General features: G+C 41.6%; 2 protein-coding genes across 4 annotated transcripts; one reads left to right on the top strand and one right to left on the bottom strand.

The window, feature by feature from the left end:
- Positions 1-104328: 104328 nt before the first annotated feature.
- On the bottom strand, positions 104329-113556 carry YIPF5 (Yip1 domain family member 5). Of its 3 annotated transcripts, none has more exons than XM_053376689.1 (6): positions 113417-113556; positions 111752-111864; positions 109704-109876; positions 108797-108942; positions 107559-107740; positions 104329-106032 (listed from the first exon to the last, which is right to left on the bottom strand). In XM_053376689.1, exons 2-6 carry the CDS (start codon positions 111856-111858, stop codon positions 105870-105872), a joined length of 771 nt encoding a protein of 256 aa, XP_053232664.1. In that variant the 5' UTR covers positions 111859-111864; positions 113417-113556; the 3' UTR covers positions 104329-105869. The 3 variants fall into 3 exon arrangements, with proteins under 3 accessions (XP_053232664.1, XP_053232663.1, XP_053232665.1); XM_053376688.1 differs by having other exon boundaries at positions 111752-111868; positions 113417-113555; XM_053376690.1 differs by lacking the exons at positions 111752-111864; positions 113417-113556 and adding an exon at positions 110598-110687.
- Positions 113557-129446: 15890 nt separating this feature from the next.
- KCTD16 (potassium channel tetramerization domain containing 16) lies at positions 129447-277027 on the top strand. The gene is made up of 3 exons (XM_053376687.1): positions 129447-130335; positions 130595-131774; positions 275446-277027. Exons 2-3 carry the CDS (start codon positions 130943-130945, stop codon positions 275895-275897), a joined length of 1284 nt encoding a protein of 427 aa, XP_053232662.1. The 5' UTR covers positions 129447-130335; positions 130595-130942; the 3' UTR covers positions 275898-277027.
- Positions 277028-288358: the final 11331 nt, after the last annotated feature.

Genomic DNA, 288358 nt, shown 5'->3' with positions numbered 1-288358 from the left:
GCCCAGCTGAGGCACGGCTTTCCCACACACCAGCTGTTAGCTGGGGGGCTGAAGAGCCTCAGCAAAGTCCCACTGTGCCTCCGGCTCATGAGGAGACCCTCTGCAGAGCCTTTTTGGGGTTTGGGACGGGTCTCTTTGTAAGCCGGAGTTGCAGTGGGTCTTTGCTGAGGCTAGCCAGGTCTCTCTCCCACTTCCAGGGCCCAAATGAGAAGTGCCGGAACACAGTTCCGGTGAGTTCCAACTGAACAAAAGCCCTGCGCTTCCTACCATGTCTTTTCTCTAAACTAAAAAGTCCCCAAACGCTAAAACCTTTCCTCGTTGGAGAGTTACACCCATTCCCTTGATCATTTGGGTTGCCCTTTTCTGAACCTCTTATCTTTTTAGTTTCTTTTCTAACGATCCCTTTTTCACAGCTGCTGCACACTGGGTCAACATCTTCATCTACTGCAACCCCAAAGTCTCTGTTTTGGTCAGTCACTGCCAGTTCAGTCCCCCATTACTGTAAATGTGAAATTAAGATTAACTTTTGCCCCATCATGCATCACTTTACACTTGTTTACATAGGCCTCAAGGGAATGAACTTGTTCCCAGAAAGCTAGGAACTCTTTGCACCTCAGACACACCCATGACTTCTGTCCAGCAGGGAGATTATCATACAGGTGACACACAATGCAAAACACTGGAAGCAAACAACCCCCCCCCTTTTGCTGGCATTCTACCTGTTTCTGGCATTTAAGAAACTTTATTGAGAGCTTCAGTTTTCTATAGGTCACAGAAAGGACGGGCAGTGTGGTGTGTCCTGGCCTCCTTGCCCTGCTGCCGAACTTGCACGTCCAGTGCAAAACTCCACTGGATGACATAGTCTCTGCCAAGCCAAGAAATGGAGAAGGCTGCAATCAAAGCAAGCCGGTTGTTGCAAAGAGACATGTTTCCTCAGTTTAAAAAGCAGAGTACATGCTTGCTATTAGTAAAATTGCTGCCTTATGTATGATGAAGCAAAGGCATTGCTTTTTGGGAAAATGTGATTTTGCGGATCAAGAAATATCCATTCAAGAAATATGGAAAAATCCAAACGTTTGGTTTTTGTGGGCACAGACCATCTGCCTAGCAAGCAAAGGCGTAATGTTTAATGATCACTGTCCTCCAGCTGTATCTTATGAAGTGTATTTACGGTGAGGTAGTGGGGAAACTACACACTTTAGAATGGGCCAAGGATCCATCTGAGCAATCAGCAGTGGCAAAATATGACCTCAGGTTCAATTTCTATGCAAGGAGGATGTATCCATCAGTGCCTGCAACACAGTTACCACTGGAAAAGGAAGCAAAATTATAAATGCAGGAAACTTTTTTCTGGCTACAAGAGTTTTCAAGTATTACAAGCCTCAGCCATGGCATTTGTGTTGTCAGAAACAAAGGAAATCCTAGTCCTCCTATTTTTGGCCAAGTTCACCTTCCTCTTCCCTGTAGTGTTTGAAGCTCCCTTCTTCCAAACACTGCATACAAATGACCACAGTATCCTGTCTCTTGCACTAGAGCTGCAATAAGCTTGCAACAATAAATTGTATGACTTGTACAGAATGCAATTCCTTGATGGCCAATGACAGCTACAAATAATCAAGAGATTCCTTACAACACAAACACACACACACACACACACACACGCACACACACACACAATTTTGATTGCTGGGTCTTTCCCACGAACTTGCTGAGTTCCTTGTTAAACACTCAGAACGGGAGTTTATCATAAAGAATGTCACATTTCAGACTGCAAATGGAGGATCCTTGTAAAAAATGCCTACATGTATTGGGGAGAAGAAAATCACCTTCACCCAAAGATCACAGTTCTTTGTGCAGTTTCTATCATCATGATAATTATTAATTGCTGACATTGAAGCATTTGAGTCTCTACTTGCAGTATGAATTGGTAAAACCCCGGAGCAAGGATAACCCAGTCTTCCACAAATGGGGGCCCTTCAGATCTTTTGGATTACAACTTGCATAAATCCTGACCACTACCCATGCTGGATGGGTCTGGGGGAAAGCTGTGATCCAAAACATCTGGAAAGCACCAGCTGGGGAAGATTGGTTTAACTACAGGGCAAACTGTTTGGCTAGTCTGGGACTAAACTTTGGCGTAGGGCAAGCTTCCACTCCAATCCTCCATTCTTAAACATCCTTGGAAGTGAAGCCCACTGAAGAAGAAGAAGAAGAAGAAGAAGAAGAAGAAGAAGAAGAAGAAGAAGAAGAATTTATTTCTACCCTGCCCATCTGGGTGGGTTTCCCCAGCCACTCTGGGCGGCTTTCAACAGAACATTAAAAACAGAATAAAACTTCAAGCATTAAAAACTTCCCTAAGTAGGGCTGCCTTCAGATGTCTTCGAAAAGTTGGATAGTTGTTTATTTCCTTGACATCTGATGGGAGGGTGTTCCACAGGGCCACTACCAAGAAGGCCCTCTGCATTAAGACTTACTTCTGAATAAACATGATTTAACTTATAATGGTTTTTATCTTGGAAAACAAACATGGAAAGAGAAAAGGGAGGAAGCAGACTGTGTGGAAAGCAAAAAAGGAAGGAAATCAAAAAGCTTGCTAAACAACAATAACAACCTAAGAGGAGGGAAATCAAACCTTTCCAAAGTATTGCCAGAGGTTCACATAATCACATTACTTTTTATGTGGTTCATACATTTACACAATCTCTTACCAGTTGAAGGTACATTTAAATTGGGGGAAAAACCCCACCACTTTTACCATAGTATTTACAATCAAAGTATGCAAATTTACTACATCAAATTATCCTAAGCATTATTAGACAAATGCCTGATAGTGCATCCCTACAAATGAAATCATGGGATATGCAAAACATATTTTATGCTTTTAAATATGTTTAAATATATGCTTTTACATATATTATGAGCTTTTCTTCTCAAATAATAATAGAATCAAATAATCCCTGAATTTACCTTAAGATGTCTGTAAATTGGTTTAACAGGTGTACCACTTACATAGAACCACCACCTCTCCCCTCGCCCCTGCAGAAAATCTTTACTCCACTACATAGTATCACAGTTTGATTATGTAAGCCCAGTCATGTATGTGATGGACAGGTTTCTGCCCTTGCGACAATGTAGACTACATACATATTTATTGCCCATGGGCAACAGAACGAACAAGGACCCAAAAATTACATCCATAATATTACAGTTAAGTCTGTACAAAAAGAGTTCTTCGTGAGAAGAGTAGTCATAAATGCAGATGTCTAAAAACGACAACCTTCCCTAGAATGGATCGAGGTTGAAGGGGGATATGTTGCAAAGGTGGCAAGGAAACTTGTTAAAAATAAAATTGGCAGTGGTGTTAGGAAGTGCCTATAAATAGTTTTATTCTGTTTATGAAGGCATCCCAACTCAATTCCTGCCTGTCTAGCCAACTCCCTGATCTGTAAATCACTTCAACCGCATGCCATTCTGTGCTCATTTCTTCAGCTGAATAACTTCAGTTACTTCAATAGCTCAACAGAGCTTGTAATAAAGCGCAGGGTGAGGTCATGGCAGCTCATCACCTGTTATGACAAGCTGCAAGGCCCTGGACCGGTGTCAGCAGCATCAGGTATTCTTGGGCAACTGCCAGGACACCAATATCCTGGCAGGGCTGGCTGCTAGCACCTGCTTAATCCCCTGCCTAATGCTCTAAGTAGTATTGGGCCATTGGGTCCAGTTGCCATGTAATTTCCCCACAATGCCACAGATGTAGTGATGCTCTGATGCATTGCAGGAAATGAAAAGGATGGCCATCAGCTACCTGTTGCTGCCTGGGGTGCTACTGCTTGCCACTTCTGTTAGGTAAGCCCATCATGGCTCACCAAGAGAGCACATTTAGCCTATGACCTCTAGAACCTTTAGCCACACCTGACAAGGGAGGCAATGTCTTGGCCTTGATATTCTAGGACACACCGTCCATTCACAAATGGACAATGGTGTGAACTGTGGGTGTGCAACCTAGATGTTCCCCCAGTACCTTCTGTAACAGATTCTGTGTCGGACATGGAAGTGTTTGGCTGGGAAATGTTTCTGACAGATAGAAAGTTTTTTTGCTTTTATTTTACGTTTCAAATACATCATTATATATTGGCTACCAGTACAGCGGTAGCTCGGGTTACAGACGCTTCAGGTTACAGACTCCGCTAACCCAGAAATAGTACCTTGGGTTAAGAACTTTGCTTCAGGATGAGAACAGAAATTGTGTGGCGGTGGCACGGTGGCAGCCGGAGGCCCTATTAGCTAAAGTGGTACCTCAGGTTAAGAACAGTTTCAGGTTAAGAATGGACCTCCAGAACGAATTAAGTTCTTAACCTGAGGTACCACTGTACTGTTGGCCATTAGACATCAAGGCTGGATCTAGACACATCAAAGAAGCATTTCAGTTAAACACGTTGCAAACTTTGTATGAGAAATTGGGTTGGCAAAAACAGAACTCCACAGCACCAACTGGTGTCACAGTGTTATAATGCATAAGCAATGCATATAAAGCGCCTTTTCTTTGCCAATGTGGCTGAGTCCTAAGTATCAAATACTACAAAATACCAGAATCCAGGGTTAGTGCGTGTTTTATTACAGGCACCCAACAGCTATTGCAGTGCTATCGAGAACCCAGAGAACATCTGGGGTAATATTGAGCTTCATAATTCACAAAGGAAAATATAGGGAAGCAAGTTCCTTTTACCTCAGCTTTAGTTCAGTTAATGTGATGTGCTGATTGAATAAGGAATGTGTGTGTGTGTGTGTGTGTGTGAGAGAGAGAGAGAGAGAGAGAGAGAGAGAGAAAGAGAATGGAGATTGGGGAAATGACTTTTCTTTCTTTGGTTATTTGAGTCTAATAGATGTATACATGTAGTTTACAAAGGGCAAACTTGGATGAGCAGTACAGTATTGATTTCTAAAAGGTCAGTTAAGGCTTCATGGGGCCTACGTAATCTGTAAAAATGAAGCATTTCCTTCACAGATTGCTAATGAATTTTCTGTTTAAATGAGCAAAACGATTCTGTTCTCTTTAGCATGCCTACCCTTCTGCATGCCAACTTTTCACAATTACTTTCAATGCAAATAGAAGCCTTCCATGGTGGGGCAAATGAAAAAATCCAGGGATGGGCAAACTATTCTTGGCCTCAGTTTCTTATCTATCCTACACAACATGACCGATGATCATGGCTCATGGGAGTTGTAGTCTGACAACATCTAGAGGGCTACAGCTTCCTCATCTGTAGTTAAGATCCTTCCCCCATGCCCAATCTGGCTTGGTCTGCCTGAGCCACCTATTTACTATTAAAAAGTAAGCTAAACAAGAATGAATGATGTGATAAATGTCAAATATAGTCTGGCCCTAGCATTAAAAAATGCAACCAGAGCACTAGATTGTTGCCTTCTTTAAATTCTATTTGTGTAATGGGTATATTCCTTTTCACTTTCAGAAAGCATGATACAAATGGAAATGGGCTGCAGTCATATAGAAGCATTTCCTCCCACATATGACCTCCCCTGTATTTACTTTAAAAATGTAAAGCCCCAAATAGTTAAGCCAATGATTAAAACAATGGAATAAAATATAAAGGCATGACTGTCAAAGGTACATAAGGAGGTATATTATTGTAAAGCCTATATAGAGAATTATATTCAGGATCAATGTTGTGTTATATCAGTTCCGTGTGTGTGTGTGTGTGTGTGTGCACGCACGCACACACACGCATAGATGTGTGTGCATTTACATGTGCATTTACAACTAACTGCTGTAGCCCTGTTCCTGTTTTACAGATCTAGCTTTCTCATTTTGCATGCTCCTCACAACCTTTTATACAGAGCAATTTATCCAAAACACCTGATTATCTTAATTATATGTTTTGGGTGTATTCTAGGCTATTAAAATATGAGGCTGCACCAATCTCTCAAGCACTAAATATATAATTTGTTGCAAACGTTGTCTTTATAGAATTCTGTCTGCATAGTTACTATTTGCATGGTGTTTTATGAATTATGCAAAGTTTACCATGCAATAAACAATTTTACAAAATACTAGTAGGTGCAGCTTGCATTTTTAAAGGATAAAGAAATAAGTTTTGAGATGACACTGGAAAGAAGCTATTTTACAGAATAGAAATACAGCTTGCCTTTAAAGAAACATGAATCCATTCTTAAAACATGTGAAAGGGTGCTGTCACACCTGGTATTCTCTTTCTTATATCTGTTCAGAGGCAGTAATACTTCTGAATACCAGGGGTGTGTTTTTTTTTAAACCATGGGGAGAGAGAAGTGTGTTCTTGTGTTCATATCATGCTTGTGGATTCTCCCACAGGCATCTGGTTGGCCACTGTGAGAACAGGATGCTGGACTAGAAGTGCCCATGACCTCATCCATCCGGCTCTTCTTATGTTTTTATTTCCAGTCTGTTTGGGGGAAGGAGAAAAAACAGGTTAGGTTAGGCAATGTGAGTATGTACTTCAGAAACAGAAATATTAATCAACGGCTGCTTTTACTTCCTCCAGCAGTTATGTTAACCTTTTAGAGAAAATTCACACCAGTCTTTCGACTCTTGTTTTTCCCCCAATTTTTTTTATTGGTTTTCCAAATTTATAAACAAACAAACAAACAAACATAAATCCTAACTATAATTGTTCCACTATTATTAACATTGTTAGGTGACTTCCTCGAATCCCCCCTGGCTGAGTTTCAATGTATATCATTGTAACAGTTTTCCAAAACTAATTTCTCATAAAATTTACTTAGTCAGTTAACATCTTTTTCTTCTTTTTATATTACTTTAGACATATTATTCTATAACACCACATATTTAAATCCGCCTAAGCCAATCTGGTATTTGCAAGTATTTAAGTTATCTTAGCATATTTAGCTAAATAGTCTTTAAATTTCATCCATTCCTCCCGGTACTTCTCCTTCTGGTTGCAGACTCTTCCGGTCAGGTCGGCTAGCTCCCAAAAGTCCATCATCTTCATCTGCCATTCCTCCACTGTTGGCACTTCTTGTGTTTTCCAATTTTTGGCCAACAAAATCCTAGCAGCAGTTGTGGCATACAAAAACAATCTAACATCTTTCTTGGGCAATTCCAAACCTATTATTCCAAGAAGAAAGGCCTCTGGTTTCTTAATAAATGTATATTTCAACATTTTTTTTCAATTCATTATAAATAATCTCCCAGAAGTCTTTCACCTTGGGGCAGGTCCACCACATATGATAAAAGGTATCTTGTTTTTCTTTACATTTCCACAGTCTTTCGACTCTTGCTGCTGTCTCCTTGGCTTAGCAAAGACGGCTTACCATAAGTATATATCAATAAATATTTCATTCCAAAATGGACTTAGTGATGGCCTTGTTTTCACTCAGGCAAGGATGGGGAACTTGTGGTCCTCCAGAGGTTGTTGCACTCCATCAGCCCTAGCCACCATGCTCAAAGATCAGGGATGATGGGTGTTGTAGTCCAACAATATCTGGAGGACTATGGTAAATCTTAGTTGGCAGGATCAAAGAAGATAAGCTGATAGCACATGGCAGGTATGTGTTTCTTTTCAGGCATCTGTCTGAAAACATAAGCATGAAAGTTATCCAGCGTCTTAACACACAGTTGTAATATAGACATTTTTGGATGCATTTTGGCCTAATTTGCACATTCTTGCAAGCAATCACCTCTAATCCAATGCAATGTTATTTCCACCAATATATTATTTTCTTAATGCACATGTTCCCCTAATATACACATTTTTTTGTACACTTTTGTTTTGTTGGAGAGTTGCATCGCAAAATTCGGAGAAGTGTAAAGTTAAAAGGGATAGCTAAGTTTCGGTCTACATGTTGCTTCAGGAAGTGTGAATTAGGGAAGTTCACATCAAAATGCTCATCAAACTGAATTTCTTTGCCTTTCTGGCCCAAGCCCCACAAATATAAATGCTTGTCACATCGAAGCCCTAGATTCTGACCTCTTTTGGTTGTGCAATGCCAGTAAATCCCTGAGGTTCCCACCCTTACTCGATGGGAAGTCTTACGTAATCAAGTGGGGGAAAGCTGCAGCTGTCCCTTTTAAAATTTATCAATTAAATTATATTTATTACGTTTTAAATGGGGTGGGTGAGTGGGGGAGAGTGAGTTACCTCCTTAAATTTCATTGTGAAACTGTTGCTAAGGTTTTATATAACTTCTGTAGGGACAGTCTGAAGGAAGCCTTCAGAGCTTGCGAACTCTCACAATAAAGCACGGCCTCCCAGCCATATATGGTAGTGGGCTACAGGATCAATACGCTTTCTGTTTTTGCTGCGTGCTGAGAACTGCAAACACAGAGGGGTTGTCAAGCATCTGGCAAGCCATAATACATGGCTGTTAAATTGCATACAGCTTGGCGGATCACATGTTGCTCAAGTCTGGGGCAGCCAGGCAAGGAAATGAAACGACTATTTCTAAAAGGAAACACTTCAAGGGTTTCTCGCCCCTTTTGGAAGATCCAGTCTTGCTTTGATCATTTTGTATCTCGTCCGCTCTAACAACTTTGCAAACACATGACCACAACATCCAGTGCCATTGCACAGATGCATTTTTAGAACACAAGGGTGTTCGTTCTGCCTGCTTCCATCTAAAGAGCTCCTCAAAACAAACCCTCTAGCCCCTGCATCGCATTAGCCACAGTACTATGCAGAACAAGAGGCAATGCTCCCTCACACAAATGGAACGAGTTAGCAGAACCACATGCAATCCGTTTTATTGTAGGTGTTTAGGGCCTCTTGCGCAAGGGAGTTTGGTTTAATGACTGCTTGTAACAGCTTTACAAGTTTTGTTCAGTGTATCTGATACAAAATATTGACTTTGTGGACACTTTATTTGTGTGGCTTCTGATTCCAACAAAGTATCAAGGTCATTCTATGCCAGAAACTTAAAACTATAGCTTTATGCAAACCTTAAAGCCCCACACTTCAAATCATGAAATACGCTGCTATTTGGGGTGTCGCTGTCATATGTAACATGGAAAGGTGAAAAAATGTAGACATATTGATGAGGAACCTCACACCTGAGGTTTGAATAGGGGCCTTTGGGCTTCTTTATCTGGAAGAATTCCAACAAATTCTTCCCAGTTTCTCTCCGACCCTGCTTCCCACCCCAAGTGTTTTTGCCTGCCGGGAATGTGTCCTTCAAGTCTGATAACACTTCTTGCTTGTCTGGATGGATGATAGAGAGTGGGGTTTGTGTACGTGTAGAAACTAGCCTCCTGTGCAAAGGTAAAATTTACGTTTGTTGCTCTGCCCACTTTTTCCTCTGGCCCCATCCATCACTGGAAGGTAGGCCCAGGAAGGCTGCCCAGAAAGAAATGTGGACCTTATGTTAAAAATTTACCCCTGCTGTAAATAAACCAGTATTCCAGGAACGTTTTGTCCAAATTAGTTTTACCAAAAGTAAAATGCAATCTATTCCCAGGGGAGTCTTCCTAAGTGTGAGCCAGGCCTTTTATGCATGCTTGAAACACAAGAGTAATAGTAAAATGAGGGAGCTTCTGAATATATGCAGAGTATATTTCCCAAATACCCTATGATTAGGGACAGCCAAGACTTCCAGGCTAAAGGCTATGAATTCTGGTAGGCTCAATGTCTTGTTTTTAGAAATTATGCATGGAAGGTGTATGTGCATTGTTTTCTTGGCAATTGTCTCCACCTCTCTTCATACTTCTTAGCAAAGAAACAGATTATGAGGAGCTGTAAGACTTTCAAATGTAGACTCCTACCATAAGTCATGGTTTCACCCAGAGCAGAGGTTCCTGGGTATAATTGCTGCACTGAAACCGATCAGGACATTCAGTCATTTTCAGTTTGGAAATAAAAGATTTGTGCATTTATTTGCTACTGCTACTATTAAATTGGCATAGTAGAGTTAGGTAGGGAGAAACTGTTACTGTGAATGGATTACTCTTAGGGCTCTGCTGGTCCAGGTATGTCAATGACCCTCTTTTTCATCATGAAACTCAAAGGAAGTGGCAAAAAGGTGAGTCTTTATTGCCTCTCCATAGTTTGTTCTCTTTCTGTCACTCACAATTATATACCCACTGAGCGTGCACACTACACTTATGGTAGAGAGTCCCGTCTACATCTCTTCATGTATAACCTTTCTGAATCTGACAAAAAGTGGGTTCTAGGAAGATTATATATATATATATATATATATATATATATATATATATATGCAGTATGGAGCCATAAGGTGCTGCAGGACGGCCAATTAATTTTGCTATGTCATAAAAATATGGTTATTTTCATGGAATATTGCTTTTTTTTGTTGGCATTCATCTGTCTCAAAAGACAGTGGAGTGCACCACCAGGGATAAAATTAAACCACTGGAGAATTACAGTGGTTGATGTGGCTGCAAATGCCAGTAACTCATAACTGCTTCCTCCTTCGTTGTCTTTGCTGCATTTGTTGTTGTTGTTGTTTAGTCGTTTCTGACTCTTTGTGACACCATGGACCAGAGCACGCCAGGCACTCCTGTCTTCCACTGTCTCCTGGAGTTTCATCAAATTCATGTTGGTCGCTTCTATAACACTGTCCAACCATCTCTTCCTCTGTCGTCCCCTTCTCCTTGTGCTCCATTAGCAGCATGAAGTAGCCTCTTTAAGAAACAAGCCAGAGGTCTGAGGCTGCCCAGATGACAAGATGTGGTCCAAAGGAAAGCAGAACAATACAAACTCCATCCAACCATCTTAGGGACTCCAATCCAAATTTGTGTAGGCTTTGCTCCTTAGCCTTTTCTTCTCCTGAAGATGTCCCAGTGGATATATTAGACATAAACCTAATTGTGTAGGTTGTGTATGTTCCTCTGAAGAGTGGTTGATGAGGGGCAGCCTTGTGCATCTGGCCTCTTGGCAAAGCAGCTGCTGCCACTAACCAGGAGGGAGGCTGGCGCTGTCCAAGTTCATTGCTCCCACCAATGCTCTCATAAGGCGCTGACCTCTCTGCTGCCTTGCCCTTCGCCTCCCGGTAAGTAGCAGTGGCTGCTTGTAACAGTTTTACAAGTTTTGGGGTTGGGAGCAGGCAAGCGGCAGCCCTCACCCTCATAGACTGCTCCTGGTTACTTTATTCTTCTCTTCTTCCCAACGCTTTAACACTTCCATTTTAGTGTTTGGTCATGCGTATGGTCTTCGGATGCTAAAAACATTAACAATATATTACTCGTGTTTTAAAGCATTTCTATATATGAGACCAGATTTTTGAGCTCCATGACTTGCCTAAAAGATATGAAGAAATAAGTGTCTGGAGGTTCCTTAAGGTCAATGTAGGGCTTGACCCCACCCCCATCCCAAGCATGGTCTCAGAATGTCTCAAGAAGTACTGAAGCTTTTGAACAATGTAGGAGACACAAAGTAAAACTCACAATGGGAGGGGGGGACACCTAGTATTGTAATCAGAGCCATGTTTTGCATTCACACAAAGTCAAATTTGGTTTCAATAATGTAGCCTACTGGAAAGGCTGCAGCTCCTTGATGTATGTAAGGTGACATTTCTCTTAAATTCCATTCTCAGGGAAACTCAGTGAGACTCTAATGAAATCCCAAGTCTGGCAAAGAGAAAGTGATATGTCACTGAGAATTAATCGACACAGAGTAAGCATTTTCTGTATTCATCAATAGGCTTTAAAGGAGCTATCATCCGATGAACTCCAGCAATATTTGCCGTATCCACTGCTGAACTCTTTTAATCTCAGCTGTGCAGTTTCTTTCCCTTATAAGGTATCCTTAGGCTTGAGGGAGAAAGAAATAATTTTAAAGTTGAGAATAATTTATAGTGACTCAAATATCTAAACCTAAGATGACTGTACACAACATTGTTCAGAAACAGGCTTTAAATTGCTTCTTATTTTAAAATTATTGACATGCTCCATTTTTGCCTGTGCACTGGCCATGTGTACAAAAGACAGCCTTCTGTTGGAAGGAGTCCTATACTGGAGAGTTATCCATTCCAAGGCCAGATTAAAGATAAAAGAACCGTGAGGAGGGAGAATGGGGTCCTTGAAGTCACCTCTCAGTAGTGAGCATCTGGAAAGTCTTCCCCAATCGGGCAAAATGTTGTATGTCTATTTAAATTATAGTAGTTATTTCTACAATTGAATTTATACATATAAAATAGAACGTGCAATTTTTATGCAAATTGACATAATTTTTTTTTATGTGATGCATTTCTTATTTTTTGGAACTGTGTAAGTGACTACCCGGCCGTGCATACAGGAAGAGCTCCGGACCTCAGGTGTATATGTCTGGTTTCTACAAGCACAATGCAAGGTCCATGTGTGGCTAGACTGATCCAGCCACCTTAAAGCATGTATGCAGACTACTTGTGATCCAAGAATGGGACATGACCTCTGGATGCTACTATGAGAGGCATGCTCTGATTTTAGGTAAGAACCAGTAAGGGCCAGTGGTGGAGAGGGATTTTAAGGCCTCCAATGAGTCCCCAGATAGCTGGGGATCTTCCCCATGTGCATAGTGGTGTGTGTGAGTGGAAGAGGATGGCATGTGCCCAATTTTTTTAACAGCTCATTTTCATATTTATTTATATAAAGGAAAACTAACACATGAAAGTTATTCACGGAGAAAGCTGTTCCTCAGACGTGACTGAGATTATGCCCTTTGCATTTATTGCACAGGCAAAGCAATACCCTCAGCTGCTTGAAATTGGAATATTGGTAAGACCTCAATCATCTTCTGTGCATACTAAGCATATTCCTTAACCTTGGGCAACTGCAACAATATCCCTGCAGCCGACTCGTTTGTCACACAAGAGTGCCTGCAGTCATCTTCTGCGATTGTCCAAGACACCAGTGAACTGCAATTTCCCCTGCAGAGCACATTTGTATTTGAAAGCAGTTGTTTACTAGAATCATAGTGTTGTTTTTTTCTGTTACCAATATATATACAAAGAGAGGCCTCTGGGAAATTAAGGTGGTGAGTAGCTGGGATCTCACCAGTACTGGGCTTTGCAGTGAACCTAGCTGTCCCTGAAGGAAAGCTTTTTGCTTTTGTTTTTTTTAAATTGAGAAATGGTGGAAGGGGCAGGAGATAGGAGGCCACCACAAAAGCCTGGGGTTCAGGCCCCCTGAGTCCTCATTTGACAATACCCCTGATTGATCACACTTAAAAAAAAAGTCTGGTATCTATTCCTAACTAAGGGAGATAGCATTGTTTTTCCCCACCCTCTGTTTTCTCAGAGCAGGACTTCACAAAAACCAAAGTAGATAAAGATAAAAACTACATCTGAATCCTCATTGTGACTTTATGGATTATTCTTTTTTCATTTTTGAAGTCCTTCATTACTGGAATGATCAGAGCCAGAGCTCTCATGAATAAAATCTTTTAAAAGGCTGAATGATGAAATGGGGAAAGAAGGGGTGGTGGTGGAGAAAAGATCTTTGTCCATAATGTTAAACAGTTGGATATGAGTGCAGGAGAATGCAGGCTTTGTTCATTCTGATGTCAAATTGGCTGTATCTCCCAGTCCTTGAAATTATCTAATTGTGGGATATTTTTAGTTGCATGCCTGGGCTGAAAGATCTTTAAACCCATTTCTCCCATTTCCTTTTAAAATGTGGTCCCTACACCGATAAAGGTAGATAAGAGAAGTTAATACAATCTTAACCCCATAGTTCGGGAAAGGATGCATTAGAGAAAGCACTTGCAGAGTTAAACTTGAGCAATTTTTTTCCTTTTTTTTTTGCTGAGGTCGCTAAAAGGATGAAGTCATACTGCACTGCCATTCACATCACGCTTCCAGCTATGCACAAGGCATGTATCGGCTCCAGCTAGCTTTCCTTTTCTTAAAAAGAATTCATTGTAGGCTCATGCATTTGCGAGTTTTCCTTTTCCCCGTCTTCCTCCCCCTACCCTTTGTCATGCTGTTTCTTGTGCAATCTCCCTGGTTGCCTAGTTCTAGATAGCAATAGGGATTATAAACCCGCATAGAATTACTATGCTCACTGCAACCAGCCAGGGGGTTTAAGAATGTAAGCCTAGCAAACACAAGAGAGTAACAGCAAGGGGGAGTCCTGTCCAGGGGTGGTTTTGCCTCTTTTAAAAGCCATCTGTAGCATCTCCTATTGCTGTTGGTTTTTTTAAATTGTTGTTGCTGTTGTTGATGCTTGCACTGAGAAATTACTTTGGGATGTTTTATGGGAAGTGGTTCATAAATGGAGTGAAACAAACAAATAATAAATAAGCAGGAGGAGGGGTCATTAGGTAGTTTGACTACAAGAAGATCAAACGTATCCATTCTGAAGGAAATAAGCCCTGAGTGCTCACTAGAAGGACAGATCCTGAAGCTGAGGCTCCAATACTTTGGCCACCTCATGAGAAGAGAAGACTCCCCGGAAAAGACCCTGATGTTGGGAAAGATTGAGGGCACTAGGAGAAGGCAACGACAGAGGACAAGATGGTTGGATAGTGTTCTCGAAGCTACAAACATGAGTCTGACCAAACTGCGGGAGGCAGTGGAAGACAGAAGTGCCTGGCATGCTGTGGTCCATGGGGTCACGAAGAGTCGGACACGACTAAACGACTAAACAACAATATGACATAACATAGAGTGGCGTTCTGCAGAATAGGAATGGGAAGAGAAATTCAGTTTGGTCAATATTTTAAAAACAAACCTAACCTAATCTGCACTTCATGAAACAATGTGGGAAGCAAAAAGCAGCTGTCCTCTGAACTTTGCATTTCTCTGAATTTTGTGATGCAAAATTCAGAAAAAAGCCAGAAAAAAGTGTACAAAACTACATATATTAGGAGGGGGAAATGTACATATGCATTAGGTTATGGGAAAGGGCTTGCAAAAATGTGTTAATTATGAGAAATGAGCACTAAAAGCTGGCGAATTTTCACGAGGACTTCGTATCAGAAACTGATGTGCAAATGTAGAAAATGGAACTGAAGAATGGAAAAATGAGAAACTGAAATTGATAGTGTAAAACATCCCTGGTGTAAAACATCCCCCTGGCATTGTTTTGGCTTCCTTTAGTTGGGTTGGTTGACTGGATGTGCTACTTGCTCCTGCCATTGTCTCACCAATGAGGGGTGGTTTCACATTAGCTCAGATTCTGTCTTGAGAAATGACAAGAAACACCAAGTTACATCATCATATACAATCTGATGCTGCAGCAGTACTGCTAGTACTGGTGAAACTGTGATAGTGGGAACTAAGCAGGAATTGAAGGAAGCTTGAGGTACAGATATAAAGTAGTCACTATGGGAATAATCAGTACAGTTCTAAACCACAAGGAAGCTTGCTGGAGCCAGCCATTCACGAGCCTATTCAATTATGAATCTATGAAATACCCTTTTAAAAAGAGGGGGCGGGGTTGCAGACCAATATATGAATAGCAAAACTAATAGGTGAAATCATTAACAGGAAGCATCAACAGTTAGCTGAGTTCCATTTATGTTATCAGGAATGCTTAGCATATAAATTTTTCATGGTCCTTCTGAATTTCAGCGGTTATCGTTCTCTTCCTTTCCCTCCCTCTTTCACTGTAGTATTGGCACAATTATTTAATCAATACTCTTGTTAAAGATTTCATGCTCTTGGTCTCTCTCTCTGTGTGAGTCCACCCACTTTCCATTTGGAAACTTTTGAGCCATATCAACATAAGTCCCGGGCGAGTCTAAGTCTGTTCCCTGAAGCACAGTAACTCATCTATCCATATTTTACAATGTTGCAATGTGATTTCAGTTATGGCCTGCAGCTTCAAGAATTCCCCCATAATAAAAGTATAACGTATTCTTTGCCTGTTCTTGTAAAATGTGCTGCCTGTGAAGACAGAATAAACGACTCTGGAAAGGGAGGGGAATAGAGGGGGTCTCCTAACAACTCTCAGGACCCTTAAGAAACTATGTTTCCTGAAATTCATTGGGGGAAGCCATGGCTCTTCAAAGTGATATGATACTGCTTTAAATATATAGTGCAGATGAGGCCTAACTGATGACAATATTTCCATATAAACTGGCACGATGTGAAGAAACAGGTTGCTGCAGGATTTTTTCAAGACAGGAGAGAATCCAAACACGAGCACTCCTTGTGTGTCTCATATAATAATAGAGAGATTTAAAATAGTGCCATATTGTAACATGCGTATCTATGATTTGTATTTAAAGATTTCTTGGTGGTGAGCATCCACATGGCATGGGACACTAGCCTGAGTGCTCACCCTCACACAATTTCAAACACAAGAGGGGGGAAGGCGGTTCATTGGCCCTGCCTTCTCTTTGACATCCATGACTGGTTCTGTTACCCTTCATGTATTGGAGGGGAAAGGTCTGAATTGGGGGGGCCCTGCCCTACGGATGTAGTCTCTCTTTGTGATTTAGAAACCTGGACAATCACGTGGAGTTCTACATTGTGTGGGGAGTCTATGTATGTATGGCAGATCCCCCTCTACAAATCTCCTTCCTCCAACACGTAGGGGGTAATAGAACCAGGTGTGGGGAGGATGTAATGGGGAGGCAGCAAGCACAGTCTCACTCCTCCCCTTATTGAGTGAGTGACCGAATGACCATATACTGTGTATTCTAATTCTGCCAGTGAGCACGCAAAATTAAAAGCCAAAATAAATACCCTTAGGAAAATTAGACTATAATCATAAAAGCACTTGAAGATAAACTGTGTCTATATAGCATAAGCCAATGGTTACAACTCAAACTGGCAAGTGTAAGAAGCTTGAAAGCACTTCTGTAAATATATTTCAGTTGATTAAATCTCTCTTCACTTTTAATATTTTGTTGGTGCTTACAGAAGGAGGGCTGAATGAGGTGATGAATGCCAATATACCTTACTACACTCGTTTCCCCTGGGATATAATATACACATCAGATATTGCTGCAGTGGCATGGCAGGTTCCCCCGCATGATTTCATCCCATGGGAGAACATCAGTCACATGGGTTGCTCACTGACTTGTCACCTGGCTTGGAAAGAGCAGCATAACTGGTCCTGTCCATGTGGTTCTTTATTATTATTACCGTATTGGCCTGAATATAAGCCTCACTCCCCCCCCAAAAAATTCCAACTGTGAAAAGTTCAAGCGCGGCTTAAATTCGTGACCTTACAAAAATTGGCTTTTACGATAGCGCTGCTGAAACAGACATACGGTAAAACAGAATGGGTGTGAGTGCCCGTGGAATTTTAAGGGAGTGGCATATATTCGGGTATTGTCTTCCCCACCCCCCCGAATTTTAAAGGTGCAGCTTATATTCGAGTGCAGCTTATATTCAGGCTGATATGGTATTTATTAAATTTGCATACTGCCCTTCAGCCATACATTTCAGGACAGTTCCATGACTTCTGCTACTGCAGGGCCATGAGACGAAGCTACAGAAAAGTGTATTTCATATCACAGTGCTGAAATGTAAACGTCTTTACTTTTGAATATGCTGTTGTTAAAGGGGATGCAATGATTCGTGAGGACACAGCCAGCAGCACAGCATCACTTTGTGATCATCACATAAGTATCACTTCACATCAACAGACTATAATATGCCTCCTATCGAAACTGAGTATTTAGGAGCTCTTTCTTTCTCTCTCCCTCTCCCTCTGTCAATTCATTGTCTCTGTTGCATATTTCAGCAAACGTGGGGGGTTGAAATTCTTTTGTCTAACTGATCTTGATAGGCAAAAGCAGACCAATCATAATAAGAGCTACTGCAGCCCATGAAATTAGCCTGATTGTCTATGTTTCCAGGGCTTGGGTGTGCAACTTTGTTCCACTACTACTGTATGTGGAGAGCGCTCCAATTTGTCATTAATCATTAATTAAATTTGTTCTGCATTTATGGATCAACAGATCAATGTGGAAAATGATTTATGCATGGCCTTCAGAGTGCCCCATATAAAGCATGACAGTGAAATACTAGTTTAATTTCTTTCAGAGTAGCTAGCAACCACTCATCACGCACAATGCAGGCATATATTTCCAATGCATATATAGTTTTTGGTTTCTGACAGCACCTTTCTCCACCATGCTGGCAAGCTATTAAATTTTCACTATGCTGCCCATGCGGCTTGATTTCTCCTGGTCCCAATGGCAGCAATGGTGGTTTTTTCTGTTTTTTTCTTTTAATGAATCATTTTGATGGCTCTTTAAAAAAATGAATGTGGGAGGCATAAAAAAAAAATCCTTCTGTGCATATAGAAGAAAAATACACAACAGATAACATTTATTTCAAAATATTATCATTGGTGGTTACAATTCTCAATATCAAATATTAATTGGATTCAACAACCAGAAACTTAAATAGACTCTAGTACAGAAGCTGAATTAATACTGCAGGAAAAAATGTCGGACTGTTACCCATATCTGAGGCATTTTGGGGGAAAGGTGACAAGAGATTAAATTCCAGGGTATTAAAATAAACATGTAAAAAGCACAGGGTCTGGATGGTATACCCTGGGAAAATGGGGAAATTGTTGATATTTTAAAAATATGAGCATTGTTAAATCAGCCACCTTATCGGAAGGCGGCAAAAAATTACCGGCCTATTATCCCTGACTCATAAATTGGTAGAAAGCATAATTAAAACCAGTATTATGGAATGTGTAGAAGAACAAGCGTTGCTGAGCCAGAATCAGTATGGCTTCTCCAAAGGGAATTGCTGCTTCATCAAATTGATTGTGTTGAAAGTGGTGGTGGTGGTTTTGCTTAGCAACTAGGTAGGGTGGCATGATTTTCACGGAGGTAACACGTGCTCTGATTGCCTGTGTATAGAATCACAGAATCACAGAATCGTAGAGTTGGAAGGGAACTTGAGGGTCATCTAGTCCGACCCCTGCAATGCAGAAATCTCAACATGCAGTCCTCCATCCAATATGAAACCATACCGAACCCTTAGCTTTGCAAATGTGCTAACAGTATTATGGCTACAACACTAGTTCTGAAGGAGCTTTTCTCTGAATGTTTGGCTGAACCTTTTTCCGCTTTGTTCAAGGCCTGAGCTAAGAAAGACAAGAACTCTTTGTTCATTTCTCCTAATTTTTGCTCAGTTTTCTCAGTAAAGTGTTATCAAGAGTTTTCTCTTGGGAATCACTGTTATTTAGGTGACTTTACTAACACTTTTTTCTCAGCAAGCATGTAGAATGTAGGTGTTTGTTTGTTTGTATGAATGATTTGCCAAATTATCACATGACCTGAGCAAATTTGTACCAAAGCAAGTTGTCATTCAGACACTGGTCCCAAGCCAGAGTTTTATATATTCATTTTTTTTAAAAAAAGATTTTTATTCAAATTTTACAAATTGAATAAAAAACATAACAAAACATAAAATACAAAAACACAAAAATACAAACATACAAAACTAAGATCAAAAAACACAAAAATAAAACAAGTATACTTTCTATCCCTTATTTTCTTAGAACTTACTTCTCCGACTTCCTCATGCCTCCCCTTTCTGTATTCCAATTTCCAATTTGTTACTTCAGCAAATCCTTTCCCTAAGTTTCAATTAATTTTTTAGCTTTCGTTTCTTTTTACTTATCCGTTACAGCTGAAAACCACATACGTACTAAACCAGCGTCATACTAACATTCAATAATTTTACAATGTTTCTTAAGATAGTCCTTATATTTCTTCCAATCTTCCTCCGCTGTCTCTCTCCCCTGGTCTCGGATTCTGCCAGTCATCTCTGCCAGTCCCATGTAGTCAATCATCTTCATCTGCCATTCTTCCAAGGTGGGTAGATCTTGTGTCTTCCAATACTTCACGATGAGTATTCTTGCTGCTGTTGTAGCGTACATAAAGAAAGTTCTATCCTTCTTTGACACCAATTGGCCGACAATACCCAGAGTTTTATATATTCATATTAGCATATTACATTGTGCTTATAAAGTCATGGGAAGGAGGTGAAGCCTTTTTGAAACCCCATAGTTGCATTTTGACTTGACCCAGCTAGAGTTTCTGGGTGTTCAAGTACAGGCCCAACAAATAACAGAATGCAGTAGTCAAGCCTGAATGTTACTAGGGCACGTAACCATTTGGATACCCCATGGAAGTATTCCCTTTCTACCTCACCCATGTCCTTTTCTTTGACTTTCTACCCAATATCTTATTTTTAAAATGGCTTCCCATGACTCACTGTGGAAAGGCACCTGATACCGCGTTTAAAATGAAGCACATTGTGTTGGAAAAGATACCACTTTTGCCATATTCAAAGGATCTGGGTGAAACGGATTATGTTAAACCAGCCTGTGGAAAATTCATTACATCTTTACATATGACCTTTTGTTCTTAAATCATAATCTGTCATTATGCATTATTAATCCAGGCACACTCCTCTTTAAAAGCTTGGTGCTGCTGGGGTGCTGCTGAACCGAACAGAGTTTATGAGAGAAGATGATGTCTCCGAAGATCTGGGGAGGAAGATAAGGAGACTGACAAAGTGATTAGAATGTTCCACCTTGCATTACCAGAAGTATTATCAAAGCAAGCAAGCCGTGTGTTTGACCTTTTATCTGACTTCTTTCCAACAGACTAATTATAGGCTTTTGCTATTCGATTAAAAAGACAGGTTTAAATACTCTTCTCCCCCACCCCCACCCCCTGCAACAGCTGAAATGAGATATTGATTTCATTTTTAACCTTTCTCTGTCCCTGCTAATTTTCATTTAGGCTTTTATTTTCATTGCACAGCAATATTCAAAACTATTCCATGCAATGCGTTAAAAACAAAACAAAGCAAGCAAGCTGGGAGTATCGAGGCCTCCGTTCAAATTAACCCCCAGTTTTGCACCGATAAATAATGGTGTTCACAGTTTGCTGAGTTTTTATATGTTGAATTACCTCATGCTGCCAATAAATCTCAGAGACATCCATCACAGAGGGCTGGCAAGGCATTTGGAAATAGCTGCAGATTTGAGGAGCATCAGTAAGAATGCACTAGATTCTAAGGGGTGGAAAGTCCAGGCAAGAAGACATTTTTGTAACATTCCCTCGGAACAGAAAAATGGGAAGGGGGTTTTCAACTAGGGAGCAAGATAAGGAAATAAATAGGTACCTCCAGATGTTAACATTACTGGTACATGGTTAAAATACTCACACATTAGCAGGAAAACTAGTATGGATGCAAGATACCTTGATTACTTAAAGACTAACTAATTTATTATGGTCACAGATTTTGCGGACTCAAGTCTGTAGATAATATATTTACGTAGGTAAGATGGATGCATATTTTTCTACTGTATTTGGCTGGATTTTACTTCTTTAGCATTCTATTGGTGGAGAGAGTGGCTGCGCGTGGCCTATTTTAATCCTTGCAATTCTACACTTATGTTTGTGAGACACCCCCCTTTGCCTCCATCATTTTCAAGGAAAGAATATGGACAGGTAGGTAGGTAGGTAGGTAGGTAGGTAGGTAAAGTACTTGATATATTTGCCTTCATTCGCTTTATAACATGAAATGGAAATGCAATTAGCGAGACCAACAAAGGCAACAGGAGGAAGGTCACTAGTTCACACAAAGGTGACAGCTCGGTACATTATGGAATGCCCTTGATGTACTGAAATTTGCAGCGTAGGTGGTGCTGGCTGCCTACCTAGGACTCATGGGATGGCTTCTCTCCTCCACTCACAAACTCTGCAACCATTATTGCAGCTTTTGCATTTGAATAGTGCCAGCATCCCACACATCCCCATTCATTGGATAATACATGTGGAAAAGAATACCCAGGTGGGCATGTGTAGAAGCATGCGGAAAAATCTGTTTAAAAGAAATCCAGTTATAGCACTGGAGGTGGTACACCTGGAAGGGCCCTAAATTATAGGAAAACCTAACCCTACCAGAAAACACACAACCATCTCCAACAAAAATAGATTGGTTAGGCATTCACATTTGCAAGAAGAGCATGCCAATGAATATAACAAAGTAATAAAAGTATGTGAGCAATGTTGCACATATAGACTTTTCCTTTCAGGGCTGCTATTTAATTGGTCACAGGCATTTGCTTACGGAGCGAATGAAAAATCAATAAGTGAATTAATCTTATTGCAAAGTGGCTAAAAAGAATGGAAGTGGCATAGCCCAGCATGTTAATTAAAATGTTGCTATTTTGGATTCTTTTGCTTTCTCAAATACTTTGATCATTGCTAAACAACATAATTAGCTAATTAAGATCAAAGCCAATTATGTCTGAGCCACTGATTGTCTGAAATAAATGTCATTTGCCGAGAAAAAATACTTGAATCTGCAAAATATTGCCTCTTTCCATTATTAACATAGCAACAGAACATCATAATGACAAAAGAGAGGCTGATTAAGAAATGGCAAGGTGTTTTGTTTTGGTGCTCTAGTCATAGAACCCTGGGCAGCAGTATTCATATTATCACCTGATGCAGAATTCTGTGCCCTGTGTTAGAACAAAACTGATTGTTGTAATAGAATGCATTGCATCATTATTTTTAAATGACGGCATAATTAACATACTGTATCACCCTTATAATTTTATAACCATAGCAGATCTGCTAATTTGAATTGTGCCCTAGAGGTAACTAGCGATGTTTAAGCAAGATGCTATTTGCGGTGGTTTTCCTGTGCACTCAGCCGCCTAATGGGTGTGGTCTACTTTTAGCACTGGAAAATACTGTCCCTGTATGCTGTGGTTCAGCCGCCTGATCCTGCCCTTAAACAGACACCACAGTCTGTCCTGATTGGAGGACAGGCATCCAGGCCTCAGCAGTCAGGCTGGTGAATGCAGGAGCAAGAACTGAGTCCTCTGCTAGCTCTCAGTCTCCCATCCCTCAAACCCTTAGGCAGACAACAACAGAAGAGATGGAGTGGGGGACGTGTGGGCCACAGGATTGTGGTTTTCAGCACCACATGAGATCACCAAAAGCATTGGTGAAAAGGTGATAATGGAGAAGGCAGGCTTCAGAGGCTGATTCCGTGGTCCCATACTACACACTGCCATCTCATGCCACCTTAAGCTACCTCTTAGCTGCTGCCTGCTTAAGCTGACAGTGCTTGCCTTCAAACTGCCTGCTCAAGGCACCCTTTAGCTGCTACCAGCATGCACTGCTAGCGTCTTACCTCTTAGCTGCCTTTCTTTCTGACTGATGTGTTGGGAGTCAAGGCAGACTCGAACCAGAGAGGGCTCAGAACCACTCCATAGAACTTTGTTCCATTACTTTGCCTAACATTTTCAAAGCCATCTAAAAGCCATTGTCCAAGTTGTGGCAGTGAATTCCATAAGATGCGTGAAGAGGTGCTTTCTTTGGTCTGCTGTCAGTTTAACAGGGTGTCCAAAAATTATGAATGAGGAAGGGGAAACTATCTCTCTCCATAACAAACTCATTAATAAGCTCATGTGGAGCCCTCCAATCTTCAACAAGTTACAAAAAGTGACCTCAAAGTCAAACTTCTAGGAAACGCCTTCAAATAAATTGGCACCACTTTTTATTTTATTATGTTTAAGGTGCTGAATTTATTACATTTGAAAGTATCCTCATCTGAAAAATGGGAAATGGGGTAGGGCCCCTACAATAAACTCTGCTAATATTAATGAATAAACATCGCCAGAAGATGAATACTTTCCAAGTGCTGGCGAGAGTACAACTTATATATCTCCCAGTCATTACAGGCATATGTATTCCATTCATAAATTAAAAGGACATTTTCAAGGTTGGTAGACCTGAAAATTACCTTGCCTTGACAAGGGTGCCTGATTTAGAGAACTTGCTGAACTGAGTAATTAGTTAGGGACCTGTTCACACAACCTCCTCTGGATGGCTGTTCCCTGTCCCTTCTTCCTTCAGCCCAAATGGACTGTTTGGCATTCTCAAGCAGAAAGCAGTCAGGCTTGCATGCGCCTGCAAAGACACTTCCATCCAGTCCTGATGAGCCCTCTGGGTGTGCTTGACTTGAGATCTTTCTCATCCTACATGCAGCAAAAGGGCAAGTACAAGGAGATTGTTCTTTGCTTGGATTGCCCCCAGTAGAATCTTATTCCTGTAGCATAGTTTGCCATGGAGACTGCTATCAAAGATTTCTGCATTGGCCTCTCTGCCTTTGCTCAAATTCCAATGGGGGGGGGGAGAGGGCAGGAGTGGCACGTCCAGTGCAGCAGAGCCATAACAATAGCTCCCCAAAAGCAGTGTTGCAGAGGTGGCAGCAGGTTCGTGGCTGCATGGGTAGACCGGGGGGACACTGGATGTGCTGTGCCAGTGTGCTTGCACAGCCCTGACCTCTCTGCTGTCCTGTCCTGCTCTTCCCCCTCCCAGGAAGAGACACTGCCAACAGGAGACTTTCATAGACTGCCTTTGCCTGGTCAGGCAAGCTATTCCTGAGTTCCGGTGAGTTCCAGCTGGAAAAAAAATGCCCTGGTGTTTAGCATAACTGACAGAGAATCCAGCTGCAAAAGAGACTGCTTCCTGGCCTCCTCCATCAGCCACCAAGCCCAACCAATCTTACAGAGGTGAAGTAAGATAAGAATTGTTCACCCAGGTCTGTTCCAAGACATTTTGCTGCTTGAGGTGAAGGACAAGATTGTCCCCTGCCCCCATACCCAAATTCCACATACAGAAGCTGACCAGATGGGTAGGTGAATTGAAACTGCCTACCTTTGACCTGAGGGGAGCAGGCTAGCTTAGGGGATAAAAGGCAGGTTGTGTGGCAAATACAGCTCTGGCATCCAAGTCTTCATTGGCACTCGCTGTCTCCTGTCCCCAGCACCCACTGCCTAAGGTGACTACCTCACTCAACATAGTAGTTGTGCCAGCTGTGAATTAACCAATGAGACTAAAACACATTTCAGTCCCCCAGAGTTGAACTATTGACACCACAGGCAACAAGTTGGAGGATCTACGTTATCGCAGTGCTTGAAGCGGTTCATCTGGTAAACCTAAAAAACAGCTGTGCGCACCCCAGTCTCCAAGCAGCAAAGGACTATGGGAGACTACAGTCCCCATGTAAAATGCCTGACCCCTAGGTCAAAGGTTAAGATTTTGACCACTTTTCTCCCCCACGGATCAAGAGATTTCTGATCCTGGTTGAGGGCTGGCAAAAGCCTCTTCCCCAAATTGGCAGTGAAGGGAGAGCATGTGGATAAGAGAATTGTAGATCTGGTAAGAAGGTGCCTTTCTGGGTAACAGCTTGAGCATTTTTAGGGAACCCTGCTCCCCACTTTGAGAGCGTCTGGAGCAACTGGAGAGAAAACTGTAACATTTGGCTATCTTTCCCCCCTTGCAATTGCTTCTTGCATTGCTTTGCTGTTTTCAGTGAATCTTTAAACATGATGTGATTTCATATTTCCCCCATATACTTTTACATTTATTAATCCCAGATGTAAAAATGAGATAAGAGCTTATGGGCTCGAAAATTACTTAATAGTGCCCTTTAAAGCATTGCTTCCCTTGTAGCTCCTCATCTTGCAAATGCAGAAGAGATTTAAGTATATGCTTATGTTCCCCATTGAAATCAAGATGCTTTGTTTGGGCCAGATTGCATTTTAAATGGCATTTTAAAGCATCTGTACTTGCATGCCTCCCGCAGAACATGTTGGTTCTTTATAAAGAAATCTTCCGAAACCTATCCTCAAGAAAAACGAGGCATCATCACACATTTCGAAATACATACTCTTTTAGGCCACTCTACAATGATTATATTGTTTAGGCTAGATTAGAACCAGACACGTTTTTAAGTAATATTTTTCCATTGTCTCCTCCATGTCTCTAAACGCCTGAAAGTATCCTGAAACCACCCGCTTGTGTTTCTGCCAGTAAGGCCACAAAGGAGAGCTGCACGAGCTCTTCTCATAAGTTATCAGTAACATCCCAGGCCTGGGATCAATGATCAGCCTGATCAGGTACCTGCCAACGCTCAGGGCCTGGCACAGGGCCACCACCAACTGGAGACCCTGGGGCCATCTCCCATTTCGTCCAGCCTGAGGAGAGACGTGCCTGGCAGCAGAGCCTGAGAAAGGTGCACTCTGTTCCCTTCACAAAATGAGAGAGTTGGAGAGGGCCTTGTGGCCCACCTAGTCCAACTCTCTGATTGGTGCACTAGAACACATCCCCTTCAACATTTCTCTGATGAAAATAGGGACGTCCTATTCCATAGTAGTGGTAATAATTTTACTGTTTATACCCTGCCCATCTGAAAGGCTTTCCCCAGCCACTCTGAGCTGCTTCCAACATATATAAACACATAATAAAACATTAAACATAAAACCCCCCAAAACCCCTTCCCTATACTGGGCTGCCTTTAGATGACTCGGGGACTGCATAACTCCACATCCTCCAACATTTCTCCGATGCCCTAAGGAAAAGTGGGACATTCCAGGATCAAATTGGAAACTGGGGCAGCTTCTGTAAATCCGGGGCTGTCTCTGGAAAATAGGGGCACCTGGATGGTCTGAACATCCCTAATATGCAGGGGTCTAAGGTCTAATCAGTGATGGCCAAACACGGCCCTCCAGCTGTTTTGGGACTACAACTCCCATCCTCCCTACCTAAGAGGACCAGTGGTCAAGGATGATGGGAATTGTAGTTCCAAAACAGCTAGAGAGCCAAGTTTGGCCATCACTGGCTGAACACTTCCTCCAGTGACAGAGAGAACACCACCACTCTTGGTAACTGGTGCTGCTGTCAAACTGCTCAGAGTATCAAGGCATTTTGTCTAATGTTTAGGAAATGGGAGATTGTTTCAAGGGCTTTAGCCACCCTGCTTCTTGAGAATGCAGAGCCTTCCCACCAGGCTACATGACACAGTGGTGTTAAGTTCCAGCACCCTGTAGCCAAATCCTGCATTTCAAGCCATCTGTGCTGGATTTCCTGATGGTGTAATATGCTATGCCAATTTCCACGGTAAGTTTTATACTGAAGACCCTAACAATGAATAGCATTTTGAAAGAGCTGAAGAAGGAGAAAGAGAAAAACAATGATTTGCCAATATATTGTGGTGGAGGAGAGGAGGAGGAGGGATCAGCAAGCAATAGACTGCTCTCAGTTTGAAAATGAATGGAACTAATGACAAAGAAAAGGCTCACAAAGTGCCGTCCCCTTTCTCTTAGATCAGTGTTTGCCCACACCTCTTGCAAATAACAAAAAACAGAATAAGGATTGTGAGGTCTGGCACAGTGCCAGTGTGATTTTCTTATATATAGCCTGGCTACAGTTTCCAAAAACTCCTGTGAAGTTTGCCCATGATAGTATGATATATACCTTCTCAAATGAAAGTTTTTTTGGGTTTTTTTTGCAACTTTTCAATGAGTTGTGGGAGCCTCAGTTCAAACACACATTTAAGCAGTATTTAAAACAAATATGCACTCTTTTTCATACATGTATCTTATTGAGTTTTGTGCAATCTAAATGGTACAATAAAGAATAACAGCAATAACAAAACAAACACAGGTGTCTTGTTATTTGTTCCATTCTTGAATGTATTTTAATGAAGCACTCTCATACCACTCTATAACGAGTAAGTGTGTTTTAATTACTACTAATAGGAACTGCACTAACACTAATGGAGAATCTATTTTAGTTAATTTCACATGCAGGTTTTCATTTTAAAACAATGAAACTGTTACAGTCAGATATTATGTTCTATTGTAATGTCAGTATATGTATAGGTTTGTTTTTAACTTATACAGTTAAGAAATTTGTAGTTACGGTCTTAAAAGCTTTAAAAGGCAAAGCAGATGTTATGAGAAATGGGAGCCACTGCGGAAAACAGACGCTATTCACCTTCAACCTTGACACATGCAACTTCTAGCAAAATTTACATTCCATCATGATGTCACTATAGGAAGGATTCACACAACCTCCTCCAAATGGTGAAAGGAGGTGTGTGAGTGGAGGGAGTTTGCTGGACCATGTGGACAGGCCTGCAGCCCACCACCATATGCCACTATTATGCTCCATGCATATCAGAAGGAACTCTGCTCATGTACTGATATATATGTGTGTAGCGCCTTCACACAAGGAGAAACCCTCATTGAACTAGAGTCCCTCCCAGCATGGACAATCCCACACACATTATCAGTGCAGACCCTCCAAGCATCCCTATTTTCCAGGGATGTCCCTGATTTAGAGAAGCCATTCCAGTTTCTGATTTGACCCCAGAATGTCCCAATTTTCCTTTGGCTGTCCTTATTTTTATTGGAGAAATCTTGGAGGGTATGGAGTTATCTGACCCCTGAGCCATCTGAAGGCAATCCTGTATAGGGAAGGGTTTTTTTTAATGTTTCATGTTTTATTATGTTTTTATATATGTTGGAAGCTGCCCAGAGTGGCTGGGGCAACCCAGTAAGATGTGTGGGGTATAAATTGTAAAATTATCATTATGGAATGGGACATTTCATCGGAGAAATGTTGGAAGGAATATCAGTGCCTATGTGTGGCAGCCCCAAGCCCCTTTCCACATTTCTTTTCAAAGTTGGATTGGCTCCTTGTATTACTCCTTCTGGCAACTCCCGCGGATGAGCTAGTACCTAACATATTGATCTGCTCTGCTTTGGACTACACCAGCAAGGCTGAGGGGGGGGGGTCTTGTCATCTGGGCAGCCAAAGACCTCCATTTACCTGAAGGAGCATCTCCACCCCCATCGTTCTGCCCAGACACTGAGGTCCAGCTCCAAGGGCCTTCTGGCGGTTCCCTCACCATGAAAAGCAAAGTTACAGGGAACAAAGCAAAGAGCCTTCTCGGTAGTGGCGCCCATCCTGTGGAACCCCTTCCCACCAGATGTCAAAGAGAAAAAGAACTAACAGACTTTTAGAAGACATCTGAAGGCAGCCCTGTTTTGGGAAGCTTCTAATGTTTGATGTTTTGTTGTATTTTTAATATTTTGTTGGAAGCTGCTCAGAGTGGCTGGGGAAACCCAGCCAGATGGGCAGGGTATAAATAAAATAATAATAAAAATAAGTATTATTATTATTATTATTATTATTATTATTATTATTATTCACACTGCTCAGGCTTGTGCCCCAGGGAAGTCACTTCGGTGCTCCCTATTGGTGGAATGCTCTCCCCAAGGAGGCTTGCCTGACATCTTTAGGTGCCTGGCAAAAACGTTTGTCTTCAACCATGCCTTTGGATCATTAACATCCTATACCCTTTTAAATGTGTTTGTGTGTAAGAAGGTATTGCTTTCTATTATATATTTTGTGTTTTTATTTTGCATTTCTATGCTGCTAACTGCCTTGACGTATTTGAATGAAAGGTGGTATACAAATAAATAAAAAATAAAAATAGAATAGAATAAAATGTATATTGACTAGCAGCAGATTCCCATGGGTTTCCAACAAGGAATCCCTCCCAGCCCAACTTGGAGATGCTGGGGATTGAACCAGATGCTCTAGCGCTGAGTTATGCCCCTTCCTCAAAGGCCTTCCCAGATAATGAGGTCTGCCGGGCCTGGGGAGTGTTCACTACCATTTTTTGCATCTTTCTCCTAGAAGAACATTTAATGTCACTGGTTCTTCCAGCTCTGTATCTACACAGGCTAGCAGCACTACAGCACTGAGGCGGGATGTCCTTTCAGTGCTTAACTGGAAATGCTAGCGATTGAATGGCTACCCCTTTGCATGCAGTGCTCTCCCATGGAGGTATGTGAATTAACTTTAGCTGGCAGATCAGACTCATGGTGTAGTCTTATTCTCTCATGCTGGTGTCTTGATTGCGATATTAAACCTGGCTAAGCTAATCTGCCAGCAAAATTTGTTTCATTAGATACCACTGTAGCACGCCAGTCAGAACTTCAGCTTGTGCCATACTTACATAATCTGGAAAGAATTTAAGCACACCACAATGTTAAAAAGTATTTCAAATTATATTTCATCCCAACAGCCTTATGAAGGCAGAAATAGCACGGCCCATGCTTTTTCTGTGGGGAAAATGGCTGATTTTGTAGCACCCAATTGCAAAGTATTGTCCTTTTAAACTGTAGTCAAGACTGCAGTTTGGTCAACATATCCTTCTTTGATCAAAGGTTCCTAAAACAAGTTTGATGAAGTTATTAAATGGAATAAAGTATTAACATCATAAAAAGCAGGAGCAATAAAATGATTTGGCAGGCTCAAGAGGAAATCTGCAAGATTTTTAAATCCTTAAATGAGAAAAAAATAAACCCAAACAAACTCAAGAGCAAGCTAAAGAGACCTCACACAAGAATGATTGTGTCAGTGATTTTAGAAATATTGGAAGCCACATGCAGAGTCAATCCAGCTATTCTCATGAGGTCAAATAAGAATTTCCAGTTTCTCAAAAGGTAACATTGGAATGCATGGCAAAAAAATCATCACCATCATCCAAATTCTGCAAACAGCAAAGGGCTGTTAGAGGACCACAAGAAACACTACTAACGTCTCCCATCCACACCAGGGCTCTGAAGATTGAAACACAATATGTTCCTTCCCTTTATAAAGCTAAATGCCTATCTGCATCATGAATGGAACTTCACCATGGTCAGCCAATGGGTTGTCTTCAACTTAGCACTACAGTGAACACACCACCCATACAAGGATTTTGCCCTGTGTAATGGAATGTTCTACCCTTCCTCCACCCATGTGCCCCCTAAATCTGTATTGGGGTTTTCCCCAACCCTCCAGACCAGATTTGGTAATGGTATGGGGGGCACATGGATATGTGTGTGTGTGTGTGTATGTGTGTGTGTGACTAGTGCTACTACACATAACTGATTTCTGTGAAATGCAAGTATGGTGCAGCCACCTTCCACATTTTCCCTGGTACTGCAGAATTCTCCCTGTTGCCATTAGACAGCAATAGCACCAGTGGGTGTGCATGCATGTAGGTGTGTGTAAAAGCAATATTGTGTGATATACCACAAATCAGGACAAGCAGCACATGGTTGCCTTCCTGTGGTAAGAATAAGCTTGTCAGGGGTACCTGTCTCTTTAATTTTGTGTCATGCCACGCCCCCATGGCAGCCATTTTGTGGTTGAACTCCAGCACTCTCTCAAAGTGTAATATGTGCCCATTGATCCAAAGAGATTGGCATCCCCTGTTCCATGCCATTCACAAGTCCTTGCTTCCTTTGCAAAAGAAAGCCTATAATTCATTTTATCTTTGGCATTTGCTTTGCTTCTAAGTCACTCCTGTATTTGCATATCCAATTACATTTCTTTCTGAAATAAGAAATACTGGATGGTGCGCTTTATTTTCCCTCAGCCTTTATGTTAAGAAAACAGTCAGCATTTTTCCTGCTATGTTTTGATGCTAATGATATTTCCTCTCTCATTGCCAAAGTAGCGTTCTTAGCTGCATACCAAAACACAGGCAACAATGGATTCTTCTTTGCTCTGTAGAGCTATTAAACTTGGCATAGTCAAGACATGCTTTCTTCTCCCCCTTCCCCCACCCCAGCAAACTGGAACATAGTTAATTCCAGCTTCACTTTGTTTCCCTGTTTGTGGTTGGAAGTGTCTCCCTTTAGGCTGCAATCCTAAACACTTAACCTGGGAGTAAGCTCCATTGAACCCCATGTTTCTGAGCAGACTTGGACTCTCAGTGCTGAATCCAACAAAGTTGTGGTTGCATGCACAAAATGACTTCTGCTTGCACAATGGAGTTCTCCTGTCTGCCCTCCCCCCGTCATGTTCCCGGTGTCTCTCCAAATCTGCTCAAAGGGCCTGGGGGAACCACGTGTGGGGTGTGGGTGTGTGGCGGGGGGTGCATGTGGGAAAGAAAAGGAGAGGGAAGTTCATTGCACAAGTGGAAGTTGTTCCACTTAACAGAACTGCTTTGTTGGATACAACCCATAGAGTGTCTGTCAATCTAATCCTCAGGACTGGATTTCCCACTCTGCTTAGACAGAAAGGGGACACAGGGGAAGAGGTGGAGGAAGGAAATGGGCATGGCCTGTAGGGAAGGATGTAAAAATAAACAATAGTTTTGTGCTTCAAATCTTGTGCAGCGTGTGTCCCTCCCCTCCTTGCCAAAGATCTGCTACAAAAATAATCTAACAAGACATTAACTCTGGTAACCTGCTTCCCTAATACAATTCTATCCTAATACAATTCTACCTTGTCATCTGAAAGTGCTGGCATTTGGTCTTGCACCAGCTGATGAGAGCAAACCCTTTCCTTCATGCTAATTTAATTAAAGGGATGTTTGGAAATTAGCCTGTTAAACACAGGAAACATAGTTTGTGCTCACTTCAAAGAGGGGACAACAATGTGTGCTTTGAATATCAAAGCCACTCCCTAATGTCTGCTTGACTCATCCCAAGACTCAGGGCTATGAAAATACACTTGAGGTTGATGGAGCCTGCTGGAACTGCATGGGCTTTGCAAACGAATTAGATGGCTGAACCAAAGATCAGTGGGGTAACAAAATAACTTATTATTTGCCTTTTTAATGTGCACAATGAGATCGTGCCCACTTCATGCACACCCGCAACCCAATGTGACTACAGAATACAGCGGTACCTCAGGTTACAGACCCTTCAGGTTACAGACTCCGCTAACCCAGAAATAGTACCTCGGGTTAAGAACTTTCGCTTCAGGATGAGAACAGAAATAGTGTGGCGGCAGCAGGAGGCCCCATTAGCTAAAGTGGTGCTTCAGGTTAAGAACAGTTTCAGGTTAAGAACGGACCTCTGGAATGATTTAAGTTCTTAGCCCAAGGTACCACTATATGTGTGACACATGGTCAGGCCTAATCCAAGTCTGTCCTACCCATTCATCACCCTCCTGCAAAGAACCACACAAAAAGCTACGTGTGTGTGTGAATCTGGAATGTCATTCTGGCCTCATATCACAGCCACCCAGGAAATTGGTCTAGTGATGTGGCAGCCACATATCTACAAATGTGTGCAGCACAGTCAACACACTGTGGGGACCACTGATGCACCTTCCTTCCAGATACACACACACACACACACACACACACACACAGCTTTTTGTTTGGGGCAGTTCAACACACTCACATGTTTGGAGCTCTAATTGCTCTGCAGATGTACGGCTCTTGAGTGCGTGGCAAAACCAACCAAGCTAGAAAAAAGAAAGGGGGCAAGAAATTCACACATACACAAACACACCATTCCACCCTGACCCATACAAGCACGGCTTAGGATGTAGTGGTGATTCCATCACTTTGATCCTTCTGAAGCCCAGTTTAGGATTGCTCTGGCCAGCTGCTGTTCTACGGACCAGGGAGTAAGATCTATTGGACATAATAGGACTTCCAGGTAAACACAAATTGGACTGCAATGTTACTGAAGTCAGCGGGCTTATCTAGGAGTATGTGATTAGATGAGCATTTCTATTTCAATAAGTTTTCTCTTCCATTTGGTGGATAGTAAAATGCTCACCTTCTTCAAGGAAACAGAAGAGTTCAGTTTAATCAGAAGCCCCACGCCACTGGCTCAGATATCCGGGCTGTTCAGTTCAGTAAAGGCAGTTTTCATGCATGCATTGGTAAAATGACCAAGCTTAAGACTAAAGAGTACCAGTGTACCGAGGGTTAAAAATGTGCTGTCAAGATGCTGCAGGTAGTCTGCAGCCTAGTTAGATCATCGCCAGTAAAATGCAGATTCTGCATATTTGTCAGGCTACTCCCAATGACATTCAGCCACCAAGTCCTCACCTCACCCTGTGGTTAAGAAACAAGTTTCGTCACCAGCAACATCGCCTTGCTTTAGAAAATCATGAGAAAAATAATTAGCTTGTAAAAATTAAACAAAAACCCTTATGGGATGGCAGGCACCCCAAGTGATTTTAAACTTCCTAGTGAGGTAGCCCTGTTAAACTTTATTGCATTATTTCACACACACTTCAGATGCAGATTAATCAAGTATCTCTCCTGGTGAGCTTGGGGTTTTTTTTATGGCATACTTGAAAGATGGAGTCATCATTTTTACGGATGTCGTTCTTTGTTTATCATTTTATCGTGTTTCAGATTTCATGTTTTTGTTCTATTTTAATATAGTTATTTTATTTTATATTTTATTTGTAGACCACCCAGAGAAACCTTGTTATTAAGCAGTGTATAAATACTGTAAGTAAACAAAGCAATAAAATAAAGTTTGTGGTTTGTCTAGATTCAGCCAGCTTTTAAACGCCTGCTGAAAACCTTTCTATCCCGCCAAGCAATTAAGAGCACACCCTTCCACAATGGTTAATTAATGTCTGCTTTTAACCTTTTAAAGGTTTTTATTTATGGTTTTATTGCTGTAAACTGCCTTGACATATTTTTTATGACACAGTGGTATGCAGATATTTTTATAAATAATAATACATATTTCATTTCTGTATGTTATTTCACTCATATGGGCATTTCACCCAAAATGGGGTATTAGGGGAGGGGTAGAATCTCTGGTGTGTGAGAGATGCACCCAGTGCTTTTCTTCTAGGAAAAAAAAGGCGCCACTATTGCATACCCTTGAAAAAGCACTGGATGCACCAACAGCAGTGGAGCAAGGCGATCAGGCGCCTGAGGCGGCGCATGTGCCCTGCGCCCAGGGACGGTGCCAGCCACCTGCAGGGGTGGGGCCAGTTGCCCATGGGGCAGGGTGAGCTGGGGCAGGATACCGTGCGGGGCCTCCAAGGCATCTGGCTGCCTCCTCCCTCTCAGCCGCCCTACAGCTGAGGGGGAGGCGGCGGGCGGACTGTTTGGGGCAGCGTGGAGTCTGCGGGTGGCCAAGCCACCGCGTCACTTCCAGGAGTGATTATGGATTTAACTATGGATTTAAACCATAGTTAAGAGCAGTGGGTTTTTTTTGGAGGGGGGGGGCGGGTGCAGGGGTACGCCATACCCCTAAACATTTTGTGAATCTTTAACAGGAGAAGAAACTAAAAAAATTGATTTTTTTAAGTTTCTTCTCTAGCTCGGTGAATCGTCAGTTCCGTTGCAACCCCCAATGGTGGCCTCATTTCTTGTCATGATGTTTCCTGAGTCTCAGGCGGAAGTGAGCGTTTAATGTATGAAGCAGTGTGGAATGTGGGTGTTTGGTTTTTTTACTGATGATGACGGACACCAACAGCAAGCAGAGGAATCGGGAAGATGTTAGTGCACACAACCTCATGCCAATGTGGAAGTTACTGTGAGCTGTCAGCTATGTAATACAGTGGTACCTCGAGTTAGAAACACCACAGGTTACAAACACTTCAGGTTACAAACTCCGCTAACCTGGAAGAGTTACTTCAAGATGAGAACGGAAATTGTGTGCCGGCAGCGCAGCGGCAGCAAGAGGCCCCATTAGTGAAAGCACACCTCTAGTTAAGAACAGTTTCAGGTTAAGAACGGACCTCCAGAACGAATTAAGTTTGTAACTAGAGGCACCACTGTATGAGGTAATGCATGTTCTTTGTACTTTTGTCCATTTACTGTATTTATTTTTTCTGATTTGAACTGTAAAAATGGTCATTTTCTTGAGTCACAATGAGAATACCCCTAAACATTTATTTATTTTTTAAGAAAAAAGCACTGGTTAAGAGTAATCAAATTTGGGGTTCAGACATAACAATAAACCATGGTAATTTGAAAATGGAAGCCAAAGCTGCCAATCTCTTCCTCATGGCATGCTGGTAAAGAAAGTACCTAAGCGAAAGGCAAATTCAAGTAATGCTAAACCATAGTTCAGCATTATGCCAGAAACAGACCACTAAGATCTAAGCATGTTTTCTCCAGAACATATGCCACTGGTTAAATGCATCTTACTTTCAAGTAAGGGTGCGCACAAACTGCAGCTTTAGTGTCTGGGGTTTAGACAATAGTGGGGCGGTATGACCTAAGGAAGCACATTCAAGTACCATCTTAAGTATACCAACAGTCAAATACTTTTGTTTGGGCAAAAAACCCACATCATGGTGAAGAAAAGAGAGATTTGTGGTCTGTCCCTAGCATTGTTGTAGACAGTATCTGATAGTTGTCCATGACATTTGTTCATCTGGATCCCACAAACTATCCAAATTGCAGGGATGTGTTAGCATGATGGGGTGTGTAGGATGCTGTAATCTCTCAGTGACAAGAATAATAATAATCATGATTTGAATATTGGGAGAACCTGATAACCTCATTAAAAAATTGCTAATATGAGGGAAAACATCTGGCTCCGCAACAATACATGAGTCTTTGATGGTTCTCAGAGATCATAATGGAGCCCAAGGGAGGAAGCAGTCTTAAGTATGTTGGTATAATTAGTGGAATTCCCCCAATTTTTTATGTGTGTGCATGTGGAATTGTTTTCTCTGAAAAGAATCGTTATTTTTTATAGACTCTGCAATGGTTGGGGGGGGAACCTACCTATTATTCGCTCCTGTGACATTTATTGTAATAATATTAATCATAACGATCACATTCAGCTTTCATGTTGTGAAAAGGATTTTTATAACAGCACCACTGCCTTAATCAGATAGGCAATTATTTTTATTTGTCTTTTTCAAAAGTTAAATTAATGTGTTTGAACAGCTTTGAACTGGAAAACTTCAAGTTGCCTACAAAACAAACAGATACCACCTCTATGGAATGTAAAGATGTTTGAAATGTTTGAGAGGCCACTACAATATGAAATATCTAGAGAAACATATTCTCTCTCTCTCTCTCTCTCTCTCTCTCTCTCTCTCTCTCTCTCTCTGTGTGTGTGTGTGTAATTTTGAAGAACCTAATACCAGGAAACAGGGCCAGCCCAAGACATTTTGCTACCTGAGGCAAACCACAAAATGCGACTCTCTGCCAGGGAAGATGGGATGAATGATAATTTACATCAGGAATAAGGGGGGAATAAAGACCTATGTACATGAGGAACAAGGGGGGGGGGTGAATCAAATCAACCTTACCCAACAGTAAAAGTAGGGCTGCCATAGGTCCGGATTTTCCCAGACATTACTGGGGTTTCAAAGGCGAAATTCATGTATGGGGATTTTGGAGTTTTTATTATGTACTGAAGTTCTCACCCTGGGCCAGCAGGGGGATACTGTAGATAGTTTTCACTCAGGTCCACATATGCAAATAAGGAATTGAAAGTAACGTTCAGTGATTGGATAGTCACAGAAAGTTGTTACTGTTGCCTTGTAGTTGAGCTCTATATAAGCAGGTTGGCTGAACCCTTTAGCCCAGTTCTGTTCTGGCCTGTGAATAAACAAGAGCTGTTTGAAGAATCACTGTGTCGTCTGATATGTTCACCCACAACTTAACAATTTTCCTTTAAAAAGCAACCCTAATTAAAGTGGGAATCAAATGCCATTGAAGAGGGGAAAGGGCCCCACTCTGAATCACACTGGATGAATGCAGAGCCCAGGAGATCCCAGAGGGCTTAATCCCTGGGGATAAGAGTCTCAGGCTCCACTATCTGAGCTACTCTCATTCCTACAGGTTGGGGAAAGCCAGTGTATGGTGTGAAGTTGTCATTACTGAATTTTTAGTATTATTATTATTATTATTAATAATACTAAAAAGGTCACTAAAAGCAAAATAAAATGGCAATGCTATAAGTTTAGGGGGGGGTGTTTGGGAAATATTTGTGTCGTTACTACATAATCAGTAAAATCTGTTCCATCTAAGAGGCATCTGTAGAATATACAAAATTATTCTGTTTTTCTAAGGTACAAAGTTTAATCAAACAAAAGGCATCTCTATTTGAAATCTCCATTCAAAACATACAGCCTTCAAGACAAAGATACACCTCACCCATTTAATAAGGTATTCTTACAGTTTAAACTTACCTTAAGTCCTTAAATTTCCGTGTCCCTGCTGCTGCTTTCAGAGCTCTTACAGATACAGTTTGGCCTTTGAAAAATATAATTAGTTTAAATGGAAGATCCCAGCAGTAGCTAATTAATCCCCTTTGAAGAACTAAAGTAAGGGAATTCTACTGTCTCCTTTTGCTCAGTTTCTGGGGACAAGTCTTTTAGCAGCTGGGTAGAGGAACAAATGAGCACAAAGCCCTTCTCTTTCCAGAATGTAATGTTTACCTTATCAGCTTCTTAAGGCAAGTAAATAACATAGAAGCATGAAGATGCCTTGCATGCAAGCATATGCATGTCTATTCTGAAGTAGGTAAGTGTGTTTGGGGCTCTAGCCTTAAAGTTACCTCGACACAAAAGGAGTCAATATTCCAGCATTCTTGTAAGTAACTCATCTCTAATAAAGATGCCATCCATAATTATATATGCAACACCAGATGTTCCTATGCACCAGTTTGAAGTAACCAGAAAAAAGTTCATTTGAGGATGTACATATTAGAAAATCTGGATACGTTCCCTGTTTGGGGTATATTTTAAGACACAGTTTATCATGCCAGGCAAGAGTTTTAAAAGATAAATAAATCTTGGATTGTCACTAGATTAGAAAAAAATATGAAGCTGTAATGTAATCAAAATCAGCACTTGGAATGGAGACAACCACATGGAAAGATAAGGCAGAGAATGGAATTTTCAGTATGAGTCTAATGCTAAATTAGACAACAAAACTTGCAGGAAATGTTTACATGGCTTCTAGAATATGTTTAGAGGACCTTAGCAGCTGCTGTTCTTGGAATCAGCTGTGTACAAACAAAACCTGCTCTGCACATTACCTTATACTCTTCAGTATTTTCCAGCTCTGGATTTTTTTTATTTTTTAAAAATGGAACTTTCCAGTGTGATGTGGTCAATAAAGCCCCCATTTCGTTTATGGTTTTTTTAAAAAAAAATGTTTCGAAGGCCAATCTTGTAAGAAGGCCATCTATTCATTTTGTGAACCACAGACCATTTCCTGTCATCGTCGTCGTCTTCTGGCTGTCAGAAAGAAAATTGCTCAACAATTAATCAGTCATTTTTGTTTGGTTTTGATGCTTTGATACACATTTTGAAAAGGTTTTTTCCCCCCAAAGTTATATGCCTTCATAATGTATGCTGAGGCATGTTTGGGTTCGCTTTACTTCCTCCGATAGAAAGTCAATAAAGCCAGTTTCTCTGGGAGGGTAAACGCCAAGAACATTTGCTTTGGGCTTCTCCTCCCCTGCCTGCCCCCGTCTGAATTTCAGTAGAGAATAATGTCAAGGAATCAGCAGCAGCAGCAATTGTGCCTGTACTATAGCAATGTAAAGGTTTTTGGGAGAAACCACATCCAGGGAGAGGGGGAATTGGTGACTGGAGCTGATCCCCACCCCCCTGTACAAGGTTTGATAAATTTCCCAATATTTTTTTTTATTTACACCAAAATAATATTTATTAGTTACTACAACGATTTACATCGCCCTGTCAAATCCTATCAAAGTTATGGGGCCATTCTGCACTACAGTAGTACAGTTGCTGAGTTTTAAATTAGAGTTGCCAGATTCCCAAAAAAGTGAAAATCTGGACAAAGTTGTTGAGTTTTTTTTTTTCTTCTAATTGCCCTACTTGCCGTACGCCTGGGTGTCCCTGGACATTTTGCCGATTCAGCAAAAATCCGCCTGGACTCCATTTTTGCAGACCGATTCCCAGATGTGTCTGGGAAAATCCGGATGTATGGCAGCCCTGTTTTAAAGAACGTTTTGGCATGATGTCTCACAGTGTCATTGTGATTCAGCTAGCAGTCTGGAATAATGCACTAAAAATGCCCTGCCTTTTATCCTCACTACTAAAAAGCTGCCTTTTGTGAAAGAACCAGAATGGATCTTCAACATGAGTCCTTCTGGATCCCATACCCTCCCAAGTGCCCCAGAAAAAGTGGAGTGGCCATTTTGGGCGTTGCACTCTCTCGCTCTCTTGCCCCATGTGCTTGCCTTGAAAAAGCTCTTTTTCAGGAGCATGTTTTGGAGCACCGCACAAGATCTCACCCTGAAAAGGCACTTTTTTTGATTGAGAGCATGGACCAAGTCACTTACCAGGAAGTATGCCTCAGAAGATGCATGTCCTGATTTGGGCTCTGGAAAAGTGGGATGGCATGGGATCCAGTGCTGTCACTTGTGGACCGAGTGACTTTGATAGGACGCACTAACGTCCATCAGCTTTGATTGGTTGCCTAGTGTCAGGCTTCAGGGAATCTGCTTCCACCACCACACCGGTGGCAGTAGATAAGAGATCAAATGAAAGCAACGCCTCACCAGTTAGAATCCTTAATAATCACAGCAAGAGAACAAAGAAGGCCCCTCCTAGAAATGGCAGTGCTCCCAATTAAGAGAAACTCCCTCCTCCTCCCCTATTAATCTACCTCACTCCTATGTCTTGTAATCTGAGTTTGTAGCCTCTGTGCTTTCTGTTCACTTTTGACACTTTCTGAGCTCTCTGTGACTTTGGATAAGGGGGGTGGGTGCTATCCAGAGACTGTGAATCTATTAACCCTCTCTCTTCCAGTGTTTCTTCTCCTAGCTCTTCCCCATCCAGTATTTCCCAGCTTCTGCCTTCTGAACTATGTCCCTCTGCAAACCACTGTTCCACATCTATACTGTCCTCCTGCTCCTGGGCAGATTCAGGAGCAGGAGCAGAGGGAGGGGGAGGGGGCGGTTCCCACCATTCCTCCTCAGTGCAGCTGTCTTCAGCATGGTCCCTGACATCTAGCTGCACCCATATCTTGACAGGGACAGCCAAACTTCAGTGCATACGTTCTGGTAGCCTCCAGGCTAGATTACTGCAATTCATTATGTGGGCCTACATTTGAAGATGGTTTTAAACCTGCAGCTGGTACAGTAGGATGACGACATATGAACAGCCTTTTCAGTGGTGGCTCCCCCACTTATGGAATGCTCTCCTCAGAGAGGTATGCTTGGCAACATCACTATCTACTTTAGACACCAGACAAAAACATTTTTCTTTAGTCATTAACTGGAGGGTTTTTGATATTCCATGTCTGATTTCAGTGGGTGGAATGTATTTGACCTTGATTTTATACATATGGATGTATTTTAGGTTTTAATTCTGTTTTGATTTTTATAGTTTGCAATGTTTTGTAGGTCACTTTGAGTCTCTTTTAAATAAAAAATACAGCTACTAAGCGCAAATATTAGTAATAGTAGTAATACTGTAATATGCTTTTCCACACCTTTGGCACTTTGTAAGCATATATTTGTGTTGTTTGTCTTAGTTATGCTAACAATATAAACAATGCTAATATGCTAAAGACCTTGATATTTATAGCATGCACACATACAATATTAAACCAATTCTCCTCTCATATGGTTTAATATAATAATGCAGATTTTCTTTTGGAAATGTTCTCCCAGATAGAGTCATCACTAAACAACACACCACCCCTGATTAGTCTAATTTTTGTTTGACATTAATTCCTTTAGCTTTTAACACCAATTACATATATTTTTGGTATTTCACTTGGCACTAAACTGACTTTCCTAATTTTCCTTATATTTGTAATCTATCAACCTTTGCTTAGGATACAGCTGCGCCATGTGTTCCTCTAGGCAGCCGTCCTCCTGAGAACACATACATGTAACTGGCTACTATGCATGACTGATTATTTTTATTAAAATATATACACATTTAATGAGACGTGCAAAGGAAGTAGGGAACGAGGTTTTTTTAAATATGCCCGCATCTTTTACAAGCAGCCTTGGGAAATGGGTATTTTCCATTATTTCCCTTAATGGTGATGAAATCATTCAGTAACGTTTCAACTTAATCGAGACAAAAAATGCAGTCTTATGTCGTCCGGATGAATTGATTCCACCTCTTTCGCCTGCTCCTTTTATTTGACAGACACACCGAGTTCCTAAAGGTAAAGGGAATTAAGTACTGCAATATGGAATAAAGACACCACTCAGGGGATGAAGAATTCGACGCCAGCAAATGTATGGATGAACGATAATTGCAAGCATGTGCATACTAGTTACCAGCAGCTGTATCAATCTTCTTGTGGTCTATAAACTCAGCTCCATGGTTCCTTCAAGCCTAATGTCTCCAGAACTGTTAATAGCATTTCCCCCCCTAAGGCATGGGAAAGGGGTGGGGTGGGGGGAGAGCACTTGTGCCTTTCTCACAGTTAGAACTTGTAATGAGAAGCGTGAGGGAAGGGTGGGAGCACTAGACAATCCTAATTCCTTTCAGAAAGAAACTGTGGGGAGTGACTGAGAATGGAGTCAGGTTTTACTTATGGTGTGAACAATCATCCCATTTCCCGTAAGATGTACGCTGTGTGGTTTTTGTTTATTTAGCTGATTTATTATTTTAAGATTTTACTTTTATATCATCTCTGTGTGTATGGCGCTATACAGAGTACATGATGTCAGGTCCCTGCCCTGAGGAGCTTACAAATTAAAATTCATCACGGGGTAGTAGCAGGGGGTGGAGACCAATGGGAGGGAAATGAAGGCAAGGGTAAGTAGGGACCCAGCAGGCCGTTGCTTCCCTTGCATTCTGCTTAGGCTCAGTTTCGCCTAACGCAGTTAGTTATTGAGAGCAGGAATTCATTTTTGAGCCAGGCTTGGATCCATTTTACTGCTTTTCCACTCCAACAGTGAGTCCTGGAACTAAGGGTGGGGGGGAAACTCTGTTCAGTTTGCTTGAACCCACCTATTTTGCATTTTCCAATATGTGAACTGAAATGCAGGGATCCTTCAGGGTTCGCACTGTCTGAATTTTGCAATGTAGCCATGTAAAGTCTGCAAAAAAATAAAAATAAAAATGCATAAACCACTCTATGATTCTCGGATGAAGTGGGCGGCATAGAAACTTAACACGTAGATAAATAAAATAAAACATGTATAAAAATGCATATATTGGTAGGAACAGTGTACAAAAATGCATTATATTAAGAAAACTCGCTTTGCAAAAATGTGTGTATTGGCTCCTGCCAGTCAAAGATGGATTTTCATGACGTCTATTTTTAAATCATTAAATAAAGAACATTCTGGCAGTTAAAGCTGTTCAACAATGGAACAGACTCCCTCGGATGGTGGTGGACTCTCCTTCATTAGAGTTTTTTAAGCAGAGGTTGGATGGACATGTGTCATGGATGTTTTAGTTGAGATTCCTGCATTGCAGAGAATTGGATTGGATGACTCTCAGTGTCCCTTCCAACTCTACAATTCTTTGGTTCTGTGATGCTCTGTAATCAACTACTAGTGTGGCCCTCTGGACCTTGCTATCTGGACCTTGGGAGCCTCCCCTAGTCATACTCATTCCTCAGCCACATCCCTCATAGGCTTTGCTTCACACCCTGCTTGAGTGTTTTTACCTGGCTGAAATGTGCTCTTGAACTCTGATAATGCCTCTTGTGGCCTGAATGGAGAACAGAGAGGCGTGTGTGTTGAAGCTAGCCTACTGTACAAAGCTAATGTTTATATCCACTGCTCTACCCCCCTTTCCTCTGGTCCCACCCATCCCTGGCATGAGACCCCTGGAAAGTTGCCCAGAATAGGATGTGGCCCTTGGGTTAGACAATGTTCTCTGTCCCTGGTATGAAAATACCCTGTATTTAGTCAGATTCTCCTGCCTTTCAATTATGGAAGTTGAATCCTCAAGAAGGTGGTTGTTTGCTAAGAGCCCTCTGATTTAATCATTTATAGGAATTATGAATTAAGGCTGCTGAATAAACAAGACTGGCAATTAATAGATTCTTTGTTGAATTCTCATATGAAACCAGATGGTCTAGTGATGCATGCAAACAGATCATTTATTTCATTTGGAGAATTGAGTGTTGAATGAGAAATTAGATATTTGTAATTAGTTGGTTACCAAATGCTGTAGCGAATGCAGAATTTAACCAAGAGGGTAGGGGTTTTTTTTTTGGCAGATAAGAATTAATGCAAGCATTTATCTAGAATTTGCAGTACATACGAAGGAAAAACATTTTTACACTAATTGCAATGATGATAGATAATAATTATTTGTTTTCTTGTATATTTTAAGACAAAAATAACACATTTGGCAAATATTTATTTATATAGTCATAAAGAAACAAAGCTTAACACAAAATATTGATTGCTTATGAATAGCTTCCAATGATTTATAAATATGTTCCACGGCAAAGGACTTCACAGGAGCTATGCTGCAGTTTTACCCAGGTCAATTTAACCAGTTTTAAAATTCCCTATATTTGTAATAAAACGTCTCCTTTTGAAATGAGGACCATTATTTTTCATATTCATGAAGTGCTAGACAATGTTAATTATTTCATTTCACCAAACACAGTTATACAACTGAGTGTTCATGCTGGGTAATGTCGAGCCAGTTCACTCATAGTTGTTTTAAATGCACCTTAGTCACTGATAGGTTTTAGAAGAGCTTTTACAACAGCTTTGGGATAGAATATATCTCTGTTTTAAGACAAAGCTGCACTCATTCTCTGCTGTGTCCTTAATCTGCTACTGCTAAAGCTGAAAATAGCAGACCTCTAGCATGTGAAACCAAGTGCCTAGGCCAGGGATGCTCTGAAATGTTTGCACATAATAGCAGCAACTGTTTCCATGATACTGATTCCTGTGGTTTAACTGTTCGATAACACATGCATATGCATCTAAGGCATTGATAAATAAGCCCGCAGATAAAGCCACAATGCCTGCTTAGGTATTTTAAAAAGTCAGACTTGTTATTTTGAGCAGAGTAGCATTCTTAGTCTCACTGTGACAAACCCTACGTAAGGGAGATGTGTGGGGATAGCAACCTAGACAAATACAGAAAGAAGTAGCACCAACTCTTGTATACTGAGAGCCAAATGGATCGTGACATAGCTGGTGTTTCAGAAGTATTTCCGACTCATTTGAGAAGTATTTTGGATTCAGTGGGCAGGGGGGAGTTGATGACAAAGGGACTCCCCCTCCCTAGACTCTTGATTGAAAAGGCATTGTAACAGACAAAGAGCACCTTTCTGGGCAAACAATGTTCTGTTTTTTTGTTTTTGTTTTGCAATAAAACCTAGCATGATAAAAGACTAGCAAAACAGTGCATGTGAAAAAGCATTAAGCCCCCCCCCCCAATTTTACCTAAACAACATTTGAAATGAATTTTGAAGTTCCACAATTCTTCCTAAAAAAAAAAAAAAAGTGAAGGAAACAAAGGATTTCAATAAAACTATCAGAAATGTCAGGTTTTATGCAGCTCTGGACTTAAAATGTGGACTGTCAACAAGCTGGAGTAGAATGAGATTTGAATTGCTCAGCTGTTCTCATATCAGGGGAGCAGATAAGCACCACCATGTAGTCCCCAGCGTGAAGAAACAGGGGAGAAGTGAGTGTACATTCCCCATGTCATCCATTTGCCGAAATGGAGAGCAGCCTTAATAGATGCGTCGGTTCTTTGCAGCAGAGTTCACCATCTCTGTAATGTGGTTGATGAAATGCACGCCTCTGGGATTTGAAGCTATGTTTTTCAAATCAGATAAATAGATAGGTATTTGTCAGGTCGCCACAGTAACATAAAAGAAAAAAACCCAGGAAAAACACCAATATTTTTGAAGCGGCCGTCATCAGGAGTGCCTTATGAGGCTGTTTACTCCCAGCTTCTGCCACTAGGCCTAGATTTGTTTATGTTATATTATGTTTTATGTTGTTATGCTATATTATATCCCACCTTTTCCTTCAAGGAGCTCAAGGGGACATACATGGTAGCGGTCCCAGTTGCAGTGCCACCCTCCCCTGGCAGTAACTAAAGTGGGATGTTATAAAATAAACTCAAGCAGAAAATGATATGGATTTTTTAAATGGCCACAACTTTATTGATTGCATATGTAGGTGGGTTTTTGGCTTAGGCATTGGGTGTATATCCATTCCAGTTTCTTGCTGGAGGGCTGAAACTGCTTCAAGGTCATGCCAAGGATTATGGCCTCCCCACAGTGCTGATCTACTGAGGTAGCCATCCAAAGGCCACCTCTGGAAGCTCTCAAAAGGCCGTAACTGCTGCCCACCTGGGAAAGAGGTGAGCGGCCGATCTCCTCCTTCTCATTTAATCCCCACAACAATGCTGTGTGGTAGGTGAAACTGAGAGGCAGTGATTGGCCCAAGGTCACCCAGCGAGCTTCATGGCTGTAAGGATTTGAACCCTGATTCCCAGGTCCTAGTCGGACATTCTAACCATTACACCACATTGGCTTTCAAGAGCTTTGCAATTCCTGTCAATCAGAGGTGCCTGCAAACTCCCTTTGGCCTAGTTGTATCTTTACCTGCCCCACACCTGATGTTATTATATATGTTGTCAGATGTAGGCCTTGGCCAAAGCAGCCTGGTGGGCTTAATTAGGCAGGAGGTTCTCCACGCCTGCTGTAGGAAGAAGCTGATACCCTTAGTAATGTGAAGGTTATTGAGTGTCCAACGCTAACTGCTGATGTCATTGCATATGCCAGCAGTTCTTTTGACATTCCCAGCCACTCAACAGCTGCATATCAGCACAGTGCTGAGCTAGCAACTCCCATCTTTCCACCACTGTTCCCCGCTTCCCTGCAACAACTTCCAGTAATGTGTTGCACTCCCTTTTCTCATGCAACAGTACACAGGGGCAAAAGGCCTCACAGCGAACCATTGCTGGAAACTGTTGCATTGCAGTGTAATATATAACCACATGAATCGCCAATGCTGTGACTGGCATAATAATGAGAGCTAGCATTAATACACTGGAAAGGCTTTTCATTTAAAACTGCAATGCAGTGTAACATAACACAGAAGCAAGGAAGCTGATACTACATTTCTAGAAAGTATGCGTTTCTGGAATAGCTGATAAACTTCACCCTGCCAAGGTTTAAGTGCTCCCTCTAATGTTAGCATGAAGGCTCTCTGATGTTTGTTGCTTCTGCCTCATTCATAACCACTGGAGATTGCTCCAGCCCTGGGAGAAAGTGCACAATTCCTTTCTCCTCTGTTGTAATAAACACAGGAGATGATTCATGCTTATCAAATGGGTAAGTTATCTTGTGCGTCACATCGGGAGGTTTATTGCTCCTCTGCTGCAGTCACACATCTTGGGGAGAGGTGAATACGTTCTTTCTTGTGAAAGTGGTGACAATTTTCCTATATGCACAGAAGAAGAGTGATTATTCAGTCTGATGCCTTTAACACCTCGTAGCAGGAGCCATATTTTAGAATTCATGCATGTATTAAGAGCCCACCATTTTATGTTAAACTATAGCAAGTGTCTTGTGCAGCGTTTGCAAGTATAGCAGCATATCTCCTCTCTCAGAAGTTCCAGTGAGAAAAATAAGGCCCAGATGTCTCTGGGACTGGCCTAGGCCTAACACTGCACCAGAATTAAAATCTGTAACCTGACATCATTAATGGCATCAAATTGGCCATGGGATGATGAGTGGGCATCGGAAAGGAGGAGGATTTTGCTGAATCCTATGATCTAATTGCAAATTGAGGGGGTGAATGTTCATTGAAGTTGAGCCAAAATGAGGCACCTAGAAGCAAGAAAGAGGGAACCCTGAGGTTTGCAGATGTACAATTTCTTTGCTTGTTTTAAAGCAAAAGGACAAAGGAGCACACGTCAAAACAAATCCGAGAGGATTTCACATGTTCTGTAGCTTCTGAATGCTGAGTGTCAGGTGAGAAAGAGAAACAGGAGGTGGTGGTGGTAGAGGAGCACCTGGGCTCCGGGCTCTCAGGGGCATCAGGCTGAGAGTCCGGAGCCCGAGAGTTGAGTCCAGGGAAGAGTGCGCCCATTGGTCGGAGTGCCGCGGCTGACTTTTCTGCTGTGAGTGGCTCTGTGCCGCAAGTTTGGGGGGGCCGAAACCAATGAGACACTGAGGCGGGCGCCGGCTCTACCCTCCTGCACACCTGGGACTGGGCAACCTGGGGTGTGTGTGTACTGGGTGGATCTTTGCACCCCGGCACTTCATATGCTTAAGACAGCCCTATTCCAATGATAGGCAGAAACATGAAAAAACCATAGCACCCTATCAATGAGTATAAGTGTAAGGTTTAAGGAAAACATACTTTCAATATTATTATTATTATATTACAAAAACTGTTCTGCTCAGCCAGTCTCATTTTGTTCCTCTCAGATGTTGACCTAAGTATGGCATCCTAAGGCTGCACTTGGACAATCATATATGAATCTGTGAACAGGGCTGTGCACTCCTCTTTTCCTTTGATTGCATATTTGCTTCAGCACAAAGATCCCGGCCTGCATTAACTCATACTTCCCTCTTGCATCCAAACAAGGGAAATCCAGTGTTATGATGGTTAACAAAATAGGGCAATGAGCCAGGATATAAGATTCTGCCAGCTTACCCCTTTTTAAAAATACTGATTCAAGTCGACACCCCCTAGTTTGGGTGTAATGGGAAACTCTTAATACAAATCAGGATCTAAAAGCTGAAGCTGAACCAGAATGGGAAGAGGTGTGTGAGGGGAGACCACACAGTCACTGCACTGGTCCGCAACTTCATAGACAATGATTAATAAATCCACAGATAATCTTCCAAATGTGGCATTAGGTTCCAAGAGAGGACTAACACTGACTGGTTTCCTGTTGAGACCTTGCTCACATAATGGCAGAGTGCAATGTGCTAATCAGTTTCCTGCTAAGGCTTTGACAGCAGAAATGACAATGAAGATATTAGCAAATGCTTCCTGTTTTAAAGATCATGGTAGATTTGCTCAAATAACAGAAGAGGTAGCCTTCCAGATGTGTAAGCCTAGACAGCATCTTTATGCAGATGTGAACATGTATCCATGTATACAAATACATATAGGTTCCCTGTGAATATTATATATATTAGCATACTATATATATATATATATATATATATATATATATATATTAGCTTAGCAATTCTAACCAAATAAAAATATTTTAAAACCATCCTACTCAAAGTCAGCCTGGTCAGACATGCAACATTCTGAATTACAGTGTTTTTGTTGTTGCTGTTTGTCATTGTTCTCATACTTTCCATATTTACAATATCTGAGTGCATTTTGATGTGTATATTAAAGGTAGGGATGGGAGTAGAATATGGTTTTGTTTGCCTTTTAAAGAAAGCCTACTTCATTTTCATTTTCTGAAACAGTACATGAACCAAAACATACCGCATTTTTTGCTCTATAAGACGCACCAGACCACAAGACGCACCTAGTTTTTGGAGGAGGAAAACAAGAAAAAATTTTTTTCTGCATCTCAGAAGCCAGAACAGCAAGAGGGATCACTATGCAGTGAAAGCAGCAATCCCTCTCGCTGTTCTGGCTTCTGGGATAGCTGCACAGCCAGCATTCGCTCCATAACACACACACACATTTCCCCTTACTTTTTAGGAGGGAAAAAGTGAGTCTTATAGAGCAAAAAATACGGTACCTTTTTTTTGAAATTTGCACTTCTCCAAATTTTGCAATGCAGCCCTCAGCCACAAAATGTGTACAAAAATGCACACGTTAGCAAAAGTAACATAGAAAAATTCACTATATTTGGCACAGTTGCATACAAAACGGTTTATATCATGAGAAATGCACACTATGATACTAACGATTTTTTTCTGAATTTTTCATCAACAGATATGGAAATATAGTAGCCCATCTAGGAGAAGGAAAACTCTGATCCTAAACCTCCACTGCCTTGCAGAACATCTTTGGGGGAAGAAAAGGCTAAGGAGTAAACTCTACACTAATCCAGAGTGGAGTTTGTAAGGTGGTTAGATAGTGCCTTGTACGCCTCCTTCTGGCAACTGGTACCAAACAAGTTGATCTGATTTCCTTTGGACCACATCAGCAAAGCCAAGTGGGGGGGCGTGTCTTGTCATCTGGGCAGCCCAGGACCGTAATACACACTGCCCAGGCTTGAAGAGGTCACTTTGGTGCTGCTAATGGTTTGATCTCACCCCCAGAAGCACACTCCATTGTCTCTTGAGACAGACAGATGCCAACAAATCCTTCATTCCATTATGACATATTGCAAATGGCTCTCCTAATGAGTTTTGTGACATGAAAGTACCACTTACGCGACCTTCCTTCTCCAAGCCCTGACCTTGATGTTCAAAATACCCTGTCAGAACACAGATACAGTGACAGCAGCAGCAGAAATAAAGTCCTGAGCATGCTTTGTAAAGGCATTCTCATCATTTTGCAAAGGGTTATGGTCTGAAACTGAACTCTAAGACTGTTTTTTATGTGCTTTGATTTTGATACATGCTGCTTATGGCATACGTTGATAGGATGCTGGATTCCCCCCTTTAAAATACCCAGTTCTCCGAGCACATAATGACGACGACGACGATGATACAACAGCAGTAATAATTTGGACATGATGGTGCTTTGCATGAGAGAGCCCAAAAGCACTCAGCGATCGTCACCCATTCACACGCACAAAGCCTGTATGGTTCCCCACTATCTCATTTACACTCAATATATGGTAGAACCTCAGCTGGCAAGAAGGGATAAGTATTTACTTTACCCCACACAGAATGCTGTTGTTACTGCAAATTACTAAGTGTCTCATTTCGTTGTCGGTTATACACAGAGAACAGCATGCAGTGTTGTTGCTCCATAAACGGAAGGAGCTTCCATTCATGGAAAGACCTTTTCCAATCACAGAAGCATCCCTTCTGTGAACACGACTCTTGTTCCATGAATGGAGGCTCCCTTCTGTTCATGGGAAACAGCATTGGCTGCCTCCCAGCACTGCCTATATTTTATCTGAAACTACATGATGCAGTTTCCTGGATACCCTTTTGGGAATGATTTAAGATAGCATCGAAGTAAATAATGGCATCTTGCTAGAAAATTCATGTTGACCATGCAATTAATTTTCTGAAGATTTTCCAGCTAATAACCACATCCTGCTATGACCACTTACATAAAGGCTACTGGCACCGTTTGGAGTTTTGGAGATCACTGAAAAAGAGACTTAAAAAAAAGTCGACACTTTGGATTCCAATGTGTCATTTGAGAAATAAATGTGTTAAAGGTAATGTGTATTTAATGCTGTTTCTGTTCTTGTTTGACTGGAGCTTAGAGAAACAGGACTTTTTACATTCACAAACCATATTAGATTGCTCGCCCCTCTTTGATAAGTGTTCAGGTTAGAATTTACACTCTGAGAGTTTGGGCTTTTGTTTTTATTTCAGCAGTTGACTTTGGCAATGGTGATGTCACCTGGTTTGCTTTAACCGAGTTGACAAAAACTAAACAATGTATCCTGTTTCTGGTGCTATGGTATCCGTCACACACAGTAAATGGACACAGACAGTTTCACAAATTATATTTGACTGGTGGCAAAACCAAAATTCCAGTGGCAAATATATAAATAAATCAGAATTGTAATCCGGCACATAGTTACAGAGTCAAATTCTGTTGATTTTAATAAGACTTAACAGCCAGATTCTAAGCAATATTAGAAAGACAGGATCACAGAATTGTAGCGTTGGAAGGGAACACTGCAGGAATCTCAACTAAAGAATCCATGACAGATGACCACCCAACCTCTGTTTGAAAACCTCCAAGGAAGGAGAGTCCACTGCCTTCTGAGAAGTCCATGGGACTTCTTTACCATTAGGATTGCAGTCATCATTAGAGACTTTCAGATCCATCTAAATCCTCTCTTGAGGAATGTGTTGGATTGGGTGGAGCCATTTCTTCACTTAGCCCTGTCAGCCTGCCTGTTGAGTGGTGCCAGTGTGACTCCACCGGCATAGAGATCCTTCTTGACCCGCCAAATGTGTGAACAGGTAGAACTGTCACTGGTAGATTCCTCTCTACTCCTTGCTAGCCTGCCAGTCTGCAAAAGGGATCTCAGGTAAGTTGGGGACCCTTGTCTTATATTTTCATTGCCTATCTTTGCCTTTTGAGCAGCACCAACAACATCAGTGAAATGGATCCATCTTGGGTGCTCACTTTCATCTGAAAGAGTTGCTGGGTCCCTTACTCTTCCAGGATGTTTCACAAATTGGGGAAAGCATTACAAATTACATACAGCAATTATTGTCATCTGCCAAAAATGATGGCAAGAGATTATGAATGCATGCATCACAACACAGATGAAACACTAAAATACCATGAGGTAGGTCACTTCACCAATTGATTCTAAATTCTTTAGAATGATGTATTAATTAAATACAGGTACTTGCTCAGATCTGACAACTAGGTGTGTGTGTGGGTGTGATTGATTACTTTTTCTGTTGTCCAAAGAAACCTAATTTACATAGATAAGGGATCAGTGTAGCAATAAGAAAATGATTCTTTAATATTTTTGGTATCTTTCCTCATATACCTGATTAATGGCAGGTGGCACTCCAGCCATGAGGGGTGTATGAAAAAGTGATCTGCAGTCAGTGAAATTGGCAGTTTTATGGCTACTGAGTTATATTTTCTGTTGAAGCTGATATATTAAGGAGATTGTTGAACTGTAAAAGCACATCCAACTTTCTCAGCTTTTCAGAATGAATGTATGAATTGCAGTTGCAGTTCTTCTGCAGAGCTCAGCAAGTAGTCAACGAGAAGAAGGGTCTCCATGCCTACAGACTGGTCTGGCCAAAGGCATTTTGCCACCTGATGCAAAAGACAAAATGATACCCTGCCTCATCCCACATACAGAGGCTGAGTGGAATGGCAACTAAATATTACTTCAACACTTGCCACAGGACTACGTCCTTCATTGCACTTTAGAACAACAAGCTAGTTTGGGGGAGTGTTGGACAGACAGATCGCACACCTCTGCCTCCAGCACCTCATTGCTGCCCAAGAGCGGCTGCTGCCTGAGGCGGCTGCCACATCCTGCCCCCAATAAGCATTTCCTCTGTAATCGTGATTTTGTACTTTTGCCTTTTTATAATAAATTTCCTTTCAAGATGGAAGGACTGTAATCTTGATGGATTAGTGGAAATTAGCAGAAAGAGAAGGACTTTGTATATTTGCAGGTTAAGAAGGAATAGACTGAAGACTGCAGTCAGTACAAGTGAATGATTAGAGCAGGTGCCATTATCAAACACAATAATGATGATCCTCCTCCAGTCTCTTCTGAAAAGCCTCTGCTTTCAGGATTCTAGACAAACAGTTCCAAAACAAAAAACAAACAAACAAAACAAAACAGAGTCAGTACTACACTGAAATCCCTGCATTTGATTTCTAAGAAATGTTATAATCCCGTGTGGCTGTCAGATTTTGAGGCTTTCTAGCTGTCATGGATTGGGGATGAAACAAATTAAGTCATTGTAGTTAAAGCTATGGTTTTCTCAATAGTGATGTATGGAAGTGAGACCTGGACCATAAAGAAGGCTGATCGCCAAAGAATTGATGCTTTTGAATTATGGTGCTGCAGGAGACTCTTGAGAGTCCCATGGACTGCAAGAAGATCAAACCTATCCATTCTTAAGGAAATCAGCCCTGATTGAAGCTGAGGCTCCAATACTTTGGCCACCTCATGAGAAGAGAAGACTCCCTGGAAAAGACCCTGATGCTGGGAAAGATTGAGGGCACAAGGAGAAGGGGACGACAGAGGACGAGATGGTTGGACAGTGTTCTCGAAGCTATGAACATGAGTTTGACCAAACTGCGGGAGGCAATGGAAGACAGGAGTGCCTGGCGTGCTCTGGTCCATGGGGTCATGAAGAGTCGGACACGACTAAACAACTAAACAACAAAAACAACAATTACATATAAGGCTGTCTCTGAAGTTTGTTTCAACCAGATACCCAACCTACCCCCCTTTCCAAGGGGCAAATGTGCATGTTGGTACCATTGATTCATCTTTCTTTTTGCTTTATAGTCTAAAGAAAGGATGTTCCAGATTACACATTTATTAAGCATTCATCCTGATCTGCTTGTGCAAAATTTACATGGAGGATATATAATGTCTGCTTTTTACAGAGCATTTGTTCTGGTTTGTTTGCTGGGAGGTTATATAAGAATGAACATTCAGAATGATTTGTGCGCGGTGCTTTATTTTCCTTCTAAAAAATGTTTAGGGGTATTCTCATTTTCCTACTCATATTGAAATACTGCCCCTCAATGAGGCCAAACTTAGATTCACAAAACGTTTAGGGGTAAGTGCACCCCTGCGTCTCCCCAGAAAAAAACACTGTTTGTGCTTATGTGAAGGTTAAATATCAAGCAATCATTATCCCACACTTGTTAGTGAATTTCCACATCACTTTCCTAACTGCAAACAGTTTTTTTTTTAAAAAAAGTGGATTTGTTGTGACAGAATGGCAGAGCACTTTACTCCACCTTACACAAACAAATCTAAATTCTTAGTTCATAGTTTGCAGTATTCCTGCTGCAAAATATGACAGTCTGGAGGAGACTTAGCTGTCAATTTTACAGGTGTTCCTATAACTACAATAGTAAGCTTTTTGTAAATTGTCTTGAGTTTTCAATTAATAGAAGCTATGCTCCTTGGGTTCCATACTGCGTCTTCCACCAGGAGGGTGGAGACAAGCTTTTGATTTCTGGTTCATCTATTGCCTTCATAGCTTAAATATATGTTGATGAAGCTCTGCTTTAGCTTCCATGACTTTGGGAGATAAACAGTGATATTTTTCTAGAAAAAGTGGTGCTGGAACTCACCATGAATGCCTCCTTTGTTCTCTTATTGTGGCAATGGCTCCTACTGAGAGGTGTCAGAACTGAGTTTCACTGAAAATAAGCCCTGGAGATAAGGTTGCCATCTACAATGGCAAGGACCTTTTTGTGGTGACTCTGAAGCTGTGAAATGTACTTCCTCGGCAAGTCTATAGTCAGGATTACTCTATTAGCACTTAAAGTTAATAAAAAATGTAAGTGTCCAGCTAAGTCAAACTCAGAGTATGGCCAATAAAATATATGTACTTGTCAGTCATGACTAAGGATGAATTGTCAATTTTGGATTCTACCAGTTTCTTACTTTTTTGCACACTTCTGGTACAATCAACACTGGCTTAAATTACTCCTTTTCCAAACTCTATTCAGGATAAATTTTGCTTACATCAGCCCAGTGAAACCTAGCTGGCAAAAGGTGATGTAAGTATAGTGGTACCTCGGGTTAAGTACTCAATTCGTTCCAAAGGTCCGTACTTAACCTGAAACTGTTCTTAACCTGAAACACCACTTTAGCTAATGGGGCCTCCTCCTGTTGCCGCGCTGCCAGAGCACAATTTCTGTTCTCATCCTGAAGCAAAGTTCTTAACCTGAAGCAATATTTCTGGGTTAGTGGAGTCTGTAACCTGAAGCGTATGTAACCCGAGGTACCACTGTAAGTCAAAGTCACAGCGCAGTTCAAATTTGATGGATCATGGTATTTTACTGGCTGTAACTCCCTCATCCCAAAATTGGGTGTGGCTGGGATGTGAAAAGGCAAGGAGAGAGTTCCAGTTATTCCACACCCTTTTCAGTTCTCTCTTCTTGTACTTTCACACCCGATCCACACCCTATTTTTTTGGGGGGGGGATTTATGCCAGCATAAATTCTGCCAGCTTCAGCTCAGCTGGCTGAGACTTCATGGGGCTCAGCTGGTAAAAGCCCATCATTCATCAAATTCAAACTCTCTCATCCTGGGGAATCTTAGGTCTGGATTGCACCAAAGTTGATTTGGCTTGATTTTATTCTGGTTCATCTTGGGTTATATTTCTTGTTTTGTAAACTGCATTGTGAACACTTTTGTTGAATAGCAGTCTAGCCTAATTATTTATGATTATGATTAAGAATTGGTTGATAGGAGGAAAATAGAAGAATGGTCTCTTTTCCTATACTGCTGTGATTGGATTGACTACAACATCCCATGCACAATTAAAAATAATATCTTTGTCCGGTGCCACAAGAAGGTAATCTTATATTCCTTCCAAGGCTATTTGAATGTTCATTTTTAATAACCACCTAACCTTGAGCAGCTGTCCAATGCTTTTTGTTAGCTTAAAAAAAGAATCATAAAGAGCATTGATTTTATTTCTTCTGTCAAAATTTCTCATGCTGAACTAGAATTTAATCTCTGCATTAGCCGATCAAGTTGGCAAGAGGATATTTCTGAGGTATCTGAAAACTTTTAGAAGGATTATCTGAGGTGACATTGAGATGCAACAGCATCTTAGCACCATCTGTTCCCTGCTAAACTCTCCTAGAGGGGGAAAGACATTATCAAGTTATTTATTTCAAACTCAAATGCTTTATTGTTTTTGCAGCTGTAGGACAACACAGGTTATTCATTCTGGTCTCTTTCTAGACTTGATATCAATACCTTGGGCCAAACTTTTCTTGGTTACATATGAATCTTCAGTTGGTTTGAGGGAATTGTAACCGAAGGCATAATTTATCTCAATATATTTGCCAAAGAGCCATCTTCCCTCTTCTTTTAACACAAGACATCATTCTTTATTTTGCTCCCCACCCACATTATTTGCCTCCCTGACAGAACTGAATTTTTTCCCTTCTCAAATGCCCAAATGCGCTTAAGAACCAGCCCAGATCTGAATGGCAGCCTGAAAGTCAATCCTTAACTCTTGCATTTGGGTCCTGCTCCAGAATAAGAAATTGCTTTTTAAAAATAATACTGTTATTCTTCTTTGAAATTGGGAGTTGCGTCACTATGTTAATATCTTTCAGTGCAGAAAAAAGTTAACACTGGCTGCAAACATTGATCCCTCTACCTCTCTTGCTACAATATGAAGAAGAAGCAGCCCTGGTATCACTAAACAACAAAGGGCAAGCTTATAGTGGAAGGAACTAAACTAAATTAAACTAAAATAAATGTAGAGGTATGCACGGGCCCAGTAGTTAAGGATGGAATAAAATATTATCAGTATGCGACATTTGCTTCAATATGCCCATCACTGGAAAGTTATAGAAAATTAAATTTGTGTAAATAGAGCAGGAGAACATAATTGTTTAAAAATGAGAGTGTAGGTTAATATGGCCTCTAAGAACTTGGATGAAATCATTAACGGATAGATTGCTTAATTCATCAGTTGCAGATTAACAATGCAGATTTGAAACGATCTTATAATCATATTCTCCATTGTAGAAGGACGCTGGTGGGGATGGTGTAACCCTAAGCAACTTTGATTTACAAATGGCTTATTTGAAACAGTTCACCCCACCTGGCTTTCTCTTTTTCTTTTTAAACTGCTTCCTAGCCTAATGTAAAATGATGGTGAAGTTTTAATGAGGGCAGAAGTTGGGTTTCAGTAGAAATTATTTGTTGAGCTTGTGGAGTCAGCTTGCATTCTGAATGACTATGAATATTCAGGTGGACGTGTTTTACTGAAAGAGTACTCAAAACAACAGAACCTGCATGGACAAAATGTACTCCTCTCTATTTTTAATTAATGTTGCATTGACACCAAAATTTGTATGTAGAAGAGATTTAATATTTCTCTGCCATGTCATCGTGAAAGAACTCGGTGAGTTCCATTAACTTTTCTTCAAGGGGCATGTAGACATGTTGCAAGTGTTAGAAAAGAAATGCTGCCAATGGAGCAATGGTGGATGTACACAGTTTTTTTGTCTTTGTGGCTTTCACAAGCTTTTCAGCAATGCAGACTATGCTTCTTGTTTTTGCAATGGAGTATCAAATGAATAAAGAGATACGGGTGGCGCTGTGGGTTAAACCACAGAGCCTAGGGCTTGCTGATCAGAAGGTCGGCGGTTCGAATCCCCGTGACGGGGTGAGCACCCGTTGCTCAGTCCCTGCTCCTGCCAACCTAGCAGTTCGAAAGCACGTCAAAGTGCAAGTAGATAAATAGGTACCGCTGTGGCGGGAAGGTAAACGGCGTTTCCGTGCACTGCTCTGGTTCACCAGAAGCGGCTTAGTCATGCTGGCCACATGACCTGGAAGCTGTACGCCAGCTCCCTCGGCCAATAAAGCGAGATGAGCGCCGCAACCCCAGAGTCGGCCACGGCTGGACCTAATGGTCAGGGGTCCCTTTACCTTTACTATCAAATGAATATTGATGCTTAGCCCTTAGACATTTTACGTGTTCTAAGCAATACAGATATTTGCAATCCTCATTTGCTAACCTACCAATGTGTGAATTTTATCTAGATGTTTTTATGTGTGCCTACTACATGTTTTCATCCTAGCATAATAGCACAGACCTCTTGATTCCACCCACCACCTGCATTTCCACAAAGAAGGGTTTTTAAAGGGTCTAGCCTTGAGGTGTTAAGAACATTATGTGAAGCTGGACAATAACAGCAATGCACACACACAAAAGCTTTAGATCTGATAACATTTGCCTGAAATTATTCATTTCCTAGCAGCAAAGCCACTGGAAATAGGGAGTCTATTATACTGTATCATAAAGACTACAAAACTACTGAGAGTGTTTTAGATAGTTCCTTATATCTTTTATCATAAAGTTCATCATGGTTTCACCTTCTCCGGTAATGAAATTCTTGCATTGTATGTGGTTAATAGGCTTTGATCATAGGCCTTGATCTAAAGTTTCACGGTTTTACTGAGGAATCAGCATTTGAAATGAATATTCTCTTTCTGGCTGAATTTCAACTTTATTTTTTTTAATCTTTAAAAATTCTAGAACAAATTAGTCAACCTTGTATGTTGACTAAACATTTAGCATCAAGAAAAGGATTGGTGTTAGAAATGCTGCAGAAAGCAAGAAAAATATTTGATCTTCCCACCACCACCATACTGTTGAAAATTACATATTCACAAGTGTGTCACAAATATTGCACAAGATTCCAAACATTAAATCGGATACATTGGTGGGGAGAGTGGAGGACCTTTACAAAACGTTTTGCAAATTGAGTTCAATTCTATGTGCACGTATTAGGGAATAACCCCCATTGTCTGCAGTTTTCCAAGTATTAGGATTTCACCGTAAGCCAGGCCTGATTCTTTGTGCCTTTAAATGGAAAACAAGGAGCTGTCTAAAACCACTCACCGGTTGCTCTCAAAACATGAGAATTACTGAAAACTCATGGATATAAATCACTTCTAGTTCTGGCATGGAGGTTTTTTCCTTGAGCCAACTACTATAAAAAACAACAACTACACATGAATCATAGAAGCCAATGGAAACGTATCAAGAAGACACCATTAAAAATAACAGCCTGACAATGACTGAATTACTCAAATGCAATTCCTTCTGAAATTATAGACATGTTGGCCATAGTCCAACAGAGTGTTAAGCATAGCCAAGGGGATTTATTTCAATGGGCCAAAGCATGACTAGTTCTGTGGCTAGATTGTGGCTGCTACGTTTATCATATCCATATAGCAATGTTTATTTTTTAAATGGCAGGGAGGAAAGATATTGCACAATGTTGCATCTGTGGCTGTTATATTTATTTATTGCTAGTTCCCTGAATTTTTCTGTTGATCAGTCTTTCCAGATGAGTAGCACTGCTGTGGTCTAGACCAGTAGTCTTCAACCTCTTCTACCTCAGGACCCACCCAAACTTGCATTTGGGGTTCCATTTCTTTCTTTCTCTCACCATACATTTGTATGGTGGTTGTGCTGCTGCTATGAACCACTTTTGAACAGGCTGTGATCCATTGCTGAGTGCAGAATACACAAATAAGCATTCCCTCCCATTCTTACAGTGTAATATTGGTTTCTGGCAGAGATCACGGAATCCAGTGCTATCTATCACTGTGGTGGAATCTACAAACATACACAAAAAGGTTCTGAAAATGCTTTTTTTGGTGTGTGTTTTTTAAAAAAATACATTGAATTTTCCATAAGGCTCCCCATTGCCAACTAGTGGCACATGGTATATTGTACTTAAAACATTTTATTGGCAGCTGTATAGCTGAGTCCTGTGTTTAGATTCCCAGAGCCACCCAAGAGACCACTGGACTTATTCCTCCCTGCCTCCGCTACGACAGTTTGTAACTCCATCCTCCTCTCACTGGTTGTCTCCTCACTGTAATGAATTTCCTTAGCATGCTCTTGTAGCCACAAATAATAGCACCCCTTCTCTGGCAACTGCTGTGTTGACTAGACTACAGTGGTACCTCAGGTTAAGTACTTAATTCGTTCCGGAGGTCCGTACTTAACCTGAAACTGTTCTTAACCCGAAGCACCACTTTAGCTAATGGGGCCTCCTGCTGCTGCCATTCCGCCGGAGCCCGATTTCTGTTCTCATCCTGAAGCAAAGTTCTTAACCTGAAGCACTATTTCTGGGTTAGCGGAGTCTTTAACCTGAAGCGTATGTAACCTGAGGTACCACTGTATTGGCAATTTATTCCGATGCACTCTGAATGGCATTGATTTGTCATGTTTCCTTGCTGTGTCCACCAACTGCTTAATGACTCAGTTAAAAAGCGACATAATAATAATTAAGAGCCGCCGCATTACATAACAATAGGCAGAGCCATTTCCCAGATCTCCAGTTGTTTGCTCCCTTGGAGACTCGTTCTTTAATGAAGAAACCATTGTGCCTTGGATCTGCTTGCCTGCAGTACATGTCGTTGCTCCTCCAAACGAAGGCAGCATGCAGGGAAACTTACTGCCATGTTGGTGCTCACAATGACTTGGCAAAGGAAATACAATGGTCCTCCTTCCGACATCCTTGCCATAGTTGCATTGTTTATGCCTAGAAGATACATAATTTCCAGTGTATAATTTTCATTGGCTTTAATTGAGAAATATGCTGAAACTTCCTTCTAGTCTGAGTTAACCATCCAGTTATTACCAGCCACATTTTCTGGTTTAGCCATGTGGTGACGAACAGCAAACAAGAAGGGAATCTGGGTCATTTTACTCTAATCTCCTTTGAATGTATTTGTTTACTTTCAGGCCATTCAGCTTTCTAGGGAACTGCCTCCATAAACGTCTCCCATAGTGAAGATGATAGAGGATATTATTTTCTAGCATCTATGTCCCACCTTCCTCATCACAGTATTTCTAATATGGGGAAAGTCTAGCATTCTATGATTGCCAAGAAATTTTATTGATGTATTCAGAGCCACTTCCGCTGTTAGGCATTTTTTTTAAATGTTTGATGTTTTATTGTGTTTTTAATATCCTTCTACATGTCTGGAGGGACGCGGGTGGCGCTGTGGGTAAAAGCCTCAGTGCCTAGGGCTTGCCGATCGAAAGGTCGGCAGTTCGAATCCCCGCGGCAGGGTGCGCTCCCGCTGCTCGGTCCCAGCGCCTGCCAACCTAGCAGTTCGAAAGCACCCCCAGGTGCAAGTAGATAAATAGGGACCGCTTACTGGCGGGAAGGTAAACGGCGTTTCCGTGTGCTGCGCTGGCTCGCCAGATGCAGCTTTGTCACGCTGGCCACGTGACCTGGAAGTGTCTCCGGACAGCGCTGGCCCCTGGCCTCTTAAGTGAGATGGGCGCACAACCCCAGAGTCTGTCAAGACTGGCCCGTACGGGCAGGGGTACCTTTACCTTTACCTTTACATGTCTGGAATCTGGATAGGCTTGCCTGATGTCCCATCTATTGGAGTGGTTGGTGATAACAGATATGGCATTCTCTGTGGTAGCATCCTGCAGATGGCATTCCCTCTATTATTTGCACATAGCAGGAGGCAGTGCTTTTTTTTCCAGGGGGTGGGTACACATACCCCTGAACATTTCGTGAATCAAACGGGTGAAGAAACTAAAAAAAAATTAATATTAATTTCTTCTCTAGTACGCTGAATCATCAGTTCTGTTGAATAGCACAGTGATTGGTCAGTTTTGTTGTTACCACCTCCAATGGCGACTTCCTTTCCTTTCCCTGTGTTTCCTGAGTCTCAGACGGAAGTGAGCATTTAATGTGTGAAGCAGTGTGGAATGTGGATGTGTGGTGTTTTACTGATGAAAGTGTGGTCTCATTGAGGGGCAGTATTTTCATACGGGTAATGCAGGATCTTTGCACTTTTGTCCATTTACTGTATTTATTTCCCCCGATTTGAACTATAAAATGGTGATTTTCTTGAGTCAAAATGAGAGTACCCCTAAACAATGTTTTTAAAGGGGGGGAGCACTGGCAGGAGGTGTTCAGAGCTGCACATGAAAATCCCTGAATTAGAGCTATTATCTACAAGTAAAATTGGAATATTACTTATAGGGGGTGAATGCCACAAATGTCCAGACTGTTCTGGTCTGGTTTCCTGCAGACCGTTGAAGTTGCAGACAGTCAGTGATACAAGGGAAAAGAAAATGTCCAAACCTGCCATCAGCAGTTGACCTGCACATTTTCTTTCTTGCTGCCTTTCTTTCTTTCTTTCTTTCTTTCTTTCTTTTACCTCCATGATGCTTACAGCTGGGGAAACGCGGCCTGAAGTTATGGCGTACGCGCAGGAACACAGACGTTTGGAACATGTGGTTTTCATTTTCAGCTCTTGTGGTGTTCTACTGTGTAATCATTTCAAAGACTTTAACAATCTGGTAGTAGGGTGGATTGAAACTGTTACCAAGGTGCCTTAGGCTTTGGATAATAAAAATAAAAATTAAATGTAATCCTTATGTCAAGACCCAGTATATACAGAACAGCTCTCAGAGGAATTAACTGGAGTGGATAATGGAGGCAAGAGATTAGCTGGAAAGCAAAACACCTGTTATCCAGGCTAAGCAAAGACCAGGTTAAAAAGTGGCAGCTATGAATGGATGTGAGGGCACAAGACTCAAACAGTGAAAGGGAGAGAATCAAAACATTTAATGTTGCAATGTCGTGTTTTAATGTTGTGACCCACCCTGGGACCTTAGGGTGAAGGGTGGTTAATACATCAATGAAAATAATAATAATAATAATAATAATAATAATAATAATAATAATAATAATAATATAAAAGCATATTTGTACTTACAGTGGCAGCTCATACTCAAACGCCTTGGTTCCCAAATGCCGAAAACCCGGAAGTAAGTGTTCCAGTTTTCGAACGCTTTTTGGAAGCCGAATGTCCGATGTGACTGTTGGCTATTGTTTCTGGGGTGTCTGCACCAATCAAAAGCTGCACCTTGTTTTTTGAACATTTCGGAAGTCAAACGGACTTCCGGAATGGATTAAGTTTGGCGCTTTTGTTTTTGCTATTTATTTTATGTTTTTGTTTTTGAGACTTTTTCAGTTAATTTGTTTTTGTGACTGTGTGGAACCCAGTTCAGCTGCTGATTGATTGATTGTGCGACTGCGGAAATGGATAAAAGCCCCCCATCCAAACAATGACTATCATCAGTGCAGCTAAGAAAAAACATTAATTTGTTTTCCACTTTCAAATCCAGTCTCACAATTTCGATCTTTAACCTATTATCCACATTGTAGGATTTGTTTCAGTCCTGCTAGTGTCTTCAGATTTTTGCAATTATTATGCAAATATACAATAAATTTACTCCAGTCCCTTTGGCATTTTTGATCATCCTGATCTCGAATCCTGCAAGTCAGTCTGGCCTGTTCTGCAAAGTCCATCATCTTCGCCTTTTTGCATTTCTTTCTGTGGGAAAGTGCGCCTTGGTTTTGGAATGCTTTGGTTTTGGAACGGACTTCTGGAACGGATGAAGTCTGAGAACCAAGGTACCACTGTATGAGATAGTTGGAGCATCTTTTGGGGTGGGGGCTCAGTAAGCAAGCGGGCACTAAAGATGACATATCCAAATATTCAGATCCATAGGACATAGAAAAGAAGCACACAATGCTCCTAGATTGATTTAAGGAACACAGGAAGCAATGCCTTATGCCTTTTGTCTGCCAGTACGGCAGGACTGGCTGGCGGTGTTTGCCTGGCCTCTCGGCTCTGGTGCTGCTGAGTCTTACTGGGAGGGAGAGAGGGGCATGGCAGCAACTGTGACCCACCAGATTGACCCACCAGTTCCACCTACACAGTGCTCAACTTCCCCCACCAGGAGGCCATGTGTGCGCCATCGCCCAGGCAGACTGGCTCCTCCTGCAATTGTTTCTACTAGAGCTCTCCAAAGTCTGAGGCATCGAGAGTGTCCCCCATCCCCCGACGTCACCTGCTACCTGATCATTTAAATGGAAGATTCCAGGGACTGAAACTGGAGACTTTTTGCATGCAAAAGTGTGCTCTCAACCACAGACCTACAGTGGTCCCCATGAAGGAATCACTGAACTATCGTGCCTTTAAGTATAGAGTGGACATTTCAAGAGAATAAAATGGACGCTACCAGTCCTGACTCATGCTACAAAACAATTTATCCTTTTACAAAGAACATGATTTCGACTCACAGGTGATAGGCTGAGTAATTTCTTTTCCATGAATCAGGGCTCATTTGTAGCTGAATTGTTTAGATATGCTTGAGCACATTGAGCTTTCAGTGTAGTGTGCTTTCCTGTCCCTCTCAGGGCACACACATATGTCGCTGTGACCAAGGGATGGCGGAGACAAGGAGTTTTTGTGTGTGTTCTGTTTACGAAGGTCTCAAGCAGGGTCCAGACTCCGTTGGTGCTTCATTAGTCTCTCTGGAAGTAACTAAGACATATAAGGTCAGGAGAAACAGGTGAGGGCAAGCTCTTCCCAGTGCTTCATTGAAATACAGTACAGCCAGACATAAGACTGAGAAAGTTGAATGCTTTGCCATATCGAGGCATAAGTGTTTTTCATCTCTGGACTGAGATTGTAAAATCCAAACCCATACCTTTAATTCAGGCAGTTCGTTGTTTTGTAAGGTTTGATGGGAGTGGTCTAGTTTGTCCAACTGTATGGATCCTTGAAACAAAACTTATTTCACAAAGTATTTATGGAGATGAATCGTGGGAGTTTTGCAAATATGAACATTTCACAAATTATCCTTAGAATATTTTTAAGGCGAGTGCTTGCTTTGCAAAAAAAGTATAATACCCAAGCACCCTCTGATGTAGTAGTGGATGTGCTTTTCCCTCAGGCCTGCTGCAAAACATTTGTGAGAGGTGTTTTTCTTCCTCTCTCATAGTGCTAGAACTTGGAGCCATCCAATGACGCTGAATGGAATGGCCATTTTTGCATGTAAATTATATATCAGTTAATAAATAATATTAATAAATAACATTGGGAGAGTCAGGCCAGGCAAAAGAAAGTACTTTTTTGCATAGTATATAGTTAAAAGAGGACATCATTGTAAAAGAGACATGTTAAAAATGAGCAAATGTTGACTAAAGAGCATGAAGCATGGTGGTGTTGTTGTTGTTGTTTTTAAAAACTATTTAAAGATGGTAGTAATAATAAAGCCATCAGGCAAATCAAAACTGAAATATAATTAATATACTGCTTAATTGCCAAAGTGCCTTCTAAGTGGTTTGCAAGTATCAAATCGATCATACAAATAATTAAAATACATAATAAAACCATCTCATTAAAACATTAAAATAAACACCCACAATTAAAATGCCCATTAAAAACAAGTGCTTGCACAACATTGAAAGCAGTGTTTTAAATGGCAGATTTAGGTCAGGAGATCAGGGCAATGATTGTCTATGCAGATTTCAATTTTGTCACAGAGGCTGAGAAGTTTTTGATTACTGAATTGTGACCTCTTTCACAACGACTAATCGGTTACTTAGTCATTTTCCGTTTCTCCAGTTGCCCAAATCTCACCATTAATTGAATGTCTTTTGGCCATTCATCTCTAATTTAACCATTTTGCCCAATATCTTTGTGGTAATAGTGCCCATGGGGCCTATCCTTTGTCTTCAGCCTTTTTATCCTCTAAAAGCTTTGGAGTCTCGTCAAGAAATTGTCATAATGTCTGAGTTCAGTGCCTAAAAATACTTGGCCTGCTCCTCCGTATGTTTACACAGAAATGCCACTGTGTTCGATGGCAATTTACTCCCAGGAAAGTAAACATTGGATTGCAGCCTCAAGGGCTGAGATCCATGCATTTCTGAAGTTGAATGTCCTCAATTTTCAGTATGGAATTACTTCCTACTGTGTGTGGGTGTGTGCACGCACACAGACACACACACACACACTGGAAATAGCTGCTTTTTCATAGCATGATGCCCCTTCAGAAGTCTAGCTCTCTGCTCCTCTTTGTAGGTGGCCAGATGAAAAACCAGGCAGTGCTCCCACATCTTTAACAATTGTGTAAAAGAGGAAATTTTAATAGGTTTAACTTGCATTGAACTTCCTCTGATGTTCCTCTTCTAGACAATTATTAAGCACCTAGGATTCGTACCTGTATTGTCTTCTCCTATACCGACGTCCCAGGGAGACTGGATTGAAGGTGCCACATCTCAAAAGACAGGGCAAGTCCAGTTCAATACAGATAGGTGCTGCCAGATGAACAGGAGAGGTGGACAGTACCCTGGAGAGCTCCCTGTGGTCCTACACCTCTCAGGGAAAGCTGTTGCTTCAACTACATGCTGAAGCTTTATGAGGCCTTATAATGGCTGAAAAGATACTTTGGCTGCTGCTGCAGAACCACTGAGGACTGCTGCACTGGAAGGGTGTCATATGAGCCAGAGCACTCAAGCAAGGCCATCTGCTAGATGGTTTCAGAGTGGTGGATGATTGCTAACCAGGGGGTGCTTACTGTTCTTCCTAGTCTGACTCTGAGCCTGATGGTGTGGCTCATGGCCTGAGAACATTACACTCTCCCCTTTTTCACCTAGTCACCTTACTTCACATATTTAACAGAAACAGAAGCTCACTGTTCCTTTCTGCAATTGCCACTGTATTCTTTGCTCATAATCTGCAGAGGACTCTTTCTTTTCCTTTGTCTCAAATTTGTTTCCTTAAATGCCTTGCCTGACTATGCACATCCATCATACATATGTGTACAATGGTGCCTACAGACATGAATTTCTGCCTCTTTCAACAACCATCTGCATAGCTCACATGCAGGTAAATGTTCCTTTTTGTTTGGCTGCTAGAGACAACCCTGTGTAGGTAAAAGGTAAAAATAAAGGGCCCCTGGATGGTTAAGTCCAGTCAAAGGTGACTATGGGGTTGCGGCCAAAGCTGTCAACGTTTCCCTTTCTTTAAGGGAAATTCCCTTATTCCGAATAGGATTCCTCGCAAGAAAAGGGAAAAGTTGACAGCTATGGTTGTGGCACTCATCTCGCTTTCAGGCTGAGGGAGCTGGCGTTTGTCCACAGACAGCTTTCTGGGTCATGTGGCCAGCATGACTAAACCACTTCTGGCACAACGGGGCACCGTGATGGAAATCAGAGTGCATGGAAATGCCGTTTTTCTTCCCACAGCAGCAGTACCTATTTATCTACTTGCACTTTGATGTACTTTCGAACTGCTAGGTTGGCAGGAGCTGGGACAGAGCAACGGGAGCTCACCCTGCCATGGGGATTCAAACCGCCAACCTTCCGATCGGCAAGCCCAAGAGGCTCAGTGGTTTAGACCACAGCACTAAGCTACTAGTATGTTAATAAGACCTCAGTTTATGGCCCCTCCTCTTCCCCTCTACCTCTGTTCCTGCAATCATTTCAAGTGTCATTTGATTTGAGCTGAATTATGAGTTGGCTTATCTCAGATGCGATGGAGCTGATGGACAAGTTTCACAGCTCCTTTTTGAAGTTTCAAAAGCTTGGCTCTTTCGGAATAAGATTGGGTGAGTCTTTTGTTTGTTTGTTTGTTTGTTTGTTTGTTTGTTTTGCAGGCTCTGGCCCATCCACATGCTATGTTGCTTGCTTTTTCACAAGTGCGTTAAACAACATATTGTCACAAGCAGTGCTGTTCTTTTATTCGGGGCATCTCTGCCCAGAATGAATTATGTTTTGGACTTGGTACAGAAGTTCCTTGGTTTGACTGACAAAACTAAAGAAATCAGCAATGCGGGGTGGGAATCCAGAGAGAAAATGCCATTTCAATGGCAGCACTGTGATAAAAAAGAAGGTCTGAGAAGAGTGACTGCTAATTAAGTGTGCTTGGTGTGAAGTGTGACATTTTTACATTATGTTACAAACCTTTTTTTATAGGGGTTAGACAATATGACTTTTTTCTCTTCAGAATACTTTAATTATGTCAGTTCAGAGGCTATTTTGGTTCTCTCAAATAAAAATGTGATCTCTCAGATCAAAATGCTGTGACAAAAAGAAAACAATGATAATATTCTTTGCAATAATGAGCTATATGATTAACTAAATGGATCACAATGCGAGCTGTTCTCATTGCTTCAGTGAGATTTGCAGGCTTGCTTTGCACTTAGCAGAGTAAGGTCATAACCTGGTCATTTCAATCAGTATGCAGACCAGGGAATAAATTAGATAAAGATGGGCTTCCAAATATCAATGTACAACTGCTAGAGTTAACCAAACTTGCCTTTTATTAAGCTAATCCTAAAGTCAGTCAATGCAGAAGACTACTCAGATTATTAATCTTTTTTTTACCCTCTGCTTTCTGTTATCAGAATAATTAGAATCACAGAGTTGGGAGTGACATCAAAGGCCCTCTAGTTCAACCTGCTGCTGATCTGGGAAAATACAGGACTACAGCGACCCTGAGAGGCGGCCATCCAGCCTCTGCTTAAAATCCCTAATGAAGAAAAGCCCACTGTCTTCCAAGGCAACAGTGTTCCACTGCTGAACTGCTTATGCTGCTTCCTAATGTTTAGTCTCATTCCTTTCTCTTGGAAGTTTGACTGATGGTTTAAGCCCTACCTTTTGGCGCAACAGGAAACAATTTCATTTCATCATCTATGTCAGGGCTGGGGCTGATTGTGGCCCTCCAGCCCTCTCTATCTATTGGAACCATCCCCAAAGCTACACCCATCCCCAGACCACATTCCTGCTCTCTGGACCACACTCCTCACCAATTCTGCTCCACACTCTCCTCGACTACTTTTGCCTGACTGAAACGTGTCATTGAACTGTGACGCTGCCATTTACTTGCCTAGCTGGAGGATTGGAGGATGGAGAGAGATGTGTGACTATAGAACACACTGTGGTTGAAATGTAGCCCACTGTACATGTGTAGCCACACCCATTTCTCCACCTACTTTCCCTTCGGGCCTCACCCACCACTGGAAAGTGGCCCCTAGGAAAGTTGTTCTTATGAGAATGCGGCCCTAGGACTGAAAAGAAGTGTCACACGCCAGCTCTATGTGATAGTCCTTCAAATATTTGAAGATGACTAGCATACCACCTATTTAGTTATGTATGTGTTTATTTAGGTGATTTATAACTTGCTCTTGATTAAAACCAATCACAGAGGGACTATGGCACGAAAACACATAATGCATAATAAAGTAAAGGAATCTGAAAATCAAACCACCACCATTACATTTCAGAAGTACATCAGAGCATTGTGAAATCTAGGGCTCAAAAAATCTAGTCTTCTCTTCTCCATTCAGAGGCTAAACATTTGTCACGAAGACTGCAGTTTTTCACACCAGGTTCTGCTTGTGGCAAATTACTTAGATGACTCATCTGCAGTGAGTAGGAGGGAAATGAAAAGAGTGGCTTTCTGTACTGGTCCCAAATTGGCCAAGTTAATAGCTAATAACTTTATTCCATATTTCTTTATGGGTCTCCAGTTGCCTTCATATGGTTGGTACATAAAAGATGATGGTACTATAGAATGTGGATATCGAATAGTCTTTGTTCTATCTTAGGAAGCAAGGGTCAGGGGAAATGCTTTTAACTCAGTGGGATCAGTCTGTCTAGGGACCTGGAGGTTCTTTTTGCCCTTTTCTGTGCAAGCCTGTAGTCTGGGACCCACCACATTGGACACAATCCACCAGCTATGTATTGTGCCTGAACCCTCCTCAATCAGGCAGCTAAACCAATAAAACCAGGAGGTTTTCCAACCCCTTAGTGCACTGGCTCACAAATCCTCCTCCACCACTGATCACCTGAAAATTGCTGAGAGTCTTGGAGGACCACTTAATGCCTTTCCTGCCTGTTGCAGTAGGCATTAATTATTTTTAATTGTATTTTTACAAACACATGGTGGACCACCTGCATGAAGCTTCCCAACCACCAAAGGTCCGTGGACCACAGATTGAGAAACCTATGTGCTAATGGTTCACTGCCACCAATAAGCTGCTGTGCATACAGTCGTACCTTGGTTTTCAAACAGCTTATTCTTGAACGTTTTGGCTCCTGAACGCCACAAACCCAAAAGTGACTGTTCTGGTTTGCCAACTATTTTTGGAAGCTGAACGTCCGACAGGACTTCTGTTGCTTCTGATTGGCTGCAGGAGCTTCCTGCAGCCTATCAGAAGCCATGATTTGGTTTCTGAAAGTTTTGGAAGTCGAACAGACTTCCGGAACAGATTCCATTTGACTTCCAATGTACGACTGTATTCATGGTTTGATGAATCATGATTTGAATTGTATTCATGCCTGTTCTAGAAGGTGGAGCCTTCCCCACTACCTGGAGCTATCTGTTTTGTTTTACTAAGTTGTCCTTGAGCTGACAAAACATCCTTTGAATGGAGATCCTCCCCCCAGCTCCTACTCCAGTAGTGCTGGTGCCCATGGGGACTGGTGCAGTGGAAGGCAGGGAGACCAACAATAGACAGAGACAAGTGCAGCCAACTGATTCTAGTTTTATTTTCATACTTGTCCATGCTAAGTTCTATGAGGACAACACTGAGACTAAGGAGACAGTAGCTGAGAGGCAGTTCCACCCCCTAAGTAGGAAGGAAGTCAGAAGGTGGCATGCTGAGGGCAGACTAAGGCTGGTGGGGTAGTGCTGCGTTTCCCATAATGGGCTTGCATCTTTCTACAGCCCCAGATGACTTGAGATTTCATAAGAGCAGAGAATGGGATACATAGACTGTTCATTGCATAAGACACCTAACTGGAGGTGATAATCAATGTTCCCCCAGAATTGTCATTCTGTGGGTCAGTTTACTTCTTTGTTAGATTTGTCAGATCAGAGAGCATCACTTTGTGATTAGCCCAAAATTTTGTCAAGCACTAAAACTGCCCATTCAGCACGGGAGCTAGGACATTGGCTCATGAGAGACCTTTAAAAAATAACAATGACAAGACCTTTAAAAAATAATGACAAGACCATTTATTTGCAATTTCCACTCCAGGTGACCGCATTCAGAACCCTTTTGCTCAGGAAGGAAAACAATTAACCAACTAAGTGATTCCCATGCAGCAATCACTCAAAGAACATCAATCAGGAAGTGTGTGGAAATAGCCGAAGAGTTCAAAAAAGTACAACTCATCAGTCAAAGCAAATATCTTACTGTACCTGAAACATTTCTTGGAAGTGTTTGGACATATTTAGTATGTTTAAGCAAGAGCAGAAACCACCAAATGTGGTTTTTCTGCTAGGAAAATCCAGAATTGCTTACTTCTCAGATATGACACTGTTCCTTTGAAATGACACCTTTCAATATAAGATCCCCAGAAAGTAATGTAAAAAGATCTAACAATTTCCAAGCCAGTGCTCTGCACAGGTCAGAAGGTTCTCAAGAGAGGGAAGGAGAAGAGATAGACAATAAAAAACAGTAGATTTAATTTAGACTTGTTATCTTATTATTTGCATATAAGTGATGGCTCTAAAAGTTCTGACCTGGAACGTGAATGGACTCAACAATAAAAATAAAAGGAACCAGATTGCGCATATTTTACTAAAAAAGAACCTCGACTTAATCTGCCTACAAGAGACTCACGTAATAAGAAAGCATGAGAGAATTTTAAGCAATAAGAGATTAGGATTGGATTTTGTGGCTTCAGATAGAGTTAAGAAACGAGGAGTGGTTCTATATATAAAGGAAAAACTTGATCCAAAATTACTGTATAAAGATGAACAAGGGAGAATGATTGTAGTACAGATTATGTTTCAAGGAGTAAAGATTATTGTCGTCGGACTATACGCACCTAATGACAGAAAAGCAGTCTTTTTCTCTGAATTAGGTATTAAGTTAACAGAGTGGATGGATCAAAAAATGATAGTGATGGGTGACTTTAATGGGGTGGTGTTACCAAATCTGGATAGATCAACAAGAAAACAAGAGATTAAGGAAGGCAAGCTACCACGGACTTTTTTTGATTTGGTTGATAATATGGGACTAATTGACGCGTGGAGATTCAAAAACCCTACTGTAAAACAATATACTTTTTTCTCAAATCCTAACCAGAGTTGGGGGAGAATAGATGGTATTTGGATCACTAAGGAATTGATACAGAACTTAATCAAATCTGAAATTCTCCCACAGACTATATCTGATCATAACCCAGTATATTTAGAGTTAAAGGGTAAAGGGGCTAGAGTACTTAGATGGAGAATGAACGAATCTCTATTTAATGATCAAAAGATAGTGATTAAGGCAAAAGAAACAATCGAAGAGTACTTCAAGTGGAATTTAAATAAAGGGACAGCTTTAGAAACGGTTTGGGACGCAGGGAAAGCCGTCATGAGGGGCTTTCTAATTCAGAAAAACAGCCATCAAAGAAAAGAAAAAGAGAAAAAGGAGGAGATTTTAGCACAGTTAATGGAGAATGAAAGACAATTAACTACTAAGCCAGGTGATGAGACTATAAAACAAAATATAAAGTTATTACAAGCCCAATTTTCTATGATAGTAAACCAGGAGATTGAGTGGAAAGTTAAAATGTTGAAACAGAAGAGTTTTGAATCCGCTAATAAAATAGGGAAATATTTGGCCTGGCAACTAAGAGAAAGGAAAAAACAAAATATGATCTGTAGGATAAGGGATGGAGATAAGATAGTGGAAGACCCAAATGAAATAAAAAGGTTGTTTCAGAAATACTATAAGGATTTATATAAAAGAGGTAAGGAGACAGGCTATGATATAGAACGCTATCTGAAAGAACATCATTTACAACAGATATCAACCGAAGAAAAAGAATTATTAAATCAGCTGATTACAGAGGAGGAGGTAAGGAAGGCAATATCAAAGATGAAAATCGGTAAAGCGCCGGGGCCAGATGGTCTGTCAGCCAAATATTATAAAGTATTAAGTGATCAAATAAGCCCAACCCTATGTGAAGTGATGAACAATACTTTAAAAGAAGGGAAGACCCCGAATACCTGGAAGGAAGCCTATATTACATTAATTCCTAAAAAAGATGTGGATGCCTTAGAGGTGAAAAACTATAGGCCGATTTCATTATTAAATAACGACTATAAACTGTTTGCGGATGTAATGGCAGAAAGATTAAAAAAAGTATTAAATAACAGAATCCATAAAGATCAAACGGGCTTCCTTCCAGGGAGACAATTGAAGGACAACGTAAGAAATGTGATAGATATCATTGAATATTTGGAAACTAGAATAGACAAACAAGCCGCTTTGATTTTCATTGATGCCGAAAAGGCCTTTGATAACGTTTCTTGGTGCTTCCTGACAGAAAATCTAAAAACGATGGGGCTGGGTGAAAGGTTTAGAAAAGGTATAGAAGCTATCTATAATGAACAAAAAGCTAAGCTAATAATAAATAACTCAACATCAGAATTTTTTGACATATCTAAAGGGACTAGACAAGGCTGCCCCCTGTCTCCTCTGTTATTTATAACAGTACTTGAAGTACTTACTAAGAGACTGAGAGAGGCAGTGGAAGTGAAAGGGATTAAGGTAGGGATTAAAGAACATAAGATAAAAGCTTTCGCGGATGATATTGTATTAACTCTAGAAGACCCCAAAAATAGTATGAAAGAAGCCTTGCAAAAATTTGAAGAGTTTGGAGCGGTGTCAGGCCTCAAGATTAATAAAAATAAGACTAAAATGTTGACTAAAAATCTAACTAAGGAAGATATTGTAGAACTAGAACAAAAGATGGGAATTATGACAGCAAAGAAAGTGAAATATCTTGGAGTGTGGATATCAGCGAAAAATATTAACCTATATAAGGATAATTATGAAGTCACTTGGAAGAATATTAAGAAAGATCTTGAAATCTGGGAGAGATTGAGGTTATCTTTTCTGGGGAGGATAGCAGTTATCAAAATGAACGTTCTCCCCAGAATGTTATTTTTGTTCCAAACCATTCCGGTACTAAAAGGTCTAAAGCAGTGTAAAGAGTGGCAAAGAGCCTTAGCGAGATACATCTGGCAAGGCAAAAGACCACGAATAAAAATGAAAATATTGGTGGACAAAAAAGAAAGAGGGGGATTCTCTCTACCGGATCTAAGTTTATATTATGAAGCAGCGTGTTTATTGTGGCTGAAGGATTGGATAAGATTGGAAAATAGGGACATCTTGGACTTGGAAGGTTTCGATAACAGGTACGGGTGGCACTCGTACCTGTGGTACGAAAAGGTGAAAGTTCATAGAGGCTTTCTAAATCATATTTTTAGGGGACCACTATTCCAAGTATGGGAAAGAAATAAAAATATATTGGAAAGGAAGACACCTTGGTGGATTTCACCAATAGAGGTGTTAACTATAAAAAAAATAAACATGGAAGGGAAGAATGCCACCTATGAAGAACTAACTTGGAAGACAGATCAAGGGATTAAACTTAGACCATATGAAGAGATCAAAAATTTATTTACAGGGTGGTTGCAATACCACCAAGTAAATGATCTGCTAAAAGAAGACAAAAAGAAAGTAGGATTTGAAGATAAAAAATCTAAATTTAATGTAGAAGTTATAGAAGGTAAGAACAAAACACTGTCAAGGATGTATGATATTTTGCTGGAGTGGTATACAAAAGATGAGGAGGTGAAGGAGGCTATGACTAAGTGGGCGATAGATATTGGATATAACATCGACTTTGAGAGGTGGTTGGAACTATGGAACAAGAATATGAGATTTACGGCATGCACGGCACTAAAGGAAAACCTGTGGAAAATGATCTACAGGTGGTATCACACACCAGTGAAATTAGCGAAGATTTATAAGTTGAAGGATAAAAGATGCTGGAAATGCAGAGAGGTAGAAGGTGACCTCTACCATATGTGGTGGTCGTGTTGTAAAGTGAGAGGCTTTTGGGAATTGGTTTATAATGAACTTAAAAAAATCTTGAAATATACATTTCCCAAAAAGCCAGAAGCTTTTTTGTTAGGAATGGTCGGTAAAGAAATTAAAAAAGAAGACAAGACCTTGTTTCTATATGCTACGACAGCTGCAAGAATTATGTTAGCACAAAATTGGAAATTAGAAGTAATACCCAACATAAGTGATTGGCAGGTTAAAATGATAAATTATGCTGAGCTTGACAGAATATCAGGAAGAGTAAGGGACCAAGACGAACAGAAATTTCATGATAATTGGAAGAAATATTTAATGTATATGGAATCTAAATCTCAGGTGACACTGGCGGGGTTGAAATAACTCTAACAGCGGGAAAGGCCTATGTAAAAGAGTTAAAAAGTACGCGACTATATAATTTATTCGATACTTACCAAAGGAGTGGAGGGAAGTCCAAGGCTCAGTTGAGACTAGCTCAGTTATGTATTTTATTTATGATTTGTGAAGTGGATATAATTTGTATAAGGTATGTGGTGGATTTTTTGTTTATGTTTTTCCTGGATATATGTGCAAATATGAATAAAAATTTATAATTAAAAAAAAAAAAGAAGGTTCTCACTGATAATATTAATTTGATACCTAGTTTATATCCTGTCTTTAAGAATACCGATACTTTCTAGGTGGCTCACAAAAAACAACAACAACAGTTGAAGTGAAAATACAGCTGTAAAATTCATAAAACCAGATCATTCCAAAAAGGGAAAGGCCTTTATAGAATAAAAACTTTGCCCCATATGCAACAAAGAAAGGGCTTTGCAGAGCCCCCGAGGAAGAGCATTCATCAGCAATGGAAAGCCTTCTTCCTGGGACCCACTATTCTAAATCTAGTGTGCCTCCCTCAATCCTCCACTGAGGGAGCAGTTTTTCACTGACCCTCAGAGCCCTGGACATGTTAACCCAGAAGAGTGGGAAGCCATAACCAGTGGGAGTCAGCCCGCCTACTCCTTAAAAGGCTTGTTCCATCTCCAACAGCTCAGGCCATTTCTCCGAGAGGCAGCACACCCAACCCCTCCTTAAAGAGGTAGCATGGGAATGGCTAGTCACTGTTTTGCTGGGCTAAGTAGGAATTTGAGGAGCACCCTGCAAGCAGGCAATTAAGAGAAATTATTTCTGTAACAGCCCGTTGATCTGCACTTTTTAAAAATGTGGTTTTTATTGTGTTGTTATGAGTTTGTAGGGGAGGGACATATCCCACCCCCATAATTTAGTAAATGTAGGAGATTGCAAAATGCTTGAAGCCTTCACCCAGGTGAGAGACAGCTTAGCAGTGTAAAACTGCAGGCTGAATCAGTTTCCTGGCCAGGAATCGCCTGGGGAGAAGAACCATCATGTAGTACAAAGGAAGATAATGGGTGATTGACACAAACTGTTATCCTGTGCGTGGGGGGGGGGCAACAGAGAGTGTGAGCCCCTCCCCCCCTGAGGGGATGGGGAGCAGAAACAAAGGCCTAAGAGGCATTTAAGGGACTGCCTTTATAGGACTGAAGCAGAAAGAGGCTTAATTATGATCACTTCTTCTAAGTGTTCACTATGGTTTCTGCTTACTAAAAAGATGCACTTTCGAGCCAGATATTTGACAAATCTTCCACCTGCCGCATTAAGAGTCGCCTTCACAGAACTATGCTTTCAGTCTATGCCCTTGGCGGTCCTAGATGGATGATACAACAAAATACCTTATGAAGAGAGACTCTGTCTGTGTGGGTAACTATGTGTAGAGAACCTTTGCCATTTCTTACTACAGTGGTACCTCGGTTTAAGAATAGTCCTGTTTACAAACAATTTGGTTTACGAACTCCGCAAAACCGGAAGTTGTGTACCAGTTTGAGAACTTTACCTCAGTCCAAGAACAGAAGCTGAACGGTGGAAGGGCACCGGCAGCGGGAGGCTTCATTAGGGAAAGGGCGCCTCGGTTTGAGAACAGTTTTGGTTTAAGAACGGACTTCTGGAACGGGTTAAGTTCGTAAACTGAGGTACCACTGTACAATGCCCACTATATACAGACCCAATAAACCAATTCATAAAACCTCTTTTCACGAAGGAAGCAAATCTAACCAGAGCAGAGAGAGTGAAATGGCTGCTGAGTGGGCCAGTTTAGGGTTTCAGTTTTCGATAATGTAAGCTGGGAGGGGGGAGTTCCAGGTGGGCAGTGTGTGGTGACATGGGCTGAAGGAAAAAAATGTGGTATTTTTTAAAAGAGGTTTGGAAAGGGGGGCATGAGGAGAACTTTGGGCAGGCTGGCAGAGGCAAGCTGGAGGAGAGACACAGAGACGTCGCTTGGGATGCCTTTGAATCCAATGCTGGGCTCCTGCAGGAAGCAAGCCACTCTTGAAGTGTGAATGCTGGGAACTTCCTCAACAGTAGACTCAGTGTAAATATGTGTGAATATTTCATATTTCATAATGGCACAACAGAGACTGAAGGAAACAAAAACCCTGCCTAAGTGTCCATTGCCTAATTGTCTCACAGTAGTCTGATATTGTTTTTTAACAAATTGCAGTATATACATGTATGAAAAATTAATTGATTAATTAATTAATTAATTAATTAATGGTCAGGAACAATGTGAATCCAGCAACATCTGGAGGGACACAGGTAATCCATCCCTGGGTTATATAACTACAGTGCAGCATTGACATACAAGTCCTGGCTGTAAATCAATAGGAAAGCTTATAGTGCCTTCTCTAACTTGGGTTGTGTTACCTCAATGAATCTTAATATTCCTGTACCTTGTCCGTACCTCCCACCTGCAAAACAGGCTGTGGCATTTATTTTTTCTGCTTGAACACATAACTTGATAGATCTGCCTAGTCAGAGGCTGCCTTGATCGGATTTCACTCCTTTGTTTTGCATAATGCTGTCAGGAAGACGTACATTTTTAAAAGCTGCTAACAGTTATTGTCAAGCCAGACTTGATATCAGTCAAACCCTTCACCCTAACAAATATGTCCCAGACGAGGAATCAGTTTAACTGGTTATTGAGGCATTATTTTGTATTTCTGTCTTTAAAATCAGTTATGGAGTTTACAAAGTTTTATGTGGTGTTTTCCTCTGGAGATTTTCAAACAGCATCTTCTGCCTAAGGAGCAGAATTTCTAACTCCCTGTGACATGATCACTCTTGCGTCTCCTGTTTGGGTTCTTTCAACTTGGGAGTGACAATTGCTAGTACCATAAAAGATTCAGCTCTTACATCAGGCCCAGCAACAGCAACAGCAATCAGTACAGTGAGATCAATGCTGGGTCCCTTACAATTCCTACTATTACAGCTGATGAGACTCAACTAGGTGGCAGTCATCTAGGTGTACTAACTAGCTTAATTCAAATGGCAACTATGGTTGCATGGGCCAAGACCTCTGTGGGGGCTGTGGTAGATCAGAATTATTTGGCTGTGGTGCTTACAATAGGAAATCTTAAACTACTGATAAATGTATTGTGTGGATGTGACCTTGGTTACAACATCTGGAGCAATGACAACAAAACACTTCTGTGATGATGTGCTATTTTTCCATCTTTCCACATGGGACTTAATATGAGAGCATTCCTGCCACATGAAAATTGCAAAGTAAAGTTACTGTGTGAGACTTTGCCTCATTTCAGAACAAATGAGCTGCGCTTCAGCTGCAGTCAAACGAGAAAGTAGTCAAGTGGGATTGGCTTGCTTTTTCTATTGGAAGACATCATTGGCAGCCCTAGGTCAGTCACACCAAGTCCTGTCTTTTAGCTGAATCTGATTGACAGGAGATTGGTGAGTTGGCTGCTCCCACATTGGCATGGACTTTGGGTATATAGGACTCCTGAAGTTAGCAGGACCCCAGGAAGGAGAAGATCATGCACCAGACAGAGCCTCTTCTCTCACCTCCTCAGCTCCCTGTTTTCCATTGCAGTTAAAGTATTACTGACAGCAAATTTCTGAGCTCAAGCAAAGGAGCTTTAAGACACATTCTTCTCCTCCAACAGAGACAAGGAAGGAGAGAACATTCAGAGATGAAGTGTACCTGCAGAACTGAGCAACTTGAATATTCCCTTACAGCACAGGACTGCTCTCCATCATCCCACACTGACCTAGGAAGAAGAAAGCTTTGTTTATTTTATGATTTTAGCACTGCAGTGACATCCTTGTATCTGTGAAGCCAGCCCCATTCCCTCCACTCCCAATCTTCATACGATGAGCTGGAAGGTCTAGAGGGGGGTTGTCAACACAATTCACCCCACACTTTGGAACCCTGATAGCATAGAGTTCCTGAGCATGGGGAAGACTGCATACAAGTTCAGCTAGATGCAGATATAATCCCCCTTCAAAAATTCTTACTAAACATTGAAGGTCTGGGTGGTGGAGAGGGCAGGCTCACATAGCAGCATATTCTCTCCATGGATACAGATTCCAAAAACCTGAAGAGAGCTTTGAATGTCACAGGTTCCCACATACATGACTGTGCACAAGGCTACTCTGCACTCTTTCCCACCCTTTTTTACTGAGTTTGGGCCTCCAGTGACTGGACTAAATTCAGAATAGTGGCGGGTGGTGTACATAGGGGCTGTAAGGTGAAGGCAAGCAGGCCTATAGAGCCAGAGCTGAGGGTAGGCACAGACAACCAATTCTAGTTTTGCCCCATCCTCCTCCCCCTTGAGTTGTTTAGGGACTAAAGAGGAGGAAGTAACTGACAGCCAGTGCCACCCCTGGGGCTGTTTCTAAGGAAGAAGGCAGGTAGGTGGAGACTGGCAGGTAGAAGGGAGACAGGTTGGTGTTAGGCAGAGCCCCATTCATCTTAATGAGCCAGCCTCTACTGCTTTAGAAAGGGAGCTCTGTTTACTACAGATTCCTAGCTTGGATGGTTACTGAAAGTGACAAGCTTTTATTTTTCTTCCAGAATGATGATGTTCTCAGTCTCTTTCACACCTGTGTTGTGAAAGTCGAAGAACACCATTTTCGCATTAAGTCTTTGTTGCGTTCTATAGCATCAGATGCTTTGGAAATTCACCTGTTTAAATTTAGCCACCCAGCGCCTCTGCTGCTGACATAATTGACTGTTTGACCTTTTTTACAAGTAGCAAGAATTAGGCTTGTGGTTTTGTATGGAAGCTATATGCTACCAGAAAGGTTAATGTGGGTGCAACTGGTTGAAAGAAATAGTCATTTCAGTGTTTTTCCGTTGTGTAATGTGTTGGTCTCCTGAAGCTGCCTTAGAGGCAGCATGAACAATGGAGATTTATGCAGCAACAACAACAGCATTTCCACCTAATTTATTTTCGAATTTGACATCCTTTTTTAAAAAAACAATATATTGATTTTAAAATTCTCTCCCTTCCCCAATTTCATGCTAACATTTTCTGTTTTAGCTTTTCATCCCTTTCCCCAGGGGGTGGGGGAACCATAATCACAGAAACCGAAATAAATAACAATTGAAAACAACAGAGCACTGAGAAAGCTCTATTTGGAAAAAAAAATTTAGTTAAAATTATCCTGATGGTATATTTCAGTGGAAAAGATTTACATCAAGTTTTTCTGAACTGCTTAGCTTCCCACTCCCACTGGTTGAAAATCAGCAAACAATTTCCTTCCAGTTATCAAAGCCCTTATGAGATGGGATGGGGACTCTCACCCCCCCCCCGCGTCCCCCATGCAACTAACACCTACAGTTTCCTTGTCACTAGGTCTGTACTGACACTTGTGGTAAATTGCTTTGGGGTAATAGAGGGTATTTGACCAAACTGCGAGAGGCAGTGGAAGACAGAAGTGCCTGGCGTGCACTGGTCCATGGGGTCACGAAGAGTCGGACACGACTAAACAACAACAACAATAAAGGGTAACATTGAGCAGGTGGTTTTTTGTTTTTGTTTTTTAAAGTAGACGAACAAGTCTTGACAGACATTCTTCCTTGTTCAATTTGGCACTGACAAAAGAATACTACAAAGGAGTTTCAGGAGCTAATTTGGAGAGATGTGCTGAAAAGAAATAAAATTTGCAGTTTTGCAATCTATTTCTTTGACCATTCTCAGCAGAAAACAGAACCCTGTCTCATTGCATAAAGGCAGCAATATGCATTTCATCTGAAATGTGCCTATCTGTAATCCCCACCTGCTGATTCATATGACAAGCAAAACTGGCACACAAGTGGGAGAGAAACTCTTGAAAATTCATTGTACTATCAGTTGACTGTGACCTGACCTTCCGTTTTAACTTGTCATGAGGAAGAGAGTGTTAAGAACAGTTCAACCCCTGAAATTCTAGGATGTACAGAGACCCAATGTGTAATTTTGCTATGGGAACACCTAATATGACTTGCAGCTCAGCAGGAAAAGAATGGGAAATTCCTAGAATATATTTTGAGAAGTCTGTGGGGAGCTTCTGTTCCAGCTAATTGAAAAGAGTAGCCGTTCCCCCACCCAGCTTTCAAATTTCCACAGAACCCTCTCACAAAACTCACCACATCCTGAAAAGCTCAGCAACATCAGTGGGAAAGGGGCAAATAATTTTCCTAGCAATAACATATGCCGATCTTGTTCATCATTTGAACTTGCATCTTGAAATTGAACAATGTTTTCCTAGTCTTTCTCTACATCTCAGGTGGCAGTCTTGAATTACCCCGATTCATCATCATTATTTTTTACAGGGGCAGCATCCCTTGTGAGAAGAAAGTGTTGGAGATGTATGGTGCTTTATTTATGGTGTTTTATTTATATCTGTTTAGTTACAAAGATGCAGGTTGAGAGCGGGATGTAGACAGACAGTGCTAGTCTGCAAATGAGCACCCACAGTTTTATTCAGCCCTCATCCTTGCACACTATAAATCAAAAAGCCACACACCCCAAGCCCCTGGAACATTTTGCTTATACAGTGATGTAAAATGGAGGGTCATTTCTGCATGGGACTACATCTTGCACCCCTTTGTTTTGTGCTCTTTGCAAAGGCACACAGGTCTCCACGCAGCGCTGTTTCATCAAGGATGGTGTTACTGGTGTCCTAATATGGATTGGGCACAACTGCTGCTGCACCAGAACCTATGCCCAATGTAAAGGTAAAGGTAAAGGGACCCCTGACCATTAGGTCCAGTCGTGACCGACTCTAGGGTTGCGGTGCTCATCTCGCTTTACTGGCCGAGGGAGCCGGTGTACAGCTTCCGGGTCATGTGGCCAGCATGACTAAGCCGCTTCTGGCGAACCAGAGCAGTGCACGGAAATGCTTTTTACCTTCCCGCTGGAGCGGTACCTATTTATCTACCTGCACTTTGACATGCTTTTGAACTGCTAGGTTGGCAAGAGCAGGGACTGAGCAACGGGAGCTCACCAGGTCACGGGGATTTGAACCACCGACCTTCTGATCGGCAAGTCCTAGGCTCTGTGGTTTAACCCACAGTGCCACCCGCGTCCCTTCATGCCCTATGCCTTTCATGTAAATTCCAAATAAAAAAATAAGACATATTATTCTGAAGCTTGTAAGCTAAACACATGCGGGAGGCATAAACATGAATGTGTCACCATTCTGGTAACCTTCCAACTCATGAAAGGCAACCTTTACGAAGGCTCCCCGCTTCAAGAGGCTTCCTTCAATGAGTCAGAAGGTGATTGGGATGATGACAGTCAAAACCTTATCATTGGTGCCTTTGAAATTCTGAAGAAAGAGGAAGAATTTACAACATAATAAGTCAGAGTTAACTGTCAAAAGGAAAGGCACCTTTAGCAATTTATTTTGTTTCCTGTTTCAGTAGCACACCAGAATCGAAATAACCTCAAGGCAGCCTTTACTTCTTAGCCCCACAATTAAAACTCACCCTCTTTAAAACTGCCTCCACTTATTCATCAAAACAGAAACCTTGGTTGAACTAGCTACCAATTAAACCTGTAGCCTTATATGTATGCTAACTTGGGATGAAGTGTCATCACACTGGGATTTATTTCAGAGTCAACTTATCTAGAGTTGGGCTGTACAGCTTGCATGCTAGAAGCTTGAAATTCACTTTGAGATGATGGCACAGCAAGCAACCTTTCTGTCCTTTTTTCTTTTTTCTTTTTGCAGTGCTGAATTGATATTTCCGAACGCCTTTTCCACCATCTTCCCTGGTGAATTACATTAATACAGCTGAAGAGAGTCTGTCCTCATCAACTGTTGCATTCATGAACACCACTACTCTCCAGCCATGGGAATTTAATTACAATTTATAAGAGGACTGCAGCTGCAACCCAAATCCTGACACAACAAGGCTGTCCCCCACACCCAGTCCTCTCCATCCACCCCTCCATTTATATATTCCAGTGATAGTAATTTCCAGCAAACTTTCGTACAAAAGCAACCCCTAGTGGTAAGTGAAGCAATTAAATAGCTGTACATGTATTTATTGACAAAACTATGAGGTATTTACTTTCAGTAGGTGTTATGCCATTTTCAAGTTCTCTTTTCTAATATTTTCTTTTGAAATAAAATAAATCCAAGTTATTCTAGTTGGGAGAAATATAAAGTTTTCCTCCTTTAAGTGCAAGCCAAACTGTTTGTGTGTGGGCTGTCCCTCTCCCTCGAGTCCTGTTGCTTACAGCTGCCTGAGAGGCAGAAATTCAGTACATGAATTTCCTATCACTGTATCATCTCCACACTGGGAAGAGCTGTACTTGTTGAATTTATCAGCAGCTGTTTAAAAGGACAGGTGCCTGGGTGTGCTGGGGTGGGTGAAGGCCACTCTCTCATCTCTCTACAAACCAACAAACATGTAACTACAGAAAGCATGCTGAACTGGCCTGATCAGAATCTGATTCAGACATAAAAAGTATTCCCATACTATAAACTTTAGGGCTTAGGGCTAGGAAGGGTGTTCTTTGTCATTTATTGCATACCTGATGCCAAATACGTAACCAACCAGCTTGTCAACTGTCTTCTGCTGCTTTGCTGCCATTCACTTCCAGTGCATTTTTTTTAGTTCTTGTACAGAAACTTAACTCCCCACAATGAAAGATCAGATTCTTTGCAAGCCTGCGCATACCAAGTGTGGAATCCAGTTGGTGTCATTGCATCTTCACTGGATACCTCGGACCATGAAAGAAGACAGGAGGCAATTTTTTGCTGATTCCCCTCCCTGTAGCACTCTCAAAAATTGGCTCCAGAGAGTTGAGGGTCTTCAAACAGAGTGGAGAGTGGCATGTTTAGATGTGGCAGACAGCAGTGGTGGATTTATAAGCATGCAGAGTAAGCATCTAATAAGGGCAGCTGCTAAGGGCCTCCCAAGTCCTTAGTAAATTTGAGAAGATACCTTTGAGGTGTGACTAGAAACAGTGACTTGCCATTGCTGAATTCTAGTATTTTGGTGTGTTATGCCGTTTCATTTCTTCTGTAATCCCTGATTAAAGTTAGTGGAGGCTTGTTCATCAGGGTAACCATACTTTAGCCCTACTAAACCAAATATCAAGCAATTATTTTTAAAGTTTCCCTCCAAAATCTCAAACCCACACTCTTTTCTATCCCACACACCTTTCTATAATCCGTTTGAATGTGGCTCAGGGAGGCATTTCTGTGAATTCCTGTTCTCTGGCCAGTAATTTCTCTACATCACTCAGCTATCACTCAGCTAGTGATCTTCATTCATTTCAATTGGTCTACTCTGAGCAGGACTACACTGGATACAGTCCAAAGAGTTTATATTTCAGGTTGCCATTACTGTTGTGGAAAGTTCATATTAAATCCAGAGATTTATTACTGGAGAAGCAGATGCACTCTGCATTTTCATGCCGTTTATTTCAGAGCCTCATAATTCTGTCTCCCCTTCCTCAATCTGGTTTCATCACCTTCTATTTGAGATATTATTCAAATATACCATTTCATGCTTGAATTTTCAATTCGTTCATTCACTGAAATAACAGTTCCATGGAATAAAGTGCTATATATCCTCTGTCACCAGCCTTCAGAGATTACTTTCCTAGTTGCATTTTTATTTATTTTTACAATATACAAGTTCATCTCTGAGATTCCAATACAGATATTCTCAGAGATAGTAAAGATGTATTAAATTTTAAAGTCAGGGTGGCTAACCTGGAACTGGGCCCCAATATTTCTTCTCTCTGCAAGACCCCACCAATTTTGGCAGCAGTGACAAAAAGAAAAATGAAATTAAAGTAGATGGAGCACTGGGGCACTCTGATGGGGGATGTAAATGTCCCCCTCCCTGGTCATTAGATAGCACAGCTCAGTTTGTGTGTGAGAGAGAATCTGAGTGTAAGAGAGGGGGGTGGTCACACCCTCGTGGCCCTTGAGGGGTTGGCCAAGGGTAAATGCAGCCTTGGGGCCAGAAAAGGTCAGCCACTTCTGTATGAAGTGAATTTTAATGATGTGTGGAAGGAACTTGTGGAAGAACTCCAGCATTGTACACGTGCCATGTGCACTGGCAAGGAAACTTGGAATGGCAACGCTTGCAGTCACATAGAATATTTGAGGACTTCTAATTGACATCTTTGAGCAAACTTACTGTAGACTTAAAAGTGTGTGTGGGAAAATATTATACATAGCAGGACTGAAAATCAACTGTTAAGATGCTTTTGCCAGAGCTGTGTGACAGCACAGGACTCAAATGACAACAAGCACGTACGAGGCCAAAAACTGCTAAGTGCTCAAATGTACAAACCGGCCCGTCTGTGTCAAGCCTGTCATTAGCTTGCTAGCATAGTCTGGATGTCGGCTTCAGATACTGGAATCACACTTGCCCAAATGTTTTCTTCACTGCTGTTGTTTTAATCAAAGCTGGGGAGAAAACAGAAAACATGGCCATAGCAACCAAGCTGACACAGTTGCTTGGTATCCAAACACCAAGCCTGTATATATTATAACGGAAAGAGCTATGTGCAGGATTACGCAGTCAGTTTCCATGGAAAATATTCTCGTAAAACCTCCTTCCTGCTGCCTTACTACGTGGAGTAAAAAAACCTGAAAGCAGTGCTTTGAGATTCAGTAGGGTGATCTTAATGGATAAGCTTTTGCCAGCACTCTGCCACTTCTTGCTATCCGGAAGCCAGCTGTATCCAGGATTCCCCCCCCCCTTCTTCTTGCTGCCCTCTTTTCCCTCAGACAGCAGAAAACAAATTGCTTAAGGGAGAAAACAGAGGAAGAAACGTCAAAGACATGCACCAGAGGGAATGCTTGTCTTATTTAAAACATACATCACATCGGTCAGGTAAAGTACCTCCCAGCATAGCTAACAGAAGCGAAAGAAGCAGAACTAAAAACACAAGATGTTTTTGGGGTGGGGTGGGGTATTCAACTAAGTTTTACTCAGAGTAGACCCATTGAAATTATGCACTTGACTACGTTACAGTCTGTCCATTAATTTCAGTAGGTCTGTTTTTTAATAAAGTTCAGTAGAATATCACCACCTTCTTTTTTTTAAGGACAGGTTGAAACAGCAGCAGAATGAACCAATGAACGAGGTTTGAAACAAACAAACAAACAAACAAACCCAAACACTATATAAAAACTCAAGCTAAAAGTACTGGACAAATAAAGGCATTTTCACCTGGCGATGAAAACATTTCTCAGCTGCAAAGCTTGACAGTTCTGCAGAACTGATGATTCCCCACGATCCCCAGTTGCAATGTTGAACAGCTCCACCCGGTGACTCCATACAGCCTCTTATGGCAATCAATTATGGCAATTAATTGCTTACATCTGAGGGGTGTTTTGTCTCTTCATCCCCAACTGTGTGGACTTCTGAGGCAGGCTACGTTAAGTGTTCTGAGGAGAAAACCAGCAATATATGCTTCCTGTATTTGTTCTGAAGCCAGACAGAGTTCTCCCTTTGTGTGCCAAGAGCCCTCTCATGATCGTACCTGCCATCGAAGTTCCCCTATGGATAGACTCAGCAGAAAATGGCAGAATCATAGAATTGTAAAGTTGGAATGGCCACTAAGGGTCATCTAATCCAACCCCTTGCAATGCAAGGATCAAATGAAATGCACGTTGGTGACAACCCCATACCAACCACATGGCTTCTTCTGAGCTATAGTTTTCCTGTCAGGTTTTTCTATACTGTGCTGAATTTGGCTGGAATGGGAGGAGGTATGCGGGGCAGCTTTCTGGGGCTTCCAGTTGAATCACTTCATCTGTGGACTGTTCTTTTGCTGTCATAAAATGTATACTGGTGGGATGGTGGGACTTAGCCCTGGGGGAAGATAGGAGCCAGACAAAGTTGGCAACTCCCCCAATTTTCCTCTCCCTTCACCTGGAAACACCCATTTCCTCCCCACTTTATGAGGGCTTATAGTGTCTTCAAATTATTCCATCTGAACCACCCTAGGCCGTTGTAACTTGGAATAACTCTAGCCAATTTCTAGGTGTGGTGACATCTAGCAAACTTGAATGCGAACATGAAAACAGTGACACCACCATTAAGACGGTTGTTGAGTATTACTAGACACTCAAAGATGAAACAGTAATCAAACAGTTGAAGATGATGATGATGATTGTGTTGAAATATTACAATGTGAAAGAACCAACACACTATGTCTGCAGATGCAAGTTCTATATGATTAGATTCATAAATAATTGGCAACACTTTTTAGACAATTAAGCCACTATTTTCAGAGGCTGAATATTGGGGCATTGTACAGTTAATTAAATGTTCATGTTTGCTCTTTGAATCTGAAGCACTCTATTTATTTCCATCCCACAGCTATTTAATATGCAGGAATAAGCCTGTTTGCCTATATGGTTCTGGGACAAAATGTTGCCATGGAAAAAGTGTCTCCAGGGAATTAACTTACTGACATATCCTTGGTTCATTCTATACAGTATATAGTGATTTATCAATGTGTAGGAAAGCCAAGGAAATTTATTCCCTCCTGAAGTGCATTCTCTGACTAAATACTGGAACATCTGATCCAGACAATGCATTGGGAATTGTTTTTCTTTTTTTCCTTTGTCTTTGTTTTTAATTTTTATTAACTAAACGCTATGAAATGCTGTTTACCTCATTATGAAACTTGGAGACCTTTCTGAGGCTCCTTCCCACAAGAAATTCCACAAGAAAATCAATGCAGACATGCAACAGGTTTTTTTTAAAGCACATCTGCAAACTGTTCTCTTTATCCATATGTTTCCATAAGTTTAGGCAGTTCGCAGTGAAATATGATAGCAGTAAAAAGGGGGAAAGCTGGGTAAAGGGTGAAAGATGTCCTCTGAGTTATGATACAGTCCAATTCATATTTTATTCAGCTGTGTCAGTCGCTACAATGAAATTCTGCACCTCCTGTATGAACATGTCAGATGTTCCCATACCAGAAAGTAATAATGACCACCAAGAACACAGAAAGATTTCCAAGATTTAGATTTTCTCTCTTTTTTAATGTTCCATTTTTTTTTGAATGTATGAACCGGTCCAGTTTAATCAGTTGGAACCATGGGTTCATAGCCTCCAACATTTCTCCAATGAAAAAAAAGGACACCCTATTCCATGATAATAATTTTATTATTTATACCCCAACCATCTGACTGGGTTGCCCTAGCCACTCTGGGCAGCTTCCAACATATATAAAAACACAATAAAACATTAAACATTAAAAAAAACTTCTCTATTCAGGGCTGCCTTCATATGTCTTCTAAGGCTGTATGGTTACTTATCTCCTTGGCTTGGGAGTCACATAACTCCATACTGTCCAACATTTCACTGATGAAAATATGGACGTCCAAAGAAAAACTGGGACATTCCGGGATCAAGTTGAAAATAGGGACACTTGGAGGGTCTGCATGTTTTGTACCATTTATATTAATGTTAACATAAAACCAGGATAAAGATCTACATATATGTCTTTCTGACATAAATAAGAAACCACTGCATCAAAATGAAGCCAAAGTTGTAATTGACCAGATCAGACAATGCTTTTCCCTGGACTGATCTCATGCTTGTTATGAGGAGCAAGAGTGCACCAGCCCGCCTGGTGCATTTGCTTGGTCTCCAATGTTCCTGGACAGCTGCACAAGGGTGCAACTTTCAATATATGGCCTATATGTACCAATCCAGTGTGCATGAGCTTAGATCAGGCAGTCTGTTCCTAGGCTTCACCAGGGATACTGTCAGGCTGAAATGGGCTTCTGCCTGTTAAATTTTAAGCAACCAGGTCCTATCTGAAGACATTGCCAATCAGAATGACTTGTTTCCATACCTTTCTATCCCACCTTTTCCCCACCATAGAACCTAAGGCAATATACATGGGGTTCCCCGGTTTCCCATCCAGGTACCGACCGAGGCCAAACCTTTTTAGCTCCAGAAAGCTGGCTACATCATGGCCTTCAGACTGTGCCCTGTCATTCCCATCAAGAAGCAATGTCATGAAGAAGCAGCTTCAACACAGCACAATGCCGTGGCGCCATAACGCATCAAAGGTGGTGGCAGAAAACAACACTGCAGCATTTCTGGTATAATTTTTTGGGGATATTTGCTGGAAGCTATGGACCACACACAGAGTGCTACTTATGCCATGTGACCACCCCAACACTGTTAAGGCCACAAATCATCCTGAATGCACAATAAAAATGACTTCTGGAGGGACTCATAGTCATCTTAACTGCCTTACCAAAGGCATGTTAAAAGCATTTCCTAGTATTAATAACTTTCAAAAATTCAAAGCTACGATCCTAAACACATTTGAGAGTATGTCCTATTGAATCCAATGAGACTTACATTATGAGTAAACATGCATAGAATTATGGGTTATCTTGTGTAAGTTACTGAACGATCTAAGGATATTGCAAGCTCTAATGCAGGGGTGTCAAACTCAAATTCATCGGGGGCCACATCAGCATTTTGGTCACCCTCAAAGGGCCGGTTGTATCTGTAGGACTTACAGTACAGGAGAGAAGGGTTCAGGCAGCCGTTGGATCTGTCACATCACAGGATGGCATGCGCTCAATATAAAAACAAGTGGAGGTTTCCTGAATGCATGTAAAGTGGAGGTTTCCTGTGTAGAACGGCCGGCGCCGCTAGAGGGCAGACGTTCTCTGGCTTGTAGGCTGCCGCGCATGCGCTGAAGAGGCGGCTTTCTTGTGTCAAAAAAGAAAAAGCGAGAATAAAAGGTGAAGGCTGGCGGCCGGCGGCGGCTACACGGGCCACATGACGAGGTCTGGCGGGCCGGATTCGGCCCGCGGGCCTTGTGTTTGACACCCGTGCTCTAATGTATTATTACTCAGTCAATGTACTGGAATATAAAAGCTGTCCAAGCTGGTTTTATAAAGTATAACATTCTTACCCACTGACACCAAGAAAACCTTCATTTGAGCATCATTCCATAGCAGAGTTGTGGAACCAGACTGGCATTGCTGCAGTGTACCTGAACATGGGTGGTGTGCAACAAGAAGTTCTGTGCTTAAGAAAATTAATATGGATTGCAGTTAATTCTAAACCTCTTTTGATGTCATTTAAAAGGTCACTTTAGCTAACGGACTCTGTTGTGCTGGGAAGCTTAAGGATTGTTGGACACATGTTATTTTTGGAACTTACCTTGCTACTACTGCGCTTTGTACTTCCTGAATGTTGTGATAGTAGTCTCAGTAGTTTAAACATATAAGACTATGAGTAAAAATAAGGTCTGAGGAAAAATACATTTATACATGCCTAGTTTGAGAGAACATAGGTTTAGAAATATGTATTCAAATGTGACTTTTCCATGAACCTAGCAGATTAAGGTGGAACCAAGATGGCAGACTCATACAAAAATGTCATGAGCTGGAAAACCACTGATTGGCCTTTCCTAATTATATGTTCCATGCAACAGGACACACAGCATAGCCGATCTAGCATTAATTCTGAACTATAGTTCTCCTTGAGAGGTAACAAATTGTCTCCTTTCTAAATATTTAGGATGCTATCACTTTGTAATGGTCAGTTCTTGTCCTTTTGACGTAAACTAATAGCTTTAACACAAACTCATGTGAAACATTGACCACCGCTTATTATTATATACATCTGTGTACACATGAAGAATGGAACTGCTGGCAGAATTCTTAGAGAAAATGACAGAAGGGTCCATGGTGACACAGCATGTCTTCTGGAGAGGTGTGCTTTATATGTCTCATCACTTTACATCAATAGTGGTGCTGTTAGGGCAGGCATTCCCAAACTCGGCCCTCCAGCTGTTTTGGGACTACAACACCCATCATCCCTAGCTAACAGGACTGGTGGTCAGGGATGATGGGAATTGTAGTCTCAAAACAGCTGGAAGGCCAAGTTTGGGGATGCCTGTGCTAGGGCTAGACTGCTGGGTGCAGGTATGATCACCTTAAGGCCTTTAAAGGCTTGTAGCCCTTCCCTTCCCAAACAATACTGTCATAGTCGCAGTTTCCACAACATCTTTCTTTTTATTTTTCACAGTGGATGTGCTACTGTCAGAGTGAAGCTTTGAAAGCCCTCCTCTCCACCTTTAGTTCCTTGCTTTTGGACCCCACTTGGAGAACTGAGTACCTCAGAGGACTGAAGAGAATGTATACAACTAATTGGAGCTTTGCTCCAGCAGCACTGCACCCGCTGGGGAAAGTTAAAATGACGTTGAGTGGACTGCTGTGGCTGCCAGCTGGCTGATAGAGGAGGAGGGGACCAAGCAGAGCCAGTGTGGTACAGTGGTTAAGAGTGGTAGATTTGTAATCTGGGGAACCGGGTTCGCGTCTCCGCTCCTTCACATGCAGCTGCTGGGTGACCTTGGGCTAGTCACACTTCTCTGAAGTCTCTCAGCCCCACTCACCTCACAGTGTTTGTTGTGGGGGAGGAAGGGAAAGGAGAATGTTAGCTGCTTTGAGACTCCTTAGGGTAGTGATAAAGCAGGATATAAAATCCAAACTCTTCTTCTTCTTCTTCTTCTTCTTCTTCTTCTTCTTCTTCTTCTTCTTCTTCCCCCTCTTAACATTCCCCTCCCTCTCTTATCCCTGTAATCCTCTAACAAGGTTTGCTCTAGGGAGTTGCTGGGGACCTGCAGCAAGAGATGTGGGGTGTTTCGTGGTGGGAGGAGAGGAAAGGTAAGTTCTGCTGTGCAAGGAGAAGTCCTTGTGAGAACAGGATAACTTTGTTGCATACAATCCAGTTTTTTCAACATTCATTTGATTTGCTATGCTATTTATGCGAATGAGATCCGGGTTTATAGAAGGATCAGGGAAATGGGGTGACTGTACGTGTTGATATCACAGTGCCCTATGGGGGAATATTTGGAACCTTCAAGAGCCAGCTTGGGGCTCCTATAAACAGAAACCAAATTAGTTGCTTGCCTAAATGCTGTAAAGTGAATCTGGGAAGAGAGCCACAAGGATGTGAGGGGAGGGAAATCTGACACCTGTCACTGACTGTGGATAAGTATGGCTCTCTGTAGAGTCTATACGTTGCATCTCCTAACCTTGTCTGAACCAAGAACTTCTAATTAGGACAAATAACCTCAGAACAAGAAAATTATACTGAATTTAAACATTGCCAGCTGTGATCCAATAAAGATGCCATAGTTGCCACATATCTTTGCCAAGATGCTAGATTAACTTCTCCTGTTGATAATTAACATTTGAAGCAATAACGGAGGGTGAAATCAGCTGATGGCCTCGTTTTAATAAAGCAAAAATTAAGTCATCAAAGCAAAAGGCATTGACTGAGTCCATTAAAGTTATCATGGGCCATCCAACAAATGTTTAGTATTTGTCTCCATAAAGGTAAAGGTAAAGGTACCCCTGACCATTAGGTCCAGTCGCGGACGACTCTGGGGTTGCAGCGCTCATCTCGCTTTATTGGCCGAGGGAGCCGGCGTACAGCTTCCGGGTCATGTGGCCAGCATGACTAAGCCACTTCTGGCGAACCAGAGCAGCGCACAGAAACGCCATTTACCTTCCTGCCGAAGCGGTACCAATTTATCTGCTTGCACTCTGACGTGCTTTCAAACTGCTAGGTTCCATAGTTTACTGGTAATCCACACTGCAATCTGACTGTGACTGGCAATATAACCAACCATTAGCATTCCCACTTGTGTGGGCTGCTGTGGAGAGGGGAGGGGATGCAGAAGGCCACAGGGCTTTGCATTCGCTGGTCCTTTTCTAACCCCACTTCTCAATGCAGGCTGGGAAACAAATCCTGCTTTCTTAGACCTGAGCAAGATTCAACACAATGTGAAAGGCTGAAAATGGTAGCACTTTCTGAATGGGGCTTTTTCAGTCCTGACCTTGACTTCATTTGTAAAAATGTGTTTGTGAGAATGTAATTTGCACTGAGTTGTATTGCTACATAGGGGTTGTTTTTGAGTGGTATGGTGGGCAATGCCTGATATTCTGTATTCTGACAATCCAATGTGCACATATTCACTAAAACCAATGGAACTTTTAACATGTTTGGATCAAATCATATATTGCTACCTTGGAGTGATTAGTAATGTGCCGTTATGTGATGTTTGACTTATGGCTTTCCTTACCTGTGAAATGAGGAGTGCTATACAGTGGTACCTCTGGTTACGAACTTAATTCATTCCGGAGGACCACTCTTAACCTGAAACTGTTCTTAACCTGGTTTCTTCATGAAGGTATATTTAAATACCTTTTTCATTTCGTTATAGATCATCTCCCAGAAAGCCTTAATCTTTGGGCATGTCCACCAAAGGTGAAAGAATGTACCATCAGTCTCTTTACATTTCCAACATTTATTATCAGGCAAATGATAGATTTTTGCAAGCTTGACTGGTGTCATGTACCACCTGTATATCATTTTCATAATATTCTCTCTTAAGGCATTACATGCCGTAAATCTCATACCTGTGGTCCACAACTGTTCCCAGTCAGCAAACATAATGTTATGTCCAACATCCTGTGCCCATTTAATCATAGCAGATTTAACCGTTTCATCCTGAGTGTTCCATTTTAACAGCAAATTATACATTCTTGATAGTATCTTAGTTTTGGGTTCTAACAATTCTGTTTCCAACTTTGATTTTTCCACCTGGAAGCCAATTTTTTAATCTAAATTATATACCTAAATTATATATATTCTCTTGGGCATGGTCGGCCAATTGGGGCCCAAGAAGGATAGAAACTTTTTTATGTATGTGACAACAGCAGCAAGGATATTGATTGCAAAGTATTGGAAGACACAAGAATTGCCCACACTGGAAGAGTGGCAGACCAAGGTGATAGACTACATGGAATTGGCAGAAATGACGGGCAGAATCCGAGACCTGGGAGAAGAGTTGGTGGAAGAAGATTGGAAGAAATTTAAAGACTATCTGCAGAAATACTGTAAAATTAATGAATGTTAAAATGATGTTGGATTGGAAATAAGTGGTGTTGGCAAATAAGAGTAATAAGAATATGTAAATATGGATTGATAATGGATGAAAATATATTGTTATAATAGGTTATGATAAAAAGTTAAGATAAATGAAAGAAGGCTAGGATTTGCTGAACCAATTATATAAATGGGAATACAAAAAGGGGAGATGTGAGGAAGTCAAGAAAATAAGTAAATGAACCTACAAGCTCTGAAAACTGGATTGGTTTTCAAATTTTTCTGTTTTTTTTTTCTTGGTTTGTGTACGTATTTTCTATTTGTATTTTTTCTTAGTTTTTTTAAATAATTTCTATTTTCTTTTTTAACACTGTAATTTTTTGTTTGTAATTTTTTTTAGTTTATAAATCTATGTGTATTCTTTGAAAAAACCTAATAAATATCATAAAAAAAGAGAAACTGTTCTTAACCTGAGGTACCACTTTAGCTAATGGGGCCTCCCACTGCCGCTGCGCCACTGACACGCAATTTCTATTCCCATCCTGGGGCAAAGTTCTTAACCCAAGTTACTACTTTCGGGTTAGTGGAGTTTGTAACCCGAAGTGTTTGTAACCCCAGGTGTTTGTAACCTGAGGTACCATTGTATTTGTTTTTAATGACAGCAAATGTATTACTTTCCCTTAAATTAAAAATAAAATAACATTGGCAAGTTTTCCAGTGATAAAAATGACTGTCAAAGTGTGGTGAAAATGTCAGGTTGAAATTCTCTATTGGAAAAATTATTTGGTACAATTTCCCACATGATATGTGTTCCAATGTGTCTGTTCACCTCAGAAGTGCATCTCAGAGATAATCTTTCCCTGTTAATTTGGTAGATTTCCATTGCTAATAATTCTTAAACTTATGTGCAACAATAGCTAAAGAACATCAAGCTCAGTGTTTATCGGAGTATGTCCTTGTTTCTACCAAAAAACCAAAGATTTCTCTTGTTGGAAGTGACGTGAGCAAAGAGGGAGATATGAATGCTGTGACCACAACAAGCAGCTGAAACTGTTTCTGCATTAGCGTGAAAAACAAAAGAATAGATCTGTCTTTTTTGATTACCAATCTTTTTGAATGTTAAGCTTACAAAAATGTAAGTAAGATTTCTGTTCTTCACTTTTGTGTAAGTTACTCCTTCTAATTCCTCAGGTGAGAAATTGTTCAGAGCGCACATGATGCACTGAAAATAACACAAGTCACAAATGCTCTTTGGTGCTTGCTAATGGGCTCTATAAAAGAAAGCTACACTACTGTGTGTGTGTGTGTGTGTGTGTGTGTGTGTGTATCAGACTGTGAGCATATGTGGAGAGGAAGCTTCTTTATTTTTATAGTGTTGGAAAGAGGATTTACTCTAGTTGAGGAGCAGAGACTAGGGTGTGGACTGAAAGGCTGACATAGGCTTAGTGAGAGAATCCTAGCTCTATGTGCTGCATGAAGGATAGCTTAACACAAGTTTATGTAATAACTCTTTGTGTTGGGGTGGGAGCTCAATATAAATAAAATTATTACCCACAAAAAACAAACGCAACCCCTCCATCCCTCTTAATAATACTGTCAAAGGAAAATGAGAATAACTTTGAAATTATGCAGAAAAGAAAACTTTGAACGGAGGAAGGCAAGAGAATTCTTTTTGGAATGGAAAAAAGCTGATTTTACGAGAGAGAGGGAGAGAGGATTGGCTTAAACTGCAGAACTGGAGCGTTAAGCATACCATGAAGTAGCAATGCTTTCTCACCCATCACCAGGGTTACCCAGCTCACTCGGGCTTGCAACAGCATCTGTGCTAATTTGAAAGGCCATGATTAAAACAAATCCCTTGTGTTTTTCAGGAAACAGAGGCCTGAATTGCTAAAGTGGTGAATTTAGCAACTCGCTTGGTGAATTCCTCTGGATAGAATTTAGGATGAAAGAAGAATATAAATCTTTTCTAAGTATCGGCTGTGGCAGCTTTGGATTTAGCTGTGAATGAGTAAATTGTAAAGTAGACTCTGTGAGATATGCTATAGGCCCACCCAGTGGAGAACTAGAACATGACACAAGTAAAAATGTAAACACTGCAAAATGCTTTTTTTCATAAACTACTTATTAAGGTTTAAGATTATATCTAACCTTTGCTGACTTTCGCTTGTGCACTTTGAAGCATAACATGGAGAAACCATAGGATAAAGCCAGTACTTGGAATGAACTAGTTTGGTTTAAGCAAGTTCACTGAATTAGTTCAAAAAGCTCTTAACTACATCTGAATGCTACTTTGGGCTTTACGCTTAAAGATACACACACACACACACTTTGCATTCCACTATGTGTGTGTTTTGATGTTTTCTTAGTCTTCAAAAAAATCTTTATATTTCAACATGGTGCCATGCAACATTCTGAATGCTAGGAATTTTTTTGCCAAGGCTCATTTCTAGGGTTGCCACGTGTCCTCTTTTTCCAGGACATGTCCTCTATTTCAGGGGTAAAATTTCTGTCTGGGTTGATTTTTTAAATTTGTGAAAATGTCTCTGGCTATACTTTCCAGATGAGACATAGACATAATTGGTGGTTAAAGACTTGCTTTCCACTTCTTTTTTCCTGCCCCCTTCAGCAATATATCACAGCTTCTATTAGGGCAGTTCATAAAAAACTTTTTTTTGAAAATGCCTGCTCCAAATGTCTTACCTTACTACACTAGGGATTATATAGCTATATCTGAAATTTCATGCATATCAGTTAATATCTTGACCCTCCTCCATGAAAATAGCTGTTTACTTGGCTGTTTTCCTATGTCATGAAGGCTGAAATTTCAATTCAGTGGAGCAGTGTCAAGATATTAACTGATATGCATGAAATTTCAGATATAGCTATATAATCCCTAGTGTAGTAAGATAAGACCTTTGGAGCAGGCATTAAAGAAAAAAAGTTTTTTATGAACCGCCCTACTACATATAGTAGGGCTTTTTAAAATGAAAGTCGTCAGGACATCCTCTTTTTTGCTCTTCAAAATATGGCAACCCTAGCTGAACTTAAACTGAACTGAGAAGTGAAGTGAATCAAACTAGATGGTTTTGTAAAGGGTTGAACATGAAATAGAATTATTTCTTTTTAAGCAGATAGATTTGTGCTTTTGGTGTGCATAAAAAGTAAAGGACCCCTGACAGTTAAGTCCAGTTGCGGATGACTCTGGGTTGCGGCACTCATCTTGCTCTTGGTATGCATAGCTGGTACCTAAGCCCATTTCACTGCTTAAAACAGATGCCATTCAATGATTAGGACTATAGAACTGGGCAGAAAGGTTGGCGCTGTTGAAGAATAATCCCATGGGATCAAATAAACATGAGGTGGGGCAGTGCTCCCTACTGCCAAGTCAAAATATATTCCTCAAAGGGTGAAAAGTTATATAGGTGTCTGAAGATAAGGGTCACATCCACACCATACATTTAAAGCACATCTAGTGCACATTTAAAGCAAATGGTCTTACCCAAAGAATCCTTAGAACTGTTCCCTCTGGCAATATCCTGAAAATGCTGATCAGACGTGCTTTTACTCACAAGATTGAATGCATTGCCCTCAGCTGCACGTGAGGGATGATTTCAACAGATTCCACATGGAAAACGCTCATGTCCCTGTGGAGATGGCAGTACCGAATCGGTGGTGCATGGCCTTCTGGCTTGCACTCTTTATAAAGACTAAAGGAATGAGATTATTACCCCTCTTTTATTGTCTATTCTGGGTCGCCCAACCACTGCCACAGTGTCCTTTCTCTTGGCAGATCAAGATGAGCAGGTGACAACAAAGGTTGCAAGGTTTTTAGCTGGGGCAATCAGAATAAGATCCACTAACAGACTATTGATTCAAAACCCTAAAATATATTTTATATAATTGACTTTTCATTTCTATTCTTTGTATAGTGTATTGTTGTTTTATTGCTATGGCCGATGGCTGACACAAATAAAGATTCATTCATTCATTCCTCAGAACTGTGGTTTACCCTTCACACAGCTACAATTCCTAGCACCCTTAATGAACCATAGCTCCCAGGACTCTTTGAGGGAATCATACACAATGAGATCCCCAGACTATTTTCATCATCTGGCCTTCGTGTAGCAAGCCCACAGGAATGTTTGTTGCTGGATCTGTAATGGAAAGTCTGTTATTAAAATAAACGTGAACTCACTTTGGCATCCCATTTCTCTGTATGGCAGAGAGCACAGCTTGATCAGCCTTATAGAAAGCAGCCTTCTAGACTAGGCATCCCCAACCTGTGGCCCTCCAGCTGTGTTGGGACTACAACTCCCATCATCCCTAGCTAACAGGACCAGTGGTCAGGGATGATGGAAACTGTAGTCCAAAACATCTGGAGGCCTGAAGGTTGGGCATGCCTGCTCTAGACATAACTGTCCTGTTTCCACGGTTGAACCAGACCCCACAATTCTTGAAGGAATCATGGCCACCCAAAAATTCTTGCCTCTTGCCTATTTGTGCTCCCTGCTGTTGCAAACATTCGTGAGGGAGCCATGGGCTTTTTTCTAGAAATAATTATTGGAAAGCTGTGAGCTAACCAACCATTGAAAACCTTGAAGTTTTAAGTGTACTTTGACTCTACCTAATTTCTATGGAGAAGAGAGGTAGGGATTCTGAGGGAAGGGATAACAGAGAACTCCATCCTTTGGTATGAGTTCCCTCTAGCGTACTATTGTGTTTTGTGAGATGAGCTTGAAGAGGACAGGGCCTTAATTTTGGGAAGACAACGTCGATATTTCTGTAGTTCCTAAATCATAAATTTATCTTTAAAAAAGATCTTCATTGTCTTTTTGGAGTCTGGTTCCTGCTTACAGGAGGTTGATAAACAGTAAACAGGCCTTCCTCGCAAATACAAGGATTAGTGTTCTGATCTTTTCTGCAACCATTAGGGTCAGGGTGCTAGCTGTTCTTTCCAAATCATGTAGAAGAAGATAATGTAGGTGCTCGTACCAGGGTTACAGTTCATTCATAAGGGATGTATTTTATATTAAGTTCATGCCAGCTGTTCAAATGCCATGAGCCGTAGAGATAAACCACATAAAATTCTCGACTAGCACTCATTGTTACATTAGGTTCTCAGAAACATGAAAATCCAAGCCGTGTAAGGAAAAACCAGGCAATTAGCAGTGCTCATCCATTCTTGACTAACACAATATAGTACAGTTCCCTGTTCAGGGCAAAAAGCAGCTTGCTATGTGATTTTTTAAATTGTGAAATGGTTTGAGGAAATCGCTTTTAAAAATCCTTCATCCCTTGTGCACCAAACTTCTGCTTTAGTTTGCATCCTTCACAGCTGCATGGTGCAGAACAAAAAAGCCAGAGATAGAACTACATGTGAATGATTATCAATACTGGAGTGGATATTTAAGTTGTAATTAGAAAAATCTTAATAATTATTCATAAAGGAAACAGATACAGGACAAAGGAAGTCTTTTATTTGGTTGTTTGTATTGTTGTATGTTATGCTCACTGTATGTTATGTTCACATTTAATGAGTGTGGATTTGTGTATTGGGGGGCTGGCGGGTTTGTGTTATATTGTAAATAAAATTCCAATAAAAAGTGGGGGGAAAGATTAATAACACTGAGGCAGCCTTTCAACTATCGGTCATGGTATGAAGCTTTTCTGGTTTACAGTGGTACCTCTGGTTATGAACTTAATTCATTCTGGAGGTCCATTCTTAACCTGAAACCGTTCTTAACCTGAGCTACCACTTTAGCTAATGGGGCCTCCTGCTGCTGCCACACCATTTCTGTTCTTATCCTGAGGTAAAGTTCTCAACCTGAGGTACTACTTCCGGGTTTGCGGAGTCTGTAAACTGAAGTGTTTGTAACCTGAGGTGTTTGTAACCCGAGGTACCACTGGACATATTGCAGATTTGCGGAGGGTTTGCAGAGTCTGTAACCTGAATTGTTTGTAACCTGAGGTGTTTGTAACCCGAGGTACCACTGGACATATTGCAGATTTTTGAAATGCTGGGTCTGCTTGAAACTTCCGGGGCCTCTCAGGGTGCACATGGAACTCTTTGCATGTGCAGATGCCCCTGCTCAGCTGGGACTGCAATCAAGTTGAAAGGAAAAGACAATATGTACACTAGAGCTACATGTATGCTTCATGGGGTGTCTATACATAGGAAAAGCTCCAAGTTCTTTTCACTGCACAGATTTTGCTTTTAAACCTGTCCTTGCAACGGTTTTGTGGTTATTCATATTTGGTTTCTGAATCGCTCAACTGGTAGAGTTTGAGACTTTTAATCTCAGGGTTGTGGGTTCAAGCCCCATGTTGGGCAGAAAAAGATTCCTTGCATTGCAAGGGGTTGGACTAGATGACCCTGGTGGTCCCTTCCAATTCTTGACAATTCATAGAATCCTAAAATTATAGTCACGTCGTTCTAGAATCTGAACATGAAAGTGGCTTCTATCTTCATTTTAGGTAGATTTCTCTGTTGCACCCATGCTTGTGTTGCATTTTTACTTCCACTGACATTTCTGAGAACGGATGCATTTGCTCATTTACTGTTGCATTCAAATCCCACCTTTCCTCCAAAGAGCTCAAGGGTAGTGCTCATGCTTCTTCTATCCCTCCCCATTTTATTCTCACAGTAACCATGTGAGATAAGTTAGGCTGAGAGAAGGCACTTGGCCCAAGATCACCCAGTGAGCATCAAGGCAGGATTTGAACCCTGGTCTTTCAAGTCCCAGGCCAGCACTCTAACCACTGCACCACACAGACTCCATTATATGCAACGATTATAATGCATGTGTCAATCTGAACATCTTAATATGACCAAAACGACCCCCCCCAAAAAACCCCTACATTCTACTGTTTCACACCCGTTCCCCGTCCTCCAAATTACAGCTTTGTGTAATGTTGTGCCTGAGAGATTTCTGGGGAAGTCAAAATTATCGCATGCTATTTTGCAATTTAATTGATCCTCACAACAGTATTCACTAACTGTGGACCCCCCCCCCCTTTATGGACAAACAAAGCTGCCTTAAAAATAATAATGCTAGTATTATGTTTCAGTTGAGGTTTTAAAAATAACCACCCACATTGGTATTCTAAAGATTCAACTTCAGAAAATTCAAACACCAGTAGTATCAGATTTCTTTTCAAAGCATTAACACGTCTATGTGAAAAGAGAGAGCTAACACCATTGAAAATTAAGTTCATAACAGCTAGTCCGTCACCATGCAAGCTAGCTGAAAAATTAAGAGCTAATTGCCATAAAAGGTCCAAATTTAAAATAAAATTGAAGTGAGCTATACTAACCTTATACAATATCCTAGTGTTAGAACTTGATGTGCTCAGAGAAGAATTTGATCGTTCATATTTATCAGAACAGTTTGGAATACAATTAGGTCTCATTTGAAAAAGTAATCATTTTAATTTAGTTGCGCAGAAATAGGACATTGTGATCCATGAACAGATAATGTTCCTCATTAAAGCAGAGTAAGAACTTTGTGCACTGGGGCAGATGTACAGTGATAACCAGGATACAATGAAAATATACGATTTCTAGTTAAAAAGTACTCTTTAAAATTATAATCAGGTTTGTCATGATGCATGACTAAGAGATCAAAGGGACATGGGTAAACCTTAATCAGCAAAAGTTGAAATTAACGTTTTTAGAATAGCTTCTTCTGCATTCCTTTGCAACACAGGGCTTTTTTTTTTTTTTTGGCAGAATGCTTTACGTAAGATAGTAAGATTTAAAAAGATGGCTATGAGCAGAAATGTCCAAGTGTCATGAATAAAAGAGCCTTATGAAATCCCTTGTGATTAATTTCAAGGAACTAAGTGCTGTATTGCTGCTGCCTATGGACAGGATCCAGAAGACTTCAGGGATCACTTCAAAGGATTTCCATCACCACCAGTCCTAACACTATCCCCATAATTGTGGTTCAAATGCTTTTTCTTTTTAGATGCTAAATGCACAGATGTGCAAAATGCTGCAGTGAAACCGAATGATGACTGTAGTCAACAAAGAGTAACAACTATGGTGGAAACCACTGGTCTATCGGGTTTTCCAAGCAGGCGGCTCCTGGACAATACCCTGTTGTTTCCATTTTGGGCCTCTACCTAATCACCTTGGCTCAGAAGTCTCCCATTCTGCCTGGAAATACTAGCAAGTTGGGGAAGAATGCATTTGGAACTCCTGCCGCCACCCTACATTGAGACAGATCAGGAGTGTTGTCCTTTCTTCAGTATACTGGCCTAGGATCTCTTGGAACTGGTAAAACCTACACTTTCTCCCTGTCCTGACTCAATAAGGCACCTTGCAAAGGCATTCGAGAGAACACAAAAGGGTTTAAATGAGAAAGGGTGACAGGGCATGCAAACCCCAGCCCTGATGTCCCCAGGCATGCACTTCAGACGTCCACACATGCACCACAGAAACCCAAGGTGTTTTCAATGTGTTCAGCTGAATGTGCTTAAAACGCCTCTTCGTATATTTGGGGTGAATATGCAAATATTGGGGGGGGGTATAGAGGAAGGGGCTTGCATGTGTATTTCCCCTCCCTAATTTAAGCCATTTGCCATTTAAATACCAGGCTCTTGTCACTGCCCACTTCGCTTCTTTTTGTGAGATAAACATTCATCCTTCTTTTGCTCATTTCAAAATTCACTTCCATTCTAGCACCAAGCTTCCCAAGACTGTAACTCATCTTAATACTCTGAAACTTGTGAAATTTTAAGACTCCACTGGATTACAGGTACAGTGAGATATCAGAAACGGTCCTTTTTGCAGACACTTTGTCTGTCTGAAACTCCCAGTTGTGCCTTTCCTACACCCCTGAATGGCAACTTCCCTCTGGCTGTGGGCAGTACCTTTTTTTGATTTGGGTGTGTGTCAAATTCCGATTCAGACATTGAGGGGATGGGAAGGGTTAAAGCTCTCCTTTCCCAGATCACGGTCCCTGTCCGGCTTAGACCTATGCCAGCAAATCACACACTAGGCAAGGACAAGCTATGTGACATATGTCATATCTACTTTGACACTCAGATCATGAGTCCTCACTAGTCAGTGCATGTACCCAAGCCCTGGGCATCCGAATCCTGCCAGGCCATGCTCACACCTCCCTCCTCACTTACCTACGTTGTTACTCCAGCAAGAGTGCAGTCCTCATTTCCTTCTTCCTCTCTCTGATTGCCTTTGTGTTAAACACAAGACACCTTGTGCACTTCCCCCCATTTTATACTAGTTTTGCCTGCTGTCATAGCAGCATTCTGGGCATTTTGAGAAGGAAAGTACACATATCTGCACATATCTTGTAGGAGGGGTAGTCAATGTTGTGTTCTCCAGATTTTTCTGGGCTACAAATGCCATCCTTGACCATGCCTACTGGACATGATGGGAGCTAAAGGTACAGCAGTATATGGGAAGCACATTGGCTACCCAACCCTGACTTAAAAAAACAAAACAAACAGGTGGGAATGTGTGGCAAATAGATGAAAGGCCTTGAGTCCTTCTTTGGATATGAATTAACTCCAAGTTGCAGAAGTACTGTAAGGGTTAGACAGCTTGATTTATACCATCCTAAATTATGTCTCAGGTTGTGCTCAGGTAATGTTCTAATCCATCATTAGCTGCTTGCCTATTGCAGTTAAAAGTTTTTATAGGTTACCCAAAACGTAATTAGGAACAATTTGGTGACTGAATTCTTCACACAATGCATACTTACAGAGCTCCCAAGGGCATGCTATACTAATGCCAGGAATACATGCACACTATAAAAGTGCAGAAGCTCAGATTACTCATAGTAGGCAATCTCCACAATCAATGCCAAAGTATTAATAGCTAGCCTACTTATTGTGCAGATTTCTAGTTGCAGAGCCTTCCTCGGTTAATTTTATCTTCCAATGATTTTTAAAAACATTTTTTCAATGTATGCTACATTGGATATCACTCAGTAGAATGGTAGGAAATATTACATGAAAATTAGATATCTTTTATGTTAGAAAATAGAGAAACACACAGAGAGAAACCATTCATTGCAGACCTGTGTTCAATACAAGAAAGAATGAGGCACTAGAGACTCAAATTTTAAACTATAAGTGGAAGACGCTGGAAATGCATCTTTACCATGCATCTCATTGAACCTGCTACCCACAGGTAGATTATTTTTCAATGTGGGGAGAATGGGTATGAATCTGAGGATTGCTCCCCTATCATGGTCAAATCCTGAAAAAAAATAGTCCCGTCCATTCTCTGCTAAAATAGAACTAATGAAAGATCAATACAGTGGTACCTCGGGTTAAGTACTTAATTCGTTCCGGAGATCCGTTCTTAACCTGAAACTGTTCTTAACCTGAAGCACTACTTTAGCTAATGGGGCCTCCTCCTGCTGCTGCCACGCCGCCGGAGCCCAATTTCTGTTCTTATCCTGAAAGTTCTTAACCAGAGGTACTATTTCTGGATTAGCGGAGTCTGTAACCTGAAGTGTATGTAACTCGAGGTACCACTGTACATATATATTTCAGAGGAAAAACTGCCAAAGCACAGAATTTAATTTGCAAATACCCAAGATTTAAATGTGCAAAGTTATCTGAATTTCTTGCACAACATTTATTTAAAGTGTTGAGCCAACAACTGTGGGCTACATGAAAACAGATCATATGGAGAATTGTGCAGAGGCATGGAAAGGAGCAAAAACTAGTGTATGACCAGGTATTTGCTGACAAGGAGGCTGATTTGTTAAGTTACACTGGTTCACCGATATTATCCAATGGGATACTCAAAATCTGTACCACTATGACAAAATTAAGACTTGCGAGATACTGTTAGCTACTTCCATTTCTCAACAAAGGATGACAAAATTATTACTTTCTCAGAGACATGCAAGTTTTTCATGTGAAGTAAGTACTTGTTTGTCATTTTGGATAGGATTCCAACACTTGCTTTACAATTAAGAAGCCTAATTATAAAACGCCATTAGTGCAATCCAACATTTGGCATGAGCAACTTCACCTTCCTCTCCAGCAGCTCCCAGAGACCCCAAAATCTGCTCAAGGGTTCCCCAAACCTCTGAAGCAGATTTTGTCAGCACACATGGGGGTGCAAGGGGATAGGAGAGGAAGGCGAAGCCCTGTGCTATGCTCCATTCATGCAGGGATGTCTTTGGATAAAGCACATTGGATACAAGCACGCTGTGATTGAAATATAGCATTTGCTCAATAGGAACAAATCCTCCTTTGAATAAATGAGGCTTTTTTTTGTTATTCAAGGCTGGACAACATTACTGGGAAGATATATTGTTAATGGTCAAATTGAAACACTTTCAAAGAGCAATTTGGGGACAATTTAATTGGTGTAGGACAACATTCATCCAAACTGCTTTCTGAAACAGGTTGTTTTTTGGGGAACCATTTGAAAGTCTATTCTTGATTTTTTAGTATGAAAGTGAACATCTCAGATTTATACAATTATGATAGAGCTATTTACAAAATACATACAAACTGAAACATTTATAAATGCGGTAGCTTTGAGCCTGGAAAGCCTTTTGGACCATTTACTGTAAACAAAAACATCATCTAAATTGGTGCTGTAAACTCTTCAAAAGTTATATGTGGGACTCATTCTGCTTTGCTTCAAGATCAGGTTTTATTGAGATAGTTTCCTAGTTTGCTAAACTGGTAGAAAAAAAAGGAATGTATATCTTTTGTTTAGGATTGTAGTTGCATGCTGCCATGGGAAAGCAACTGTAAGGTTCATGGTTTCATTTCCTCTTATCTATAAAAACTTCTGAACTACAAAAGTTTTCAAAATAATAATATTTTGCCAGAGGCTGTTGGACTGGGAAAGAAATGTTACATTTTAAACAGTATAATCATGAACCTGTATTAAAGGTATAGACATTACAGGACAGTTCAAAACCGTATTCAAGAGTCCTATAAAAAGGAACACAAAAGGCTTGTTTGTTTTTGTTGCTCCAGACGACAATTCAAGCATTAACCTTGCATGATAGTGACTAAGAGCTGGTTTCTGGTCCCAGTTTTAAGTGTCTCAAAAGTGAAGGCTTTTTCAGTTTGGCCCATTTAAGTCCAACAATAAGGATAAGTCAGCTCAAAACACAGAAATGAGGGCAAAGACTCCATATAATAAAGCACAGGGATATGCTACTAAAAGTTGTTGTCCTTCCATTGCCAAGGCTGAAATGAAGATTTTGGAAGCTGAAAAGCTACACCATCCAATAATTCCAGCAGCAAGAATAACTCCCATCATACCCCTGAAAAACAAAATGATTTAAACACAACGTTGGGTAACAGCTTCGCATCACTGTGCACATGTCAAAACAGTCCTGTGCATTCTTCAAAGGTATTCCAGTTACTATGGCTTTTAAGCATATTTTGGGGAAGGATAAAAAAATGTATCCAGCTGCACTCTCAAGCATGCTACCACCAGTATTTGGGGCTTCAAAATATAACTATATCACTCTATTAAGCCCACCCACTAGTAAAGAATGGAAGGAAGGAAGGAAGGAAGGAAGGAAGGAAGGAAGGAAGTCTTTCTACGTTCCTCCCAAAAGAAAGGCTTGCTGAAGCCCTACAGAGATAACTGTGTATAAAAGACCAGCTAACACAGGGACAATGGCATTCTCAGTGGTGACCCCACAATTGTGGAATGAAATTCTACAGGACATCATATAAGCCACAGCCCTTGCAGATTTAAAATGGGCATTAAAGATGTAGATCTTAACTACTGCCTTTGGGAACTAATTTAATCCAAGTTGAAGAACTCCCTGATTTTCACTTGATTTTGCTGTGTTGATCCTCTTGTCTTTTAGTAATATTTCAAAATATTGTTTTCAAATATTAGGGGTGCTTGTGTGTTTTTTTTTTTACTATACATTTAATATGTGGCTTGTAATTTTTTTTATTGAAAAGCAATATACAAATTTACCCAACAGAGCAATCCAAACTTCCCATCTGCCATGCCAGACAGGTTTTGGATGAGGTGGAGGTGCACCTCTGCCCAAGCCCTACCAGCCTCAGCTTTTCGGGGAGCTCTGACATCAGTGGGGAAGCTCCACCATCAGTAGGGAAGCTTGCTGGCAAATCCTGCCGCCACTATGTGACAGACACAGCCTAATCCAGGCTTCCTCAACCTCAGCCCTCCAGATGTTTTGAGACTACATTTCCCATCATCCCTGACCACTAGTCCTGCTAGCTAGGAATCATAGGAGTTGTAGGCCAAAAACATCTGGAGGGCCGAGGTTGAGGAAGCTTGGCCTAATCCATGTCTCTTCACTGTGCCAACCTGGGAGCTGATACAGTGAAGGGACATTTCCCCCCTTCCCTTTCTGTAGGGCACTGTGGGTTGTGGTGCTCTAACAAGTCCCGTCACAACAAGACATGGGCTAGGATTGCCACCTAAATAAAAGCACTATGACCAGAAGAGAAAGGAACCAAAGTAAATCACTTGATTGGAAAGCAGAGCTGTCAGTCATAGAACTACACCCCTACCTCTTTGCTTGGTGTATTGTATTCATGGGGAGCATCTTTTCCCCCTTTTACAAAACTATAGCAAATGGCAAACAAAATCTTAGAAGCCCCCTCAAAGCTCCAAGGTGAGCTCATATTGCCTGGAACCTGATCTGATCCTAATATCTACAAGGTGTGGCTCTTTGTTTCCAAGGTGAATGCACAGCCCTAAGTTAATACAAGCTGCTTTTGTAGATTTTCCCATCACTAGAATTTATAGATGTAACATTCAGTATATCAGTGTAACATAATATTTGACGGCAATACTTACTGTAGAGAAAATACAATTGCAAAGCTGGAAAGTATGATCATAGGAAGGAGACAGTATCCTAGCACACTGGCAACACAGCCAAACGAAACGCCCGTCATGCTCATTAAATTCAGGAGACAGAACATTCCTAAGCATCCGATTGCACTAATCCCATACACATAGCCAAACTGAATTTTGCCAGCCTAGAAAGGAGAGAATCCAAATCAAAAGTTCAAACCACATTGTCTTATTAGGAGTTTTGTATATTAGATCCCCTTACTCTGAGCTATTTGGAGAATGGGGAAAATAGAGTAAAATCAAAGAGGGAGAAAAAGAAAATATTACTTTTTATTAACAGTGAAAATTAAGGATTACAGGCAGAATCATTTTCTTTACCGTTTTAGTATTTTTACTTACTAAGTCAACAATAGTTTTTAAAACTCTAGGTTGTTTATTTATAAAAAAGATGAATGGGGAAGATGTTGCAAGAAAAAACTGTGTGTGCATGTTTTTTTTGGGTGGGGTGGGGCCAAGGCACCAGATGAGTAACAATGCAAGAGATAAATACTCCCAACAGGGAGTGGACCACAAGGAGCCAGGTCAGTCGTCTACACATCTTTCCAAACCAAAAAGCACCGAGCCATACATCACCAGAGCACTGTAATGGGGCAGGGGAGATACAGTTTCTGTAAATTAATAAAAAGGCTTATCCAGGTGCATAAGTTTATATGAGACCCAGCTCATGATGTGTCTCCCCCAGGAGCCAGTCCTTGTCTGTAGCAGCCCCACAAACTACTGAATCCTCTTCTTAGAGAAGTTTCTTATCCTTGCTCACTTTCTGAAGGTGGGTGAGAAACTTTTCAGCTGGTCTTTGAGAATTAAATACTTACATGAAATCTTTGATCAAAAGCATAGAAATAATTTAATAAATAAAAGGCCACCCAATTCACTTTTTCATCTGAAGAACTGTGTAACTAGATCTAGCTTCTCTGAAAATTGTACAATAAGGTCCTAACAAAATATTTCACATTCATGCATATTCACCACAATGCCTCTGTAAAGCTATTATATTTTAAAAGTATGCACACACAAAAATTACTCTTGTATGTTTCTTCTGCATTTCAAACAGCCTCATTATGTATTTATACGTTTAAGAAACCACACCTACTAGAAATGCCTTAACTTGCAACTTTTGTTTTTGCCCAACGTATTTTAGATTGATGCCCCCCACCCCCATATGCGTACCACTGACATCTTACCAGCAATAATGTGGCACCAAAGGCTAGGCAGAAGACCATGGGCCCTGCCATATCAGTTTCATTCATTATGCTGCCATCTGCTGCTTTTAACGGGTGCAATACTGTAAGAGTTTTCTGCCAGATGTGGTCAAAATTGATTCCTAGTTCTGCATTATCAAACAAAGAACAGTATTTTAACATTTGTCATCAGTGGAAACATGTTGTTTTAAGCAGTCAGGGATTGCTGTATAAACTTGCAATGCGTGGAGTGACCCAAAAGAAAACAAACAAACTCTTAGATATGGTTGCAGCTGCAAAATTCTGCTATGCAAAACACTGGGGAAAAGTTTGAAAGTACCTGCTGTGAGAGAATGGAAATCAAAAATCGTATCTGAATGTGCAGAAATTGGAAAGCTTACAAGTTACGTAAGGGTGAAAGAAGGGAGGCAAAAAAATCAACAGATTTGTAATATGTTTGTGGACTGGCACAATGAGTCAAAAGCATCACTAGATAGGAGATATTAGACATGCTGTAACAAGAAATATTAATTGTGGAAAAATATTCGCAAGGTATGAATGTGTTATAAAAGATAGCATAGCACCACTATGAAATATATTTAAAATAAAATAAAAACCCAGAAGTTTTTGGGGATGGGGATGGGGTAGGGCCATATTCAACCTTATCTCAGCCCTGTAATTAATTTCCACTTGAAACACACAAGATCAGTTTGTAAGAGGCAAGTTAATGGAATAAAACCAAAGACCAGAGAAACTGCTAACAAAACTCAATAGCAGTTGTCTTACTATGTAAAGATAAATTAAAAAATATATGCATGTATTCTTTTGGAAATCAGCTGTCAGTGCTCCTTTATAGCGTCCCCCAAATATATTAGCAGATAAATAGATCTGCAATAAATAAAAACCATACCTTCTAGTAAGGGTGGCTCATCTTCAAAATTGCTTCCATAGAAGGACTGTGGGGAGGATGGAGTGTATGTTTGCGTTGGCTGAAAAATCTGGCCAGTGTAAGGCTGTTGTGGCTGCATCATCTCTGGAGGGACGTATCCGCCTTGCTGAGAATAGTCGTAGCCAGCATACTGTCTGCAGAAAGCAATTTTTAAAAATAGTATTAGATGAATGCTTACAACACAGGAATTTTAGAAACTCTTTCAAAGCCCTTATATACCTACTCCACAAGAGACACTTCCATATAAAGATTCCCTATACAATATAAACATTCCCTATACAATATCAAGGACACGGGTGGTGCTGTGGTCTAAACCACTGAGCCTAGGGCTTGCCGATCGGAAGGTCGGCAGTTCGAATCCCCGCAGCTCCCGTTGCTCAGTCCTTGCTCCTGCCCACCTAGCAGTTCAAAACTACGTCAAAGTGCAAGTAGATAAATAGGTACTGCTCTGGCGGGAAGGTAAACGGCATTTCCATGCACTGCTCTGGTTCACCGGAAGCAGTTTAGTCATGCTCGCCACATGACCCGGAAGCTGTTTGCGGACAAACACCGGCACCCTCGGCCTATAGAGCAAGATGAGCGCGCAACCCCAGAGTCGTCCACGACTGGACCTAATGGTCAGGGGTACCTTTACCTTTATACAACATCAGTGAATACAACACTGCAGACATGAATTATTGGAACGTAATTTCTAGAAGATGGCTGTACGAATATATTCCGACAACATGTAAAGGAGAAGCAGAAAGAACTCTACCACTGTTTATCTGGAATTCAATGGTTTGGAATGCCTCACAACTATCAGTCCTATTAAAACCTTGTTTTCTTTTTTTAAGCCATCATTTGTACAGTGCTTGCCTCCTGTCAAATGTTCCTGACAATTTCTCTCCTCGCCCCCATCCCCTTCAATGATCACTTCCAGACAAATCCAACTGCATACTCAGATTATATTACTGAGATTGTTGTCAAGGCTTGGTTACAAGTTTCTTAATGTAGTCCAACATATTTCTGGACCTTAAATGAGGACCTAAGCTAAGTCACCTTACTCTCCTATTCTAAAGAGTTGAATGAATCATGTGGATAGTAGCATTTGTTTTAACACCTGTGACATGCACAATGACCTGGTACCCATTATGACACAAACCACCACAACTGGCCTTCTGGGTTGTTTGTATTTGTACTTTCCCCTAATTTCTAAGCAAGCTTCTTCACAGACAAGAATGCAGAACCTATCCAGAATTGGGTTCTAAGGACACATTCTAAGTGATGCATTGTATTTATTCATTTTAAGGCTCACTGCCCTTTAAACCTTGTAAGACAGGCTTGCATTGAATAAAATGACTGGCTGCCAGGCTGCCACAGGCAACAAGAAATTCCATGCAGGTGAGTGTAGGTTGGTGGAAGAGGGCAAGATTGCCAAGTCCCCTTTTCCCTTGGTTTCTGTGCTAGCCACAATAAAACAAAAGTCTCTTCCTCTGCTTGGCTGTAGACTCCCCCCCCCCCCCCCGTTTCCTTTTTTAAAACCAATCCACTAAAAAACTAATGGCTTATGTAGTAGCTTGCATTTCAATGGTAGCTGAAAAGAAGACTTCTTGTCCATGGCAGCCAGCTAGAAAATGTAAGCAGAATAATGTGCAGGCTGGTAACACTGATGGGCTTATTTACAAAGTCAGTTTTTGGTAAGCAATGTACAAAACTTGCTATTAATGAACAGTTGATACATAAACAGTGCTCCCTATATATGAGCTACTTATAACAGTATAAAATGTATTGGACTAAATGTGAATTTTTATGAACTGGAGCAAAGTGTAATTAAAGAGCATTGTAGTTTTATTAGTAACAATGAATGTTTACAAGCAACCAACTTTTAAACACTCTACTTGCATATAAAAACTGGCCTATGTTTATGGCACCAATGTCCTATGTTTATCTTAAGGAATTAAATAATTTCTACATTTTTCATTTTCATTTTTTATTATGATTACTAAAAAAATAAAGGAAACTCAAGTTACTTGTTGTATGTTCCTCCTGCATAGTCTCCTCCATAGGACTGTGCTTGATCATCAATGCTGTAACTTGTTTGATAGAAATCTGTATTGAAGTTGTCGAACCCAGACATTGCAATCTGTCTGCAAAATAAATTACATTTCAATGTATTCAAAAGTTAACACAATTCAGCTAATTATATCTTCACTCCTAAGATGCAGCTGGTAATTCTGAAGCTCCTTCAAGCAGAATACAAAGCCCTACCACTACAAAAACACATGTTCTCAGTGTTCGAAACCCCCATTGTTCTAGGTGCATTTTGCGACAGAGAATTTCATTAGCGCAAACAGTTTCTGAGTTCTGGGCCTAAGATTTCAGATTAAAACTGCAGAGTGGAAGGAAAGGGGGACCTTTTTCTGTCTCCCCACTTCTAGCTACTCTTTGAAGACTGGAGAAGAGAGCCTCTTAAGAATATTAGGGGGGTGGGCATAGGAAGGACTAGACCATGTGAAAAAATGAACATAATATTTTAGCTGCAGTTCATTCATTTTTAGCTTTCTATTCTTGTTATAAAAAGCATGCCTAGACATTCCGTTGTTGCACCCATAATTAAACCTAAGTTTAATGTGTCATTTAGCTCTTAGCTTTCATATCTCCGTTTCTAGCACTGCATGTTCTTATGATCAATCACAGATATAAAAAGGCTCTTAGAAAAGAAATCAATTAAGTGCAAAAAGATACTACTGTATTGCCAAATCACATAGTAAGTGGCATATACAGGACCTCTTGAAAAATGGTGAAATACTAGAAATGAAATACTAGAAGTCTGTTAACTTAGTATAGGCAGTGTCTCAGGTTCTGTATCCAAGTAGGACTACTGACACATCTGGCTCTGCACTGTCAACTCCAGCCATTCTCAATGTGGTGCTCTCCTCCAGCTGTTTCACAACGCCTATTAGCCATGCTGGACACCAGGCTGGGGAAGGCTAGTTTAGCCCTGCTACTCAAAGACCTTTAAACTAGATCTGAATATGGAATCATGTACATGCAGTGCATATGCTCTACCACTCAGCTACCGCTCTTCTCTAAAACAAAACCTCTTTAAACCAGTTTGTTGTTAATTATACCCCAGAGCATTTGTAGCACTCTAGATCCCGCCCCCTGGCAGGTTCTACACTGCCATCACTGCACTGAGAAATATGCCAGGGCATATGTAGCCATCACCCACCATGTTTTATCCAGTATGCCTCCCCTTTTATTTCAATTTATCCAAGAAAGACAACCACCATCACCACTACACACAAAGCTGCATGACATTACTGCAAAGGACGTTCTGAGCGAGGTTATCTGTCTCCGCTAAAACACGTTTTAAACGGGATCATTTTAGCATTTCTTCCGACCTCTGGCATCAATGAAATTGGGATGCGGGTGCTTGGAAGCCACTAGGAACAGACCCAGTTGGGGGGGGGAGATCAGCACTGTAGACCTTCGTGCTACATAACAGAGAACGGGGGAGGCGATGACGCCCGATTGTGGGTCACGTCTCTCGACGAACTGCCTGCTGGAGGTGTATTTAAAGCTGAGTGGAGCTCGGCATCCCTGCCCCCCCAGCCTCTTCCCTCCCTTTCCCACGGCGCTTGTGGTTGCCAAGAGAGGGCGGGCGGCGGGTGTGACGAGCCCCCCGAGCTCACCTTCAGGCCCGGGCACCAGACCCCCTTCGCTACGCGCACGTCCGGCGGCCGCAACCCCGCGAAGACCCCTCACCCCTCCGCTCGCTCAGACGCTACGTGTCAGACGCCCAAGGAGAAGCACTTCCGGATCGACAGGCGCATGCGTAGTGCAGAGCCGATGTCTTCACTCCCAACCTCCTCCAGCGGAAGCCGGTCTTTCCCTGCGTCTCTATGACGAGGCGAGGACGGGCGAACGTACGCCCCCGCGCGCCGCAACCCGAACGGCGTGAACGTGGGCGTCTCGCCGGGGGCTGCCTGCCTTCTGGCGCCCCGTGAGCATGCGCAGAGCGGAATGAGCCTGCGGGTCTCGCGGCCTGGACGGTTAATACACGAACACAAACGCATATGTTAAATAAAGGGAAACCACCCCTTCTTCTTGTTGTGCCTCTTCGAAAATAGAGGGCTTTGCCTTAAAGCTGCTTCTTACGATGATCCTTTCTAGTTTTTGAGCTTTAAAGATAACGTCCTTAAATATATATATTCTGAGGGGAGGTTAATGTGCATTGTGCTCCTAAGCGCTGCTGGCTCAGGTGCTGATCTCCGATAAGGCGCCCATTGCTCCTTTCCGCGCTGGCCCGCTTCCCCTCTTCTGTGCATGAGGCATTTCCGATAAGGAGGATTTATTTAGGAAACCCCTCGTGCGGCTGGGATGCTGGCTTAGTTCTCTGGCGTCGCATGGCCTTATAAAACTCGGAACAGACCGCGCTGATCTGCTTTGCCAGCAGTCTTTGGACGCCGTGTGTAACACGTAGCGCTCTCTTTATGTGTCGCTTTTCTTTTGTCTACCGAATGCTCTTGGTCTCATTTTACTGGGAAAAATATGGAGATGGGATTAGAGAGAAGTTTGAAGCCTCAAAGGCCATTTTAGCCCAACCTCTTGCTGACGTGGGGAATCCACATTCCACAATCCACAGTATTTCCCTGCTGTGCTACACTTGCCACTTCTCTTCCAAGTTGGGGAGGACTCCACCAACCAGCCAGAAATCCACCCAACTGTAGAAAGGCTTGCTGGAATAAAGATATGCTGTATCCACAGCATTCTCTTGATCTATTGAGCTCTTACTCAGATTAGTATGCCTTGTTTTAAAGCTGGCTCTTTGTAATCATAGCATTATCTTCTAAATTGCTCACAAACTGAAAATTATTGACCTGCTCTAGAGCTTTCTAGGTATCAAGATGACCAGTCAGTAAGTTGCATAAGCCTTTACTTCGTGGACCCTAATTCTTTCTGAACATGGAGATGACATTTGCCCGCCGCCAGTCTCCCAGTACTTCACCTGTTCTCAACTTTCCCCTTGTGGATTCATATTTAGTAAAACTGCTTAACCCATTGAACATGAATGCCAAGTAAGACACTGAGAATAGGGAGAAGAAGAAGAAGAAAAAGAAGAAGAAGAAGAACTATTTACAGGAACATCATCCTGGTTCAAAGCAGTGGATTTCCTGCAAGAAAAATGGTTGGGTGTAAGAGGGCTTCCTTCAGTATTGACGGGGTAGATGCTGATGGTGTGATGTGATGTGGCATGGGCTGCCTCAGCTTCTGCTCTTCTTCTCTGACTGCTCTCCTTCATTTCTGTCTTCTTCAAACTCAGATGTTACTGCTGGAGAAGGGGTCTGCCTTGCCACTACCTCAGAGTTGCTGCTGAGGACCTGCAATGAGAAGGTGGCTCTTGCCTGATGCAGTGGTGGTAAGCTGCTCAGCTCAGATGTAATGGCCGCTATGGGGTGAGAAGGGCTGTTGGCAAGTGATTAGCCTTGGCACAGTTGTGCAGCCAACTCTCCTTTGGTTACCCATGCCAAGTTTCCCTGATCCCCGGCCCACATCTGTGAGCCACCACCAGTCACAGAGCACTGGCCTCCATACCTGCTCCCATAGCTGAAGTATCAGCTCATGGGAGGTAGGTGGAACACCACTGAGGGCACCATGATGCTCCTGGTCCTTGTGCTCCAGGTGGAAGGACAATTTCTCAGTCTTCTGCTGGCAGTGGAGCATTTTGTTGAGTGCATGGGCTTTGGAGATACCACAAGGGTCCTAGTGCTGGTCTTCTTGTCTCCTATAATCTATTGAAGCTTCATGCTATACACGTGGCCTTTAGGAATTTATCTGCTAGATATATTCAGTAATTTAGAAATGTAATTCTGTAGGTGGCTTGAGACATATAGATCAATGAACTGCTTGTCAGTTCCTAAGAAGAATTTCATATTAAAGTTAATAGAGAATTTTTTTCCTTAAAGCCTGCTGGATTTAAATGCCTTTCTACATTTTTTTACCTTAAAAAACCCCCAAAGAATTATTTTAACTACAACGAGAACCCTGGAGCAAAATTAATTTTATATTACTTTGACTGAAGGAAATGAAGCCAACAAATTGGTTGCACCTACATATATATATATTCATAATTGAATACAAAAAGCTTTTCTTTACAGTGGAGGCATTGTTAGAGAACTGTCATTTTATAATGATTCCTTTTTGTGTGTGGAATCAATTTTCAGAATTGCATTATTGTTGGATTGTTATTCTGTTAGCGTTGAAATCAAAGATGAAAATACTGTTCAACTGACTACAAATCAGAATACCTGTGGGTGGGGAGGGTGAGGGGACCAAAGGAAGGAAGGAGACTGTTCGGTAGAATATAAAGATTTCATACATAAAAAAAAAAAATGATACAAAATGAAACAGACCAAAATCAACCACAGAAATAGCATCAACATCAATAATTGTGTTATAGGATTAGGAACATTGGCTGTTGCCTTCTGCTAAGTCTAGACCACTGGTATTCAGCTGGTGAATTAGGACCCATTAGTGGGTCACAGTCTGATCCAAGGAGGGTCACAACAGGAGCACTAACGCCACACAAATATACGGTAAAGGTTTAAGAAATGGGTCCCTAAATAGGTTAAAAGTGGGTGCTGGGTCTGAAAAAGTTGAAGATATCTGGCCAAGACTATTGATTGTCAACACTGACTGGGATTGGTTCTCCAAGGTTTCAGGCAGGCCATGGGGCCCTTCCATACCTTCCTTTAAAGTGGATCAGAAATTTCTTGTCCTACCCTTAAAATGCCCTATGTCTGTTTGACATACCCCAGGAATCATTGCTATCACATTTTTCTTTCCCTTAATCCAGATTTTCTTCACCTGACAATAATCTGGAAAGGAGGGGGAAATTCAGAGCAAATTGCAACTAAGAACAAGTGGGGGGTTTGCATCTCCTGTGTGGGGTGGTTCAACTCCACCTACTTCCACTTTCTTCCTCGCTTCCATTTCTGTTTCTGCCTAAGCCCCTGATTATTTCAGGATGTTGGTTCCATTTTTTATGTTTACTGGCATACATACATACACACACACACACACACACACTGTATATATATTGCAAGCAAACCAAACACACACGCACACGAGTGTTTGGAGGTAGAGTAAGTAGCGCATGCTCAATTTGTTGCAGAGAAGAGGAGTGTGTACAAAGGAGGTGAAAAAGCAGCGTTAAGCTCCTTCATGTTTTCCTCCGCACATCAACACAATGATAAAAACAGCAGTTGCCAACCTTTATGGGCCAGTGGGGACAATATTTGGAATCCTGAGAAAGTGTTGAGGGTGCCAATCACAAAATGGTTGCCATGAAAGATTGACAGAATACAAAATGGGTTTCACATCTAAAAGAGCAGGGGGAAAAATGCAAGCATGGCTCCCATCATTTCCCTTAAATGGAAAGAAAGCATTCATATCATCACCCTCATAGAGAGAAGCTATTTCCACATCTCTCCTGTTTTGAACAGAAGAGTGGGTGAGTGTCCAATGCTGGCATCCAATGAAATGTCCCTTGGTATGGTCTAAGTGGGACTTTTACAGAAGTCAGAGTCCCTTGCACTGCTTCTCCCTTCTGCAAAGCCAGGCTGAAGGAAACAGCCCCTTTCCACTGCCGCCACCACTGCCATTTGTGGAGAACTTAGGAGAGCCATGCTATTGGTATTTGAGAAGCCCTCTGTCCTTGTCTGATATTTAATCATACTTTGATATAAGGGGTTTGTTAGAATTTGAGCTTGTACAACTTTCTAGGGTTATGAAAACATTTGTGGCCATCATTTCTTTCCCTTTTCCCCTGTATGAAGTATGTTTCTGGGCATCTTTTGATCAATATGTCTCGCTTGGTTTTACCACATGCTTAAATCTTCCTTTGTGTGTCAGAAGGATGAGTTCTAGATTCAGGGTTGCCATGATTTATACACCAGAGCAACCTCAGCTTTTTTACACTTCAGTCTATTAGAACTGTATCAAGGCACTTTATCTTGATCCACATAATTTGTCTGCAGACAAAATACTGCTTTTGAATATACCGTATTTATTTTAAAACACTGTTATTTTATTGTGAGTTGCAGTACTATAGTTTGACACACTCTGTATCTGAGAACATTTATGAAAATAACATTTGCAAAGATTTGAGGGAAATTCAATTTCAAGAAATAGATATTTTTTTAAGTCAGCTTCTTAACATTCTGCATGCTCTAAAAGCAGCCTAGAGACAGATTTGTATGACCACAAAGTGACCCCCCCACTCTCTTGTAAGTGACACCACCCATATGGTTGCTATGTGTTAAACTGAGTGGTTTAAAAAGCAATCTCTCTCTCCAGGGAACTCTGGGAATTGTAACTTTGTAAAGGGCAAAGGGATCTCACAATGCTCAGCTCCCTTAACAAGCTATTCTTCGGGGGAGGCCATGAATGTTCAGAGTGGTATGATGATGTTTTAAATGTATAGTACAGATGTGCTCCTCCAAGGTTTGAAACATATTAAGAAGTAATAAAGCTTTGCTGTTGGTATTTTTAGACCATTTTCCTTTAAAAAAAAACTTTCTAAAATGAAAAGAATATTAAAAGGGGGCAAAATTATCTAAAAAAGTAAAGGACCCATGACAGTTAAGTCCAGTTGCGAACGAATCTGGGGTTGCAGTGCTCATCTCGCTTTACTGGCTGAGGGAGCCGACATTTGTCCGCAGACAGTTTTTCTGGGTCATGTGGCCAGCATGACTAAGCTGCTTCTGGCAAAACCAGAGCAGCACACGGAAACGGCGTTTACCTTCCCGCCAGAGCAGTACCTATTTATCTACTTGCACTTTGACGTGCTTTCAAACTGCTAGGCTGGCAGGAGCTGGGACTGAGCAACGTGAGCTCACCCTGTCATGGGGATTCGAACCGCAGACCTTCCGACTGGTAAGCCCTAGGCTCAGTGGTTTAGACCACAGCGCCACCCACGTCCCATATAGTATCTACCCAGAGTTTAAAAGATGTGACCCTCCAAGCTGAATAAGCTCTATCAGCTTTTGGCCTGTGAGGTGCTTATGAACCCACTGAAACGGAGAGGAAAACCAACAGCTTTATTTATCTCCTGGCCAATAGTCCAAAAACTGTGCAGGTATGATCTGCTGGATACTTAGACTCATCATGTCTGAGTATGCCTTGTGAACATAACCACTGAAGTCTATCAAGTGCCATTTTATTTTGTGGTTCATCATCAAAGAAAGTCATTGTATATCAACGGTTTAAGCTTACCAGTTTCTTCCAATGAATCTGTTTTGTCAAATCATTGTTAGAGCTCTTGATCAAGAAATGACTTGAATATGTGATTCTCTTTTGCATGTGGCTTCCTGCAATCTCGCCCTAAGTCTTTGAATTCTTAGATTCCCTTGTCTGTTGGTATTGAACCCCTAGGTGCAGTTACAACACAAAGATGTGACCCAAACAGACCTCTGGATTTATGTAAGCTACAAAGGACTGTGAGTCGTTTGGTGCTTGGAGTCATCTATGGATAAGCATCTTTCTCAAACTGAAAGTGATCGTGCAAAGAAAAAGCATTGCACTGCTCCTAACATGGAAACATATATATCTTTTTCCTACTTATGCGTTCCCATGTGTTGGAAAAGATTATTAATTTCATCTATTCAAGCTTCAACATATGATTAGGAATGGTACATGAGAACACATTCAGATGTGCCCCCAAGGAAAAAAAGGCTATGTTTCATGTTTCTCCTACTGAATTTTTTAGGAAGAGACGACATGAAATATTGAAGAAAGTATAGCTGCCTTATACATTGGCAATGGATCAAAAGTTGGTTTTACCTTACCAGTGCCTTTCTTTCTCATTTTCATTTCTACAAAGTCAGTTTACCCCAGCCCTGTTCAGGTGATGCAAATTTCACCCTTAGTGAGCATATTATTCATTATTATTATGGCTTGCAAAGCTCAATCTCATCCGTGTTTCTGCCTTGCTTATAGAGAATGCCAGATGCACTATTTTTATTTATACTGAACTCTGTAACTCTTTTTCATTGGGATACACACTTTCATTTCATCCAATGTTGTACAAGTACAGGTAAGAAAGTCTTCAGTTTAAGCTTTTATGTCAAAAATATCAAAGGTCATTGTATGGATTTACAATGAGATATCTTTCTGCTTCCATAGCTGCTCTCAGCTTATCTGGGGCGTTTTGTTGTATTATTTATTAATTACAGGCGACTATGGAAGCAAAGTTGTTGTTGTATGGGTGTGTGTGTGTATGTTATAAATCAGATTCTTTCTCTCACAAGCTTTCTCCAGAACAGTCTTATTGGCTTCAGTGAGATCACACCAGATTGTGGTTTAAATCCTTCTTATATATTGCTAAAATGACACAAAATTCTGAAAGTAACAAGAACAGGACTCATTCCCAAAGTGTGGATAAAACAGGCATGTGACACACTTGAGACCAAATGGAGGCCAATTAACATGACCACTTTTGCCTGATTTTCAGGCAGCAAATTACACAGCCTTCAAGAGCAGCCTCAGGCCAGTCTTCCCTTGCTCAGCTCCATCTCACAGCTCCATGCAGCTTGGGGACGCTTTTATATTGTATTTTTTTACAACATAAAACAACCAAACAATCTAAAACTGGAAGATCAAAACCCATAGCATAAGACAACACCAACCTAAAAACCATCCAAATTAAAGGCCAGCTGGAACAAGTGAGTTTTTAAGGCTCTTGAAGGCCATTAATGGTGTTGCCCGGCACTCTGGGATGTTGCAAGGTAAAAAAGGTTGAAATAATAACTTTAAAAGGACTTTTTGCTCTGGTGAGATTTAATATTTATGGGAGTGTCCATACTTCCGTCAGCCATTATTTTAAAGGAGGAGACATAAGCTTCTGTTGTTGATGTTCAATTAACTTTCTTAACATTATTATCCGTTTTCAGAATAATTCATAGTTTTCTTGTCTTCTTGAACCATCCACAAAGCAAGTAAAGTAAAGGCTAGTAACATTAAAAGGTTGGAATCTATTGGGTAGCCAAGAATAAGGCTTATTTTATTTTATCCCTACTCCAAGCTTGAGAGTTCGGTATTCCCATCACGGATGGAAAAAACCCAAACTGCTTTGGATTCGGAGCATATCCAGCAATTCTAATTGCCATCTGTATATATTTTATTCAGATACTGTGAGGCCCTTGTGCTTTTTCAGTGTATTAAAATGTTTGGAATTGAGGCAAGATGCTGTCTTAAACATAGATGATAGAAGATCCTTTGTGCACTGGATGAGTGAATCTATTAATCTTTGTTTCAGTTTCTCATTTTCTAATCTTGATTTAATTGGAATTCTTTTTTTATGTATGGACAAAAATTCTTAACGCATTTCCATATTCAATTTTGCCTAAAGTACACATTTCCTCAATTAATTTCCCCTTAAAAATACATTCCTGTATACTTTTTTCACTAACATACATTTCTTTGCACATTTTTCTCAAAGAGATGTTTTGTATGCATTTTTGTTGTTGTTGGAGAGGTGTGTTCCAAAATTGGGGGCTGTGGAATGCCCTCCCATCAGATGTCAAAGAAATAAACAACTACCTGACGTTTAGAAGACATCTGAAGGCAGCCCTGTTTAAGGAAGTTTTTAATTACAGATGTTTTAATGTATTTTTAATCTCTTGTTGGAAGCCACCCAGAGTGGCTGGGGAAACCCAGCCACATGGGTGGGGTATAAATAATAAATTGTTGTTGTTGTTGTTATTGCTGGACTGCCCAATTTGAATTTTACTCTGGCTTTACTGTGCTGAAAATGCCATGCATGTTTACAGATAGAATCCACAGGAAGCTGTGTAATACTCAATCCGATCATTGATTCATTTAGCTCACTATTGTCTACACTGACTGGCAGTGTTTCTCCAGGATTTCAGAGAACTGTCTCTCCCAGCCCTCTTTGGAAAAGCTGGTGATTGACCTAGACCTTCATCATGCAAAACCACAATGACATGTGGCCCTTCCTCTTTAACTACTTTAAACTTGTCCAAGGGTTTGTCTGCACGTGATAGATTTCTTGACAACTTTTCTATGAACATCTGAACCTCATTTTGTAACAAGCTGTTTTTAAACTCAGCTTCAAATGCAATTTTCTATGAGGCATTTGCAACTTACCACACAGTGCTCTTGATCTTTGGTGAACTGTCATGCCTCTCCAGTTTCCTCCATCTTGTATTACTAACAGCATTTTCAATGTGGAGGAGCAGGAAAGTATTAGTACTTCAGAGTTCCAATATGGTTAAGTCAATGTGAAAGGCTTTTCTCTTTGATGAGGGTACAGGGTTCTTGGCCAAAACACCTGGATGCCGGTGGCACTGTGGGTTAAACCACAGAGCCTAGGGCTTGCTGATCAGAAGGTCAGTGGTTCGAATCCCTGCAACGGGATGAGCTCCCGTTGCTTGGTCCCTGCTCCTGCCAACCTAGTAGTTTGAAAGCACATCAAAGTACAAGTAGATAAATAGGTACCGCTTCGGCGGGAAGGTAAACAGCATTTACGTGTGTGCTCTGGTTCGCCAGACGCGGCTTAGTCATGCTGGCCACATGACCCGGAAACTGTATGCCGGCTCCCTTAGCCAATAAAGCGAGATGAGCGCCACAACCCCAGAGTCTAACTGAGGCTGGGCGTGAACCTCCAAAGAATAACACTGAGAGGTAGGCGTGTTGGCGGCAGCTCTATGAATGAAAGGCCGCATCGGAGTTTACCTCAGCGCTGCACAGGGACTGACAAATCAGTCCTTGCGCTGCTGAAAAGCCGCATTAGAGATGCTTGCCGCCCCGCCCCATGTTGAGGTAAATGTCGATGTGGCCTTTCAGCCTCAGACACTTGGCGGGTGTTTTCAAATGGCAGTGCGGGCCGGATTTGCGACCCTTTTGGGCCGCATCCGGGCCCCGGGCCATAGTTTGCTGACCCCTTGTCTAGGCTGCTTCTTCTTTTGCCAACAAAAGATTCATCTATCCGAAACCAGCATATCATCTTGACATACAATACAGTCTATGTCTTCCCTTTTCGGAGAGTCTGGGTCCTAAGAATGGCAGTTGATGTGAAAGAAATGAAATGTGCAATTTTCTGTGCAAAACCACGTTTACACATTTTCATTAACATTGTGGCTGAGCACAAACTATCCATTTAAAACACCTCCCCCCTCAAAGAATTCTGGGTGCTGTAGTTTGTTAGCTGTTGCTGGCAATTGTAACTCTGTGTAGGGTAAACTCCAGAGCCCAGAATTCTTGGATGAAAATGATATACTTCAGATGTGCTTCAAAGGTATGTGAAGAAGCTTTATCTTCTTTCTTTTCCCTGTGTTGTAATTGCTTGCGTGCTCTTGCTCTCTTGCTCTCCCCCCCCCACTGAACAGCTGGGGAAGACATTCTTTTCTTTGGCATCTGGGGCCAAGTTGTATAATATCACACTATAAATTGCTGGAATGTATTATATTTTATGGCACTCAAGCTTCTTACATTGATGACTGCCAGGTTTGGGATAAAGCCTGCCATTAAGTGGTGAAAGGTTTTTATTAGGATTTCAGCTGCATTTAAGTAGACATTTACCACTTGTAAGTCTTACCACTATGTCAATAGATAACCTCTTATTTCAGTGGATAATTTTCACTTCATTTTGTCACACTCCCTTAACAGTTTGTCTGTCAGATCTGGGGAACATATAGCATTAAAGGCAGTGGGATGGTGGGGGAGCACCCTGTACTATGAAGTAGCTTGCATCTTATGGCCTAGTTCAAATATGTTGAATAACCATGGATTTCTGATATGTGAATGAGCAGCAGTGACTCTGTGAAATCAGAAACTTTTGCTTTCAGGTTTTTAACAAACCACAGTTCCCTGTGATGTCTAAACTTGGAGTACTGTGGTTTGCTTAAACCTTAATTAGTGAGAACAAACCAGGATCAAATTGGGTTATTAGCTTTAGATTTGTTCAATAATTAGAACCACAACAAGCCACAATTCCTTGAGTTTGGACATCACAGGAAATTGTGATTTCTTAAACAAAGATACTGTTGGAAACTGGCCCCCTCGGGAAAGGCTGGCTCCTCTTCCCAGGCTCTTGGGGCCTGTTGCCGGTGACCTACCCTGGCTGGCATCCAGACAGACCAGGGAGGTCTTGGATAAGCGACACCTCCCTCCTGAAAGGTGCATACTCCCTTCCCCCTTGCATAGCAGCAGGAGAAAGAAAACAGTCTGAAAAGTAGTCTATTTCATTTCTACTTTATTCCAGACTGTACACTGTACAAAAGCATGACTTCTCTCTCAGAATCCTCCGATCAACTGGCTCACACCTCCTGGACACAAACAACAGGAAGGTTTCATGTTACACTGAGAACACAACTCTGAGAACAGATTGGAACTTCCTGTCCCACGCTTAGACCCATCATGTGATGTAAACATCGAGCATGTTCGCAGCTGCTTAGAACTCATATTACAACAGATACTTCCTGTCTGCACCTCTGGCATGTAAAAGAGGAGGAAAGGAAAGGAGGCATGCACAAACCCAATACTTGTTGTAGCAGGAAACCATGGTTTCCACCATTTTATATCTGAATCAGGCCTGTATGTGCCATGGTAGCATAACACATTTAGAGCAGATGCCTGGCTAGATTTTCAAGAGTTTCCTGGTGAACAACCTTAATTGAAATTTGACTTATTCAACTTTTACTTGGATAGCAATGTGGATGTAAAATGGGCACTAATCAACTGTGCTAAAATCAAAGAGATGCATTCACCTCCCTGATTGAAAGTATTACTTGTAGAATCTGAGTATCCATTAAATTCCTTGATTCAGGGGTTTCCTAGATTTCATGTTCAAATAGAAATGACTACAGAGTATGCTTTCCTGTTGTGAAAGCTAACCTCTTCATTGAGATAGCAAGGCTCTGCTGTTGCTTCAGCACCAGTCAGCCTTAGGCTGAGCTTTATCTAAGAGCAGCAGATCTGTCACAGCTGCAAGCTCTACCTTCATGGAAAGGTGCTTCTTCAGCTAAAAGGGTCTAGCAGTCTTTTACTCCACTGGGGTAGCAGGGAGACTCTGGTTTCACTAGGCTTTCTGCAATGGGGTTCTCTGATTCGGAGAACAGCAATGCAGCATCCTAGGGCTGGAGGGGCCAATGGCACCAGGCAAGTGTTTTTGGGGCTGGGGCTGCTCCCTCTGACTCCTAGTACTCTTCCTCATCCCCTGAAGAAGGGGCTGGTCCCAAACCTCAGGGTTGTGATGCATGTTCTGAGAATGTTTCCCCAGAGTAATTTTATTGTTTCTTTGTTTCTTTGCCTTACTTGCAATTAATTATTCTCAGAAGTAAGCTCAGGTTTTGTTTTAAAATGATTTTATTGAACTTTATGAAATATGACATCCAATAATAAGTTACACTATAAAAAAATAAATATTATTTGACAAATTGCATCAATATTAGTTGAGCTAAAAAGAACAAATCCAGTCTGCCAATTTATAATATTAACCGGGGGTGGGGGGACAGAAAGGAGGGAGAAACAGAAGGGAGACTGAAAAGGGGTAGAGACCCACTCCTCACTACATTTAAATGGGCCTTGAACTAGTTTTCTCTGTGGCCTTTGGAGATAAGCTATGGCCTGTAGAAATGGTATCAACTAGAGTAAGTTTGGGTTGTGCTGGCTTTTAATATTTTGGGAAGGAAATCAATGTTTTAAATGTTCAAAGCATTTAGTCAGCACCCTAAGCCAGTGTTGGCCAAATTTGGGTCTTCAGCTGTTTTGGGACTACAATTCCCATCATACCTGACCACTGGTCCTGTTAGCTAGGGATGATGGGAGTTGTAGTCCAAAAACAGCTGGAGACCTAAGTTTGGCCCTCACTGCTTTAAGCAGTGGAGAACACCGTCTTGTGGTCCCACAAATGAGACAAGCCCACCTGGCATTGGGCCTTCTCAACGGTGGCACCTCAGCTCCAGAACTCCCTTCCCCTGAGATACGACTGACACCATCCTTCATCTTCGGGCGCCAGTTAAAAAAAATTCCATTCCCTTAGACTTTTTGTGGGGAACAGATATGAGTTGTAGATTGGCTTCTGCTATGGTTTTATTGGTTTGAACTTAATTGTTTACCCTTTAAATTGTTTTTAGTTTGTTGTTATTCTTAATGGACATTATTCCTCTCTTGTAACCGCTAGGATTAAGAAATGATGATGGGCCAGATAAAAAGGCCTGTCTGTTTATCTAACGTGTTTTCTTCGTTATGGGTTATATTCTCTGTTCGCTAGTGCAAAGGCGAGTTTTAATGATATGCAACAGAGGAATCCAACATTAATCCAATCTAATTTTCACCATCCCCTCCTTGTGCTGCTGTTGCTCCAAGTGCGCCAGATATTAGTTGGTAAAATGGCATGACACAGGGAAGGATTAACCCCCTCTGACTCAGTGCCACAGGTCACACCGCGATCTCCTTCCATCCTAACAGCTTCTTTGGTCTTTTAAAAAGCCTGTTGAAGTTAATAAGGAAGGCACCCCTGCTTCCTTCTCCTAAAAATACAATGCTATACTACTTGTGATGTTTCATTTAAATTTAATAAAGGGGCTAGCCTCTGTAAACTGCAAGCACAACTCTGCATAAATAATTTCAAGTAATCATGCCTTTGCATAAATTATGTTTCAGTCTTATGAACACACACCACATTCAAATGTCTACCGCTGATAATTACGTAGCCAAACTATGCAAAAAAGCTGAGCCATTCTTATGCATGCAAACACCATGCATATAAACTCTCTAGCCACTTTTTTGGGGGAGGACACTGTTGTTCTGTGTTACTTACTGGACAATTTAAAAGACTAGAAAAGGTAAAGGTAAAGGACCCCTGACACACATGCACACATTTCCATCTTTTGATGCAGTAAATATGCAGAAATTCAGTTAATTCATTTTAAAATCATGACTTGGGTCCAATGAACTGGGACCAGAAGATGAAAATGTATATGGCTAGTGCCTGCACAAGGGCCAATGAAAGTCTTGCAGCACAGCGTTGAAGCGTATTAGGGGTTGTGCAACAGTATAAGAAACATGGTGAAAAAGGGAGATACAGGCTGTGGCACATGAATTCTACTGGGCCAGAAAAAGTTTCTGAGAATATGCTTGTGCAAAGTTGTGTGTAAGACCTCACGAAAATGAAATACCTTGGGTCTGTCCTGTTGGAACACCCTCCCATCAGATGTCATTGTTGAACAATTAAGGCAGCCCTGCTCCGAGAAGCTTTTAATGTTTGATGTTTTGTACCTTTATATTTTGTTGGAAGCCAGCCACAGTGGCTGAGCAGATGGGTGGAGTATAATAAAATTATTATTATTATTACTACTACTACTGTTACTACTATTAGTACTATAACTACTATTTTTTTTTAATAAGACCCTGTATGTAAGTGGCCTCCCTAACCCTTTCCGCTGGCTCATATAAGACCAGCACAAACAGTTGGGCCTGGTGAGCACTCAGTGCTCCCAACCCCTATAGTTATAATCCGTGGGTTGCCATCTGATTTTATTCTGCTGCAAATTTGATTTTAAGCTGTATTTTAATCGATTGTTTGATTTATGTTTTTAATGTATCCTATACTTTGATGTTAGCTGCCCTGATCCTGGCTGGGGAGGGTGGGGTATAAATAAAATTATTATTATTATTATTATTATTATTATTAGTATTATTAGACTTGGGGTCATTTTTTCTCACACAGCACTCTTACTTTAGATCAGAATCAGCCCTTCCACAAGCTAAAGAGGCTTTCTGACAGCAGAAGCACAGCTCTGGATACAAGCCAAGGTGTAATGACTTATGAACTGGGATGGATTTAACCTGGAGTTTCTAGGGAATCAGATTTAGGTCAAAGTGAAGCAAGCTCAGTCATGGTAAGCTTTCTCAATCTATGCTGCTGATATTTTCTTTTTCACAGGACTGTTATCTGTGGCTCGTGCTCTTTTTTTTTGGCTTGAGCCCAACACATCCTAGATGACCAAAGAAGACAGCAGTTGCTTCTAGACTGCTGCTATTTTTTGGTGGGATTGAATCACAGACCAGCAAATTTAGGTTACATATTAGAAGGTATGTTCTTAAAAAGTCTGCCATCATCTCATTTGGCCATGAGGTGGTGCTGTAAACATGCAAAATAAAACCAGCAGAAGGTTTTATTTTATTTTGCTGGAGCGAAATTATTACAGAGGCAACAGCAGATAAATATGTTATGGCCAAAGCAAGACTGAAGTTAAATGCAACTAAAAGTTTGTGTGTGTGTGTGTGTGTGTGTGTGTATGTGCACATGTGTGTTGAATTTCCAGAATTTGCTGATCACTCTTAGCCATATGGTTATCAGTTTTGCTAGGACAGAGATCGATGTTTTTGAAGTCCCTGGTCAAGATTGTAAAGGTTTGAAATCTCAGCCCTATAAACCAGGCTGAAGCACCCAAATATATTGTAGCAGAACACCCAGTGAATGCTACCTGGTTGGCACTGATCCACCACAGGGCCTTTTGGGTGGTGCTTTCCTGTTTCTGGAATAACCTTCCTAGGAAGGTGTGTCTGTCTTGCTCATTATGAGCTTCAGGAAGAACTTAAAACATTCCTGTTTACAAGAGTGTTTGATAGGTGAAAGAAACTGTTCTTGGCAGCCTTGAAACTATTATCCGTGAGAGCATGTGACTTTTGTACATGTTTTTAGTTGTGTTAAATGTTTTTAGATGTTTGAAATTGTTTTAACATGTTTTAAATGTGTCTCATCTTATTTATAAATACATTGTTTTACCACTTTGGTGTTGTTTACCACCCTGGTTTCATTTGGGCAAAAAAGTGGGATAGAAAATTAATGAATTATCTTTTGTTGCTGTGTTTTCTGGAGCCCATACAAACATTTTGAGCCAGTGTGTGATTTGAGTGATCCCCCCCCCCCTTTTACAACAAATGTTTAGCTAACACATGTCAAATACACACTGTGTAATAAAGTTTTTGGAAGCTGCTTATAGACCTTGTTCAGAAAATGCCAAAGCCTTTAAGCAAATTACCTGGCAGCTTAATCCAATCCTTGTAACATCATCAGCAGTAACAGAATTAGCAACGACTTCATCCTTGAAAAGTGCAGAATATAAAATCCTGAATATCTGTGTTGAATTGCTGGATTCTCTGTGCTTAAGTTGGTTCAGGCGCTACTGCTTTTAAAAGCACATTTTAGGACCCTACAGACTTCACAATGAAACTTGGTTACGGTGCTTTATCATTTGACTCTTTCCCTAACTTTTCGAGACCATTATTACTACTGCACGATGCCTCTTTCTGTTTGCTTTCCATTCCACCCCCTGATTTTTGGTTGCTCTGCTTGACAGATCCTGATGAGTTAATTTGTTGTAGAACGGGCGACATTTCCCTGTGTATGTGTGTGGGGAAATCAAAGCTTCGATTTGCATATTTGTGTCATTTAATTTGTACTGTGTGTGTTCGGGGGAGCAGAATTCAAACCATAAGGTTTCATTTTGCATCGCACCACAAAGCGACACAAGTTTATCAAGGCAGAAAAATGTGCAACAGGAACGTGTGTGTGTGTGTGTGTGTGTGTGTGTGTGAGTGAGAGAGAGAGAGAGAGAGAGAGAGAGAGAGCTGCGTTTAGAACAAGAGAGAACTTAAATACTCTCGGATACAGAGCTCTGCAAGGGACAAAATGTGGAACTGGTCCTTTTCACCCAGTGGATGAAGCAGCATAAGCTTTCCTGGAGCTTCGCTGCTGCTTCAGGGGAGCTGCTTGTGGCAGCGTCACGTTGTGCTTCTCCTCCTGCAACTCGTTAAAAAATGAAGAAGAGGGGAAACGAACTAGCGCGCGAGTCCCACCCCCTCCAGGTTGCTCGGCTTTCTCAAAGCCATATTCCTTTAAGATGATGTAATAGTCATTTCCCTGGATGGTTTCTTCCCTGCACTGCTGAAACAACAGCATCCGAACTGCACTGGGAACTGTGGAACCACCCAGCCCAGCAACCAGAGGCAGCAGCCTGGGTAGTGAAAGCAGAGAGCAAGCAGCTTCCCTGGGCATCCTTTTCCTCTCACCCACCCCCGCTCCACTCCACTTCAAACTGCTGCAGGCTTGTGCTCTCTCAACCTGGCTGGGAACATGGGAGGATCTCTGCCCTTCCTGATGGAGAGGGTACCACTGTGGGATGCCACTGAAACTGCCTTTCACTGCTCTTCATGTTATCTGGGCTTTCTGCAAGTCATCTGAAGCAAGGTCCTCCTCCTGAAATTCTCTCCTGTCCTAAAGAGTCCTGACCTGGGATTTGTGCTGCTTTTGCCTCTCTCTCTCTTGGTCTCAGCTATTGTTGCACAGCTTCGTTTCTCTCCGATGCCCAGCCTGGTTAACTTTCCTGTGCAAGGGTTTTAACAGTTAAGTTCTGCCTGGATATTGCCAACTGAGCTGCTCTCTTCCCCGCAAACCCCAGTCCCTTTCCTGCTTTTGGATTTGCTTCTATACCAGATTCAACCCTCAGTGCTGATTTTTTTGGGGGGGTTGCTTAGGAAATGTTGCTTCCCTTCGCAGGAACTGTGCATTTGTGTAACCAAGGTAAGGCTCAATGCTTCTATCCCCTCATTTGCATAATCTAAATGAGATGCTTGTGCAAACCTGGAATGTGGTTTTTTTAAAACCTCTTTCAACCTCTCTTTAACCTAAACAAAAATGACAGAGCAAGAAAAATATTCCCTTAAATAGGTTGTATGCTGAGCGTTCAAAACTCAACTGCTTTTTACTCTTTTAAAATAGTGTGGGTTTCCCCCCCATGCATAGAGGAATAATTCTTTTTCATTTTCTTTTTATTCAACAGGCTTGTGAATGATAAGGAAACGTGGCTTGATCCTACTGCTTGGGGCTTTGATGGAAGATCTGGTTATGTGATTGTCTTGTGTGAAGGGAGCCCTCTTCAATTCTCGTATTTCTTTGTTTTTGTAAGGTTCAAGTCACCTTGCCAGTTTTTGTGATCATCCATTTCTGGACAATTGGGAAATAAATCCTGTAACCTCATTTCTGTTTCCTGTTCCCCACCCACCCATCCATCCCAGTCTCCTTAAATGCTAGGAGACCCCTGGGGGAGTGGGTACAAGGAGCCTTCTTGAAACCTTGGATGTGAGTGCGAGTTCCCCCACAGCTTGTGGTTGGCTTGTTTAACAATATCATGGCCTTGAGTGGAAACTGCAGGACTTACCTCCCTCCCAGAGAGCAAGCAACAGCTGCACAATCCTACCCAGAGGTGATAGAGCTGAATGTGGGCGGCCAGGTTTATTTCACTCGCCTCTCAACTTTAACAGGCATTCCCCACACCCTGCTTTGGAAAATGTTCACCTCCAAGAGAGAGTCGGCCAACGATCTTGCAAAAGATTCCAAGGGAAGGATATTCATCGACAGAGATGGCTTCCTGTTCCGCTACATTTTGGACTATCTCAGGGACAAGCAAGTGGTCCTGCCTGACCATTTTCCAGAAAGAGGGAGGCTCAAAAGGGAAGCCGAGTACTTTCAGCTGCCAGACTTGGTCAAAATTCTGAGTCCGGATGAGATCAAGCAGAGCCCCGATGATTATTGCCATAGTGATTACGAGGAGGTTTCCCAAAGCAGTGACACAAGAATATGTGCCCTGTCGTCACTCATGCCCTCGGATCGAAAGTGGGGCTTCATTACCATTGGCTACCGAGGGTCGTGCACCATGGGTCGGGAGACCCAAGCAGATGCCAAGTTCAGGAGAGTCCCGCGGATTTTGGTTTGCGGCAGGATTGCTCTAGTCAAAGAAGTTTTTGGAGAAAGTTTGAATGAGAGCAGGGACCCAGACCGGGCTCCCGACAGATACACCTCCAGGTTCTACCTGAAGTTCAGGCACCTGGAAAGGGCTTTTGATATGTTGTCAGAATGTGGATTCCACATGGTGGCCTGCAATTCTTCAGTCACGGCTTCTTTTGTCAATCAATACACTGATGACAAAGTTTGGTCCAGCTACACGGAATACGTCTTTTATCGTAAGTACATCTGATGTGGCGACTGTTTGGGTTTGATGCATGCTGGGAGTCTGTTTCCTTTGGTAGCTGGGTTGTTATCCTGATTTGATCAAGCCTCAGTGTCCTTTCTGCTAACTGAAATTTCATTCTGAATCGGGATGCAAAGGGGGTATTTAGTGCAAGTCTTTTGAGCACACACTGGTGGTGAATTCAGTGGTATGGTCTTGGCTAGGGGGCAGCACAGACTGCTGGAATTTCCTCCCTTCTCTGCTCCTATGACAGACATTCACACACTCACACAAACATGCAGAGATGCATCTATCCCACCATAGTTAACCAGCAGTTTAACTATCTTGTGTGCATTTTGAGTGCTCATTCAATATAGGCAGAAAGGCGCTGCTGATTTAATGATAGAAACTGTACAATGGTAATAGGTGTTTGGTAATAATCGCACACTGCCAGCCAAGCCATCTAGGAACAAAGCTGACATGCTTTCATGCATAGAAGGAAAAGTGAAATCTACTCATCCTAGCTCTTTTTCAACAGGGGTCTTTTTCATAGATAAGATCTATGTATTGAAATAGACAGTAGATGCCTAAGAATGAGTATACTGCATCTTGCTACAGTAACTCTGATTTAAATGTTTCTCTAACTGGATAATTTTACTCTGCTGCCTGGAATCTCATCAGAGGACTGGACTCAGATCTGAAGCTTTGGCATTGTATAGGGAACACTTTTGTTTGGTCACACCAGGGTAGTTTTGCTTCTGCAAATTATTATATAAAAGGCCTTGTCTGATCTTCAGTGTGCGTGGCTGCAGTATTTTATTGTGATTTTACTTCAAAAAGGAGAAGGATCAATTGGTTCATTATCACAACCAGGTTTTTCCTGTCCCCTGCAAACGTGTTTTGTGAAGAAAAATGTGAAGTAGAAGTGTCTTATCCAATTGACTTGCTGCACTTTGCATAACTAGCTAGGGAAGATGATTATGAGGGTTGATGTTGAAAAGTAGTGCGGAAAATTGAGAGAAGGCTTAGTAATAGGTGCCAATACTCACATTTAAGGCATTATGTGAGCTTCCAGTCTGAGATGCATATGTTAGGAGCCTGTATCTTGTGTTTATGATATAAATGAAATCGTTACTATGCCCAGGTATTAATTAATTTCAAAACAATTCTTCCTAAAATAAAACACTGACTTATTTAAAATAATAATGGGAGAAATAAGGAATTGGTATGATTGTTATTATCAACAGTTGCTTTGCTTTGGCAAAATAAAGATCCAGAAAGTTGCTGGAGTTCTTAGTTGCTTCTTTGTCCAAAGTTTAGGATTGAAGTTAGAGTCTGATTAAAATTACATCAGAGATTACTAGTATTTCATAGTTGATGTAATTCATACTCAGTGCATTAGTTCCTAACTTTTCTTTTGGCCTGTATGTTTGTTGTCATGAAGAAATAACTTTTTGAAAGCAGACACAAGTTGAAAGAGGAAATTATTAAGGCTTGACCTTAAATCCCTACTCTCTCGCGCTCTCTTTTGGACTTTTGTTAATTCCCCCACCCCCACCCCAACACACTCCCAAGTTACAATCAATGGTCATATGACACATATAAAAGAAAAGAGAAACAGAAAGAAAATAAAATACAGCAAAGGAAGTCCCCCCTGAAGATATATGAGGAAATGACATGTAAAACTGCTCTTGAGACTATGTAATTTAATTATTTAATGCATTTTATACTGCTTATCAGGCAGAGCTCACAAAGAAATTTCCCTCTACTCTCTCTTGAGAAATGCAGCACCTTTCCAATTAGGACATGATCCACAGATGAGTTTTTCTACCTTCCCTTCTCACTTGCCCAGTGCAAGCAGCTGAGCAAACCTCTGGCACACCCATCCTTGGATCTGAGAGCTGGCCCAACCACTGAACATGCTAAAACAAAGCAAAACACCCAAAGACCCTGATGGTGTTTCTATAATTGATGGGAACATTTGCAACAGTTCCTAGCCTATGAACAGGTTCCATTTGCTTATGGTGTCTTGTTGATCCGAGATGAGGTAGCTGGGGCTCAAATCATTGCATAAATGTTGGGTAGCGTAGACTTAGATATCCAAGGAGGCTTGGGCTTTGCCAGAGCTAAGGCGTCTTGAACCATCACTGTGTCTCATGCTGAAGTGTGACACAGCCAAGATATGGATGATGCCTTTATGATTTACCTGCTCTCATACTGCTGATGGTGCTATTCTAATTCTTTCTGGTTAGAACCAAGTGAAAAACCAAAGGTGGTGCCCAACAAACTGGTTCAATTCTGGAAGAACTTCGGATGGTGCAATGGAACTTCTCCCTCCCCTTTCCCTGTGTGCCCTCTGCAAACTTCTTGAAAATTTATCCAAAGGTTTGGGAGAACCCCCACAAAGATTGGGGAGGCATGTGGGGAGAGGAGAAGCAGGGGAACTTCCATTGCATAGTCATAAGCGCTTGTGTTAATGGACCTCCCTTATTGGCTGATTCCCACAAGGTCTCTCTCCTTCCATATATATTTTAACCCCATGCCTTATTCATAAGCCAAAGATTGTCTCATTTGCCAGCCTGTATGCCTTGATCTAACCTTCAGATCAACCTATTTACTAGATATTCTGCATAGATTCCCCATTATGTGTACCATTCTTGATGAACATATTTTGTACTGGATATCTTCAAACTATGGCCAGCCAACTTTCTTTATTTGTTAGCAAGTGGGACTAATTTGTTAGCTTTTATCAGCTGCTGGAATTCTAGATTTGTATCCAAAATTTATCAAATGAGGTCCGTCTGTCTTAAGTGAATTGAAAAACTACATTTGTATGATGCTCTGAAGAAAGTTTTGGCACTATCTAAAGGTGCAGTTATGGCTCACCCAAGTGGCAAGGAAATGCACAATTTGACAGACAGGCTTTAAAAATGTTTTGATGTGATATGCAAGCTACCAGATTCCATGCAGATGGCTTGTAACTCCAGCACTCATTCTTTAAGGTGCATGAGAGACTAGTAAAGGTAAAGGTAAAGGACCCCTGACAGTTAAGTCCAGTCTCATATGACTCTGGGGTTGCAGTGCTCATTTCGCTTTATTGGCTGAGGGAGCCGACGTTTGTCCACAGACAGTTTTTCCGGGTCATATGGCCAGCATGACTAAGCCGCTTCTGGCGAAGCCAGAGCAGCACACAGAAATGCCGTTTACCTTCCTGCCGGGGCGGTACCATTTATCTACTTGCACTTTGAAGTGCTTTCGAACTGCTAGGTTGGCAGGAGCTGGGACAGAGCAACAGGAGCTCACTCCATCTCGGGGATTTGAACTGCCAACCTTCCGATCGGCAAGCCTAAGGTTCAGTGGTTTACACCACAGCACCACCCGCGTCCCTTGAGAGACTATTACCTTTGCTTAAACTAGATGTACCTCAGTTGAAAAATCGTGTACACGTATGAACACAGCTCCCCACCTCATCCACATGCAGGGATTCCCTTTCTTTCTGACCCATGTCTGAAATCTTATGCCTCTTTACAATATTGGTAAAATCAGATAGGACATTTATTCAATAAATCAGCAGCAAATCCGTTGGGCTCCTTATATTCAGCATGCTGGGGACAGCTGTGTCTACTCCATTCAGGGGATCCAAGCTGGTGGTCTGCTCTTAACTCAGTAGCTGTTAACTAATAGATCTGGCTCCTTACAAGTCAGATCCTAGCTCTGAGAAGCAACCATGAGGAGGAAGACCACTGGTGCAAGCCACAGAGTTGCTGAACCCAGCCTCAAAACTCCCCAACTGGGAGATAGCACCCCTTGTGCCATATCATCATCATGAGCTGGTCTCCTTGCTTCACATCTCCTGGCACTTTCTCACCAGCGTATACAGCAAGCAAGACGGGAGCTGACTGAGATGTGACCAAATGCAAGGCTCTGAGGCAGAGACCAAACAAACAGGCTTGAACTGATATTTTTTTAAAAATATAAAGATCAGGGAACTGAGACATTACCTGGCCTGATCCCATCACTGCTCAATAATTTTCTTGAAGGTTTGAGGTCTAACTGGGCACCCTGTAGTACAAAGATGGGAAAGCTTTGGCTCTCCAGATGTTGTTGAGCTCCAGCTCCCAGCAGCCCTATGCCCAATGATAAGGGATGGTAGGAGTTGTAGTCCAGCAACATCTTAAAGGCTGCAGGGTCCCCCTCCCTGTAGTGCAGTAGTTCCTTCCTCTGATCAGTTCTCAGTGGTGGCTGATGCGCTGAATCCACACCTAACATCTCTCCCAGTTCAGGACGCTTTCTGTGGATTCACATGTTAACATTCACTCAGATTGCTTCTCCCAGGGTAAAGCTGGCAAAGTGCTTGTGGGAGTCATTATAATGACTGTTTGTGGTATTCGGTGGCTATTGCATTGTGATACCTTGCTCTTAAAAAGGGAAGCCCTTGTCTTAAGAATGTTGATTCTGTTTATCATTCTTTCATTGTATTTATCAGTTTGAAACAGCTAGCCAAAATCCGAAATGCAAATTTGCCCTATGCAACAGCAGGTGATTTGAGCAGTTGCTGTAGTGATGACAATAATTTATATCATACGTGCTATGTAACAATGTATGACTCTGATGGGAGACAGCAATTATATAGATGCATGCACACACTCTTTTCTTGAATGTTTTAATATGAGAATGTTGGCAATCCACACCGAGAGTCTAGAGTGGTCAGAGATCCTTCACATCAAATTCCTAAAATTCTCTTTTTCAAAAACTCTCAGGACCAATAAAACTTGACAGCTGGTTTTCCGATGGGACATTCCAGCTTCTTTGCAGCTGTATAACCATAATTATTTAATTAGAAGCTGCCAACTGTGCCTATATAAGCATTAATTCATCAAGCTGTTGTGCTGGGGTTAATGGGCTGAAACAGTGGGAGGTATTCTGAAGCAACTAGTTAGCTACATGCAAAGATGTTCTGTGCTGATCAGCTTAAATACCTCCTGTGCACACACACACACACACAGAGAGAGAGAGAGAGAGAGAGAGAGAGAGAGAGAGAGAGAGAGAAAACAACAACACAGGGAGCTTGGAAAGCCGATGGAAAGATTTCATAATTTCAAAAGGCGGTGAGACAATATAATTCTTATATTTCAGATCCTTTGCTGATTAAGCCATTGGTGATATTATTATTTTTTAAGCCAGCAATGTTGCACACTTCTATCAACCTATTTCAAAGTATTCAGTTGGATTAAAGGAAAATACAATGGAAAGGTGGATTAATTCAGTTTTAATAGTGCCAGAGTATTTAACAGCATCTCAGATGAGTGGCATAGATAGATTGATACTGGCTTTTAAAAAAATGGCTGATAGATGTAGGCGTCCAAAATTCTAGTGGGAGATTCATTTTTCACTTTGCACTTTCAGGAGCCAATGAAGGCAGCCAGCACAGCAAAACAGTTTCTGCTTTGCTGGGTGAGTGGGGATAGTGGAGCTGAAGAGCAAAAGACTAGGATGACAATGCAACGTGTGTGTTCAGCACAGCTGGGCTGTGCTCCAACTTTAAACTAGGCCAGCACAAGAGGGAATTTGGAAGCAAGCTGTGTGCCTTGGTGTATGCTGGGTCCATTATTTAACAGATCCAGGGATTACAGGCTCTTTGTGTGGTGTCTGTTGGAATAAAAGCGTGCTCAGAAGATGAGTTGCCAGTCAAAATGGAACACAGGCTCCAGCATTCTGTTGGTGTGGCGATTTCCCAAAGTGCCCCTCCCCTGTCACCTGTGGTTAATCTGAATGTGTGGCTGGGTGAACCTTCCTCTTTCCTCTGTTAGTTGTCCTGTCCCTTTCCAACCCATTCCCTGTCAACTGTTGCATTGCCCCATGGTCAGTCCTCAGCTGGTCCGTCCTGTGTGAAGGAAAGACAAAGTAGGCTTTACCAGATACTAGGCAGCTCCCAACCATTTTCCTCAGTGGCCAATCCTTAGTCAGTCCTTGGGGGCTTGATGATGGCTGTGCAGGTATGAGGAGGCCCTGCTCAAAGGGTCCCCTGGTGTGGCCTTTGCTCCATCAATGGATTTACATGGCTCTGGAAACAGTGTCCATAGCAATGCTCTGAAGAGCACTGGACAGCTGGGTCCAGTTACAATCTTAATTTCCCACAATGCAGTGACACTATATTGGGAGAACTGGGGGAAATTACAGTGCTATTAAGAGAAGCTGTCTGGTGCTTCTCAAATGCAGCTGTGGAGTGGGGAATTAAAAGTGGGCAGGCTGACAACAGTGGTGGGCCCCATTGGGGTAAGGGGAACTGGCAGCTGTTTAAGGATGTCAAGTGCTGATGCTAACCCTAGGTATGGAAGATAATTATGGGCTGTATCCAAATAAGTTCTACTCGGGGTAGACTCATTGGGTAGGATTCAAATAATGATTACCATCTGTGGAAGCACTGCTTGTGCAATGGGGCTTCCCCTCTCTCCTCCCCCTGCACCTCTCCATTGACTGGGGCTAGGATGGGAGAACTCCTGGAACAGTGCATGGGGGAAGGAGAGGGTTGATCGTTCTACCTGGCAAGCCAAAGTACTTGCCCTGATGGACTGATCCCCTTGGCACAGTGTTGAATTCTTCCCTCTGAAATTAGTGGGCCTAAGTTAGTTGATCACTGCAGATGGTGACAGCAGTCATGAAATTAAAAGACGCCTGCTTCTTGGGAGAAGGGCAATGACAGGCCTAGACAGCATCTTGAGAAGTAGAGACATCACCTTGCCAACAAAGGTTCGTATAGTTAAAGCTATGGTTTTCCCAGTAGTGATGTATGGAAGTGAGAGCTGGACCATAAAGAAGGCTGATCGCCGAAGAATTGATGCTTTTGAATTATGGTGCTGGAGGAGACTCTTGAGAGTCCCATGGACTGCAAGAAGATCAAACCTCTCCATTCTGAAGGAAATCAGCCCTGAGTGCTCACTGGAAGGACAGATTGTGAAGCTGAGGCTCCAGTACTTTGGCCACCTCGTGAGAAGAGAAGACTCCCTGGAAAAGACCCTGATGCTGGGAAAGATGGAGGGCACAAGGAGAAGGGGGCGACAGAGGACGAGATGGTTGGATAGTGTTTTCGAGGTTACCAGCATGAGTTTGACCAAACTGCGGGAGGCAGTGGAGGACAGAGGTGCCTGGCGTGCTCTGGTCCATGGGGTCACGAAGAGTCGGACAAGACTAAACGACTAAACAACAACAACAAAGTTAGTTGAATCCATTAATTTCAATGGGTCTGCTTTGAGTAGGACCAACTTTGGATAAAACCCTATAGCATTTGTGTGACCCACACTATGCATCTGCAAATGTTATACAAATGGTGTGAGGCACAGTTACATAAAGGCTCTGGCAACATATGGATCAGCCCTCAGACTTCACAGCTTCTTCTTTGACTTTTTCTGTAAATGTGGCAAATATACTGCCATGACATCCATGCTTAGAAAGAACATATTTTTGTATTGTTTCAACATTGGACCCTTTTAAAATGGAATGAAACAGGCTCTCCATCTTTCATCTCTCTGTCTGCCTTTTTCAGCTCCACCCAATTGCTTTATTTAGCTCAAATGCAGCAGTATACTATGGAGAACATTAAATAAGTTTTCCTTTGTATTAAGTAGCATACATATGTACTTATTGAAAATGCTGTGTTTTCCCTTGGGGAATGTGGCAATGCTATATAAAGATGTAGCAACGCTGCAATTTTAAAGCAATGCTGCCTTCTGTAAAGCAGACCATTGGGCTTTGGGTGACAAATAAAGAAATCAATAAATGCCCATAGCTGACTCAACAGTGGCTTATCTTTCATGGCCCCATTTTACACCACCACCCTAACCATGTCAGCCTTACTGAATTCAATGGAGCTTACTCCCTGGTAAGTGGGGTTGGATTGGCAGCCTTAGTTATCCATTGCCTTTCATGCTTTCTGAATGTTGTGATGCATATCTTTGCTCAAAAAAGAGCTTGCTTTAGGCTACTCTGCATTTCGCGGCACTCGGGAAAGTGGAAATGAAACTATGCAAACAGATATAAATGATAGATGTTGGGAAATGGCTGGAAAAAAGACTGGGTAGAGGTATTAACCCTCCAGGTTAAGGTAATGACAGCTGGGAGGTACTGAGCTAGATCCAATATTACCCATTTACATAATGAGTTCAGATATACCTCCAAATGAATGTGCCCGTTATTCTTAGAGATATTTTTCCAAAGTCTGAACAAGTATGAAAGTTTCCGCCTTCTTTTTTAATTTGAGAGTACTATGCAAATTTCCTTAAGGCTTGCCTTGCCTTCATAACCACACATATAAAGCATCTTGGGTAACTGTAATGTTCAAAGGAAACTTTGAGACATCCATAGCGAAATGACTGTAGGCTGAAAATTAATTGACAGGCTTTGTGAGCCTTCGAGTCATTGGCTGCTTTCATTCATTATGCTTTCCCTGTGGGTTGTGGCCTGATTTTTCACCTTACCATTTTGACAAAGCACTGTTTGGTTTATTCATTCTGCTGTTAAAGTCTGTTATGAATATTAAGAGATAGTTATGGGGTACTCATCAAATTATACGTGTTTAAATGAACGTATGCTATTTGATAGGGGCTGGTATTTGAGAAAATGTGTGCAATAATTGGTGCCTACTTAGAATTCAGATTTATGACCTTTTAACAACAGATGCAAAGGAAATCCCAAGGGTATATCCGGATGGCATACTTTACCTAAGATTAATTTAACCAACCAAAACATGTCACCATTTCTATTTGAACAAAGCCTGAGACAGCATTTAATTAGTAAGTGCATTTTAAATTCATATACATACAGTGTGACTAGAATGGTAATATGTGGCACCCCCACCACAAAATGCTTGCTGAGGTGGAGTTTGTTTGTAACAGTAACAGCATTGCTGCGTTGTCAGCATAATGTCATGATCTCTGAGAGAAATGACAAAAGAGTCTCGTGGCACCTTAAATTGATTGTGGCATGGGCTTCTAGGGTCAAGATGGGTTCATCACACACATGCCTAGAAAACTGGTAGGAAAAAATAAGCATGGATATTGTGTAGGATGGGAAACCTCCAGCCCAAGGGTCAAATCAGGCCTGTCAGGCAGACCAGTTTGACCCCCATGACCATTTTCTGCCATTGTCACTCACCTGACATCACGTATTATAGTGGAATTAAGGATGGGTTTGAAGGTGGTATTTCTGACTGGACTGTATAACTGTATCAATACCATTTACTTTTTTGTAAAAGATGCAGACTGGAGTGTTTTAATTTACTGTTTATTGTTGTATGTTATACTTCAATACTATCTGTCTGTCTATGTGTAATTGCCCAGTAAAGTTAAAAGGCAAGGAAAATATAAGAGAGAGACTACAGGCCTGAGTCAATTAGATATGTCTCATTCCCAGTGATATATTAAAGCCAGGGTGCACAACTCAAACAGCTCTGAGGGCAACTTTCATTTACTCAAGAAGGATACATAAATACATTAACTGCAGAAGAGCATTATCTCACATATTTACCCAAAGTAAATATGTAGTCCAGCTAGAGCAAGGCCAGTGTATGGCTGACACAAATCTTCCCTGTGAAATTAGGCTTCAGGAGAAGCACACACACAAAAATCCCTCCTTGATCCTCTCATATATTTTTTGGACTTTGCCTGTGGTTGTCACAGCCACAACAATCCATTTTGCTTGCAGTGTGGGGATGCTTGCCTTGGCTCCAGCACTGTGCTGTGAAGCAGCAATATAGCATGGAATGACAGGGAACGTGGCTTGGGCTGGCCTGACTATTAGGCACAGTGAAGCAACTGCCTCAGGCAGCAAATGCTGGAAGGGGGCAGTATTCCCCTCTCCTGGAGTACAGAGGTATGTGTGGTGCTTGGTTTGTCCGAAATACCCTAAACTGGAGTGCTGGCCTCAGGGCCCCTGAAAGACTTCCTGTTGTCATTGTTGAAGTAATATTCAGCTGCTGCTCTAGTTGTCTTATATGTGGAATAGGGGAAGTGCCATTTTGCTTCAGACAACAACATGTCATGAGCTGAGCCATGTATGACTGGCTTCTGTTGACATCAGTGGGACTCAGTGCTCACTGGCCAATTTTTGCGCACTGGTCAGTTTCAGTTTCTCTCAGTTCCCCCCCCTTTTACAGTCTTAAGTTTGCTTCTCCACATTTCAACATCAGTTTTTGAATTTTGTTAAGTCCCCCTGAAAATTTATTCAAATTTTAGTGTGAATATTTCTGCATATACACGTTTGTATGCAAATTTGCATGTTACATACATTTTCCCAAAGCAATTTCCCCTAATATAATAATTGTTTGTATGTTATTTTCATGAATTTTTATGTGCTGTTTTAAATGTACCCTGGCATGTGCAATTTTGTACACATCACATGGCTGGAGAACCACACTGCAAAAATCAGAGAAGTGTGAATTCTGAAGGATGGTTGTGTTCCTGTTTGCCTGTTGTTTTGGAAAGTTCAGATTCAGTAGGCTCATCTTTAAATGCAAACTGGGTTTATCTAATTTCTCCCACATCCCTAGTTCATTCTGCACGCAGTGAAATCTTGAAAAATACCATTCATATTCATTATTGTTTCTGATGTGGTGTGTTCTCGTGGGGAGGTCACTACTGCATTGTTCAGCACCCAGATAGAACCGTCTTAAGATCTGCCCCTTCCATAATAGCGCCACAGTATTATTTAATGGCAAAGCACATTTTAAAAAGTTCCAGCACTGCACAATGAAATATACAAAATGAACTGCTGATTGTTCCAAAATTTAATGATCTCTCATGAGAGCTGGAGTTCTGAAGTACGCAGAGTGGGTAGGAGGAAGAGTGGGAGGGAGGAAGTTCAAATGCTGTTGGATTTATGCAGTTCTCGAGTGCAAGACAGACTGTGAACAGGATGGGGATGGATAGAACCGAAACACTGTCCTTATAGAGGGCAGATGTTCCCTTAAGCAGAGAGGAAATCTTCATTTCCCATGTTCTTACATCCACATTAAGTGCTAGATGGAAGGGAATGTTCACCAAGATCAGACTGGCTGGTCTGGGTATTTTGCCTTCTCAGTGGTTTGTATTGTTTGTGCCATTTGGAGCTTTGAGCTGGCCATTTTCTCCAGGGGAGTTGCTTTTTGCTTCTGGGACACAGGCACACTTCACACAGTCTCTGGAATGGGTCCTCCATATATGTGTGGCAGGGCAGGAGTGCTCCTGTGTCCCTACCATGTGTACAACATTGCCTCTGCTTTGGGCTGCAAAGAGGGGTGAGGAAAAAAACCACACCAATGCAGAGCTGAGGGGGGTGCTGCAGGGCACAGCAACTATGATATAATGCATGAGCAGAGTGGAAGGCAAGAAGTGGGGGTGCCTAATTTTGGTCTTGCACAGGGCGCTGTTGAAATTTGGAAGACCCAAGTCCACCCCTGCTATGGTAAGCTGAAAGCCAGTGTGATATAGTGGACAGAGTGTTGCATTTTGACCACGGAGACCTGGCTTCAAATCCCTCATCAACCATAAGGCTTTCTAAGTAGTCACTGTTTCTCAGGTAACCTATCTCACCAGGTTGTGATGACATTAAAATTTGATAAAATATTAATAATCCTTATTTCTTTGGGACAATGGCAGAATATAAATAGGATAATAGGCACACTCTCTTTCCGTAGCAGCTCTTCCAAACATTGCTTTCTCTCAAGGGTGGGGAACCTGCCACTCCCCAGGTGTTGTTGGCCTCAAGCTCCCATGAGCCCCAGCCAGCATGGCCAATGGTCAGGTGTGGTGGGAGCTGTGGTTCAACAACATCTGGAGGGCCAAGAGATCCCCATCACTGGGGGATCATATGCATGCCATGAAGATCCCTTCTTGACTGGCAGCTAAAAAGAAAAACAATCTCTCCTCTAACTGTTAATTGGATAAGGCTTGATGTTAGCAGGGATTTACCAGGATGCAATGAAGATGAGGACTCTGTGAGTGCCATTGAATCAAAAATTCATGCAAATTACAAATAACAGACTGTGGCATAGTATAACAGCCTGTCTTATACAGTGGTACCTTGGGTTAAGTACTTAATTCGTTCCGAAGGTCCATTCTTAACCTGAAACTGTTCTTAACCTGAAGCACCACTTAAGCTAATGGGGCCTCCTGCTGCTGCCGCGCCACCGGAGCCCGATTTCTGTTCTTATCCTGAAGCAAAGTTCTTAACCTGAAGCACTATTTCTGGGTTAGTGGAGTGTGTAACCTGAAGCGTATGTAAGGTACCACTGTACTGAGCAAAACCACGGGTCCATTTAGCTCAGTATTGTCCACACTGATTGGCAGAGTGTCTCTCAGGCCTACCTGGAGATGGTGGGAGCCAAATCAGTGACATTCTGCATACAAAGGAGATGTTCTATCAGTGAGCTACAACTTGAGTAACTATAGAGCTCCTTTATGCAAACTTGTATTAAGTGGGGCTTAACACTGGGCATTCTGAGTAGATCTTGCTGAGGGAAATTAGAGATGCAGGTGAATGGCTGGCTGATTGACTTGTCATTTTGCATGTTCTCCTCAGGCTGAACAACCATCTGTTCTTTGGTGCTCTTTCTAGTCTAATAAGTTTAGGGTTTTTAAAAATAAAAGGTTAGTTTGTTTAGTGCAGTTCTGCTTAAAAGAATTAAAATGGGGGAGGAATTGAGGGGGACAACAGAGGACGAGAACATGGGTGTTCTTATTATGAACTTGCTGCTGCCACAAAAGTAGCACCAGCGACATCTTCCTTTACTTGTTCTAGTTCTATAACACACACCACAAATACACACATGGACTTGAAGAGTGCAAAAATGCTCTTGAAGACTGAGAGTGCAGAAATGTTCCAACATGCCTACACTAGCAGAATTGATTATTTTGGGATTTCATCTTAGGCTCTTCTTAAAAACAGCCAAGCCGTTCACATTCTTGCCTTTGCTAAAGGCAATATGATATTTGGGCTGGGCTCTTTTTGGCCCAGGCAGCCACTTCATGTGACTTAATTGATGGATATTATTGTAGGAGGTGATGAGGAACGGTTAGAAGAATGCCAACAGACCCTTAAATGTGTCTTCCTTCAAAAGCTTCTTGTCATTTGCATCCCTTCTACTGTCTCCATTCTGCCCCCTAAGCCATTATGTCCACCACCCAAACAAGCAGATGCGAAGACTCTAGCCTGCTCACAGGCCTGTCTTATCAGTTATCGAACAATATGAGGATGGTGTTACCTAGCAATGGCCCTTCTTGTGTCTTCTCACTCCTCCTAAATTGGTTACAAAAAGGAATAGAAAGAGCTGTTGCCAGTCAATTTTTCCACCCTCCGTGTCTTCAGTTTTCCTGATTCCTATAATGAGTCCTGGAATTAGAAGGGAGTAGGAAAAGGGTGGTGAGTGTGTCACAAAAATGGGATTAAAAAAAAAAATCAAAATAAATGGATCATTCTGTAAAAAGCAAAATTTCCAACAGTCCCATTTCTTTCAAAAGAGAGCAATCCTGAGCAGCCTGGGCAGCATGCAGCCCAGATTAAAGTCCCTGAACAGGATCAGGGGTGGTGTGTTCCAGACTACTGGTGTTCAAAAGGGTGCTTGGAGGCCTTGCAAGTTCTCCCTTTGGCCATGGTGACATGCAGAACAAATCTCTACCAGGGTCTAGATCTGCTGTAAGCTCATCTCCAGCAATGTGCTGTAGCAGGTGCTAAATGTTGTTGCTTTTACAGTTCCAAATGCCTGGCTGGCGTCAACAGCCGGCACACTCAGGCAACTGTCAGGGACTGCACCGCTTGGCATGGGCTACTGGTGCTGATGCCTACCCTAGCTGGGCTCTCCCCCAATGTGGATACTGCTGTGCAGATTTTCCTTAATATAATAATAATAATAATAATAATAATAATTTATTATTTATACCCCGCCCATCTGGCTGAGTTTCCCCAGCCACTCTGGGCGGCTCCCAATCAGTGTTAAAAACAGTACAGCGTTACATATTAAAAACTTCCCTGAACAGGGCTGCCTTAAGATGTCTTCTGAATGTCAGGTAATTATTTATCTCTTTGACATCTGATGGGAGGGCGTTCCACAGGGCGGGCGCCACTACCGAGAAGGCCCTCTGTCTGGTTCCCTGTAACCTCACTTCTCGCAATGAGGGAACCGCCAGAAGGCCCTCGGCGCTGGATCTCAGTGTCCGGGCTGAACGATGGGGGTGGAGACGCTCCTTCAGGTATACAGGACCGAGGCCGTTTAGGGCTTTAAAGGTCAACACCAACACTTTGAATCGTGCTCGGAAACGTACTGGGAGCCAATGCAGATCTCTCAGAACCGGTGTTATGTGGTCCCGGCGGCCACTCCCAGTCACCAGTCTAGCTGCCGCATTCTGGATTAATTGCAGTTTCCGGGTCACCTTCAAAGGTAGCCCCACGTAGAGCGCGTTGCAGTAATCCAAGCGTGAGATAACTAGAGCATGCACCACTCTGGCGAGACAGTTTGCGGGCAGGTAGGGTCTTAGCCTGCGTACCAGGTGGAGCTGGTAAACAGCTGCCCTGGACACAGAGTTAACCTGCGCCTCCATGGACAGCTGTGAGTCCAAAATGACTCCCAGGCTGCGCACCTGGTCCTTCAGGGGCACAGTTACCCCATTCAAGACCAGGGAATCCCCCACACCAACCCGCTCCCTGTCCCCCAAAAACAGTACTTCTGTCTTGTCAGGATTCAACCTCAATCTGTTAGCCGCCATCCATCCTCCAACCGCCTCCAGCAGCACCACTACTCATTGCTTGTGGGGTGAGTGGGTGTGGACGCCAGCAATTCCACCACAGAGAATCATCAGAGGCATTAATGCCAAGGGCCCACTCAGTCCTGGCCCCAAACCTGGGTAGTCATAAAGGTAACAGTCGCATTAGCTTTCTAATAATAAAATATTTTAAAAACTTAAACGCATCTTCTCATGACATGCTAACAAGTTTAAGTTTTCAGCGGCTGGTTAGAGCCAACGGCTGAGGTACCTGTGAATACAAACCATCCTTTTAGAGTGCTTTTCCTAGCCTGTTTGCAATTTACCACTGAGGGTTAGTCATATAAAGTGGCTTTTCATGTGTAAACTTTAAACCTGACGTGGATGTGAAAACTGCACAGCAATAGCTGACAAACAGCCTGAGGAGGTTGGTTCATACGCTACTAATGCTGGATCTCCCCCCTCCCCAAGACTTCAACTGAATCTGCCATCATACAAAATGGTCGGCAAGTTTTAGATACTTACTGATTAGCTGTGGGGGATATATACAGTATATATTACGATGACTTACTGAGTGCACTTTGATAACCCCTTAGCATGGTTGGTGGGGGTGGCAAGGCTGGAGTAGCTGACTGAGTAGCCAAGCTGATGAACTGAATGTTGAACTTAGCTCTCTCCCAGCACTTGAGAGACCCTTTTTGGAGCAGACTGAAGCCACAAACTCATACAGTGCTTTCTTCAGGGCAGTGGAGTGTATGGATGTCTCTTTGCCACTTCATAGTTCCTGAGGAGAAAGCACTTAGCACTACAAGGTACATCTTGGCTTTTAAAGCAGAGAGGTGCGCGGAAGCCATGACAAATGGCATTGGGATGGAATCCAGCAGGCAGAAAGGGTGTACAATCACTTCACAAGCACCATTTCAGCTTTCATTTAAAGGGGAAGTTTTCATTTAGAATTAGCCACTATCGGTGCGTTGTTGCGAGATACCACTGAATCACTAGCATTTCTATGCAGTGTACATGAAAATAAAGCATACAGGGAATAAAACAATTAAAAAGTAATCATAAATAGCAGCTTACCATCTTCCACTCCAGTTCTTAAAAAAAGTTGTTGGTAAGCTTATACCATAAATGGAGATACAGTGGTATCTTGGTTCTCAAACTTAATCCGTTCCAGAAGTCCGTTCCAAAACCAAAGCGTTCCAAAACCAAGGCGTGCTTTCCCATAGAAAGTAATGCAAAATGGATTAATCTGTTCCAGACTTTTAAAAAGAACCCCTAAAACAGCAATTTAACATGAATTTTACTATCTAACGAGACCATTGATCCATAAAATGAAGGCAATAATGTATTGCAGCCACACAATCAATCAGTAGCTGAAATGGGTTCCACACAGTCAGAAAAACAAAACAAAAAAGCCACAAAAACAAAAATGCAAAATAAATAGCAAAAACAGACAGACGTCAGCGTAACACTCAAAATGGAAGTGTGGCATTCAAATTGGAAGTGTAACACTCAAAACAGAGCACGTTTGGCTTCCAAAAAATGTTCGCAAACTTCTGGGTTTGCAGTGTTTGGGTTCCAAGTTGTTTGAGTACCAAGGCGTTTGCAAACCAAGATACCACAGTACCACCATTTAATATTTTTCAAAGCAAAAAAAGACATCACAGAGTATTTTCATGAATGCATAGCACATAGCAATCTTCATCTTGATTTCACAACTCTATGACATTATTCTGCTGTACAAGTTTAGTTTCTTGTGTCAGGGAGATTCTCAGCAAATAAGAATTGCATTTTTGGGATTTATATGCTAGATATTCTCTTCTCTAAAGCTCTTGGTTTTAAGAGCATGTTGCATTTATTTTATGTAATGTATTTTAATACTGTTTTTCTAAAGCAGTGTACTAAAGGCACAAAGAGAAACCTAAGCCCACAAAATGGATGAGACAGCAGAGCGGAAATGGTTTTAGCAACTCAACTTGGGAAAGTGCAGCTGAAAAGATCTGTTTTTCAGAGGGAGGGAGCATTCCAGGGTTCCCTAAGTATTTATTTGTTATTTTATTTATTTCATTGATTTATATATCATTTAATCACACACTTCTCTAAGCTGTGTACAGGGAGCTCAAAACAATGAAACTAAATATGAATTAAAACAATAAAATCAGAAAGCCTGCTGGAAGGGGGGGGGGAGTATTCACTAAGCACCAAAAGTTCAACACAGAAGGGCTCTGCCTGACCTCAACTGGGAGGGAGTTTCATAAAATTGGCTCCATGTTATTAATTGCATGGCTGCTGGTGGATATGAGATGTGCAGCAGATGAGAGAGCAACAGGATTTTGGTGTGAGGTTTTGAGTTTTTTTCACAGCTCTAAATGTGTGATGTCCATGTGAACCTTGATGGAAACCAAATGAAAGCAGTTTCTAAAGAACCACTGCAAAACGAACAGATCCATTTTCACACAAATCTGAAGAGGATGGCTTGGGCTGTGGTTTTGAAAGGCCACTGCAAGATCAAGCTGAGCAACTGAGACCATGGGTGGCTTTTTCAGATTGCCCTCATTGTACAATCTTTTCAAAAGCGACTCATTGTAAACCAGTGTCATCTTTAGGAGAAAATGCTTACATCTGGAATTCATTACAGACTATATCCCTCATCAAAGCTGGACAGCTTTTTGTCTTGCTGTGTGAACTTCTCAGGACTAGCTTTAGAAAGGATGCTTGGATTGGGGGTGGAAAAAAGAGGCATGATTTTTGCGATGTTTTCAAATGACGAAGAAATTGCTTTTGTTACAAATGGCATACAAAGCTCTACTTTATCCCACTTTGATTGGGATTGCTTTTTGTGCCTTGAACCCCTTGAATCTGAAGATAGCATGATTGTCTCAAGATGTTTTGGCTCCCATCATCCCTGAGCATTGGCCATGCTGAGTGGCATCATTGGGAGTTGTAGTAAAAAAATTAATCTGGAGGGAAGTCTGCTATAATGTATTAACAATTGCATTTCTGTGTCTGTATACACATGTGGTGAAAACTTGGTTCCAACCATGGCTCCCTAATAAATGCACACTATAAAATAGGCATGTTGAACTTCCTTGGTGATTTGGTGGTGTGCACATTGGAAATGGTCATGCATATGATAACTGATTGTTTTTTTGTTCATTTGCTCCTTCCTTTTTCAAGTGACTGTCAGTTCATGGGAGGACCAATTTTCATCAAGTTTAGCAACATGATTTATGAAGCTGCAGAAGTTCATAAACTGAAATGGACTCGAGTCCACAAAAGCTTATACCATACAAAATGCCTTAGTCTTTAATGCAGGACTCAGCAAACTTTTTCAGCAGGGGGCCAGTCCACTATACCTCAGACCTTCTGGGGGGCTGGACTATATTTTGAAAAATAAAATAAATGAACGAATTCCTATTCCCCACAAATAACCCAGAGATGCATTTTAAATAAAAGGACACATTCTACTCATGTAAAAGCATGCTGATTTCCGGACTGTCCGCAGGCTGGATTTAGAAGGTGATTGGGCCAGATCCAGCCTCCGGGCTCTACTTTGCCTACTCATGCTTTAATGTGCACAAGTCTGTTGCTGTTTTGCTGCAAATTGCTTGGAAATACTTAGCAACAGTGGCATGTGTATCAGGATCCAAATCCCTATATAGTTTTCCCCCCCCATTTGTTGCTTTTAACAGAACAAAGTTTCAAAGCCAAGAAGTATTTGTGAAAAAACATCCATTATCTGCACTCTGTTAGATGTGTTGTTATGTTATGCTTGGAACACCTTGATACTTTTGTGTCATGCTACTCTCACATTTTGCCTGCGTGTTGAAAGCCAGAGCTTCAGTAGATCTATAGCAGCATGTTGCTCTTATAGCAGTCATTTCCCAAACTTCAGGCAGCTTGCCTTCTGAGGAATCCAGAGTACTGTAAGGCTGCAATCTTATAAACACAGCAGGGCTTCTGAGTAGACATGCTCCTGTGCATGCTTACCTGAGAGTTGTTCACAGTGAATTCACTGGAACTTTATTTCTGAGTAAACATGCTTAGGATGGTGCTGTTAATGCTAGTTTATACATGTAGCGGAATCAGATGGTCAAGCTTTTCCTGAACTGAGCCAGTTCAGGCTGCAGATTGTGTGTGTGAACAGAATGCAGCGTGTTTGGAGGTGTCATTCCCACATAGGTAAAGGTAAAGGGACCCCTGACCATTAGGTACAGTGGTGACTGACTCTGGGGTCACAGCGCTCATCTCGCTTTATTGGCCGAGGGAGCCAGCGTACAGCTTCCGGGTCATGTGGCCAGCATGACTAAGCCACTTCTGGCGAACCAGAGCAGCGCACAGAAACGCCGTTTACCTTCCCGCTGGAGTGGTACCTATTTATCTACTTGCACTCTGACGTGCTTTCGAACTGCTAGGTTGGCAGGAGCAGGGACCGAGCAACGGGAGCTCACCCCATCGCGGGGATTCGAACCGCCGAACTTCTGATCGGCAAGTCCTAGGCTCTGTAGTTTAACCCACAGCGCCACCTGCATCCCTCCATACCACAGCCCAAACCAATCACTACCTCTTGCTGCATGTACAAAGGGTAGTAGTTGCCTGAGCAGGACAACTGCTCACTCAACAGAACTTCCTTGCCCTCTTCTCCCTCTCTCACATGTTCCTGCACCTCCAGATCTGCTCCTCCAACCCACCAGAACAGATTGGGGGAAGTATGGAAGTAGTGAAGCTGGGGAGAGAAGGAAGAGAGGTTCTGTTTCATCAGCATAAGTAATTCCATTTGCACACTGACTTACTTGGATTGCACTCAAAATACCAGGGAGGTAAAACAAAAAAAATGGGGTGTTTTGATTTTCTTGTAGTTTTAATACATTGCAGGTTTTCCTAATGAAGGTAGAGACTGAATATAAAACAAGTAAGCTTTTCAGTTCTTTGTAAACGAAAGCAAAATGAACAGGTGCAGAATTGTGCTGACTGGTTTGATTGGCTTGTAATAAATCCTTGCACAATGGAAACCAATGGAAACCAGCCAATCCAACTGAGAAAAACTGGTCATCTTTTAATCTCTGAAATGTCATGCCTAGAAAATAGTGCTAACTGATCTCCTGGATTTTTTTTAAAAATGACTTCCCCCAGACTATGTATATGATGATTCATTATAATGACTCTAAAGCTCCAATAATTGTGATGTTTCTTCTTTTCCATTGCCATCTCTTGCATTTTTATTCATGTTAATTTCAAGCAGGTGGTGAATTAACAACCATGCAATGTAAGTGCTTTGGGGAAAAAAAAGATTGATTCCTCCTTTTTTCCCTTTCATAATTATGGACCTATCTACACTGCAGTTTTGTATGACTTTCTTCCTCCAAAATACTTGGATTTGTAGTTAAGTGCTGGTGTTGACCATCTTCTTAGGTAGATTTCCCTATCGCCTTTGCAGAATAACAGTTTTCAGGACCTCTTCAGAAGATAGGATATCAAACCTATTTATCTGCCCTGTGGTTTGCCCCATGCATTTTATAGGATTGATTTGTAGGTACAAGATCAATAGCTGATCTTTCCTACTTCTGAGTAAACTATCCTATCCATCAGACACTTGTTGAGCATCCAGAAGTTGTAACCTATTCTAAAGTGGACATTCTAAAGTCAGCTGTATTGCACCAAGCATTGAGATTGCAATGAATTGAAAAAAAGTTCATAGTTAGAACTTAAAATTCTGCATAGATGCAGGAATCAGCTTGGAAAAAACCTAACATATTACCATATATTATTTTGGGAACCTTACTTTTTTTCTTTTAATGAAAGCCTGGAGTCTAAGGCACCTGCCCAGGAGCACCTCTGGAAGCCTTCAAAGGCTAGATTGGTGACCCCTTGCATATTGTGACCTAGTTCACACATCCTGGAAAGCTCCTGGACAGGAGTTTGCAGTCACCTTGCTCCTCTTCAGTCTTTTTCACTGGGACAGTGATATGTTAGGCATCTATAGAGGGTGAGCATCTTTCTGTTGCTGGAGAAAGTTTCTAACCCAAGGTCTCAGTGTAGCCCACATTTCAGAATGAATGGTACTGCTGCCATGGGCAATGTTAGAATTTTGTTCAATTAGTTGATCATATTTTTATTATTTGTAGCTGATGGTCATAACAATGTAACTCACAAAACAAGCAGGACAATCTAGGAGGAAGTTTAACATATACTTTTTTTGAAATACAAGTTGTGAAAACTTAAAATTGCGAAGTTCTCCAAATAAATTAAAAAAAGAAAACCCTTGGCATCCAAAGTGTTTTGGGTTAAAAAAAAGCAAGCAACTTTTCTCATTGTTACTGAGAATTATTTTTTTTGTTATTGGTCTAAAGGCAGCATGAGCATATTAAAATTGTTCAATCTGTTATCTTTCTCAAAATATGGATTTTAACAGAGAGGGAGGGGGAATTGAGTAATGAGGGAGCTCAACCTCTGAAAGTGATTTGTTTTCTTAATGTTGTCTGCACTAATGGATTTGAAAATTTAGCAATAGCTCATCAGACCACAAGATAAAATACTGGCTGATGTAGAGTAAATAAATAATTACAGAAAAACATATACATCAGTTTCCTTGAGGCAGTGAATTTAAATTAGAGATTGTTTATACTCATCCAATAATCTGAATAAATGTACTTGCAGGGATGTTTTAGGGGTTTCTGCACCTAACGATCTAAGCTCGTCACATGGGATGGCTGTTATGTGTACTTTCCGGTGACCTGCCTGTGAGCTCATGCAGATATGGATGAGTATGCATGATCTTGTTGACCTCGTGCTTTGCCTCTGGGGTTCCAGAAACATTGTGGTATGAAAAAGCATAGAGTAGTTGATTGGAACCTTGACCTTTTCACACATCAGGAAATATGGTTGCTTGTGTGTATGAGGCGGAAGAATTGTTACAGAAGTAGGATAACTAAACTAAAACTTCATACCTTGCTGTATTAAAACTCCACAGGACTTGGGGTTGCATGCAATGAAATCATTGCACTTAAGGCATGACTTTTGCAAGCACCACTGAAATTTCACTCCCCCTCCTCTTGCTGTACCCCCCCAAATCTACTGTGGAGTCCCGTCCCCCCAACACTCTGGAGCAGATTTGGGGGCAGTGTGAGAGGTGCACAAGAGAGGAAAGGGAGGGCAAGTTCTGTTGTACTTGTGGCAACTTGTTCCACATGCACAATGATTTTGTGGGATACAACCCCTGCTACCTGTGGCCTTGCCACTGAGATTTTAGCTCACTTCCAACTTGTGTTTTTCCAAGTGTGGTTGCAATGTGGGCAAAACATACAACCTTAGGCCCATTCAGGTGTTTTGTGGAACACATAAGGGCTTAAACTGGAAGGTGAGTATGTAGACATGCCTGTCCCTGAGTGTCTCCATGTGTGATGGATCTACTTCTGACCAAGATCTAAAGTAGGTTTTTGTGCATGTTCAGCTGATCATCCTTTAAATCTTGTACATGATTGGGAATCCTGATAAGGAAGGGTTGGTGATTGTGGGGAGGCTTCCTATCTTGTTCAACTGAATACTCATAGGTTCTCTCTTCTGGTCTGAAGCTTCTTCCCATGATGACAGGAGCACTGGGAGCACAGCTGACATGCAGGGCCCCATTTCCCCCTATATTCTGAATTTGTCTGGCAGCATTTTGCCATACCAGATTTAACCCCATCCTTGTAGAACAGAGGAAGCCACCTTAGTGGTCTCTAGATGAAGTTGGCTTGAAACTCCCCTGGTCATCGTCCATGGCTGGCTGAGATAATGGGAGTTATGTAGTAAAACAACATCTGGAGGGCACTGTGTTGGCGACTCCATTCTGGAATGCATCATCTTTAGAGACTGGCACAAATCATATTTCTTTTGCAACATGATGTAAGAACTAGTACATCAGATCTAGTGTCCTTTAGTAACATAGGAAGGTGCCTTCTGAATCAGACCACTGGTTGTCCTAGCTCAGCATTAACAACACTGCCTGGCAGCTCCCCAGAATTTCGGGTCCTACCTGGAGATTATGGGGATTGAACTTGGGGCCATGTGCCTCTAAAGCTGCTGCTCTATCACTGAGCTGTGGATGTTTCCTTGTTCCTGAAAATTTGGTCAAGCCATTCTACCTGTACCACCACCCCAGTTGGTAAAATGGTACTTCTTACACCTGTACCTATGATGGCTGGGCGTCTCTCTTTGCTGCTGAAAATGTTGATCTGGCAGTTAACTGCTCGCTCCTTCCATTTTAGGAGGAAACTAGCAGTTTGTGATCTGCCTGGGATGCCAAATGGGTAGAGCCATCTAATCAGTGACCACACTGGAGGTTCCTGGTATGGTTTCCTCTGGTTTGTGTCTACCATCATGTCTAAAGAAGCCATGCAGCATCTTGGCATGAAAACAGTACTGATGCATGGGAACCAGATGGGAGCCTGATCTCAAAGGCTGTGCTTTATCTCTGGGGGCAGGATTAGGGAAGACGCAGGAAGCTGCCTTCTGCTAAGATGAACCACTAGTTCATCTAGTTTGGTACACCCTACAGAGAGTCATAGGATGCTGCCTTATACTGTGTCAGACCACTGGTCTACTTGGTTCAGTGTTGTCTACATTGACTAGCAGTGGCTCTTTGGGGTTTCAGGCAGGACTCCCACCCAGCCCTCTCTGGATGGCTTGAACCTGGTACTTTCTGCATGCAAAGCAGATGCTCTATCACTGAGTTATAGCCCTTCTACAGTGGCTTTTCTGAGTTTCCAAGCCCTGCCCGGGACCTTCTGCCTTCAAATCATGGGCTCTAGCACTACTTTAGTTTAGAAAGCAGCCTTTTCTCTTGCTTCTTACTGCAGTGATGAATCCTGAGTGGGTGAATGGCATGGCACGTGAGCATGGAAGAGAAAAACTTGGCACCAGCAGGCAGTCCGTCTGGGAGGGAGCATTTCCTTCCCACTCTGCTTGATGGAGGGGGGAAGTTCCCTACACCCTCCCACCAGTGTTATGCCCATGTACGGTGTGCGTAATGAGCTGCACTTTCAACCGCCGAGCCCCCTGTTTTGCTCAGTCTTTAGGGCTTGCAATGCCAGTTGACATTTTTTCACGCTTTCTGCAAGGATGCCAGTTTCTTCGGCTCCATCGACAGCATGTGTGACCTGTTTATTCCATCTCAGTCCTAGCAGCAAGCTTGCCGAGTTCTGGTGCTCCAAGTTGGCCACCCTTCGGTTCCTCGTTTCATTCAAACAGGGTTGCAAGTTATGTTGTAAGCGAGGAGGCTTCTGTCCTTACTGACATAATTGTGATTTGGCATATTGAGTACAGTGGGGAAATTTTTAGCTGAGCAGATGGTGTCAGGATTTAAACTAAACACTTCTGAGATGCAGCTAGCCCAACTGCTGAACTTGTGTACTTGTTATTTTTATTTCAAGCAGGTTGGACATAAATTACGATTACTGTTTTTGCCATTGTTCTTGCCAATCTGTGGCAGGCAGTCACTCTCATAATCCCCCTTTCCCTGTAATGTGTTCAAATGACCCACCCCCCTACACATGAACCTGAACTTGACCCTCCTCGCCCACCCTGTGTTTCTTTCACAATATCTAACCCCACCCCACCCCCCCGGAAAAACAACAACCCCTTTTTCAGTTTCATAGCTGTCTTGTTCTGGACTTCTCCTTGAAACCCTTGCAGTGATAACTACTGAGGAGAACCTGCCTGATACAATTATGGATGCTTTGTTCCCCAGTGGTGTCAACAACTTGTGCTTAGACTCACATGCCCTTGGGAAAAACTGTCCTTTTTGTCACCAAAGAGAAAAAATCTCCTGCCAGGCATTTTGAAATATTTTCTGGATACAGTAGCCCAAAGCAAATGCTGAAAGACAGAGCAGTTTTTATAAATAAGGGCTCCCTCCTCCATGCTACTTTTATGGCATTGATGTAATCATGCAAATCCAGCCAAACTCTGGAGATAAGGGCAAACATAAGATACATGGTGCAAATTTCTCTCAAAGAAAACTGGGGTGGGGGTGGGGGTCAGCTCTCACGTTCACAAGCCTTTGTCTCCAATTTTATTCCTTTACTTGAAGTGTATAACAAGAATCTTTAAAGATCAAAAACACCAAACATACCCACTCAGATGCCTACGGAAGAGATTCTGCACATCATGCAGCTCTCACATTGTTTTCTACTTCTTATGCCGTTACCCAAGAGCACCCTTCCACAGAGGTCCATGTATTGAGGGAGATTGGCAATTACATTCTTCATAACTTCCTTACATATGAAACGGAACAGATCCATGTGTCCCAAAAGCTGTGCTTTGACTTGTTGTTTCTTCATGCTCTAAACTGCTTGGTAGGTTCAAGTCTTTCCTTAAGAATTCAGATCTGATAGTGATCTCCAGTCTGTAGACAGTACTAAGGTAGATGGACCAGTAGTCTGATTCAGTACAAGGTGGCCTCCCATGTTCCTGATACTTATGAAATTAAGCACATATGTGTATGTATTTAAAGGTTTAAAGACTCTCTCAAGGCAAATCTAAAATTAAAATAAAAATGTAGTATAAACACCAACAGTTGAGAAACACTGGCCTGCAAGCACTCCATTTGGAGAACAACCTTTACCAAAGGTGTCATGGACTTTGAAGACGCTTGAACTCAGGACGAAAAGGAGAAACATGCTAAGAGGAAGGCACACTTGGCAAACCCTCACCTTGATCAACTCCTGCCCGGAAACTTATGTTCCCACTGTGAAAGGACATGTAGATCCAGAATTGGCCTCCACAGTCACTTACGGACTCACTGTTAAGACTGTGTTCATGGAATACAATCTTACTCGGCTATGTGTGATTGCCGAAGAAGAAGAAGAAGAATTCTTTCATTGAAGAGAGGAAGCAAAGAGAAGGATGGAGCCTCATCTTGGATTTTGAGCACATCATTCTTGTACGAACTTTTGCCTTTCCCATTCAGTCATGTACAACTTCTGACTCACATGATATAACTTTATGAACTTGCGTGGGATCAACAGTGTTTGTCAGGTTAAAGACCAAACTTCTTAAGATATGGATTTGTTCTGTTAATGGGCTGTTAAGGCCATTTGAGTAAATAATCAGCATCCTTTTTTAAAAAAAGCCCCACAGTAGCTATTTAAATGGTAATGTAGGCTTTTTACTCAGATTTTTAAAAATGAAAATCATTGGCCTTTTTATTCATCTGACACAATAGGCAATTAGGTAAACAACGTACTTCCAACTGTTTGGGCGGTTGTGAATTCAGCCATAGCTACAGAACGCTTATCCAGAGAGCAACGGTGGTCAGAGAGTGATCATTACAGAACATTGTGACTTTAAGAGAGGTGTGCTTAGTTGAAGATGATGACAACCTGGAAGCCATTTGTGGAGAAACCTCAGGGAATATATACTTTATTTCAGGAAGGGTCATTCATAAGCCCCAATCAGTTATTCTCTTTGGGTGGTCAGAGAACAATGTGAGAGATGTAAGTGCAAAGGGAGCACAGGGGACAAACATTTCAGGATTCTAACCAGTCATTATCCAAATACTTGTTCTTCAACTGTTTAACTGGGTGACATATTCAATCAATCTGGAATAACTAGCACATGCCATCTTGGCTTAGCACCAGCAACTTGCTGGTTGAATGCAAGTTCCAGGGGGTCTCCAAGGTTTGTGATGAATCTGTCCTTGCGATGTGTGTTTTGAGACCGCTTGCCAGTCATGAAAATACTGCACTGAATTGCAATAAGACAAATCCTTGTACTTCCCCTACCCATAAACCTCTTCCTTGCTGATTTTTAGCAGTTCTAAATGTATGTCATAAGAGTTGCCCAGAGCTCTTCTTTGCCGCACGATGACTGTGATTGTGTAAAGTTTTAGAAATGGCTGTGAGTCCGACAGCAGGACTAATCAATTTTGTACAAGGGATGCTCTTTTCTCTCAGTAACTGGGTTGTATCTGATGTTAGTCACACCCAGAGTCAGCCCACTGAAATTAATGGGCATGGTTAACTTAGATCTATTAATTTCACTGGACAACTCTGTGGAAAAGTTAGCTTTGTATACTTGTATTCAAGGTAGCCATATTATTTAATGTCACAGATAGATTGCATTAGGAAATTGAGTTGACTATTCTCAATTTAAATGAATGAACAGATCGACTGTGATTCTGCTCCTAAATTATTCTGCTGTGGCTTTTTAGAGCTGCTTCTTCTCCTACTCCTCCTCTTCCTCCTGACTGCTAGCATATATCCACTTACCTGGAAGCAAGGTCCATTAAATTCAATGGGACTTACTAAGTAAATATGTAGAGGATTGCAACTGTTTACATATATTTTAAATGTGAAGTTTAAAGAATGAGGATATGATGAGAGACTTCTTGCTGGAAAAAATGCTGCATACAAAGCAATATATATCCCAGTCTTACTGTCATTTCCTTTTAGAACACCTTTTTTTAAAAGTTACATGATCAGGAATGAATCACAAGTCAGTGGCAGAGGAGAAAGCACAATGCACTAATTCAATGTGCCATGTTTTGCCTCTGAAGCATAAATATTTGAAAGTCTGCATTTCTGTTTCTGAATGAGTGGATTAAGTAGCTATGAAATATTAATTCCTATGCTTTATCCTAGGATAGGGGTATCTACTGAAACCAAACACATTGCTCTGTGAAACAGGAAAATATATTTTGAAAGAGATTTGATTTAACACTTGATAGCATTTTTTAATACTAGAAGACTATTATGTAGGTACTTTTAAGCCACATAAGCTGCAAAAATTCATATAAGAATCATCTACACAATCAAGCTAAATTAATTTGATGTGGTTTAAACTTGCCGAGAGCTCTGGATGCCTGTAATTTATGGGTTTTTATGCCTGTGTGAAGAGGGTGTGGCAGATATATTTGATTAATATTATACATGTGCCCTTAGTTTTCATTTCTTGGGGCATACAAAACTTGGTGGCTGCTCAACTCTAAGAAATCCTGAACAAGGCGGTGCACCTAGACCAGAGATATTATTATTAATCCATTTTTTGGGCTAGTTCTCAGAAGAAATTATTTGGTTGCCGTTGCTAATGACTTGTGCCAGGAGATGGGTAGAGGGACTATGACCCTATTGATTTTCCTGAGCCAAGGAGCACAGTATTCTTCTTGTCGAAATGTGTTGGGCATTAGAGGCAGTGTATTGAGGTAGATGCACTTCTAGCTCACTGCACTTAGTGTTAGAATATGAAATGAATCCTTCAAGAGTGAAACCTGCTACTTAAAAATAATATAGTAATTTTTACCAAGGAAAGACAGGTGTGTATTTGCTGCAAAGTATTATACAGTGAAAGGAGTGAGAGTTATTTTCATCCAGATAAATGGAAACTCACTCTATGACTTTGGCACAACCAGAGTTCTTATTTTATAGAAGGGTGGCTGTTTATTACATGATACTACATGGGACCAAGGAGGTTGTGTCTCCTTGCCCTGAGTGACCCCAAAGTCTGCTCCAGAGGGTCCTCCAATTCTTAGCAGATTTTGAAGGTGTGCGGGGTATGTGCATGTGTGTGGAAAGAAAAGGAGAATGAACCTTTGTGCAAGCGGAAGTTTATTGTGTGAGCAGAATGCAAACACTGGATGCAACCCACAGCTAATCTCCTTTGCTTTCTTCTGTGAGAAGAAAGCAAAGTGTATTATCTGTTGGATTCTAAGATGAACTCAGCTTCCCTTTGTGACAATTTCTCCCTTTCTGTTTGTATGTGTGTTTAATGTTAGCTGTGTATTATTGGCTATACCTTACTCCTTTTTCTTATTGGTGTCAATAAGACTGGACAGGAACAAGTGCTTTAAGAACTTTGACCCGTAGCTGCAGAATTTGTGTTTCATGTGACTACCTGCCCCCATAGTATCTGGCCACAAGGAATGAAGGAAATGTATAAATAAACATTTGCTCTTCGTTTTAATTTGCATGTAGCTTGTCTGGAAAATGTCTAAAAATCCTATAGGGGTGCTAGGTGTGACCACAGAAGGCTGTCAGTGTTAAAAGCCCGCAGATTCTTCACTGTTTCTGCTGGACAATGCTGTGGCTAAAATAGGCCCCGAAGCAATCAATTTGCTGACCGAAATACATCATGGGCAGCCATTCTTTAGGAGAGTGAATCTATTGACCCATCATATTGGTAAAGAACTCCTCAATACTTGCTCATTTTTTATTTTATTTTGCACGGCTCCTTCTATCATTTCCATCAGGCTGTAGTAGCAACTGAAGGGTTCATTTATCTCTTCCTTCTATTTGATACCATCAACACTTCTAGCTAATGGGATACGAGGAAGAAGGGGAGCATGAAGTGGAAATGAAGCTACACTTTACAATGAAAGATAGTGCACAACAAAGCAGGAGAGTCCCTAGGGAACAGGTGAGCAAAGAAGAAGCAACATGAGGCAGCCGTGACATGAAAGCAGGAGAGAGAGAGGGAGCAGGAGCAAGTGCAGCAATATCCATGGGGAGGTGGGGAGACAGGCTTAGGAAGCAGATGCCCCTAGGGCAGTTTTCGTTTTAAGCATCCACTTCAATGTGACCAGGCGGTACATTCATCACACACTTTTACTCTGTCCTAGTTAACACAACACTGTTTACAAGGCAGATGTTCTCAGAACACAGCACCTACCTACTTAAAACAGTCCTGTGCTATGTACCGTAGGTAGCTCTGCTTTGAATTTAGTAGCTCTGCTTTGAACAATAAGCAATGTACAGCCAAGTGCTCTCTCTCATTGGAAGTAAATGCCACTTTCAACAGGGCTTAATTCCTAAGTATGCTGTGTGTGTGTGTGTGTGTGTGTGTGTGTGTGTGATTCCACCTTGCTCTTCTGTAAGGCTCCCAGAAGATCATTAAGAAAAGACCCTGACCACAGGCTTTCAATATAAAGGCATGAAACACATACACACAAAAAAGGAAAAGAGGGGTGACGATGGGAAAGAAAAACAAGCCAGCTCAGGCATCAGTTCTTAAGGTTGCAATAAGGACCAGCTGGAATAGAAACATTTCAAGGAGAGGAGAAGCCCAGTGGGGCTGGTCTCCCAGCAGAGCGGGTGGAGTGAGGCTACTTCCATTCTCTCTGTCACTCTCTTTGCTGCAGCCTGATTAAATGGAAGTTGGGTTTTGTTTATGTGGGGGTCCCCCCCCACATCTTATTAATTCTAGAGCTTCAATTAATATGCCAGAACTGACACATTCAAGTCTAAAATTCCAAGGACTATGTTGATTTCTCCTCTCCACTGCCCCCACCCTCAGTCCACAACAGACTGTTTTCTCAAATAACTGCACCTGGGTTTATTTTGTTAGATATTCCATGACAAGCATAAGATTGTGAAAGCCCCTTTAAATTGAGAAGAGAGCTAATTGCAGTCTGCTCCACATACTGTGCTATCTCCGCAGGTTAATTGCTCCGTTAGTCGCTACATTTGAAGCTGCCATGCTCTCTGCTTTTCCTTCTCCACAGGTTACACGATAAGTTGCTTTAAGGTACTGCATGCCTCTGGAAAAAAAATCATGGTAACCAGCTTGTTAGCTTGTCAAACTTGTCAAAAAGCATGTTACTTTCATTCCAATATAATAATAATTTTCACCCCCTGGGTCAATTTCACTGCAGCTTCTTTTCTTAGCAGTGTGATGGTGACACTACTTCTGAAGTAAGGCAGCAAAAAACAACAACCCTGGAATATTTTATGAGCAACTGTAGCGTGTATTGAGGGGAGTCTAATAAGTGCAAGGGAGAAATTTGATCCAAGTAACTGGAGGACCACTTTATGATGATTAATGGTAGCTGTTCCTGTATACTGACTTCTTAATCCTTATTCTTGTGAATGTTCCAGAAAATGGATATGCTTCACTACCTGTTGCATTTTCAGGGGTCCCAGTCCCCTCAGAGCAGGAATCAAGAGATTCTGACTCCCAAGGAGACTGTCACTAGGCAGTTACTTTCAGACGGAAGTAGCTGGACCCATGGGGTGAGGTGGGAAGAAAAGAAGGAATCCATCTTCTCTCTCAAATCCAGCTGGGGGAAGTTGGCAGGCAACAGCTGTTTGACCTCTTACTGAAGTGCCCTTGTATTATGGAAGAGTGGGCAAGCAAAGATCAGTATTGTTTGTAATCTTTATCCTTGATATGGGTATGAGTATTTATGTGTGTTTTTAATGGTGTTACCACTATTAAGACCATTGCTTTACTATATTGGGCAAAAAGACAGAGTCTTATTTTTTCAATGTGAAATTCTGATTATTATGATATTATTGGACCACTAAAGACTAGTTTATGGTTGAAATACATGTGTGTTTTAGCAATGCATCAATCTGATTTGGGTGCCCCCCCCTTTTGTGGTTATTAATTGTGTTACATAAACATGAAAGGTCAAAGTTACATGCTTTGGGTTGTATCCAATATTAATCATACTCAGAGTAAACTCATTGAAATTCATAAACATGACTAACTGATGTCTATTTATTTCACTGGGTTTGGTTCAACTGAGTTGTTGCACTAGCAGAAGCCAACACACAGAGTCCTGCTGGCACAACGGGACTTTCTCCCCTCTTCCCCATCATGTGTCCCTGCCACCCGAAATTGGATGGGGGAGGGTCAGGAGAATCTTCAGAATAGGTAGGATGAGGAGGAGATAGGAGATTGTTCCACCTGGCAAGCAAACACGTTTGCACTGACGGAGAAATCATGTTAGCGCAACACTGAATCTTTCCCACTGGCTTGTATCCCATGTGAGTCATATTAAGAGTAGACCCACTGAAATTAATAGACATGGGTAGCTTAGGTCCATTAATTCCAGTGGGTCTACTTGGGGGAAACGTAATTGGATACAACCATTTTTTATATATATCACTCACTGAACTTGGTGGTTGTTCTCTTTTTTTTAAAATATTTTTTATTAAACAGTTTTTATAACCACACAAACATAACATAAAAACAACAAATACATAAACAAACAAAAACAGAAACAAAACAAAAAACAAGTACCATTTCATATCTTAATTTCTTATACCTTTCTTCCCCGACTTCCTCATGCCTCCCTTTTCTGTATTCCAGATTCTAATCAATTACTCAGCAAATCTTCCCTTATTTTACTTTAAATTTAAGCTAATCTTCCTTATTCTCCTTGTCTTAACCATTGCTAATAGTAACCATTTACTTTCCAGTCCAACATCATTCTAACTTTCATTAATTTTGTAATATTTCTTTAGATAGTCCTTGAACTTTTTCCATTCTTCTTCCGCTGCTTCTCTTCCCTGGTTTCGGATTCTGCTCGTCATTTCTGCCAAGCCCATGTAGTCAATCACCTTCATCTGCCATTCTTCCAGTGTGGGTAAATCCTGTGTCTTCCAGTACTTTGCAATGAGTATTCTAGCTGCTGTTGTAGCATACATAAAGAAAGTTATATCCGTCTTTAACACCCCTTGGCCGACAATACCCAAGAGAAAGGCCTCTGGTTTCTTAGGGAAGGTATATTTAAATACCTTTTTAAGTTCATTATAGATCATTTCCCAGAATGCCTTAATCTTCGGGCACGTCCACCAAAGGTGAAAAAATGTGCCTTCCTTTTCTTTACATTTCCAACATTTATTATCAGGCAAATGGTAAATCTTTGCAAGCTTGACTGGGGTTATGTACCACCTATAGATCATTTTCATAATATTTTCTCTTAAGGCATTACATGCCGTGAATTTCATCCCGGTGGTCCACAACTTTTCCCAATCAGCAAACAAAATATTATGACCAATGTCCTGAGCCCATTTAATCATAGTTGATTTAACCGTTTCATCTTGTGTATTCCATTTCAGCAGCAAATTGTACATTTTTGACAAATTCTTAGTACTGGATTCTAACAATTCAGTCTCCAATTTTGATTTTTCCACCTGGAAGCCAATTTTACTGTCCAATTTAAACACTTCATTTATTTGGTGATAGTGCAACCAATCTCTCACCTTCCCTTTTAATTTCTCAAAACTCTGTAATCTCAGTTTGTCCCCTTCCTTTTCCAGAATTTCCCAATATCTTGGCCACTTCGACTCCATATTTAACTTTTTAACTGCCTTAGCTTCCATTGGCGACAGCCACCTTGGAGTTTTGTTTTCCAGCAAATCTTTATATCTGACCCAGACATTTAATAGTGCTTTTCTGACAATATGGTTTTTAAAACTTTTATGTGCTTTAACCTTGTCATACCACAAATATGCATGCCACCCAAAAATATTGTTGAAACCTTCCAAATCCAAAATGTCTGTATTTTCAAGAAGCAGCCAATCTTTTAGCCAGCAGAAAGCTGCCGCTTCATAGTACAATTTAAAGTCTGGCAGGGCAAACCCCCCTCTTTCCTTTGAGTCCGTTAATATCTTAAATTTAATTCTGGGCTTCTTGCCCTGCCAGACAAATTTAGATATATCTTTTTGCCACTTCTTGAAACAGTCCATTTTATCCATTATTTGTAATGCTTGGAACAAAAACAACATTCTTGGCAATACATTCATTTTTATAACTGCAATTCGACCTAACAAGGAAAGCTTCAAGTTTGACCAAATCTCCAAATCTTTTTTCACTTCTGTCCAAGTTTTTTCATAATTATCTTTAAATAGGTTCACATTCTTAGCTGTCATATTTATACCCAAATATTTCACTTTTTTAACCACAGTCAACCCCGTCTCATTCTGAAACCTTTCTTTTTCAACCTGTGTTAAATTTTTCTCCAATACCTTAGTCTTTAACTTATTCAATTTAAATCCTGCCATTTGACCAAACTCTTGAATTATTTCCAAAACTCTTTTCGTGCTAGCTTCTGGCTCTTGTAATGTAAGTACTAGGTCATCTGCAAATGCTCTCAGTTTATATTGTTTAGCTCCGACCTGGATCCCTTTAACCAGCTGGTCCCTCCTAATCATTTGGTGGTTGTTCTCTTGCATTTGTTGTTGTTGGATTAGATTGATTTTCTTTTTGGTTTTCCCCCTCCTGCACTTTGGAGTAGATTCTATCTACTCCCTGTTCAGGATTACAATTGCTTCCATTCCATTCCCCTCCCTTGCCCTCCCCTCCCCCCTTTTTGTACTTTTTGTAAAACCTGGGATCCACCCACAAGTCTGCTGATACCTGTGTATGTATGTGGTGCTAAGTGCATATATAAGGGCACTCACACCCTGACCATTGGAAATAGAGGTAATAATGTCTTGTGGCAGACTATTAGTTCAGAACACATTATTGTGCTCATACAAACTGTGAGACTAATTGAGGTAAAAGCTTACTTGCATAGTAAGAACAGTAGGAAGCTGTTGAGCCAGAGAAGCATCCATCCAGCTACTGGTAGATATCATATTACCTCTCAGTTCAAATTACTATTATATTCTTGAGTTATGATTCCCATAATTTGGGAAGTAACATTGTCTCACTAAATCATAACACACTGTTAAGCTACTACCCTAATTCAAATGTTCTATCAGTGGTGTGGCTGCCATTGAGTATTGCTCCCATATGACTGAGGCTCAACCCATGGCTGCAAGTAAAATCTGACCTCACTGCAATGCATAGGAAGGTTGTGTGCTACCACTGCTGACTCCTGCAGACCCTCCAAGTGTCCTGATTTCCCAGGGACATTCCTAGAGTTACAGAAGCCATCCCAGTTTCTGATTTGATCCCATACTGTTCTGCTTTCCCTTTGGGTGTCCCTCTTTTGCTCTGAGAAATGCTGGAGGGGATGGAATAGGATGTCCCTCTATTCATTGGAGAAATGTTGGAGGGATGTTCCCATGGAGGTGTTGTTCTGGTCTGGCAGATGCATGTGAGATGCATGTCATGTGCAACATCACCTTATGGGTGACTGTCCCCAACATAGTCATGGGAGTAAAACTTGGCAAGCCTTCTTACTTTGTTCACTCATTTGAAGGAGAGGATTCTCCTTTAGACATCTCTCCCCCCATCAAGCGCCACCACTTGATAAACTAGTTTTTACACTTCATGGAGTTTTCCCTTGTTTTCCCCTTTAAGCTTGAAAACTTCTGTTGAAATATTGAATCCGCTCTATTTGTGGGAAAGCTTGTATTATCATTGCTTGCTCCTTTGGCAGGCATTGAATCAATAGGCAGTGATGAAAAACCTCCTGAAAGTACTAAACTGAAGTATGTCCAGTAGCAATCCAACAGTAAAACGTTAACATAAAGGGCTTCTGGCACAAGAGTGATTTATTTCTCAGATATACAGGAGATGCAATCATTGGCAATCTACACTTGGAAGCAATGGCTGCAGCTTCATTTATGCATTGGTTTGAAAATTCCCTACCATTCAAACTTTAATATTTCATGTATTGATTTGATTTTCATTTTTAACCTGTCTTAATCCTAAGGCTCAAGGGATGCCTTGCAGCAGTTTTAAAAACATATAAAACATGCCCAAAGTAGATTGAAATGAATTATAGATCCTGCTAAAATAACTGCATCATTCCTCGGCTAAGAAATAACCTGCTTAAAGAAAAGTGGTTTACCTTGCGCCCCATCCTTCAGCAGCGTCAGAGGTGCTATACTGGCATGATGAATGTCCCTCCCTGAGCTTGTTCTACACCAGTGGTCTTCAGCTGGAAGGCTGGTACCTGTAAGTGGCTTGAGCAACAATCTAAGGTGGATCACAGCCATGACATCACCACTGAAATCTCTGCTGGTCTGTTTAAGGCAGCAGCTTCCAAATGTTTTCTTCATGGACTATGTGAAAATAGTTGGGGGGCTCAATAGCCCAACTAATAAGCTTCTTTTTTCCACTGTCAAAACCAGTGCCGTATTATGAAAGTCAGGAGCCTATGACAGGCTGCTGAGGAGGACCTCTTTGAATGGTAAATGCTTAGGGAAGAAATAGTAGACTGCATCAGTGACACATTTTGAAAATCACAGGCCGAAGGCTAGGGCCTACTTCAGTTGTTTGATAAAATCTAGCCCTGGGCAAAACACTGTTGGTGTCAACTATCAGGGGAAGAAAAACCTCAAGTGCAAGTCCAAGTACCAATATTCTTGATTGTTTCACAACTTTTCTATGGACAGATGAATGGAGTTTGCGGTGAGTGGGAGCCAGCGTGGTTAAGAGCGGTGGACTCATAATCTGGTGAACCAGGATTGCTTCCCTGCTCCTCCACATGCAGCTGCTGGGTGACCTTGGGCTAGTCATACTTCTCTGAAGTCTCTCAGCCTCACTTACCTCACAGAGTGTTTGTTGTGGGTGAGGAAGGGAAAGGAGATTGTTAGCTGCTTTGAGAATCCTTAAGGGGAGTGAAAGGCAGGATATCAAGTCCAAACTCCTCCTCCTCCTCCTCCTCCTCTTCTTCTTCTTCTTCAACTTCTGGTTTAGGTTTTTTGTTTTTTAAAAAAGAGGGGGTGATGAGATGCAAAAGATGACTGTTCTTCTGCTCCTCTAGCAGTACAAGCCCATACAAGTCTATTTGGAAGTAGGTTACACTGAGTTGAACAGACTTTCAACTCTGTTGAAAGGGGGCTTTCCTTATCTCTGCATGACAAACAGCATCAACCTAAATCCCCTCTTCTAGGCAACTGTTATTGCAGGGAAGTGGAGGAATTTTTTTAAAGTACAAGGACAACCTTCACTCATGGGTCACCTTCCAGGAATCAAATACCAGTGGTGTGTGTGGCAAAACTATGTGTAGCCAAGACACGCATGGCTTTCCATCTCTCTTCCAGGCAAGTCGGAGGTATTATCACAGTCCAAAGACACATTCAAGGCTGGTAGAAACACTAGAGGAGGATGGAGAGCAGAGCCAATGAAGGATGTGGCCTGGGCAGAGTCTCCAGAGAGGTGTCAAGGGCATTTGCACCCATCCTGGGCCTCAGGTTTCCCATCCCTGTATTAAAAGTATTAAACTATTGTTCCCCTATGGGCAAGCTGTGATGTGCCAGATGTTGCTGAACTACAGCTTCCATAATTCCTGACCATGCTGGCTGGGTCTGGTGGGAATTAGCATTCATCTCTTGCTTTAGCAAAGCCTGTTGAATCTGCCCATGAGCATTGATATCAGGCAAAGAATACCTCTTGCTACTTATTTCTCTCATGCAAAGGCACTTGACCTTTTAAATGCCATTAATAAACATTTCTAAACTCAATACATTTTAATCCATCCTTGCTGTTTTTCTCCTGGGGTTGTTTATGAACTGTGCTCCAAGTGTCACAATGAATAATATTAGAGGTCAAAAGTCAATCCTGTGGAAGTCCACAGCAACAGTGGCTTCTCTGAACAGCTGGCAGGTTTGAAAACCATGAGGAGGAGAAAGGGTTGTGCTCTTCCCTAGTCCTGTGTCTCCAGTTTGCCTTGCACAGCTGTTGTACCTCTGGGCAGATCCACGTTCAAACATCTCAATGTGACTTTTACATTTGCTTATTACCCAATTGTGAAATAGCAGGGCATAAGTGGTGCTGACTTGAGGCAGTTGCCTCACCTAGCTTCTGTCATTACCCACAGGCATCCCCCACTCAGCACATGGTCTATGAAAATGTTAAGCAATAAAAAAAGAATAGTAGCAACAGGAAGGCCTTAATTGGCCATCTGTGAATTTCCCTTGGCTAAAAGTGCAGCTACAGTAAACTTTATAAAAGGCCTACAGAATGAGAGATTAGCAGAATTGGAAGTGATCCTGACTGCCACTGATTATAATATAAACCACTATTTTGATAATGAGAACTTGTTAACTCTCCCTGCTTCGATTTGCTCAACCCACTCAAGTGACTTATCTGAAGCTTTGGGTCCTCCCACTTTTGAGCGTGGTTCTTCATAGATAAAAAATTTTTTTATCAACATCTATGCAATGATTAATCCTTATTTAGCCAATAGCCAAAACATCCTTCCATTTAGGAATGCTGGAATAAAGTTGGCCAGGCCAGACATCAGCACCTAGCATTCATGGACAGCTCCCAGGGCCTCAGCACTCTTAATAGGACCAACTGCTGGTCAATGTTTTATACTGAATAGAATGGTATGGAGGAAGTTCTCAGTTTGGTTGGTAAGAGGAGGTTGGGTTCGCCTACACCTCTCAAGGTATAGGCTACAACCTCTGCCATAACAAAATCCAGTGGCCCTAATCCAAAGGAAGTAAGCCAAACCTAAGACAAAATTGAAACAATATTGGATTTCAATGGAGCTTGGTAGCTTAAAAAACTTTCTTACACCATAGTAACAATTTTAATTCATTTTAAAAAACTGAGACTGTTTGGAGTTCAATGCATCTGTGGCCTTATTACTTGCCCCATCCTACCTGAGAGTCAGCACTCCAGAAGCTGGCCTTCTGGGTCACAGCTGCTTCTATTAAAGTGGTCATGTGTCAGATATGTAATTGTTATTTTTGCAGCCTCCCTTATTTTGGATAGACTTTTAAGTATTTGAAAACTACCTACCTGCTTCCTTCTATTCCCTTGACTACATAAACAAACTGCCTTCAGGCTTTCCTTACAGAATTGGCCTCACAGACACTCTCTCATCCTCATCAATCTACTCCGAATCCTAGGTTAACATTGTTCTTGACCTGTGATGCCCATGCTCCAGATCAGATTTTAGAAATGCTGTTTCTTCCCAAGCCTTTCAGTGATTCATTTAATGCAACCTAAAATTGAATTAAGTCATTTGAGGGGCCACAGAGAACCCACACACGCATTCCTGTTGAACCTGGGTTTATAGCTGCTTATTTTTCTGAAACAAGCAAACAAAATGAGGTGAAGTTTATTCAGTGGGTTCCCAGATTGTTAAGGATAATAACTTGCCCATCCTATGGTTAAAAGAGATTTAGTGAACTCAGAAGATCAACCTTATTACATCAAATGTGATCTTAAAGATTAAATCTGCAATTATACTGTAACTTTTGCCTCGATACTAGAAGAATTTTAAAACTTGCTTGCAATGGGATTATAGGGCATTTTCTTCTATAGAGAGATTCTGATTGTTTGAATATGCTTCTTCCCAAGAGATGAAATGGCTGAAAAGAGCATATTAAGGGTAGAGTTAATAAACTGCAAAGCTTCTTTTCCGCTACAGTTCTTCATGACAATAATACTTGTATAAAAGTCTCTGATTTACTTTCCAAAAAAGATTATCTAGGTGTTTGATTGGCATTCTAATTCTTAACACTGTTGCCTGGGTGGTGAAGAGCCAGGACTGCACACCAAGAGGCAGCACACTGAAGCTGAGGGTAGTGCAAATCATCTCTCAGTCAGCATTTGAGTACAAACCACTTTTAAATTAACCCCTAGGATTGGCCCTGGAAGCTACTGTGCAGATTTTTAAAATCCATTTGTCATTTATATCTCAGCCTTGGAGCTCAAAGAGATTTGCATGGGATTATTTAATTTTATCAAGCTGATGAGGTCAGATAGGCTAAATGATAGGAATTTACTAAAAGCTATCCAGTGGAGTTAGTTCCTTAGTTAGAATGATATATTCAATCTTTAGTCCGTCATGGAACCCAAGGCAGTGTTTAAGTGGTTACCCATTCAGGCACTGACCAGATCCAGACCTTCTTCCCTTCAGCAAGCTGGTAGGCCTTCAGAGACCATACCCTGTGAGTTCATAGCAAAAACAGTATATTTAACCTAAGCTCCACACCATGCTTTGAATTACATTTAGAGCATGTGGTTTCCCCCAAAGAAAACAAACTGAGGACCACAGAAGAGCAAAATTCCATTGGTCAGCTTCATTACTACGTAGAAATAATTATTTAGGATTAAAAGCAATGTGAGCATTTACTGTTATACCTTCATACCAGCTGCACTTAGCTCTATGTTTCATTTAATGATTTAGCTAATGCATTTGAAGGGTTGAAGGAAATCCCAACCTGTGTTCCTTTTTCTGCTTTAAAGGACAAATAAGCAGCAGCCTAAGCAACATTTGAGATAATCCTCTGTATGTTGGCCTGTCATAATGGACTCCATAATTTACTGTTTTATCTTTAACCTCTAGTGACACAACATCATCTCAAAGATGCATCAAGCTCAAGCAATTCAAAAGGACATGGTTTGCCAAAAGCTGTTCGAGTGTTTGCTATATGAGTTTTCACTAAGCTGCTCAGTACATGTCCATCTGAGTGCAAACTGTGTCTAATATAGCTGCCTGAAAACCTTAACCTCATCATATACACCATGATGATTCTTGGATAAGAAAATGTTCTGCGCTCCTTCTCCTAAAGGACACTTGAACCTGGTTGACCTCCTCTTGATAGAGAATGTTCACAGGTGCTTTCAAATGTCATGCTTTGTGTGTGACCAGAATGCTTTATTCCCCCATGGTCCCAGTAAACTAAAGTGTTGGTCTTTTGGCCTATCACTTTTGCGTCAGATAGATCAGTAGGATCAAGATACCTACATTTGTATCCAAACTCCAACAGCAGAGACAGTTATGGATAGGGGAGAGATTCAGTTCGGCTCACATTATTGCTAACCTACCTGCCACATACTTCCTGAAACAATATGCAAACTGAAACTCAGTTATCCTGACTTCTCCAAAATGCTCACAAATTCTGCAGTGTGGTTCTCACCGCAACACCCCACCCCCCAAAAAATGTGTACAAAGATGTGCATATTAGGGGAAAGTGTGCATGGGCATTCATATATCAGTGAAAAATAACATGTAAACTTTGCTTGCAAAATTGCTCATTGAAATGCTGGTGAATTTTTCAAATTGCAAATGGATGAAGAAGTATGGTGAACTGGAAACTGGAAACTGAGAAACAGAGAAGCGGAAATTGACAAACTTGTCCACCCTTAGCAATAGTAGCCAGGGCCTGCTTGCCCATGAGATAGGTTGAGGCAGCTGCCTCAAGTGGCAGAATTCCAAGAGGTGGCACACTCATGGGTGCCCCACCTAGCTGCTGCTGATTTCTGGTGAGATCCTATAAGATCTTGGGCACTATGTGAAATCTTGCTAGAATCTGCCACCATCATTGCCACTTCACGGGTGCCACCACACAACCCAGGTAAAGGAGGCTGTGGGGATGTGGGGGAGAAGGCTGCTGCAAGGCTGCTACAGGGTGGTAACGTCCCATTTTGCCTCAGGCAGTGAAATGGAAAGAGCCACCCCTGACAGTAGCTCCTTTTTATCTAGTGGAAATAACCATTTTGTTGTTGTTGTTTAGTCGTGTCCGACTCTTCGTGACCCCATGGACCAGAGCATGCCAAGCACTTCTGTCTTCCACTGCCTCCCACAGTTTGGTCAAATTCATGCTGGTAGCTTCGAGAACACTATCCAACCATCGCGTCCTCTGTCGTTCCCTTCTCCTTGAGCCCTCAATCTTTCCCAACATCAGGGTCTTTTCCAGGGAGTCTTCTCTTCTCATGAGGTGGCCAAAGTATTGGAGCCTCAGCTTCACAATCTGTCCTTCCAGCAAGCAGTCAGGGCTGATTTCCTTAAGAATGGAGAGGTTTGGTCTTCTTGCAGTCCATGGGACTCTCAAGAGTCTGCTCCAGCACCATAATTCAAAACCATCAATTCTTCAGCAATCAGCCTTCTTTATGGTCCAGCTCTCACTTCCATACCATTTTACTGAAGCTTACAAAACAACAACAACGTTTCCCAGATTATGTGAAATGCTAGAAGCAATGTCTGGAAGTACCATTAAAGCTGGATGACAGCATATTGCCCCAATCTGGGAGCAGACTGCAATGTCTTTCTCTAATATGTTTGTTGTGCAAGTAAGTGTGAAGAATGCTGTCCCCTATCTGCATGGCTTGGTATCTTCTGCTACCTCAGATACCAGGAGTCAGGTAGACTGTGCAGCTGGCCTTCAGCAATTGAAGTAAAAAAAATGAAACAGCATTGATTGGCATAGTTTTAGAAGGTGATGTTGGAGGACAAGGCAGTCCAGAACACGCTGCATCAGGCCAAAGACCCATCTAGCCCAGCATCCTATTCTCATAGGGATCAACCAGATGCCTATGGGAAGCCTGCAAGCTGAATCTGGTTGTAGCAGCATTTCCCCCACTTATGATGCCCAGCAACTGATATTCAGAGGCATAATATTTCTGAGACTGGAGGGGGGATGTAGCCATCCTGGCCAGTAACCACTGTTAGCCTGTATTCTCCATGTGTGTGTCTAACCCTCTTTGAAAGTCATTCAAGTTGGTAGTCTTCATTACTTCTTGTGGGAAGAAATTCCACTGTGTAACTATATACTGTATATACCTTTTGTCTGTTCCGAGCATTCAGCATCTTTGAATGGCCCTAGGTTCTAGTATTATGAAGGAGGGATAAAAACTCTCTATCCACATTTGCCACGTTACACATAATCTATCACGCCTCTTTAATGTACCCCTTCTCCTCCTTTTTTCTAAACTAATTTGCATTTTTGCCAAGCTCATTTCCAAAAAAAGAGAAACAATGTAGATCACAGATAACTTTTTGCCTTCCTCTCCTGCAAGTGAATAAGTATGTAATCCAGTATCAAAGACAGCTTCCTGTGTCTTTTTATTTTGCAGCTTTCAAGACAGAGACAGTAACAATAGCTTGGAAATGTTTAACTAGAAAAATGGGATTAATCAGAGTTTATATATTATGCAACTGCTCTGCTAGCTTGTTTGTATCAAGGCGCAGCTAGCAGGAAACACAGTTTCTTCCCTAGTAAAAAAAAAAGGATGAGGAAAAGTACTGTGCCAGAGGACAAGCACAGTTGACACAGAATTTAGGATTAATGATCACATTATGTACTTCCCAGAAAGCATATTTTCAAAATTCTGTGTCTATGAAGGAGGATTGCAAGAGCTGGATGTGAACCGTTAAATGGAAACTAGTTTCTGACATTCTGTTTTTGGTCTTGTGGATTGTTCTTCAAGGCCAAATTTGGATGTGCTAGGAGAGTTTCACTTGCGGATATTGGGTGGAATTGCAATTTCCCAAGCACATAAAAGGCAAAATCATTTTCATTGCGCACCCCCCCCCCCATATCTTGGCATGATATATGCTACCAACAGCATGTAGCAAGACAACTAAGTTGACACAGAGCTAAAAGATACCCTGGAAATAACAGTTGACACGTAAGAGGCATTTTTTTCTTGCTCTTTGGTATTTCTGGAGAATGGTGAAGGCTAACAGTTTATTTTAGTAATTTTACATTTTCAGTGAAGTTTGAAAACAGTTTGAGTTTATTATCACAGGGTTGATTTTTGCTTACGTATCACAAATTCAGCTTATGAGTTTTTGTCCATCTCCAAATATATATCCAGCAGACTTTATCAAATCAGAATGCAGCAGGCCAATGATCACTGATGCAGCTAGTAGCCATCCTTCTACAGTTACAACATCAGGTAGTGGAGACATGCTTAAAAGCTCAGTGCATGAATCAGCTGGTTTAAATGATGCAATGTGGAAGGAAAGGAACATTGTCAGGGAGGGACTAGTTTTCTAAAAATAATCACCTTGGCTTCCTCTCATCATTTATTTTTGATAAATGCTTCAGCTTTGTCTCACATTTGTCTAGCACCAAGAGACATTTATCCTCTGCCCTGTATCCCACTGGCATTGTCTTTCACGTAACTTCTTGAAGTCTGCAGGAATTGATCTCGAGCCGATGACAATGCCGCCTACTTTGTGGAACTCTGTTTATATCTCTATCTCTATCTCTATCTCTCTGTCTTTTGCAATCAGCACAACGTGCACTTTGGGCTTTTCATTTTGAGGTTAAAACAAAAAAGTGCTGCTGAGTAGGAATAATAAGAGAATCTTGTAATGCTAGTTTTGTAAGTGTCACTGATTTGGAATTGGGAATCTCCAGCACCTTTAAACTGGTTCTAAAAGAATTAGGGCCCCACCCTCCATTCGCCTTACAGTCCTAAAAGAAAGGGAGAACACCTTTCCTAGAGCCCCTTGCCAGAGTTTTGAAAGCAAAATTGGAATATGTTTGAAGTTCTGAAAGATGAAGTTAAAAACCCTGAGAAGGTTGCCAAATTCCAAATGCATGTAAACCAAGGAATGGGGGACAATTTTCAACCCAAGGACCACGTTCCCTTCCGTAGGCCACGTGACAGTGAAGGTGGAGTCAGAGGTGAAAGTGGGCAGAGTGACAAATGTGAACTTCACCTTTCTACAGACACACTAGTTTCTTCACACAGACCTTTCTAGCCTCTGCCCAGGAAAGGAGGAAATACCGTCAGGGTTCAAGGGCATATTCCAGCCAAGCAAAAACACTCAAGGAAGATGCAAAGCAGGCCCAGTGAGGGGTGTGGTCTGCGGCCAGACAGAAAGGTCTGGGTGGCTGCATTTGGTCCCTGGGCCTGAACTTCCCCATTGCTGATGTAAACATTCATTTCAGCTTTACTTGTTAGTCGAATTTGGCAGGGGGAGGGGAGATTGGTGGTGCTTTGCATTAGGTGGAGCTGCAGCCAGCCAAACCTAATACACATTTCTGGCTTAATTCCAAGTGGTTCTCAAGGGCAAGCTCAGTGTAAACAAACAGATTGATTCTATGGGTGCCGCTTGCTTCTGGAGAAAATAATCTGGACAAGAAACATTGATATGAGGGCAGGAAGATGGCTATCTTTTCCTCTCCAGGCTTTTGTTAGTCACCATTCATTAGCTGAGTACTTGTCACAGAGTTTCTAATTGTATCTCTTTCAGATCCATCCTTTAGCCTATTTGCTGAGGTAACATCAGGATTCAGCAGCATGACATGTTAAATACCTTTCCACTGGCAATTCTCCCTCGCCTTGAAATAAAAAGGGATTATTGCCTGTGGAGGGAGAGGGGAATGTTGACAAAATCTGTTTGGTTTGTTTTTTGTCCAGTAGAACTTGATATTATGTAGAGTGAAATAGCATAACGGGGGGGGGCATTAAAAGGATAATCATTATGCTTATATGATGTATCAAATGATGATGGATGTAACAGGTGCAGAGGGCTGCTTTCCATGTGGCACATTTTCACAGCAACTCCCCACACACCGGAGGCTTAAAGAACCTAAATAGCCTCCAGAATTACTATTTCATGTTGCCCTTTCCCCCCAGTTGTGCCTGCATTGAACTAAATTCCAAATGTGATGCCAAAGCCATCTCCCTTCCACCAGCCCTGGCAGCTGGGGCATTAAACTGCAGCTTTCACAATGGGTTTCCTCACAAAGCCCACTGCATGCAGGCCCTGATAGTGAAGTCAAGCTGATAATCAGAGGAACAGATTATTGTTTTTCTTTATTTAAAGACAGAGTATGTGCTTGTGATTCGCATAATAATAGCAGAACACAGGAGTATTGTGCTGCTTTGAAAGGGGAGGAATGTAAACAGGGAATTTCAGACATCTGCAGGGTGGCTACAAACCCATTTACATCTGCTGGCCAGCTGCATGAATCTAGTAGAACAGCTGAAGTCTGACTGGGTTTCTTACTACAGCAACATGCCCTTTAATGCATTGACTAAATGACACATTATGCAGAAAACGTTTTATCAGATCTCCTAACATTTTTACTTTTAAAGCAGCCACAATTTTTTTTTTAAAAAAAAACACCCAGCCACGGCAGCTTTGAAATTTGATTGAGACAAGCAGTGCATGCACTTTCCCCACTTTAAATCCCTCCTTGCTGCTATTAGCCTCGCTGGTTTTCTTTTGTGGGAGGTAAAGGGAAATACTGGTTAGCAGGACAAAAAGGCAGCTACCAATGTGTGAAAGAGCGTGAGATAGTTTAAAACAAGGAAAACAATGTGGGGAGAAGACTTTGACTGTGTACAAATTGCCATTCACTTTGGCTCCAGTGCCCTCCCACTGCTGGTGTTTGAAGCCAAGGACACATGACCTTAGACACAATCAATATGTATCCTGTAGGTGTGTGTGTTGTCTTTGTCCATGGAGTTTTCTTGGCAGGGATACTGGAGTGGCTTGCCGGTTCCTGCTCCAGGTGGATCACGTTTGGTCAAAACTCTCCACTATGACCTGTCCATCTTGGGTGCCCTGCTCGGCATAGTTCATAGCTTCTCTGAGTTATTCAAACCCCTTCCATTCTGAAGGAAATCAGCCCTGAGTGCTCACTGGAAGGACAGATCCTGAAGCTGAGACTCCAATACTTTGGCCACCTCATGAGAAGAAAAGACTCCCTGGAAAAGACCCTGATGTTGGGAAAGATGGAGGGCACAAGGAGAAGGGGATGACAGAGGATGAGATGGTTGCACACTGTTCTCAAAGCTACCAGCATGAGTTTGACCAAACTGCAGGAGGCAGTGGAAGACAGAAGTGCCTGGCGTGCTCTGGTCCATGGAGTCACGAAGAGTCGGACACGACTAAATGACTAAACAACAACAAAGGTGTGTGTGTGTACACACACACACACACACACACACACACACACACACTCTTTATTGAAAAATAAAAAGTACAAGTGTACCTACCGCCACATGAGGATGCTTGCAGAGGCAGGCTGAACTCAGCAACACATCACTTACTGGAACACCTAGAGAAGTTTGGTTGGCTCTCCTTCTCTTTTCAGTTTCGCTTAGAAGTTGGCAAAAACTTCTTTATTTCTTTGTTATTTTAATTTGTTTTGTGTATTTAATTTCCCCCTGTGCCATTGCGCGTGCGCGCACACGTGCACCCACCCACCTATAAGATCCATGCTTATATGCTCTTCTCAGGATGCTGTCTTAGTGACTTCTTGCATTTGTTTTCATTCTCTAATATTTTCCACTGTATTTTTTTTGTTAGGAAATTGTGGGAGCAAATCTTAGAGTAGAATTTTTCTTAAATCAATAAATAAGCCTGTGATAAAGCCGTTTTAGTAATGCTGAACATATCAGAAGATAGCGTGAATATCTCCCCAGGGTGCTTCTGAAGGTCATCTCTTCAGTCAAGATCAAAAGATGGTGATGGGATGTTCGTCTTAAGTCTTCCATGTTACAGTTCAAAGCGTAATTGAAGGTAGGGCACAAAGGAGGAACTCTGTGGGCCCAAGAGAGGATGTTTCCACCAGCTGCACATGGGCCAGGCTCAATTTGTGAATGCAGCATAGTTACTCCCAATACACTGCTTTGCTGTTCTCAGTCTCCTCATCACATAGTCCCTTATTTTATATCATCTTGTTGGATTATCAGATTGTGTGATTGTTTTCCATGCCAAGCATCAGGGCTTTGGGGCTTAATTGAGGAACCCCACATGCAGAGAAGCAGGTTCTGTTTGGTAGCCGCAATGTGTCGTTGTGGTGAACACCAGCCCTTAAAACAGAGAACCACAGTCAGAGGGGTAATAATCGAAAAGGAAATGCACCATAACACAAAAAAGATCACTGAGACTGTGCAGGATGTCAGGCTGCTATATAGCAATAATAACTTTCCCCCCCTAAATAAGACCTCTGGATATGATCATTCAAAGAATTAGAATGCCGTCAGCATGCTGATGGCTTCCAGCTCTGACTCTTCTTGCTCTGCCTGTCAGGGGTTGCATAAAAGCAAGCTTATTGAAGCTGTATCTGAATGGGACTGAAATAACAATGGTTGTGACACCTGTCATTGAGGGGTTTTTTTGCTCTTTTTTTTGGTTGTTGTTGTTGTTCTGCACCCTCTTCTAACAGAGGCTAGTAGCCCTGTGCTGTGGCTAATCTCTGTCTGAACACTTTGCAGCACTCCATGCTATGATTCAGGTGGGTAGCCGTGTTGGTCTGATGCAGTCGAAATATATTAAAAAATAAAAAAAATGTCCAGTGGCGCCTTAGAGACCAACTAAGTTTGTTCTTGGTATAAGCTTTCGTGTGCATGCACACTTCTTCAGATACGCTTATCTCGTTATTCAGATTGTGACAGTGCAATCTTCACACTTGACAGAGCAGTGAAATGGCAACTTGTGAAGTTCCTGTTTACTCTTTGAACACGTTAGCTTGATTGTAATGTTTCAGCCACCAGAAAACACATTGTGCAACTAGTCCAGAGTGTTCATCTAGATGGCATGTGAGCAGACAATGTTGGGTATAATCTGTTTACACAAAGGTGGATTTCATTCATTGTTCTTCAACTAGAGCATGGTAAATAGCTTTGGCTAATCATACCTCAGATATTTCCTCCTTTTTCATACACATCTGCAGACTTTGAGGTCATAACTTTTAGGACATAACTTGTATAAAAAGAAAAGCGTTCTTGACTACTATTCCTCAGTTATGAAACTTGTGTTCCCTCAGACCCAACTAAAACCATTTCTGGAAGTGTTAACAATTTGTCTTCTGGGGCTGAAGTAAAGCCAATTTTGAAGAGGAAAGTATTAGCTTAATGTTTTGTATTTTGGTAAGCTTTTCAGAAAGATATTGTTATCTACTCTGAATCCTTTGGATGAGTGGCCTAAAAACCTTAATAAATTTGTGGTGTGTTTCCTTCTCTCTCAAGATTTGCAGCTTCAGTACAATACTTGGGTTTCTGAACTCAATACAATAATGTGGTGATATCTGTGAAAGCTAATTTTGTTTGAATTGTTCTCTGTAGATCGACAGTTCTCATTTTCCCTCAAAATGTGAACATTGTACTGATAATACTGTATTCCCATTAAAAGAGTTCTTGATGATTTTTTAAAGTGTGCATCAAAATGCAAATCAGTAGTTTTATTAAAGATTTCTGTAAGTTCTCTGACAAGGCATTTAAATGCAAATCACTGAAATATAGACTCAATATTAAAAACCAAGCAGTTATTTGATCCACATGCTGAAGAATAAAATGGGAACACATTATGTGTTTCAGTAAAACCAGTGCACAATTTTTCAAGTGCATGGGGAGAGGGTTGGCATGTGTCATATTTGGCCCTTCTTGACACTGATGTGTAAGCTGAATGGGAGGTGAGCTGTTAATGGAAGTATACTCTTGCATGGTACAAGGTCAGGGTCTACTGAAACTGGTGCTGGCAGGTGATTTGTTTTATGAAGAACCTGAGATGCTGTAGAAGTGGCCATTTCCTTATGTGACTTTCTGTCTGCACCCATAATATATTACAGGCAGATATTACCCACCTCACAGTTTCCAAGTGTGAGAATGGATGTTTCACATCTCATGGGCATCACATAGTAAGACAACCTTCCTTCATACCACATGTAATTGTTCCTCAAGACCACAGCAAATGTACATAAAATACACATCTCTTTTTACAATTTACAGTTGAATATATCTAAGAGCACTCATTGAATCATTGAATTGTAGAGTTGGAAGGGACCCTGAGGGTCATCTAGTCCAACCCCCTACAATGCAGGAATCTCAGCTAAAGCATCCAAGCTCTGATTAAAAACTTCCACAGCCTCCCAAGGAAGCCCACTCACTGTTGAAAAGCTGTCACTGTCAAAAAGGTCTTCCTGATGTTTAGTCGGAATCTCCTTTCTTGCAACTTGAAGCCATTGATTCAAGTCCTGCCCTCCAGAGCAGGAGAAAACAAGCTTGCTCCATCTTTCATGTGACAGCCCTTTAGCTATTTGCAGATAATTATCATATCTCCTCTCAGTCTCCACTTCTCCAGGCTAAACATACCCAACTCCTTCAACTGTTCCTCATAAGGCTTCGCTCCCAGACCCTTGATCATCTTGGTTGCCCTCCTCTGCATATGCTCCAGCTCGTCAACATCCTTCTTAAATTGTGATGTCCAGAACTGGACACAGTATTCCAGGTGTTGTCTGACCAAGGCAGAATAGAGTTGTACTATTACTTCCCTTGATCGGGACACTATACTTCTGTTGATGCAGCCTAGAATAGCATTAGCTTTTTTCCCTTCAGCATCACATTGTTGACTCATGTTAAGCTTGTGGTCTGCTAAGACCAACAGATCCTTTTCACATGTACTACTAGTAAGCCAGGTGTCCCCCATCCTATATTTGTGCAGCTGGCTATTTCTGCCTAAGTGTAGAACCTTACATTTGTTCCTATTGAAATTCATTCTGTTAGTTTGAGCTCAGTCCTTTGGTCCTTAGTATAAATCTTGCCCCTGCCGTAAATATTTTTAGCATGCCCACTGAGAGTAGAAACTGTTGGGTTTGAATAAATGTGGCATTTGAATTTCAGAAGTTTTCTCTTGTTTTGTTTTAAGTTAGTAAGTATTTTCATTATGATATCTATTTTGAGATGTCAGCTCAAAGATGAGTGGAATTCTTGTCAGGGTCAGTTTGCTCAGCCACTTTGAAAACAACAGACAGTACTGAATATATCTGAATCCAGAGACTCATCAGTCAGGTACACTAAATTACATGCTGTGATGTAATGTGACATGTTACTAGGAGAAGCTAACATAAATGACTTAAATGGTGTTCTTTAATTGGTGAGTTTCAAAAAAAGAACAACAGCTACCTCAAATGGAAAGGAACAGCAAGTTTTGAAAACACACACACACACACTTAAATAAAATAAAATAATTGCTTGCAATCTGAAGAAAAACACATTATGAATTGTTGCTACTTGCTGCTTTGCTGACTCTTCATGTAATGTATACCTGATATACTGCTGTCTAATCTATATTCTGGTAACACAAATACCCAGAACAAACTCAATGTTTTGGGAGTTTTTTTAAAAAACAAAACAAGGTCACAAATTGGTTGCTGCAGGGAAGTCATAGTCATGTTTGTCACTGAAAGGATTAGCAGCAGTTATGGCTTTAATGCCTGCAAAGTGAATGTCAGAACTTATAAAGAAGAAAACCAAGTGTAGAGTATTAAGCTTCACAGCAAAGAATTTGGAAGGCCAATTTGAGCATGCCTCTCACTCTCCTCTGACACTTTTTTGATTTAAGCTCATGCCCAAGGCCATTGCCATTGTATTTCTGAGCTGGAACACATCTAGACTCAAGCCTACATATCCTTCAATTAGAAAAGAAGACCGCTCTTCCGAGTACAAGTTGATGACATGTTGTCCCCTCAAACATCACTGCCTCTCAGCAATGCAGCTTTCCTCTAAACGATTTTAGCCCAGCACTGGGATTTTTAGCCCAGTGCAAAGAAAGAAGACGGGGATGGCAGAAGGACAAATATACTACTCACATTAGGAATAGTTAGTAACATTTGACAGACCCCCGCCCCCTAAATATGATGAATGTAGTCATTTGCAGGCTATTCCTGGTTTCTGTGATTTCAGTCATAATTCAAAGTCACTGGTTGTACTGACTGAATAAACTGAGATCACAGGCTCATTTTTCAGGACCCCGCCCCCCCCCTCCTGAAACCTTGACATTTGTAAAAATATAGCTTTGATTTCAATGCTTGTTTTGGCTTGTTCACACAGGAACCTGCGAACCAGCACCACCTTCCCTCCATATGTATGGAAGACCTTAACCGTTGCATGCATAAGCTCTGACAGTTGCTATGAATGATAAAAGAAACCCTCTTCTAGCACTCCCAACAATACCCCCATTACAGTTACCGCTACTGCCTACACACCTCCTTGGTATGGCATTACTTTTCTAAGTGACCAAGAAAAGGAGCTGGGATTTTATTGTTTATCTTGCTGTACATGACCATTGCAGAGGTTTGGACTAGACAATCCTTATGGCCCCTTCCAACTCTATGGTTCGTAGTTCAAGGTTCAGTTCCATAAGGGAACAAGTGAGGAGAAGTTTGATGATTGCCCTGAGGTATTGAGAAGTTGAGGGGGAGATCCCATAGACCTGCCTGACGAAAGGGAAAGAGAAATGAAATTCGCTTGAGGCTTGTTTGACTCAGCCACACACCTAAAGGTAATAGGCCTAGAGGATGATGTTGTAGACAATCTTATTCTTCACTTGCATCAGTTGAACTATGGGTGCTAGAGATTGCAAATGGCTTGAAATTCCGTGCTGGGTTTTTCATAGAGGGAGACTGACTGTACGACACACACTGGGGATGGGAGATAATTTATTCTTACTGCTTATTTTTGTTCATTATATTCAGTACAAAAGTTGTCCACTGTATTACTTAAAAAGATGGTATTTCTTCTTGGGGTTTGGGCTCTGTCTGTTGTTTCTGCTCCCTGGGTGACAGATGATAACTGGCACACAGCAAATGAGGAAAATCAGGTTTTTAGTATGCAGTCTGTGGTAAAAGTTAGCAAAAAACATGTCTTATCCGTCAAAGGCTGGCTACAATAGTCACAAATAATGACTGGCATAATCCCAGGAATAGCTCCAAATCAATTTTGAATCATTTTCTGCAACATATATCTGTAAACCCAGATTTTCATTATCTAGCTTGTTTTTTACATGGATAAAACAACCTATTGTTATGCTCCATTCCTCTGTCATTTGCTGATTCACTTTTTATTAATGGCTGATGCAGCTTAAACATTTCAAATTCCATCCCCTCAAGAAAAACAAAATGTAATCAGCACACCAAGCAGTTGCTTCAGTGGACATACTCGACTATTCCTCAATGCTTCATTTCTAAATTGAGGGCTTTAGACCGTCTGAAACTTCCATTTTGACAAATTTATTCCACATAATTCCAGCGCTCTCATCTAGGGGAAAAATGCACTTAGGTTCCTGAAATCTGTGGGACAAAGCAGTAGCAACAAGTTTAAACCCAATTCATTTCACTTTCTTTTTTCTTTTATTTTGAATGATGTATAGACTACTCACATTGTACAATGTCTGAGTGTTGTACAAAAATGAAAAATAACACATGAGCGGGGCTTGTTGTTATATGGAGTGGTATTCAACTAAGCTTTACTCAGAGTAGACCCAGTAAAATTAATAGACCTAACTAAGTCATGGCCATTCATTTCAATGGGTCTAAACATTGGTGGGATGGGACGCGGGTGGCGCTGTGGGTAAAACCTCAACGCCTAGGACTTGCCGATCGCATGGTTGGCGGTTCAAATCCCCGCAGCGGGGTGAGCTCCCGTCGTTCGGTTCCAGCTCCTGCCCACCTAGCAGTTCAAAAGCACCCTTAAGTGCAAGTAGATAAATAGGTACCGCTTTATAGCGGGAAGGTAAACGGCGTTTCCGTGTGCTGCTCTGGTGCCGGTTCGCCGGAGCAGCTTCGTCACGCTGGCCACGTGACCCGGAAGTGTCTGCGGACAGTGCTGGCTCCCGGCCTCTAGAGTGAAATGAGCGCACAACCCTAGAGTCTGTCAAGACTGGCCCGTACGGGCAGGGGTACCTTTACCTTTACCTTAAACATTGGTTGAGTACCAACCGTTGCGTTCTATTTTATAATGCTGATGGTTTTATTGTGAAATGTTTTTGTGTGAGCCACTCTGGGATATGTTATTTGCAGTGTTGGGTAAGACATTTATTAAAATAATAATGCCGTATTTATATTATGGACTGAAGTACACAACCACATCCTGTCCATCTCATTAGGCTATAGAACGAATGGTAATTAAGCCTTGCCGATTTTATTCCTGTACCACAAGCAAGACAGAATTGTGATTGATAATTACACAGGATAATGCTTGATAAAATTGCTTTAATATACTTTTTAAAAAAAGATAATGCTCATATGAACTGTCAAAATATTCCTGATTGTTCCAAAATATTAATTATTAATAATAATTGTTAATAAAGGAAATATTTTAAAATTAAGACTTATAATTAAAATGCACAGGAGAGTTATTCAAATAATCACAAACTTTGGTGTGATGTGAATTGTGATAGGTATTTTGTTTGGAATTCTGTATTTGCAAGTAAAATTTCATATTTGCTCTTCCTGCTCCTTTGTCAGTATATGGAGGGTAGTGTCGTCATCTCAGGACTCTGAGTCCTGGGAAGGAAGAAATGTCCTCTCAGTTGCCCTTGATTTATAACTCTTAATATAGGAAGTGTAACTTAAAGAGCTAAAAGCTTGGAAATTCAAAACGAGCACCGGCCCTCCATTGCCTCCTACCACCATGCCCAAATGTGCATGAGATGCTGTATTACAAAAAACACACACCACTTTATTCTTCTGATACAACCAGTATTACTAGTGTCAGCAAAAACCAGAGATATTTATGGTAAGATCCCCCCATCTGCAAGATCCTATTTAGAACACAAAGGGATCTGCATATCTCTTTCAGGTACATAAAGTGTTCTGCTTATTTTTAGTTACATTTCAAAATGCTTTTTAAACATATTCCTGCCCAACAGCAGTTTATCTTCTTTATTTCTCATTAGCAGGCAGTGGAAAGAAACTATGACAGTCTTCAGATTTCATAATTAGCAGGTCATAATAATCTATGATCTATTTTCTTACAGCTACACTGTAGTAAGGCTGAATGAACTCAGTGGAACACCAAGGCCACCTGAACAGAGTCTTTCCCTATTATAATGAGATATATAGATATATTAGCAATTGTTTCAAAAATTGCATCTATGTGTATAAATCAGCATATGCAAATTTCATGCAGACCTGTGTCCTTTTCTGTCCTCTTTTTTGGGGAGATCTATAAGTGGCTCAAGGTGGCCTACAACATATTAAAAAATACATAACTACAAACATAACAAAAAGCCATAAACAATAAACAAAAAATACACAACCAAATTGAACAATTTCCACATAAATCATAAGATACAAAATAAAGATACAAAAATATAACATCAGCAACGGCAACAAATAATACCCCAGCCCAAGATTCTGTTCAGGAGCCTCAGTTTTTGTAGCATGCATCAGTCAGGGGACTGTCCTCCCAGGAAAAGATTGAAAAGACCTGCAAGGCAGGGAGCAGGTCTTCCAAGTCTCACAGCCAAGATGGTCACATATTACACATGCATACAGATACCAGCCAGCAAAACAATCTCCTTATAGATGACTTGTTGAAAGAGGAAAGTCTTCAACAAGTGGATGAAAGACAAGACATGGTACTCATCTGATATATAATGGGAGGGAGTGCCAAAGGATAGGCTTGATTCCAACATTGTGCAGAGCAGTCCTTCTGATAAGATGGTATCTGCAGGATGCCCTCTCCTGCAGAATGCAGTGATCAATTGGGTATAGATATGGGATGAGATGATCTTTTCTGTATCCTAGTCCCAAGCTACATAGGGCTTTGCACACCAATACCAGCTCTTTAAAATTAGTCCATTAACTAATTGGCAGCCAGTGCAATTCTTTCAGCAACAGCATAAAAGTTCTGCCCTAGTGAGCAGTATAGCAACAGCATTTTGCACTAAGTGCAGCTTCTTGGCCAATCTCAAGGGCAACCACACACTTCAATAATCCAATCTAGAGGTTGCCAGCCCATGGACAGCAGTGGTCAAGCTATACAGTCTAGAAATGGCCATAGCTATCTTACCATTTGAAGCCAGTAAAGGTTCCAGCCACTGAGGTCACCAGTACCTCTAGTGACAGCAGCACTCCATACTATGAGCCTGCTCCTTCAGACTTGGGAACTGTTCATCTGCAGGGCCTTTATCTTGATAGGGTTCAGACTGAGTTTATTATCTCTCATCCATCTTGCCACTGAGTCCAGACACAGGTCCAGGGCTTGTGTGGCCTCTCCCGATTCAGATATGATGGAGAAATAGAGCTGGGTATCATGAGCATACTGGTGGCACCTGGCTCCAAATCTCCTAAAGAATGCTCCCGATGACTTCATGTAGATGTTAAATATCATTGGGGACAGGGTGGTACTCTGTAGCATCCCACAGCAGAACCACCAGGGGGTTTAGAAATCATTATCCAGTGCTGTTCTCTGTAACCAATCCTGGAGGTAGGGCCAGAGCCACAAAAAACAGTACCCCAAAGCCCATTTCACAAAGCCAGTTCCAGAGGATACCATATTTAATAGTATCAAAACATAAGAAGAGGTTGCTGGATCAGGCCAATGGCATCCTGTTCTCATAGTGGCCAACCAGATGTCTATGGGAAACCAGCACAAAAATAATTGTTCTTGTATTGAAGAATGCTCTAAACCAGCCAGCAATGGCAGGATTCCAGATAAGATCCTGTTTTGAAAATCTTCCTCAGATGATAACACCTCAAAATCAATTCAAGGCCCTGATTGCAGTTTTCACAGCTGGGAGGACTTCAGGAATATGTCTCTCCAAAGATGTTTCTTGATTCCAAGAGGGTGATATCACTTCAAGGCTCCCAAATTAATCATTCTTTCTGGCAAGCTGAAATGCTTATATCACAAATCAAATTAGTGTGAGGTTGAAATCTCCCCAACTGAGCTGAAATAACATATTCAGGATCCAACTCTTTAGCACTTTAGTAAAGGTCTATTTTTTAAAAAAAAGAAAAACTGGACACCGAGGCTACAAGCTCACAGGTCCCTCAAACTTTCCTGAGTGCTGATTCCCAAGTATGCACTTTAATCTCAAGGCTGTTTATTATCTGCCTCTTGCCACTCTTTCTTCCTTTGAGTGGTAATCACCTGCCTGCTGAAAATGCATGTCTTCCAGGTCCCAAAGTGACAATTGCAAATAGTTCATGCTCTCTTGGCTTCCTCTACTTTCCCTTTCCCTTAGAGCATATTGAAAGCAGACAACATCCATTTCCCATCCTCTTGGCTTGTTAATGCAGAAGAAGAAGGGCGGGGGGGGGGGGAGGAAGCATTGACAAACCAGAATTTATTGGATGTTTCTTGTAAAAATAAAGTCCTGGATATTTTCCCCTTCTCTAAGCATATCCGTATTAATGCATTGAAGGCACTTGTAACAAAAGCCATTCTGCCCACTCATCGTGACCTAGATAATAATGGACAAATGCATTTTGTAACATGCTCCAAGAACACTATTCAGTGCTTAGCAACATTCTCTAATTCCACTTTCTATGCTCCTGGGGGGTGCGGGGTGGGGCAGAGGGAGAAAGGATGACAAAGAAGCAGGTTTGGGAAAATGTGCTTGAAACTTCTAGTGATGAAACTTGGATGAGCACGGAAAGAGTACCAGACTCAGGGGCAAGCTGGAAAGGAAGTCAAAAAATAAGCCTCAAAGTTTCTGTTAATATATTTACAGTTATTAAATCAATGTTAATGTTTAATTTCCAGCTTAGAACAACTAGATACATTTTTGAGGTAGTCGATGAAAAAAAGCCAGACATCTGTTGGCTGGGAGGCCAAAGACCTGTTAGGCCTGAACAGGGAATAGCAACAGGGAGTAGCCATGCATAGTAGCCTTAAGCACACTGTCCTTGCACATGGCAGCCTTGCCCACTCCCCCTCTGACTTTTGTTTATTGTTTTGGACAGTCTGGAGGAGGATGGAAGGAGGGGAGGAAACCTGAAAGTTCTTCCTGACCTGAGCTAACAGAGGTGGTGTGTATGCTGAAACAGGTGGCTGGGTGGAGAGGGAAAAGATGGGGTAGGGGGGAGGACCGTGAGAGAGCTACGCAGTGCTGCAAACTACCCACCTTGGCTCTGACCCCATCCACCACCAGCATACACCGCCTAACAGATCACCACCAAGGAAACCGGGGATTATCTGGTGGTGGTTCAGCCCCTGACAACAATAACAACATCAACAACAACAACAACGGCATGCTAGGTATACATAGAAGAAGCCTCCTGGGCTGGGCATGACAGGATATGGTCATTATGTTAAGGACAGCTTAAAGCAGTGGTGTCCAAACTTTTTGCAAAGAGGGCCAGATGTGATGAAGTGAAGGGCTGTGAGGGCCGACCAGAAGGCCAACCAAAGTTGTTGACCTTTTGGATTGAAGTTGCTGAGCTTTTTTATGATTTTACCCCAAAGTTGTTGAGCTTTCTTAAGGATTGAACTTGTTTTAGCATATCACCCAAGGAAATAAACTGCCATGGGGGCCGGATTAAAATGGACTTTGGACATGCCAGGCTTAAAGAGTCAGATGACACTCTTCCAGGGTTGCAAATTGTTGACCCTTAATTTAGGTCATTCATCTGTCTGTCTGTCTGTCTGTCTGTCTGTCTGTCTGTCTGTCTCGCTAATATCATGATTCGCATCAAAACAACATCTTCCCCATTATCCACCGGACCCAGTCATTTCTAGGGGGCTATTTCAGTTCACATCGCTTGTGAACTGCAGTCTCATTTGGCAAAATTAGATCTGGAAGAATAAACTACTCCATCTTTCAGCTCATTAAATGCGAGGGCAACTTCAGTTAGATGTACATTTTAATGAAGCAAAAGATAAAATTCCATATGACTGGAAAATCTTATATGCTTAATTATGATATGAACTTTAATTTAGCCATACTTCTCAGTAACTGTATTTGCTTCACTATTTGAGGATTATTTTGTTAATCTAAAATGGCAATAATAAATAATATGCAGTCATTTGAATTTGATAGTCCCTTTTCTCATCGTCTGTCAATGTGAGTAAGCTACATTTTGTTTGGCTTGCTCTGACATTAAAGTGAGGGCAGTAACTAAGTAACCGATAGTATTGATGAGCGGTTTTTTGTTTTTTTAAAGCATCTATTTTCTTTCTCTTCTGATTCTTGTACATATGCCTGGGCCAGTAGCTTCCATCATGGAAAAGCAGAGTAGCAGACCTGTCCCCACAACACCATCAGCAATACAGCTTACTTGGCAAAGTTCAGGTCATATGGGTATACCGGCTGCTAATGCTCTGCCATTGTGCCTGCCATTCAAATAAGCTGTAGCAATGCCAGTACAGTCATACCTTGGGTTACAGACGCTTCAGGTTGCGCGTTTTCAGGTTGCGCACTGCGCCGAACCCGGAAGTACCAGAACGGGTTACTTCCAGGTTTTGGTGCTCACGCATGTGCAAAAGCGCTAAATTATGCTTTGCGCATGCGCAGAAGCGCCAAATCGCGACCCGCGCATGTGCAGATATGGCGCTGCAGGTTGCGAACACTGTGGGTTGTGAATGTGCCTCCTGCATGGATCACATTCGGAACCTGAGCATCCACTGTATCAGGTGACTGGCTTAAGGACTGCACCCCACTACACTGGCCACTACAGGCCAGGGCTGCAAGGGAGAGAAGAGGAAGGAGAAGCACAATTGCACAAGTGGATGAGCATAATTCCCCCCCTTCAAGGTCTTAAAATATATTCCTACTGAATAACAGCAAAATATAAATCCATTCCGCACATCTGCGCTCAGGGAAGGCTTTCTTGCAGAGGAAAGTCTTCAGCAGCAGCTGAGAACTTATCAGAGAGAATAGCAGGAGCAGGAGGGTCCTCCTTAGGAGAGAATTTGGTAACATGGCTGCCACAACAGAGTAGGCCATATTCCTCACTCTCATGTTCTTCACTTTTTTTTGCAGGTGAAAGGATGGCACAGTTAGTATTCAAATATTCATTTTTCTCCTCACCCAACATTCTAAGCTGCTCATTTGCAAACTATTTTGGAATGTCATGTACAGACTTACGTATCGCTTCATTGTCAGGAAATTTCTAACACACACCAAAATGCATACTTGCCTAACCTGAAACGTCCTTTTGTTTTTCCTGATTTATAGCTCACTTTCACTCAAGACACTCGGGCTGATATCCATTCTTGAAGTAATAGGTAGAAATCCCCGAGAACCTCTGATTTGAAGGGTAAAACACAAATTTAATTAATATTAATAAGAAGAATATGGTGATATTTGCAGCATGTTTCCCTTAAGTAGGACCTGTCAGCACCATGGAATTATTATGTAGTTCATTCATTTGGCATCTTCCCATTTTGAATCTGTAGAACCTCTTCAGAGGGACAGATTGTACCAGAAGGGACTTGGTAATTTAGACAGAACCATTGCAGCTGACATTTCTGCACCTAGCCACTGTGTTCTGATATATGAAACGGTAATCCTCCCCAGGTGTAAGGCCTTGTATGTAAAATAAGAGCTGACAGGAGCCATACCACCATATGCTCCTGAAATGCATGATGCAGAACTACCTTAGAATATTAAACAAGGAGAAACATCCTCTCTCACCATTTACTTTTTTTCAATTAAGAGTTTCCTTTTCTTGCTCAAGATTTGCCTGGGCTGCTAATTATCCCTGGACTTGATTTGTTTTTACGGATCGTCCCAGTTTCCTAACTGAGCATTGACAGTTTCAGAAATCTTAATGGATGGTACATGCCATTGCAGAGAGAAATCTTGCTGAGAGCGACTGTGAAAAGCACCCATCGCACTGAAACCTGCAGCTTTAGGGTTTTAATTTAAAACCTTCCCGAGGGTTTAGAAACCCTCTCCAGATTGATAGCTGGTAATCTGTATTCTTATGGTAGTAATATTCTTGCACTAATGGTATGTATTATTGTAGTTTATTATACTCCTTTTGTGCTACATTGAAATGTGACAGTAGCATTGCTCTTCTTACAGTTTCTCATGATAGTTTGCTTCCTGCACTTTCCAAACAAGATGCTGTCCAAATTATAATTTGCCCTGAACCACTGCTGTAGTCCAAATGATAACTTATCATGAGAATAGGCGGCATGTCTGTCAATACAAATATGCAAGGTGCTTATGCACTTATAATATGAGAAAATCCTGTCCCTGCTTGCCTGGGAGTAAGTCTTGTTGGCCTCTATGATCCAGTTGCTCACAATTTGGAGCAGCTAGCACATGAGGCTCTTTGCCATAATGTATTTTGAAAGCAACATACCAAGTCCCCAAAGGAATGATGGGACGATGGTGTTTCATAACTCTCAAGAGGAGATGCACAGGGAGAGGAACCACGGTTGAGTTCCCAGTTTTTGGTTCCAACTGCTGTTGGATTCCAATTCCCATCATGCCCAAGAAGCATGGTGCAGTGTTCAGGGGTGATAAGGAGCTGTGGTCTAGCAACAGCTGTGCCACAGGTTCCCCATTCCTGCAATAAACATGTCTAGGGACCAAGTGAGGCTTGTGATAGGTGGTAAAACATGCATGTGAGAAGTAGTCTAGTAAAAAATACCAGGTCTAAACATAGAAGCCATAGTAACTGTATACATGCAGCAGTGAGAAACCTCCATCATTGTGTTGGCAATGCTTTAAAAGTATGGAAGTTACATGAAGTCTTTTGCTTCTGGAAGATAGTACACATTTTTAGTATAGGCTTGGGATGTGCATTTGAGAACTAGAAGATGCTAAAAGGGTGAAAGATACATGCGCTTCCTGTAAAAGTTTCATTTATTCTATGAAGATGTAAATGTGTACATGGGATATAATGGGATTCTTGGGAGGCTACAGTCAACCTCCTTTGTTACAGAATGGTAATCACCTTATTTTCCTTCTATTCCCAGACTCATTAAGTCTGTTCTTTCTGTTGTCTCTGCTTGCCTAACCTCCATTAAAGTCATTCCCGCAAGGTCATATTTCATCCAGATGAGTTATCAAAGCCTTGCATAGTTGGAGCTCTGCACTTTTGCTTCTGAATATATTTCGGTTGTTCCTTCACTTGACTGTCCCCTGTTAATGTCCACCCACAATTCAGTATTTTGAAAAATAACGACAAATTTAATCCTCCAGTAATCAGAGTAAAAATATAACAGCTTGTCCCAGAATGAATGTTATTGTTATTTAAACATTCTAGTTCCTGAAGGGCAATGTATGGTTCAAACAGCTTTACTTAGACTCTTGAGAATACCAGGTTTGGATGAATATAGTCCTCACACTTATGGGGGAAATAAACATAGCTTCATAAATCAATCATTTCATAAGCCATTTCAATTCATTAATCAAACCTCATGATTAACTTTAGTGTTTAAAATGTTTGCTAGACAGGGCAAAATATTTTGGGGTTTTTCTATATTTTAAGAATGTAAAGGCCATTCTCAAGACATATTTCTGAGAGGACTCTCTAGGTTCAAAAGGTTGCCAACACAGATTCAATTATTATAGAGTCATATAGAATTTAGGGCCAGAGTTCTCACAGCAGTTTGCATCAGGGTAAGAGTTCTGCAGATCAGTTTTATAGGTGGAATTGCTGAGACAATCAAAGGGAATAGAATTGTCAACCATCTCCAAGCAAGTCAAGTGAATGAACAGGGAATTAACAGAGGTTGTTGATGCCAGATGTTATGCTTGTGGACCTCTGGGATGAGATCAATGGACTCCCTCAACCAGTAAGAAAAAGGGCACCCTAAGATGAAGGTGATGGACTATATGAAATTGGCGGAAATGACTGGCAGAATCCGAGACATGGGAGAAGAGTTGGTGGAAGAAGATTGGAAGAAATTTAAAGACTATCTGCAGAAACACTGTAAAATTAATGAATGTTAAAATGATGTTGGATTGAAAATAAGTGGCATTAGCAACAAAGTTAATAAGAATATGCAAAAATGAATTGATAATGGGTGAAAATATAGAGTTATAATATGTTAAGATATAGAGTTAAGATAAACGAAAGAGGGTAAGTATTTGCTGATTTGATTATTTAAATGGGAATACAAAAAGGGAAAGTGTGAGGAGGTCAAGGAAACAAGCTAATGAGTTTAAAGTAACAAAAATGGATTTGTTTTTAATTCCTCTTTATTTTTTTGTTTTTTTGTATTTTTCTTTTTCTTTTTTCTTTTTTATGTATCTCTTTCTTTTTATATGTCTTTTTTGTATTTTGTAAACCTATGTTTTTGTAAAATCTTAATAAAATATTTTATAAAAAAGAAAAAAAAGAAAAAGGGCACCCTAGCTCCCTTTGTGGTGGCATCACGTTTCCTAGGAACCAACTTTCTGGTATATACCCATCCCTTCTATTTCTCCTAAGTTTTGGGGAATGTGAACTCTCAGATCAAGTAGGCAACCAGAAAGTCACAGCAGCATTACAACATCGTTCCATAAAAAGCAAATCTAGAGCGAGAGACTAAGGTGATGTCTACTGATTCCAGGAACTTTTCTCATTGTGAGATTTTTGTGGGTGAGCTGAGAGTTCGTTTGGACCCTTGGTGAGACCCTGGCAGTTGAGAGGGTGTGTGTATGAACAGGAAAGTGAATTGATGTTGATTTTTCTATATTAGTAACTTTGTGTTAATGTAACATTTTAATATGTGACTATGTATTTTTTATAATATTTAGGTTTTTTGCTTCAGTTTTTTGTGCACCACTTAGAGATATTTTAAATATATTAAGTGGTATAGAAATTAAATAATCAATAATCAACCAATGTAAAAATATGCATCCTAGGATCAAAGCTTAAAGCAGAATTTCCTTTTAGCAAAAATCAGCCTTGTTGCATGATCTTGAATACATTGATTTTAAAACGTCACAGTGACCTCATTTCACACTTAGGACCTCAGCTTTCATTTCACCACACACAGAGTATGATGGCAAATTTGCAGTGTTGCACCTGAAACAACACCAGATTCCTTCATGGTTCTGAGTTTCAAAGGGTTTTAGATACTGGAAGTAGAAGATGAATATTTAGCTAGACATTTGAATGAAAATTCAGGTCTAACAAACTTTCAGACTGGGATCATGTGCAAATTTGATTTAAATTTGCAGTCTGTATGAAAATAAGTAGAAAGTTCTGTAAATTAAAACAATTCCAGCACCAGCAAATACTCAAGTTTTGGAATGTTTGATGCTTTACAATATTGCAGGATAAGTAGCAGGAGACTACCTAGGGAGGTGGTTGGACCCTTGGATGACGAGGGAGTCAAAGATATGCTAAAGGAGGATAAGGAGATTGTGGAGAAGCTGAATGAATTATTTGCACCTGTCTTTACAACAGAAGATATAGGGCAGATCTCAGTGCCTGAACTAACTTTTGCTGGAAGGGAGTGGGGGGTGATGAGTAACAAAGTTCTAGGCCTAATACAAGATAAAAAATGTTGAATCACCGAGTCTGGATGGCATCCACCTGAGTTTTTAAACATGAAAATGCTGATCTTCTAATAAAAGTATGTAACTTTTCCCTCAGATCAGCCGCCATACTGGAGGACTGGAAACTATCCATTAAAAAAGAAAAGAATCCCAGGGGATCCTTGGTGTAACGTATTGTTAGAGATAAAATAACCAAGCATGTAGAGGAAGTTTGGGATGCAATTACTGCTTAAAAATAAAATAAAGGTAATGCATCAGTGTCTGCTTTCAAAATGTTGCTTATTTAGAAATACCAACACAACACTAAAAAAAAAAGTTAGAATAAAACAGCTGCCTGCAGGAACTGTAACTCAAAAACCATTTGTTCTGCAACCTCTGAGCGAGGATTTTAGAAAGACAGTTTAATAATTGTTTGAGTAGGAGTTAATTAACAGCATGAATTTGGTTTAAAAGGCATTCAGCATTTTACCTAGAGTATATGCATTGTCTTTGCTTTTCATTTATATGCAAAATTGTTCCTTGTTGAGTTTACATGCACTCGCCCTGGATTTTTATTAACTCGAAATGGTTTCATTAGCCAATTGTAATTAAATCTTTATGCAATATTGTGTATATGATGCTTCTATAAAATATGAGAAATGGAAATTATTAAAGTTTTTATGACACCAAGAAGTGGGTTAATGTGTCATCTGGTGTTCGTCATGTTGTGATGTATGCTGCCGTTTTTGCTTATAGGGGAAAAAAAACCTAGCTGCTTTTAGTCCTTGGCTGCACAGCAGAAATACAGCCTTTTTATCCATACAGTAGCTCATATTTTGCCTTTGCTAACAGTTATGGGGCTTTCCTCGAACAAATGCTTGCTCTCAAGCAAGGTGTTCCTTTTTGTCCTGTTTTTTTTACCACCTCATAGTTTGGATATTCAATACTCTAGCGTGTTCATATTGGGGTGGAACAACAAAAAAAGATGGGGGAGGCAGGAGGCAAGTATGTTTTCTAAAGAGAGGCCTGGGATACAAAGTGACCTGCCTGTGTATGGATATATCCATCGAAGAACAGTTAACTGTATAAAGTTAGACCTATACATGGGACCTTCTAGAAGCAGGTGCTTTCCTTCACAATATTTTTGGAGAAGGATGGTAATGCAGTGGTTGAGCATGTACTCTGGATGCACAAAGTCCCAGGTTCCACCCCTGGTGTCCCAAGGTAAGACCGGGGACAGCGGCGGAGCAAGCTGTTTTGGGCATCTGGGGTGGCATGTGTGCCCTGCGCCCAGAGGTAGGGCCAGCCACCCATGGAAGTGGAGTCAGCTGCCTGCGGGGTGGGGTGAGCTATGGCAGGATGCTCTGTGGGGCCTCCGAGGAGTGTGTGCCTCCTCCTACTCAGCTGCCCTACAGCTGAGGGGAAGGTGATGGGTGGACTGTTTGGGGCAGAGCGGAGCCCACCACGTCATACCCAGGAGAGACGCATGGCTCGGGTGCACTGCAGGCCCCGTGTTGAGTGCCGCCTGGCATTTTGTCACCCCCTTCAGGGGTGGCACCTGGGGCAGACCGCCCCTACTGCACCCCCTTCCTTTGCCCCTGGCTGGGGAGAGCTTCTGTCTGAAACCTGGAGAACTGCCACCAGTCAAAATAGACAATACTAAGCTAGATGGACCAACAGTATGAGCTTCCTAAGAACAGCTGCCATCAAGTTTTCATGCTATGGTTAATATGCTACTCTTTCTGGATTAGCATTGACTGATACTGTGGCCATGTGAAACACAAAGTGACCGATCTTCTGATTTAGAACCTTGAACATCCACCAAGCAGAATGTGAAGGGGAAATGTACATGTCAGGAGGTTGCCACATGTGAAGGCGATATCATATGCACGCTTAAGCAGGCTTCCATGTGGATATCACTTGTTGGATTAGGGGAGGGGCCATAAATCTGATATCCATATCCAACTGTACAACTGAATGTGAATGCTGCCTGTCTGCACTGCATACATATTTGAATGTGCATTCAGATATTCGTGCCCATTCATACCTAAGAAGTTGTGAATAAATAAATAAATAAATACCTTTTGCAATATGACTACAGTTAAATCAGGTGTATTTCGAGAAGCACCTGTAGGCACATTAAGGAAGGTGAAATTACATGCTACTAATCTAATTGATATTTTCACAAGATTTTGGCACTGTTAGGAAGAAGGAAACAAAATGCACCTACTTGTTGATTCTTGAATACCATACTGTGATAATCAGGGGAGGCAGAGTTCTTATACAATGCAGACTTTGATTTGTGTCTCTTTTCCTCTCTGTATACTGCCAGTTTGTTATGAAGCATTTTGTATGTGCCCTATTCAGTGTGACTGTCACTGTTTGTAATTCAGGCTAGTAAAATATTATGGAAATAATACATTGTAGACAGCATCCAGAAATAAAACAGGGCCATTTTATAAATTTTGAAAAGCAGCAGAAAATGGTCTATACCTATTTCCTAGAAGTTTAGGTGTCAATATTCATTTCCACTTGTCTCATAAGACAGCATTGTCCTTGGTGAGGCAATTCTCATTGTCACAAGTCTCTCATCAGTGTATGAATAATTCACAGTATGAGTGTGTGCGTGTGTGCGTGCACGCGCATTGATGCAGACTGAAGGTGAGAATCCAGGACACATACAGAGAGTGAAAACTAAAGCCTGTGTGTTGAAAAAGACACCTCGGAGCACGGGTTGCAACCCCACAAAACTCTGAACACATGCAGCTCAGAACCCTGAAGACAGCCAGCCTCTCTTTGAAGTTTCCAGTTTTTAGTTTAAAATCAAGTAGGTAGTTCATCTGTGTCAGCTGCTGTGGTAGAAACTTCAAAGATACATCTTGCTGTGAATATAACCACCCCCTGCCCGCCACACACATGGATCTGAACTGTTGAGACAGTCTTTTCCTTTATATGCAAAAGCCAAGCTATCTTCCCTGGCCCTGGATTCAGAAGCACCCCATGAAACCAGGTTTTGCTATAAAATCTTTCCCAGCATTTGTCCCTGACTGCGTTCAGCTTCCCTCGGTAACCTGAGTTGCAGGGCATATGAACTATGAAGTTGTGATATTTTTGTTTATTTAAGGCTGTTTTGTAACTGCTATAACCTTCTTCTTGAGATAAAGCAATGTTATGGTCACTGCTGGAAGTGAGGGAGAACAGCTGAAAATCACTGGTGAACTGTATGCAGTAGGGATAGAGAACCTTTCTTCAGCCTGAGTGCCACATTGCCTCCTGAGCAATATATAGGGGGCCATATGCCGGTGATGAGGAGGAATGGAGGAGGAATTCAATTCAGTTCACATTTAAAGGCGAATGTATCAAATCTTGACTTTCTGAAACAATAGGAAAACCAAAACACAACCGCCCTTTGAAATTCAGCCAATCTGAATTTTGCAGTGCAGTTCTCCAACTGAACAATGTTTACAAAAAGGCATATAATATGTGAAAGTATGCATAAAAATGAATACATTAGAACACAAGAACAAAGTAGACGCTGCTGGATCAGACCAAAGGCCCATCTAGTCCAGCATCCTGTTTTCACAGTGACCAACTAGACACCTATAGGAATCTGGCATCACCTTTTTTTTTGTTTCTTGTTACATAAATCCCAGCATCATTGCAGCCTTTCTCAGCCTTGGGTCACCATATGTTTTTGGACTACAACTCCCATTATCCCTGAACACTGTTCCTGCCAACTTATGAGCATACATTTAAAGCGCATTCAGCACATATCCAAAGCATATTAGGGAAAATACCACACAAAAATGCATTACATTAAGAGAAATTGTCCTCAAAGCTATATAGAGAAATGTGCTTACTAGGAAAAATTTGCACTAAAATGCTGGAGTGTTTTGTGAGGATTTTTAAAAAATAGAAATTGCTGTACAAATGTGGAGACCTGAATTTCAGATTGGGGGAAGATAGAAACTTAAGAGAACTGACACTGACAGAGCCTTCTTTCCCTAGCGATGAATGGGGCAAAAGTAGAAAGTGCAAAGGATGCAACTTTCACCTTTCTTCAGGAGGTTACATTCCAGCCTTCCAAACACCCCCCTCCATACTTTAGCCAGATAAGCAGAAGGCATTATGACAGTCCAAGATCACATCTGAGTGATGGTAAATAACAGGGCACAGAGCAGAGCTTGTGAAGGGTTTGGCCCACAGCTTCCTACCCTTGGTATACAGTCTCCCATGGGGCCTGATACCCCACAAAGAGTTAAAGGTTGTTTGCTCATAACCACACATTAAACTTAGCAGCCAAGTTGGAAATTAGACTCTAGGAGCAGCTGGCTAACATCAGTCCACATGTCACCCTCATCTCTTGACTTGGAAGGGATTCAGGTTGTGTTGACACTGATAAATGAAATGGAAAAATGAACTTGGAATCACTGAAAAGTTCATCTCAGTTTGGTGAAGTTTATCCCAAGTTTGGAGGCCAGGTTTTGCACGATCTTATCTGGGCAACTGGAGTAAAACATCCCAGATCCGTCTTTTAGATTAAGGGGTGCCTCCTGCACCCCCATGCTCACATCCAAGTTTAAAAGAAAAGGCATCTTGACTCCCCCAGTCAACAATGTTTGGATGTAGCTTCCATTTTAAAGAATCTAACATGACCTGACCTTGTCCAGATAGCCATTCAAAGCTTGTCAAACACTAAACTCATGTTTATTAGAGCCCAATGGATGCTCTAGAAAATTGTGCTAGAGAAGAATCTGACACTTTCTTGCCAATAAGATACAGTCGGTGCTTTGTGCTTTGTTGCTGTTGTTCTGTTGTGATTGGGTGGCAAATCATAGAGTTCTTTTATGTTTCTCTTTGGTGAGAATCTCAGCAGTGTCAATAAAATGCTGGATTGATTTAAACATCGCTGTCCTAGATATGGCTTGCAAAGCTTACAAAAGTACTAAACATTCTGTACTTGGCCATTGATTTACTTATTTTTATTCCTTAGGTACAGTGTGCAAATAAGGCTGGCACATAAATGTTAATCCACAGAGGTGAAACCCTGGAAGGACTATTTTTATTTATTTATGCCTCTTTTTTCCTCTGTGATAATAAATTCTGGATGACTGCACAATAGACACAGGCACTGAATTGCTACAGAATGTTAAAATATAAAATAAAATCTCAGTGGAAAAACCCTGTGTGGTCTCTTATAACTACCTGGGTTCTGCTGGATCAAAGAGGCTTAGTTGGTGAGATGAGAAAGAGCAGGCAGTGGACACGAGTTCCATTTCCCCCTCAAATCAGGCTTTATGGAGGCAGTTTTCATAGAATTCCTGGATGATGGATACAAGGCTGCTATCTATCAAATGGTATATAAATTTGATTGAATAAATCCTGAACTGATAAGGTCAACCTATGTCTGACCAAAAATATTCGCATTTATAACCAACTTAGCATCAGATGGCACCCGATTCCATCTTCCTGTCATTTCCTTAACTATTAATTTTTGTGTTTTACATCATCTTTCCCACCACATAAAAGTCACTTCTGGAAATCTAGTGGTAGTTTAGCACATTTCCATGTTAATTGTTTCCAGAAGAAAAGCTAACTGCTACTATGGATACCCAGAATATCACTGTAGATTTTCCACAGTATTTGTGGTTGTGGCATGACAACACCACAAATGGGAATGAAATTTCTCACAACATGGTGGTACATTGATCCAAAAGTCACAGCACCATAGTGCAGCACGTACTGCAGTGTAGCAGGAATGCTAGCAATTGGGACGGATGTGCTGCACCGTAACCAGGAAAACTAATGCAATGAACCCCATGTCTCAGTGCAGCCTTAGTCAACTCCCTATTTAACTGAGAAATTGAAACTTTTCCCTTCTGCAAGATGGCTCTGTGTAGGACAAACCCTCTGGGATGAATATTGGAGGAACTTAACCTTAACCTTCATAAAACTAAGTTGCATATGCTACATTTCCTGCAACCTGCCCCCAGTACATTGATCTCTGAGTAGTTCTCTTAGCACTCTTTTGACAGGATTTAATTTACATGCAGTGGAAGCAAAGCAATAGTCCTTACTGTTTCATATTGTTTTTCAAAGGAAGTTCAGTCGGAGAGGGAAGTACAGTAAACTCATGGGGGGTGGAGCAGGAGAGAGAGAGAGAGAGAGAATGAGAGAGAGAGAGAGAGAGAGAGAGAGTATGGAAAATCCTCCATTGAAGCTTAATTAAGGACATGGCAATACTTATGCTAAAACTTCATACTGTTGCAATATTTTAAAAATGTTGTTAATCAGGGAGGGGATTTTATAATTGCTTCAAATAAGAATGGCTTAACCTCTGCCCCCACCATGTTACTATTGCATTTTAATACTTTGTTTAATATTTTGTTGGAAGCCGCCCAGAGTGGCTGGGGAAACCCAGCCAGATGGGCAGGGTATCAATAATATATTGTTGTTGTTGTTGCTGTTATACTGAGCCTGTTTTTTTGTATGAATTGAGAATAGAAAAATACCAGCTTTGTGGTGTACCAAAATATCAAAACTGACAAGGAGAGGCAGAGCAGAGTGGTGGATCCATAGCCCTGCCATCTTGGGGTGTCCAGAGACTTTCTAGTTATGATAGCCACTTGAAGAATTCTATGGCCAAATGAGCAATGTTGGTGTCTTGCTGTGGCGGAGCCCTTCCCCAACGGGAAGGGCTCCTCTCTGCTGACAGAAGCTGGCAGACAGGTTTTAAAGGAAGGCTGGGAGGGAACCAAACCCCTGACCACACAGCAGCCAGCAAGCCAAACATGTAGCTGAAGACCCTTAGATAGAAATCAATGCAGGCTCAGCTGAGGGAGTGAAAGTTCTTCCTTCAAACTTTCTGCTCCATGCACAAGAGTCTCAGATTGCAGCCAGCAGGGGTGGAATGCTGGGGACTGAGCTAGCACATGGGTAGGCAAACTAAGGTCCGCAGGCTGGAAGTCCAATTGCCTTCTAAATCCGGTCCACGGACAGTTCGGGAATCAGTGTGTTTTTACATGAGTAGAATGTGTCCTTTTATTTAAAATGCATCTCTGGGTTATTTGTGGGTCATAGGAATTCATTAATTTCCCCCCTCAAAATATAGTCCAGCCCCCCACAAGGTCTGAGGGTCAGTGGACCAGTGCCCTGCTGAAAAAGTTTGCTGACCCCTAAGCTAGCATATGTAACTCTGGCCCTCCCTCTATCAACAGGGGCTCTAATAGAGCTAATTAAAATAGTGCTTGTAATTAATAAGTACTGCATAATATGGATGTATGCTACATTTTATTGTTTTTAAGGTATAAAATATCTGTGTGGCTGATCGTTTAGGTTTTGTTTTGTTTTTTAAAGCAATGCTACACACATTTACCAGTAGTTTTTAGCATTGCTATATGATACTGTGAGCAGTTGGGCAATGTACATATTCTTTGTTGTGGAAGCTATACATTACCATAAAGAACGAGAACAATTTTTGGAAAATAAAGACGGAACAGAAGACTTGGAACACAGTATTTCTTTTGACAGCGATTGTGTTCAGTCTTGGTCCTTTGCAACAGAACATGGAGTACAAGACTTTGGTGGGAAGCCAAGGGTAGCATCTGTACTTGCATTCTGTGAATTAGCAAACAATCTGTTGCTAAATGAAATGGATGCGTTTTCCCCAGCACGCTTCCCAAACACCCCTGCTTACAAAATCAGTGTTGCACAAAGAGATTACTGTAGCAAACTACCTTATATATAATGATACTTTTTGTTCATCTGATTTAGTGACAGGGAACCTCAGGTCTGAGGGTCAAATATGGCCCTCCAGGTTGCTCTGTCTGACCCCTGGGATTCTCCCTAGGCCATTCCCCCTTCCTGACATGCTTTGGATCCTCCTTGATTTTCTTAGCTGGAAAAAGAGGAAAATAAGAGGAGCCCACTGGAGCAGGCCAATGGCCCGTCTAGGCCAACATGTGGCTCTCAGAAGGTTGCCCGGAAGGGAATATGCACTTGGTCTGAAAGCTTTCTCACACCTGTTCTGGCCCAATATTGTGAACTCTGACTGGCAAAACATCCCTGCTTTCTCTGGACTCTCTGGTAGAGGTCTTTACCTCTGTCTGTTTTGTGACACTCTTAACCAGGTGCCAGGGACTCAATCCAAACAGAAAGCCTTTGTCTACCACTAAACTATGGATCATCCTCAATATGGTCTTTTGCCCTTGACAATTCATTACCGTGGTGGCAAATTTAGACAGTCTTTGGGCTATGTTCACACCTTCTGTTCCATGAGTTTACAATCTGTGTACACATGTCCAATGTCTGTTTATGAAAATAGTTGAGCAGTTACTCACATGTAAGGTTCAACAAATGTACCTGTGTCCGCAATAGCTGAACTGTACAAATCAACAAATGCATACTCATTCACACAAACATTTGTACATGTGCAGAGGCAGTTTGTAACCTGTGTTTAGTGCAACATGTGAATAAGAGCAAACTGTTAAGCTGCACACATGCAAAGTTCTTCTCTGGTACTATCAGCGGATGCTCTTAGTCAGCAGACGGGTGAGGGTATTCTTTACTCCTCCCTCTGCTACTGGCAATTGATGTTTTATTTGCCTGAAACAGCAATGGCAAATGGGTTGTTCTTGGTCTCAGCCCACTGTGGGGATAGCCAATGTTCCCTGAGTAAGCATTGCATTGAGCAGTAGAATTCATATAGAAATGGTATATCTTTCACAAGACTTGTTTTCCTTAAAGCAAAGGGAAGGAAAACCTGTGCCCCTCCACATGTTGCTGGACTCCCATCAGCCCCAACCAGCACAGCCAATGGTCAGGGATGATGGGAGTTGTAGTCCAACATCTAGATGGCCACAAGTTATCACCCCTGGTCTGAGGCCTACCCATGGTTTAAAGCATTAACTGATTGAGTTTCCCATGTTAAAGGTTCAACAATAGCAAGGGAACAAGAACATCTTTTAGATGAAACTTAACCCCCCCCCCAAAAAAATATATCTGTGCCTTTGAGTATATTCATGTAAAGTGGGTAAGAGTCTGGCAGTTCATGTATGCCAGTGCTGGAGGATATCAGCCAGCTGCCTTGGACTAGTCAAACCAAACTTCACATTACATTATCATGCAACGTGCATTTCTCCCCACTTTCCCAAATAAAATAAGTGACCCATTAGAAATGACCCAGTTCACTCAACCAAAATGGAGCTGCATCACATGCAGAACTAGGGCAGGTGGGTGGGGGTGGGGAACTACAGAACACTTTTTATAAGCATTTCATTCTCACACCATATCTAGTTTGCTAAATCAGTAATTGGGCGGTGGGGGGGGGGATCTGTTTCAATTCCGTCCATTTCAATTTTGCATTCTTCATGGCATATAATATCCATTTCTCTGTGTGTCAGGAGATTTACCATTTATTTAGTTCTTGATACTGATGAAATAATCAGATATTTACTCTTGGATATTTGTTCCTTTTCTGTTTGCAGTTCATTGCTGAAAGCTGCAGATGGATCATTTCATTGGATGATTCTCCTCCCTCCCAATGTTGTTAAAGTTCAATTAGTTTGAATGTTTAACTCAATGAACCAATTGTGTGTGAACCTGGGCATTTTGGAACAGTTGAATAAATAGTAAACAAATTGAACTTCAGCTATAACTTCATTATCAGTTGCACTAATCAAATGAAATACTGCTCTAATAAACATAGGCTATAACAATCACATTTAAAATTTGTTAGTAGGAACAGATCTTTAAATAGTATATCCTAGATAGCAGGAATCTTTTTAGCCCACACACACACACACACACACACACACACACACAGGCTGTAATTCTAATTGTTCATTTTTTAAAAAGTGAAGTCTTCCCCCTTTTCTTTTCAAAAACTTTTAAAAAACAGCCCTTAATTATTATTTTTTTAAAAAGAAAAGTAAAAGGAAGAACTTTATATAAAAATAACACCAGCAAATGTACCAGTCTCAATTAGATAGCCACCACCCCCAACTTCCTGCACCTCAGTTAAAGCCCCATAGAAGATGTCATCAGGCAACTCTGCCCATGAGGTATTTTCAGATAAGAAAATGTGGGCAGCCAGGGAGGCTACAAAATGGAGAAATGCTTTGTGGAAATGATAAAAGGCATGCAACTCTCAGCCACACCCAGGGACAGTCAGAGGGGACTCCAGGAGGGCCACTGAGTCTGAAGTCTCAGGCTGAAATGGGCCCTCAGATTTAGTACATTTGGTAACTTTTGCAACTTGTTTCTATGCAGATTGGACCAAATTGTGACACACTCTCAGCTGGCGATGTAGTATCCATATGTGCAATTTTTCACTTGATACTTCAGTCAAGGAGTAACTATTGTGCTGTTATGAACAGTCCTTAGTCTTACAAACCTACAATCCTGGTAACAGATCGTATAATGGCATTGGTCTTTTTATGCTCAACCATCACTTTTATGTAACCTTTCTCATCCACTAGAAGCCTTTATTCTTTTAAAGATGAGCTGCATCTTGCATATAACTGCGACGCATTGGCTCTTCTGTTCTGTGCAAAGCAGTTTACATTTGTCTTGGGTGAGTTTTATTTTGCTACCGTCAGCCCAGTCTCCAATTTCAGATTTTGATTGTATCATCTCTGAATTTAATACTTTTTATTCTCCAGTCATCAAAATCCATGGTCAAAATAATAATCCATTTCATACAAGCACTGCCATTATGAAATGATGCTGAATGCCTCTTTACAATTTGAAGTTGACCCGTACCTTATTTTCTTTTGAATCAGCTTTTAGCCATTTTCTTGCTTTTGTTTTGTACTAAGGGTTTTTAGAACTGATTTGCTAGCTAGCATTTGGATGGAGAATAATAAATGGACTGGAGTTGTTTCTGGGTTGTTTCTCTGCTTCTTTACAGTTCCTTATTTTAAGTCTTCCTGGGTGTCCAATCAATTGTTCACACATTATACTGAATGCAGGTACAAACTGTCTCTACACATGTGCAAGTGTTTGTGTGGAAGAGTATAAACTTGTTGATTTGTACAGATCAGCTATGGTGTACACAGGTACAGAGACTGTACATTTGTTGAGCACCACATATGAATAATTGTACAAGTAAACAGCTCAACTATCTGTGTGCACAGGAAGACATGGGGAAAAGGGTTGAGTTCCCACCAGCAGGCTGTTTAAATAGAGCACGCCTCGCCCCCTGGCCGGCCGGATTGGTCAGCCTAGGGTGTGATGCGGAGGGGACTCCCTATGATGCGGGGGCTAGCCACACCCCTGCTCATGGGGTGGGCTTGTGTCCAGCCCGCAACTCCATTTCCCCGAGGAAGGGAAATGGCTTTGCGAAAAAGCTGCCAAGCCTGAAACCTGCAATTTGAAAAGGCTTAATAAAGATGTAACAAAATATCATATTGTGTATGCAACAAAGTGCTCACCATCTGGTTTTTAGACTGCATTGTCATGTACAACAGGGACATTCACATGTTACATTCATTGAGTGTTTTCTGGTTCAAGGGTATTCCGTTAAAGGAATGCAGGGGGCATGGCCCCGTCCAAAGCCCAGGCAAGGCCTAGGGCCATGCCACGACCCCTATCAGTGACCCTGGGGGAGTTCCTAGTTGATGTGCATCAACAGGGCTCCCCCTACTGGTGGTTAACCCTTCTGAGACTTCCTGCAGGCGGGCAGGAGTCAGATATAGTTGGTTCGGTTCACATTCTGTAACCAATAAAGTTGTGCTCTTTTTTAGCCCATTGACCTAAAATACTGGTGTCAAGTGTCTTTATTCCAACAAAGGGGGAGGGTTCGGGGCCTTGCCACACAAGCAATGGTTAACACTGTCTGCTTAAAGACTAAACCCATGAGTGGACTTTGTCCCCATCTCCGGTGCTGAATCTATAAATACTTGCTAGTGTGAAGAACTCTGGTAATTATGCAATAAAGAAGAACACGAGCATTAGGATTTTCAGCTGAGTCTGATATGCCCAGGTGTGCTTTTTCTGAGACTGTCATTGCGAGATTGACACCGGTACAGAAGAGGAGATCTTGTTCTCAACAAGTTTTCCCCTCCCCTCAAGCCTCCCTGGGGTTTTAGATGTACTTCAACTGTTTTCTTAGCCAATTATGGTGATTCCACCCCCTACCCCCCAAAAAAGTTGCCATGCTGTCTGAGCACAAATTGAGATGCAAATGTACTGCAACAGTTCTGTGCACACACACACACACTCGCACACTCACATACACATATTTAAATGACAGGGAATGTGGGAAGGGTATATTAATGTAGTTCGCTTTAAGCACATATTGCCAAGAAGCAAGCACAACATCAAAATAAAGCCCTTTCCTTCTTGCTTCAGTTTAAAGCGAGATCAAAGAGGCTGAGTAATTGCTCTTGGCACTTTGACTGTGGGTTTTGAGTGGCTCTGTTCTCTTGGTGGCATATAGTATTTATAGTGATATCATTGTGAAATAGATGTCATCTTTCCTCCTACTCTCTGGAAGTCTTCTGAGTGAATCTTGCTTGCTGGCAATACACCAGGAATTGTAGAATGTCACCGTCGCATGTAACGTTGAAGAACAAAAGCAGATTTGTCCCCTGGGCTCCTCGAGGGAGGAACGGCTTCAAGGTTTCTCCCCCTTCCCAATGTATTTCAGTGTTCCATTTTCAACAGTGCTTTTCTTCTGGAAAAAGGTGCCAGTACTCACCATGAAGTTGTCACAGTGAGTGCCACACTTTTAACCAGCATTTTTCTTCTAGAAAAAAGGTGTCGGTACTGCATACCCTGGAGTAAAAAAGGTAAAGGGACCCCTGACCATTAGGTCCAGTTGCGGACAACTCTGGGGTTACGGCACTCATCTCGCTTTACTGGCCAAGGGAGCTGATGTACAGCTTCCGGGTCATGTGGCCAGCATGACTAAGCTGCTTCTGGCGAACCAGAGCAGCACATGGAAACGCTGTTTACCTTCCCACCAGAGTGGTACCTATTTATCTACTTGCACTTTGATTTGCTTTCGAACTGCTTGGTTGGCAGGAGCAGGGACCGAGCAACAGGAGCTCACCCCATTGCAGGGATTCGAATCGCCGACCTTCTGTTCGGCAAGCCCTAGGCTCTGTGGTTTAACCCACAGTGCCACCCACATCCCTGGAGTACCCCCAGGAAAAAAGCACTGGTTTGTAAAATGATTATAAATGGCAAGAGCTCTGCTTTCATTGTAATCTAATCAACAGCCCTGTAGGAGTTATGGGAAGGACCATAGCTTAGTGGAGGAGAATCTGCTTTGCATACCAAAGGCCCCAGGTTAAATCCTGGCATCTCTAGGCAGGACTGGGAAGGACCCCATCCGAAACCCTGGAGAACTGTTGCTACTCGTTGTACACAATACTTAACATATGATTCAATGGCATGACTCAGCATTGCAGCACCTCCTACATTCTTACTGAAATATGGTTATGGAATGCAAGGGTTTTCTCAGTTTTCTTGACTGCTTTGATCATTCCAGTGATGTCTTGGCCATTATCCTGTACCTCATCACCTATTGACATTTTGATGGCTACATCTGGCAAATGAATGGTTCTCTGTGCCTAATATCCATTCATGGCCGTAGTTCGGTATATTAATTTTATAGAGCAAAGACACTGAGAATATTGGAGATGGAATAATAGGGAAATCTGACTGTGTGCAAGACTTGAATGAAAACCGCTGTTCCTTGTTTTAATGAAATGGAGGTGAGAGGAAAGATACCAAGCAGGAAGTCTGCAAAGCAATTTTATCTTAACAAATTTAGAGCATGCATTTTCTCCCTGGTCAATTAGAAGTTCTTTGACAGGATCTGGAAAACTGATCCACTGCCTTGCTAAGGTTCAAAGTGGACATTTAACAGCCTCCCTCACCTTCAGGGAATACCAGTTTAATACCACACACACACACACACACACACACAACCCCAGGGAAAGCATGTAATCTCCAAAGAGGGTAGTCTGATTTTCTCCCTTTTTCTTTTCCAAGTCTTAAGCAACTATTATGACATTTATTAATATGTAATTCCATTTTCAGGGCATATTTATGCTTGGGTGATTACATAATTGGGGTAACAGCAGCTCTATAATTTATTGCACGTTGGAACAGTTTGGAGTGCTCACAAAACCATGCCCTGCAATTAGATAGTGATTGGCACACTGTGAGTAAAAAGTATGAACCAATAAAACAAAGAGCAACAAGAAATCACTTTATAATTATTTGGAAAAAGGAGCTCACTCAGCAAAAGCAAGTAGATACCAGCAAATGAATCTTTAGTCCACTAGCTAAGATCATTAATAATACTCCTGAATCCACCTACTCCATCTACTCTTTCAGGTCTAGGGAGCTTTGTTGTTGTTGTTGTTGCTGTTGTTGCTGTTGTTGTTGTTGTTTTTCTATACTACCCTTCATATGATCACAGGATGGTTTACAATATAAAAAACACAAAAAATGCATGTCATGGTAACAAACAAAAACAATAGCCCACCCCTCCACACACATAGAGTTTAAAAGGCCATATATTGATTAATTATTAGTCAAAGGCTTGGGAGAAGAGGAATGTTTTTGCCTGGCACCTGAAGTTATGTAATTTGTACTGGTGATCACTAATGCCAATGTATATATCACTGATACCAATATCTGCTTTGAGTTCTGGAAGAGAAGCTGCTGAGCATGGGGTAGCCAGTGCAAAGGTCGGCATGGCTCTTCCACTTTTAATAGTTGTTTAGAAGAAACATTTTACCTGCTGACATTCCTTCTTCTACACTATATTATAAATGCAGTAGCCCTGGCCACCTTAACTGTGCAACTTACTGTATTTTTCTGTGTATTGGGCGAAGTTTTTTGACACAAAAATCATGTCAGAAAACTGGAATCGTTCCAAAACACAGATAGTGGCATGGGGGGAGATGCTGCTATGCTTGGGGAGCGATCTGGGGGTGCTGGCTGACGGCACACAGCATCCCCTGATGCCGCTGCACATGGGGAGCACTCCCTGGATTGTTTCCCGCACGCAGTGGCATGGGGGAAGATGCCCTCCAGCCAACCAGCTGGCTGGCTGGAGCGCAACGTCCCTTGATGCTGTTGCACGTGGGAAATGATCTAGGGAGTGTTTCCTGCCCGCAGCTGCGTGGGGCAAGGAGCTCAACAACTTTGGGCCAAGGGAGTCTGATCTACTGTTGAACAGCTCTTGCTGTCAGAAAGTTCTTCCTGGTGTTTAGTCTCAATCTCCTTTCTTGTAACTTGAAGCCATTGGTTTCTACGCTCCAGAGCAGGAGAAAACACTCTTGCTCCATCTTCCATGTGGCAGCCCTTTAGATATTTGAAGATAGCTATCATGTCTCCTCTCAGTCTCCTCTTTCCCAGGCTAAACATACCCAGCTCCTTCAACCATTCCTCATAAGGCTTCGTTTCTAGATCATCTTGGTTGCCCTCCTCTTTGATTATGGGAACATACAGGACAATTTACATTATGTCCTGGTATCATGTGGCATGGTTCCCCACTCCAACTCTGCACCATTGCCTGGAGGATCTGGATAAATACAGGGCGTCACTCAGTATGGCACTATGACAAATACTCCCCACACATTGTTATGGGGGTTCCTCCAACCTCCTCTGAGCCAATTTTGGGAGGGGTCATGAGGGAGGGAGAGGGAGAAAAGCCCCATTTCAGAAGTGGAGGCCCATGCTCTGACTGGGCTCATCAGGTGAACCCCCCCCCAACCCAGGTGGAATTCAGCGTAGCGCTAAGAGATGCTTCAGTCATCACAAGCATTTCTGCACACATGCACCACACAGCACCCCACTGTTCTGTGTGTTCTCTTGATGGAGGCCCATGAGTGCATGGGGGGGTGTACTGGGGAGGAGAAGGGTAATAGCCCCATTGCACCAGTGGCCCTAGGCTTCAACCTATACAGTGGTACCTCGGGTTACATATGCTTCAGGTTACATACACTTCAGGTTACAGACTCCGCTAACCCAGAAATAGGACCTCGGGTTAAGAACTTTGCTTCAGGATGAGAACAGAAATCATGCTCCAGCGGCATGGCAGCAGCGGGAGGCCCCATTAGCTAAAGTGATGCTTCAGGTTAAAAGCAGTTTCAGGTTAAGAACGGACCTCCAGAACGAATTAAGTTCTTAACCCGAGGTATCACTGTACATAAATACGGCACTGACGCTCACACTATGTGCAGCCAAAGGGAAAAGTTGTACAGGATTAAGAGTTTGTTCTGAGTGCAGGCAGGGTTGATTTATCTCATGGGAGTGTTCTCTTTTGCACACACAGCACTCAACAGCAAGCATTTAGTAGTGATATAAAATATCCTCGATATATGCATGCAAAGGGATTCCTTCTGGGACGATTGCCCAAATGGTGATCTATTGCATTACCATAATCAGAGAACAACACTGTTTGCTGTTTCAATAACTTCCAGTGTCAAATATTTTACTGTTAATATGAACACATGGGGCTTGCTTTAATTCTGTTTAGAGCTTCAGTGTTAAATTATATTTTCATCAGATGCATGATAAATTACTTAATGGGTTTTCCCAAATGTTTTAAAACTCAGTTTCTATTTTTCTTAAAAATGTCAGTTTCATAGGCTTAATGGAAATGATGGAAGGTAGCTGAGGGAGCATTCTCAGCCTGCTAGAAAATGTAAAGTCATTTCTTTGCGTTATTTGCAGAAACCAATTTGCATTGAGTTGCATCTGCTCTGCTGAATGCCTATGTGAGCCTTCTTGGTAGAAAGAAAAAGTTAAATAGGAGGTACAAAGGAATCTTCTCAAACCATTAATCATTTCCAGCTTCTCTTGAATAGAATCAGATCAAACAAAGTTGCTTGAACCTTACACTAAGAAACAGATGGCAAAAGATTCCATATTTCTATAATTTTTATGTATGTTACCCAAAATTGGGGAAAGCACAAGTAGCAAGTCATGGATAATGAATAGGTTGTACAAGATGTATAAGAACACATTCTAGATGATGACATTGTTTGTTTAAAGTGGGCTTTCTTTGGGTTTATGTGGGGACTGCCTGGGATACCAGCGCTGATGGGATATCCACTATTTTTCAGCTAACAGCTGGGGGAAAAACCAATCAGTTCTTCTCCACTGTCAATCCAGCTTTGTGTTAACCTTCTGTTGTTAATTTGTGCAGAAATTTACACCGGTGACCATTCAACAAATGGTGTGTCTTCGTGACAAGTGTGTGATTAATTATGATAATATAATGCTTGCAAATTTTTGTTTCATAGGACAGGGATAAATCATGCCTGCACATCATTCATCAAAGTTGTGAATGGGCAATGATGATGATGATACTATAACAATAACAACAACAACAGTGTATTCAAAAGTTGAATAAACAGAGCAATGTGATAAATGGTCCTTGTCAGAGATATTATTTGCTTTTAGGCCTTCATTAATAGAAGAGCTGAGGATATTTGGTGATGTGAGGCATGCACATTGCAGACATGTGAAGTGCCATTTTGTGTTGCTGTCATCAAGTGAACGTGCATATGTGGAAGGGCCCAGGAGATTTGGGAAAAGGTCAGGTTGCATGCGCTAAAGGATCTTCACTGACCCATGGAGCCCAATTATAAAATCTATTGATACCTGCACTCACTCTGCACTCACTACAGTTATAGACTACAGGTTGGAAGGGACCCTAAGGGTCATCTGATTCAACCCCCCTGAAATGCAGGAATCACAGCTAAATAATCTCTGACAGGTGGCCATCTAACCTGTGTTTAAAAACCTCCAACGGAGAGTCCATCACCTTCCAAGGCAGTCTATTCCACTGTCAATGACCTCTTGCTGCCAGAAAAATCTTCCTAATGTTTAAGAAGATTACTGGTAAGCCTCTCTCTCACACAAACTTTTACCTTATGTCCAAGGTATGCCAAGATTTAGAGCAGCCTTTATTAACCTGGTGCCATCCAGATATTTTGGATCACAAGTCCCTTCAGCCCCATCCAGCATTGCTCTGTATCCCCAGGTTATGGGAGACTGCTGTGAAGTCAACCTTCATGTTGTGCATTTTCAGTTTCAGTCCTCAGCATCTTCAGGTATGGTTGGGAATGTCTCCCACCTGAAACCCTGCAAAGCCATTGCCAGTAAGTGTAGGCAGTGTTGCGCTACATAGATCAATAGCCTGACTTGGCTTAAGGTAATTTTCTGTGTTCTAAATGCAGTGTTGTGAAAAGTCTTCGATTTCATCCTCAGCTATATTATACATTTCTAGGTCAGAAATCAGAACGTCATGGGTTAAGCAGTCTTTGCATGATGTGGTTGGAAACCAACATTACAAAAGATTGTCTAGTGCCATAAATAACACACTTTATGTGTGCGTCCTTGGTCCCTGAATGGCATGTTCATCTTTCTTTGTGACTGGTTTAGGAAGAAAATGTAGACTTCAGAATGAGGTCAGACAGGCAAAAATTCTGCGTGGTTTTGAGAAATTGTAAAGTGTGGCACTTATCAGTTGCTTTTCAGAAACTACCTAACAATTTGAATTTAACTGGAATGTGGTGTTCCTCCTCCCACCCCCAGACAATCTTTTCTGAGGTTTCATCTCCACTAGAAACTTTTCCAAGCTGGATTGTTGTGGCTTCTGCCTTAGGAAACCTGGAAACTGGAGATTTCGGAAGTAACTGATTGTGCTTGTTCCAGCATCATTACAAACTGCAACATCCCTTGGGCCCTTACATAAGTCACAGCAACTACACCAGTTTTAATTGCATGCCGTTTTCCCCAATCATACATAGTGAAGCAGGCGAAGACAAAGAGTTGAGTTCAGTGCAATTTTATTTAGAAGTAAGTCCCACTGAATTCAATGCGGCTCACTGTCAGATGAGAGGGTATAGAATTGCATCCTAAATTAGCTGAACTTTGGTCCCCTTGAAATCAATGGGAAAAGTTCAATCACACTTTAATTTAAATCCCATTGATGAGAAGTACTTGCAACTATCTTGCTCTAGATCAAAACCAAAATCTTTTCCATGCAACTTCATTACTGGAAACCTCTATTTTTTTTAGAGAGAGAGAAACAAACAAACAAACAAACAAAAAAACTTCAACAGCTTTAACTGCGAAGCATGTACCTTTCCTAGCTTTCTGTAAATAGATCTCTCCCTTCCTTTTCTCTTTGCATTTTATTAGAAATTTTGCAATAAACAGTGACTAGAGACGCAACATGAAAACTTCTTTCTCCCCGCCACCCCCACTTCCAACTCAAGTGAGATAGTAACAAGCAGAAACTGTTCTTTTTGCTTGGATAAAGGCAACGAGATGGACCCTGTTGTTGTAAATTATTCATGTAGGGGGCTAATGCATCAAACCTTTACAGGGCTGTGCAGAAATAGTACTCGGCTATTTTGTATGCTTGACTGCAATATAGACAAATGATTGCTTTGTCTTAGGCAGCACTGGATAATGTACTGGTCATCAGCTAACACTTATCATAGCAGAAATGCAAGCATCCATGAAATGAAATTTCACTCCATTAATTAAATATTTTGTATGAAGAGATTTATCTCCTACGCAAGGCTACTATGTTTTCTTCCAGAAGTGCGAGGAGCTGACATGAAGCATTACTCCTCTGATGATACATGTATTATCTAACTAGACCAATGTACGCAATTTGACCTTCCTGTTGATATATGCACAGAATTAGGAGCCTCTTTATAATCTTCATCACATGGAGAGAATTATTCAGGGCTTGCATCCAGGGTGGGCATCCAGTTGGGGCACCTGCAGGCCTTTCTGCCCTTTGCTCTTCCCCTTTCCTTGCTTGCTGTTGCTGCCTGGTCACTCCCCAGCTCTGAGTGAGTAACCTTTGGAAAGGGCTGTAGTCCAGTGGCAGACCCTTGGCATCTCCAGGTAGGACTGGGGAAAGATTCATACCTGAAACCTTGAAGACTTGCTGTTGGCCAGTGTAGACAGTGCTGAGCTTGATGGACCAATGGTTTAACTCAGTTTAAGGCAGCTTTATGTGTTCCTCCTTCCCACGGAAGAAGGGAACAAAGATGAACCAAGCAGTCCTGCTCCCGGCATTCACACAAGAACACATCTATCTGTAGTGATGGAACCAGGCATACACACCAAGGATTCCACATGACCCAGAATCTAAATCACACAGGGCCCTGAGTTGCATGGAAGCCTTCACACATATAGTCATGTGAGGAAACACTCTGGCTACAGATAATTGTGCTGTTTTTACCAAGGCAAGCGGTGAGCGTCTCAGTGCCTGAATAGGGTTTGTGTTTCACATTCTATAGTTCTAATTCCAGCTGCAATGCCTAACACACTTACCTGGGGATAAGACCACGAGGCTTAGGCTGTGTACACACGCCTGCTTACTCTGCATCCAGTGTGCTCCCATTGCTGGTTTGGGAGCTGATGTATACACAGAGTTAGCCACAATCCATATCTATCCTGTATCTATCCTATTGTTTCTTGGGGAATATGGACTTCTGATGTGCTTCCCCCCTGAACCAGCTTTGTTCCAAATTGACGAAAACAGCAACCTAGCTGCATTTTGAGCTAGAAATGTGTGCAGAGTTTTCATTCTAAGTGAAGACGCATTAGTCTGCAGTGTCAGACGTAGTTGGCAGATGGATAGACAGGACATTTGAGGGAGGCATTCCCCCTCCCCCGCCACTCCTTCCCTGATGCTGCCTATGCACAGCTGTCATCCAGCTCTGACATCCACCACTCTATGAATCAAGTTAAATATAGGACAAAAAGACAAGAAAGAAAAATAACAATAACTATGTGATTGTTCATTAAGGTTTTTTTCATTTAATCTTGTTCTTCAGGGGGGATCATACCCCACACAATTTTGAAATGAAATAAAAAACAAAACAAAACAAAATGCAGTTAATAGAGATCAGTATTATCTATATCTATCTACCTCTAATCTATATGTAAAGTTTCAAAATGTTTAATGTTGTTGAGATATTTGATCCCCTGAGCTCCTGAGCTCTTAAGAAGGAAGGGTGGGATATAAATTTAGTAAATAAATATATTGTATCTATCTATCAAGAGTAAAAAAAACAGCAAGTACAAATCGGTGCGGACAATTCCATCAAGGGTTCAAAATTAATTAATAAGTCAGGAAGAATAGAAAAGCTCCTTATCTGGTGCCAGAAAGATAAAAAATGTAGATGTTGGGAGAATCTTCCATAACTGAAGTGCCACCAACATTGAGGCGTCTTCTCTCGCTGCCACCCATCTCCTCACAGATGTCCTCTTCTTCTAGATCTGTTTGATAAGAAATGCACTCAGTTTTGCTGAATACTGTTAAAACATGCAAGTTGCTCCTGTGAAAAGCCCACATTAACTCATGCTATACTGCAGTCCTCAGCCCATTTGGGAAATCACAGCCCCAAATTACTCATTTGTTCTTTTTGATGATCAACCAGAAGAAAAACATGAGGTACTTGAAAGGCAGGATTTGCTCTGCTTAATCTCACATTTACACAATACCTCTATTCTCAGCCCTGTCTATGCTACAAACAAATTGGCTTTACAGCACTTTAAAGTCACGGCTGCTGTACATGAAACCTGATCATTATACGTTCATTGAGGGACTGACAATTCAATTGTCAGATTGCTACTTCTGAATTCAGTTTCATAAAACTGTAGACGTGCACTCATCCAATTCACCATCAAACAGGATCTGTCCTTTGATTTTAATCCTGCTTCGGCTACTGACTAATTTTCTTCAGAATGTGACTTCGGCTAAGTTCCTCCATCAATTTTAAAAAATGAGAATAATGCAGTTTCACTTGGGTGTTGTTAGAATCCATTAGTTTCTCTGTCCACAGAAGTGCTTTGAACATGAAAATAGTCTTACATTCAGAGCTGCAATTGACCTTCATCCATCTCATCCAAGGGTATTTGCTTTTGTGCTGTTTTGAAATATTACTTGGATCCGTGTACAAATGGCCACAGATTAATTTGAAATCCCATCCTGTGCTTGCCTGCAATTTCCCACTAGAGCTTGTGACAGCTGTTATGCTCTTAATGACAGCCAGTCATTATTTCCTCCAGGAATATTGGCTGTGATCACATTTTCCCAGAGTAATGCCATCGTTGTGACATTGTGTTATCACATGATAATAGCCTGTTTAACTGTTGTCACCTATGAAGTTAACATTGCAGAAGACTCCCTGTGATTAGAGAGATCACATTGGGATGCTGCGGGGAATTAATTTAAAACCGAAGTCAGTGGTGGGTTGCAATATAGGTATTTTCATTAATTCATTATTATTATTTTTACTCATAACCATATATATAGCCATGGTTGGGATTCAGAGTGTTCCTTCTGTGAACCTCCAACCCTGCTTGTTTCTGTTTGTTTGTTTTCCCATCCAGGTGAACAAATGAACTGCAGTAGAGATGAAAAGCGGCGGCAGCAGCTGAGAAAATAATAAGAGCTCTGCTGGATCAGCCATTAGGCCCATTTAGTCTAGCATTCTGCTCCCACAGTGGCCAACCAAAAGCCTACAAGGAGCTCAAAATAAAAGGAGCTGAAGGCAAAACCCCTCCCCACCACCTGTAATTCTCAGGGACTGGTATTCAAAGGCATACTGTCTCCTGTGATGGAGGTCATAAATGCTTATCACCACTACTAGTCGCTGATAGTCTTATGAACTTGTCTAAGCCCCTTTGTAAAGCTGCTGAAGTTGATGATAGCTATCTATCGCTACATCGTGTGGTAGCAAAGTCCATAGTCAAGTACTGCACTGTGTGAAGAAGCATTTTATTTTTATCTGTCCTGAATCTTTCAACATGGATGTCCCTGAGTTCTAGTATCATGTGAGAGGCAGAAAAACGTGTACCAATTTTCTCCATAGCTTAAACGAATTCATGCGTCTTTATCATATCCCTCGTTTCCTGGTTTCCCCCCATTAAACCCCAAATCCCAAAATGTTGTAACCATTCCTTGTGGGGAAATTGCTCCAACCACTTGATGATTTTGATTGCACAGTATTTCAAATGTGGTCACACCATAGATTCATATAATTGGCCATTTTATTTTCAATCTCTTTCCTGATGACCACTAACAAGAAATGTGCCCTTTTCACTGCTGCTGCACATAACTTTTCATCAAGCTATCCACTACTATGCCAAGATCTCTTTACTAGTCAGTCATAATCAGATTGGACCCTGATCTGTGAAGTTAGAATGTCTTTTGATTTAATGAGCACCACTTTACCCTTGCTTGCACCGAACTGCGTTTGCCATTTTACTGCCTATTCACACACTTGAGAGAGACTCTTTTGCAGGTCCTAGTGGTCCCCTTTTGTCACCCTGAACAATTCGGTGCATTAGAAAACTTGACTACATCACTGCTTGTCTCTAACTTCAGGTCATTTATGAACAAAAAGCATCAGTCCCAATACAGATATCTGGGTGATCCCACTTGTTATATTACTCCGCTGAGATAACTGTCAATGTATTCTTACTCTCTGCTTCCTCATCTTTGACCAGTTACTGATCCACAAGGGTACCTATGACTGCTAAGCTTACTCAGGAGTCTTTGGTGAGGGATTGTATCAAAAAAAATAGAAAGTCCACGTATTCCCCCTATCTATCCACATGGTTATTGCTACTCTCAAAGAACACTGAAAGGTTAATTAGGTAGGACATATTCTTGCAGAAGCCAGGCTGTTCCTCCTTCAGCAAGACCCCTTCTGCTATATGCTTGGTCATTTCTCTTATTAATGCTTTCCATCATTTTCCCACAATAAACTAGCCAGCTTGTAATTTCCAAGAACCACTTCTTCTTCCTCTTCTTCTTCTTCTTCTTCTTCTTCTTCCTCTTCCTCTTCCTCTTCCTCTTCTTCTTCTTTTATTCATGCCCCACCCTTCTGACTGGGTTGCCGCAGCCACTCAGGGCTGCTTGGAAGTTGCAGTTCCATTCCTTTTCACACATTAGTTGGTGAATAAATCTGCTTTTCTGGCAGAGAAGTAAGGGGAGGGAGGAAAAGAAATCCTGCCCTAGGTGGCAACACACATGTCAATGGAGGGAAGTGGGGTGGCAGGTGGTAGTGAATGCTATTACAGGTGGGTCCTCCTGAGGCCTTGAACAGATGGTATCAATTCCTGACTTAACCTTGATGTTTTTTGGAACTTTGACTCCCATTCACACAATATACTTTGATCAGTGCAAATATGCATTTCATTGAGAAGCTTCTCATGAAAATGGCCTCATGCAATGTCACCATTTGATGTCCAAACGAGTTCTTAATTATTAGCAATTCAATTCAGCTATATTGGTATGGTTGGCTCAGACAATGAACAATGATTGTGTAGTGTTAACTGAAAGTCATGTCTGAACAAGTTCCAATTCCCAAGGACATTTTCTTTGGAAATAAGTCCCACTGAAATTGGGACTTAACTGTACGAGTACAGTTTTAATAAAACATTTAGCAGAATTTGTTTTAAGTCAGAAATGTAGGATTCTTGACCTGTTGTTTTCAAGCTACATCGAACCTTTCCATATCTCTCTATGCACCCATTCATTGGAATATGAATCCCATTTCATACCATGCTTTAAAACGAACTGGATGCTGGGGAAATGTTGTTATATGTAGAATGTCTGTCTCAGACTTCTATGGTGAAGATAGCTCTGCTTCTTGGCAAATAGGGTATTCCCTTGTTTCATAATGCCTAGCAACATAACAAACCACAATCTCTGGGGGTGGGGGTAAGAGTCATCTGAGGACTCTCTTAATTGGTAGGGTAGAAATGTACAAAATTGCTTGCTATGCCTGTGTGTCTCTCTCCGCCCCTTGAGAAGTGATTTGCTTTACTTCCTCCTCTTGAATGATCACATTCCATTCATTCACCCATTGAATATTTCTGTTTTCTTACCCCATATCGTATTTACTTACTGTGAACTAAATGCACTTTGAAACACATTGTCCAGCTCCACTTATTTGGGGGAAATGGACAGAGAAAGAAGAACGTCTAGATTTCCTATATTTTCTTGTGCTACTAAACTGTATCATGTGCTAATAAGTATGTGTTTTGTGCTAAATTACTTCGTTTCTATGGCTAATTTGAAGACAAAAAGGGCCCAGAGGCTCTAAAGGGGAAAAAAACTGAGACATTCTCAAGTAATTAGAATGATTACAACAGTTAAAAAACTTGTCTTACTAAAATTGCATTTATTTTCTCAGGAGATTTTTTTTTTTTTTTTTGCCCGCATGGCTTTATAATATGGATGTTTTCCAGTCAATGGAGAATGGAAATATTTCACTGTAGAGCTGTATGAACTACATTCAAGGGATATTTAAAATCCCATTATCATAACAAGCTCTAGGCTGATTTCAGACATCTTCTAGCTCCAGCTGACTTTTCTGCCTCCCTTTGTTGAGACTTAGAACTCTGTTAAATTGCCTAGAAGTTTTGGAATAGTGAGATTTAATGAAGGTGTTGGATATAACACAGAGCTGAATTTATGCAGTGGCCCCTGAAGTTGAATTACAACATCTATCCTGAAATCTGGAAAACACATGTGGCCAAATGGAAGGCATTTGTGTGTATGCGTTAGTATCTGGAAAAGGCTGATAAATATTCTGTCCAGTCAGTTATTTAGTACTTATGCATAGTATAAATATACTAGCAATATATTTTGTATTAATAGAGCAGAGAATTATACTGAATAGTTTTCGATGAAATTTTGTATGTCCCTTTTCATCTTTCTCATATTGTAACATATTTAGAGGGGATTTTGTATTATATATAGTCAGTGCTTTTTCTGGGGAGGTGCAGGGGTACACATACCCCTAAACATTTTGTGAATCTAAGTTTGGCTGCATTGAGGGGCAGTATTTCAATATGAGTAGGAAAATGAGAGTACCCCTAAACATTTTTTTAAGGAAAAAAGCACTGTTATAGTTATTAATATTTGTAATGCAATACAAGTATGTATATCTATATCTACCTATATCTGTATGTTTGTGTGTATGTATGTATATGCATTCAAGTGGAAATGTTCAATCTGGTGGATGTTATGTTTTTATGGTTGTGCTTGAAGAGGGGGAAAACATCCTGGTATATAAACAAACATGCATAGAAATGTATCCCAATCCTATCCATTTGTTTGCATTCTCCCATTCACCTTCTCTTCCTGGAGCTTTTGTGTATTCTGGCAGGCACAAAAATGCTTTCATAAGAGGGAAAATAATTTTTAGTGAAGCCATGAAAGTTCAGAAATAATGGGTTTGAAATATGATTTCCCAAGCTGCCCTGATGTATCCCAGGGAGAACCTCCTGGCCCTAACATTCTCACTGTTCTTGGAATGCAAAATGAGACTGTTATGAATTTATGTGCTCTTTTAGTGCCTCTGTAGCCTGCATTTATTAGGCAGGATAATCAAAGTCACTAGCAACTGTTGGTGCATGCTTGGAAGTTGATTTCTTTAACCCCTTATGCTCAAGGAAAATGTCTTTGCTTGCACAAATTGATTAGATCGTTTCAAAAGGGGAATTGTGATTTCCTGAGCAACCAGCTGGTCCAGGAGTTTCCATGTAAGAGAAAGTCTACATCCCAAGGGCAGGCAGGGTGCAAAAAATGACCTTTAAAGTAATTCACAAGTCTTGTTAAAACAACAACAGTGGCAATAACATTATTCCTTATTGGGATATCGACAGAGACTGCAGAGGACTGGACGTTAATGTCACACAGCTCTGCCACCTGTTTAAAAAGCCAGCACTGCTGCCACTGCCTCCCCTTACCCACAATTCCCAAGGGTTCTTAGCAGAAGTAGTGGAGCATCTTAGGTCCCATGACTGCACCTGAATGGCTTGTCTGAAGTCCCGCAGAGCTGTTGCAGGTCACTGAGTGTAGAAGATACTGAGCCACATGGACCAGTGGTCTGACTCCTGTGTTCCTTGTGAGAATGACGATACATCACTGAAAGGAAGTGCACATGCACAAACATCATGACCCTAATACGAACTCTCAATACAATTTCCACATTGAGCCACAGGCAGTTCATCCATCACTACTTGTTTTCTGTGTGATTTGTGAAACATTGTTCTTGTTGTTAGCTGTGACCAGAGGTTCCCTAGGTGTTCTTCTGAAATCCTTTGTGGAGATTAGTTAAACTCATTTCTGTAATATTGTGCATTATATTGTAAACCACCCTATGATGCTCAGATGAGCAATGGTATAGAAATTTAATAAATAATAACTAACAAGAATAATATTCTAGTGGTGGTGATCAAGAAAATTTTCATTTATGCCCACCTTTTATGGCCAGATAGAGGAGTTGGCTGATGCAGGTTGACGTGGCTCTTTTTTGTGGATTTACTTCTGAGTAAACATGCAGAAGATTGCACTGTATATGTGATACCAGCAGCACTAACAAATGGTCTGTCAAGCTTTTTTTTTTTTTTTTTTTGCTGTCCTGTTCCATCTTTTCAACTGTAGACTATGACATTTGTGATTTATGCTTTCTGTCTCCTACATGGCTCAGGCTAGATTCATATGCCCACAATCCCTCCATCACAAAGTGATCTTTGCAGTCACCTCTTGCTGAGATTCACAGGGAGAGAATGCTTTTGAATGAGTAGCACTATATACTTTGGGTTCCAACACCTCCATATACTGTATGTGAAAACGTTTAGAAATCTGGCTTTCCAGGAATGTGGTATTTAGGGGCAATATAAAATACATGGGATGGTTTCAGAAGTGGAATTCAGTATGAGGGGATATGAAAGAATTCGTGAATGAACAGAATTCTGAGTAGAAGTCACAATAATTGAGTTAAGTCATCCAATTTCTCTTAAGCGGGGTGGATTTCATTATAGTAGATGTCTCATATACATATATGTATATGTGTATGTATATTTATATCTATATACACATACATTTACACACACACACACACACACACACACACACCTATATATGGTAAATTTTCAATTTTACAATGCAATAATCATTTAGCAAATAATACAGCAAACAGAAAAAAGAGCAATAGAAAATAATCACACGCACACACATAATAAAATAAATGCATTTTCTCAATTATTATATATTGTGTTACTCTTGTTTTATCATTAGCATAATTTGCCAGGTTTTTCTTAGTCATTCCATTATAGTTAGAGGTTATTTGTGTTTCCATTTGGGGGCAATACAGAATTTAGCAGTTGTCTGTGTGTAAGACCTCATCATGAAGAATAATACAGTATATGTCTTAAGTTACAGATTTAGTGCATGGATCTGTGTACAATCTCAATCCTTATAAAATATAATATAATATAATATAATATAATATAATATAATATAATATAATATATAAAACATAATAAAATAACCAGAAGTTATTGTTATCAGCCTCTGATCAGCTTTGCTGGTTCTGAAATAATGGGAAGTATCAAAGCTCATGCACGCTTGAAAGAGTTGCAAACAGTGACATCACTTGTTCCTTTCATCAACGTACTTGTTCATTTGTTAGGGAGTTACCAACAGAGCAATCCAATCAGGAGAGAGGTTTTCTATGCAGCTTGCTTGTTGCTTGAATGGAACTGTCAAAAGAAAGGAGTGAAATACATGCTGGCATTTCCACTCATCCTGCTATTCAGATGGTGGTGGTAGCATCACACCTGTGCAGCAAAAATAGATAGAGGAAGACATGTGATTAATGAGAAACTTGCTATGCATTTTCAGATAGTAGCACTGGATTAAAATATTTCCCACTCTAACACCATAACAGAAATGCAAGCACTGACTGGGCAAAATGTTAATGCCAACACATATTTCTCAAGCAGCTTTGGTGAAAATAGTATTTCCCAAAGGAATCTGACTGAATTTTCTGGACACTTTGCTTATTTTTTAAAAATACACATTGTTGGCACATTAACAATGTGTATTTTTTTAAAAAAATATTCATTCATTTGAAAACTAAAGTTGAGTGCTAAATTTGTAAAAGTAAACAAAACTTATTTATCATCATCATCATTCGGCCAAACAAAGCTCAACAATTTTCACTTTTGAAATACGGCAACCCTATCTTCAGCATGGGTTCTGTCTTCAATGTGGGTTCTGTCTTCAACGCAGGTGGTGCTGTGGTCTAAACCACAAAGCCTAGGGCTTGCTGATCAGAAGGTTGGCGGTTCGAATCCCTGCGACAGGGTGAGCTCCCGCTGCTCAGTCCCTGCTCCTGCCAACCTAGCAGTTCAAAAGCACGTCAAAGTGCAAGTAGATAAATAGGTACCACTCTGGCGGGAAGGTAAACGGCGTTTCCGTGCGCTACTCTGGTTCGCCAGAAGCAGCTTAGTCATGCTGGCCACACGACTCGGAAGCTGTACGCCGACTCCCTCGGCAAGTAAAGTGAGATGAGCGCCACAACCCCAGAGTCATCTGCGACTGGACCTAATGGTCAGGAGTCCCTTTACCTTTATCTTCAACAAACCCAATTGAATATCTGATTTGGAAGCCGACACATTTTGTCAAACCAGTTTGATGCAGGGAAGAAGGGATGGATTGGTGAGCACTGGTGTCACCTAGTGGTCCAAGAGCCAAAGTTACTTTCAAAGCAATCTTCAGAATGTGCCAGGGAGAAGCAATGGAGAGTGACTGGGCAGAGGAGCAGAGGGGGAAAGTTGAAATGACACAGTGCAGACATTTGCATGTTTTTTGTAAACAACTTAGGGGGTTTGCTATAATTAAGCCATTCTGGATCTGGATTTATTCTCCCTCCCCATCCAGGATGAAATTCACAAACAACCCACAGATTTGGGTAATCTGTGCCTCTTTCTGCTACACTGTAAAGCAATTGCCTGAAGATGTTTGTGTTCTCTATACCTTCCGGTCTTAAGACAAGATGCTGTTTGTCCCTAGTAATAAGAGTCATGTAATGGACTCTTCCCATGAGTCAGATAATAGATTTAAGTGTGTACTGTATATAAAGGGGTGTTAACAAATGTAACCATAAACCAACAGAACTAAGATCTACAGGAGACCATACACCCTGTCCCATTTCAGTACGTGAAACTAGCTTGAATAATTCCTGTTCTGCTCACCTGATTAGTATCTTGAAAGAACATTTGTGCCCCATCAATCTGGTGAAAGATAACCATAATCTGTATGCCACTCTGACCTTTTGGGTATCTTTGTAATTGGACTAGATGGCTGTTTCCTTTCTCCCGCAGTTATCTTGGAAGAGAAAATTAAAATGACCAGACAGTCATAGTGCAGACTGATGAAAAGGTCACGGTTATGAGGTGTTTGACTTTTCCTATCTGATGGTTCACACATTGCGTGGACAGGCGGAGTCCCCAGATCCCCCGCGGTCCCCCCGTCATGCGGAATAACGACTCGAGACAACGTGCTATGGGATTAAATTGGCCACAACTTTATTGAATTTCAAATGTGGGTAGACCTTGGCTCAGGCATTGGGCGTTCTCCCTCCCCAGTCCCCAGCCGGGGATCTAGGGAGCATCAGGGTTTTTCAGTGTGTGTGTGGGGGATGGGCCGGCTCTGGAGAACATATGTTCAAGCAGAGACAGCCGCCCCCGTTACGCCGCCGCCGCAGGGGAGAGCAATGACAACCTTTCGGCGCACGGCCAAAGCCTCCCTTAAGAAACCCCTTTAACGGGGAACCCTGGTATCGCCGCCGCAAAGAGGAAGATGGACTAAAGGATTCCGCCCAAGGCCTGATACTGCCAAAGTTGTGACGTTTTGCTACGGGAAAGGCGAAACCTGCCAATGCAGGGAAATTCCTTTCCGGCCCTTTAACAGCGACCTTACGTAGCAGCGCCCGCATACCTGTGAAGAAAAGTTAACCTGCGAAACCTGTGAAGAAAAGTTAACCTGCAAAATAAGGCATTAACTGAGGGTGGGTAGGGTGGGAGAAGCTCTGGAGCCAAGTGAGGATTCCCAGGTAAGATCCTCCCTCTATTGTGTGGGCAGGTAATCCCTCCCCTACCTGGACTGGTCTCCTTGGCAACGCTTCCCCCAGGTGGGATTGGGCAAATGACTGAGGTAGGCGGAGACCTCCAGGTACCCCACCTGAGGGAAGGCAAGGCCAAGCCTAAGCTATTGGAGCCGCTCGAGATCCAGGGGCTGCACGCGTCCACGCAAAGGGCGCCCCCCGTTTTTAAGCGGGGAGCGGTCATTTATCTTGTCACACGATCATGTCCATTCTTAGGCTGAGCCACTCTCAAAACATGGCCTCCCTCTGGAAACGTGCTATGTATCCTTTCTCTGAAACCCATAAATAAATGCACCGTCCTGTTCCGAGGACCTTATAATGTACATTTCAACATACCAGGGGAGAAGAGAGGGAAGGGCAGCAGGGCAGGATTATGCACAGATGTAGCAATCCACACTTAGATGTGCAGTTCAGTCCTGTATTAGTTTATTCAGAAGTAAATCTCATTGGATTCAGTTGACATTACATAAAGGTGAGACTACAACTTTCAGTTTAGTTTAGTTTGGTTTGTTCCAGTAGAGCAGGAGTATCCAATGTACTTCCACCCAGGTGTTGTTGGGGTACAGCTCTCGCCAGACCCACCCAGTGGGGACAGTGGTCAGGGATGATGGAAATTATAATCTAACAACATCCGGAAGGCACTATGCATTTGCCCCGCCTATAGAGGAAGAGGATATCAGTTATGGTTATGGGAAAATCCAGCTAGCCATGTACTGGAATTATAGCAGTGATACTGCCTGATTTACCAAATCTGGAGACTGCCTTAGAAATAGATATGATTGGGCACTAGAAAAAGACCACCTTTTATATCAACCTGTACATGTTTAGACTCATAATAATCTATGTCTATGTTTGGTCTCTTAGAATCAAAGAATTGGAAGGGACCACAAGGGTCATCTAGTCCAGCCTTCTGCAATGCAGGAATCTTTCAGTCAATGTGGTGCTCTAACCCATTACCCTGAGTCTCATGCTCTACTGACTAAGCCTTACCTATATCCAGTAGATTAGCCATAATACAACACTGTGCCGTTCATCAGTTGACCACTGAGAAATGCTGTCTGGGGAGTTGAAACACATTTGGTCTTTCTTCAGCATTCATTTTATTGTGGTTTATCACATTAGCTTGATGTTAAGGTATCATTCTATATTGTTAAGAGTATAATCACTGTAGTTTATAAATTTCATTCGTATGTTTCATGCAAGTTCATACTTTTTTTGTAAGATTATAGGTGAATTGTATTTTTATACAATCTTTAAATGGTTAAGTACAATTTATAGATGACATCCATGGTCCTATATAATTTGTAGCCATTTCCATTTATGGTGGGGAGAGTGTTATAGGTATGGAAGAGTTAACTGTGATCTGCATTTTATTGGAAAATGCAACATTTCATTTCATATTAATATTCTGCATCATCTGTGCCAATTTGCAACAGCTTGCTTCTCATCCTCACATTTGTTTAAAGCTCCATAACAGACTGATTCATTTTATGCTGTTTTTTTTTAACTTAGAGGAACATGACTTTGCACGTGGTTGCAAAACCAGATAAACCTCCCCCTGGAGACAGTGACTGGCAGCTGCCCCATTGTGCAGATGTGAAACAAGGAAAGCTAATTTTCTAATCTGACTTTCTACTTTCTGTTACTATCTGTCATATCACAGTGCCACTCATTAAAGCCATCTTCTTGCCAGATGGAAGTCTCCCTACTTACAGGATGTCTGTTTTCTGCCACTCATGGATCATGACAATGTCAAGCAATATGTTACTATATTTCCTCCTCCATCCTCTCAATGGTGATTGGATCTGCCATCTCCTTTGATGTTCTCTAAAGAGAATGTTGCTGAAGGGGAGGCATTTCACTCACTATTCTAAGGGTATGTTGTTTATAATCCTGCTTGAGATGGGTCGCAGGTGGCAATGAGTCATTTTGGAACCATGGCTGATCTCTCCAAACCAGACAGGAAATCGTAATGACCCATGAGAACAATATAAGACCTCCAAGTGTTAGTATGTCAGCTGCTGGAATAAGTAGATCATTTGCTTGACTTGAGTGACAATTACTGCTACGACTGGAAGACAAGCACAGAAGCAATTCTGTTTCTCTGCTATGTTCTTGCTGCCAAGATTTGGTGGCAAAAGTGAGTCTCACTGGAGGACTTCCTGCTCTAGCACGAGGTCCCAAAACTGTTAAAGAACGATTGCTATTCAGGAAAGTTCATAGCTTAGTAGTAGAACATCTGTTATGCTTGCAGATGGAACGACCCCTATCTGAAACCTCTGCAAAAATGGCTCAGAGCTGTCCTTTGAAAAAGCATTTTGCTGTTTAATCATATGAGTAAGCTGTGCATTTTTATTATCAATCATGCATGTTGGAAGATTCAGGACAGACAAAAGAAAGCATTTTGTGACACAACGCATAGTTAAGCTATGTGATTTGGTCCCACAGGATGTTATGATGGTCACCAACTTGGATGGCTTTAAAAGTGGATTAGACAAATCATGGCAGAAAAGGCTATCCATTGCTTCTAGCCATGACGACTGTGGCCTACCTCTACTGTCAAAAGCAGTACGCCTCTGGATGCCAGTTGCTGGGAATTGCAAATGGGGAGAATGGCATTATGCTTGCAAACTTCCCATCTAGGCATTTGGTTGGCCATGGTGAGAACAGGATGCTGGTCTGGATGGGCCTTTGGCCTGACCCAGCAGGGCTCATTATATTGTATTATATTATATTATATTATATTATATTATATTATATTATATTATAATATTATAATCATAATAGTCTGCTAAAAAAGGATCATCATGACAGTACTGAACTAGATGGATCAGTGGTTTGAATTTGTATACGACAGCTTCCTATATTGCTAAATTCCCATGAATCATTAATTCTCTCTTGTGTTGTATTAAATATCTTATTGGGAGCTCTATTAACAACAGACTGACCACTGCTGGAAACTAGATATTTGACTAAGTGGATCCTTTGTCTGATCCAAGAGGGCTTTTCCTATATTTCATAGGCTTGTCTACACTTCTGCATGTTCCATGCCTAGAAAACACAGGCCCGAGTGGTTTCCCCCTTGCCCCATTCGTTTCCCAAGGAAAACCTGCTCTTTAGTACCAAACTGGAGCAAACATCAATCTGGAGAAAACCAGAATTGACATTTGCTCTGATTTAGTGCTAAAGAGCAGTTTCCCCTGGGGGGAAACAGCAAGAGAAGAAGAGGTGTGGATAAGCCCTATGTTCTTAACTCTGGAGATAAATATGCTGTTTTACTTTTTAAAATTTATAGCTTTTGCCAAAACCCCAGGTGGTAGTTGTGCTTTGGAGATTTATTGATGCATTAGTGCAAAGTTGTATTATCTGATTGTTCTTACAGGCTAATTTAGCTTTGCAACATTGCCAATAATGTTATAGGAGGGCAGCTTTGCAGGGTACATCTTCATGAGAATTTAATGAGCAGAAGAATTTCCATTTCCACTTATCCTATCCATTCACCAGCATAAAATTATCATTTAGTATGCAGATGCAAACATTTCCCAACTCAGTGGTTCCCACCCTTCATTGGTGGGCACAGAACTCTTGAAGAGAGACACAAAATTCCTGGAAGTGATAAGATGCCAAGGCAAATAAAGCCTTCTTCCCAGCAGCAATCAAGAACATAGATTATGAACATGGCTGTGGTGTAATACATTATTGGTTCTTCTGGGATTTAGGTCAGGAAAGAGAGCTGGAGTTCAATACAGGAGGGTTTTCTCCTAAACGAAAGGCCTTTCAGATTTTACTTCAGCATGACTGCTGGTCTTTCTTCCGTATAACAGTGACTAGGAGAGAATCACAACTGGTCCACATTGGATTTGTAAGGTGACTTCTCTTCCATGTTCATTTTCATACCAATCTTTCCTGCTGTTTTTGCTTCCCTGCGTTTCATTTTAGGATGAGTAAGAGAGATCCTTTTCTATTCCTCTTCTAGCACTCTTTGTTGGATTCGTAATCAATCCAAACCACATGTCCTTGCGCCCAATAGTGTAGAAGCCAATCTGTGCAACCGTTCATTGGTGCTTTGGATGATCATGTGCCTACTTTACGCAGCACAGTCCTCTAGTTGAAGGACAGTCCTCCACTCCACCCTTCCTCAGACTCATGCCCTCCAGATGCTTTGATCTACAACTCCCATCACCCCCGACCCTTCACCATGCTGGCTGGGAATGATGGGAGCTGTTGTTCAGCAACATCTGGAGGGCCAAAGGTTTCCCACACCTGGGCTGCACCCCTAAATTGCGCCGTGACACCATAACAATAACACCCTGAAGTTACAAAAGATACAAGCATGGTGGAGCATTTCCCCCAAACCAGCAGGTATTAGTTAATGCCTTCCCTTTGATACACCATTGCAGGACATATCACAACACATTTTTTTTTTAAAAAAATCTATGCCCATGGGATGAGCTGGTGTAAAAGTTATTTGCTAACATTAGATGCTGTTTCTGGGTATCATATTTGCAGTGTGGGTGTATCACTAGTAATCTAAAATCCATTGACGTCAATGGGTGCGTTTCTTGAGGTAATTAGCATATCTAGGTCATGATAAGGTAAAGAATGCCTGTCTAATTCATGTCAGCAGAATTGCCTCTGCATGACTTTCCTGCTAGCTGTTTTACATATTTCATGTTGTGCGAAAGCATCTTCCCTACTGCCTGTATATGAGTGTTTAGTTTTGTAACAAATAACATTTGCTCCCACAAAATGAGCACACAAAGGGGTCCTGGTTCCACTAGACCCTTTCTTATCTTCTGGACACAGTGACCTGTCTGCTCAATGGGATGTCTGTGGGAGAGATAAGTCTCAGATTGCTTGGTTACAATCTGAGTATGAGGCAGAAATAGAAATATCCACTGCTACCAAGTGTTGATGTGTTCTACTTCAAATTAACAATGCGCTTTGTGAGAGAACATTGGAATGACACATAAAAAAATCTCTCTGCTTTGTCTGATGGGGAAATGAAGAGAGGGTTTTCCTCGTATTTTTCTTGAGGAATTCTCTTTTGTAACAAGGTCACTGGAATGTATCTTCAGTAGCTTCTCTCCTTTTTAATGTAATAAAGTGGTTGCTTTGACAGAATGGCTGGGAAAATTGCCTGGCCAGTATATCACGTAATTGCTATTTCCTGAAGTATTCTTTCCCCATCACCTGGCTTAAACAAAGCATGTTTTCCAAACTACATAAAGCCATATGTTCAAAGCACTACTGTACCACTTTAACAGCCATGGTTTCCCCAAAAAGAATCCTGGGAACTGTAGTTTGTTAAGTGTGCTGAAAGCTGTTAGGAAACCCCTATTCTCCTCACAGAGTTACACTTCCCAGAGTTCCCTGGGAAAAGGGATTGATGGTTAGAACATTCTGATGATTCTTTGGGGGAAGCTATGACTGTGTAAATGGTATAATAGTGCTATTAATGTAAGGTCTGGATGTGGCCTAAATTTATCCTCTGCTGTAAAAATAAAAGCTGATAAGCCATAGAATTTGTTTTCGAAATTCAATATGAGAGAGGGGAAATCTCCCAGTGATGGACATTCATTTACTTGAATCCTGTTTCTTCACTGCCATACTGAAGTTGGTGGACATTCTCCTTATATGACATCTATAATTTTTTTAGGCTCTCAGAAATCAAGGTTGGGATACTGAGTTTGCTCCCAACGGTAGAAGTGTCCACTGAGTGGCATTCTGCTGATGTGATGCTTCCACCAGTGGAATGGGGAAGACAATTTCTAGCATTTGCCCTTCCAACTTCAGCCCTTTGTGCCTCCCAAAATTTGCTCAGTTGTGGGGAACATCATGAGATGGAGGGAGGAAGATGCAGGGGGAGGGGGCCTTAGTAAAAAACAACAACAACACCCCTGCCCATTCCCCCAGTGGGATCTTCCTCTGGATCTTGGTTGCGTGCAGAGGGTCTCAGGTTCATTTCCCAGCCCAGGGTAGGGCTTGGGAAAGTCTCTTCCCTGAAATTCCAGAAAGCAGCTGCCAGGCAGTGTAGGCAATACAGTGGCACCTCTGGTTAAGAACTTAATTCGTTCCAGAGGTCCGTTCTTAACCTGAAACTGTTCTTAACCTGAAGCATCACTTTAGCTAATGGGGCCTCCCGCTGCTGCCACGCCACTGGAGCACGATTTCTGTTCTCATCCTGAAGCAAAGTTCTTAACCTGAAGCACTATTTCTGGCTTAGCGGAGACTGTAACCTGAAACGTATGTAACCCGAGGTACCACTGTACTGAGCTAGATGGTCTGGCTCAGAATAACGCAGCTTCCTATGTTCCAATAAATAGGGGGGAAAGCTTTTCCATTCATGAAAGCCTCATTACAGTCCAAGCCAAAGAGGCTACCAAAAGAAAATGCACTTTACATTTCTAGAAAACAAGGAATCCTTGTATGCCCTTTTGATCCAGCACCACTCCAGGCAAAAAAAAATATTTGTAACGTGTAACCCGCCTGAGAAAATAGCATTATACTGTTTTAATTCAAATGGTTTTACTGAGGTCTCCATGCCTTAAGGTTCTGTTTCCCACCTGTTTACCGGGGGTGGGTGGGGGGACCATACCAAAAATGACCTGAAGAAGTTGAGACATTACTCTTAAAAGTATGTGTTTATTTATTTATTCATTTTTTTAAAAAAAACATGTCAGAGAGCTATTTGTATAATGTGACATACAATGTTGTATGCTCAAAGCGACTCATGCAATGAACGACAGTTGGTGGAAAATAAAAAGCACTCTGAGCTCCTCCAACTACTTCAGCCTGAGAGAATAATTAGGAAACACAGAAGAAACATGGCCATAGTGTGGCATGGCAGGTAAGAGACTGTTATATGAATGAGGGAATCTAATCTGTTCAGCTCTCACCAACTGCATCAACTCACTAGGTGACCTTCGGCAACCCAAATAATAATACTGACTTCTCTTACAGTAATCCTTTGAATACAATAAGGGGCTATGTAAATGCTAAGTACTGCTGTTATTTTACATAAACAAGAAAATCACTTAAATGCTTGGATGAGTGCAATTTTTTTGGCTGAAAAGTGCTCTACATATTCACTGAATAAATACATTGAAATGTTGCCGTTTACAACAAGAGAGCCCCAAGGCTGCAAAACTCCTTTGCACCACTGGGGCACGGGTACGGAGAAGTGCTGGATTACCAAATAGACAGAGTAGACACCAGCCTATGGGCACCAGAGCTTTTACAGGCCCTGCAAGAACGGATCAAAAAGATATTGATTTGATATTGAAAGAAAATTACAAAAACGTATTAGAGATCATTTGTGAGCCCCCTTCCCAGGTTTTCAACTGCCTAGGGTTTAATCTGGCATTGTTGGGGGGAGGGAGACCTGCCAGATTCTGTCAATGAAGTGTCACCCAGCCACTGCAGAATTTCCTGCTCCACCTACCGAATGTGTGCATGGGCAAAAGTACTGGTGGCAGCATCTCCACCAGTAGCAACCCACAGAAAACCCCCCTCGCTCTCCAAATGGCATGTTCTGAGGGCAGGGAGGGGCTGAGTCCATCAGGATCCATCAGTTAGTCAGAAGATAGCCATGGCTCAAGGGGCCATGGCTCAGCACCAGGGCCCCTGTTTTGCATGCAAAAAATTTCTAGTGTTTAATACCTGGCTTTTCCAGCTGGGGCTGGGAAAAACTTCCAGGAAATCTGTTGGCTGTCAGCACAGGCAGTACTGAGGTAGAGAGACTATAGGTCTGACTTCCTGTGTCATCCCAAAGCTATGCAATTGTGTTTCCTTGCAGGAAGAATTTTATCAAATGTAGCAATAAGCTTAGGTAGAAATAAGGGAGAAAATCATAAGCTGGTAAGAACAGCCTTCTGTCAGCATTCATCTCAAAAGCTGTAGGCACTGTACTATTTATGGAAAATGGAGCTCTGTATCCCTTATTATTTATTATTTATATACTTCCTAAAATATACCCAGCACTTTGTATTTGTTCATTCAGTCACAGAACATTTTTCTTTTGTTTCATTAGTGTTTTCTTCAAAGTAAAGTCTTCTCTTTTCTTCATTTTCTTCTCCTATCGCCTCTTCATTTTTATTATTGTTTTCTCTGCCAAAATTTCCACTCACTATTGCTTTGTAACTTTTTTTTCTGCCTTTGCTCAGATTGCTAGTTTTTTTAAGGCATGTTCAGTTTCTTAAAGGCATGAACAGGCAAATGGTGAATCTGTAGGTGGGTGTGGGTGTGCAGGGGTGTGCACACAAACCTCACTCCCAACATCCCTGTGCCGTCACCTCACACACTCGGTCCCCAACCTCTCCTGTGTGGACTGGAGGTCTGCAAGGAGATGTTGCAGGCATCCTTAGTGTGAATGGGAACCCTGATCACGCATGGTGTTCTACATGCGTTCGAGCTCAACACAGAAAGATTGAGGGCTAAGAACATGGGGCAGAGTGCATGGAGGTGTTGCGGGCACCCACGCCTTCCACCCATGGATATCGCTTCAGGCAAAACCAAATTAGGAAGAAGCAGGCCTCTCAAGCACAACTGCCCTCTATTACTGCAACACAAATCTCAAAAATGAAACTGCACCTCAGAGCTCCACAGTACAGTGGTACCTCGAGTTACAAATGCCTCAGGTTACAAACGCTTCAGGTTACAAACTCTGCTAACCTGGAAGAATTACCTCGAGTTGAGAACTTTGCTCCAGGATGAGAACGGAAATCGTGTGCCGGTGGCGCAGAGGCAGCAAGAGGCCCCATTAACAAAAGCACGCCTCAGGTTAAGAACAGTTTCAGGTTAAGAATGGACCTCTGGAACAAATTAAGATCGTAACTAGCGGTACCACTGTACGCAAACATCAGGAGCTCAACGGGTCCAAAAAGTGTTACACAGAACTCATCACCCCTTGGGATACATAGCACAAACTAGATGTGATGCTGATTATGTGAATGCAATTAGCATACATGCTATGTAAGTTGTAGAGCTGTGCACTGGATTTGGCCCAGTGCTGAGCCACATTAGGCTTATTTGGAGGGACTTGGGTGTTGGTTGGGTTGGGTTCAGACAACCATGGATCACTACAGGTTGGATTGGATGGTCCAGAGCAATATACAACTGCCAGGGGGTGGAGAATCAAGCAGGAAAGAGAAGCAGGCAGGGTGAGAAAATCCCACGAAAAAGCTAAAGCCCATACCTTCCAACATTCCTCAGTTGAAATAGAGCCATTTCTCATTCTCCCACAACTGACCCTTCTCACACCCTCCTGCATCATGTCCCCACCCAGGGCAGAGCATTTCCTATCTACCCACAAGTAAGAGAAGATGAAGCCAGTTTTGTGTAAATGCTGAAGTGGTGTGGGATGAATATAGCTGCAATCCTACGCCTGCTAGGACCAAACTATTTATTTATTGAAGAGTTTTGTATATTGCCCTTTGACAGTAGGCCCTAGAGTGGTTTGCAGTAATAAAATATAAAACAATACAGTACAATGCAATGAAAACAAATATAATAAAAATAATTTCATAACTCCAGCACACAAAAAGAAAAGGACAGCATTAAATTATTCACCAATTCTATAAAAATCCAGCTTTAAAAAAATCTTCCCAGGAAGCAACTCTATGTCATATCATGCAGTCCCTTCCTGGGAAATTGTACAGAGAAAAATATGGCTGCCTCGATGTACTTCGAGGTGACATTCATTGTATACATGCAGTTAACGCATATGGAATTGTTGTTGTTGTTATTAATACACCACCCAATGCCAAAAGAAGCTTGTCAGCAGTTTACAAAGTATAAAAACCTGGTACATTAAAATATAAACATCCATGATTAAAATACACAGTGTAACAATCTCATTAAAACAATACAGGAATTAAAACGGCAGAATCAGGTCAAAAGACTGCTAATACAGATGGGTCTTCTCGTATTTCAACAGAGAGTGCATTCCATAACACTGATGCTACCAATGAAAAAGCCTGCCTGCATACTACTACAATCCTATAGCAATCATGCTGAGACTAGGCTAACTGGGTTTCACTTGTTATTCAAAAGGCAGCTACAGGACTATGGGATGAGGCATAAGAAAGGTCATGCTTGGTCCTCCCCCCTTAGGTGTCCAGAATCTTCAGAGCCCCAAGATATCTCTTACCCATTGACCATTTGGTGAGTCATTCACTCTTTGTGTTTGCAGCTCATGTCACCAACAGATCATGCCCTTTTTGCTGCAAAGCATAGTCCCTTTCACTATACCTTTTAATTCTCCCTCCTCTTGATTCACCAGTGGGGAATTAACAGCCCCACATTGTCTCCTGTCTCCCTGCTTGCTCCTTGCCCTTTCCTCCTCTGATGTAAAGCTTCCCTTCTCTGCTCCATCCCCTTTCCCTCTCTCCTTCCTTATTTCTGTCACTTGCTTCCCCACTCACCCACCATCCTGTCTCTTCCTTTCCTCTCAGTCTCCCACTCAGCTCATTCAGGACCTCCTTGAGATGCACACATCCACCGCTTGACCTCTTGCTTTGTGTGTGTCAAGGCTTCTTCAGCCTTGTTCCACATCCCGATTTCCAACCCTTCTGGTGCAACTTTTTGGCTGTGCCATGGGAGAAACAGAAGGGAACAGGGTGGGCTGTGTTGACACCTCCCAACAGGAAGTTTAACTCTCTCTGCCACAATCCTAACCCAAAATAGCTCTCAAAAGTTGCTGTTTGGGTTTCAAAGAAAACAACTATTGGCACCAATGGGAACTTCCACATGGAACTGGGCTCTTTGTTGTGCCTTCAAGCATTTGATTACCCTGTCATATTTCTTCCCACAGGCTCTCTGTATGGCATTCTCGTGCATAGAACATCTTAGCATTTTTGGGTTTCTCTAGAGTCTAGATGGTATTGAATTGAAATACATGGAGCAAAACTAGGCTCCAGGTGCACCACAGGCAAGAAGGCAAGATGACCAACTTCATGGTGGGTGCTTAAAAGATGTTGTATGCGGGTTCAAATACATTTAGGGACCTTCTATAAAGAAAGCCTGGTGATTTTTTTAAAAAAAGAGAATTGCTGGTTGGGGGAGAGCATAAGCTTGGTTCTGTTCTATTAAAAAGGAATAAGGCTCTGCTGAAAAGAGCATGAGTTATTTATTATTACATATTGTCAGCAAGAAATACCACAAAGGATTATGTGCAGACCTGAATGGCAAGTATACGGTGACAAACAAGGCTAGCTATGCAGCAGAGTAAATTACATTTCTGAGGCTATGATAACTCCTGATAACTACAGAAATAATTCATGTCACTTACTCAAGGATACATCAAAGAAATGTTTAAACATGATAGATCAGCAAGGAAATAAACAATGGTCCCTCTATGGTTAATATAGACATCTTCAGTTGTTGTTGTTGTTGTTGTTGTTGTTGTTGTTGTTGTTGTTGCTGCTAAGGATACTAATACTTAACATTTTATATAATGCATTTCAGCATTATCTCAATGATGAGGGTGAGGATGGCTGGTGTTGTGATACCTGCAGTGCAGATTGGAGTCAGAGAGAGTATCCAGCTATGTAATATTCAGAGTAGACCCATCTAAATTAATGAACATTAGTAATGACTATCAAGTCATTTCATTTCAATGTGCCTACTCTTATACATTCTGTGAGAGTTTCCACTGAAAAACATGCACATGCAATTGCAGATTCTAGATTCGGGTCACTTGATAATTTGGTTTATTTGAACTTTGCAATGATACAGCTGTGACACATACCCTATATAGCTACATGCTTTGATTCTAAACCATCAAGAAACAGAAAACCACTATGTGTGAGAAAGCACCATTTCCCACACCCCAGTTGTCCTCTCAATGTATCTTAAGTGAGCCACTATTACTTGGTTTGTATCCAGCTTGAGCCAAATTCAAAGAGAATTATGGACCAGCCTCTACTGTTTCCAAATGCTGTTGGACTACAACTCTAGTAATTCTGACCATTGTGTCATGAGACAAAGGTTCTTGAGAGCAGAAGAAGTAAGGCAAGTCCTACAAGGCCTACACAATCATTCAAGCCTAAGCCTGCTAACTTCTAACTGTTAACAGCAAACTGCTGAATCATTGTGACTCATCTACAGGATGACTCATTCTCTCTATAAATTTGTGCCCTGTTTGCAGGCAGGCCCAGTGTAGTGTCTGTGCTGTTGCGTGTCGAGGACCCCCAAGACACCCCTGAATAAAAACACGTTCACACATCATTTTTGTTTTGGTTTTTGGCATAATTTTGGCCACAACTTTATTGAATTACAGTGAGTGGTTGCTTTGGCATTGGTTAGCGACTATCTGTTCCCACTTGGAGGTAGGAACAGAACTGACAACCACACCTGTGCTGAAGTCAGCAAGGGTAAGCAATTTTGGGGAGAGAAAAAGCTGGGTGCCAGGCTCACACCTCTCCCCAAATGCTTCCTGGGGCTCTTGCATGGCCCTAGCCCTTTGTCAGAGATACGGACAAAAGCATGGTGAGCCCCTGGATTCCTTTAACGGAATACCCTTGCAGCAGCAGCATTGAAGGGGCAGGCACAGCCAACCTCATCCCCTCCACCAACCAAAAAATTAACCAATTCCTAACTGCAACTTACACGTCGTGACGATTTGCTACGCGGTAGGCAAAACCCAAATGGCACCAGCCAATCAGCCAAATGGTAAAATTCCTACCAGGCCCCTGCTCCAAAGCAAACAACCCCATGATGGGCATAGCAAGGTCAGCACAAACAAACCCTAACTAAAGGGAGAGTGGGCAGGTAATCCGATGTGCACAGTGAAAAGAAGAAGCTCAACCCTGTACACAGGGACCTATATAGCACCCCCATCAATCAAATAAAATTGCAACAATCAATTTTCCCCAGCAACATTGGAGGTACCCAGTCAAATCCGTGGCCATCCAAACTAACCCGCCCAGCAACAGGGAATGCCATGGTTGCTCCCACCACAACACATGCTCTCCATGAAGAAGAACCCGCTTGGTAACATGTTGCTGTGAATGTAAATCTAAGACAGACAGGGTGGCTCCAGGACTCTAATAAATCAGTAACTAAGACTATGCCTCTGTGAAGAGTCAGATAGCTGCTATGAGCACTCTGTGTATGCTCTTTAACTATGCTGTTTCTGAACAAGTTTATTTTCTTCAGTAAAGTTTCATTCTGTTTATAAAGAAGACTCTGCATTGATTGCACATGGCTCATGCTGGTTGGGGCTAATGAGAGCTGGAATTCAACTACAGCTGAAAGCTGTATCACAAGTTCCTCATCCCTGGTGTAGTAGTGAGTACTTGATGGATGCAAAAGCTTTAAACCAGGTATAGAATAACCTAAGACTTTCTGTAGCTGTCAAGTTAAGGTTCTCTCTATCCCCAGTGCACACCCCCATGTTGTCAGCATGAGGTAGCAGCTACATGGGTTTTACAGTTACGTAGGTTTGCACTGGCTGTCTCTGGTTTATACAAAGTTAGGGAAATGTCTGACATTACTGCTTCCTCCACAAAACATTTATGAACCTTCCTCCATCATTTTTAACATGACATTTTGCTGCTACCTGATCTGTTGTATTTGGGGATTCTCTACCGATACCGTGGAACTGTCCAGATGTACGAGTTATGGTTCATCTCATTTAATAGCAACAGCATACATCACCACACTGTTGATAATCAAGGACGCACCTGTCTCCTATGGTGCTGCCAAGATCAGCTGTGCCTCATCTAGCAACAGAAGGGTATCTTCTGCAAAGAGAGCTGGCTGGCTGAGACTGAAGAAGGCTACAGCTCAGTAGCCTGACTGCATCACTTAGCAAACATGGGTTTTATTAAAAGTTATTTGTAATAGCTTTGCATTTAATGGGCTACATGTTGCACAAAACTTCAAGTCTGCCTTATATTCCCTCCACCCCACCCTCAAGATTTGTAGGTTTGTAGCAAGTGATCCCAACACACCTATTCCAATATAGCCTTTAGCTATGGATTAAAAATGAATAAGGAGGACACACTGGAAAGTTATAGGAAATAACCTTTCTTGTTTGTACTTCTTAGAGACTGAAATTTGAAAGTTTTGCAAGTTCAGTAAAAAGTTCATTGGCCTAACTACACTATGTTAACATTAAGCATGGTTTGACACATGGAATTTCTATTGGTAATTACAGTGCTGGGAGTTTTTTGTTTTGAGGGTGTGAAAGTGGCAGGAGAGAAAAAAGTTTAATCTCCCTACTCTACACTCTGCAGTGTAGTTGAAAATGGGACCTCACTATGTCTAGGATGAAAAAAATGGGGGGGGGAATCCCCTGATGTTGTTGTAATCAATATAGTTAATGTAAATGTAGTTAAACCCTTAAGAAACTGAAAAAAAAATGTTTCAGTAGAATGATCAAGTTACCTAGCGATATGCAGTGGATCAGAAGCACGGCAGGTTACATCTAAATCTTATTTTTTTCCTATTTTGCAGAATTAATTTTGAAACTGGTTGTTATGTCTGTGGACAAAATGTGTTCACAAAGTGGGCTCAGGGGCTCAGTAGGCAGGGAGCAGGGCATTTTCACCTGAGCTCTCTTCTGGCTTTGATGATTCCTCCATATATGCACAGTTTCAAGACTATCTTCACAGTCATAGGTTACAGAGATAAACACTTGCTCTAAAGAAACAAAAGTAGTGATTTTCAAGATGCTATATTCCTCACCCAGAATACCTATAGCCTTACCTATAACCCCTTTCCAATCTGCAGCAGTGATGGGTGGAACTGGAGACATGAATTACAAGATATCAGAACCAGGTTATGGGATTAGATGTGTAAACTAATTATGAAATAAATATGCATAATCTAACTGTACATAACAAGCAATTTTGATGTGGAGGGCTAAATGGGAATATACTGTATATTCTGAGACATCTTCCAGAGGCTGTGGATTGTACAAAGGAAGGAAAGCCCTTCCCACCCTCCTGTTACCTAAAATATATAATCAGAAGAAATCAGTGGTATCAGAAGAAATATATGATAATGGGAAATTCAGCTTAATTTAATAATGCTGAAAATTGTGGGGGGTGGGGAGAGCTCAGATAACTAAAAGGAAGGGCTGGGGGGTGAGGAACATTGTGTGCCTTTTGCCTGAACTAATCAAGGCAGGGTGAGCGCTCCTTTAATGAAAAGAAAGAAAAGAGATGGTGATACTGGAGTGTTAATCAGGGACAATCAATGACAAAAAAAAGGAGAAGATGGAGCCAGCACCAACTCCAGACAGCCTTATGAGTGACAGACTTCATTAAAATGAGATGGTGCCAGCCAACTCTAAGAGAATCAGTGTGTCAAATGGCCAGGAAGAAGAAGGAAGATTTAAGAATGGGAGTTGAAAGATGAAATGTGGAATATCTGGAGTAGGATGGGAGAGAGAAAGAAACTGATTTTTGTCACAGGGCAAAATCATGCAAAAAAAAATATGTGCAAGAGAATTGGAACTTCTACATTAGAGGATCCTAAAAAAATATGAGTGAGTGGGAGGAATAATTGATAGCAGATGTGGATGGTTAGATAAAGGAAGGAGGGCGAAAATGTGAGAATAAATTAGATAGGATAGGAATGGAATCAGAATAAAATTGGCTATAGAATCTAAGCATAGGAGCCAACTCCTAGGGGCCAAAGTCTCTTTGCCTCTCCCCCAAATAAAGTATTTGAAGGGGCCCTTGATGAGCATTGCCATTCAAATGTTGTGTGTGTGCTGTGTCTTGCATAGGGAAAACTAAAGGAGTGTGCATGGACGGGAGAAATGCAAATGTTCGTATATATTTCAGGGATAGAAATGGTTTGTATTTGGTTACAGGATTAAAAGATTATGCATGGGATTTAAAACCATGTGTCAACAAGACCTAAGACTACACTGAGTACCAGAATGTACTCTATTTTAAATCTATGTCAAATTGCAAAAAAACCACACCAACAACCAACAATAACCACAAGCAAATAAAAGAGCAGTTATTTATCATCAAAACCAATATCATTTTAAAAATAATAATTACAAATATCCAGTTAAAGGTTGAGGCTGGTGCATTAGTGCAAATGGGGCGCTGTCCCACAAACCTTCCAAGTACTCATAAATTTTAACGGTTTCAGAATTCACATATGTTCACTCACTTTTCCTTACACATGGTGCTGAATACTTTACCGCATTGACATAATGCTTTAAGTTTTTAAGAAATATGATTTCCTATACTTCAGCCTGTCCCACTAGTGTTCTCCATGTTTCTTTCCCTCCCACATCCATAGAAGACCAAAGGTTCAGATTCCAGATAAGGTCCCACATTATTGGTGGAGACAAATGGGAACAGAGAGTGGTACTTGAACTCCATTTCACAAACAACCCCTGGATGATCAGTGGCGTCAGAGGTGACTGACCAAACATCTGTTGGGTGCATACTGGTGAGGTTCCAACCTGTCATGGATCACTGCAAGTGAAGATCCCGGATACAAAAGCTGTTACAAGGAAAACTAAGATAAATTCCCTGAATGGACACACTTGAAAATGCCAAGAAATATAGCTGGCTTTTTCTGCCTTGTGAAAAGCCACTCCTGAAGGTTGGAAGCCCCTTCCAAATGGACTTAACTTGAACCTCAGACCTTTTGCATGCAAAGCTTGCTCTTTTTTTTACTTCTCCATTTTGTAGTGGACATGTTCTCACCTATATGGACCAGAGAGTCAAACATGCCCAGGTGCACCAACTCCTAGGGAGTCCCCCCCCCCAAGTATTTTTGAGGGGGTCAAACCACCTCAATATTCAGGAGGCACTCTGCTACACCCTCTGGCTCCTCGCAGCGTCATGCACGCGCTGTCATAATGTCGTGCGGCATTGTGCATGGGCCCTCTCAACCCTCTTAAGAAGATGGCACCTCTGACTATGCCAAAGATAACAATGATCATTTCCTAATGGAGTTTTGGGATCCTTCCACTTATTGGGTCCTAATCATTGTTGTAATGGTTGCATGTGGACCACACCAGAAGGCAGGCAAAATGATGCTCTAGGTTCTGTGATCAACACATGACGTACCATGCCTTTTGTGACATACTGAACATGTGTGAGGGGGAACAAGGTAGAAATGGCAAGAGAACAGTAGTTTCTCAAGATGCTAAGCAGATTATTTGCAGGAGGTTTCACACAAGCAGGAACATGCCGCGTTGAGCTGATAGCTGTGGCAAAAAAGAAAAAGTCCTCATTCAGATATCTTTGTCATCTGTGAACATGGCCCAGCTGAAACAAATAGTAATATTGCCAGGCCATCTCTTAGTCTTGTTTGTCTTCCAGATTTTTATTCAAGATCCTCGTACTAAAAAGCACATAAATCTACCCTATCCCCATTTACTGCCTGAGCCGATACTACAGCCAATTACTTCCCTGGCATTTGTCATGGTTCCTGTGCGATACCTTAATAATTTTACTTAGACAGGGGCATTTTCTGCTGATAAATCTAGCTATATTATCAAGTCAGAGTGTATTTATTAAAACACCAATTAGATCTTGCTCCCTCATCAATCACAAGCTGTTTAATTCATGTGCGAATGCAAAAGGCTGTTTGAAGCATTGTGCATGCATGAATGAGTGATCTAAATCAAATTGTCACTTTACCGGCATTACCTTACCCCCAGACCTAGAGGCAATCAATTTTTTATTTACTGTATGAATAATGTCCTGTATTTGTTAAGCTTCCTATATTTCAACTCCCAAGTTTGAAAGAAGGTGGCTTACTTTGCGGAGTTGAAAATAAAGTTGAATATGGCAGGGATAAGGCAAAAAGATAAAAGTTGTGCACATATTTCCCCTGTGCACTCCCAAAGGTAATGATATGGTTAGGTACATGGCAGGGTGCAGGTACATAAGAAGAAAAAGAACATGTATGCAAAATTACAATGGCAGTTAAGACAGTGAACAGAAAATACAATGATGGTGAAGTAACACTTTATAAATTCATATAAGAGGATTGATGTCTATATATGTACATACACAAAATTAATTTCCCCATTGGATATTTCAGCAATATGGAGGCTACATCTGATGTATGTATGTATGTATGTATGTATGTATGTATGTATTACCTGCCCTTCACCTTAAGGTTACAGGGCATGTTACAATTAAAACACATGTTAACAACACTCCAAAACAACTTACAATAATATAAATAACATAGTAAAAGTTAGCCTGGGTGTAATTGTATTTCATGTTCAATGCAAATTTTTATGGATTTTTATGTGCTTGTATCCTGGTGCTGACTACAACCCATAACCATGTCATAATCTTTCTAGGCAGGAAAAAGGACTTTGTGAGTGTGCAAATTTTACTGTTTAATTCTGTCTGTTTTATGCATCAATCTGCATTTTAAAAAACCACATACACACAATGCATATAAGTACTATTCTCTCAAAATATACATATCTTACATATTTCTAAATGCATTTCCCCCACAAAATGTGCATTTTGAAATGTATTGATTTTTTTTTTTTGAGCCATGAACTGCACTGGACTATTTAGGAAATGCAAAACCAAAGCTAAGCCTTCAGTCCTAACACTATTTACCTGAGAGTAAATTCCCATTAAATTCAATAGGATTTTTCTTCTGAGTTGACATGGTTAGGATTACGCTGTAAATTCTGGTGTGCACTTTAGTCCACCTCATTCAGACACTCTTTAATGTGTTTATATTTAGAATATCGTATGCAATTCTGCTTGCTCCACCTCTTCAGAAAAGGATGTGGTAGCTGACAGAAATATTAAAAAGGGTAGCTAAAATGGCCCAGAGGTATCTTATAAAGACAGCTGGCAAATACATAAAGAGGTTAAGATATTTAGTGCAGACAAAAATATAAAACAGAAAAGTGAGATAATGAACACAAAGAAAATGAGTAGGGAGAGAGAGAAAGGGGCAGAAAAGTATTCAGTATACAGTTGAAGGGGTTGTATCCAATGTTAGTACTACTCAGAGTAAACCCACTGATATTAATAAACTTGAGTTAGTTATATCCATTAACTTCAATGGGTCTACATTGAGTAAGACTAGCCTTGGATGCAATCCCAGGACCATCCACTCCCATTGAAAGGCAGCACACACTGTGTAATCCGTCAGGAAATTATGTATTTATTTAAAAGGTTTTATAAATGCCTTAGTATTTTGAAGATCTCTAAGCAGTGTACAGTTTTGTTAAAGGAAACCTTGCAACTTAACCAGTAAGTATAGTTCTGTTCCTTTTTTGAATATTGTGGATCACAAAGCCACAGATGAAGTCAATACCAAACGTTTTCCCACTGAGAAATACACTCAGATCTTGGGATTACTTATTCAGTTACATGTTTCCCTATTTGTAGCAACAGATCTGCTACATACTACCTTTGCCTTGCAACCTTAAAAAGTAAACACACACACACACACACACACACACACACACACACAATATAAAAAAATTGAATCAACCTTTTATGTCAGTTAACAGAACAGTCTGGGGATCAGCTGATCTGCCCAGAAGCTATGCAACAGTCTTTCTGCATTACCAGGTGTTCTGCACCAGCTGTGGGCTGCTATAGGGAAAAGGCCCTCACCTTAGCTGACCTCCGAAAACCAAATAAATACTCTTGTCTCATCCTGTTCCAATAATTTCTTGTGGTACAGGAGTTCCGGTGTGCTAATGTATCCCTCTTGCTCTCAATTGCTTCTATAAATATGCATGCTTTTGTTCTCACTGGTTCTACGTGAAATGAGTGGGGAGCCCTTGTTCATGTAGGAGCTGCTTGTATATCCTAGATCTGCTTCCAGATTCTAGCACAGTAGTATGGCCCTTAAGGTAAAAGGTAAAGGACCCCTGGACGGTTAAGTCCAGTCAAAGGCGACTATGGGGTGCGGAGCTCATCTCACTTTCAGGCTGAGAGAGGTGGTGTTTGTCCACAGACAGCTTTCTGGGTCATGTGGCCAGCATGACTAAACCGCTTCTGGTGCAACGGAACACTGTGGCACAAACCAGAGCGCACAGAAACATCTTTTACCTTCCCACCACAGCGGTACCTATTTATCTACTTGCACTGGCGGGCTTTTGAACTGCTAGGTCGGCAGGAGCTGGGACAGAGCAACAGGAGCTCACCCCATTGTGCAGATTCGAACAACCCTTAAGACCCATAGGGGCTATATGGCAGCAGAGATGGGGAACTAGAGGCTCTCCAGAAATGGTTGGACTCTAACTCCCATCAGTTCCCCCAATCAGCATGGCCAATAACTAGGGTTGTACACTAACAATAATGTCCCCCCTCCCTGAAATATGGTATGAATTAATAGATTCATAGGTGGCATTTTGTCTGTTGGTGATATTCAGTTCAAATCTTTGCTTTGGATTTTACAGAATGATCATGGGTGCTTTCTTTTACGCTTTTGCTTCAGTTATATATGTATGCTCAAACACTTTCCACATCTGTACCTTCACCTCTTTTGCCAAATACCTTACATATAATAAAGATGCAAGAGTGTCATCACACTACAGTTCTCCTGGCTACAGACAGGTGGCAGCACTGCAAACAACAATGTGATGAGAGGTAGTTGGTGGTTGGCCCAGGAAACCTGTGGAGAGACAGACAGAACCAGCTGCAGCAGCCCTCCAGCTACACTGGGCCTTTGCCTGTCAGCCCTGGGGCCCCAAATCCAGAGCCCAGGCTGGCCAACACCACTACTGGTGATCTGCTGCTTCTACCACCACCACTGTGGCCAATTAGAAGCACAGCAAGGCAGCCAGAGGTGCTGCTGGCCAGCTTCATAATCTGAGTAATTGCTGTAGTAGAAGATCCAGTAGAGGAAACCCAGGCCTGCCAGATGCCACTTCTGGCTTCATTCCTGTGCTTCTTCTCCTGCTGGGCTAATCTTCACTCTGCTTGGCTGCAGTGGAAAGGTGAAGGTCTTAGGAGGCGATCTTTCTCAATGAGATCCATTCCATAGAAACAGTTTCCATTGAACAGTTTGCGATATTGAGCTTGCATCTGGAAGTGTCCATTTTCTTTTTCACATTTTAAACCTGTTACGCCTTATATATTACTTTTATATGGTTGGAAGCCATCCTGGTAGGTTTCTGCCATAAAAAGGCATCTTATAAATACAGTGGTACCTCGGGTTACAAATGCTTCAGGTTACAGACTCCGCTAACCCAGAAATAGTACCTCGGGTTAAGAACTTTGCTTCAGGATAAGAACAGAAATGGCGGCGTGGCAGCAGCAGGAGGCCCTATTAGCTAAAGTGGTGCTTCAGGTTAAGAACAGTTTCAGGTTAAGAACGGACCTCCGGAATGAATTAAGTTCTTAACCCGAGGTACCACTGTAGTAGTTGCAGTTTACCTTGAAACTACTGAAAAGGCTACATTTCAAGTAAATGCAAAGTTTCTGTCCAAATAAGCCTTCAACATGGCCTTATTGACTGATCTTTTAAGTGTGGAGGAATTCATATGGGAGATGGAGCTCACTGAGATACTCCAGGGCCAGACAATTTAGGCCTTTATAGGTCAAGAACATAACCTTGAATTAGGTCCAGAAATATTCTGGTAGCTTATGGAGCTATTGTAGGACAGATGTAATAAGCATGCATTGGCTTCAGACCCTTCAAGTGTCCCTATTTTCCAGTGACGTTCCTGATTTAGAGAAGCTGTCCCGGTTTCTGATTTGAACCCAGAATGTCCTGCCTTTACTTAAGACATCCCTATTTTCATTGGAGAAATGTTGGAGGCTATGGAGTTATCAGACCCATGAGCTGTCTTAAGGCAATACTGTATAGGGAAGTTTTTTTTAAAAAAAATGCTTTGTTATTTTTTTTATATAGGGTTTTTTATATAGGGTCCAGAGTGGCTGGAGAAACCCAGTAAGATGTGTGGGGTATAAATAGTAAAATTATCATTGTGGAGTAGGACGTCCCTATTGTCATCAGAGAGATGTTGGAGGTTATGTGGCTTGAGCCCATCAGAAGATAGTCAGCATCATTTTGAACTAAATGAAGTTTCCACAAAGTGTTCAAGGGCAGCCCCATGTAGAGGGCGTTGCAATAGTCTACTCTGGAAGGCACAAAGGCATGAATTGATAGTATAGAAAGTTAAACTGCAACCAGGTGTAGTTTATTATCTTGCAGCTTTTTCTTTAAAAAAGGAAATGTTTCTAATGCATATCTTGTAACTTAAATTATTTTCTGAACCAACAAGGTTTTAGTTTAATGCACACCTATTTCTTATACATATGTGCAAGTGGTTGTCTTGGTGTGAGTGGTGCAACAGAGGGAATAAGAGAAATAATGTGCTGTGAATATTTTATTTATGTGGACAGAGATTTAATGCTTCATAAATATTTATAAGATTCTTAATACTTATGGAAATGTGATACGGTGTATACAGGAACGATGGCAATGAAATAAGTGCTTCAAAAAATCCAAAAGAATTGGGCCAATAGCTTTGAAATAACAACAGCTATGATGCTGTGGTTAAATGAGTAAACTCTTCGTTTTATTGATGAAGGGCTGCAAGTTTGTAGACACCCAGTTTCATAATCTAACTTCTTCCTTCAGCAAGAAATTGCCATGCATGTTACTCTCATTCAAGCTACTTTCATGCCGTCTAAAAATGATGCTCCCTTAATAAGCAGAGATGCCCTAGTTAGAAATAGTATCTTTAGATGGAAACAGATTTTCAGCCCCAGGAATGAATAACCTATGGCTCTTCAGATGTCATTGGGCTCCAGATCCCATCAGCCTGAGCCAGCGTGGGCAATGGGGCAGGGATCATAGGAGTTGTAGTCCAATAGCATATAGAGAGCACCAGGTTCCACGTCCCAGCTCTATCCCAATCTACCCTACTGAGGCCACTTTCACATCATACCTTTAGAACACTTTAAACAGTCCTGGCTCCCCTCAAAGAATTCTGGAAGATGTAGTTTGTTAAGGGTGCTGAGTTAGAAGGTTAGAATACTGTGGTAACTTGGTTTAAGAACAGCTTAGTTTATAAACAACTTGGATTAAAAACACTGCAAACCCAGAAGCAGGTGTTTTGGTTTGTGAACTTTGCCTTAGAATAAGAACATGTTTCACTTCCTGTTGAGTGTGTTCCATTTGTAAATTGAGTCCCCTGCTGCTTTGGGAAAGCACACCTTGGTTTAAGAACGCTTTGGTATAAGAACGGACTTCTGGAATGGATTAAGTTCGTAAACCAAGGTACCACTGTAAAGTAAAGGTAAAGGGACCCCTGACCATTAGGTCCAGTCGTGACTGACTCTGGGGTTGTGGTGCTCATCTCGCTTTACTGGCTTCCAGGTCATGTGGCCAGCATGACTAAGCCGCTTCTGGCGAACCAGAGCAGCGCACAGAAACGCCGTTTACCTTCCCGCCGGAGCGGTACCTATTTATCTACCTGCACTTTGACATGCTTTCGAACTGCTAGGTTCGCAGGAGCAGGGACCGAGCAACGGGAGCTCACCCTGTCATGGGGATTCGAACCGCCGACCTTCTGATCAGCAAGTCCTAGGCTCTGTGGTTTAACCCACAGCGCCACTGTACAGTACTTCTATTCCCTGCCAGAGCTATAATTCTGATCATTATCAATCCCTCTTCACAGGGAATTGTAGCTCTGCGAGGGGAATAGGGATCATCAAATAACTCCCACACTCTTAACAAACAACAGAACCCATAATTATTTGGGGGAAGCCATAACTGTTTAAAGTGGTATCACAGTGCTTTAAAGGTATGATGTGAATGTGGCTTGAGAGTACAGGGAGAGTCTCCACATCTCCACATCTAATGAAGCACCTGTTCCAGTGTAATGAACCTATATGAATGCCAACACTCTGCCATATTGGTTTTGAATTATGGAGAGCTTCTGAGCCGATGCACTCTGACAAAACACACAGAAGTAAGCCAGAGAGAGAGTAGATCTTCCATGTCAGATATACTACCGCTGCATTCGACTCCATGCATTTCAAAACATAGTATGAGTTGTGACATAACATTGAGAAAGATTCCGTGAATTATAGCAGAACTGGCCTTGAGAAAAATTAAAAAATGATGTTCCCTCTCCCCACTATAGACCGAAACTCATATTTTGAATGGCACACAAAGATTGGGTGCAAGAAAATGGAATGTGCTGCCCCCAGCAACTTCATGGTAAGGCTGAAACTGAATTACATTAGCCCTGGAAATCACAGAGACTGTGTGTATGTCTTTATGCTTTGGTAGCTAACATCATCAATGGACAACACTAAGCTCTGCTAAACTGTGAAATTGTTTTCTGTGTTCTAGCACAGTGACAGTTAATTGCTTTCTGAAATGAAACAACTATCTCCAATCAGGCCCCGTGCTCAGTGAGATCATCCACCTGTGGCAATTAGTTTTATTCTTAAAATTCTACAATACAATAAAACAGAAGCAGCAAATTGACCATGCAGGAATTTGTTTATTCCTTTTTTTGTCTTAGAAGGTGGCTTTTAGAATATAAAGTTTATTCCCTTCATCATCATATTATTGATAGACTCTATAGCACAAATTCATTTCTAATGTCCCACCACCCAGCTGTTTCGGAAGAAAGGCTTAATGTAATACCTTATGCAAACCATTTATGTCTGTGTGGTAGTGAAGAGTTAGACACTGTACTACACATGTTGGTATTATGTATTTTTTATACAGTATAGTGATGAAAGAACCAGACTAACTTGTCCCTTAATTACGTTATTCCCATGAAGGTCGGAATATACTGGTCATACATACACAGATAAATTACAAGGGGTGCATTCTAGGCTTTTGGAATTGGAAAAAATTTGCAAATTTGCAAATTCTTAAGGGGTACCAATTCTTTACATTTGGTCCTAAAAAGGTAAAGGTAAAGGACCCCTGACAGTTAAGTCCAGTCGCGAATGACTCTGGGGTTGAGGTGCTCATCTCGCTTTACTGGCTGACAGTTTTTCCGGGTCATGTGTCCAGCATGACTAAGTCACTTCTGGCAAAACCAGAGCAGCACACAGAAATGCCGTTTACTTTCCCACCGGAGCGGTACCTATTTATCTACATGCACTTTGACGTGCTTTCGAACTGCTAGGTTGGCAGGAGCTGGGACAGAGCAACGGGAGCTCACCCCGTCACAGGGATTCGAACTGCTGACCTTCCAGTCGGCAAGCCCAAGGCTCAGTGGTTTACACCACAGCGCCACCCGTGTCCCACATTTGGTCCTACTCTTGTGTAAATTTTAATAGCAAAGAATGTTGGGGGGAGGTTCTTGGGGATTTATTTATTTATGAGAATTTACAATCTGCACTTTGTCAAAACAATCCCAGAGTGGGATCCTTTATAAGTGGACTGCCCAGCTCCACAGCCACTTTAATCAAACGTCTGCATCAACAAGGTTTTATGGGGCAGGACAACCCAAATCTGTGAGAGGGGAGTGTGTCACACATGGTAAGGAATTCTATAGTTGTTTTTGGAATCCACAAGTCTGTGGACTATTAATCACTTGAACATAACATACAGCAGATACATTTTGGCTTTAAAGGATATGGAAATTCATTGATCATGGAAGTAAACAATTTAAGTAAATTACATTCATATGCTTGTTGGCACCTACTTGCTTGAGTACTACTTGTGCCATCATGAACTGCAAATGAAAACATGTAAAGGAAGAATATCTCAAAATTTTGTTTTTCACTAATTTCTGCAGAGCCAAGGCTGTGCCCTTTGAGCAGAAATGACATAGCAAATAATGGGATAGTGAAAGCATCTAAATTCCTCCTGAAAAAATACTAGATTGCGTTTGGCATCAGTACAGTTCAAGGCAAAATTCACACGGATGAAAAGAGTGAAAATAAGCACTCTTTCTTCCGTGCATAACAAAAAAAATCAAGAAAAGGCACTACAGCACAATCATTCTTTTGAGGAGTCCTTTGCACCTGGTCCTCCAGCACACTCTATTTTAATCTGCGCATTTGCAGCTCAGCGATTTTGTTCCGCTTCTGCACTCTAAAGCGTTAGCTGCAGCTCAGCAATCAAGTGCACACTAATTGATCATGCGAACAATCCCCCAGAGCCTGGCTGAATTCCTGAGCCTCTTTGCGGAGTTTGCACAAGAGGAAAAGGGTTCCCAATTTTCAAGAGACATCCTGTTTCGGCATCTTTTGGAGCAGCCTTTCTCAATTTGCCCTTCAGGTGTTTTGGGCTACAATTCCCATCAGCCCCAGCTGAGGCAGCAAAGCAGGCATCAAGGGTTTGAGAGTTTTGCATGGGGGGGGGTAGCCAGAGCAAAAGAGAGCTTCGTGCTCCCCACATCCTTGCCACAGTGGAAAGAACCGCAGCCGCAGTGATGGGACACATGCAGAAGGCCCCAGATGCAGTCCTAGCTTCTCCAGTTAAAAGGCAAAAGGAGAATTGACAAAAGTTGTCTCCCCCCCTTTTCACCAGTGGGATCCTCTACTCTGTCAAAAGCATTATCTTTGCTCGTGGAACGCTACAGTTGGGCACAAGCAATAATACCCGACTAACTTCTAAACATGTGAGTATTTCAAGCAGCACAAGGGACGAACGAAAATAACTGGGAAGAATGCCAAAAACAAGAGACAAAGTGCACATATATGCATGTGCCAAGGCAAAAACCCACAAACCAAACCTGTTCCAATATTTTTCCCATGTGATAATTTTGCAGTTTACAGAATGAAAGAGAACCCAGAAGAGATGCAGGAATGCAAAGGAGAACCTTTAGTTTTCCTGATACTAATTACTACTCCCTTGCTTTTAAAGTGAGAGGTAAAACTGAAAGCTTTCCCCCCCTGGAAAAGAAAAAATCCAAAATGATAAGAATGCAGGAAGCTGCCTTATACACTGGCCCACCATCTCTGTATTTGGGCAGCAGCTCTGCAGGGTTCCTGGTAGGGGGCATTGCCAGCTCTGTCTGGGGATGCTGTTGATCAAACCCAGGACATTCTGCATGTCCTTGAGCTAGTCTTTCCACACTACCAAAATGCACTGGGTGTGCGGCAGGGCAGACCAGCTTTCCTCCGTTATTCCTTCCTTTCTTGAGTAATAAGACGGCAGATTGCACCCCTGAGTGTGATCTTCCTACCCATTCAAATGGTTATTGTTGTGAGCGCTGGGTGTTCCCCCTGAGGCTCTGCTCACATGATTAAAATCACAGACAGCAAACCTACACACGCAGCCACAGACCTTTTAATTAAATGGTGAAGAAAATGTTTTAACTTAGCTTCCGGATTTCTATTTCTCATGTGGCGATATATTAAAAACATAGCCAGAAAGAAAAGGTTGTTGAGGGAGGTGAATGTGAGCGGAGGGAGGGGCCCATTGCCAGCAAATGCCCTGGCAGAGAATGTTCTGTTCACAAACCTTGGTTTGTCTGAAACCATCTCCAGTCATTTTGTGTGGCAATGTGGACTCCCTCCAGTGGGCAATCAAGCCCCTGATTGCCACTGCAGTTCTCTTGATTAAAAGCTTGCTCTTGTCCAGTAGGGGAAAAAAAGACATTATTGTCCTGGAAGCTGTTATATTGAGGGGCCACTAGTACTTTGGCATCAGAAACACATTATTCTGATTGATTTCCTGGTGACGAGCTGTAGAAAGGAAGATACTTGCCCTCTTCTTTCTCTCCCTGAATGTTTCTTGCTTCTTTTGCATCCCAGGTGAACCACGTCTCTGGGTGATATATAACTGCCTTGTCAAATGCAGATAGAAAGAGAGATGCTGGACTCTCTATATGATAGATATGTCTGCTCTAAGAGTATTGGGACTGAAAGCTCTATTGCAAAAGTTTTCTTCTTCTCACACTCTGTGTTTGACTGAAGAGAATAGAGGGAGATGGTCTGAATCAACACTGCAGGGAGTTTAAAGGGTGAAGCGTTTGATTGTTCCACAGATTATTTACTCTTGGAAGAGCAAGGGAATGCTCAAAAATTAGAACAGTAAATTTAAAATCTTCTAAGCCTTGCTGCATTAGTAGTATTGTGAGAAAATCTGTCACTCACTCAGAGAATATATCAGAGCCCATGGCGGCACACACAACAGCATCATTTAAAGTGACAATGGTGTTTTCATCAAATGAAAACAAAAAAAGGATAAAAAATATTTGATCCTTATGGAGTCCATTGCTGTAAAACTATAATTGTCCTCAGTGTTTCCTTAATGAGTTCTCTCAGGTCTCATAATGTTCATCTTGTACAAAATGGGGGTCTTTAGAGTTTTGGTTCTTTCAGTTCATTATTTTGCTTTAAATAGGGAGATAAAATGTTTTCTAATCTCTAATGGGAGAGACTTTAACCTCAATATGAGTTGCATTAGCTGAAGAAAGTATTTGGTTTATTTAAACTTACATGGAATTTGCTCATTGTTGCTGGGTTGGGGTGCAGGACACAGGGGAAGGGGCCTGTTCAAGAAGGCATCTTCCATAGCTTCCACAGGTCAAACCCAAAGGTGCCGCAGGAAGAAGAGATTTGCCATCCCCATTTTAGTAATAAATTCTGTGTAAGTTTGTTGAATGAAACACTCACTTGGTCTGTAACCCTAAGATAAAAATAAATTTGCTTTTCAAAAAGCCTGCTGATATATACAACTGGAACCTTTACAACTGGAACCTCTACATTCAGATGGGAAGCACCCTTGTCAGACAAGTATTTTCTCTGGCAGTTTCAGTTTCAAAAATGGAGTAGAGGAGAGCAATGTACAGAGTATTGCACTTCTGGGAATGAGTATTGCACTTCTGTGAATGCAGCATGATGCAAATAGACTTGGCATTTACAGACCACGGCAGGAGAAATAAAATGCACAAAGCCAGGCAGGTAGCCTCCACCCCATGCTGCAATTGAAGCAATTCTGATATTTGATAGCTTTTTGATAAAGGGGGGGGGGGACCCCTCTGCACATCAGCAGTTTGCTGCTCAACAGCACCACAGTAAGAATGGCAGAGAGGGGAACTGCAGCCCAAAGGTATCAGGTGACCAAGAGAGCTAATAGAGCTCTGCTGGCCTTTCTGAAGAACTGTCCCAGCTTTGCCTCTTTAATCTGAGCAATTTGTTCTCTAGAGGAGCCACACAGATGCCTCTGCTGTGCTTGCATGCTGAAATCCTGTCATCTTTTTTTAAAACCAAGTCAATGGCCTAAAGGATTCACAGTGACAACTTTTGGACTTCACCTGTGCCTGCTCTGGAGCATGCTGTTTGCTTCTAACCCCACTGGGCCCCCGACAGAAAGCGAGAAAAAATTCTAGCTCACTCTAAATGGCATCAGCAAATGATAGTACCACTTAGTTACTGAACCACGGAATGATCTTAGTTTTCTAGCAGAAGGGAGTTCATTTGAGGACATTTCAATTTCCCTCTTTCATGAAGCACCTTTTTGTGCTTCACTATGAAGTCCTAGACCAGTGTAGCAATTATTAAATGCAAAAAGCAGCACTGAAGGGGAAAGGGAGATATAACGTGGCACAAAAGTCTTTCCTTCCTTTCTTAATCAACATCTCTTAATGGAGGAGGGGACTATAAGGACTTGAAGATGTTGCTGGACTACAACTCCCATTATCCTTGGCCATTGGGCACGTTGACTTGGGCTGAGAGGAGTTGGGAGTCGAACAGTATTTGGAGGACCACAGGTCCCTCACCATTGAGATATGGTCATGTTGAAACTAACATGATTTCAACTTTAAAATGTTCATATCAAGACGGAAAAAACCCCAGAAACATTTCGGAGATTGCTGAAATAGCATGGGATAAGACACAAATCCAAACAGTCTGCTTTGATAGAACTGCAGCTTCTTGCCACATTTTTACCATTAGATCTCCCAGATTGTTTTGTTTTTCTTGTTAAACTTTCCAGATTGAAATATGAAACAGGAATGGTTTGTTTTGGTCAGCACAATTCTGAGCTGAGGTGCTCTGTATTCCAAGCCTGATAAATACCCTGAAGATGGGTGAGATGCAGGAGCAATACTCAAGTAATTAATCTGGTCGAGCAAATAGCTGGTTGAGATTATTTGGGGTGTTGGTAGTATTTTGCTGTCCCTGTTCTGCAGCAGGAGAGACTAACTTTTTTGTTATTGATCTACATTCCAAGGCCCGCATGCCTGCAGTCAACCTGCCACCGCATGCCAGTGTGGCAACCCACACTCTTGCACACACACTCAGGACACACAATCCATGAACATTAACTGAGGAGGGAATTATTGCCTCTCTTGACTGATCAATCTGGTGACCATTGAGTGTGCAATTTCCATTCCCATCAGAGCGCTTAACTCAGTGGAGTGTTGTGCCTACTTGCTGTCATCACTGCCAAAATCAGTGGGGCCTTGTAGGGTAAGGGAGCCTCATCATGTCCTGAGGCTGTGTGTTAGCCACCCCTGTTCTTCAGGATAGAAAAAAGTATAATGGCAAAGCACTTATATTTTTACTGAAGCCACAATAAGAATAACGGGTAGTAGTGGGTAGATAATAATTAATGGGGAAAGGACCCATGTTGATTTGCTCCCTCTTGCTAAGCTATCATCTCTATTGATGGGCCTGGTCCATAGATGACATTACACAGAAAGTGTATAATGTAAGTAAAGAAGCAAGACTATCTATGCAGTTCTGATATCTACATTCCTGCCTACAGGCACCCCTCTGCATCTCACCTATGGGACCCCTGTACACTATGTGGATGTATGAGAGTGGACCTTCTCTGCTGTTGCTTCCCCTGGCTGTAGAAGGTCCTCTTCTCAGAAACCCAGTTGATGCCATCATTGGTATAATTCTGGTCCCAAGCTAAGACCTGGCATTGATGATGTTGCATGGTAGGTTGATCTTGAGGTGCTTTGGGAATTCGATTGTAACAAATACAACTCTCTGCTTCCCAGATTTTGATGTGGTTCTCCCCCCCCCCCCAAAATACATCACAACACATTTTAAAATGTGTATTTTGAGAGAAAATGCATTTTAAATCCATATTTATATTCATGTTGTATTTTCAAACACACATTTAGATATTGACTTTTAAAAAATAAATAAATCACAGATTAATTCAGAAGCAGAATGAAATATACTTCTGAATAAGCCCATGTAAAAGTGCTAGGTACCAGGTGCAGGCTGATTCATCCATCTTTAGACTGATCCTGTGACAAGTCCGCTCACCTCTCTTGGTGCGGGGTTGTTGCTGGACGGAAGAGGCTACACTGGGGCCCCGACGGTGGAATTCAAATGGCAGCGCCCTTCCTGATAGGTGGAGGGGGCATATCCCCCCCCACCTATCAGGAGCTGGATCTTAGCCTGCTTCCTGCATTGGCCAATGGGGATGCAGGCTGGGACATGGGCTCTGCCAGGGGGTGGTCCCAATGGAGCTGATGGTGGGCTTCCCTCAGCTCCGCCCCCTGCTCAAATAAGTTTTTCTAGCAAATAACTTGTTGCACTTTTCTAATAGGGATGAACATTTTCTAACCCTTAACTGAACCTGCAGGCTTATTCATACACAACTCTGTTAAAGTAATCTTCTGGCTCTTCCAGTTCTTCACTTTCTGATTCCCGCCCCCCACAACCCCAATCAACAAATTGTTAGTAATGCTACTGAAGGCTGATAATATCTGAGTTGCAAAAAGAAATTATCCAGCTCACCGTATGCAAATGTGATCTTCCTTGCCCCCTGAAAATGGTCTACTGCTTACTATTTAAATTGAGATCATGATGAGTTTATGGGCCTATTCTGTGCCTGCAGACTCTGCATTCCTCCAGCTCGGTGCTCCAAGGAGGCAGCTGTTGTGCTGGAAGCCAGTTGATGCATTTCATTGCTGAAATTGACTTGAACTTTTAAAAATGTATATGTAATTTACAGAACAATACTGTGGCTTCTCATGTATGCCCCAAGGGCAGGGCATGCATCATGTAAATGTGACCTTTATCGGCCAGTGTTCAGCGTACTCATTATCCCCATTATCACCAGCATATGCTCAACATATGCAGCTACCTGTGCCTTCTGCAGAGATTGATTGAGAACGTGCAATTTTTAAAATGTTGCACCATGTGCAGTATGGGGGGCACTGAGAAGATAAATTTCTGATCTCAGCCTTTTAACTAACGTGCCCCACTTTCACAATTACTGTCCAACTGGCAACCTTCATTGTTTTGCTTCCATTTGGGAAGGGGGACTTGGGTGTAAATATAGCAGATGGGGCTTTGCAAGGCACCTTTTATCGTGTTTAATATTCTGTTGGGAGCTGCCCAGAGTGGCTGAGGAAACCCAGCCAGATGAGCAGGGTATAAATTATTATTATTATTATTATTATTATTATTATTATTATTATTATTCCCAAGCTGAGATAGGTCTTCATTGTTAGGTTGCATATCGAATTGATGTTATGTTCCCCCTACCAGCAAATCCTAAAACTTGTAGCTCAGTTTAAACCTACCGGTATTTACACCCCTGCCTTCCTTCAGTGGTAGAGGCATTGTTAAATCTTGGCTTCTCTTTGAGTATCATCAGATTTCCTTGAGAATCATCTACTGTATTGCATTCTTCAGTGGATACAGACATAAAACAATGTCATGGCATATTCTTCTACCTTACTTATGGCATGTAAACTTGAAAGAGAACACTGCATGGGATTTTGGGAACAAAAAACCTCCATAAATTTGTTCTGACACTGAAAAGTCTTTCTTTACATCTCACTTGTTACCAAACATGCAATGTCTGATTCTGATCCTAAAGGAACCAGTGTAAATCTAGTATGAACCAGTGTTGGTACCTTATACTTTTGCTTATGATTAGAATTAGACTCTCAAGCTAGCACAAAGAATATCAGAATGGCCTTACAATGAAACCAGAATTTCAAAACACTTCACAAACACTTTTTCTCAATAGAAATGTGCTAAATTGCTAGGGTCTTGCATTTAGTCATTTTCCCTCTGTGCTTCACTGGGTGAATTCATTTAGCTGGTGAATGCATTTTTGACTGATAAATGTATAGGTTGGGTTTTAAGAACGTTGGCTGCTTAAATTTGCCCTGGAAGCACTACGTTTGAAACAGCGGGAGCGTCATTCTCTTCCAAAGGAGGTGTGAAAAGCCACTTTGCCAAGTACGTGTCTGAATATACCATTGATTCAACTAGACGTAATAATACTAATTTGCGCTCCGGCACCCTCTTTTCCACTCCAGGATCTTAACACATTATGCAATGGTAAAATTCCATCTCAAAAGCCCAGCTTGGTATGCAATGTTTTAAAGTAGATCTTTGCACGAGGAAAATGAGGGAGCGAGACAAATAATAAGATTGCTTCATAGTGACCCCAAAATTGGTAGGCGTACTGCTCACCTGAAAAGTCACTTATGTGAGCAATGTGGAGGGAACTCATGCAATCCTATAGATTAATTCTGTATATCAGAATTTTTGGTTTCAAAAATATACAAAGCATGTCAGAATTAGTCTAATGGATTGACTTCTCTGATTAATTTTAGCAATTATTATTGATTGCAGTATTTCTACGGACCCCCCCCCCCCATATTTGTACTGCTGTTTCACACCTCAAAGTCTTTTGAGATTAATGGATACTGCCAATTCAAAGAGTGTGTGATAACAGTTAAATTTGTGGTCCGAGATGTGTCTGGTCGTGGATAAGAGCTTCTTTACCTCACCCTCATGGGAATGAATGGTTCCATTCATCCCTATGGGAGTGGGGGAAAGATATGGGGGCAAACTCAGAGGATGGAGCTGGAAGCTAACCCCCCAACCCAGCGGGTTATACATGCGTATGGGTGGGTGGCTTTCTGCCCCCCGTCTTCCAAGAAGAGACATCCTGGCTGGTCAAAACTGCACCCTTCAGAAAACAGATTGAACATTGAGCACACACACACATGGACACTGTGGGGTTTCAGTGGTCAGTATGGCTGCTCAAATGGGCCCTATTCTTTTTGAGCTCAAGTAGCCAACTGCTTGGCCATCTCTAATTATATAGACATATTTTCTGAGCTACTTTAACAACAGGGAAGGGTAGAGCATGTGGTGCATGATCTGCTTTGCTCCCAGATTCAATCCCTGACATCTCCAAGTAAGGCTTGTAGAGAGTCCTGTCTGAAACCCTGGAAAGCTGCTGCCAATCAGCATAGACTATACTGAGCTGGGTAGACCAATAGCCTGATTTAGTATAAGCTGCTTCTTTCCCTGTCTAAGGCTGCGAGCATCGGATAGTAAGAGGAGCAATTTCAGAGAGATTCCGAGAACTCAGGAAAAAAATAGGGCGGCCGGGGGCATGTGGAATACTGCCACAGTCCAGGCCCAGAAGTGGAAGGTTGTTAAGATACTGCATTTTGATTAAAATGAGAAAGTGTGTGTGCGCGCACACACACACACATAGTGAAAAGTCAGTAATTAACCGAACTGCATATTTATCATAGTCTGTCATTGTGTACAAACTATATAATGAATCCTGATTGTAGAATTACACTCCAGACACCTAGGAAACAGAATCAATCTAGCAAGACCCAGCAGCTGCTCAGGAACAGACGGCCCAACTAACCTGATTAAGTAGTGTTCTCAAATACAGTTGTGAGATTGGTGTTGTCAAACATCATGGCAGCATGAAGCAAGTTAAGCCAAGCACAATCCAAATTGTTTGGACTGCTTAATGGAAGGGAAGTGCCAAAGAATGCTCACTGGCTTCTACATGCAATTGGCAGGGCTTCTTCAAAAAGTCTAAGGGAAACTTGTTCATGGCCTCGTGATAAATTCCAAATGGCAGGGATGTTATTAATAGTGAGATTTCCTTGACTAAACGGATGATTACCAACATTGTCTCCTCTTCACATCCATCAGAGCCCTTCCAGAGAGTTAGGGAACAATAGGCTGCTTCAGAAATAAGCTTAAGTGGAAAAGAGGAGGAAATAATTTCCATGTAAATAGAATTGCAGGGATGTAGGTCTTATTGCAAAGTAGAAACTCCTGGACATGATCTCATATTCACATTATTTCAAATATATTAGTGAAGGGTGTTATACCTGTAAGTACTTCTCTTTGATGATTTGGGTTATCAGTATCGCAAAAGTCCCTTTTCACATTTCATGAGGGGAAAACCCCTCATATCTATGAGAAAGTCCTTTAAAGGTTTGTGAGGAGGAATCATGTGCCAAGATAACAGTATGGAAGTATTTTATGGGATTTGTGACGTATTTAACTACCATTTGAAAATTTAGCAATGCTGCATAACAATTAATTTGATATTGCTTAATTCATTTTGCCTTTCCCTCTTCCTCGAAGTTTCTATAATCCAAGGGCCTTGTTAGCCAGATTGGTTCTCTTATAAAGATGATGCCATGGGGTTTTAGCATAAGCTAAGAGAAGGAGTGTTTGGAAATATTGCTGACTTGGAACTCAGGTCACTTAGAAGCCGGGGGCCAAAATTATGATACCATTAACATCGGGGTGGGGTGGGGGACAGAGGAAAAATATTAGGACAAAATCTGAACGTGAAGTCGTACTCATCTTATAACAGTAAGTGTGATATTTTGGAGAACGCATAACAGACTTTCAGAGCTTTACTAAACCTTTCAAAATTATATGTAAATCCAGAGACTTTTTCTTTGTTCTTTGTTGTTGGTATAGAAAAATTCAGAATGATCAATATGCACCAAAACACATTATCCAGCATTGCTTTATTTCTCATTAGAAAACTCAAATTTCCTGATCCAGCAATCTGTCTTGCCTATGGGAGTTCTCCAGCCTGGAACAGTTTTCTGCTTAATTGCAATGATGGGAACTGATCCATGCACACATTCCTTCCCAAAGGGGCAATGTTAGTGGTGTTCAGTTGAACCCAGAAGCCATGCTCTGAATAACAATATAGAATAACTCTGTCTTATTAAAAGTTAATGGCCCGTGCCTGTCCCAACCACCCCTAGAAGACATTCCACACAAGTCTCACACTGACGTAGTCAAAGTCCAGTAGTTTGTGCATTTGAAGCATCAAAGAGGCATCAGTCCCAGCACTATATTCCCATTAGCAGAATCCTGTAGCAGATTGTGTATCATCTTGGTCTTCTCAGCCTTTCGAAAAGAGTTTCCTCACATTTGTCAACCCTGCTTCTAGAAGGGGACACAGGGAGTATGGAATGAAGAAAGGAGGGGCCAAGAAGAAAGAGGACCTGGTAAACCCTACTTCCTGTCCGTCAATGCTGGAACAGGAAACGGAGCTTTGGAAGTCAGTGATTAACCGAACTGCATATTTATCATAGTCTGTCATTGTGTACAAACAATATAGGGTGCTGTGTTTAGAGCTTGAGACGGCTCTTATAGCCTCAAGAGTTGCCAAGGGGACATTCTCCCTCATACAATTTACCCTATCAGCACAGCATTATGATGGGAAAATCCAAACCTGATAAAATTCTCACTGTTGCACATTTTATTCAGGTACAGAAACCTTAAAGGAGACAGTGAAGTCCATGAGGTAGAATTTCACAAATGTGTTGGATCTAAACGGCCAAATCGACCAAATCCTACACAGCAGGATCTGAGAAAGTAACATGGCACAAAGCAGTTTAATCCTAACTTCCGTAGCCACCCTGCTTTAGGTAATCCTTGTAATATGAGAAATAGAAACTGGACAATCTTACAAAATTAGTGTGGGGAAAACCTGTGCCTAACACATAAGAAAAACAACACTCATTAGTTTTGACAGATTTGAATGGCTTTTCCTCATGCTACATTCCTCAGGACATAGCTATCGAGCTGCCACGACTGCTAATATCCATCCACACAAGACTTCATTATATGTTTCCTGCTGCTGCACATTTTAATTAGCAGTATACTTTTCCTTACCTGCATTAGCAGAGTTTCTCAACCCTAAATAATATATGAAAAATGGTAGCTGATGGATATAAAAATGGATATAAATCTTTATGCTTTAAAGTCTAAATGAATTCCTAAACCTGTGGTGGGAATCCTTTTTCTGCCAAGGGCAGTTGGGTGCCACATGTTGATGGAGGGCAGAGCTAATGCCAAAACTGGGTGGAATTTCCAGGGCTGCAGGATTTCATCTCTTTCTGTCACCTAAATTATTTCATGCACAGAAAAGGAAGTGATTCTCAGAGGAGTAGTCGAGAGAGCATAAGAGGACTGGCCAGGGTGGGGGAAGCTCATGCAGCCTCCAAGCCATATGTTCCCCATCTTGATCCCTAAACCATGAACGTTCTTTGCAAAATGCCTCCATTGTGGGAGAAGTCATGTGAGAGCTCTCCCTTTGATTTCTTGCATATAGCCAAGGAATGTTGACGGTAGTTAGAGAGATGAACCCAGGCTTTTCCTCCAATGTGGCATGGTTATTCTTGTACCATGGCATTATTTGGAAAGTTCTAGCAGTCATCAATCATCTGCCATATATTCAGCAGCTACCTTCTGTTTAAACCTTTAAACACCTGCAGAAAACCTTTCTATTCCACCAGGTCCATGCAAGCAAATAAAAATACAACTTTCTACAATAGCTAATTGATGTCTGATTTCAATATGTTTGTGTGGTTTTCTGTACTTTTATAAGCCTCTCTGATATTTTTCTATGAAATAGCAGTATGCAAATGAATGAATGAATGAATGAATGAATATATAAATATTGTCCTAATAAAAGATTGTCCTACTCAGTTTGAGCCAGTTTTAAAAAGAAAAGAAAAACAAAACTATAATCAAATAGCGGTAGATCAATAACAGCTTTCCAGAGTATGTTCAGAACTGTGAGAGCTGTGAGATCAGTGAGGAACTTTTCTGTGGTGGTTCCACATATATGGAATGTTTCTTTTCATGAGAGCATGATTAGCTAATGCAATAAAACTCAGCATTTAAACAACACCAGGTAGGATGAAAGAAAACAAAGTGCAGAGATTGAATGAAATTTAAGAGCTACAGCTTGATTTAGAAGTCTTGGGGAAATAAAACTGTCTGGTTCCAAGGAGAGATTAATGTACTTCTCTAGGGAGAGGATTCCATAACTGAGGTGCCACTACTGAGGATACCCTTTCATTCATAGCCATTGAATGGGTTGTATCTTGTTCACACAATGGAACTCCTCCCAAGTGCACAATGCATGCACTTTCCAAATCTGTTCTGGAGTGGTTGGGTTCCCTACCTTTCTTTGGTGATCACTCATAGCCGAGTAAGATTGTCTTCCATGAACACGGTCTTAACAGTGAGTCCCTAAGTGACTGTGGAGGCTAATTCTGGATCCACATGTCCCTGCAATGGGGACATAGGTTTCCGGACAGGAGTTGATCACAGTGAGGGTTTGCCAAATGTGCCTTCCTCTTAGCATGTTTCTCCCTTTCGTCCTGCGTTCCATTGTCTTCAAAGTCCATTACACCTTTGGTAAAGACTGTTCTCCTATTGGAGCGCTTGCAAGCCAGTGTTACCCAGTTGTTGGTGTTTATACTACATTTTTTAAGATTTGCCTTGAGAGAGTCTTTAAAACTCTTTTGTTGACCACCAGCATTACACTTTCCATTTTTAAGTTTGGAATAGAGTAGTTGCTTTGGAAGACAATAATCAGGCATCCAAACAAGATGACCAGTCCAACAAAGTTGATGTTGAAGAATAATTGTTTCAACACTGGTGATCTTTGCTTCTTCTAGTACACTGGCATTAGTTCGCCTGTCTTCCCAAGTGATGTGTAAAAATTTTCAGAGACACCATTGATGGAATCTTTCAAGGAGATGGAGATGGTGTTTATAAGTGGTCCATGTTTCACAAGCATACAGTGAGGTTGGTAGTACAATAGCTTTGTAAACAAGCATTTTGGTTTCCCTGAGAATATCCCGGTCCTCAAACACTCTGCACTTCAATCGGGAGAAAGCTGCACTCGCAGAGCTCAGACGATGCTGGATTTTGGCATCAGTGTTGTACCTTGTGGAAAGGTAACTGCCCAGGTAGGAGAAATGTTACACCATTGAGTTGGATTTGTAGTGCTGCAGAGGGGTGATTTTCTGTGAAGATATTTAGGATGGTTTGGAGCTCATCCTCTGAGTGTGCACACACTACGTTGTCATCAGCATACTGAAGCTCTATGATGGAAGGCATGGGAACTTTACTCTTTGCTTTGAGCCTACTCAAATTAAAGAGCTTTCCATCTGTTTGATATATGATTTCCACCCCAGTGGGGAGTTTCCCTTCAACAAAGTGTAGGATCATGGCAATGAAAATAATAAATAGAGTTGGGGCGATAACACAACCCTGTTTAACACCTGATCCTGCTGTGAATGGTTCGCTTTGAGAGCCATTGTTATCTGCGATCGTTGTTGTCATATTATCATGGAGGAGCCAAAGGATGTTCACAAATTTATCTGGACAGCCAATTTTAGAAGGACAGTCCACAGGGCATTACAATTTACAGTGTCGAAGGCCTTAGTCAGATCAATAAACACGATATACAGGGGTTGGTTTTGCTCTCTGCGTTTTTTCTTGAAGCTGTCAAGCAGTGAAAATCATGTCCACTGTCCACCTGGAAGGTTTAAAACCATTTTGGGATTCAGGAAGGGTAGCCTGTTAGGAGATGGTTTGCTAAGATCCTTGCAAGAATTTTCCAGGCCACAGCTAATATGGAGATGCCTTGATAGTTTCCGCAATCCACTCGATTTCCTTTTTTAAAAAGGTTGATAATTTTGGCATCTCTAAAGTCTGCTGGGATCTCCTCTCCCAGATTTTTTCGATGAACATGTGAAATTGTTGTGTAAGTTCAATTCTGCCCACTTTGAAGACTTCAGCAGGTATCCCATCAGGTCCGCCGGCTTTGTTGTTTTTCATTTGGTAAATAGCTGTACACAACTCTCCCAGATTTGGAGATACTACAAGCTTGTCTCTAATTTGTTTTTGCAAAATTTGTGAGAGGACCTCAGCAGCTACAGGGGAGTTGCGGTTAAGGAGATGCTGGCAATGTTCTTTCCAGTGCAGTGCAATAGCTTCTTTATCTTTTAGAAGTGTGGTACCATCTGCTGAATGTAGGCGGCATATGCCATGATTTATTGGCCCATATACAGTGTAACCTCTACTTACGACCATAATCCGTTCCGGAGGCCCGTCCACTGGGCGAAACCGGACACTAGTAGAGGCGTCATTGTGTGCGTGCACATTCGGCAGCAGTGTGCTTCTGTGCATGTGCAGATGGCAGAAGCTGCTTCTGCGCATGTGCAAATTGTGGCAAACCCGGTGTTTACTTCCGGGTTTGCCATGGTCGCAACTTGGAATGTCTGCAAGAAGAGGCAGTTGTAAGTCGAGGTTCCACTGTATGGTCTTTGTGGCTTTAAAGAAACTCTGTGCATCATGATATCGGCTAAGTGCTGGGTCTCTTGAGCTTCTTTTATCTACCTGGTGTTCTTTAGTTCTCTGGTTTTTCTTTGAACCTCAGCCTTAGCGTTGGCTCTGGTTTTTTCACAACGCATAGTCACAATGCATGCACTTCCCAAATCTGTTCTGGGGTGGGTGGGTTCCCCAATCCTCCAGAGCACATTAGTAGGGGGAGAGGAAAGAGAAATTCCATTGTATAAGGTCTTGCACCTACAGGATGACTTCATTGGTTCAACTCAGTGTACCTGCTCAAAGAATTCAGTTTGATTTCCTCCATCAACCCATAGAACCAAGGAAGATATTTTGCTCTCTGAGGCAAAATTATACCCCCACCCTTCTATGCACTTATGCTGACTGGATTAGCAGCTGAATCTTGCATCAACAGGACAGAACAGAATCCCCATTCTCTGCCTGAGGGCAGCAGGAGAGTTTAGTGGACGTAGGGCAAGCCACAAGGCACGTGCAACTCCAGCACCCCACCCTCTCTTCCTGTTGTCCCTTGCCTTATTCTGCCTAAAGATGGGGTTGACCCTGAGAAGTGCTACACACCTCAGTTCACCATGGTCATATGAAATTGGAATCACATAATGTGTCCAAGCAGATGCCTGGATACTGGAAAGGAAATGATGACTTGCTTGCAGACACTATCATTATTGTTTTCTTTGACTCAAGCAGTATTGAACCTTCTTCTTTTTCTTCTTTTTTACTTTGGTTCGTTGCAATGGCCAATATCACGATGAAGGCACTGGGATTTAGGGACTAAAGTGAGAAACTTTCTGGGAGTAGATAAGGACGCTGATATTGGGCAATGTGTAAGCACAGGAACAGTATGTGGGTATGAAGCCATTTCCTGTGATTTTTGGTTTAGACTCTGATTCTGCACACATCACTTACTTGGCCTACATAGGCACTGAAGTGTGCAGCTCCCTCATTAAATTATTTATGGATTTTGAAAGTTTCATGCATTTACAAATACATGAAGTGAAAAAGCACGCCCCACACAAAAAAACCACCCCCACAATTCTTCATCAGGTTGGGTTGTTTGCCTTGCACTTAAAGGGTTTTAGCCATCCAACAGAGAGAACTATAACCATGTGACTATTTGTGACCAATCTTACAATGGCCAGTAAGAAGAACTAAATGTAAACATGGCTTAATAACATTTGATGTCAGGTTTATCCCCATCAAATGGGCGATCTAATGGCATAAAGGAAGTAAATTGTTATGGGGTGTGCTAGAGTTGTGAGTGCATAGGCTTTAAATTCAGTCAAATGGATTAAACTGAGGGGGGGGATTATTTATCTCGATTATGCAGACTGAAGAACTGAATCGTGAAAATAGGAATAATCAAGGCTACAAAATAGCTTTACAGCTTATGCAACTATGCTTTGTGTGGCATTCCCTTCCCTTAGAATGGTTTTGTGCTTTAACAGAATAAATAAAGTCAGTCAATCAATCAATCTGTTGATACAGTCAACAGATCTCACCATAAAACTTGTCTATCAGTTAATATATGCATCATAATTACATATTTTCTTATGTAAGTGCTTTTGTATAAACAATAATCAACCATTTTATCCTGAAATGCTTGGCTTCAGTTCAGAAAAAATGCATAGGGTTGCCATATTTTGAAGGGAAAAAAAGAGGACACGTTTGCTGACTTCTACTTTTAACTATAGATTGCTATGACGACTCTACCCATGAAAAAGAGGACATGCCATGGAAAAAGAGGACATATGGCAACCCTGGCTTGAGGACCATTTGGGATGAAGTGGTTTACATCAGATCTATTTTTTAAAACATGTAGGATACCATCTTTGTGTCTGTTGATCAAAATATATGGTTCTGTCCAAATGTTTATGGTAGATTTCTGGTGCTTCAAGGCAAAATACATATGCAAATATGAATAGTGTTTCATTTGATGGTTTCTAAGATCACATAACCAGGATCTCTTAGGAATTATTGTTATGAGCATAGGTGGCTATGATCCAAAGGAGTGTTGCTACAACGGTGAAAGAAACCATAATGATGTGCACTTGTGTAGCACCTCCTGCCATACAGCCCACAATGGGCTCGCCCCATTTCTGTGCATGCTTCTGGATTAGATTTCTGGATTAGAGTCACTATTGTGCTTATAAAGACACTGTGTATTATTTTAAGGAACAATCCACTTGCAGAAGAGCAGGAACATCAAGGGACTAGAATTTTCCTTCTGTTGTGGCCCAGTGCTGCAAGGCCAGTTTATACATTCAGCAGAATCACGTGGTAAAGATTTTACTGGACTATAGCATTTCATACTAAAAGTGGGAGGATGGCATGTTTGAAAGCTTCCCCTATGGGTTGGGTAGCAAGTGGGACCTATCCGTAGAAAAGCAGTATATCGTGGAAACTACTTCAGCCTAGCTCTTACACTGAGAAGTTATTACTTCTGCTACAAAACGTGGAATGTTTCTGATGTGGTGAAGCTTTCAGTCATGCAACACTTCATACATGTGCCACTCACCATCTGGCCCAGGGCAGGGCCTGACGGGTCTCACTAGGACAGTTGCTGTTACTGCTGGAGGGGTGCAGAGTGCTTTTAAAATGTTTTTAAAAATTTTCTTTTGAATTTTTTGTATGTGGGGTGGGGGTGGGGGTGGGATGGATGTTTATTGGGCCTGGGAATTTGTTTGATTTTATGTTTTTGTAATTTTTATTGTTTTTTGTTTGTATTGGGTTTTTTTGGTTTTTTTTTTAAGGTGTTATTTTGTTCTTAAGGGGAGGGGTCAGGGCTGCTGGGGAGTAGGTCCCAGCCAACAAAATGGTTGGGGCATGTTCCACAGGGGGGGATGCACTGGGACAACCGATCTCAGTGATCACGGGTAGGAGGAGGAGTTACGCTAAGACCAGACCATGTCATTACAGAGGAGGCAGGTTTAGTCATTGTCTGAGGACTATCCCTGCCTCCGGGTCTGGTCCTGACCGGATGGATACTAGAATCAGCCAGGGATACCCACATGACCTGAAAGTGTTGCTGTGCAATGCCAGGTCAATGATTCATAAGACCACTGCCATCCATGACTTGATCATGGATGGAGGACTTGACCTGGCATGTGTGACAGAGACTTGGTTGGATGAAGCAGATGGGCCTGTCCTTGCCGCTGCTTGTCCACCAGGTTTCTCTTACGCACAGCAACCCAGGTCATGTGGGCGGGGAGGGGGGGTTGCAGTGATTTTTAGGAAGTCATTAGTTTGCACCTGGCGTCCTATTGGGAAGACCCAGTTTTCCGAGTGCATGCTCTGGAAGTTGGGCAATAGGGGCAGTACAGGATTCCTTTTGGTGTACCGAGCTCCCCGCTGCACCAAGGATTCCCTGCCCGAGCTGCTTCAGGTTGTGGCGGATGTTCTCCTGGAGACACCTAGCTTGGTTGTCCTAGGGGATTTTAACATCCATGCTGACACGACCTTACAAGGGGCCGCTCGGGACTTCGTGGAAAGCATGGCCTCCATGGGGCTGTCCCTGAATAAGTCTGGCCCAACCCATAGCCGCGGACATGCCTTGGACCTGGTGTTTACCTCTATGGATATTGGTGATCTGACACTAAGTAAAAGCGAAACGAAAGAAGTGCCATGGTCAGATCACTTCTTGGTGCAACTGGACTTCTCTGCGACCCATCCCCTCTGCAGGGAGGTGGGACCGATTCGGATGGTCCGCCCCCGCCACTTAATGGATCCAAATGGTTTCCAGAGAGTGGTAGGGGATGCTTTATCCCATGTTGATGGCCTTTCAGCTGATTCCCTGGTGGCCCGCTGGAATGTGCAGTTAACCAGGGCTATTGACTGTTTGGCTCCGAAGCGCCCTCTCCGATTGCATGGAGCCCGGAGAGCCCCGTGGTTTTCCACGGATCTGAGGGCAATGAAACAATCGTTGAGACGGCTAGAGCGCCGGTGGCGGATAACTCATTCTGAATCTGACCGGACACAGGTTAGAGCTCAACGTCGAGCCTACCAAGTGGCGATAGCGACGGTGAAGAAGAATTTCTTTTCCGCCTCTATTGCATCTGCAGAAAACAGCAGCAGGAGACTTTTTCAGGTGGTTCACAATTTAGCAGAACCACCTGCGACATTGGGGCCCAGTACGGGCCACATGATCTCCTGCAATGATTTTGCAAAGTTTTTTGCAGATAAAATCGCTCAGATTCGGGAAGAAGTAGACTCCACCGTGGGAGCAGGGCCATGGCGGGAGAGTGCTAGAGTCCTGTCTAGTCAAGTTGTGTGGGATCAATTCCAATCTGTTACCTCCGAGGATGTGGACAGGCTGCTTGGACGAGTGAAGCCAACCACCTGTCTCCTGGATCCTTGCCCATCCTGGCTTATAAAATCCAGCCGGGAAGGACTGGGCGATGGGCTTCGTGGGGTGGTGAATGCTTCCCTCCGTGAGGGAGCCTTCCCAGACCCGCTGAAAGAGGCGGTTATTAAACCGCTTCTTAAAAAAACATCTTTAGATGCGGCCACGATGGCCAATTATCGCCCAGTCTCAAATCTCCCATTCTTGGGCAAGGTGATTGAGTGAGTGGTTGCTGAACAACTCTAGGCACGCCTGGAAGAAGCGGACCATTTGGATCCCCTCTCTCAGCGGCGTTTGATACCATCGACCATAACATCCTTCTGGACCGTCTTGAGGGGCTGGGAGCTGGGGGCACTGTCATACAGTGGTTCCGCTCCTTCCTCCTGGGCCGTGTTCAGAAAGTGGTGGGGGGGGATGAGTGTTCAGACCCCTGGGCTCTCACTTGTGGGGTGCCTCAGGGTTCTGTCCTCTCCCCCATGCTTTTCAACATTTACATGCAGCCACTGGGAGAGATCATCAGGAGGTTTGGGCTGGGTGTTCATCAGTATGCGGATGATACCCAGCTCTACCTCTCTTTTAAATCAGAACCAGTGAAGGCGGTGAAGGTCCTGTGTGAGTGTCTGGAAGCGGTTGGAGGATGGATGGCGGCTAACAGATTGAGGTTGAATCCTGACAAGACAGAAGTACTGTTTTTGGGGGACAGGAGGCGGGCAGGTGTGGAGGATTCCCTGGTCCTGAATGGGGTAACTGTGCCCCTGAAGGACCAGGTGCGCAGCCTGGGAGTCATTTTGGACTCACAGCTCTCCATGGAGGCACAGGCCAAATCTGTATCCAGGGCAGCTGTTTACCAGCTCCATCTGGTACGTAGGCTGAGACCCTATCTGCCTGCAGACTGTCTCACCAGAGTGGTACATGCTCTGGTTATCTCCCGCTTGGACTACTGCAATGCGCTCTACGTGGGGCTACCTTTGAAGGTGACCCGGAAACTACAACTAATCCAGAATGCGGCAGCTAGACTGGTGACTGGGAGCGGCCGCCGAGACCATATAACACCGGTCTTGAAAGACCTACATTGGCTCCCAGTACGTTTCCGAGCACAATTCAAAGTGTTGGTGCTGACCTTTAAAGCCCTAAACGGCCTTGGTCCAGTATATCTGAAGGAGCGTCTCCTCCCCCATCGTTCTGCCTGGACACTGAGGTCCAGCTCCGAGGGCCTTCTGGCGGTTCCCTCACTGCGAGAGGCCAAGTTACAGGGAACCAGGCAGAAGGCCTTCTCGGTAGTGGCGCCCGCCCTGTGGAACGCCCTCCCATCAGATGTCAAAGCGATAAACATCTACCTGACATTCAGAAGACATCTGAAGGCAGCCCTGTTCAGGGAAGTTTTTAATATGTGACATTTTAGTGTATCTTTCATCTTTGTTGGAAGCCGCCCAGAGTGGCTGGGAAAACCCAGCCAGATGGGCGGGGTACAAATAAATTATTATTATTATTATTATTATTATTATATATTCCAAAATGGCACAGTCCAATGAAACTTTAACCATTTATTCTCCTGAATATATATACTGGTCTGAAAAGAAACTGGGTGAGCTTATTGTGTGGAATTCTATAGCGTTGCATTCTTAGCTGGAAAATAGATGGATTAGCAGTGAACCTCGGAAAGTTCATTCATGCCTGCTTTGCTTTTGATGTGGCACTGTTGTCTGAGAGAAAAACAAGAGAAGATTTATATCTGTTCTATATCTGACAAAAGCCCAAAGACATCCATCTCTATCTGTTATTCTCCTGCTGAATTACCTTCTTTTTTTAGCCTGTTGAAAGTTGGCAGTTAAATTTTGGAATAAATCATCCTATGATTTCTGAATATTGTTCTAACTCTGCTCTGTTTTCTGCAATGAAACAATAGGTCACTCCAGTGGGGGGAAATTACCGTTGAGTTAAAATGTCAGCTACAAACTAAAGACTTGTGAATCGATAAGGCTCATAGATGTATTTTTCAAAAGTTCATATGATCTGTTTTTAACTAAGCCTTTGTGTGCAATGCCTTTTACAGAGATGGGAGATTTTTTTAAAAAAAAGATTCAATTTAGCTATTATTGACTTTCCCCCCCAAGCTAGACACAGAAGGACTCTCAAAGCAGGTCTATAAATTAAATTAGCCACACAGTACACAGACTGTGGGGCTCCTTCGTCATGAACAGAGAAGAGCAAGTAGGAAGTGAGGAGAGAAGCTGTTTTCCGCTGCTTTTGTAAATCACAGGCATTTTGTTAACAGGTGTTGCAGACATAGAAAGATGGGAATGAAGGCAGTGGGAGGATATATATATATATATATATATATATATATATATATATATATATGCAGTGCACATATTTCAAAAATGCATGAGCACTCTAGGAGCTCACAAAGTCATGTTTCGCTCCACTGCAGTTGCCTTTTCATGAGGGGGGAAAAGGATCAGCCGCTTGATTTGTATTTAACTATGTACCTAACAGCTGTAGATAGGCTGTGCAATGAAGTCTTGAGAGAAGAAAAATGCCCTGGATATTCTGAAGAATTTCTTCAGACTGGCACAAGGAGGTTTTTGTTCCTAAGGAAGCAAGGTTTTGCATCTAACTGCTTTAAATGGTCTCAATGAGATGAGACACCTTCAGTTCAAACTGTCCTCACACCTTCTTTCTATGTACAATGCATGGATGGAGACGGGAGGAGTGGGATTACACTGCTGCACCCAAATCCATTGCACATAGACCCCAAAGGTCTGAAAAAGGATGCTTAACTGTGTGTAAACATATGAGGTACTTATACATGTGCACAAGTCAAACACCCCTTTCCAGACTTCACAAAGGACGGGGGGGGGGACAGGAGGGTGCATGTTATTGGGGACAGGACTAGTGGTGCAGTTCATCTCCCCTCTTGTCTTCCCTTGTCCATGTAAATATTCTATATATGGAGAAGATGAAGATCAAAGACAGCAGTAGCCCGTGTGGTGCCTTTCAACTTGCATGTGCCCCAGTTGTTGGACTCCATCTCCCATCTGCCCAGCCAGCATGGCCAATGGAGAGGGGTGATTTAAGTTGTAGTCCAATGACATCTGCAGGCCACCACATTAGTGACCCGTCATCTAGGGGCTTAAGTGGTTTGCTAAAAAATAAGTTAAAATGCACAAATATGCACAGAAACCCTTAGAAAAAGGCATAACAATCTTAAGTCAAGAGGCCAACAACTCTTATCTATACAAATGTTTCAGAACATTAGCACCCATTGGCAATGAAAAGCTTCTGTTCAGAAGGAAAGGGAAATTTCAATTTTCTTCACTAAGGCCTGTCCAAATTGCCATTCTTGGTGCCAGCATGGTTCTCTCCAGAACACCTGTTCCAAATAGTCTTTGTCAGTTTGTGATTTTCAGATGACACAAGAAACATACGCCAAGCATAAGTCCTCCTGATGCCACTAGGCAGTCCTACAGTGAAGTACAAATCCCCTTTGCCACTGCAGCTCAGAAAACCCACCTCTCACTTGGCAGCTGAATGAGATCTTGCTTTGAAATCAGAGCTGGACACCCCAAAAATAATATAAGGGATTTTTGTTTGATTATCTGTTGATCATTACTGTATATCCCTTTGGAGATGGTTATGTTTTTAAATCCCACCTGGGATGGTCTGGTCTGCAGTCTTATATGAATAATTCCCATTGAAATTAGTGGGACTTGCCTCTGAGTAGAGATTCATAGGATTGGGCTATTACTTACTTTAGAAAATAACAGTGAAGGTCTGTCATTATGGATGGTGTCTCTGTGTTGCTTACGAAGTCTCTGATATCATGTAGGGGGCCCCTTGATACAAGGGATGGCAGTCAGGTTCTGCCCTTACTGCACTCCATAAATATAGAAGAAAGGAAAAAGATGTCCCAGAGAATGGGGAAGGGGGTAAACCTATTTCCTGCTCCTAATGTCTAAAGCCTGTTCCTGTTTGCATAACCCACTCTAAATTCTGTTTATTTTAATCACACAAGAGTGTGGCAGAAGTTTAGAAACTGGCTTTATTTCTCAATACAGAAAGGCAAAAGTGGCATCCCGTCCCCTCATTTGCATCTCTGGAAACTGTGCCCCAGTTTCTCTTGCAGATGATGTGTCTCTGTTAAGAAGCTGCTACTCAGCAAACTAAATTATATTTGGCTTGATTTGAATGATGGTTATGGTCCCCACAGGTTGGGAGTGATGATTATGTTCTCTCCAAAGACAGATGACATTTTAAATCCATCATTAGCTCAGTATTTCATTCAGAAGGCAAACGATTTCCCCCCCTTTATTTTTCCTTTATTATTTTTCTTTAAAAAAACTGTTCTAGTTTTTCCTTTAAAAAAACTGTTCTAGTTTTTACTTCTAGCCATAGATTATTACTTTGGGCACATCTTCAACTAAGCATTTTTAAATGACAAATCAAGAAACCAATTAAGACATATTTAGTCTTCGGTGCTGCACCCACTTACACACACTTAAATCCTATTGATTGCAGTAGAACCTAAATGCATGTAACTGGTCAGGGGATTTCAGTCATAAACATTGGTTTGCGTTGTGTGTGTGTTTAATGCTAGAGGCTTTCCAGCTGGCTGATTACAAACCTCAAAGACCAGTAATTTTTCTTCCCAGAAGAGCCTCAGTTCTCATTTGTGTGCTCCATTTATCCTGCCAATATATTCACTATGTGGCGATGACATAGTGCTTTTTTAAAAGCATATGAATGAAAGCTGCACTGTATGTCTCTCTGAATCTTGCCAGGTCTACAGCAGCATGTCCTTACCATGTTCTCTGTTTCTATTTCCAGGAGAGCCTTCAAGATGGTCTTCATCACACTGTGACTGCTGCTGTAAAAATGGCAAAGGCGACAAAGAAGGAGAAAGTGGAACCTCCTGCAATGAACTCTCCACCTCGAGCTGCGACAGCCAGTCAGAAGCCAGCTCCCCTCAAGAGACTGTCATCTGTGGCCCGGTCACCCGCCAGTCCAATATACAGACTCTGGATAGGCCAGTCAAGAAAGGCCCGGTGCAGCTACTTCAGCAGTCCGAAATCCGGAGGAAAAGCGACCTGCTCCGAACTCTAACTTCCGGCTCTAGGGAATCCAACTCTAGTAAAAAAAAATCGGCGAAAGAAAAGCTCTCGATTGAGGAAGAGTTAGAAAAATGCATCCAGGATTTCCTCAAGATCAAAATCCCAGACAGGTTTCCAGAAAGGAAGCACCCTTGGCAATCTGAACTGTTACGAAAGTATCGTCTATAGGAGCGGGGTTAGGGCAAGGAAAATCACCTTATTGCAATTTACAGAATGAGATCCTACATGATAAAGAAATAAAATAATAATGGTAATAATTTGTTAGATCACACACACAAAAATGACGATGACCCACAATCCATCACTATAGTACAGCCTAATTTGCCTATTTCACCAAAGCATTCCTAATTACACTATAACAACATCCTCCCTGTGATAGGAGGATTAACAAGGCATTCATCATGTGTTAACCTCCTGACATATGCCATATGCTTGCAGTGCCACATGCACAGCTAAGGAAACATGTGCAGTATGGTTGTGGGTTGGCACCACCAACGACGAAAATTTTCATATGGTCGGGCAGAGTTTTATGGTGGGTGGTGATTTTCTAAGCTGCATGCCTTCTTGAGTTCACCTTTAATGTCATTTATTTGGAGAGAGAAGCTGGGTCAGGCAGATGTCAATGGTCTTGAAAGGAAGACGTGATGTCTTGCCGGTTTACACCAGGAGAGAGTGTATATATGTCTGTGTGCCACATAAAAGTTTTCTTCGTTTCCTCCTTTTAACTGTGTGTTACTCTCAAAAGTACTACTAGAGCTTACTGGATGACCTATGTCCTCTTCCCCACCCCTGTAGAATTATGTACAGAATAAGTATTTGCCCCCTTCTTTTCTTGGAGAGGAGGGTCAACTCTTGATATCAGCGGTAGATCTGAATTTGCTCTGTTTGCACACCATGAATGTTTATGAGCCACAGACTGCACTCAGCTTAGCAGGAACATCTGACAAGCCAATGGCTGCAATCCAGTAGGGAGATACGTGCGGGGTCCAAGTGGTTGTGGGCTGTCACACTTCAGATTTTGCTCAGTTTCTCTTTCAGCAATTTTCATCCCAATCCCTTAAACTTGGAGTGTTTAAAAAGTAGCCCCATGGATTCAGGAGGGAGAGCTGCTGGAATAAAAACTGATAGAACTCTAGTGTGCATGGAGAAATGGCAGAAATCTGCATTGTGAATTGTAAGTCCTGCCAATGTTTTTTTGTGTTTTTTTTTACTGGCCCTGCCTTCCAAAGAGACTTTATGTGCATGCAGAAATCAAGCAGGAAATCCTTTTCCATCATGTTATCTCCACGCCAGAGAATATTTCTTTTTTTAAACGTATCAGTGATGGCACAGGGGCAGTAAAATAAGTAACTAAATGGCAACACTAATTGTACCTAGTTGTTGGACTCTTTCTGCAGCCTTCATTTCTTAACTTGAGGAATTGGCAAGTGGTGTGGGGGCGGGGAGAGAGATTAGGTTCAGTTCTAGTTGTGTACAAATGGTCTTTTGACCATCTTGATACAATTTACCTGGCATCTCTGTTAATATGTTAGGCGATTTTGTCTACCTCTCTGCTCTTTCGTCCTTTCTCATGCTATAGAGCTCTCATCCCACCCCACAACAACAAATGTGTTTAGGAGATTAAGGATGAAAAGGAAAGGAACCAGTTGAAAGAGGAGATGCTGATGATTATTCCTCTTCTGGAGGAAGAATACGGGCAGGTCAAGCCGCTGAGTTGTTGATTTATGTGGGCTTGCCAAGCGCTGCTGCCTAGAACGTCTTTGGCCCAAATAAATGGGGGAGAGCAGGCTCCCATCCCCTTTTGACACAGATGCAATTAGAAGAAATTATAGGCCTAACAAGATGCATTTTGCACTCCGGTTTGCAGGAAATGGATTGTTCAAGTGACAGGCAACATTCCGCTTCTAGCTGCATGCATTTGAAAATGAAATTAAAAATTGAAAAGTATCCAAATGCACTCAGCTAATGGGGATTCATGGCGGGGGGGAGAGCAAGGGCCTTCTCAGAACACAAGAAATTCCCTTTGAGGGGAAGAGCTTCACTTACTTATGAGCATCTTTTTTACCTATAGCATTAGACCAAAAGGGAGGCAGGGTCTGAAGAAGCTTGTGTGGGAATGTGTGAAGAATAAAGCGAGATGTGCAGACACAAAGCACTTGAGATACAATAAAAACTTATCTCCTTTAAGCAGCAGGCCAGCCCTTCAGACAAACCCTCTTTGTCTATTTTGTAAGGTTTATTCCAATTATGAGCACCCTTACATAAAAGCAGGTTCTGCTGTAATAAACTGGGCTAAACCTCCCAGTAAAGATGGTGGTGATGACTGATGAGCTCAAGATAACATGGTTCTTTCCCCTACATCCTATTTATTATCAACAACCCCATAAAGTAGATGAGGCTGCAGGTTAACCAAGTGAGCTTCAGGCTGAGTGGAGATACAAACCTGACTTTTCCATCCTAGTACTCAAGAGCAGCACATGTCGTGAGGTTCCTGCTTACCTGGATGGGGATAATGTGGACTGGCAGGAAGGTCACCTATGGGAGCAGCAGACTGCAGTTCTGCTTGTGCACCTGTGCACCTCCCTGCAGTGCTGCCCAACCCTAGACCCATCCAATTAAGCAGCAGTGCAACAACCACTGTTGGGATGATGCAACTTCCATGATTATTGCCATATCTTAGTTGTGAGCTCTCAGGGTGCTGAGGAGTCAGAGGAAACATTCTGAAGCATGAGAAGGGAAATATTAGGAAGTTCAGTATGAAATGATGCTGAAAGCATGTACCCTACCAGTACTTTCTGGAAGTAAGAACTGTTTGGCTTCCTTGGGAAGCGGTGGTCTCTCCTTCATTATAGGTGTTTAAGCAGAGGTTGGATGGCCATCTATAATAATAATAATAATAATAATAATAATAATAATAATAATAATAATAATAATAATTATTTATATCCCGCCCATCTGGCTGGGCCTCCCCAGCCACTCTGGGCGGCTTCCAACAAAATATTAAAATACAGAAATGCATCAAACATTAAAAGCTTCCCTAAACAGGGCTGCCTTCAGATGTCTTCTAAAAGTCTGGTAGTTGTTGTTTTCTTTGACATCTGGTGGGAGGGCGTTCCACAGGGCGGGCCCCACTACTGAGAAGGCCCTTTGCCTGGTTCCCTGTAACTTTGCTTTTCACAGTGAGGGAACCGCCAGAAGGCCCTCAGCGTTGGACCTCAGCGTTCGGGTAGAATGATGTGGGTAGAGATACTCCTTCAGGTATACTGGACCGTGGCCGTTTAGGGCTTTAAAGGTCAGCACCAACACTTTGAATTGTGCTTGGAAATGTACTGGGAGCCAATGTAGGTCTTTCAAGACCAGTGTTATGTGGTCTTGGCGGCCGCTCCCAGTCACCAGTCTAGCTGCAGCATTCTGGATTAGTTGTAGTTTCCAAAGGATCCTTCAAAGGATGCTTTAGCTGAGATTCCTGGATTGCGGGGGGCTGGACTAGATGACTCTTGGGGTCCCTCTTCCAATACAATTCTATGATTTTATGATACTAAAGGCTTGTAAAAACTTCGATCAGGACAGAATTCTATGGCTTTCAAATTACTGGTGGGAACCAATAAGCATCAGTTTGGTATGCCTGGGCTTAATTTTAGAGGAGAGAAGGGAGTCAGGATGTCTATCTGGGAACACAATCTTCCAATCTGCAAGGCCTGTCTCCTAATTCTGAGGAACGTTGGATTTTTTTTTGTCATTAGGAATGAGGGAAATCCACTCAGTAGCTTCTCAGGAGCACTTTCATCTCCATCTACTTTTTGGGCTTTCAGGGTGAGCCCAGGCACTGAAAATATTGACCAGGGCTGAGCCTTGCCACAAATCAAACCAGTCTTTTCTCGCTCTGATTGAGTTGAGGTAGCATGTGTAGTAATTGAGTTGATGTTTAGCATTAGTGACATTTTTAGCAGCCTGTTAAAGAAACCATTCGCACCACAGAACCTGGATTTACATTGATTTAGTTAATTGGAGGTTAATTAGAGTAAACCGACTTAAATCCAAGCACTGTGGAGTAACTTTTTTCTTCTTACAGCAGATCAGCTTGGAAAGCCTGAGTTTTTGCACAGGGTCTCTCAGCAGTACCTCCCAGCCCAGACAAAGGTGCTGCGTGGCATGATGGGTATAGCACCAGCTTAGACTGAAGAGTGTTTGCTTTCAGCAGATCTGAAGCCTAGTCTCCTGGTTTTATAGCTGTCATTTTCTCTCACAATTTTGCAACTAAATTATTTATGGAGAGAGGTAGTCGCAAATAAATCTGCAGAGGTCGTTAGCCAGGACTAAATTTGCTTTTCAATGAAGCCTCAAGAGCTCTTACTGAGTACAGGTGTAGTGCAGGGATGAAGGAATCTGTCAGCTTTGGTTCCCCATCTCCCCAGTCCTAGGTTCAATTCTTTACATTTCCACATCAGTTTGTTCTTTTTTTAAAAAAAAACAAACCATGAAAATCTGCCCGCATTTTAATGGAAAATTTCCCTAATATACACATTTTTTTTGCATGCGGTTTCATCTAATATAATGCATTTTTCTTTGTCATTTTCACTAACACACATCAGAAACAACTGCTGCTTACTGGAAGTGAGAGTGGCAAAGTCAGTGCTGTGCAAACACGTCAGAGGAGCCAGTTTCTGCACTTTGTGTATTTTTATTCAGATTCATAATGGATTTTGGTGCTGAGAAATAGGGAGAGAGTAGAATGATGAAGTCACCTGGAGCCCTTGTTAGCAGAGCCGGTGTCAGGAGCTGTCATGGTAGGGAATCTGCAGGGGTCCCTCTGATAAGAGCCCCCTGGACCTGCTAGACGAAGTGAGAGAGAGCGGCCCATGGAGGGTGTTTGGAGGCCCTCCAAAACTTGGAACTATCGTCAATCCTTGGGGTGGGGAATAAGTCCAATAAACAAGCACATAAATCAGAGCTTTTTTCGTGCTGTAATCTTAGGAAGAAAATCAATGAAGAAAGTTGGAAACTGAAATAATAATAATAATAATAATAATAATAATAATAATAATAATAATAATAATTTATACCCTGCCCATCTGACTGGGCTTCCCCAGCCACTCTGGGCGGTTTCCAACAAAATATTAAAATACAGTAATGCATCAAACATTAAAAGCTTCCCTAAAGTCCCAGGAACAAACCAAGAGCAACTCCAGTGTCAAACTGAGATTTGATGTCTACGTATATGAATGTATTTCTTATTTGCCTTTATTTGAGCTTGAAAGATTATTAAGGCAGTTTCTCCCTCCAGTTAATCATGGTTGCCAGGACATGGAGTCAAAGTAGCAAACAGCATCATCTTAATGAACTGTGCTCAAGTCCACAGTGGCGGGAGTGTGTATACACACACACACACACACAGAGAGAGAGAGAGAGAGAGAGAGAGAGAGAGAGAGAGATGTAATAATCTTACATGTACTTCATAGTTGAGTTTCTTCTAATAAAGCCTATAAACAAATCCAATTAATTACAGAAATCAAATGGACTCCCATAAGCTACCACACCTTCCCTGATCAACTTCTTCCACGATTTCATTGACCACTTAAGTCAGGGGTGGGGAATTTGCAGACTTGGGGATCCATGTGGCCCTCAGCCTTTTTTTTTTTTACAGGAATTGTGAGGGGACAGGGAAAAAGGAGTTTGGCTGAAAGAGAGAATAGGGTAAAGGGGGACCTCCCACTTTTGGCTCAGACCCCGTCTACTCTTGCTTCTGGTGCCACCAATCACTGGCATGTGGCTAAGAGGAGCCAGTGGCCCATCTAGTCCAGGATCCTGTTCTCTCACAATGGCCAACCCGATGTCTGTGGGAAGCCTGCAAGCTTGACATGAGCGCAGGAGGACTCTGCCCACCTGCGATTCCTAGCAATTGGTATTCACGGCCATACTGCCTCTGACAGGAGAAGTAGAACATAGGCATCCCGGCAAGTAGCCATTGAGAGCCACTAACAGATAGCACCTGAGGTAATATAGCCCTCAACAGAAAAAAAAGTTCTCCATCCCTGACTTGGTTATTCCACTTTGACCCGTTCCCAGGTATAGAAATGTAATTAATAATAATAATAATAATTCACCTTTTGATTAATAATGTACTTTTCAGAAAACTGATTCCCCCTCCCAACTGAACTTGTCCTTAGACATATACAGTCCATAGGTATTTTTCCCTCTTGCCTTCTGGTTCTTAACCTCCTCTTTTTTGCATTTATATTTCTTCTGTCTTCCCTCGATACTTCCTCCAGAGTCTAAGCTGGCTCCAGAAAAAAAAAATCTATCTAAGGTAGTCTGGGGGTTCTGCCATGTCTCCATGAACAGCAGCATGAAAACATATCAGAAAGGCACAGAATCTTAGACAGGTTTTGGGTTTTGTTTTGGGTTTTTTGTGTCTTGTTCCCCCCCCCCCATCAAGACTTGTGAAACAGATTCTTTGCCCAGCCAGGTCTGCAGAACAGTAGAAAACAAGAAATTAGTCTTTTCCATTATTATTATTATAGGCTCTTGATAAGAATCAGTCATTCCCCAGGATCATCATGTGCTCACAGTTCTTCTCACTGCAAATCACAAAGAAGACAGCCTAGCATTAATTCATCTTAATAGCAAATTATAGAGAAAAATGGATGTGGGGTTCATTCGCCCGATAGCACTTCAGCAGGGATTTATCTTGTAGTTTACATGTTGGATTGTCAATGAGGCACAGGCTGAAGCTCAGCATGGCTGACACTCTGCAATCTCAAATGCAGTCAGCTCCCCCCTCCCCCCTCTCTATATAAACTTATTGGATATTGTAGCACAAACCCTTTGGCCAGCAAGGAAGAAGGAGAAGAATGCTTAGAATATTTTCTTTTCCTCTGAGGTTGAATAGAACTGGGTTTCATTTTATACAAGCTGGTTCAGTGATTAATATCTGCAGGGAGGGGGAAAATCAGACCATACGAAATGTGCCAGAATAGATGATTTATGTGGCCTTTCCCCCCAGTTTTAGATGAAATAGTTGTTGTTCTTTTCCAGTGCCTGCCCCAAGAGTCTTAAAATTTAATGTCCAATATCATATATGTTTACGCATATATATCTAGCAGTAGCAAACCTATATGCATGCAGCCCCCGTTACAGATGTACACATAGAGCTCTTCAGTGGACAGAATAGAAGAAAGTGAATGCAATATTCACAATTAAAAAATAATAATAATAGGTAAATGATTGCAGGCAAAAGAGCTCTGTATGGGCAGTGGAACTCTGGCACCTGTAAGAAATTCAAATTCTTTATATGAATTGTAATATGGACATGACAAACTCACAGTCTCACTACAAGTTTTTAAAGCGTTTATAAAACCTGTGATAAAACACTGAGAATGAAAGGCTTCTTTGAAAAGGAAGTGGAGAGGGGGTGGGCAGGAGGATGAAGTTAACTTAACTGGGATAATAGCCTAAAGCTTTAATAACTACCTTGGTCCCTAGGCCAAAACTTTCAGAGGAGGTGAGGGTGGTGTGGCAGGGCATGATTTCTAACCTCTGCCAGACAAGAAGAGTCCAGCTAATTGTATTGGCTGTTTCTTTCCTCATTATTATTATTGTTTATATTATCAAAAAGAGTCTCAGTTAAATTCTGGATGAAACTTATTCACATCATAAAAACCAAGGATGGTGTTTCCAAACCCCCAGCAGTGCATTGGCTCTAATGTACCCTTAAACACTCTGAAGAGGAGGAAAGATGTTCAGTACTACTATTACCTGGTATCTTCAGTGGTTTTCCTATTCTTCGCTTAGGAATAAAGAAACACAGGGAGGTATTCAGTGATGTTTCCTCTGCTGATGGAAGGCATTCATTCACAGCACAAGGAGAAAGGCATTTTTTGGATATTCCTTCTCCTCCCTTCAGCCCCCAGCCCCAGCCCTCCTAAATTTGCTCAGATATATTGTGTGGTTGCAGATAGCGATGAAGAGATATCCAGTTTGTTTCACATGTTAATGGGAACCTACCTAATTCACACTTCCCAAAACAATACACAAATTGAAATGCAGCGATTGTTTGAAGGAAGCACTTCTCCAAATTTTGTGATCTAGTCTTCCAGCTGGGAAATGTGTACAAAAACTCACATATTAGAGAAAGGGTGTGCAAGATGCATATGTTAGTGAACGCAACATACAAAAATGTGGTGTATTGGGGAAATTGCTTGTAATATGTGTGTGTGTGTGTGTGTGTGTGTGTGTGTGTGTGTGTGTTAGACAAAAAGGCTTGAAAAATGTTTCTATCAGCAGAAATATGCACTAAAATTTCTGACAAATGCTTGTGAGGATTGTTTTAAAACAAACAAATAAATCAAAGACTGATGCAGAAATGTGGTGAACTGACGTTGAGACTGGAAGAATTAGAAACTGAGAGAAACTGTTATCGGCAAATTTGTTCATCTCCAGTTGTAGGGGGCTGCGGGGAGGTGGATTGCTAAAAAAACCCTTTCCTTCTCCATTCCACTCAGGGATGCCTTCTGTTAGTTACAAGAACACCACTGGACGCCAGCCTTAGGTAATGTTGCACTCCTGCAGCTTGCACTGATCTTCAAACGCTTTGTGAGAAGTAGGAAATAGCAACATTTGTCTCTTATATTGTACGTTCCAGTCTGAAATATAGAAAATGTTCAAATATAGTCAATATCTCATGATCAACAAGAAGGCAGGTCATCCAGGTGGTAATATCAATAAAATACAAAGGAAATACACTACGTAGAAAAGCATGACTAAAAACATGTTGTGATAATGATGATTGTGATTAGAAATGCTTATCTGCATTTGAGAGGGTTACTTTAAATCATTCTTCTCAATTTCCCAAGGATTCTACCATAGGTAGTTACATACCCAACATATTTCTAATACTTTAGGTCGCAGAACCAACATCAGCCATGCACAGGTCCCCTCAGGTCCCTCAATTCCATGGTTTGTATAGTAGATGTGCTAATTTATACCTCATCACATTCATTTTATGAAAAGTTCACATATATAACAGGGAATAGAAATTCTAGTTTGAGTATTCCTGGTTGAGCTGTAATACAAAGCCGAGGATTGTGGTTTGATCCTGCTTGTCACCAGGGCAGAGTGAAATGGGAGTGATTTACGCATTCACAGTAAACCATTAATCATGGCTTACATTGATGTGCAAATGCAGTCAATGACTTTGCTCTCAGAAATAAGGAAGCTGCCTTATATTCAGCCCAATCCTTGGTCCATGTAGTTCAGTACTGTCGACACTGACTGGCAGGGGACACTTCCAGTCCTATCTAGAGATGCCAGGAATTGAAACTGCTCTACCATTTAACTTCAGCCCAGATCTGATTCTACTCTAGCATTTTTTATTAGAACTGAAAGAGGGAAGATTCAGAAAATGCAGCAGCTTCATATTAATAGGCTTGCTCTCATAGCATACTATTTAGTTACTGTGTGTGACAGTAATAGGACTCACTAGTTCTTTTGAAGATGGTTGCACTTGTCAGCCAGCTCTCAAAAACCTTTTTTAAAAAACCTTTTGCATTCCACCTATCTCCACAGCAGGTATATCCAGCCTGTTCTCGCTGAACTGGGCCTTAAACTACTGCTAAGAATTTTTTTAGAACCTAAACACAGAGGAAGCGGAAATGTTCTCCACTGATTGCAGCGAAGTGCAGAACTCCAGACCCTTCAAGTGTCCCTATTTTGTAGGAACAGTTCAAGATTTACAGAAGTCGTTCCAATTTCTGGAATGTCCCACTTTTCCTTAGGACGTCCCTATTTTCATCAGAGAAATGTTGGAGGGTATGGTAGGATGTCCCTATTTTAATCATAGAAATGTTGAAAGGGTATGGAGTTATGCAGCCCTTGAGCCAAGGAGATAAGTAACCATACAGCCTTTAGAAGACATCAGAAAGCAGCCCTATATAGGAAAGTTTTTTAAAATGTTTAATGTTTTATTAGGTTTTAATATATGTTGGAAGGCACTCAGAGTGGCTGGGGCAACCCAGTCAAATGGGCAGGGTATAAATAAAATAACATCATCCTCATCCTCTTTTTTAAAAAGTTTTTATTGTTAAAATAATTCAGCATTAATACACACATATTGCGTATATACAAGCATACAAACATACATTTCATACAATCCTTAAAAATATTCAAAGATACCTACACTCAGTCCCACAGATAATTCCTTTTCCCATCACCATCCACCACGCCTCATCCCACCTTTGTGTTAGACTTCCAATCTACTCAATTGCAATTTCTTTCCATTTCTATTACTTTCTTTCACACACCTTTAACCTAATTTCATGCTTCTTTTTCTATTACACATTGTTATCCACCTTATTTAGTATTTCAGTATTTAAACGGAACTTGTTTATTCTAATAGGAGTTCTGATTTTTCAATATGGTTTTGCAAGTATCCTTTAAACACCTTCCAGTCCCTGTCTATCTTCTCTTTTGAGATCCTTCCATCATCATCATCATCATTATCATCATCATCATTATTCCACGAAACAGATCCACAAGAATATACTAGTCCAAGGCATAGGCTCAGCATCTTACAAAATATGGAATAGGACATCCCTATTTTCACTGGATAGATGTTGGAAGGTATGGACCTCTGACTTAAAAGTCTTGAATGCTGGGATATTCAGACCCTGCTTCACAGTTCTTGTAGGCAAAGGACTTAGATAACTTTAAAAATGAGCCTGTCCTTGCTGAAGCAATGTGAAGCTGCCAATTCAGACAGTAAAATAAAGACATGTAGCCATTAGCATTCTTCCAACAATTTGATGCCATTTTAAGTTTTCACCAACATGAATGCTAGTCAAACCCATTAAAACTGAGTTGACCTAATGCATTTAAGTTACTTCCCTGACATATTAACTTTTTCTTCTCAAATAAGCATCCAAACTCTTGTTAGTACAGTGGACCAGGATAGCATCTTAGCAAAACAAAAGTGCAAGGGATATTTAGAAGAGCGTAGATGACAGAAAACTTTAAATGTATGTTGCAAATGTACTGCTCACTTTATCAATCCATAAGTGAAAAAGTGTTATCCTTTTGATATGGCTACTTGTAATCTTTACCTTGAGTTTTATTTTTTGAGTATTTTATTATTGCGTTTTATTATTTTATTATTGGGGAGCAAATGCCAACTTCTTTAGATCACTGATGACTATACAAAAAAGTAGCACAAGTATACCCTGGAAGCAATGCTAAACTGTCATCACACTGCGCTCATGAACATCATGGTGTACACACAATTATTTTGACCCAAGGGAACCATTCAATTTGAAATTTTCTGTTGACGTAAGATGATACAACTCTGACAAGGACAAAGCAAACCAGTGCCACATTTGACTTAGATGTAGGATTATTTTCAGCGTCCAGGGATAGCCTTAAGAAAAATTACACGAATCACTCTGAAAGTTGTTTTTTTTAATCCCCCCCCCACATAGGAGTCAACTCCTAGAGGTCGAGGGGTCATTGCCCCCCAATAAAATATTTGAGGGGCCTGGGAGGCCCCAGAGTTGATGGACATAGCCATTCACATGGTGTGTGCACATTGTGTCATGTGATCAATCATGCAGGGCATGGCTTACCTGCCTACCCCCCAAATATTTTATTCAAGTTGGCACCCCTGCCCCTAATTGATTTAGGAGAAAACACCACTGGGCTGAGCTAAGGAGAACCTGAAAGTTTTTAAAAACTTAGATGGATGAAAACTCTGGTGAGAGCCAGTGTGGTATAGTGGTTAAGAGCAGTGGACTCGTAATCTGGTGAACCGGGTTTGCTTCCCCGCTCCTCCACATGCAGTTGCTGGGTGACCTTGGGCCAGTCACACTTCTTTGAAGTCTCTCAGCCCCACTCACCTCACAGAGTGTTTGTTGTGGGGAAGGAAGGGAAAGGAGATTGTGAGCTGCTTTGAGACTCCTTAAGGGGAGTGAAAGGTGGGATATCAAGTCCAAACCCCTCCTCCTCCTCTTCTTCCTCTTCTTCTTCTTCGTGTATGTATTTGCCATGATGCTGCTAGGGACTATCCTTAGGCAGGAGCAGGCTTTGGCTTTGGATTCCTAACTGGGTGGAGAATGGCCTGTTGATATCATAAAGATATATGCACACCTATCCCCAGCCCCAGCCCCAGCCCCATCCAACAGCCAAACCCACCAGGGCCTGAATCCAGTCCTGCTTGTATCCCCTGCCCTGCTCAAACAGCCCATCAGCTTCTATCCCAGTTGTGTGTCATGCAGATGTGGCTCTGCAGCTGGGCTGGTGATTTGTGTCCACTGAACATACTGTACATGCAGTTTACCACAAGCCCACTACACCCACTCTTGTTGAATCAGAGCCATTATCTGAAAGTGCAATATTTTCCTCTTGATTCCAATGCTTTACAGAACATTTAATTTTAATGTTCCTATGGAAATAGGATAAATCAGGATGTTCCTATGGAAGTGGGAAAATTCTGGTTATAGTTACAATTTTATTCCTTTTCTCAGTGGTGTACTTGATAGTTTCCCATGCTAAGAAACATAAAAACAGAAAAGATGCTCTGGGCAATGAAGGCCAGAGTAAAGATGAACATCTTTTTTCAAAACCCTTTTCTCTTTTTTTTACTT

Source organism: Podarcis raffonei, chromosome 2, assembly GCF_027172205.1.
Source record: "Podarcis raffonei isolate rPodRaf1 chromosome 2, rPodRaf1.pri, whole genome shotgun sequence".
Classification (NCBI taxonomy): domain Eukaryota; kingdom Metazoa; phylum Chordata; class Lepidosauria; order Squamata; family Lacertidae; genus Podarcis; species Podarcis raffonei.
This window is presented reverse-complemented; position numbering and strand designations above follow the sequence as displayed.

What these genes read in the sequence shown, in the direction of transcription:
- YIPF5 (XM_053376689.1), bottom strand. Translation starts at nt 111,858, where the DNA reads ATGTCTGGGTTCGACAACTTCAATACAGATTTCTATCAAACAAGTTAC. An exon ending in GCAGGAGGAACATACAACAA is followed by an intron (nt 109,877 to 111,751) that starts GTAACTTGAGTT and finishes TGCTTTCTGCAG; the next exon opens with ACAGTATGCTGGCTACGACT. An exon ending in TTGGTGCCACATTATTGCTG is followed by an intron (nt 107,741 to 108,796) that starts GTAAGATGTCAG and finishes TCTCCTTTCTAG; the next exon opens with GCTGGCAAAATTCAGTTTGG.
- KCTD16 (XM_053376687.1), top strand. Translation starts at nt 130,943, where the DNA reads ATGGCCTTGAGTGGAAACTGCAGGACTTACCTCCCTCCCAGAGAGCAA. An exon ending in CACGGAATACGTCTTTTATC is followed by an intron (nt 131,775 to 275,445) that starts GTAAGTACATCT and finishes TTCTATTTCCAG; the next exon opens with GAGAGCCTTCAAGATGGTCT.